We start from the raw sequence: 246,639 nt of genomic DNA on the forward strand, positions 1-246,639 counted from the left end.
CCTTTTGTCCTGAGGGTTCAAAAGGAAAAGGGCGGAGTAAGGTGCCCTCCTTCATGAATACTTTATTATTCATTATTATTTCCCCTTCTTTGATAGTCTGCTCTTTAATATTCTTTTCTTTTAGTTCATGACGGTTGAAATCGCTGCGAGGGAAGATCAAAGCTGCTGCGTCATCCCTTTTAACACGCTTGAAATGTTCTGCGACATGACAGACAGTTTAAGAGACGGACCTCCGCAGCCCACGCCTGAAACATCTTGTGTTTGCGGTGTACCGGGCAGCCTTTAAGGGGCTTAGCATTACGTCGAGGAACTGTCAGGATTGTGCATTAATCATCTCCTCCACCCACACAGGTTGGGAAACAGATATGTTCCCCTCCTCCCGTGTGCTAATGATGCTGATTGTGTCAAATAAAGCAGGAGATCTCGAACAGTATGGGTGAAAATGAAAACGTAGATAGCTGACGGATCAAGTGAAGGGATTCATTGTGACAGGAGGCAATCAGCAGCTGCTTGAGCGCAGAAATGATGCCGATGGGTTCTGAAAAGCTGGTTTAGAACGAATGAAGGACGAGTGAAGGGGGGGAGAAAATGTGTTATGAAGTCTAAAATTAAGATTTCATTTTGGGATGACCTGCACTGTTTGGACTAGGACCTGTCAGGTCTAATTGGGCAGGTGTTGTTACTGTTCAAGGCCACTGATACAGAAAATCTCACAGGCCGTCTGTCAGTAAATCAGTCGGGTAATCATGAGCGTGCCGTGAACGGAGGAGCGGCCTCCTGCTGGGTTAAACACACCTTGTTACACCTGGACGCACCACTGATTGACTCTTCAATCATCTGCGACATCAGGCGGCAGGAAGCATACCCTCTGAGTCATGTGTCTTAAAATGATCCTATTCAGTCTTGCTTTTGTACATTTTTATTTATTCTTCTTTATTAAGTATCAACTTTTTTTTAATACTTATGAAAGGTGCTAAATGAATCAACATGCCTTTAAAAGAGGAGATAGCTGAACCTTTATGAAGGGTTCATATTGTGGTTTTAGCAGGTGAATCCATCCATCTCATGAACAGGTTCATATGATATCTTACGAAACGGCGACCTGAAGTGAACCTCGCCGGTTACATTTGGTGAGAGTTAGGGCGCACTCACACTGTCCTTCCGCACCGGGCCAAAACAGGTTTTTCGGGTCAAGCCTAGTGCGTTTGACCAGTGTGAGTGCAACCGCTCCACGCATAACTGCAGCCAGCTGGCCGTCCACGGCCCGTCTGAGAGAGGTGGGCTTTTGTAGAGCGCGTTTGCACATGTACGAGCACGAGCGTGCGCACATGTACGAGCACGAGCGTGCGCACGTGTACGAGCATGATGCCTACGGCGGTTCTGACGTCAGTCAGACATACAAACAGTCTATACATATAAAATTTATTGGTCTCACGCAGGGAAATTAATGACAACTAGAGACCATATTGTGAAGGGCTCACACCGGCACCATCACCAAACCAGGTCAGGGGCATAAAGTGGTGAGGTACTGTCCCCTATCCTACTTTACGCCTACGTCCAGCGCACTGTCTCAGACCACACACATCTTTGAACTCTGCCTTCAGTTCGATCTGAAACACACACCTGTGAAGTAAAAGCACCTTTGGGTAGACTCCACTACAGTAGGTGTCTACCCCCCCCGTACTGTCACACACATTAGGTAAGAGTAGGTGTTTTTTGTTGTGTGTGTGTGTGTGTGTCCTTCCTCTCTCTCCTCCTAATTTTCTTCAGGCTGCTGCTGGTGAAGCTCATTAAGCACACCTGAGCCTAATCAGCTCCAGGATAAAGGACAGGCAGGAGAGCCTGGGTGCCCTCTCTGTCATCATCGCACTCTGGGTTGTGTGCGAGCACGGCTGACTGTGCTGTGCGGAGACCATATACTTTGTGTGGCAAGCACGCTTTTCGTTTGATGACCTGCCTGGTTCCTTTCGTTTCTTTCATTTCTTCATTAATAAAATTGTACTGACAATTTATTTATACACGCGCCTCCCTCCCTCCCTCCCATCCGTCCTTCTGTGCATTTAACATCAATGGTTCCTCCCGGTTCTGTATCGGGACGTAGCAACACAAATGCATTAGTAGGAGCTTGACAAGATGGGTTTTCGAATGACATCTGAACCCGCGATTCTCATGTGATCTCCTGTTATCGCAAGAATGGCCGCTGTGCAAAATATAGGGGTTACTATTTATCAGGCACTGTTCAAAACAAGTGTCAATCAAAGCGTGTTTTCAGTGTCACAGCTGTCTGTGCATCCTGGAGCTCGCTGCTGCTGCTGCTGTCACCGTCACAGCCACAGGAGGAGGTGGAAGTGCCGCGAGGCGCTCCTGCCAGCATGTACTCGATACTGCGGATCAGAGATGGGAGATTTGGGCACAAAGATACAAAGAACAGCTGTCAAGTACGACTCAGTTCCCTTTATTCATAACAAAGAGCCGTTAAAAAGAACCGTTTAGTGAAAATTGCAATAGAGCCAAGCAACAGGTGGAGGATGTGTCAGATTTGCAAGGTTGAATCTTTACAAACCTAATCCATGTACCTGACATGTCCAGCTGGAGATATGCTCTGGGCGCAGTTACTTCAGTTACTTCAGTATTTAAGTGACCAAGATAATACAGTATGGGGTTGAGGAAGAGGACAGTTACATCGATGACTCACTCTTGTGAAATTAGACGATTCACCGGTGGAGTTAAACTGCAGTCAGGCTGCAGACTTGACTTCAGATCACACCAGTACAGTAATGATGCTCATTAATCATCGTCTTCTCAGATGACTTGTAAAACTCGAGGAAACAGCAATTATTGGTGAGTCACCGCAGGAATCAACACACGACCCAACGATGGTAACAACGATGGTTCTTCGCTGCTGGAACCGGCTGCAAACGCCACCTCACGACCAATCGAAAGCCGCGACTGAGAATGTGATGTTGATGTGTCCGACGTAGTCTTCTGATGCCACCTCACCTTCTTTCCCTCCCTCCTTGGTGTTTGCTAAGACGCTCTTTGCTAACAAGACGTGTGTGTGTGTGTGTGTGTGTGTGTGTGTGTGTGTGTGTGTGTGTGTGTGTGTGTGTGTGTGTGTGTGTGTGTGTGTGTGTGTGTGTGTGTGTGTGTGTGTGTGTGTGTGTGTGTGTGTGTGTGTGTGTGTGTGTGTGTGTGTGTGTGTGTGTGTGTGATTAAGGCTGAGCGTTGCAGATGACTCATGGAGGTTCCCTCCCTTTGTCAGTCTGCCCTCTCTCTTCTTTACTTCACTCTCTCCTCTTCCCTTGACATACAGTAATTATGCTTCAGGGATGAACTGCTGCAAACGAGAGAGGAAGAAATATTATACGAACAGACCAGTCCCAGCCTGGTCCTGGTCCTGGTCCTGGTCCTGGTCCAGTCCCAGCCTGGTCCTGGTCCTGATCCTGGTCCTGGTCCAGTCCCAGCCTGGTCCTGGTCCTGGTCCTGGTCCTGGTCCTGGTCCAGTCCCAGCCTGGTCAGATGCGTACATGAACTGATGAAGCCTCTTGGATGAGAGGTGAAACGTCTTCCTAGACAAATAACCAAGTCCAGTTGCTTTTGACTGAAATTGCTTTGAGGAGAACGACGACCTGGACACATGAGAACATTCACAGACGTATATAAACAGAACTTATTAAAGACAGAGCCATATATCAATCAGCTGATAATATGGGACGATATGACGGACATGTTGGTATCTGTGTTTATGTTCCCTGATAAGCGTCAATATGAAAACCTTTATTACAGAACATAAAATGCATAAAAAGGTCCTTGAGACGATTTAGAAATGTCTATTTATTTATTTAAATGGTCTGCAATTGACTGACACTGACCATATTATAATGTACCATCTGATATTCCTTTATTATTAATATTCTCCAATAAAGAATACCTGAATAGCTGTTTTGCAGAGTCATATTGGTGCAATAACTCTCTCTAATCATTGATTGATTGATGTGATGAATGTTTCTCGTGACTATGTGAATAAAGGGTTCAGAAAATACCTCCGTCCTTTTGTTTTCCATCTGATAGCGGAGGAAAAAACAGGTGGTGTGCCATCAAGAACCAGAGCGGGAGAAAAACATATTAAAAGATAGAAGAAGAGGAGATGGGCGCTCTGCACGTCTGTGTTCCAACACATACACACATACACACGAGCGCACACACACACACACACGCGCGCGCACACACACGCACGTGCAGCACACAGCTTGATTAGATGCCTCTTGGACTAATAGCCATTGGAGATATTGGAAAAAACAGGAAACTCAATAGAATTCATTTAGAGGGTATAATAAATGGTCAGGGCAGGGACACACGGGGCGCCCTTTAATCTAACTAACCTGAGTGCAGATGCTTCCGTAATGATGTGAACTAACAAGGAACATACACACTGACACTATGAATCATGTCAGAAATCGTTTTAAGTATCCATATGACGTATACAAATATATGAGAAATGTCAAAGGTGGGGATGGTGTTAATAAGTTGCCACCGTACTCTACGGGGGAATTGTTGGGTCTGTAAATCATGAATAAGTCATAGAGTGTGGTCTTTACCTACTCTGTAAAGTGTGGAGCGACACGGTGGTGTGGTGGTTAGCACTGTCGCCTCACAGCGGGGGGGTTCCTGGCTGGGGCCCCTAAGTGTGGAGTTTGCGTGTTCTCCCCGCGTCTCCAGCGCCGGTTGTCAAACCTCCAGCAAAGTAGAGAAAAAGAGCGTATCCGACATTCATTTTGTGATAACAGGCATTAAATTTAGTTTTTGTTTTCGCAATGTTGTTAAGTCCGTCTGAGAAAGAGTAAAAAAGAGTTTGGGTGCATACACTCATCTGTGCTGTGGTGGTTAGCACTGTGGCCTCACAGCGGGTTGGTTCCTGGTTGTAATCCCGGCTGGGGCCCTTCTGTGTGGAGTTTGCATGTTCTCCCCGTGTCTGCGTGGGTTTTCTCCGGGTTCTCCGGTTTCCTCCCACAGTCCAAAGACGTGCAGGTGTTCGGTTCATTGATGACTCTAAATCACCCGTAGGTGTGAATGGTTGTCTGTCTCTGTTCGTCTCTATGTGTCCTGTGATAGACTGGCGTCCTGTCCAGGGTGGACCCCGCCTCACGCCCGATGTCAGCTGGGATCGGCTCCAGGGACAAGGGGTTGAAGATGAATGAATGAATGAATGAATCTCAAGTGATATCCATTGTTTGATGTCTAAACAAACTCTTTCTGACAGGGCATGAGAGAAACGTCTCCTAATGTTTCTAATCCGTCACGTTACTGAAGGAACAAGGGTCCACTTCAAATGTGAACATCTTTACGAGAGTAAGCATCGACCTGATGATTGATGTTAAAATGGGTTTATTTGGCCTCAGGAAAAACCGTCCATTTAATACATCTGGAGCTTTTCCACAGAAGACATTTCTATGTACATATATATCTGTTATAGTAGTGAAAAACCTGAGCACATACGCATGTTATTGCATTTTTAGATTGAAGTCACTTGGGCAATACTGACATGTGAATACATTACTGCTGGTGATCATGGACAATGTCTCTCATCCCCTCCATGAAACCCTGGAGAAGCTTCAAAGCAGCTTCAGCAGCAGACTCATCCAACCTCGCTGCTTAAAGAACGGCACAGGGAATCATTCCTACCTGCTGCATCAGACTCTACAGCGCTGCACAGCAACGCTCAGGGAATAAACGCACACTACTCAAAGTGACCTATCACTGAAATGCACCTTTAAATCCACATAGTATATTGTAATATAGTGTTTATCTGCGATGCTGTACTTTGTTGTTCATATTTTGTATTTTATATTGTATCTTATTTTTAGTACTTCTGATTGCTTTGTACCGCTGCTACGATGACCTCATTTCCCCTCTGGGATAAATAAAGCTATCTATCTATCGATCTATCTATCTATCTATCTATCTATCTATCTATCGATCTATCTATCTATCTATCTATTAAAATGTTTTTAATCAACTGACTGAGTGAGGATTTGAACCACATGCTGTGGGAGACTTTGGAGCATGTTAGACGTGCATTAGTCCTGTACTTCAGTGTAGCTGAAGCAGTTCTGGAGGCTCACCAAGAAACATTATGTTAATTTTACATTTAATTAGTCTCCCATCTGTATCTGAGAAGAGATAGTTGCTTTATTTATTTTGATGGATTTTGGTTCCGATGCACTAAAGAGCACACAACTCCCCCGAGGCTGCAAAGTCCTCAAAAACGTTCCTTTAATCACAAGAGATGTTTAGAAATCACCATCTGGACGAGTTCTGTAAATGCACATACTGACAGAGGGAGGATTTTTGTTAAGGGTTGTGTTTGATCAGGACCCAAATGCACCACTCGACTCTGGTTCAAAGTGCAACAAACAGTCTTTAATGTTTAAAAGGGTGCGAGCATAGGTGCGAGGTGGAGGGGTAGTGCGAGGTCCCAGGATCCCGATGTGGTGGGTGGAGTCACAGAGGAGTGCGTGGATGCAGGTTGCGTGATGTGAAGTCCGCTGTAGGGGAATGGTGATGCAGTGAGAGAGCTCCGGGGAGCTGGCAGCAGGCAGGCTGGTCAACAGGCAGGTCCACAGGCAGGCAGGTCCACAGGCAGGTCCACAGGCAGGCAGGTCCACAGGCAGGCAGGGAGAAAGCAACGCTCAGGACTGCGCAGCAAAGCACAGTTTGCACGTAGCAAAAACACACGGAGATTAGCTTCACAAGCTAAGCACAGAACACAGAAGCCAGGATCCAAACCACCACTGATGAAACGATCTGGCAATGAGCAGGGGAGCGAAACCAGTGGCTTTATGGGAGGCGTGATTGTAGAGTGAGTTCACCTGCTTCACCTGTGGAGCAGAAGCCACGCCCACATGTACGCACAGCACAGACAGGGGGAGAGACACAGGAGGAAGAATACAGACAGGGACACAAGGAAAACGCAAGGCTGCTGTGGTGGGATCATGACAATTTTGTTGGTTTTCATAAGATAATATGCAATAAAAATGTATTTGTGCCTGGAAGTCTAATGTCTAGACCACATGTACATGTACACAAGTCTTTTTTTTTTTAAAAAAGGAACTTTCTCTGTGTTTTGGTCTTTTGTCCACATACACACATACTTTTGGAAGGATGGCCGAGAAATTGTATCCGAGGGGAAAACAGAAACCCGACTCGTCAGGTGGTTTGTTTCACAGAACCATCTGAGAAGGCATTATTAGAAACTGTTTGGAGCAGAAGCTTTTTAAACAGACATGTTAAGTGGTTGCACGAACCGTCCGTCTATCAAACTCTCGCCGAAGTCAGCCAGGAGAAGAGAAAACATCCTTCCCATTGAGAAAAGCTTTCAGTGTCATTCTCTTCTATTCAATGAAGAAAAACTCTCCAGTTCTGGTTAAACTGATCTGAGCTAACCTCTTTAGGAGCCGCCATTGTTGTTTTGAACGAGCAGTCGCCTCCTGCGTCGTTGTCATCCCCTTCAACTGCCAACAGCTCGTCACGGGACGCTGATTGGCCGGATCCCTTCATTACTTGGAGTGTGATAAAATGGATTTCCATGTAACATTTGAACACAATGCTCGCGTGACTTTGTGTTATTGCGAGAATTCGGCTGCTGTGTGAGAAAAAACAGAGGTTCAAAGAGTTTCCGATTGCATACTTTTCCTTTCGTCCATTTAATATGTACTGCAGCTTCCATTACAGAGCACATACAGTTGCATGCAGTGTGCATACTACTGGGAAATCCTACTTCTTCATTACACTGTGGCTTGAACTCTGATCCTCGGGCTCATACATGCTCCATAAAGGATTGTGGGTCAGAATAGCCAGAAAAGCATGCTGGCTTGCGAACTGCAAAAGACGAATATGCAAACTTTGTTGCCTTTGGTTCCACCACAAGAATACATTATTAGACAGGACATCGAAACCACAATATACACACACAAACGGACCAGTTTGGACACATTTCTTATAGAAAAACATGATTCAATTACAAAAAATAAATTAATAAATGTCTCCCTTAGAGAGAGGGGGAGAAGTTCAGCATCCGTGAGGAACTCGGAGTAGAGCCGCTGCTCCTTTGTGTTGAAAGGAGCCAGTTGAGGTGGTTCAGGATCATCTGGTAAGGATGAACCCTGGGCGCCTCCCTAGGGAGGTGTTCCAGGCACGTCCAGCTGGGAGGAAGCCTCGGGGAAGACCCAGAACCAGGTGGAGAGATTAGATCTCCACACTGGCCTGGGAACGCCTCAGGATCCCCCAGTTAGAGCTGGTTAATGTGGCCCGGGAAAGGGAAGTTTGGGGTCCCCTGCTAAAGCTGCTGCCCCCGCGACCCGACTCCGGATAAGAGGCTGAAGATTGGAAGATGAAATAAATAAATAAGAAGGTGTGCTTGTTGTCCCAAAAAACCTGCAACATAAAGACCTTGCATCCTTCTGTAGTGTGTCTTGTGCATTTAGTCTCCTTTAATAGTGTCACAGCATTAGGGACAAAGGATTTCTTAAAGATGTTTCTATTTGCTGTTGGCGCTCTATAACGCCTTCCTCAAGGTAGAAGATCAAAATCCCCATGCAATGGATGGGTCACTAATGATTTCATCAGCTTTATAATTATTTTTTGGCATGCTGCATTTGCCTTATTGCCTGTGTATTAGGATCTACTAAATCTTTTCCTGGCATACTAATAACATGGTCTTATGGGTATTGGAGTGCAGGGACAGTTTTTGGCTTGTAACACCTGAGTGTGCGCTGTTAACTCCTTTGTGAGGTTAAGGTGACATTAAGGTGACATTTATAACAGCAAACCTCTGCAGCAGCATGAGAAGAGTCCCTACACACAGTCGTAGGGATTGACTTTGGTAATCCACTTGAATGGACTTTACTATGAGAGGAGCTGGTACAGGGGCCAGTAGGTAAGTCTTTAAAACACTCTTTAATAAACTCTGGCTTCACTAACTACGTTGTTGCTGCTTTGTTGTGTGTGTAGGGACTCTTCTCATGCTGCTGCAGTTGTTTGCTGTTATTTTCAGCAGTATTAGTGGTTAAAAAAGACCTTTGAATGCCTTCACCGTACTGCCCCGAGCTAATCACTGTTAGCCACATCTGGCTGTTAGCGACTCTCCGGGATTTCTCCGTTAATAGTTGTTACATGAAAAAACTGTCTCGATGGCTTATTTGATGTATGTAAGTGGTAGAAGTTCAAAATCCCCATGATATGGATGGGTCACTAATGATTTCATCAGCTTTATAATTATGTTTTGGCATGCTGCATTTGCCTTATCGCGTGTGTATCAGGATCTACTAATAACATGGTCTTATGGGTATTGAAGTACAGGGAGAGTTTGGCTTGTAACGTCAGAGTGTGCGCAGTTAACTCCTTTTATGAGGCGACGCGGTTAAGGTGACATTTCACTGAATGGCGGTCGTGACTCCCTCTATCCTCACACCCTCTGTTTGGATGAGACACAAATCGAAGAGGGAAAAGAGGGAGAAATAGAGCAACAGATGAGGGATCCTGCTGCTCGGACAGACAGTCAGACATCAATAAATGTTTTAGGCTACAGACAAAAATAAAAGCACCAATATCACACTATGGAGGAAAAGGTGCGCCTAGTATATGAAGAGACTTCCAGGGTATGAATGAGGTGAATTTCCTCAGCTGTTGTTGTGAAGCCACCACTCGGCTCACATCCCATATTCCCAACACATCGGTTATTGCTGTTTTTTCTCCCTGCTGTTTGCTGTCAACAGTAAATTCTCACCATCTCTGGAGCAACAGGTGGGCCGCGACTGCTGTCAGGAGATAACTGAATCTGGACCCTCACAGAGACGCGGTGAATACCCAAGTGAGCAATATCTGTCCGTCTACATCAGAGGTTATGAAATTGATGTTTGTTTTAGCTACTTTACTGGGAGTTTTATCTCGGGGAGACACTCACGACAGAAAATTCACTTTGAGATTTTGTTCCCTGAACGCACGGGTGTCAAAGTGATCCAGTAAAGGGCCGTGTGGCTGCAGGTTTTCATTCCAACCAATCAAAAACACACCTGACTGGACTCAATCACCTGAACTGTCTTCACACAGTTGATTTGTTGGACCAGGTGTGTTTTTGATTGGTTGGAATGAAAACCTGCAGCAACAGTGACTTCACCTTTACTGGATCACTTTGACACCCATGCCTTAACGTGTTTTCTTTCAGACCTGTGGAAAAAAACATGAATTGGTCTGTTTGTGTTTGTAGATTTCTCTTTAATTCACCAAAGGTTAGCATTAGATAATGCCTCATTTGCATATTTAAACATAACATTTCAGAATAATACAATTGTCTTGGTGTCATTGATCAACTGAGGAAGTTTCATGGTGATATCTATTAGTTAGATATTAGTTAGTTAAATATTTTACCTATTCATCTGTAGTGTCTTTTTACAATAATATACTTTATTTAAAGTGTAATTCCAATTAAAATCACTTACATACAACACATTATCCGTCGAGTCGTGTATAAACTATTAACGGAGAAATCCCCGAGAGTCGCTAACAGCTGACGTGGCTAACAGTGATTAGCTCGGGGCAGTACGGTGAAGGCATTCAAAGGTCTTTTTTAACCACTAATGCTGCTGAAAATAACAGCAAACCTCTGCAGCAGCATGAGAAGAGTCCCTACACACAAAACAAAGCACCAACAACGTAGTTAGAGAACCCAGAGTTTATTAAAAGAGTGTTTTAAAGACTTACCTACTGGCCCCTGTACCAGCTCCTCTCATAGTAAAGTCCATTCAAGTGGATTACCAAAGTCAATCCCAAAGGAAGGAGCCCATTGGTGCTTTGTTTTGTGTGTAGGGACTCTTCTCATGCTGCTGCAGAGGTTTGCTGTTATTTTCAGCAGCATTAGTGGTTAAAAAAGACCTTTGAATGCCTTCACCTTGCTGCCCCGAGCTAATCATTGTTAGCCACGCCGGGCTGTTAGCGACTCTCCGGGATTTATCCGTTAATAGTTGTTACACAGCTTATCTGATGATAGTGTCAAAAAAGATGATTTTGCTCCAGAATTACACTTTAAAGCCTGTCTTCTCTCTATTTCTACTAAAATGAGTGAGTTCCTACGTTTCCCAGAATGCCGGGATTCCTCCGTTAATAGTTTATACAAGAAAAAACTGCCTCGACGGCTTATTTGATGAATGTAAGAGCCGAAAAAGACCAAGGGGTGATTTTACGCTGGAATTACCCTTTAATGATGCATCGTCAGGCTGATTTCAACGGGTCAACGTGAACTTGGAAAGTATCACATGCAGCTCCGTGGAAGCTTTTACATCCTCATACCTCTGGGTGGTTTCTCTCGTAGAGGGCAGAATGAATCAACCATCAGATGTGTGTTCAGTGGTTAGCACTTAAGCTTCCTGTAAGAGTCCACTGGCCTTTCTGTGTGATGGTTTTCATGCCTGAAGAAGCAGAAGAAGAATTCCTTTATTCATCCCATCTCATCTCATCTTCAGCCTCTTATCCGGGGTCGGGTCGCGGGGGCAGCAGCTTTAGCAGGGGACCCCAAACTTCCCTTTCCCGGGCCACATTAACCAGCTCTAACTGGGGGATCCTGAGGCGTTCCCAGGCCAGTGTGGAGATCTAATCCCTCCACCTGGTCCTGGGTCTTCCCAGAGGCCTCCTCCCAGCTGGACGTGCCTGGAACACCTCCCTAGGGAGGCGCCCAGGGTTCATCCTTACTAGATGATCCTGAACCACCTCAACTGGCTCCTTTCAACACAAAGGAGCAGCGGCTCTACTCCGAGTTCCTCACGGATGCTGAACTTCTCCCCCTAAGTTTATTCATCCCACAATGGGGAAATTCAATTTTCACTCTATTTTTTTCATTTTACACACACAGGCCCGAAATACACACACATGCACAGACAGGACCTATACATGCAACTAATGGAGAGATGTCAGAGCGAGGGGGCTGCCAAATAGATCGGCGCCCCGAGCAGTTGGGGGTTCGGTGCCTTGTTCAACAGCACCTCAGCAGTGCCCAGGAGATGAACTGGCACCTCTCCAGCCACCAGTCCACACTCCATCGATGGTTCACACAGGGACTCAAACCAGCGACCCTCCAGTTCCCAGCCAAGTCACCTATGGACGGAGCTACAGCCGCCCCGTAAAGTCTCTTTTGAGACCAACAAAAATTGCCACAGCTGACTGTATTTCAAGTCATCCAGGCGGGGCATTGGGTTTAGTTTTCGACCAGCAACAATCACGTCTCAGTAGAACTTCATAGACTATGAAATTGCCTCTGCACAAGGACGCCTGGGTGGGTTTCTTCTGGGTTCATGCAGGTGATGCTACACTGAAACTTTGAAAAATTATGAAGAGTTTTGCCAATTTCTCTCCTGCTGGGTCCAGCACGATGTTCCTCTGACGGATACTTCTCTCCTCCAGTTAAAGAGGAACTCTAATATCGCCTGTAGGTATATAAATATGAATATCATTATTAATTTTTCATCATTTTTTTGTTAGAAAATTGTAAACTCTGCAAGAGCAACAGAGGGCTCTGGCTCCTTTATGCGTCCGTCTGAATGTTAATAAAGATTTGAATGGATCCTTTTTCTTCAGGATATCCAGACCGCCGTAAAGACGCGAGTGTCTGCGGGTGTGTCTGATAACGTACCGCACAAAACTACAAACACTCCACCCTCTACGACACGTGTTGGACTCCACTGCCTCAGGAGCAGCCACTCCATCTTCTTTTACTATAAATACTTTACAGAAGAAACGAACATAATGGTGACAAAGAAAGAGAGACGACAAAATCCAGGCAGATCCAAATCTAATCAGTGTATTTTCTCAGATTCTGTTTTTTTAAAGCCTTTGTTTTATTTAAAGTGAACCTGATCAATATTTTTTTTTATTAACAATGCGAACTTAGGCCCCGTTCACACCGCAGGTCTTAATGCACAATTCTGATCTATTGCTCAGATCTGATTTTTTTGTTTGTCTGTGCACATTACGTCTTTAAATGTGGCCTGTCTGTGTGAACAGCTCACGCTCCTGAAGTGACCTGCATGCACATTTGATCATTGATGACATCACACCACAACTGTGTTTACAGAAGCGACCATGGCAACGGAAACCGGTACTGTAGGACTTTATGGCTTAATATAAAACTAAACTAAAACACAAGCTCCACTGCTGTCCTCCATGTTCGTTTTGATTCTGTTCCTGCTTCCTGCGGCGCACTTTTTTTTTTTCAATCAACTGTGGTGTGGTGGTCAGCACTGTCGCCTCACAGCGAGAGGGTTCCTGGTTCGAATTCTGGCTGGGGCCCTTCTGTGTGGAGTTTGTATGTTCTCCCCGTGTCTGTGTGGGTTTTCTCCGGGTTCTCCGGTTTCCTTAAAGACATGGTTAGACGCCAGTTCACATGTCGACAACGAGCTCGACAACTCAACGCAACCGACAGAGTCAGAACAAAGAAGGAGAGGGCTTTGAGAAAAGGGAGCAAAGAGAGCAAAGTTTCATGCTTCTTGCAGTCGGCGCGGTACAGACGGTGCAGACGGTGCACACAGCACCAAGAACAGACCTGTCAGCCACAGATGTACCCTCTCAGCCAATAGATTCACCAGATCCTGTCATGAGCCAATCATTGAAACACCATTTGTGCGTCACTGTCCGCATTGTTACAAAATCTTGGCGGTGCGCGGCACTAACACTCTCCATGCACAGTTTCCCAGGCTATAATTGCGTAAAATCACAGGTTGTTCTCATGCACTTTTCGTACATATCACAACGGAAAACAATGAACTGTAATTCATATGTATTCCACGTCTATTTTCAGTCGTTTTGCTCTTCCATGTGGTCATTTTGTGGTTGTTTTTTAATAGTAATTTTGCATCTCTGTGCTTGTTTTGCATCTATTTTAGTCATTTTACATGCTTCAAGTTGTTTTCGTCAATACGTGTATGTTTTTGATTGATTTGTGTCAATCATTTAGCATCCCTTCATGCTCATTTTGCATCTCTGTAGTCGTTTTGGGTCGTTTGTAGTTGCTTTGTCTGCGTTTGTGGTCATTTTGCATCTATTTGTGATTGTTTTGTGGGGGTTTTCAGCCACACTTTGTGACAATGGGCCCCTGTTAGCTTGGTTTGCTGCCAAACAAACAGCCACTGCAGGTTTAAAACCCTTTTGTCACTTGCAACTAACCAGTTTGTTTTTCTGAGGTTTCTGTGATTTATAAAAGACGACCAAACAAGAGATGTTGAGACAGTCACCTCTAAATATAATTTGTTCTGCTAAACGGTTGTTATTCATGCTCGAGAGCGCACCATCCGAGGGCAGATTGAGCCAAATCACATAATGCCCTTAACGAAACTTGACACTACCACAGCAGAGAAAACAAGTCAGAGCGGGGAAGAGTCACCCGCAGATCTCTCAGAGATACGGTACGGAAATAATGAAGCCGTGGTTGTAAATGGAATAGCCTGGTTGTTGTGAATGAAATGTTAAATTGGTCTCAGTCATTAAAAGTGGGGAGAGAGAGAAACATGAGTCATGCAGCCTCGAGCACAATCAGGCTTCCTGCTCCTCCGTCTCTCCGGCTCTGCTGATGGACCCGAAACAAGGCGGCTCTGAAGCGAGCGATCAATGCGGTGAACCGGGATAACTCAAGCACAGGATTAGGAATACAATATCTGCCGAGGCAGCGGCAGCAGCCATTTGTCCGTCCACATTGTGTGTGTGTGAACATCCCTCCTTGGCATTGTTACAGTGGTTGCATAAGACGTCAAATGATATCATATTGTGGCTGCTGCTACGTGATTGGTGGGATAAGTGGAAGTGTTTATTTATTTTTTCCACAGTGTAAGTCGCTTTGCAGTGCTGTTTGTGCTCACTTACAAAGCTTCTTGCCTCATTTGCTGCATCACTGACACCAAGTATCTTTGATATGAAGTTAAAAAGTCATTATTCTTTTAATTTGAAGCTTAATGATAATGCCGAAAGTGTTTTATTGCGCACACACAAACAATTAACGATAAGAGCTTGATTAAAACTGGTTCAAGTTAATCAATGAAACCCTCAGTCCCTGCACATCAGATAAAAAGTCAAATCTAAACACCTTTCAAAGTGATACACTGGGCGATAAAGTGATGAATCAAAGGGAGGGAGGTTCATCTCTGCTGTGATTTTCCCTAACGAAAGAGTCAGCAGTGGAATTAAAGCCCAGCTGTTTGCTTTTCTTGCTCATTTAAAGCAGAAAGGGACTGAGTGAGTCATCAAGTTTAGATGCAGGAGAGGCTGCGAACATCACTGTGGAAAATAAGTTACTGCTCAGCTTCATGGAATACTAAACAAAGCGATGTTGTCTGAGGCACATCGTGCTCTTATTTAAAGTTGAGCTGATTCGTTGTGGCTGTGATCCAAAGTAGAGACCCAATCAAATGTTTCTTCTCACTGGCGTACACAGGCGGCAACCCCTCCACCCCTCATGGCCCCATTGTTGAAAAACGTGTGTTAAAGTGCCCTCTAGGAGCCAAAACGTGTGCTAAAGTGTCTTCTAGGAGCCAAAACATGTGCTAAAGTGCCCTCAAGAAGCCGAAACTTGTGCTAAAATGCCCTCTAGGAACCAAGATGCGTGCTAAAGGCCCCCTCGAAGCCGAAACGTGTGCTGAAGTGCCCTCATGGGGTCCCAAAACACGTGCTAAAGTGTCCTCTAGGAGCCAAAACATGTGCTAATGTGCCCTCTAGAAGCCAAAACATGTGTTAAAGTACCCTCTAGGAGCCAAAACGCATGCTAAAGTGCCCTTTAGGAGCCTAAACATGTGCTATTGTGCCCTCTAGAAGCCGAAACATGTGCTAAAGTGCCCTCTAGGAGCCAAAACATGTGCTAAAGTACCCTCTAGGAGCCAAAACATGTACTAAAGTGCCCTCTAGGAGCAAAAACTTGTGCTAAAGTGCACTCTAGGAGCTAAAACATGTGCTAATGTGCCCTCTAGGAGCCAAAACATGTACTAAAATGCCCTCTAGGAGCCAAAAGGTGTGCTAAAGTGTCCTCTAGGAGCTAAAACGTGTGCTAATGTGCCCTCTAGGAGCCAAAACATGTGCTAAAGTGCCCTCTAGGAGCCAAATCATGTGCTAAAGTGCCGTCTAGGAGCTGAAACGTGTGCAAAAGTGCCCTCTAAGAGCCAAAATGTGTGCTAATGTGCCCTCTAGGAGCCAAAACATGTGCTAAAATGCCCTCAAGGAGCCAAAACGTGTGCTAAAGGGTCATCTAGGAGCCAAAGCATGTGCAAAAGTGCCCTCTAGGAGCCAAAACATGTGCAAAGGTGCCCTCTAGGAGCCGAAACATGTGCAAAAGTGCCCTCTAGGAGCCAAAACGTGTGCTAATGAGTACTCTAAGAGCCTAAACGTGTGCTAAAATGCCCTCTAGGAGCCAAAGCATGTGCTAAAGTGCACTCTAGGAGCCAAAGCATGTGTTAAAATGCCGTCTTCAGTGCCGAGGACGCGCTATACGTGTCCTTTTTCCCCTTCTCGCCCCTGCCCTTCAAAAAGTCTGTGCACACCACTGCTCCTTCTGATTATAATCTCATAATGACAACACATTATCTGCAGATCACAGCATAATGAGCAGGCTAATTGTCTCATTGCTTATTAAACAGACTTATCCTAATTGCCTATAACTTGATAGAAACCACCTGAAACCCTCCATTCACCATCTCAGTGAAGGGCAGTCCATCACTTCCCCAGCAGCGACCCCCCACAGCGCTGCTGTGGCGCTTGTTGTTGTTGACTTTTGGAGGCATATTTTGCCCAGCAACTTTTCCGGGATGACTCACCCGAGGCAGCTGTTACGCATGACAAAGAGAGGAAGAAAAAAAAATCAAAGGATAAGGTGGAGCGAGCAGATGGCGGGAGTCAGATAAAAAGGTGTTTGAGGCGGGGGGAGCGGCTATTTGAGACGGGGAAAAGGGTTCCGCAACATGCTGCCGCCGCGCACCGGGACCATGCAGACCAGCTCCGGGCTGCTCAGCGGGGCGCTCCTGTGCGCGCTGCTGCTGCTCTCCACCGCCGAAGTGTTCGACCCGGAGTCCGAGGAGGAGCTGAGCCCCAGAGCCCTGCGGGACTTCTACCCCAAAGGTCCGAACCTGACCAGCGAGAAGCAGCTGGTGAGTTTTTTTTTATTCCGCTTCAAGTTTTATTTCGTAAAACAGGCAAAAATAACAGAAGTTTGACTGTTTTGAATCAAACTGTTTATTTATTTTGCATCGGTTATATTGTGTTGAACATAGAGACAGTGGACTCAATTCAGAAATGCATGCACGTCATATTCTGCAGGTAATTTTATATGTTTGTCGTTTATTCTCATTGATTTTCGTCTTTTTAAACATGTGTAACTGTAAATACATTGCATATTATTGCACAATTAATATTGCAAACATGTATGCATAAATAGGCATTTTATTTGTCTAATAATCTGGCATTTCCTGGTACAAAAAAAATGCAAATTAGAATATAAAATTTAAAGAATCTCGTTAATCCTAGTCTACTAAAATGTTGCCATTGCACGTTTCTGCACACCGGCTGCTCTTTTCTGTTTGTATCCTCTGCTCCAATAACAAATGCACAGCCCCTGAGCTCCTTTTCTCCTTTTCCTCTCCTTGTTCTGATGTTTCCAGCTCGGAGCTCTCCAGGAAGTTCTTGAAAAGCTGCAGGCTAAACGGCTGCCTTTGTGGGGCAAAAAATTCGGCCAGGTCCCAACGGTACGGTGCGCGCACACACACGCACACACGCACACACACACACGCACACTGTAGTGGTTGATACTGTGTGGATGCATGTCGCAGCACGGCAGGTAGAAACGAACCGACCCCCTCTGCTTGTTGTCGCTTCCCCCCTCAGTGTGATGTCGGGGAGCAGTGTGCCGTGAGGAAAGGCGCTCGGATCGGGAAGATGTGCGACTGTCCCCGGGGAGCTTTCTGCAACTTCTACCTGCTGAAGTGCTTATGAGCCTTTACGGATCTGAATGTAGCACTGGGCTGGGGAGAAGAGGGGGGAGGGGGGAGGGGATGCAACCGTCACTCGTTTCCTTTTGTAATTACTGTCATATTTTTGATGATACAGCTGAGGAGCAGGTGAGGTGACTGCCAACCCTCAGGAAACACAACTATAGTGGTTCTATGATAAGTTTATTCTCATATCACAGAAACACTATAAGGACGTGATGGTGACGGGCAGGAGGCGAGACCATAAAGAACCATAAAGTTAAATATCCAGAGCCACACATTCATGTCTGTAGGAGACCCACAGGAACATTGTTGTGACGTCATAAATAACCCACAATGCACAATAAACAAAAAACAATGTAAATAGCAATATCATGGGGAAACTCTTCGTCTGGGTGAAGCCAAAAAAAATCTGTCTGTTTGAACTTGAACTGCTTTGTTTCAGCTGAATGTTTGTGTATGAAATCATGATAATAAGAATAATAATAATAAAGATCATTATTGTTTCGTAACGCAGCGGAGTGATGTTGTTGTTTTATGTAAACACTGACACAATCACTTACATAAGGGTTGGATTTTCTCTTTTGAGGAGGTGACGCAGGAGCTCAGGCAGTGTTTGAACGGTGACGTGGATGGGACGTCACGGGGGGGGGGGTGTCTGCTGCTGCTGCCACTGTCAATAACAAAAAACAATACTGGGGCTTAAAATGAAACTCGATTCTGCTGCAGAGGAAGTATTTATGAAGCACAGATGACTGTCACGTCTGGGTCACACTGAGCCTCAGGATGCAGCTCACGGCTGTGGATCGTGGATGGACCTGCAGCGCATTCGTTCACATTGAGACTGACCAAACAAAATAAAGATAGCAATCTATGTTTGATTCCTAGCACATAGCACAAAGGTGGAATGTAACCATTTACTCAGACTCAGACAATTTGATTAATCCCACCAAGGGGCGGTCGATTTCAGCAGCTTGCACAATAAATACACCCAAATCTATGTAGTGCTATCACCAAATGACTATCACCCCATAGCTAATGTGCCCTCTAGGAGCTAAAACATGTGCTAATGTGCCCTCTAGGAGCCAAAACGTCTGCTAAAGTGTCCTCTAGGGGCTAAAACATGTGCTAAAGTGTCCTCTAGGAGCCAAAATGTGCTAAAATGCCCTTTAGGAGCCAAAACGTGTGCTAAAGGCCCCCTCGTAGCAGAAACATGTGCTAAAGTGCCCCCTGGAAGCAAAAACTTGTAGTAAAGTGTCCTCATGGGGTCCCAAAACACGTGCTAAAGTGTCCTCTAGGAGCTAAAACATGTGCTAAAGTGCCCTCTAGGAGCCAAAATGTGTGCTAATGTGCCCTCTAGGAGCCGAAACGTGTGCAAAAGTGCCCTCTAAGAGCCAAAACGTGTGCTAAAGTGCCCCCTGGAAGCAAAAACTTGTAGTAAAGTGCCCTCATGGGGTCCCAAAACATGTGCTTAAGTGTCCTCTAGGAGCCAAAATACGTGCTAAAGTGCCCTCTAGGAGCCAACACATGTGCTAAAGTGTCCTCTAGGAGCCGAAACGTGTGCAAAAGTGCCCTCTAAGAGCCAAAACGTGTGCTAAAGTGCCCCCTGGAAGCAAAAACTTGTACTAAAGTGCCCTCATGGGGTCCCAAAACACGTGCTCAAGAGCCCTCTAGGAGCTAAAACATGGCTAATGTGCCTCATAGATCTTCTGTGCCAGGGCATGGAGCAAGTCAAAACTGGATGTGCCAAAATTTCCTTCAACTAAATGAGGAATAAAACCGAGATAATTGTTTTTGGTGCTAAGAAAGAAAGGTTTAAAGTCATCCAACACCTTCAATCACTGTCCCTGAACACCTCAAATAGAGCCAGAAATCTTGGGGTTATTGTGGATTCTGATTTACATCTCGACAGTCACATCAAATCTATCATAATCAAGACTTAGAGGGCTCACGTCAGCTCATGATTTAGAAAAACGTGTCCATGCCTTTATTAGCAGTAGGCTAGACTACTGCGATGGTCTCCCTGCAGGTCTTCCCAGGCAGCTGCAGCTTGTTCAGAGCTTGTACGTCAGAGAATTCAAAATCCTCCTGCTCACGTATAAAGCACTACATGGTCTAGGGCCTGTATGTGGGAATTTTGGATATTTGTAATTGATAATCATAGTTTTGTCAGGTCAGACACAGTTCAGTGTCTCCTCTGTCTCACCTTCTTAATGGATAATGCAAATAACTGCCTCATGATGAATGTTATTGTTATTGTTATGTTTAGGTTTGTCCTGTTAAATCTTTGGAAACTGTGAGAAAAGTATAAGCCGGAGTCAAATTCTCTGTATGTCCAACATACTTAGCAATAAACCTGATTCTGATTCTGATTCTGATGATGGTATAATGGCATATGTGTGCATGTGCACCCTGTGTTAGAGACCCTGTGATCAGAGAATGTTCAGAATTGCAATGTCTGAGGCAGGTTTTTAGTTTGGTCTAAAGACGTCACCCAACCGAGGCTTAGCGCGTCCTGTCCCGTCTGCGTGCAGGTAAAACTGCTCAGCATACACATTCATGCAGCAGGTATATTAACCGACAACCATCAGATACAACAGGAAAACACAGACTTTGACTTTGATAGTACATTTTGCCAATGATACTGACATAGTTTTACTTCAATACGGAGTTGAATGCAGGACTTTTACATTGTCCAACGCTGCATATGCAGATATTTAAGCTGTAACATAAACACATCCAGGTATCCAGTCCCCCTTCACTCACAAATGTGTCTTTGTTGTTAGTTTACTGTGGTGATTTGTGGTGCAGAATGTTTTTCTTCACATCCATCTCTTCTGGTCCCACAGGTGAAAGTCCGGAAATCATTTCTACAGTAATTAATTTATCGATTACATACAAACGACAGTGCATTAGTTCTGTAGACAAATGTACTAAGTATGTATGTGCGTAGGGGTGTCGTTCCACTACAACTCCGTTTACTACTTCAGCACCACGGACAGCACCTTGGATTTATCAGTACACCGTCAGGCTGCTGATATTTCAGAGCCGTAGTCGGGGCCGTAGATTCTAACTTGCACAAACCTCAGTCAGAAAAGGATCAATGAGTCGGGCGGACTTGATTCACATATTCAACTAATGTCAGTGCTGCATCACGGTCTGCTACGGTACCTGTTCTGCCCACAGCCACAAATCACTACAGAGAGCGGTGATTTGCCGACTGTCTACCGGCCATTCATGGCATATTTCACCAGCGGAGAGGCGCGCAGCATCATCACGGACCGCCACCAACCAGCACGCAGCCTGTTCTCCTCGTCAGCACCTGGCAGAAGATAAGGAGCACATACGGCTGCAGACTGAGCAGCGGTTTCTTTACCACCAGGTCATCGGGATGCTGAACTCATAAACGTACCTCACATCACGTCTCTGCACTATTTACTCTGTGCATAAAAAGGCACATTTATCCCATCTCTCATTCCCCTTTTCCCCCCTACATTTGCTTATTAATCTTATTAATGCCATTTTACATGTAGTTAATTTAACCGAGGTTCAGGAACAAGACCATACCCCTCTCCCTTCACTAATTCCACCCCTCACGCCTCACATCTAAACAACCGTGTCTCATTAACATAACAACCCGTGTCTCATTAAAGTAACACCCGTGTCTCATGAACTCAATTACCTGTGCAACCATATATATATATACTCGTGTCTTACCCACTCTCTCTCTCTCGTTCGTCTCAGTTTTCACAACCCTCCCCCTCGGAAACCCTGTTCTTCTCCTCTCTTCCCCCCTTTTTTCGAGACAGCAGCTCGGAAGTCCACACTACAATGAGAGGCTTCTGGACCTGAACCTTCGCCGATGTGGATGAATCAGCACACATCAAGGCATAACCCCACTCGTAAGCAGCAACAGCGTAGTTAGTGAAGCCAGAGTTTATTAAGAGTGTTTTAAAGACTTACCTACTGGCCCCTGTACCAGCTTCACTCACAGTAAATTCCATTACAGTGGATTACCAAAGTCAATCCCAAAGGAAGGAGCCCATTGGTGCTTTGTTTTGTGTGTAGGGACTCTTCTCATGCTCAGGTTTGCTGTTATTTTAAGCAGCATTAGTGGTTAAAAAAGACCTTTGAATGCCTTCACCGTACTGCCCCGAGCTAATAAGTGTTAGCCACGTCTCGCTGTTAGCGACTGTACGGGATTTCTCCGTTAATAGTTGTACACAAAAAACTGTCTCGATGGCTTATTTAAGTGTATTTAATGAGTGTATTTGCCGAAAAAGACCATGGGATGATTTTACGCCGGCATTTCACTTTAAATGAAACCCAGTATGCAGAAAAATGTATATGCTCAAAAATAAAGTGGGCATGCGTGTAAAGGGGAGACTCGTGGGTACCTACTGTAACTCTTTTCATTTTCATTCAGATATCTGGAGGGCAGAGGTCATGGGACTGCTTTGAAAATGACAGTTTTACCCTCGCCAAAACCCTCTGGAGGGCCATCCTTGCGCTTAGTCTTCCCTCTTATGATGCGTTTCTGGACTCAGTGATGTTTAAGTTTACTTTTTTTGGCAACCTTTCTTCTCTGCCGCCTGTCAACAGTCACCAAATGTTGACTAAGCACATTAAAAACCACTGGTACTTTGGTTGTTTATCTTAGTTCCTGAACAGCAATACTTAGGCCAGACAATGAGGATTTGTTATCGCTCCCTCGAGGGAATTAGCTGCAATTCCAACAGAGATTGCGTGTGTGGATGAGGGCGTTTTTTCACACAGAGAGACGGTTCAAAACCTGCAGCGATCGCCCATCGGGTGAAATGTTTGTTTGTGTGTGATAATGCGATAGTAAAGTAAAGAATGACAGATAGAGGCGGCCGCAGAAACACTGAGAAAGTGAAAGGGGAGGGGAAAGGCTGAGGGTGATTAAGACCGTGATGGATGGAGATACAGAGCAGGTGACGAATGATGGAGTCTGAGATAGAGATTGCTCTCTGAGAATGACATTGTTGGGTGTAAACCGCTCAATACATCAACAGCAGACAGCGCTCGAGGCAGTCAAGTTGATTTATAACGTGTGAAATCTAATATGTGAACACTACCTGACTTTACTTCTCGTGTGTTCTGTGTCAATACGTCCAGTGGAGACCTCGTGGGACGGCATGGTTGTGTCTCGTCAAATCATTTCTCAAGAAAGAGGCAAAGAAGAAGAGAGGGGGTGCGTCTTTGTGGTTACAGGTTGAATATTTAGAATCTTTATTAAAAGCTTTATTATAAAAAAACAACATCACCCATGGAGCAATGGAGGGGTACAGAATGAAGTATTGCTTTATATTTAGTCTGAATTAATATGTTAAAACTTTTGACGGGTTTGACAATGACTTACTGTCCCGTTCTGTTTCAATGGTAGCAGCCGATAGCGTTGGGCGTTGCTGGTTGCCAGGGTTGTCTGTTGTTGGGTGCAGCTACTGTAGGCTGGCACTGGGTGAAATGGAGTTTGCCAATATAGTGGTATATCAACACGTTCAGGGGTTTCCAGCGCCTAATTCAAGCACTTTTCAGGCATTTCAAAGCTTTTCCAATAGCGTTGGGCGTTGCTGGTTGCCAGGGTTGTCTGTTGTTGGGTGCAGCTACTGTAGGCTGGCACTGGGTGAAATGGAGTTTGCCAGTATAGTAGTATATGAACACATTCAGGGGTTTCCAGCGCCTAATTCAAGTACTTTTCAGGCATTTCATGGTGCATTTCAAAGCTTTTCCAATAGCATTGGGCATTGCTGGTTGCCAGGGTTGTCTGTTGTTGGGTGCAGCTACTGTAGGCTGGCACCGGGTGAAATGGAGTTGCCAGTATAGTAGTATATCAACACATTCAGGGGTTTCCGGCGCCTAATCCAAGCACTTTTTAGGCATTTCATGGTGCATTTCAAAGCTTTTCCAATAGCGTTGGGCGTTGCTGGTTGCCACTGTTGTCTGTTGTTGGGTGCAGCTACTGTAGGCTGGCACTGGGTGAAATGGAGTTTGACAGTATAGTAGTATATCAACACATTCAGGGGTTTCCAGCGAATAATCCAAGCACTTCTCAGGCATTTCATGGTGCATTTCAAAGCTTTTCCAGCACCTTACAGTTGCATAATTACTATCTATAGAGCACGGTACATAATTTCTTCTTTTTGTATTAAATTACAGGTTAGTGTACTGTACAATGTGCTACAATAATTTCCCTCGGGATAAATAAAGCTTCTTGAACCTCGAATCTATAAATGACCAGCATTATGTTTTGTGACAGAATTCTACATTACAGTGACAAGACAGATTCATGTTTCCAAACGTGTCACCTGTTTGTAAGTAGACTTGATCTCCTATAAAACCAAACTTTCAAGCACAAAATCCAATACTTTTCAAACCTATGTGGTGTTTTCCAGGATTTCCAGCACCCGTGAGAACCCTGAACCCTCTGAAAATGGGGTTGAAAATGCGGGCTGTCGTGTTCGTACACATCCCAAACTTCCGTTCATGCAGGACGTTACAGTCATCACGACGCGTCTACCGGCCAACACGGCTGAGGGAGCAGCTTATTCGAGGTATGGAACGCGTTACAGATCGTATCAGCGCTCGTGTTTAGATCGTCTCATGAAGAGGGAAGGGTCAGGGTTAAGTCCATTGAGTACGGTCCAGTGAACTGCGCTGATGAGGCTGGAGGCATCCGGCTGATTTAAACAATAGCTCACTTTCAACTGAGGGGGGGTCAAGCATGAATGCCACTCAAATCACTGAGGGTTTATAATTGATCAGCACTGCTGACGTCTCTAATGAGGACCTGAGTCATCGCGGCACTTGTGTGTGAACTCGCCAATTACCGCTAATGAGACGCAGCACGTGACTTATGGATTGAGATAATCCTTTACTTGTCAGAAGGCTGTGAATGTTCTCATTGGTCCAGGTCATCGTTATCCCCAAAGCAACTGGACTTGGTTATTGGTCTAGGAACACTGACTGTGGCTTAGTAGAAGAGTGGGTCGTCCTCCATTTGAGAGATTAGCAGTTCGATCCCCAACTTCCCACATGTCGAAGTGTCCTTGGGCAAGACACTGAACCCCGAATTGCTCCCTGTGCTGTGCATGGGTGTGTAAATGTGGTCTGAATGGGTTACATTAGATTAGATGGTCTGTAGATGTCCACTGCCATCAGTGTGAATGTCTGTGTGAACGGGTGAATGTGACAAACACTTTGAAAGCGCATGAGTAGACAGAAGACTAGAAAGGCGCTATAGAAGTACAAGTCCATTTACCAATGACAAATAACCAAGTCCAGTTGCTGTTGACTGAAATTGCTTCGGGGACTACTTGTCAGAAATCCCCCCATGTGAAATGAGACCATAGAAAGTATTATTGTCCGTTTACACACACACACAAAGCAAACTACCATGATAATGCCGTTTCCCGCAGAAAGAAGCCAAATACACTTCACTCACTCAGTTAAATTATGTTTATTTAAACAATATGTAGAAACAGGAGCACTGGTGTTAACGTACAGTAACATGGAACAGTGGAACAGTGTGGACACTCACGCAATGCAACCCTGTTCACCTTCAACCCAAACTGGAAACACACAGAGAAGAGAATCACACATCACAGCAGCACTTTACCCTCCAACACACCAGAACGCCGCACACACTGGATCAAACTGGATCCTTCTGAACTGTGACACCAAATAGTTTCAACATTGTGTGTTTTTTTTAATCAGTGATGTTAAATCAAAGCAAGTAGCCTTCAGCACTCGTGTGCACAGTATGTCGGGTACTGTAGTGGAGAATTCAAGAACGCTGTAACGCACCCCAGCTTCTCCTTGAGCTGAGACTGTGTGTTGTGATTAAAGACTCAAAACCTCTTCGGTGAATCCTCTGCACCGTTACTTAAAAGTAAGGAAAAAAATTAGAATCGAACACCAACATCATTTCAGCGAGGCCCTGTCCTTCGTTTTAACAACTCAAGAAACAATCCTGAAATCACAGGGTTGATTAATACAATTAGGAAAAAAAGGCTAACATCGAAGGGCGCACACACACTGTCCTACCGCACCACGCCCCGGGCTTTAGGGTTCTTGTCTCCCCCTCCAGGCCCGTTTGTACTCACACTACCTGGGCCTCGGTGAATGCTTCTTGCTGCCTATACGTCATCACGCCGTAACACGTCACACCCATTGATTGACGTCATCGCGATGACGACTGTTTTTGAATCTTTTCATCGACCAAATCTGCAGTAAACACTCCACCTCCGCATCACACCAACGTGAACCTTTCACCGCCATTGTTGTTGTTGTTGTTAAATGTCCGCGCATGGTCCGTCTTTTTTTTTCCTATGTCCCAACAGGCGCACATAAAATGACGCGAGAACTGCCGTAGGCGTCGTGCTCGTACACGTGCGCACGCTCGTGCTCGTACACGTGCAAACGCGCTCTACAAAAGCCCACCTCTCTCAGACGGGCCGTGGACGGCCAACTGGCCGCAGCTAGGCGCGGAGTGGTTGCACTCACACTGGTCAAATGCACTAGGCTTTACCCTCAAAACCTGTTTTGGCACGGTGCGGAAGGACAGTGTGAGTGCGCCCTAAGAGTCACGTGTGGTTTAAAAAAAGTGAAAAATCTAAATATAATCTGAAGCTATGTTTGTATTCTTAACCGGTATGAACATTAGAGACGTCGTGTTTAGTTCTAGTTACAGTGGCCGCCGAGTTCTGGACCCGTGTGACTTTTGTGTCTCTTGAACAGTGGATCCAAACCAATCAAAAAGCAACAAAGTAAGATCCAACTAGGGTTTGGACTGCACCTGAACAGAACCTGTCACGACAACAGTGAACAAAGGAGGAACACACACACACACGCTACTCCTAATGTGATGGCCAAAACCGTTTTGTTGGTACAAATCATCACATCAATATGATGCAATCCATTCTCCTACAATACTAAGGTGGCATTTTATCATTTCTTTGTTATAAACTCATTAACTGCTGAGCTTTGTTTGCCTGTTTGTGGCCGTTTGATGCTCCGACTCCACGCACTCTGTGACACTGTCGGTGAAACTGAGAGAGGCTGAACATTTGGTCAACGCTGTGTGATTCATTCTTGTTGTTTTGCTGAAGTATCCCAGATATTCGAATAACGTGACACCAAAGTATTGGGAAGAACGCATTGCGATAGTTGATGGTGTATGTCACTTGATGATTCCTAAGTGTAGTTGTGACGTTCAGATGCAGAACAGTCTGGTCCCCGAGTCCCGACACGCTCATGAATCCTTTCAGTAGCTCCGTTCACTAAAAGTTACTTGTCTTTGCGCTCAACAGGCATCGCAGCAGGGCAAACGTCGCAAACTGTCTGCTGTACGAAGAACCGTCTTACAGCTGCTCGTCCTCAAAAGGGTAGCTGAGAGCGGGAGGAAAGCCCTGACTCCGAGGCTGCTCGTCAAACAGCATCAGATCCTCCACGTCTCTGCCTTTGTACCTCCGTCTGCAGATCTTTACCGTCACTTTGCGCCCCTGAAAGGCTTTTAGGGCCTCTTTGGAAGCCATGGCTTTGGCGGCGGACTCGTCGCGGCCGTATCCTGTCCCCATGTAAACAGTCTGACAGCGGATCTCGCACACGTGGCCTTCCTTCTGCGTGCGACCTGCGGGGAGGCCGGTGATGTCCTTCAGTGGCACAAACACGCACGTCACGGTCTCCTTACATGACTCCACACAGCTCCGGAGTATTTCAAAGTGGTCCAAGTTTGGACCGAAGCCCCCCGCCGACACCAGCTTCCAGGCCACCGCCTTGTAGAGGCGGTTGAAGAAGGGCTGGTGTTCTGCCGGCGCCTGCGGACGAGGCCCTGATTTCTGACTCCACGTGGGTCGACTGTCGAGCTCATTAGCTCCACATTTGGCTCTTTTCCCGCCGCTGTCAGCCTCACCCTCTGAAAAGCAGGACACAAAAGGCAGGACAGTCATGACTGCACAAAGAAGCGGATTTTAATGAGTGAAACTGCGTCCAGGGGCAGGTGTGGGTGTGTAAAGGGAAAAAAACAGTGTGTAGGTGATTATTGCTGTAATAGAAAATAGCACTGAAACATCAGGAGGTGTGTGGGGAGGCACAGAGTCCTTCCTACTATCTGACTTACTCATAGCAGACCAAAAAAAAAAAAAACCACGATAACAAAAGGAAACTTTTCATTTGTAATCATCATTACATTTGTCATGGCTGAATATGTACTGAGGACATGTGAAACATTATAAGTTATACAATTATCCTGAGAAAAAAAAGGCTCTTTACCGAGATCATCTGTGAATACGTCTGTTCATTTGGATCTGTTGCATTAGTGATATTTAAATATCGCTGTTTTCAGTAAAAACACGGGGCAGACAACTGCACACGACAATGCTGCACGTGTGTGGTTGTGTTCACTCGCCCGCGCACAGGTATTTGTGTTAGACACGATTGAGAAGCAAATGAAGTATTTTGACAACCCGTCAACCTCAGACACTAATGTGGAAACTCATTCTACTGACATAGAACCAGATGAACCTGAAAGAAAACGTCACATTTTCCTTATGGGGATGACGTTTAATGGCACAATGTACATCCACGCGTAGACAGCTGCGGAGAAAGAGCATAATTTCACATCTTACTTTGTGAATTAAGGATCTATTTAATGATTGTTGGAACAGTGGAACGACTAACTAAGACAGGTTTGGTTCGTTTGATGTTGTTCTATCCAGTTTGAATTAAGTGTGTTTTGATGAGTTAACGAGGTAATTATGGTAACATCTTGGTTTGGTGAAGGAAATGAAAAACTTCAAATTCAGAAAGTATAAAGTTTTATTTTTCTGGTTTATAAGAAAATAAGTTTCTTTCCTTGACAGTTTGTGAGGTTATGAATATCTTAACATATCGCCCAACACTAGAGCACACCCCCATATGCATACATTGTTACCCTGGAGTGTAAGATACATTAAAACAAACATATCTAGCAGGTGCAAATAAGGAGCAAATAAAAAATAAACTGTCTTCGACATAGACTGTGTAAAAAATGGACGTAGCGTCTCCGTCGGGGTCCGTTCACTCAACGTGATCCAATCATCCTCGCATACGGGAGCCTCCATCTTGTCAGACTTTGACTCAGCCTCATTTCCTCTTACCAAAAAAGGGCATGTATGTGACGTTGGGGGGAGGGACATACCTCCATCTGGCTGACGTTTACCTCCAAGGAGAAGTGAGGGCCAGAAGCTAGCTGTCACTCAAGAGGCCACGCCCCTTATTAGACATAAACTTTAACCTCAAATAAAATAAAAACTAGCCTTGCACAAAACAATTCACCCCCTCAGTGTTGTCATGGAGATATGACCTAAACACACAGACTAGAATGTTCTTTTGTCCTTAAACAGGTTTAATGATGCTGTGTAAACGGCCTGTTTAACATGGGGCTCAATGAGAAACTGCTCTGTTATGAAACCTGCCCCTAGTGGACACTCAGAGAACTGCAGTTTTTGGCACTTCCTGTTTGGATCAACCAGGAAGTCGCTGTGGTGGGTGGGTTTGTTTTTGACAATCAAAACAGTATCAGACAACATAATATTGCTTTGCTCACGTGCATTGACATTTTCTTACAACCCTTCTTACTAGAGTGTCATTTGTTCCCCGTCTGTCACTGTGTGTTCCCAACAAATTACAAAATAAAGGAAGTGCAAACTTGTGTCAGCCGGAGTTGATCCTGGCCATGTGATCACCGTAGCTGTAAACATGTGAATACAGTAGTCTGCTGTATGAAAGGTGTGCATTGAATTACCAGCTGCTGCACTGCGCTTCCCTCTGGCCAGGAGTCCATCTTTTGTGGTTTTGTGAGCTGGGGCATCTGGGACGACTATCCCCTCGCCCATCTCCTTGATCTTGTCCATTACAGTGTGTGGGTAGCTGAGGAGGGGAGGATAATCATCATGTTATCATATTTACCACCATAAGTGTTATTATTATTCATATTTCTATTACCTTAACTGCCATTATTACTACTATTCACATCAGTCTACTATATCAACTGCCACTGTGTGCATAAGATTGGTGGATATATACTGCACATAGATATTATTACTATTATTATTTTTGTTATTATTATAGTTATTGTGACTTGATGCTGCTCATGGAGGAATTGTTCGCTCTCTGTAAATCAAAAATGAGTTAGGGCCTACTCACACTGTCCTTCCGCACCGCGCCCCGGGCTTTAGGGTCCTTGTCCCCCCCTCCAGGCCCGTTTGTACTCACACTACCTGGGCCTCGGAGAATGCTTCTTGCTGCCTATATGTCATCACGCCGTAACACGTCACACGCATTGATGACATCATGGCGATGCGTGGCTTTGTTTCCAGATCTTTCCGTAGACCTCAGAGTTTTTGTGCGTCTTGTCGACTGTTTTTGAATCTTTTCATCGACCAAATCTGCAGTAAACACTCCACCTCCGCATCACACCAACGTGAACCTTTCACCGCCATTGTTTTAAATGTCCGCGCATGGTCCCTCCTTCTTTTTTCTATGTCCGAACAGGCGCACCTAAAATTACGTCAGAACCGCCGTAGGCCTCGTGCTCGTACACGTGCAAACGCGCTCTACAAAAGCCCACCTCTCTCAGGCGGACCGTGGACGGCCAGCTGGCCGCAGTTATGTGCGAAGCGGTTGCACGCACACTGGTCAAACGCACTAGGCTTTAGCCGGTGCAGAAGGACAGTGTGAGTGCGCCTTTAGAGTGTGGTCTAGACGAGTGGTTCTCAAACTTTTTTCAGTAATTAACCCCCTTTGGAATATTTTTTTCAGCCAAGTACCCCGACAATGCAAAAACAGTTTTGATAGGGGGAAAAAGCTTTTATAAAGCCTTTAAAATACAACAACACCTGCTACTGCTACGTTTCAACCATAAATCGTGATTACATTTGTTTACAGCAGTTAAAACAGGGATGCTAAATATGAAATGGGGAATTAGGATCCATGCATGAGTCATATTTTTTTAGTCTCATGTACCCCCTGCAGTACTCCAAAGTACCCCCAGGGGTACATGTACCCCCATTTGAGAAAGACTGGTCGAGACCTTCTATATATGTAAAGTGTCTTTAGTTAACTTTTGTTATGATTTTGCACTATAATTAGCTTTATATTGAATTAAAATACCCGGGACAAGTGGACTCTTCATTGGTCTGCCTTTGACTTTGCTCTCTGGAGCTTTATCATTCATGCCCCGTCTTAAAAATGATACTATATTAATAATTAACAGCTGAAAATCCCTTTCCAAACGTTGCTTCTCTTGCTTTTGATGATCTTGTCTTAATTATTTCTTACTTGAATGTCCTTTTACGCGTCTCTTGCCAATGCTTTTAATGTTTTATACTAAATGTTCAAAGCAAATCATGAGTAATTGCCTCACGGTGTCCAGGAGTCGTTCCAACTTTGAGAAAGCAAAAACAGGTTAAGAGGAACCTGTGTATTAAAACTAAACTAAACTAAACTAAACGGTGTTACAACAAAGGCCGTGAGTCTGTGATGGGGAGATGAAAGAATGTGCCGACAGATCAAAACTGAACCAACTCTTCAAAGACAAAACATTGAATTTTTATGAGCTGGAGCACTGAATTTTTTTGGTTTTTGGTTTGTTTGTTGTTTTGTTTTCTTCTTCTCTTTCTCTTGTTCTTGTCTTTTTTTATTGTTTTGCTGTGATTTGTTTTAACCCAGGAGCCAAACACCCGACACCGACTGATTCAAAATGAATTTTTAATTTGTTTATGATTAATAATTATAAATAATTATAAGAAATAGGAGGGGGTACATTATTAACTCCTTCCGATCCCTTTGAACATGAACTTTATTATTTGAGTCATGTATTTATCTCTTAGGATCAAATTTGCTTGTTTTCTTTTCTTTTTAATGCTCATTCGCATTATTTAGTTTCTATTTTTTTCTTTTTAACATGTTCAATAAAGATAAATAACATAATTGAACGATTGATCACTGAATAATCGGCATCAAAGTGTGTGACTAAAAGTACATCTGCGAATAGCTAAGATTGTTTTGAGGCTCTTTAGGCACCAAATGTGTGTGATGAGACCCCAACAGTCTAAACTTATAAGACTTAATATGTTAGAAGAAGAAGAAGAAGAAGAAGAATTAGAAGAAGAACCAATATGCATTAACATGCGATTAATGGAGAGATGTCAGAACGAGGGGGCTGCCAGTGTACCGGCGCCCCGAGCAGTTGGGGGTTCGGTGCCTTGCTCAACAGCACCTCGGCAGTGCCCAGGAGATTAACTGGCACCTCTACAGCCACCAGTAAACGCTCCATTCATGGTCCACACAGGGACTCGAACCGCCGACCCCCCGTTCCCAGCCGAGTCACCTATGGACTGAGCCCCCAATATATACACATATATATATATATATATATATATATATATATATATATATATATATGACTATAGAGCAATTTCTTTGTGTCATTGATGCTGCTAAAATTCCATTGAGCAGCATCAATTTTTATTTTCTTGTATTTATTTTACTTAATGTAATTTTATGTGTATCTCTTTCCGATGCTTTTGATGTTTTATAATTAAATGACTGACCATTGAATAAGTGACATTTAAGTATGTGACTAAAAGTATATCTGTGAATTGCTAGGATTGTTTAGCGGTTCCCAAACGTGTGAGACGAGAACTCCACAGCCTGCCACAAAGTGTTGCATTCACTGACTAAATTCGAAACTCATACGCCTCAATTTCATCTCGACTCTTCTGATCTTTAGCCTCTTATCCTGGGTCGGGTCGCGGGGGCAGCAGCTTTAGCAGGGGACCCCAAACTTCCCTTTCCTGGGACACATTAACCTCCCTAGGGAGGTGTTCCAGGCACATCCAGCTGGGAGGAGGCCTCGGGGTAGACCCAGGACCAGGTGGAGAGATTAGATCTCCACACTGGCCTGGGAACGCCTCAGGATCCCCCAGTTAGAGCTGGTTAATGTGGCCCGGGAAAGGGAAGTTCGGGGTCCCCTGCTAAAGCTGCTGCCCCCGAGACCCGACCCCGGATAAGAGGCTGAAGAGAACATGAGATGAGATGTAAACCACTTTGAATCACCTTGTTGCTGGAATGTACCATGCGGATAAACTCGCCTTACACATTAAATCCACTGTAATGTTTGACTTCTGGAATAGTTTAGCAATAATTTTGTTAACTGCTAATTTTGTGTTGTCTTACTTGCAGCCGAGGAACACGTGATTGGCCCAGACCATGGACAGAGAGAGCAGCCTGTCCAGGTCGCTGCTGGGGACTCCGGGCTCCACTGTGGGGAAAGACTCCATGTTCCTCAGGATGAACTCTCTCCGGGCGACCCACTGCTTGTTGCTCTCACAGTAGCTCCTGAAAGTGTCGACCCATTGGGCCAGCTGTGGGTTCTGGCCCAGGTACTCTGAAACTGTGTCCTGTTCGCTCCTCTCCCCCGCCATCCCTGTAAAAACAACAACAACAACAACAAACGGTGTAAACAAGAAGCACCAACGAACAGCACTTCCTCATTTATCTACAGCTACTAACGGTAAGTTCAGACACACGGCTAGCCGAATAACAATAGATGTAATTTAACGCGCACGTAGCCATGGTAACTACACGCTTTCGAGCTTAATACTAACGTAAATAAGATGCTACGTTGTTATAAAGCGTATAAAGCCTGCGTGAAGTATTCGTTTTAACTAGTAACTACGACATACCAAGCGCTCTCTCCGTCGCAAGGTGTTGCTAGCTAGCTACATGACCCAATGATGACGCAGGAGTGACGACACTGCCCCTTTTACCGGGCGGAACTACATTTCCCAGAAGCCTCTGTTTCCTTTATTTTTGTTATTTTTAAAATTACTTTATTATTATTATTATCATTATTATTATTATTATTATTATTATATTGTTATTATCTCTTGTGTCTGTTGTTTATATGTTCAGCACAGATGTACTATTGGGTTTATAATATAAGGAACTACCTTTCCCAGAAGCCTCTGTTTCCTTTATTTTTGTTGTTATTAATATTGATTTATTTTAATAATAATAATTATAATTATTGTTATTATCTCTTGTGTCTGTTGTTTATATGTTCAGCACAGATGTACTATTGGGTATAAAATATAAGGACCTACATTTCCCAGAAGCTTCTTTTTCCTTTATTTTTGTTATTATTAATATTACTTTATTATTATTATTATTATTATTATTATTATTATTATTATTATTATTATTATTATTATCAACATCATTATTATTATTAATGTTGTTGTTGTTGTTGTTGTTGTTGTTGTTGTTATTATTATCATCATCATCCCTGGTGTCTATTGTTTGTATGTTCAGCACAGATGTACTATTGGGTATATAATATAAGGAACTACATTTTCCAGAAGCCTCTGTTTCCTTTATTTTTGTTGTTATTATTATTATTATTATTATTATTATTATTATTTTTATTATTATTATTATTATTGTCCCTTGTATCTATTGTTTATATGTTCAGCACAGATGTACTATTGGGTATATCATATAAGGAACTACATTTTCCAGAAGGTTCTTTTTAATTTCTTTTTGTTCTTATTAATATTAATTTATTATTATTATTTTTTTCATCCCTTGTATCTATTGTTTATATGTTCAGCACATATTATTGGGTGTATAATATAAGGAACTACATTTACCAGAAGTTTCTTTTTCATTTATTTTTGTTAGTATTAATATTACATTATTTTTATTATTATTATTATCCCTTGTATCTATTGTTTATATGTTCAGCACATATTATTGAGTGTATAATATGAGGAACTACATTTACCAGGAGCTTCTTTTTCCTTTCTTTTTGTTGTTAGTAATATTACCTTTTTATTATTATAGTTTACCTGGGATAAAATTACATGACAGAAAAAACGTTAATCTACCACACTTGTCAAAAAATAAATAAAAAAATCCACACTGTCCGGAAACTGAAATTAAACTGTAAAAGAAAAAGCCTAAAGTATTTTTACTTTATTATGTATGTACTGTGTACTTTATTTGTATTTTTTTATTTAGTTATTTTTATGTACCTTATTGTATTGACAATAGAGCCGTTTTGAATACGTTTGTTAAATTGAATTAAAATTTAATTAAATTTTCCGATGAGAAGTTTTAATGTTCTGATTTTTTTTAAATAAAGTTTTGAAGAAAAAAAGGTTGTCATGCTAACTTCCGCTCACTTATCAGAGCTAATTTAACACACGACACGTCGCTATATTCTCCAAATAATATCCTCTTTTACTTTTACGACATTTTAAAATCAAAGAAAACTGATAAAGCGGAAACCACAGAACGTAGCTCGCTGTTGGCTAGCAACCATAGCAACCAGCCAGTGTTTCCCGTGATGCTTTGCGGCGTGACGTAGTCAACCCGCGACCACTCTAGCGGCGGTTTGTTTTGGTGTCTGCGGGAAGACGAAGATGAAGACGCCGCTTTTGTGATGTAAATCGATAAAAAAAAAGGTGAATTAAGATGATTCACGAGCTGCTGCTGGCGCTGAGCGGGTACCCGGGGACCATCTTCACCTGGAACAAACGGACGGGCTTACAGGTACGACTGCAAACACGGCGCGGCTCTCCAAACAACGCGTCTGTTTCACATCGCTATGCTAGTTAGCTTAGTTAAATCACATTATATTACTCTTAACGTTGAGTTACATGTCGACATTATAAAGTTGACTCTGTTGGCAAACAGATAAACGAGGCTGTGCAGAAGTCTGGGGCAATTACTATTAAAAAATCACTACATTTATTAATTAATATGCAAAAAACTTTTGATACAGTATTATTATTATTATTATTATTATTATCAGAATCAGAAAACCTTTAATGTCCCGCAGACGGGGAAATTCTTTTGTCACAGCAGCAACAGAATATTACAAAATAAGATCAAAAATAGCAAAAATATAACAATAAAGTTCAATTTAAAAGGGGAAGAAATGGAAATAGAGTATTAGTAGTACTAGCAGTAGTATTATAGGCCATCGTACTAATAGTAATAATAATAATGAATGAATTAATTGTTAGATATGGACGAAGGGTTATTGAGAAGAGGTGAGGGTAAATGAGTTATTAATATTCTTACTCTTTTCTGAGCTGTAAAGACAAAATGTTGGACATTCATTTTGCTTTATGATTTTTATGATTTTAGGCTGCAAATATTGCTTGAAATGTCTCATTGTTTCACTATTTCGATTTTTGTTGTTTTTTGTATTTCTGTTATGTCTTTACTTGTTGGGAACAAATAAACAAACACAAAAGTTGGCATGTGTTGGCTTCAGGGGAGACACTACAGGTGAATCTAGGGAAAATGTTTAATAGCTAACAATACTGTTTTGTTTTTTATACGTTTTCTGAAATGTTCAGTTTAAATATGCAAATGAGGAATTCTGTTATGAAGTATGAGGTAATTTTCATTCGTTTCTAGAACAGAAATATGAACATGGGATAAAAACCAGGTTCAAAGTTATTTTTTTAATTTTTGTTGACATTTTAGAGTCACCTAGTCCTGGGTCTTCCCAGGACCAGGTGGAGAGATTAGATCTCCACACTGGCCTGGGAACGCCTCAGGATCCCCCAGTTAGAGCTGGTTAATGTGGCCCGGGAAAGGGAAGTTTGGGGTCCCCTGCTAAAGCTGCTGCCCCCGAGACCGGACCCCGGATAAGAGGCTGAAGATGAGATGAGATTTTAGAGTCAAAGTTATTTTTTTTTTTTTTTTTACAGATTTCTTTTTTTTATCACTCCATAAATCAGAAAATACTGTCAACGGCTTTTTAAAAACAATAATAATGATAATAATAAAATGTTGTCTGTGAAATTCTCTCTGTTAAAACTTTACACTTAACACCAAAAGTTTGGTGTATTTAAGTGTGCAAGTGTAGTTTTCACATTTTGACAGTAAATATGAAAGACATAAATTCTAAAATTCATACATTTTGCCTCTACAGGTGAATATGAGTAAAACATGTTAACTAAGAAATATCACCATGACCCTTCCCCAGTTGGATACTGACATTAAGACAACAGTTTTTTGTATTATAAGTTTGCTGAAATATTAATTTGATATGCAAATTAGGCATTATATTATGAAATATGAGCTAATTTTCATTCATTTCCAGAACAGAAATATGAACTCGGGATAAAAACCAGGTTCAAAATTCTTGTTTCATTTTGTTGACTTTCATTTTTTGCACAAAGGTTTTTACAGATATCTGTTTTTATCACTTCATAAATCAGAAAATACTGACAACAGCCTTTTTAAAATAAATAAATAAATACAATGTTGTATAAATCAGGCTGTGAAATTCCCTCTGTAAAGACCTTACACGTAAGTAAGTGTAAGTGTGTAAGTGTATATTTCTCATTTTAACAGTAAATAAATAATAAAGACATATATTCTAAAACTCATACATTTTGCCTCTACAGGTGAATAAGTATCAAACATGTTGACTAAAAGATATCACCATGACACTTCCCCAGTTAATTATTTACAGATTAAGACGATTTTTTTTTGTATGACATTGTTTGTTTAAATGTACAAGTGAAACATGATCTAATGATAACCTTTGATCAAATTAGGAGAAATCTACGGATGGAACGAGACAAAGTGTTGTGAAATAAACGCCCAGATTTGTAGTTTTAAGGAGGGAAAATCTTAAAATTGACCAAATTTTCACTCACTCCCTCATCTTCAGCCTCTTATCCGGGGTCGGGTCGCGGGGGCAGCAGCTCCAGCAGGGGACCCCAAACTTCCCTTTCCCGGGCCACATTAACCAGCTCTAACTGGGGGATCCTGAGGTGTTCCCAGGCCAGTGTGGAGATCTAATCTCTCCACCTGGTCCTGGGTCTTCCCCGAGGCCTCCTCCCAGCTGGACGTGCCTGGAACACCTCCCTAGGGAGGCGCCCAGGGGGCATCCTGACTTGATTACTAAAATTGACCAAATTTTGCCTGGGCTAAAACCAAAACTGCAATTTTGAAATGATATTCCATACTTCCAGTATTTCAGATAACATTTTCTGAGAAGTTTGAATAAATGTGCTTGTTATTGCCAATTTTGATGATGTAATTGTGTATCACGATATCTCGATATATGATTTCATCGCGATATGATTCCGATTAAAGACGAGAAAAGATCATTTTGCATTATCGCCCAGTGCTACAACAAGGTAGACCAGCTGATTCACAAGCAAACCTCACTTAACAGTGCTGACACTTCTACTGGGTTAAACTTGCCGAGGCTGTACGCAGAGGAAAGAAAGTTTTTGCCATGTGCACCTCAGTAACTTAACGCGCAGTGTTTCTTCTCAATCATGAACCTCTTTGCTCCGCCCGCAGGTGTCCCAGGACCTGCCGTTCCTTCACCCCAGTGAGACCAGCGTCCTCAACCGACTCTCCAAACTGGGCTCAGATTACATACGCTTCACAGAGTTCATCGAACAACACACCGGCCATGTGCATCAACAAGTGAGTAAAGCCTCCCAATGCCATGTCATGGCCAAATGTGTTTCCTCAGGAGGGGGGCTGGAGTCTCCCTTAGAGAGAGGAACTCGGAGTAGAGCCGCTGCTCCTTTGCGGAGCCAGTTGAGGTGGTTCAGGATCATCTGGTAAGGATGAACCCTGGGCGACTCCCTAGGGAGGTGTTCCAGGCACGTCCAGCTGGGAGGAGGCCTCAGGGAAGACCCAGGACCAGGTGGAGAGATTAGATCTCCACACTGGCCTGGGAACGCCTCAGGATCCCCCAGTTAGAGCTGGTTAATGTGGCCCGGGAAAGGGAAGTTTGAGGTCCCCTGCTAAAGCTGCTGCCCCCGCGGCCAGACCCCGGATAAGAGGCTGATGATGAGATGATACAGATGATCAGTTTGTTTCCTACCTAAACGTTAATAAATGTAAAAATAATGCACCTTGGTTTTTCCTCAACACGTTTTCTTCAGGAACATCACACAAACCAGCCCAACCAGACTGGACTTCATGGAATATACTTACGGGCTTTCTGCACGGGGCTGGACTCTATCCTGCAGCCCTACAGACAGGCCCTGCTGGACCTCGAGCAAGAGGTAAAATGACGACATAACCACTAAGAATACATGGTGAAGCATGGGACAGGATGCTCATTTAAACTTGTATTTGTGTTTCAGTTCCTTGGAGATCCACATCTGACAATATCTCACGTGAATTACAAGCTCGATCAGGTAATAATAGTAATGATGTATATATAATATAAATAATAAAGAGGCAGTAGTGAAACTTCTTGAATGACTTCGTTTGAACATACGTTTGACTAACACCGTACTTTTTCTTTAAGTTCCAGTTGCTGTTTCCTTCTGTGATGGTGGTGGTGGAGTCAATAAAATCACAGAAGGTAAGGATCTAAAAGGACTTCACCAGTCAAATGTCAGATAAAGGCGGCGTACCGCACACGTTTAGAAGGGCACGGTTACGACAGGCTTCCAATTCAGAAGAGAGCTCAGCACCAGGGAAAAAAAGCATAAACTAAGCAAAGGTGTTGGGGTTTTATATGTGGCTGCAAGGACCCTGACTGGAGTGCAAACCAGAGCCCCTATCCTTACCCCCCACCCACCTGCATCACCATAACAGCTGATTAAAACACACAATACATATGTATCAAATGACCGATACATCGGCTGGCCGAATTTATCAAGTGATAGTTGCGCTTTTCATGACTAGTGCTTCAAGTGTAATATATTTTTCACATGTTTGAAATAAAGCATTCAGTCATTCATTCATAGTAGTGTTTTTCAGGTGTATCGGTATCGGCCGATGCGTGCTGCTGCGTTTGCTGATAGTTTTTTCCCGTGGTCATTTACAGATAGGGCGTCCACAGGCAGCTCCGTGTTGCTGGAGACGCCGTTTTTAAGTTCAATAAATGTTCCTTTTTAAAAAAAAATTGAGACTCGTAACATTTGATGTCATTATTGTGTAATTTTTTGATGTAAATTGAGGGAGCAAAGGTAGTGTCGGTGAAAATCGAGAAATTGAGAGAAAACACAAGTTTCTTATTGCTTTGATGCATCCGTTACTGATGCTAAATTATTCATTTCCTCCAGTCATGTCTCCTTAACCTGGGGTAGGCAGTTTGTTTTTGGCACTGTTGGGGGGGCGTCCATATAATCCTTCATTCCATTGTCATTCAATCAGACATCTGCACCCCCACCCCCTGCTGCGAGAAGAGCTCTCACTCCGCTCTACTGCAGCTTTAATTATATTAGAAGGTAGTCGATGGAAAGACGCACATTCATCGCATTTTAGTTTGACAAAACATCAGAAATTTGCTCAAAATAACTACTGTTTCAGGGTGCAGTTCATCTCTCAGTAGATTTGATTCAAACTACCATGAACAAAGTGACCGAACAGAACATGATATAAAGGTTGGGGTGGCACTGTGGGAGAAACGACTAGAAAACTAGACCTACTGATCTAAAGTGACATGTGGGGAACAGAGCTGACTTGTCTTGTGTGTGCTGCTTTAGATCCACGGCTGTCAGATCCTGGAGACGGTCTACAAACACAGCTGTGGGGGGCTTCCTCCTGTACGTATGGCCTTGGAAAAGTAAGTCTGCCCCCTTTCTCACGGACCTTAAAGCAAGTTTCAAAGTTGTGTTTTACATCGTTGGGCCGAGCTGTGACGCTTCATATTGCAGTGTAGAAATATGTTCTCTTGTGAGGCAAACGTGATGTAGAGACACCAAGTAAGCATGTTTCAATAGATGTTTGGATGAATCCAAATAATACAGTGCTTTGAAGTCGTTTTGCATTTATTTTGGGTTGCCTCTCTTTTACAGCAGATGCTAACTTTGTAGCAATCATGCAGTCCGGCAGTTACATTCATTCATTCATCTTCAACCGGTTGTCCCTGTCGGGGTCGCGGGGGGCTGGAGCCGATCTCAGCTACAACAACTTTAAAGTAGATTAAGCTGTAGATAAAAAATGGCTGTCCACTCCCTTGATGTGATTTTTGTTTGTGTTGATCACTTTACATAGTGCATTTATTTTAACGCAATCCTTCAATATTCTTATTTGTGAAGGTTATTGAGTGGAACTGGGCGCAGATTAAACATAGCGTATGATTAAGTTCAGCTTTAAACGTCATCGCACGTCACAAAATCCTCTGTATTGTCCTTTTATTATGATTTATTATGTCTCACGTTTATGTCTCGCGCTTTAAACACTCTGCAGGATTCTTGCTGTGTGCCATGGCGTGATGTACAAGCAGCTGGCGGCGTGGATGCTGCACGGATTGCTGCTGGACCAAAGCGAGGAGTTTTTCGTGAAGCAGGGGCCCAGTGCAGGGGGAGCCGCCGCCAACCAGGAGGAGGAGGAGGAGGACCTGGGGCTGGGAGGCCTGAGTGGGAAACAGCTCAGAGAACTCCAGGACCTGGTGAGAACCGCAGTCGGACACACAGGCACAGAGACGAGTGCGCGTTCGTAAACACAGTTTTGATCATGTGCTTGTGTGTTGTGGTGCAGAGGCTGATCGAGGAGGAGAACATGCTGGCTCCGTCCCTGCAGCAGTTCTCTTTGCGAACGGAGATGCTGCCTTCTTACATTCCCATCAGAGTCGCTGAGAAGATCCTCTTCGTAGGAGAGTCTGTGCAGATGTTTGAAAACCACAACCACAGCCCGTCGAGAGCCGGTACTCTGTCCTGCTGGGATCTGAGTGAAATCTTGTACTAGATTCCTTATTTTTTTGGTCTGTATATCACCAAGAGAGTACAAGTGATCATTGTTTTCATTTTAGGCTCCATACTGAAGCACCAGGAGGACTTGTTTGCGGCAGAGCTGCACAGACTCAAACAGCAGCCTCTTTTCAGCCTGGTGGATTTTGAGAATTTGATCGATCGCATCAGGAGCACGGTGGCAGAGGTGAGTTCATGTAGTACTGCACTAGTTTAACCCCTTGACTAGCATGCCCCCTTATTCCTCTAGCAGTAGGGCTGGAGGATTGGGGATGTTCAGGGGGGAGACAGCAGGTCAACAGAATAGAAGTGGAGTTGATCCTCTGAGGACTTGAACCATTCTCATGCTCACTTATGTCTCATAAGTTGTTGCAACAATTTTTGGGTTGATACCATTCTTTGACACAGATTTGGTGCTAAATTTATCCATTTTTTTACCACTTTCTATTCTATTCTAAATGTCTCCCAAACCCCCCATATTTAGGGCGCACTTCCACTGTCCGCCTGTACCGTGCCCCGTGCTTTAGGGTCCTTGTCCCCCCCTCCAGGCCCGTTTGTACTCACACTACCTGGGCCTCGGCGAATGCTTCTTGTTGCCTACACGTCATCACGCCGTAACACGTCACATGCATTGATGACGTCATGGCGATGCGTGGCTTTGTTTACAAATCTTTCCATAGACCTCTGAGTTTTTGTGCGTCTTGTCGACTGTTTTTGAATCTTTTCATCGACCAAATCTGCAGTAAACACTCCACCTCCGCATCACACCAACGCGAACCTTTCACCGCCATTGTTTTAAATGTCCGCGCATGGTCCCTCCTTCTTTTTTCTATGTCCCAACAGACGCACAGGAAATGACCTCAGAACCGCCCTAGGCGTCCTTGTGCTCGTACACGTGCGCACGCTTGTGCTCGTACATGTGCAAACGTGCTTTACAAAAGCCCACCTCTCCCAAACGGGACGTGGACGGCGAGCGTGCCGCAGCTAGGGGCGGTACAGTTCCTTTAGGAACACCATAAAAAATGTCATGCTGTGATTTGGGATCAGAAGCTTTTTGACATTTGGGGATTTCTGCAAGAATTGTATTTCTAAGCTTTGAAAATGGCCATACCCGATTCCCTCACCAAAATTTAGCCTAACTTTGGAGCGTTCCTTAGATCGTCGAGTTTCATATTGTATCAACATCTTCACTCTATCTCTGAAACTGACCGAGGGGCCGGTGCAAGTCGAGGGGTTAATCTTTAAACTGAATAGCATTAAAGGTGACAAAATGAAATACTCACAGTGTCACTGACTTGCAGCATCTGTGGACGTTGATGGTGGAGGAGTCAGATCTGCTGGAGCAGCTGAAGGTTGGTGTTAATCTTACTCCATCTTGATCATAAATCAGCGCAGAATAAGCTGCGTTGACGCTTGTATTCTCTTCCAGATTATTAAGGACTTCTACCTGCTGGGTCGTGGCGAGCTCTACCAGGTCTTTATTGACGTGGCGCAGCACATGCTGAAGACGCCTCCGACCGCCGTCACTGAGCACGGTAACTTTGATTCGTATCATGCAACATAAGAATAACATAAATGTTGCTTGTTTGGTCGGGTGAAAAAGAGGACGGAAGTAGCAGCGTGGTTTAATCTCTGATTCACTGTTTAACCCAGCTAGGTTTTGCAGTTCATTGTTTATTAAAAGCCTAAACTTTTTTATTGCTGAGAGAAATAACAGAGTATCATAATAACATAGTATTGTCAAGCTAACTCGTGGCCTTGTACGCTGAACCCTTATCAAGGCAAAGCAAAACATTTAAACCCATTTAAAGTCATCACTTTCCAAAGGAAATGCCCAAAGCTTTAACACCGCACTGTTCACTTGATTACATCTTAGTCATGAACCCAGAAGTTCAGCATCCGTGAGGAACTCGGAGTAGAGCCGCTGCTCCTTTGCGTTGAAAGGAGCCAGTTGAGTCCAGCTGGGAGGAGGCCTCGGGGAAGACCCAGGACCAGGTGGAGAGATTAGACATCCACACTGGCCTGGGAACGCCTCAGGATCCCCCAGTTAGAGCTGGTTAATGTGGCCCGGGAAAGGGAAGTTTGGGGTCCCCTGCTAAAACTGCTGCCCCCGAGACCCGACCCCGGATAAGCGGATGAAGATGAGATGACAAATGTTGCTGTTGTTCCCTCTCAACACAAAGTCTGCAGAGTCAGTGTGTGGTGCCACTGTACAGTTCAGAGAGTTCAGATGTTATGAATGTGAATGAATTGGGACTAGAAGACAATTCCAACCCATGAAGCCAGAGACAAATGATGGTTTGTTTTTATTTGACCTCAGTGCAGCGTAAGAAAGGTGCAGCTACAGGTCCATGTGCGTGACCCATGTTCTGCAGTGATGCAGAATTTATATTCACCCGGCAACAGCACATCCAGTTCGAGGCAGTGGAGAATGAGAAGTGGGCACCAGGAGTTTTATTTATTGTCCACTTTCACAGTCTGGTTCGTGACGTCTCGTAATGTTGTGAAGCCTACAAACGGAGGCAGAGCGGAGGGAGGAAGTGTGTTTGAGCTTTATCGAACGACAGCAGATTTTTATTTATTTTTATTTATTTATTGAAAATGCCTGTTCATTACATTGTACACACAATGATAAATTCAATTCACAATTACATTTACATACATTTAAACATTTACATGAATGGAAAGGAGCAGAAAAATCTGAAAGTGACGGAAGAACCGTATGAACTCTCACGTGTGTGTTTAACGTGTGTGTGTGTTTTCTGTCCCACAGATGTAAACGTGGCGTTCCAGCAGGCGGCTCATAAGGTGCTCCTGGACGACGACAACCTCCTGCCTCTGCTGCACCTCACTGTGGACTACCAGGGCAAAGACAGCAAAGGTGCGCTGCTGCCGACCGAAGCTCTCTGTACACAGTCATGATGTAAAACCACAGAAATGAACACAAGTGGAAACCTTTTTTATTTTGAATGACGCTCACGTTTATTTGGTGTTTAGCGCCATCCAGTGGTTCTTCATCAAGCTGTTGTAAATAAATTAAGAGAGTGGCTCTATTTATAACATGGCCCACTCTGCTGCAGCTTCTGTGCTCAATGAGATCAGTGTGTGTTAAAACAAATGCGTGAGTGGAAGATGGTTATCAGACGCAGTGTTCAGTGAGGCTCAGCGTTCATCCTGAGTGCTCATTGTCCTTATCTCTGTAATTGAATGTGGTTAATGGTCATTGTGGCTGTTGTTTTCAGAGTCGACAGGCCCCAGAGATGGAGCCACTCCTCCACAGGACACCTCTCCTCGTGAGGTCCCTCCCTCAGGCTGGGCGGCTCTCGGCCTCACCTATAAGGTTCAGTGGCCGCTGCACATCCTCTTCACTCCGGCCATCTTGGAGAAGTGTGTACTTTCCCTGTCGTAGCGTATATTCCACTGTCTCAATGTTTATTTCGAGAACGGCTCCTGAGCTCCTGTTTGTTCCCCGTCCTCTGTTGGTCAGGTACAACGTTGTGTTCAGGTACCTGCTGAGTGTGCGGCGGGTGCAGTCGCAGCTGCAGCACTGCTGGGCTCTACAGATGCAGAGGAAACACCTCAAGTCCAGCCAGACGGACGCGGTGAAGTGGCGGCTACGCAACCACATGGCCTTCCTGATCGACAACCTGCAGTACTATTTACAGGTAAGAGGCCGCAGCAGCAGCTGCCAGACGTAGAAACAGTGTGTGAAAATGCACATTTCCCACATGCAAACAGTGTTTTTAGAAACAGAATGTGTACATATCGCCAAACTTTAAACCATACGTCCCCGCAGTATTCGTTGATCTTTGAAACATGTAGGATGTTGTTTAACAAACTTCACCACAGTTTAAAATGATTTCCAGACTCCTCAAAGATTTTCTTCTAATGGATGAGACAAAAATAATCTGCTACAAATAAAATATAAAATAAAATAATAATTCAGATTTTGCAGCTGAAAGTTGCGGTAACTGCGTCTCGTTTTGTATGACACAAAAAGAAATACACCTATTATTCACATAAATGATAAGTTTGCATTCTACTAATCAAGCGATCTCAGTGTAATATATAAAAAGACCCGTTTCCAGCGTTAATTCTACTTTAAACCTGCTCGGGCTGCGATAACTTTGATTGTATTTAAATCATTTTCTTGATTAATGGACAGATTAAGTTTATAAAATGTCACAAAGTGTTGGAAAATGTGGATCAGTGTTTCCTAAATCCCAAGATGACGTCCTCAAGTGTCTCGTTTTGTCCAAAGATTTTCAGTTCACTGTCAAACTACTTAACTAGTCTCACAGCAGTTGATGAACTTATAGTTGACATCTAAAGGTCTCATCACTGCAGCTCTAAAACCGTCTTTATAACAGGATAATATCATATAGTGTAGTATATAGAATATATAATATAGAACAACCCTGGCGTAACTGAAACACACCTCAGGGTCACATTGTTTGTGCGAAGACGCGCTGCTGCTTTTTCAATGCTCTGGACATTACAATAAAAACAAGAGAGGGAGAGAGAAATAAATTATTTCATGAGAATGTAAAAAAAATCATATATCTTATGAAAAATATAAAAAAATATATAATATGAAAAATGTAAAAAATATATATAATATGTAAAAAATTATATAATATGTTATGAAAAATGTAAAGAAAATATATAATATAAAAAATTTAAAAAATTATATAATTTGTTATGAAAAATGTAAAAAAATATATAATATAAAAAATGTAAAAAATTATATAATTTGTTATGAAAAATGTAAAAAAATCATATAATATAAAAAATGTAAAAAAATATATATAATGTAAAAAATGTAAAAAAAAATATATAATATGTTATGAAAAATGTTTTAAAAAATCATATAATATAAAAAATTTAAAAAATTATATAATATGTCTATGAATATGTGTATTTATATCTTATATTATAAAAAACATTATGTTATGAAAAATGTAAAAAAAAACAAATGATATAAAAAAATGTAAAAAAATTATATAATGTGTTATGAAAAATGTTAAAAAATATATATAGTATGTTACAAAAAGTTTGTCGTGAAAAATTTAAAAGAAAGTTGAATTATTGCATTTCATAAAAAAATTTAAAAAGTTATATATATATAAAACAAACATAGTATAGTTTGTAAATAATGAAACATTATTCTGTGCTATGCTTTTCAAAGACGCATTTATAAACTTTATTTTTAAATGTAATAATTCTAAAATGTAATAATTGCATTTTAATGCTTAATTTTGTCATTTTAACTTAGTCTGCTTCTGGAGTTTACATCATGATGGTGATGATGATGATGAGGAGGAGGATGAGGATGATGAGGATGATGATTGTGATGACGTGATGGTTGTTTGTAAGAACGACAGCTTGACAGACATAGAACCTGTTATTGGAGAAGAACACAAAGAACCATTGACATTCTTCTTTGCTGTTCTTTTCATGGACTCCAGATTTTAGGACTTGGGGTCTTGAGCCCCCTGTGGCTCCTGTGGGAGAAGAAACCGGGCCTGTGCGCAGTCTCACTATTCTTGTCTCGTCTGTAGGTGGACGTGCTGGAGTCTCAGTTCTCTCAGCTGCTTCAGCAGATCAACTCCACCAGAGACTTTGAGAGTATCCGACTGGCCCACGACCACTTCCTCAGCAACCTGCTCGCCCAGTCCTTCATCCTGCTGAAGCCGGTATGATTCAATAATGTTTGAATTTAGCCGCCTGCTTAAAGGCATCCATGTTTCAGACCAGAGTCTTAGGGTGCACTCACACTGTCCATCCGTACCGTGCCAAAACAGGTCCCACGGGTAAAGTCTAGTTCGTTTGACCAGTGTGAGTGCAACCGTACCGCGTCTAGCTGCAGCACGCTTGCCGTCCACGTCCCGTTTTGGAGAGGTGGGCTTTTGTAAAGCACGTTTGCACGTGTACGAGCACGAGCGTGCGCACGTCTACGAGCACGAGGCCTACGGCGGTTCTGAGGTCATTTCCTGTGCGCCTGTTGGGACATAGAAAAAAGAAGGAGGGACCATGCGCGGACATTTCAAACAATGGCAGTGAAAGGTTCACGTTGGTGTGATGCGGAGGTGGAGTGTTTACTGCAGATTTGGTCGATGAAAAGATTCAAAAACAGTCGACAAGACGCACAAAAACTCCGAGGTCTACGGAAAGATCTGGAAACAAAGCCACGCATCGCCATGCCGTCATCAATGCGTGTGACGTGTTACGGCGTGATGACGTATAGGCAGCAAGAAGCATTCTCCGAGGCCCAGGTAGTGTGAGTACAAACGGGCCTGGAGGGGGGGACAGGTACCCTAAAGCCCGGGGCGCGGTACAGAGGCACAGTGTGAGCGCGCCCTTAATAAATGCGTCCGCCCTCAGGTTTTCCACTGTCTGAATGAGATCCTGGAGCTGTGTCAAACCTTCTGCTCGCTGGTCAGTCAGAGTGTGGCGCAGCTGGACGAGAGGGGAAGCGCTCAGCTGGATATCCTGGTCAAGGTAAAGAGTAAAATCATGTGTCTGATGTCGGGACGTGTAAAGATGCGTTTTCTAACACAGGCACGTTCTTATTTCAGGGCTTTAGACGACAGTCGTCCTTGCTGTTTAAAATCCTTTCGAGCGTGAGGAACCATCAGATAAACTCCGACCTGGCTCAGCTGTTACTGCGACTGGACTACAACAAGTACTACACCCAGGCTGGAGGCACGCTGGGCAGGTAGGAGAGCAAGGGACACGACCACGCACCTAAATCCTCTAGGCTTAACGTTTTTTTGATTGTCATGTCCAGTGTCGGGCTCATTACTCCAACATTACTCATTATTCCCTACCAACATTAACGTTTAACGGTTTCTGAGATTATTTTTCCGTTGTAATTCTCAAAATTCAGACTTTGAATGTGTGACTCTGAAAGTCACAGTATAGTATGTTGAAAAAGTTAAACAAGTGAAGTATGTGGAAAGAAGTGGAAGAGTCCTGCTACAGTTGTTCTTGGTAAAGTTTCAGGGCGCACTCCCACTGTCCATCCGTCCCGGGCTTTAGGGTCCTTGTCCCCCCCTCCAGCCCCGTTTGTACTCACACTACCTGGGCCTCACGCAAATGCTTCTTGCTGCCTATACGTCATCACGCCGTAACACGTCACACACATTGATGACGTCATCGCGATGCGTCGCTTTGTTTACAAATCTTTCCGTAGACCTCAGAGTTTTTGTGCGTCTTGTCGACTGTTTTTGAATCTTTTCATCGACCAAATCTGCAGTAAACACTCCACCTCCGCATCACACCAACGTGAACCTTTCACCGCCATTGTTTTAAATGTCCGTGCATGGTCCCTCCTTCTTTTTTCTATGTCCCAACAAGAGCACATAAAATGACGCCAGAGGCCTCGTGCTCGTACACGTGCGCACACTCGTGCTCGTACATGTGCAGACGTGCTTTACTAAAGCCCACCTCTCCAAAACGGCCTAGGACCGGCAAGCGTGCCGCTCCTAGGCCGCGGTACGGTTGCACTCACACTGGTCAAACGAACTAGACTTTAGCCGTGAAAGGTGCTTGGGCACGGTACGGATGGACAGTGTGAGTGCACCCTACTTTGTGGTACGTTGCCTCTGAACGTCCGGGTAATCCTGTCCTAAACTCTAATATAATTACTGAGATATTAATAGTAATTCATTACACTCGGTACTCCTGGTCACGTCTCAGAGCAGAAAATGTACCCAACTCTCTAGAAAATTAGAATAAATCCAGAAACTGTTTTCGTTTCTTTCTTTTCAGTGTTTAAGAAGAATGCAAAGGATTCTGGATTTTTGGAGCTTATGTCCGTCTAAACTAAACTGTCCCACCGAACAGAAGAAACTCTCATCACTCTTGTTCTGCGCTCTAAACTAAACACTGTCTGTATGCCTCTTAAGTTATCTTTCAAGGGTTAGGATCACCCAACCACCCAAACACATCTGTCCTCACTCACGTGCCTCTGAAACCTCAACACAACTGAGGTGGACGGGCTTTTGTTCGTGGAGCTCACAGCACTGAAAAATGACGTTTATATAAACAAGGATCAGCGAATATTTTCCTGACACTGATTTAACTGTGAACAGATTTAACTGGGACAATTTCTTTGTGTGAAGTAGATCTCGTCCGTTGAATACGGAGCTAGAGGTCAGAACTACAACGACACTTGGTGGCAGAACAAGTTCATTGTGAGACCAACGTGTTTCAGCTTGTGGTCTTAATCGGGGCCGCAGCCAGGAGCTGGTTGGCTTAGCTAATTCCTGTCTTCATGCTAAGCTAACATGCTCCTAATTGTAGCTTTATATTTAGCGTACAAACATGAGCTACTGATCTTCTCGTCTTAACTCAGCAAGGAAGCGAATAAGCACTTTTTTAAAATTGTTGAACAATTCCTTCACTAAAGTAGTTTCCAGCGTTACGTTTATTTTAAACCTGCAATTTTCTTGATTTAATCAAAAGTTTCAGTCTAAAAAATGTTAAAAAAAACTGTTAATCAGTGTCCTCAAGTGCCTTGTTTTGTCCACAACTCAAAGAGATTCAGTTTAATGTCACAGAGGAGGAAAGAAACCAGGAATGGTTCACATTTAAGAAGCTGAAATTTGAATTTGGACGTGTTTTTACGATGTTACTCAAACCAATCAACCAATTATCAAAATAGTTGGTGATTAACTTTATAGTTGAACCAATTCACTAATCATTGCCACTGAAACATACCTCAAGACATCGTGCAAAGACGAGCTGCTGTTGACTTTTGCAATGTCATTTTCCAATGCTGTGAACATTAACAATACAAATAATTACAGTTGAGGTGGTTCAGGGTCATCTAGGGAGGTGTTCCAGGCACGTCCAGCTGGGAGGAGGCCTCGGGGAAGACCCAGGACCAGGTGGAGAGATTAGATCTCCACACTGGCCTGGGAACGCCTCAGGATCCCCCAGTTAGAGCTGGTTAATGTTGCCCGGGAAAGGGAAGTCTGGGGTCCCCTGCTAAAGCTGCTGCCCCCCCGACCTGACCCTGAACCTGAGATAATTATAGTGGTGTGAAGCAGAAACCTCAGAGGCAGATGTAAACACCTCAGTACGTACATCGTCAAGACTGAAGATGGACATGTGTTTCCGTGGTTTGGGTGATCTGACCTTCGGCTGTAGCTCATTGTCTTTGTATAAACTGTAAATACTGAAAACCTTGTTGCTTGTACCGTCTCCCGCAGAGGAAAATAAACTGAACTCAGTTAAAATGAAACAAGGGTCACAATTTATTATCCCATTAAAAACAGAGGATAAAGTTATATACAGCAGAGGCATGCAACAGAACTAATGCTGAACATTTAACGTGGTCGAAGGCATTTTTTTTGCACGTGGAGTCGGATTAGGAGGAAGAGTAGTCGTGGCGATACTGAGGCTTGCTGTGGAAATCCAGGCGCTCCCCGCGGATGACGCTCTGGATGAGCCACTCGGGAGACACCAGCGGGACTTCCTGTGATGTCACATTTTTCTCTACCAACGGGGGACAGGCACGGTCTGTCACCACAACGTCATACTTGCCAGCAGGGATGTCTGCAGATGGAGGGAAGAACAAACGGTCAATAACAAACTTTCAGCATGTTTTTTTTTTTAGTGATGTTGTGGAGGGGGTCTGTACCTGAGCTGTCCTTGTCCGCCTGGAACTGTCGGACAGAAGAACCTCCACCCATGGTGATCAGCTGTGCCCAAAGCTCCACTGGCTTCTCAAACACCAGAAGGACCCGCAGGGCTTTGAACGGGCTGCTGCGCGGATGCCTGATTAGAGAGAAGGATTATATATGAATTAGATCAGTCCGTTGTTTACGGAGGGGGCTATGGAGGGCGCTTTGTCCTGCGCTGTTTTTAAGTAAAGTAAGTAAAAAAAAGTCTTAGTATGTTGTAAAATATTTTTTTTTAAATTCAGTATAGTTCGTTAAGATAAGTCATAGTATAGTATGTAAAAAAAGTTTAAAAAGTCATAGTAAAGTATGTTAAAAAGTATAAAAAGTCATAGTAAAGTATGTAAAAAAGTATAAAAAGTCATAGTATAGTATGTTAAAAAAGTAAAAAGTCATAGTAAAGTATGTAAAAAAGTATAAAAAGTCAAATCAAAGTATGTAAAAAAGTTTAAAAAAGTCATAGTATAGTATGTAAAAAAAAAATTTAAGTCAGTAAAGTATGTAAAAAAGTATAAAAAGTCATAGTTAAGTATGTTAAAAAAGTTTTGAAAAGTATAAAAAGTCATAGTAAAGTATGTAAAAAAGTATAAAAAGTCATAGTAAAGTATGTTAAAAAAGTATAAAAAGTCATAGTAAAGTATGTAAAAAAAGTATAAAAAGTCATAGTAAAGTATGTAAAAAAAGTATAAAAAGTCATAGTAAAGTATGTTAAAAAAGTATAAAAAGTCACAGTAAAGTATGTAAAAAAGTATAAAAAGTCATAGTAAAGTATGTAAAAAAAGTATAAAAAGTCATAGTAAAGTATGTAAAAAAAGTATAAAAAGTCATAGTAAAGTATATTAAAAAAGTATAAAAAGTCATAGTAAAGTATGTAAAAAAGTATAAAAAGTCATAGTAAAGTATGTTAAAAAAGTATAAAAAGTCATAGTAAAGTATGTTAAAAAAGTATAAAAAGTCATAGTAAAGTATGTTAAAAAAGTATAAAAAGTCACAGTAAAGTATGTTAGGGGGCGGCAGTAGCTCAGTCCATAGGTGACTTGGCTGGGAACCGTAGGGTCGCTGGTTCAAGTGTGTGGACCATGTATGGAGCGTGGACTGGTGGCTGGAGAGGTGCCAGTTCATCTCCTGGGCACTGCCGAGGTGCTGTTGAGCAAGGCACCGAACCCCCAACTGCTCGGGGCGCTGGTCACTGGCAGCCACTCTGACATCTCTCCTCAATTGCATGTATATAGGTCCTGTTCGTGCATGTGTGTATTTCGGGCCTGTGTGTGTGTAACATGTATAATAAGAGTGAAAAAATTGAATTTCCCCGTGGGATAAAAATAAAGTAACTCTTCATTCTTCTTCATTAAAAAAAGTATAAAAAGTCATAGTAAAGTATGTTAAAAAAGTAGAAAAAGTCATATTAAAGTAAGTTAAAAAAGTTTTTAAAAATGTCAACTTTTTATACTTTTTTACATACTTTACTATGACTTTTTATACTTTTTTACATACTATACTATGACTTTTTATACTTTTTACATACTATATTATGACTTTTTATACTTTTTTAACATACTGTACTATGACTTTTAAAGTTTTTTTACATACTATACTATGACTTTTTATACTTTTTACGTACTATACTATGACTTTTTTACTTTTTTAAAATACTTTACTATGACTTTTAATACTTTTTTACATACTTTACTATGACTTTTTAAAACTTTTTAACATACTATGACTTTTTCTACTTTTTAACATGAAGTATAGTATGTAAAAAATGTAAAAAAAAGTCATAGTATAGTATGTAAAAAAAGTATAAAAAGTCATAGTAAAGTATGTAAAAAAAGTATAAAAAGTCATAGTATAGTATATAAAAAAGTATAAAAAGTCATAGTAAAGTATGTTAAAAAAGTTTTGAAAAGTATAAAAAGTCATAGTAAAGTATGTAAAAAAGTAAAAAAAAAAGTCATAGTATAGTATGTTAAAAAAGTAGAAAAAGCCATAGTAAAGTATGTAAAAAAGTATAAAAAGTCAAATCAAAGTATGTAAAAAAGTTTAAAAAAGTCATAGTTAAGTATGTTAAAAAAGTTTTGAAAAGTAGAAAAAGTCAAATTAAAGTATGTAAAAAATAAAGTCAAAGTAAAGTATGTTTAAAAAGTCATAGTATAGTATGTTAAAAAAGTATAAAAAGTCATAGTAAAGTATGTAAAAAAGTATAAAAAGTCATAGTAAAGTATGTAAAAAAGTATAAAAAGTCATAGTAAAGTATGTAAAAAAGTATAAAAAGTCATAGTTAAGTATGTAAAAAAAGTATAAAAAGTCATAGTAAAGTATATAAAAAAGTATAAAAAGTCATAGTAAAGTATGTAAAAAAGTATAAAAAGTCATAGTAAAGTATGTAAAAAAGTATAAAAAGTCATAGTAAAGTATGTAAAAAAGTATAAAAAGTCATAGTTAAGTATGTAAAAAAAGTATAAAAAGTCGTAGTAAAGTATGTTAAAAAAGTATAAAAAGTCATAGTAAAGTATGTTAAAAAAGTATAAAAAGTCATAGTAAAGTATGTCAAAAAAGTATAAAAAGTCATAGTAAAGTATATAAAAAAAGTATAAAAAGTCATAGTAAAGTATATAAAAAAGTATAAAAAGTCATAGTAAAGTATATTAAAAAAGTATAAAAAGTCGTAGTAAAGTATGTTAAAAAAGTATAAAAAGTCATAGTAAAGTATATTAAAAAAGTATAAAAAGTCATAGTAAAGTATATTAAAAAAGTATAAAAAGTCATAGTAAAGTATGTTAAAAAAGTATAAAAAGTCGTAGTAAAGTATGTTAAAAAAGTATAAAAAGTCATAGTAAAGTATATTAAAAAAGTATAAAAAGTCGTAGTAAAGTATGTTAAAAAAGTATAAAAAGTCGTAGTAAAGTATGTAAAAAAGTATAAAAAGTCATAGTAAAGTATATTAAAAAAGTATAAAAAGTCATAGTAAAGTATATTAAAAAAGTATAAAAAGTCGTAGTAAAGTATGTTAAAAAAGTATAAAAAGTCATAGTAAAGTATTAAAAAAAGTATAAAAAGTCATAGTAAAGTATGTCAAAAAAGTATAAAAAGTCATAGTAAAGTGTGTTAAAAAAGTATAAAAAGTCATAGTAAAGTATGAGTCGCTGGTTCAAGTCCCTGTGTGGACCATGTATGGAGCGTGGACTGGAGGCTGGAGAGGTGCCAGTTCATCTCCTGGGCACTGCCGAGGTGCTGTTGAGCAAGGCACCGAACCCCCAACTGCTCGCAGCGCTGGTCACTGGCAGCCACTCTGACATCTCTCCTCAATTGCATGTTTATAGGTCCTGTCTGTGCATGTGTGTGTTTCGGGCCTGTGTGTGTGCAACATGTATGATAATAAGTAATTCTTCATTCTTCTTCATAGTATAGTATGTAAAAAAAGTAAAAAAAAGTCACGATATAGTATGTAAACATGTTAAAAAAAAGTCATATATATATATATACTATGACTTTTTATACTTTTTAACATACTATACTATGACTTTTTAGAACTTTTTAACATACTATACTATGACTTTTTATACTTTTTAACATAAAGTATAGTATGTAAAAATGTAAAAAAAAGTCGTAGTATAGTATGTTAAAAAAAGTCACAGTATAGCATGTAAAAAGTCATAGTATAGTATGTAAAAAAAGTATAAAAAGTCACAGTAAATATGTTACAAAAGTAAAAACTCATGTATGTTAAAAAGAGTAATTTCCTTCCACAGTTGTAAAGGCTCCGTCGTGGTAAACTGGTAACAACAACAACAACAACAACAGGAACATAAAAGCCGCAAACGAGGAGACCCCTCTTACCATTCTACGATGGCCTCGTCTGGGCCCACGCCGGCCGGCAGCAGGTAGTTCCTGTAGTTGAGCAGCTTGTTCTCTTTGCAGCAGTCTCGCACCCAGATGTGCGACACGCACGGCACGCCACTGGCCAGACACAGCAGGTACTTCCTTGTGCGACAGTGCTGGTCTGCGATCAGCAGGCTCTGGTAAGCTGCCTTACACTGAGGACACACAGAGACGGTTGCATTATCCATATGCACTGAGGCTTAAACATCGTTTTAATCACCACGGTTACGTACATCCAAATATGACTGTGGCACTTTCCCCTGGTGTCTCTCACACACACACACACACACACACACACACACACACACACACACACACACACACACACACACACACACACACACACACACACACACACACACACACACACACACACACACACACACACACACACACACACACACACACACACACACACACACACACACACACACACACACACACACACACACACACACACACACACACACACACACACACACACACACACACTGCCCGGACCAAACCAGCTGTGGGGTAGAGATTGGTGCAGGCATCTCTGGATTGAGGCCTTTAGTAATGTGCTGATGACTGCCTTTAAGGGAGAGTTGATGTAGTGTAAATATATACCGTATTTTCTGCACTATAAGGAGCACCACATTATAAGGTGCATAGAACAGACGCTACATTGGAGGCTGGGGTTACGTTCTGCATCCATTAGATGGAGCTGCGCTAAAGGGAACGTCAACAACACAGTCAGGGGAGGTCGTCTTGTTGCTTCCTCCACTTCGGCACCATTGATTGATTCATGTTAAACTCTCTGGCAGCTGCTCTATTCCCGTGTTCTACTGCGTGACTAATGGACAATCAAACAGTTCCGGCCCGGGCGACTAGAGGGCTCTGCACCTTCTCCTGGTTTTATTTGATGTTTCTCTTTCTCTGTACATCTCTGTAACTTGGCACTTTGTGATACTTTCTGTATGAAAAGCGCCGTATAAATAACGGTTGATTTGATTTGATTTGATTATTCACAGGAAGTTAGGGCTGCACAGGTATGGTCATAATGATAAAGATATTATTATTATTATTATTATTATTATCATAGGCTGGTGCTGCAGGGGGACTTAATTTAAGAAGAGTAAAATATGTTGAAAACAATAAAAAAGTAATGATAAAGTTTGTTGAAAAAGGTCATGAGAAATATAATACTGTTATTATTATTATTATTATTATTATTATCATAGGCAGGTGCTGCAGGGGGACTTTATGTACAGCAGAGTAAAGTTTGTTGAAAACAATAAAAAAGTAATAAAGTATGTTGAACAAAGTCATGATAAATAAACTATTATTATTATTATTATTATTATTATTACAGGCTGGTGCTGCAGGGGGGCGTGATGTACAGCAGAGTATAGTCTGTTGAAAACAATAAAAAAAGTTATAATAAAGTATGTTGAAAAAAGTCATGATAAATATATTATATTATTATTAATTTTATAATAGGCAGGGGGACTTGATGTAAAGCAGAGTATAGTATGTAGAATAAATGTCATGATAAATATACTATTATATTATTATTATTATTATTATTATTATGATAGGCTGGTGCTGCAGGGGGGACTTAATGCACATCAGAGCATTTTAAACATCACTTCCAGTTGATTATGTTCATTTTATTGTTAATATTTGAACACTTATAGTCCAGCCCTAGGTTAAGTTTTTTAGGCCAAACATGCATATTTTAAATGTGTCCCAGTGTATTTCCTGTTGCAATGAATGACATCACTTTACAGGAAGTTAACCAGGACCGGAAGGACAGGTTTTCAGAGCACTTACTTGTTCTTCATTGAAGTCTGGTAGGACGAAGCCTCCACCTGCCTGCAGCTGGGACTCTGTGTATGCTTTGTTGTACGGGCCTGACTGCACATATTCTGTCCAAAAGAAACAAAAACAACAATAATTATCCATCCTACAATCGTGACAGGAAGCAGGAAGCGTCTGCTGACTAAGCACCGTGCATAACGTGCATGAAAACCCTTAGCTTGTCCTCGTCTGCCTCACCGTCCTCGTCGTCGCTGGCGTTCCTGTTGGTCAGCCGGTCGATCTCAGACGAGGCGGTGAGCATGAAGGCGAAGCCCATGAAGAGAGTCTTGTTCTGAGGCAGCGGGCCGTGAGTTTCCGCCGCGTCACAAGGCTGACCGGCGAGATCCGTGCCGCTGCCCGAGGTGTTGCACGCACCGAGCCGCTGAGCTGGAGACAGAAACACAACGGTGGCGTTAAAGCAGAAAAGACGAACATCTGCTCGTCCAAATTACAAAAGCGGGTTTTCTCTCTTACCTCTAGTGATATCTGGCCCTGCGGATTGCTTTTGTTTTATCAGCTGATGCTTTGATTTCTGACATAGTTCCTATAAAAGCTGCAGACCTTTAGTGTGTTCTTTGGACAGTTCAGTGCGGACAAAGATGAAGCTGAATCTCAAACACTATCTGTGTGATCTGTAATTTGGCTGAACCGACTTAGTGAGCATCAAAAAGAAATGTATTTAAATGATCTCAATTCAAAAACACCCGTGACTTTACAGAAATACACATTTTCTCTGCCCTCCACCTGTGGACCAACACCCTGGTGATTAATAAATACTGTGCACGTCTTTAGTTACCAGGTCAGCCTCCGCAGCAGCCGGGATGCAGCAGCAGAGGGTGGACGCGGACCGTGTGAAGGTCCAAGTGTCTTAGCTATGCTTAGTGCAGAAATCACACGTCACTGAGTCCATATGACACAAGAAGAACATCTGAGACCTGACAGAGGCGGCTGTTACATTCTTTTATGTGACTTAAGACACAAAACAAGACTCAAAAATGTCACATTGACATTCAAAATGATTTTAGCTAAAATTATGTTTATAAAAAACGTTTAAAAAGTGATGTTGCAAAGTGCAGAAAACGACTGCGGTCTCATTAAAACCTTAGATGAGAATAATACATTCTGTTTAAAATCGTAATCTAAAAGTGTGGAGTCAGTTAAAAACGTATTTCATCAGTTAAAAGAAAACAAAAAACTGCAACCCCCAATTAAAAGCGCCCCCCCCCACCCCCCTCTCTGTTCAGCTGCAGTCATGGTTTCGGCGACCGGGTCTCCGTACCGGCTCTGGCGCCCGAGCCCCTGCGTCCTCTCTTGGCCGGCGATCTGCTGTCCTCCAAGGTCATCAGCTTCCTCTTGCCTGAGGGGCCGGGGGTTCGGGGGCTGCTGGAGGAGCTGCGGTTGGGGGTGTTCTGACCCTCGGGGCCTCCTCTGCGCCTCCTCTTCCCCTCCACCAGGTTATCTACGGAGAATATTAATGCTATTTAGTAAGGATGCGCTCAAAGAAGAGGCTCGTGAGAGGGTACGTGATTGCTAAAAACACAAAAAGACATTTAAAAAAAAGTCTCACCGAGGCTGATGTCGGAGGCCTTGGCCAGGGGGGTGGAGGGCTCGTAGGGCCCGAGGCTGTGCTGCTCCCTCAGCTTGTTCCCCTGATCCAGAGACAGGATGACCGCGGTCCTGTTGTACCACTGACTCTGACCGTCCTTCTCCACATGGTAGAACAGATCCTGCCCCTCTGTTTTATGCCCCCTCACGACACCTGCACAGACCGCGACAGACACAAGGTTAACAGAACGTTTAGCTTCAGACTCCAGTTCTATTTTTATAAAAATGTGTGTGGAACATACTCGGCGTACGGATGAAGAGCAGAGAAACTGAATCTAATCCCAGAGTGCTTTGATGTTTCTACAGACATTGTCAAACTCATTTGCATGATATAAAAAAAGGAATTAGCTAAATTGTGCCGTCAGCTGCTGCAAGTATCAACAATCAGGTAGCACACGATTTCATTATTTTAGACAAACTGATCCTTTAAAAAGACGGAATGAGTTGGATCTGTGTGATGCGGTTCATAAACACAACACACAAAGTTGTTCCCTCCACCCTGGCACCACAACACCAGAAGTGTCTCTCTTCATCCCCATCCTCCTCTTCAGTGCTCGCCAGCTGGTGAAGGGCAACCCCAGATTCACTATAGGTGTGTTTCCATCAGGGTAAAATGTGGCCGCGCCCTCTCAACTGGTTGTTCACTCGCTGTGTTTCCATTACAAAAAAAAGCCGGAGAGGGATTTACGAGACTCCGGGGGTGACGCATCACTCTGAATGGGTTTGAATCGGCTGATAAGTGATAGAGAGTAGATCTCCACACTGGTCTGGGAACGCCTCGGGATCCCCCAGTTAGAGCTGGTTAATGTGGCCCGGGAAAGGGAAGTTTGGGGTCCCCTGCTAAAGCTGCTGCCCCCGCGACCCGACCCCGGATAAGAGACTGAAGATGAGATGAGATGAGTAGTTTGATTTAAGGTGGCCCGTATGATTCACAACGTCAATTTATGCACAAGTAACATGAAAGAAAAGACTCCACCTTAAAAATTATGGGCACTGTAAAAGTGTGTGTTGACACCCCACTTGCAGTACGGTGTGTGTGTGTGTGTATGTATGTATGTATGTATATGTGTGTGTGTGTGTGTGTGTGTGTGTGTGTGTGTGTGTGTGTGTGTGTGTGTGTGTGTGTGTGTGTGTGTGTGTGTGTGTGTGTGTGTGTGTGTGTGTGTGTGTGTGTGTGTGTGTGTGTGTGTGTGTGTGTGTGTGTGTGTGTGTGTGTGTGTGTGTGTGTTAATAGGAGGGAGAGAGGGAGCGAGAGGGAGAGCGAGAGAATGCAGCAAAGGACCACACGTCAGAATCCAACCCGGCCGCTGCAGCACTCATTTAAACAAACCTGCGCTGCGTCCTACTCCACTACTGGATTAAAGTGTCTACTCTACTTCGTCGTGTTGTTGTGGCGTCTGAACTGCCACAAGTCACACCCCGTTGAGAGCTCCATCCAATCAGATGATTGATAAGCAAATGTTCTGGGTCGATGACGAACCGATTAAAAAGAGGATAACCTGATGGTAACGTCTGTTTTTGGCTCATCCATTGATTTCAAACCCCTGAGTTCATCACAGACCTCCTCGCTCACCTATGCTGAAGTACTCGTCCTCCAGCAGGGCAGTCACCTCCGTCTCCAGGGGGATGGGATCACACAGCAGGATGTCCTTCCCCGCAACCTCGCACTCGTAGCCGTCGTCGAACCGCAGGCGGAACCTCGCCTCGCCGATGTCTTTGATGATGCGGCCCGAGTAGAAGTAGCCGTTGGACGACCACTTGGCCACCACCCGCAGGCCCACGAAGCTGGTTCCGGCCGAGCTCGCCTCCTCCGGCGACGACCTGAGGGAGCTGGAGTGGCTGGGCTGCTCGGCGTCTGTGGGGCTGGCGGGGAGGCGTGGGGGGAGCATGCGGGTGTAGAGCTCGTCCTCTGAGGAGTACTGTGGCTGGCCGTGAGCACCGAGCCTCTGCAGCGAGCCAACACCACCTCCCCTTTGAGAGAGAAGCAGAACGTTCAGACGGCAGGCATCGATTGAATGGTTCCTGTTATAAGAATTCACTCAGTGTCTATATCTGTATACAGTATCTAAAGATAAACTGTTTTGCGTGTTACTTAGTAGTTTTGATTTTAAATATACACCAGTGAAGCTACAAACATGAGCACTGGTTTTAAAATGTCTAACTTTATTATTCTGTGGCTTTGAGGGCGCGCTCACACTGTCCGTCCATCCCGTGCCCCGTGCTTTAGTGTCCTTGTCCCCCCCTCCAGGCCCGTTTGTACTCACACTACCTGGGCCTCGGAGAATGCTTCCTGCTGCCTATACGTCATCACGCCGTAACACGTCACACGCATTGATGACGTCATGGCGATGCGTGGCTTTGTTTCCAGATCTTTCCGTAGACCTCGGAGTTTTTGTGCGTCTTGTCGACTGTTTTTGAATCTTTTCATCGACCAAATCTGCAGTAAACACTCCACCTCCGCATCACACCAACGTGAACCTTTCACCGCCATTGTTTTAAATGTCCGCGCATGGTCCCTCCTTCTTTTTTCTATGTCCCAACAGGCGCACACAAATTACGTCAGAACCGCCGTAGGCCGCGTGCTCGTACACGTGCGCACGCTCGTGCTCGTACATGTGCAAACTTGCTTTACAAAAGCCCACCTCTCTCAGACGGGCCGTGAACGAACTAGACTCTAGCTGTGGAACGTGTTTGGGCACGGTACGGATGGACAGTGTGAGCGCGCCCTTAATGTCCATCTTATGTTGTGCACTCTTTCATCTTATTTGGACTATTATCAGGTCTTATTTTACAATAATTACGGTATTCTAGCCCTGTTTCTAAGCTCATTCTTTATCCTGTAATGTCCTGAGTGTAAAGCAATTAGTGTTTGTTTGTATGAAAGGAAACAAATAAATTATGATCGCCATCATTATAAAAACTGGTTACATCTCAGGCTTGCATGTTGCTTAAAACCAATCAGTTCAGATCAGGATGTTCCCGAATGCCACTTTTTTTAAGCTTCAGTGGTAATAAACAGCAAATATTTAGAGATTTGTTGGCAGCCTTCCTCGGCTCAGAACACCGCGGTGAACTTCGGCCTACATGCACGTTTTTTCTAAGCCAAACATTGTTGGAACAGAGCAGCTAATCACTTCAACAGTGAGGTCGCAGCGACTAGTAGGTTTAATTAAGGGCATTCTTTTCATTTGTCCTTTTTAAAGATAAAAAAACAAATATCCAAATCCACGAGCGAAAACCAAATACGTAAAAAAGAATATCAGAGTAGTAGGATATTGGTGTCCAGAGCTACTGGAACACCACAGTAGAGCCGTTACAAGGTTAAAGCACATGATTTCACAGCCTCTGATGGAAGGCACCGAGCAGGAGTTATATTCCTCTTCATGTAAAAATAATATTCTGCCCCATAGTGTTTGATAAGCTTCTTCCCTGATTTGTAAAGCAACAGCATAACTAGCTCAAATATGTGAATACAGCAGCTGCAGGAGGAAAAATCTGCTTTGTGCAACAGTGTGAAGTTGGTGTAAAGTATTCACGTGATCTTTGAGTGCTTGTTAAACGTCTGTGTGGTTTATTTTGCAATAAAACAAAAGCAGTACGCTCTCAACTGTTGTTTTGTTGCTATTGATGCTGCAAAAGAATCATTTTAGCAGCATCAAGTCCTTGTCTTTATTTAGCTTTATTACTTTTATTTAAATGTCATTTTATGTGTTTATTTCCAACGCTTTTAATGTTTTATGTAAAGGACTTTGTGCATTAAATCCACTGTAATGTTTGACTTCAATGCAGACAGTTGGAGGAGTTTAGCAACAATTTTGATAACTGCTAATTTGTTCAAGTCAGGAAGATTTGACATGTTTTATAAATTGAATATTTTTGGGTTTAGTCTTTTTGGACAAAACCACTGTGAAGTATTCACTAGTTTATGACATTTAGGTCAGGTTTTCGTTGCCACGGTACTCTACAGAGGAATTGTTGGGTCTATGTAAATCATAAATAAGTCATTGAGTGTGGTCTTTACCTACTCTGTAAAGTGTCCTGAGATAACTTTTGTTATGATTTGACACTATAAATAAAATTGAATTGAATTGAATTGAATTTACAAGAAAGACGTACAAGAGAAGCACTACTGAAGCGGAGCGTTAGTTGCAGCTGTGAGTGAGAAGATTAGTGAAAAGAGGAAAAGTAAAGTGTTATCGAGGTAGTGTGGGTTCAAGTCTGTCCGTGGTTTTCTTTAGGTGCGGGGCGAGCCTCGGTGAGGACTCACCTGGACATGAGGGAGCGGGACGGGGGTCGGCCCCTTCGAGCCCTTCCTCTGGGGGACCCCTGGATGCCGTAGCCTCTGTTCATTGTGACCACTGACCCTGCCCTGTGACCCCTGTGACCCCTCTGTTGATGCCCGCCTCCCCTCCTGGGACTGCAGACACACAGAGGGGACGAATGGGAGTCGGTCAAGTTGCACAGGCATCGATCTGGGGCTGCCCTCAAAACCGAAAGCACTTGGTGGAACGAGGGCTGTCGAGCGGCCCCAGATTCATGCCTGTGAGCAACTGGTGTCTGAAGCAGGCAGGGATCAGTGAATCACTGAGAAGTTAGGGCGTTAGAAAGTGAAGGAGTGAAACAGGGATCAGCATGCAACTAGTATAGACAGGCAAAGACTCTATTTAGAGGACTGAAGAGAACTAGTGAGCGCTGGATTGGCGAGGTGGAGGCGGAGGCGGGGCAGTACCTGTAGGCCCCTCGGCTGGGCGGCATGATGAAGTCCGGCCTGGTGAAGCCGCTGCTGCTGGTTCCTCCTGAGCTGTGCTGCATGCTGGAGGCCTTGGAAGACAGAGAACTGATGTCAGCCAGGTCACCGGAGGTCACAGAGCTGCTGCCGGTGCGGCACGGGGAGATGTCGCCGTCCAACACCTGGCAGTCCACCACCGGCTCCTCGCTCTCCTGGAAACATGTCATCAGTGATACACGTTAAATATGTAGATTTGTAATTTGCTACAAAAAGTCGCCCATAATATCATCTGACAATAAATGCCATAAAACGTGGCGAATGTGGTCACCTCTATGACTTTGCGGTCCACCTCTTTGCCGTCCTCGTAATACACGTCGGTGATGATCCGCGTGACGGTGGTCCTCACTTCCTGGATGGTGCGCACGTGTCTGCGGTGGGCGGGGGCTGTGTTTTTTCTGAAGAGCGGAGACTCTGGTTCACCCTTTAAAAAGGAAAAAAAAAATGCGACAGGTTTCAACGGGACAACGCGTTAACAGCAGAATTTTCCTTCTCCTTAAAACACCTGAGCGTCCCTACCCTGCCAGCTGGGGAGCGCAGCCCCGGTGCATCGAAGCTGGTCTGCTGGGAGACTGTCCGCTGACGGCGCTGAGACACACAGGACAGAGCGATCAACACCACCTTGACATGCCTCCAGACTGCACCTCCACCCCCCTGTGCTAGCACTTACTTAGGTCCCATTTATCAAAACTAGAAAGCCTTGTTTCTGTGAGGCGTTTTAATGGAATAATGGAAATAAAATGACATATAAAGATATTTAAAACTCAAAATCAATATTTAGAACTTTAAGGATTTTCATTTAAATTACATAATAAAACAGTGTAGGCAGTTTAAACCAGGGCTGCCCAATCCTGCTCCTGGGAGAGCCACTGTCCTGCATGTTTTAGGTTTCTCTCTGCTCCAACACACGTGAGTCTAATGATGTGCTCGTTATCAAGCAGCTGAAGCTCGTCACAGGTTGGAAAATCGTTAGACTCAGGCGTGTTAGAGCAGGAGAAACCTAAAACATGCAGGACAGTGGCTCTACAGGAGCAGGATTGGGCAGCCCTGGTTTAAAGACATGCAGAATACTGTAACATAACTTCTACTTAAGGAGATCTGTCAGTTTGATTTACTGAAGTAAAAATCATTCTGTGCTGAGCAACTTTTTCATCTACATCTAAGATTTCCTGCCCTTTAAACTGAACTTTAACCCCTAAACACACCGGCAGGTTTGCAGAGCATGCATCCTTCTTCACCAAAATGACACCATGCATCATTGCAAGACACAGTAAAAACAGACACGATCGTCGTATTTCCAACTTTGCACCGCATCATCGTCTATGAAAAGTTAAAGCGAAGATTAAAATAGTCATATTTTATCAGATCGCACCGTTGTGACAAAAAGAGAGCTGAGCCAGAAGGCAAAGCTCTCGATCTACCGGTCAATCTTGGTTCCTACCCTCATCTATGGTCATGAAAGCTGGGTCAGGACCAAAAGAACGGGGTCGCGGGTAAGGAGCCAGTTGAGGTGGTTCAGGATCATCTAGTAAAGATGAACCCTGGGCGCCTCCCTAGGGAGGTGTTCCAGGCACGCCCAGCTGGGAGGAGGCCTCGGGGAAGACCCAGGACCAGGTGGAGAGATTAGATCTCCACACTGGCCTGGGAACGCCTCAGGATCCCCCAGTTAGAGCTGGTTAATGTGGCCCGGGTAAGGGAAGTTTGGGGTCCCCTGCTAAGAGCTGCTGCCCCCGCGACCCGACCCCGGATAAATGGTTGAAGACGAGATGAGATGAGATGTTTTATCAGAATCCCTTTATTCTTCATCTCTCATTTTAAATTTCCCAAAAAATAAACAGCTCCTGGTTACATGTTTTTTTGTTTGCTTGCTTGTTTATGGAAAATACATCGTAAGAAACTCACTGCCACAGAAAATCAACTTATTGCGCCTGCGTAAACTACAAACCCATGGTGCATGAGTCACGTTTGATTTAGATTTGACAAATAGCCACTCCACTCTGCGCTGCGCTGAGCCCCAGACGTGTGCAATAAATGACTGACCTTGTTGGACGGAGTGGAGGTGACGGTCTGCTGGGGAGCCCTCGGTTTGGCATTTGTCCTGTTCGGGGTTGGCGGCTCCGGAGCTTGAGCGGGTCCTCGTCTATCCTCAGACTGCTCGGCAGGGCCGGGAGGATCCTTACGGGTCTCTTGCGGTGCCGCCGCTGCCGCCGCTTCTTGTTGCGAAGGCTCCGACTGGCTGTTGGGAAGGCTGTTGCATCCCAGCGAGGACACCTGGGAGCTCCTCTGTGGGGAGGCGAACAGCTCCTCTCTGTAAAAAAGAAAATATGTGATGACAGCAGATAAAAAAAGACGCAGACATGAGAATCACCAGGAGTCACGTGACAGAAATGGAAACCTTTAAATTAGAGGACGTCTGGCACCATCATCAGGCCGACCCTTTTTTCCCCACACTTTGATGACATAACAAAACTACCTGAATGAACGGCGTTAGTCTCTCATTTAAAACAAGAAAGAAAGAAACAAAAGAAACAAGTGGATTAGAGACAGAATTCAACTGCAGAAGACATTTTGTCAAAGCAGGAGGACAAAACTGCACCTTCCTGCTCCCTGTGTCCCGAGAGAACATGCAAAAAATAACCATTGCTGCCACCTCCAGACTCAGAAAGTAGGCCTCTCTCTCTTACACACTGAGAGCAGGAGCCAAAGAAGACCTATTTCTGTCTACTCAAATACATTACAACAAGGGGGAAGCTGTTCAAACTTCCAGAGGACGACCGGACGTGTGAAGCTCCTGATGGTCAGACCGTGACAACTCGACACAGCACACAAAGAAAACGAACCCTCCTTGTAGCGTCTTGTATTGTGAGCGAATGGAAAGCTTTTTCCCCCCGGTACCTCCATGTGTGTTGTGCTGCAACTAACCATTATTTTCATTGTCGATTCATTTGTCGATTAGTTTCTTAATAAATCGATTAGTTGTTTGTTTTATAAATGTCAGAAAATGATAAAGATGAAAGAAGCCCGGGATGACGTCCTCTTTTTTTCCTCCACAGCTCAAATATATTCAGTTTTCTGTCACCACAACATATTCACATAAGAAGCTGGAATCAGAGAATTTGGAATTTTTTGTTCTTAAAAAATGACTTAAAATAATAAATTGCTTATCAGAATAGTTGGCGATTAATTAAATAGTTGGATTATTCGACTAATTGTTGCAGCTCTACATTGCATTAAGTTTGAAAGGACCAGGAGGGCGCGCGCACACACACACACACACACACACACACACGCACGCACGAATTTCTATCACAATGTTGAAAAACTAGCAGCCAAACTGCATTAAAAATGAGAAACTACAAAAGAACTTGAATGAAAGCTTTCAACCAGTTTTCTACCGGTTTATTGTTCATCTCATCTTCAACCTCTTGCCCGGGGTCAGGTCACGGGGGCAGCAGCTGTAGCAGGGGACCCCAAACTTCCCCTTCCCGGGCCACATTAAGTGGCTGTGTCTCATCGTTTGCCCTGCACGGGGGAGCAAGGAGTGACCAACTGCTCACGACCGGACCTCAGACACTCGGATGAATTTCTAACGTTACCGTTTTTGGTCGTCTGTCATCGGGCTCTGAAACAGTTGACGCAGAGCTACGAGTCGATTCGCGGTCAGTACCTTTTTTTTAGCGGCGGTGTGAGGGGAAAACATAAATAGGGTTGACCTGCATGTTCCAGCAGCATGCAGCTGGATCAGGTGCCTCTCCGCTCATAGACAGAAAGCGCCCGGAGACTGGAGCACACTGATTGATTTCCAGCCTTTTTATTGTGTAAACAGACTTTTCAACCCTGCTGTGTCTTCATCAGAGTCCAAATGCACAAAGACAAAACAACCAAGAACAGCTGCTCAGCCCTCATTGGGTAATTGATTCAGCAGGATTTCTTAATTGAGCCTTTTGTTGCATTTCATCTTTTTTAGTCCACTTGATGGTTGCAGCACTTTTACTTTCTGTGCCTCTGTCTTTGTAACATTTAGAGATTAGGTTTAGAGATATCTATGCTCTTTTAATGTGATTATCATTCACTCATCTTCAACCGCTTATCGAGCTTGGGTCCTGGGGGCAGCAGCTTTAGCAGGCGACCCCAAACTTCCCTTTCCCGGGCCACATTAACCAGCTCTAACTGGGGGATCCTGAGGCGTTCCCAGGCCAGTGTGGAGATCTAATCTCTCCACCTGGTCCTGGGTCTTCCCCGAGGCCTCCTCCCAGCTGGACGTGCCTGGAACACTTCCCTAGGGAGGCGCCCGGGTTCATCGTTGTCATCACAAAAAGAATCACACATGACTCATGATCTAAAACATTAGATGCATTCCTGTGCTCTTGACAGTGAGTGTGTTTACCTGGCAGGTGTGGCGTTGCCTCCAGCCTGGCTGTCCTCCTGCTGTCTGTGCACCTGTCTGACACGACTGAACACCGACGGGCTACTGGGACATGAAACATCAGTGTTACAATCCTACTTTTACAGCCAGCACCAAAAAACTCATTGACCCAGCTGTGTACTTTAGAGATTAGCTTTCTGAACAAAACAGTTGAATAGCTCTGCTGCCTCTGAAGAATGTTCTTCAGCTGCGTTTTGTTCCCGAGGGGCTGAATGAAAGGCAGTAACACACTTATGAAAGAAATCAGTTAATGTGCATGGAGAGAGAGTGCCAGGTTACCTGGTTACAGCCTTGGCAACGGTGGTAACCTTGACGACAGATCCATCTTCTTCTGACAGCGCTGGCTCTGAGGGGATAGAAATTAGAAATGTATTACGGTGAAGGGGTTAAGCATCAACGTGTGCGGGAGGAAAGGCTCTTACTCTGCAGGCTGAAGCGCTCCGAGCTGCCCTCTTCCACGGGAGTCACCAGCTTCATCCGCAGACTAAGCTTCCCGTCTCCCTTTTCCGTCGTGTCATCTCCGCTTTCCCCCGACACGATGTCACTGGCTGCCATCGCCCCGTCTGCAGAGACATCGCCCACCAGGCCTGACTTTTCAGAAAAGGACGTGGTCTCTGGTGACAAAGAAAAACATTGAAGAAGCAGCTCGGCCGCGGATCATTGTCGTTAAGCTACGTGTCATTCAGGCCCTGTTTAGACGAAGCGGATCTAGAAAGGAAACGCAAAAGTAGCGTTGCGTTTAGACGAGCGTCTTTGGGGGGAAATCTGCGCGCATACGGTGACGCAAAAGTGTGTGAACTGGATGTAGTGTGCACGTCAGGTGGCTAGGTGCATCACCCTGAGCTGGAGCATGCGTAGAAACGTCCTTCTCCTTCTCTCCCTAACAGCGGAGAAGCAGAACGCCGTACAGTGTGACAGGGATCTGCAGCACGGTCTGCAGCCTCCCACCGCCTCGGCTCCACCCAGGACACTTGAACCTCCCACTGATGGAAACAGTCCCACGTATTTGTTGTTGTTTACCTGAACTCTGCACATAGATGTAACGGAAACACGTACGCCACGTGAGCCAGCGTGAGCAGATCAGAGCTGACTTAAGTGTTTTTACCCCTTTACACAGGAAACAACGGTGGAGCGCTTTTAACATTTCCACTCTGGAGGGGGGGGGGGGGTTTCACTTTGCCGTCTAAACGAAAGGCACATCTGATAAAATATTTTGTCGTTTTCACCGTCGAAACTTGTCGTGTAAACAGGGCCTCAATAGGCAAGTCAGGTAAACTCACCGATGGGAGTGCTGTGTCTCAGCGTCTGCTTCAGATGGCTGATTAGAGGGGGCGTGGCTCCGACGTCAGGACCAATCAGCTCGCCTTCTTTAGGAAGTGTGAAGTGGAAGGAAATCTCTGTATCAGGAAAGCATTATTGAGATCACATTAGGTTATTTCAGTGCACGGTTATCATTAAAGCTTCGTCAGCCACAAACGGAGATGATGTGTCTCTAACTCAAGACAAGACGCACAAAAACTCTGAGGTCTATGGAAAGTTTTGTAAACAAAGCTACACATTGCGATGACGTCATCAATGCGTGTGACGTGTTACGACGTGATGACGTATAGGCAGCAAGAAGCATTCTCCGAGGCCCAGGTAGTGTGAGTACAAACGGGCCTGGAGGGGGGGACAAGGACCCTAAAGCCCGGGGCGCGGTGGGGAAGGACAGTGTGTGCGCCCTTAGTCAATAAAAGAAGAAAATACCACCACCAGTAACAATTTTAACAACTGCAATATTCCTGTGCATTAAATCTGCATTTATCAACATATTTTCTATACTGCATGTTTTAACAACCTACTTCCTGTTGACTATGTTGTTTGTAATTTCCAGCTTGTTTACATTTGTTTGGGGCGATGATGACAGAATGAATATATGAAAATATGATGACAGACATTGAGGGCTTCATTAAAATAAAAACTCACCAGAAGCTTCGAATTAAAGGAATTACATTCAGTCCAGCCCCGGTACTAAACGGGAAATTGTGTTTGGTTTGTCCGGTTTCACTCGTAATTAGATGAGCACTGTGGAAGTGACGCTTGTCTTGTCGTGTTTGGACTTTTAGGCGCTGACACAAGCAGTTCCCAACCTCTTTTGCATGTTGTGACCGCTTAATATGAAGCAATACCTCTGTGCGCCCCCTCACTATGTCTTCACGACGTTTTGAGCAAATTCTGCAACAAGCAATTTTCTGCTCTCATATTGCTGCATTAAAATCATTTGAGGTCTAAAATGGTGCAAGAAATATTAGAAAAAAAGACAGAAAAAGACACATTATTTTGTGTATCACTGTCTTTTTGTGTTATTTCCTTGCAGGGGTCTCAACCCCACTGCTTGTAACTAAGTGGATGCTGACTGTGACATGCAGCTTACCTCCCGAGCTATCACTCAGGCTCTTGTCTTTGAGGCCCTCTGGTTCAGACGCCGCTTTCTCAGTCTGGGAGAGCCTATCGGGAGCCGCCGCGTGCACCTTCTTTGCCTGGGACTCGTGGCCGTTGGTGGAGATGGACACTTTGTCTCTGACTGGCTGGGAACTGTTGGTCTTTGATTGCGGCGTCACGTCTTTCTGAAGAAGCTGGGAGTCTCTCTCGCTATCTGTGACCACGATGACACCGTCCTCTCCTCGGTCTATAATCTCCTCCTCCATGGACTCAGGAGACAACAGCTCGCTCTGCGAGAGAGCCAGAGCCATTCCAGAGGCCCCGCCTTCCCCGAATGTGCTCTCCCCCTCCTCCTCCATCACCATCTCTTCCTCTTCTACTTCACTCTGCTTACACTCATCCGTCACGTCTTTGACCGTTTGACTGTTACCAACCACTCCACACTTCTGTGACAATGATTTCATGGAGGGACTCTCTGCAGTTCCTTCTTCCTTCCTCGAGTCTACAGAACTCTTCACTGCGTCCACAGCAGATGTCTGAGAGATCATAGACTGTGAGGGCAAGGGTGTAGCGTCTGGAGGAGTAGCGTCTGGAGGAGTGTCCTCCACACAGCTGTTAAAAGCCAGACCCGAGGGATCCAACTTCGGTTGGGAGCAGGAAACCACGTCAGCAGAGCTCGCCTCTTTGCTTTCACTCTGACTGTCTTCTACATTCACATTTTGTACATTCAAAGAAGTCATTTTGTTCACTTCGGACTTTTGCGACAGACAGGACGGCTCCGTCTCGGCACTTTCGCTGTGATGCTTTGGTGATTCAGCGGAGGTGGGAGCTTTAGAACTGGTGGCAGCTTGTGACTCTGAAGGGACGCCGTTGCTCTCGCCCCTCTGGTGTGACACCACGGAGTCGCTGGTGTCGACACCGGGCGGCTCTTCCAGTTCCTCGATCTGCGTTGCCTGACTGTCCTCCTCAACATGTTCTGTGGTCTTCTGAGCTGGGCTGCTGCTCTGCGTGTTCACAGAGAGCTGCAAAGGCAAAGTGAAAAGATCCGACTCCAGGCGCTGAGACTGTGTCTCACAAGGCAATGGCGTTGTCATCTTATCCGACTGTTGTGGCGCCTCCTGGCTCTGCGTTGGCACAAACACGTCCTGTGCAAAAAGAAAACCACACACATGGAATATTATGATGACGTACAGTCAGTGTTCTGAGACCTGAAGCAAATGATTGATTAAAAAAAAGGTACATACATGAGAGAACTCTGGCTGGGACGGTAAAGAGAGAGTTCGCTCTAACACAAAACTAGGGGAGTTCTGGGATACAGGGGTAGAGGCGGATGGGTGTGGCTTAGAGGCGGCCTCTGTTTCCATTGGCTCTTCCCTTTCTCCTGCTCGGTCTTCTGGGGGCAGCGACGTATCCATCGGTTCATCAGCACCTGAAAAAGAAAACACATTTCAGCTCGACTGATTCAGATTCAGCCGTTAAGGTGAGTGAAATAATTTACCGTTTTCGTTCTCTGGTCCGGTCGGTGAGCTGGGAACCATTAGAGGTGTGTGGGTGAAGTTGTCGGGGGTGGGGGCGACATAGTCAACAGAGCTCCTAGAAAAAAAAGGGGCAAAGTGAGCAGAATATCAGGTCAATGTATATGTCGTGCTCGGGTGAGGACACATTATAATTATAATAATAATAATAATATCTGTGACTTACTGGGACAGACTTTCCTGCACCAGTGTTCCCTGCCCAGACAGCTGCAGCAGTCGCAGGGTTTGTGCCGGTGTTGGGGTGGGGTCACCCTGCTGCTCCGGCTCAGACACTGTGCTGTCCACTGCAGCACCTGTATTTGACAGGGACGACACATGAGGCATTGTTGCACTTTAGATAAAGTGAGCCGATGCGACGTATACAGGACTTCTAGCTGTGGTTTATTTGCAGACCTTGTCCTTGAATAGGCTTTTAAGAAATAAACACATTAAACAACAGTCTAACACAGGCATGGAACCTAACAAAGAGTCCCTACAGACAGTAAAGAATAACAGAAAATAATGAAAACATGCACGTGTCTCAGCGTTTTTTTGTTTAAGCATGGTTTTGCCTCGGTATAATAAGCTTTAAAATCTGTTACTGTCTTTATTTATGATGACAGGTAAATCTGTGGGCCTCTAACTGTGACAGAGGACTGACCAAATGTTGTTTTGGTTATTTTGGAACGCAGGAGTCGGCTTCTAAAATCCTGCTGGGCCATGCTGGTACTCTGGGTACTTCGAGGCTGACTGCACTCTTGGATTGGGTACTTAAGCAGACGGACACTGTGAACTGTGCCTTGACACACTCCTATTACCTGCAGCCCTGTTTTAGCTCATTTTCTACAAACTTCACATCCTATTAGAGATGAGCCGATCCATTTATTTCCGATCCAATCCGATACCTGGTCTGAGTGTATTGGCCGATACCTGATACTACTGCTGAATGAATGAAGCGTATACCTTGCCACCTGAGTGAAGGCATCAGGCTTGACATGAACATTTAGCCGTGTTTAAAAAACAACAAATAATTAACACGGATATAAATGTACTTAGATAAAGTTTACAGCGAAAATAAAATAAACTTCAATGTAAAGTGCAGATATGTTCAAATGTAATATAAAACCATAACCGGTGTTGCAAACATAGAATGAAGTGACTGGATCAAAGTAATTGTCTTGCTGTGTATGATATTAAAAAAAAAATTCAGCCATCCGTGAGGAACTCGGAGTAGAGCCGCTGCTCCTTTGCGTTGAAAGGAGCCAGTTGAGGTGGTTCAGGATCATCTGGTAAGGATGAACCCTGGGCGCCTCCCTAGGGAGGTGTTCCAGGCACGTCCAGCTGGGAGGAGGCCTCGGGGAAGACCCAGGACCAGGTGGAGAGATTAGATCTCCACACTGGCCTGGGAACGCCTCAGGATCCCCCAGTTAGAGCTGGTTAATGTGGCCCGGGAAAGGGAAGTTTGGGGTCCCCTGCTAAAGCTGCTGCCCCCGCGACCCGACCCCGGATAAGCGGATGAAGATGAGATGAGATGAGATGGATCGGTCTCATTTATCCGATATCGGAGCCGATACCCGGATCGGTGCATCTCTACAGCGTATGCATGAATTTACCTGTCTTGTCCGTGTCGAACATGTCCTCCTGAGAGGACAGGATCTCACAGTCCTGCTGGTCCTGCTCCCCAGAGGCCTGGAGCCCATGTGAGTGCAGCAGAGCCTGGACACTCAGCTGCCTCCCCGACTGACCCGGGGGCTCCAATGAGCTGCTGGAGCTCACCTCAGATCTGGAAAAAGAAGGAAAGAACATAAAACCACTGCTCATCCCAAACCAGTATGAGAACTGTTCATGAATGTAGAATTGACACACCGTGTGGTACTGTACCTCACGGCTTTGTTGTCCTGACTCTCTGAAGTCCTGCAGCTGATGTTCTGCTCTGCTGGGGATGAAAACAAGGTCTCTGACTCTTTGAATCATGTAACGCAAGTATGAATTTTCTGATCAGGTACTAAATGAATAACTATTACAACCAGCCGTCATGTTGCAGCCTTTGGGATGAGGAATTGATTCCTGCTCTGATCCACACACACACACACACACACACACACACACACACACACACACACACACACACACACACACACACACACACACACACACACACACACACACACACACACACACACACACACACACACACACACACACACACACACACACACACACACACACACACACACACACACACACACACACACACACACACACACACACACACACACACACACACACTACATGTCTGCACTTCTCCAGTAGCATCACAGTACAGAGTAAAGCACGAGTGGTTCCCCTGGAGCAGGTAGAAATATGTTTCTTTTACTTCAACCTTTCTTTATACTCGTCTCTCATAAGTGTTCAGGTGGGTTTTGATAACTTGTGACTTTAAAAAGGTATGTTTTTTTTATACTAATCAAACCATTCAGCAGCCTGTAGGGTGCTATATGGAAGCATCTGCCTTTGTTTATGTTTCTCTGTTCATTTAATAAAAGTCTTAATACCTAATTTGGTGCTTCTCTCACTGTCTGGCTGAGGTAGGAAGTCTTCTCCTTCCTCCTGACTGTTCACCACTTCACACCGCAGGTCCTGACTCTGAGAGAGCTCGAGAAACCCAAACTGAGAGGCTCCCTCTGAAACACAAACACACAGATGTCACTACACTTAACAACACGTGCAGTCATATTTCATTCTACGCTGGACGTCGTGGATGTTATTCTTCCTTCACATGTCAGAAGAGCTCCTACCCTCAGACTGAATGCAGTGTGTGGTAGAGTCAGCTCCGGAGTCCATATCGGCGTCCTCTGGTGCACACCTGAAGGCACAGGAACCAGAGGGAACACACTGTATCACTGTCTAACCCTGAGAATAATCAGTCAGTCACAGTGTCTGGACCTCACATACTTTTTCTTGTTCAGAGGAGGGTAAATGTTCAGAACTTGACTTTCCTCCTGGAATCCAGAACTGGGGTCGGCCGCCATGAGAATGCCTGAATTAAGAAAACAGGGTTGTTGTTGTTTTGTTTTACACACACACACACACATCTTGTATCCACATCGTCAGAAAAGCACGGACCAGGTTCAGCTTGGTTGGTACTCTGGGAGCTCTGTGATTGGCTGTCAGTCTGAGAGTATCGGCTTCCCAGCGGGGAGGAGATGAGTTCCTGGAGGAGGAAAAATCTTTACTAGTTTAACAACGTATAAAAAACTGTGAGAACCAGAAATACTTTATCAAACCCCTTGGGGGCAGTTTGCCATTTCTAAAAAAATAAATCAAAACAAAGGAATGATAAGAAAAATAGAAATAGGAAATAAGTATGTAAAAACATGTACATTATACTGCAATTTACAACAACATCATTCATTCATCTTCAACCGCTTGTCCCTGTCGGGGTCGCGGGGGGCTGGAGCCGATCCCAGCTGACATCGGGCGTGAGGCGGGGTCCACCCTGGACAGGACGCCAGTCTATCACAGGACACATAGAGACGAACAGAGACAGACAACCATTCACACCTACGGGTGATTTAGAGTCATCAATGAACCCAACACCTGCACGTCTTTGGACTGTGGGAGGAAACCGGAGAACCCGGAGAAAACCCACGCAGACACGGGGACAACATGCAAACTCCACACAGAAGGGCCCCAGGGGCCTTCTTACTGTGAGGCGACAGTGCTGACCACTACACCAGCGTGTAGCCCTTATAACAACATATAGAAAGAAATATGTAAATATATAGATATATATATATATAACAATAGAGCTGCAATCATTAGTTGTCTATTATTAAATAAATCGCCAAATTATCTGATTTATTAATGTGAGTATTTTCTGTAGTTTGACAGTGAATTGAATAATATTTGAGGACGTGGGTTTTCTCCGGGTTCTCCGGTTTCCTCCCACAGTCCAAAGACGTGCAGGTGTTCGGTTCATTGATGACTCTAAATCACCCGTAGGTGTGAATGGTTGTCTGTCCCTGTTCGTCTCTATGTGTCCTGTGATAGACTGGCGTCCTGTCCAGGGTGGACCCCGCCTCACGCCCAATGTCAGCTGGGATCGGCTCCAGCCCCCCGCGACCCCGACCCCGGGATTAGCAGTTGAAGATGAATGAATGAATGAATGAATGAATGATCTTGGGCTTTGGGATCCCCATTATCTGGCTTTTATAGATCAAAAACCAAATCCATTAATGGAGACAATGATCGACGGTTTAATCAACGATGAAAATCATCATTAGTTGCAGCCCTTTTAACATCAGTGTATAAAACAATCAAATGATAACATCTATCAAGAAATTCATACTTTTAAATCAACACATAAGGAAGGATTGCAACTGCAAAGCTGACTAACGTTGTCATAAGATACGGTTCCCTTTATTGTACCGGTCAGCCAAAAGAGGAAAAGCTCAGATTTAGAAGTGGTGACGAGCAGCAAAGTTTTTTTTTTTCTCACGACCACACACACACACACTTACACACACTCTCACATGCAGCCGGACCAGCTATCAAAACAAACGAGAAAGACACTCGGATAACAACACGCACTGTTCAGGACGCCACTACTGCACTTAATCTTTGCGTAGAATACATTTGTCTGCTGCTATGTGAAGGTTCTGAATACTGAGTACATTTCCTTTCAACTATCAAATTCGGTTTGGAAAGGGTTTTATATTTCAACCTGTCTGCTCCTGAACAGCAGGAGGACAAAGGTCTAAAGTTCAGTGATGAAGCGAGGACAGTCTCAGAGAGTCAGACATCCGACCATCTGGGCTGAGCACTGTCACCTCGGGACACTGTGTGGAGATTTGCACGTTGCATCTTCCTCGTGTTTGCATGTATTTACACAGGCAGCTGACTATCAAAGTTCCAGTCCACTAACACTAACAGGGGCTGTTTACGTCTTCTATTTAAGTCCGATTTGGCAGCAGGATTTGCACTTGTATTGGTGTATTTAAAAGGCAGTGATATCAATACTTCTACCTCAATAAAGGTAGTGTACCCAGAGCTCTAACTAAACACGGAGAGGCAGTGTTCAGTGTTTATGCTCCACATGTCTGGAACAAACTTCCAGAAATCTGCAGGTCTGCTGCAACTCTCAGCTCTTTCAAATCAAGACTGGAGACTTTTCTGTTTACCTGCCTTTCAGTAAACAGAATAATGTATTAACTGCTTATACTGCACTGTAACTTCTAGTCCTTTCATATTCTTGGTGTTATTGGATTTGCTTGTCTTTATTTTTATTTCATTCAAGTTCCAAGTTTCATTCACGGATAACCCCTTGAGATGGACAGTCATCTTGTTTCCGAAGGGGTCCGATAGAACACACAATACAAGACATAAGAGTTACAACAACACACACAACATAAATTAACGTCACTTCGACCAACCCAGACCTAGTTCTAGTGCTGGACTGGTGCTGGAGACGGTTCACTATTGGTTCGACTCGGGAACCTTCTCAGAACCCGGTTTTCCACAGGCTCGAGAGCCCAGAGAGAGCCACGTCATTACGTCACTGTATACGTCTGAGGGTTTCCTCAGACATGCTAACGCCTACTTTAATCACAACAACAACAACAACAACAGGACTAGCAACAACAACGCTGGACTACAACACATTTGTGCTGCTCTTCCTGAATACAATGGATGATTTAGTTTGAGAAGAAATTTAATTATCTGACATGTTTTGATTCTTATCAACACTGAATGTAAGATGTTAATGTTAGCCTTTGTTGAAGCTAAAGTGGCTAACGTTAGCTAGTCTTACCTAGCACAAACTACCTACATGTGATCACACTGCAGTTAAAATGAATGATCCACTGATTCATGTCTTTACAGGCAACGTCAGAATCAGATGACTGCAGCTGGAGCTGTGTTCCATGAAAACTGCCGTTACAACAGACATGATATATGTTTGTTGCTTTGTTGTTGTTGTTTTGTTTGGATTTTCTGAAAGGAACTGTGTATTATTATTGTCCATAGCTGTGAATAAACATATTTTTTAATCTTAACTGAGTTTCTCTGTTGATTAAGCAAACTAAAGAAGACCTTTCTCTTTAGAGAAGTTGTTAATTTTGACAAAAAAACAACAACAATAAAATACACAAATTCTGAAATCACAAACATTTTTTAAAGCGTGCAAGAAGTGGTGCCGTTCTAGACCGGCAAGGGGTTGGTGCTGCTCTGGAACCAGTTGTCCTGGCCAGGAGTCGGTTCTGAGGCTGTCGAAACAGGAAGAACCGGTTCAAGATTGGGCACCGACTCTGAACCGGACCTCAAATGTCTTGGCTGGAAAGGGGAAATAATAGAGGCTCTCATCAACCCACCTGTCCACACACCCATCCCAAAACCCCTCCATCCACACGTGCTGCGGTTTATAACAATCGCCAATTGACCTGTCATATCCAACAATAACAAAAGCCATGTGCTACATCCTAATGTTGATGCAGAATGCAACATGACACACACACACACACACACACACACACACACACACACACACACACACACACACACACACACACACACACACACACACACACACACACACACACACACACACATGCACACACACACACACACACACACACACACACACACTATGCCACCTACCAAATAAAGACACACATGTTCAACACCACTACATGACATAGCAAGACCCTGTTGCACTATGCGACACAATAACACACACGTGCAATGGCCGTGCATACACAATAGTAACACACAGAGCAAGATGATAAAGGAGCAGGAGGAGACACTAGTAACAGGTTACATGGTTTTATAAGGAAGGGCAAAGGTGTATTTTTGAATAGAGGAAATGAGCTAATAAATCTTATGGCACTGTGCAGAGTGATCCGGTCAGGAGGAGCCTTTCTCCCCATTTCTTTGTTGGTTCTTGGAATGAAAGAAAGGGATCGGGTGGTGATGAGGGTGTGTATGGTAATAGGTATTGTTTTAAATAAATGAGAAGGGTAGTTGAGATACATTTACATTTTTGTATCTAAATGGATTTCTATATCTTCATGTCTTTCCAATTATTTTTATGTTTATGCAAAGCCCTTTGAATAACCTTGTTGTGGAAATGTGCTGTATACATTAACATGCCTTGATTACTCCCCCCCTGCTCAACAACAACGCCATATAATCAGTTATTTCATGCAATACATAGCGCTGCAGCAGAGACTATTAAGTAGCATTTGGTTGTTAGTAACCAGGTAAAAAAAGCAGCTTGCAGCTCACCAGAACCGGGCTGCGGGAGGTGGGCTGCAGGCTGGACAGGCGCCGGGCCAGCAGAGCTCGGTAGCTGCTCTCGGATCGTCCTCCAGGGCGACGCTGTCCGGCTGGAGTCCTCCACGATCAGACACGGGTTCTCGGGCTGAGGCAGGCTGGAGTCCAGTTCACTTCCGCCGGGCTCCATGAGGTCAGGCCGAGGACAGGAGAAGGGGCTGGTGTAGTCAGCCAGGCAGCAGCAAGACAAGGGAACCGGGCAGCGGCAGCAGCAGCAGCAGCGAACAACAAAGGCAAAGATGTGAGTCTCATCTGAAGCTACACCGGTGCTAGCATGTTAGCATGTTAGCTCGCCCAACAACAGAGCTCGTGCTGCCCGCTGAAGCGTCACTCTGCTCCGCAGACACAACACTCGACACCACGGGACCTTTGTAGCGTAACTGATTAAATTAACAACGTTAGCAAAAGTGTTATTTAACATATTTATTTAATCAGCTACGAGTTATTTTATCGGAAGCCATGAAACAACGTTCATACGTGAATACACACCCACTTCAGCTCGGCTCCTCTGCTCGCGGCAAAACTTGCCAGGAGCGATTTCATTGGTCAATGTGCGCGACGACGTCACATGAGACTGATGACGCGTTTTAAGGTTGTACGATTCGTGTTACTATGGTAACTACCGATGTAATTTTTTTTATTTAATGTGTTTTAGATAAATAAAGTTAATTAGAAAATAAATACTAATGTAAATGATTACTTTTTATTTATTTTAATCCTTTCTTCTTTTTGTCTTCAGTAAAGAATTTTAATTGTGACGTTTTTTTCGTGAAAGTTTGGATTTTAATGTTTTATTCGATGACTCAAGTTTGTTTTTTAAAAAATTGTATTAGTAATTTTTAAATTATTACTTTTAAATTTATTTTACTCTTCTCTTTCTTGTTGTCTTCAGTAAAGATATTAAATTGTGACGTTTTTTTCGTGAAAGTTTGATTTCATTGGTCGTTGTGCGCGACGACGTCACATGAGAATGATGACGTGTTTTAAGGTTGTAGGATTCGTGTTACTATGGTAACTACCGATGTAATTTTTTTTTATTTAATGTTGTATTAGATAAATAAAGTTAATTAGAAAATAAATACTAATGTTAATGATTACTTTTTATTTATTTTACTCTTCTCTTCTTGTTGTCTTCAGTAAAGAAGAATTATTTTTTCCTGAAAGTTTGTATTTTAATGTTTTATTCGATGACTAAAGTTTGTTTTTAAAAAAATATTATTATTCATTTTTAAATTATTACTTTTTTATTTATTTTACTCTTTTCTTTCTTGTTGTCTTCGGTAAAGATATGTAATTGTGACGTTTTCTCCTGAAAGTTTGTATTTTAATGTTTTATTCATTAAATAAAGATTGTTTTTTAAAAAATGTATTTGTATTAATTTTTAAATTATTACTTTTTTATTTATTTTACTATTTTCTTTACTATTGTTGTCTTCAGACCAGATGCATTATTCTCAAGATTTTTCTCTATAAGTTGTCATTTTAATATTGTATTAAATAAATAGTTTGTTTAAAAAAAAAGCAATATATATATATGTACATTTATTATTAGTAGTATTATTCCTTTTTTATTTATTTTACTCCTCTCTTGTTCTCTCTAAAACAAATGTATTATTATATTATATATATAATATGTTATTATTATTATTATTATTATAATACCCAGATTGTTAAAAGAAAATAAATGTATTTTTATTATTATTTCAATAGTACTTTTTTATTTTACTCTTCTCTTGCTTGTTGGCTTCGGTCAGTTTTGTATTATTGTGGATTTTCTTCCTGTATTATTTTAATATTGTATTAAATAAATAAAGTGTGTTTGTAGCCTAATGTACAGTCTGTAATCCTGTTCTCACATTGCCTCTTGTCCTTTTGCATCAAACACCCTTTTAACTATTGATATTTTCTTCTAATCGTAATTATAAGGTTGCTTCAAGGTTCTGCGTGATGTATAACTGGAGTTTCACTCCCATAAATCACGTGGGAAAGAGTAAATCTGGGGCACTGCGTCCCACAGTGGGAGCTCAGAGACCTTCAGAGGTCCTTGAGGAGCTTTCATGGACTCCAGCAAAACGAGATATAGGTTAACTTTCACATCCATTTCCCTCAGCGAAGTCTCACTGAGTCTGACTACGTGTTGGATTTCACAGATTTCTTTCTCCCTGCTGTGTTTCCCACTCCTCCTGCACAGACCCAGCTATCATTTCATATTTAAATCAGCACTAAGGCTCATTTTACAAAAACATCTCCACAGAAGGGAAACCTGGAACACGCTCTGACTGCATGGGGGTTTGAGGTGTTTAGGGGAGACCGGGGTGGGTTGTCACACTTGACTTTTTATGTCTCACATCTTACAATAGTCCTTCGGGAAGCAAGGGTTGAAATGGGAGTTATCTTTCATCCTTATAACTTAGGGTGCACTCACACTGTCCATCCCTACCATGCATGTACCAAGACTAGTTCGTTTGACCAGTGTGAGTGCAACCGTACCGCGTCTAGGAGCGGCACGCTTGCCGACCACGGTCCGTTTGGGAGAGGTGGGCTTTTGTAAAGCACGTTTGCACATGTACGAGCACGAGCGTGCGCACGTGTACGAGCACGAGGCCTACGGCGGTTCTGAGGTCATTTCCTGTGCGCCTGTTGGGACGCAGAAAAAAGAAGGAGGGACCATGCGCGGACATTTAAAACAATGGCGGTGAAAGGTTCACGTTGGTGTGATGCGGAGGTGGAGTGTTTACTGCAGATTTGGTCGATGAAAAGATTCAAAAACAGTCGACAAGACGCACAAAAACTCTGAGGTCTATGGAAAGATTTGGAAACAAAGCCACGCATCGCCATGACGTCATCAATGCGTGTGACGTGTTACGGCGTGATGACGTATAGGCAGCAAGAAGCAGGATTGTAAAAAACCTAGCTTTTTTTAGAGCCATTAGTTTAATAACAATTAATTATGAATAAAACATCGGACACGTGTGATAACCAGCCCCACTTGACGTGTTGACAAAGCTTTACGCTAGTGGCTGCGTGTCTTTAGCTATAGAGGCTGAAAAGTAGACTGAAAAATGAAAGCTATTCATTCATTCATTCATTCATCTTCAACCTCTTGTCCCTGTCGGGGTCGGGGGGGGCTGGAGCCGATCCCAGCTGACATCGGGCGTGAGGCGGGGTCCACCCTGGACAGGACACCAGTCTATCACAGGGCAATGAAAGCTATTACGTTCCTCTTTTTAATAAGTGTTTGAGTAAAAACATGCTGAATTACTTTGACCCATAAAAATGACAACATTTCTCTTTGACGTTTTTTGTGTCGTCCACAAAATGGCCAGATAAAAATGAGCATGACATCACGCTAAATGCTTGGTATCGACATGACGAAACAGCGCCCTCTAGTTTGTCTGTAAAAGGCCGTGACAACCAACCCCGGTCTCCCCTTATGGTCGTGCATCGGGGCCACAAACACTGAACGACCAGTTTAGAGCATGTTAATTCTCTAATCTCCCTTCACACTTTACAAATAACACAAAGTGTGAGTGTGTCGAGGTCACAACAGATAGAAATCTCCATCAGCAGCTGTGAGTGTGACGGCGTCGATGCTCAAAGAGATTAAACAGGCACAGGCTCGACGAGAGGGATTTTGCATGCGAGTGCGACGCTCACAGTTCTGCAGATTAACGGGCAGCCTTTCAAATATTAACATCACTTTGTCATAATCATTTGACAGCCTCAGTTTCCATGGAAACACCACATTTCCTGTAACACCGCAGCCCGTGCAAATGCAGATCACAGAGGTATTGGCGGAGAAAGTATAAAGCAGCAGCAATCGTTTGTCTGTTTGAGGCAGCGGGGGGGGGGGGGGGGGGGTGAGTTGCTACACAGAAGGAAAAAAGGAATGAAAGCCTGGTTGAAGTAAAGTCACGCTGACACTCTGCCGGGGTCGTCTCCTCACCTCACAACCGTCTTCTGCAAGAGTGGAGACCTCGAATGAGAGCGCAAATGCTCTTAAATCACCAGGAAACCTACATTTTCGAAGGGCACGTTATGTATCAGATGATATCCTGTGAGAATCAGAGCCGCACAAATGACACAAGATCAAACAGACGGACTTAAACTTCCAGTAGAAACATCACAGGGACCCCTTAGAGCATGGGTGTCAGACTGATCCAGTAAAGGGTCGTGTGGCTGCAGGTTTTCATTCCAACCAAGCAAGAACACACCTGACTCGACTTACTCCATCACCTGAACTGTCTTCACACAGTTGACTTGTTGGACCAGGTGTGTTTTTGATTGGTTGGAATGAAAACCTGCATCCACACGACCCTTTACTGGATCACTTTGACACCCATGCTTTAGAGAGTTTGCATTTTCTGCACATTACAGATCTGCACAAAGGCTGCCGGTCGGATCATTGGTGTCCCGCTCCCCTCACTCCTAGACATATAAGGAACCCGCCTCACCCGCAAAGCACCCAGCATTGTGTGTGACCCCAGCCGCCCCTCACGCAACCTCTTCAGCCTCCTGCCATCTGGGAGAAGGTACACACGCCTCCAAGCCTCAACCACCAGACTGGCAACAGCTTCACCCACCACCACCAGGCTGTAAGAGGGCTCAACACCCTCCCCTCCCCTCTGCCCCCAAGACCTCTGGACTCACTTTTCACTCCATCAGTTCCTTTGATTGCTGTTTCAGTTGTATGTAGATGATATATTGTGCAGTATGTCCATTGCATTGCACATTTTCATCTCCTGTTTTCTTTGCACCATTCATTTTTGGGTGTTTTCCTATTCCTCTTGCACTATTTACATTTAGAAATGATTCATTTATCGTATATATATATATATATATTGTACTATTGCACCGTGGGTCTGAGTCAAACGTATGCTCGATTCCTCTGTGTGTCTGGCACATACTGCAGAATTGGCAACAAAGCTGACTTTGATTTCCCACAGAGGCTCATCTCTTTGTTTCAAGCCCATGAGGTTTTTTTCCCTCTGCTCCAAGTCACCTGAAGGTGTTTCCTGCCTGCAGACAGCAGCGGCGGCAGCAGCAGCCAGTGGGCCTGACTGACCACAGATCTGCTTTACAGGAAAGTGGCAACAGCATGCAAGGATATAAGTGACCAGCATCCCAATATGAGAGGTGGAGACATCCTGACTGGCAACAACGCCATGCCTGATCCTGCTAAAACGGCATCACACGCAGCTCGCACCTCTCTCTTTTCGTGACATTGACACACACACACAAAAGGATGAGGACATATCATTTCCAGTGCCCCAGTTGGATGCTGCTGTTGGTGGGCATCAGCCTCCTGCAGCCGACCTTATACCGGCGGCCTGGCACCGCGGAGTTGTGCGTAACGTCGTCATTTCTGCAGGTCGGGCTGCCACACACATTAAGAAATGCGCAGCCACTGCCCCAAAAATGTCTAATCTTAGCCACCTCTGCTGGAGCTGATAATACACTGATACACACACACACACACACGCACACACACACTGGGAGCATTTCATCATCATCATCATGTTATTTTCACCACACAAAGAGACAAATGCAACACTTTACCTTAGAAACCAAACGCGTCTTGTCCGGGTCTTCTCCTGGTTCTGTTCACTGGCGCGTCGGTTGCGATAATAACGCGTCCGACATCGCTCACTCCTCGCTCGCCTCTGTTGTTGCTCAGACTCGGGGTGTGGAGTACACACGCATGGCACGTAAAGATGCTAAGGCATTTCTGAATGTAGATGCCATGCTCATTTCCTCCCGGAGTCGCACACGCAGCTCATGCACATGGATGGGGGTCTGGATTTGTCGGGTTTAGATGCGCACGGATGGGGATGAAGTGTTGTTTTTTTTTTGTCTATTTCAGAATAACTTTTTTAATAAAGACCAGAATTTGTTTTTCTTTCTGTGTCTAAATGTGGTAGAATAGAGTAGAGTATGTTCAGTGGCTACATTTGACATGGATCACTCATTTTTTGGCAAATCCATGAATATATTTTATGACTAATGTCAATTTAAATCTATTGTTGCAGAGACAGAGAGGACTTTGCAGATGTATAATTATGACACCACTCTATTTATTGTATTGAAACATTGAGATGAAAGTAATGTTTTTAATGCAGATGAGGGACAGGACTTTAAAAAGTGTTTTGTTTTCATGGGTGCTCACTTTAAAAGTTCACTTGTAGTTTTGTAAAATGTGATGAAATGAAAGTTAGTTTTCTTATCCAAACAAAAAGTGTTGGTCTGCTCATTTTATTTTATGTAATTTTCTACAAGCAATGGTTCTGATCATTGCATGAAGTCAGTGAGACATGCACTAAGTTTCTTCAGTAAATTAGTGCAACACAAAGGGATTTAAAATGCATTTGTCTGCGTCATTTACTCTCTTTATGTCTTATGTAAAATAACTCTGTAATCTTGTATTTAAATATTTATTCAGCGTCTCATCTTGATTTCATAGTTTGAGATTATTAATCAGTAAGTGGGTCTTTGGGTTGCAAACACTGGAGGTTTCTGAGGAAAACAGAAAAATCTGCCCTTGCATCTCCCCTTCCTCGCAGCAGAGGCCAGTAGACACTCTGTGGTGTCTGAGACTGGAGTGCTGACTCACTCCCGCTAACACACCGTCCTGAGGAGGGTTTGATAGGGAGAAGAGCCAAAGTAGACCCCACAGTGATCCATCACCGCCGCGGGAGGTGTCACATGCCCACCAGCAGCACCAGCAGCACCAGCAGCACCAGCAGAACCAGCAGAACCACTACAACCTTTGTACAGGAACCAGGAACAGAGCCAGAATCTTAACATGCTGCCATTTTCACTCCTAATGCAATCTGAATATACAACAGTCCTGCAATCAGCCAGTGAATGTTCTCATGTGTCCAGGTCGTCGTTATCCTTTAAAGCAATTTCAGTCCAAAGCAACTGGACTTGGTTATTTGTCCAGGAAGACGTTTCACCTCTCATCCAAGAGGCTTCATCAGTTCATGTACGCATCTGACCAGGCTGGGACTGGACCAGGACCAGGACCAGGCTGGGACTGGAGCAGGACCAGGACCAGGCTGGGACTGGTCCTGCAATCAGTCCTCCGTCATGAAGGTTATAAAGCCAGTTAGTGTTTTAGAGAGACTTTTGTTCAACTGTAGGATCATTTAGAACAGGGGGGGTTCCCAAACGTTCCCCAACGTTGCCTCAGCCAGACAGCACGAACACAAGTGCAGGTCGAGGTTCACGTGAAGAGAGAGAGAAAGGGTCGAGGACACCGTGTGGCACACAGCATCAGAGCTGAACACACCAGGGTAGCAAAAGAAGAAATTCAAATGAACTCACATATCATAGCATCGTTAGGCATTTTACTCCGTTGATTGGTGACCCTAACTTTGGGAAAGACTAATTTAGGAGAATTCCAAACCAATATAATCACATCTGGCCTCTGCCGTTTGCAGATGACGTGGTCCTGACGGCGTCGTCGGTCAGTGACTCACTGGATCGGTTGCAACGGCTGGGATGAGGATCAGCACCTCTAAATCTGAGGCCTTGGCTCTCAGCAGGAAACCGGTGGTTTGGCCTAGTCCCGGGAATGAGTCCTTCCCCGAGTGAAGGAGTTCAAGTACCTCAGGATCATGTTCACGAGTGAGGGGATGATGGAGCGTGAGTTTGGCCAGTTTGGCCGTCACTTTTAGAAACGAAAAGAGAGCTGAGCCGGAAGGGTAAGCTCTCAATCTACTGGCCAATCTTCGTTCCATACCCTCACCTGTGGTCATGAAAGCTGGGTCAGGACCCAAAGAACCAGGTCGCGGGTACAAGCGTCTGAAATGTGTTTCCTCAGGAGGGGGGCTGGAGTCTCCCTTAGAGAGAGGGGGAGAAGTTCAGCATCCGTGAGGAACTCAGAGTAGAGCCGCTGCTCCTTTGCGTTGAAAGGAGCCAGTTGAGGTGGTTCAGGATCATCTAGTAAGGATGAACCCTGGGCGCCTCCCTAGGGAGGTGTTCCAGGCACGTCCAGCTGGGAGGAGGCCTCGGGGAAGACCCAGGACCAGGTGAAGAGATTAGATCTCCACCCTGACCTGGGAACGCCTCAGGATCCCCCAGTTAGAGCTGGTTAATGTGGCCCGGGAAAGGGAAGTTTGGGGTCCCCTGCTGAAGCTGCTGCCCCCAGGACCCGACCCCGATAAGCGGGTGAAGATGAGTGAGTGATAATCACATTAAAAGAACACAGATATCTCTAAACCTAATCTCTAAATGTTACAAAGATAGAGGGACAGAAAGTAAAAGTACTGCAATCATCAAGTGGACTAAAAAAGATGAAATGCAACAAAAGGCTCAATTAAGAAATCCTGCTGAATCAATTACCCAATGAGGACTGAGCAGCTGTTCTGGGTTGTTTTGTCTTTGTGCATTTGGACTCTGATGAAGACACAGCAGTGTTGAAACGTCTGTTTGCACAATAAAAAGGCTGAAAATCAATCAGTGTGCTCCAGTCTCCGGGCGCTTTCTGTCTTTGAGCGGAGAGGCACCTGATCCAGCTGCATGCTGCTGGAGGATGCACACGACAACCCCATTTATGTTGTTCATAATTCAACTCGGAGTAGAGCCGCTGCTCCTTTGCGTTGAAAGGAGCCAGTTGAGGTGGTTCAGGATCATCTGGTAAGGATGAACCCTGGGCGCCTCCCTAGGGAGGTGTTCCAGGCACGTCCAGCTGGGAGGAGGCCTCGGGGAAGACCCAGGACCAGGTGGAGAGATTAGATCTCCACACTGGCCTGGGAACGCCTCAAAATCCCCCAGTTAGAGCTGGTTAATGTCGCCCGGGAAAGGGTAGTTTGGGGTCCCCTGCTAGAGCTACTAGCCCGGTGACCCAACCCCGGATAAGAGGTTGAAGATGAGATGAGATGAGATATGGTTCCTTCTGTAGCTGTAAATATATAAAAAGAATCCAAAAACATTATTTCAATAAAGAAAATGAAAAAAGCTAAATACACTCCTAAAACAGCTGCTCACTGTAGATTTGAATCACACAAACAGGAGGAAACGGTGCATTTGTTGGGGACTATTTTCAGCCGTGCATTAATCCACATTTCAGTAATGTGTTTTAATAGTTTTGGGACAACAATGGAGCTCTACAGGGGCTGGAAGCACATCTACTCTTCACCCTCATAGAGAAATTCTGTTCATACGCCCCACACACCGTGGCTGACAAAAAAGGCACTGACCGTGAATCGACTCGTAGCTCTGCATCAGCTGCTTCAGAGCCAGATGACAGACGACCAAAAACGCTAACGTGTCTGAGTGTCTGACGTCCGGTCGTGAGCAGTCGGTCACTCCTCGCTCCCCCGTGCACGGCAGAAGACGAGGCACTGCGTGACAAATGGGGTCAGATACAAGCTCAAATCATTCAGTGTATGCCAGGCTTTAGGTTTGTGATGTAACCCTGACCATCTGAATCCAGGATTTAGAGGTTGTCATTGGTTCACTGCAGCTTCAAGGCAGAAACGCTCAGCACTGGTGTTGACTGCTCATTTCACTCATGATGTCTTGTAGCAGATACAAAACAAACAAACACCATTTCACTAACAAGACCCCACCGTTGTACGATATTGGAGAAGTTTAATTGGAATAGCCGGGGATTGCAAGAAGGTGGGGAGAGGGTGCGTTAGGTGGGATGAAGAGAGGGGTCGAGGGAATGATGAGAGGGTCGATCGCCGGGGATGAAGGCCGTGGGTCGATCGTCGGGGATGAATGGTGTGAAGTGGGTTGAGGAGTGTATGATGTCACACCTGCCCGGGGAGCGTGGCTCAGAGTGGAGTTACGCCTTGATGTGTGCTGCTTCATCAACCCCCGGGAAAACTGAGACGAACCAGAGAGAGTGCGTAAGACACAGAGATATATATATGGTCGCACAGGTCGTTGAGTTCATGAGACACGGGTGTTGCGTTAATGGGACACAGGTTGTTTAGATGAGAAGCGTGAGTGGTGGAATTAGTGAGGGGAGAGGGGTACGGTCTTGTTCCTGAACCTCAGTGAAATTAACTACATGTAAACATTTCACTGGAGGGGGTTCTTTAACGATAAGATGTAGAATATCACCAAACGTATACTTTAATTATCATTCAATGTATAATACTAATAGTTTTCAACGTGTTGCCAGTACGATGTCGACTTGCAGCCCTTTTTGTTGCAGAATGAGCTCATTCAAATGTCTCATGAAGCCTAAAATAACGTTGTTTTCTACGCTGACTGTGAGCCTTTGTTGTCAGCGTCGCTCCGTGCACAGCTGAAGCCTTGTTTTGCTCACGACAGGAACAAAGACGTGTCAGTTTAGTAACCAAAGCACATTGCCTGGTACTCGCAGTGACACTGATATAAATAGATCCTTTATGTGCCACGGACTTCTTGTTTCCAGCCCCTACTTTTGTCTGGCAGAGTTCAGGAGCATAAGAGATACTGCAGGTGGCATCGGTTGCACAAACAGAATATTATTTGCTGTTAGAGCTCACTACAGTTTTATACACATAGGTTTATGAATGTTTTCACACGTTTGAGAAGTTAATTCTGTGTATTTTCAATCATTGCGTCTGAAAAATGAGTTCCTAATTCACAGGACCTGATGCTGTCTTCCTCCTCTTCAGTCACAGTGACAAACAGGCTTCAGCAGTGTGGTACAAAAAACATGATTAACATAAATTCTCATGTCCCTCTTTTCCTCTTGTCCAATAATATGCTGTGACATCAAATAGCCACATAACCAGCGATCCAATCAAACGCGCGACGTCCCAAAGAGCCACACCCACCAGTCCTCCCAGCTCATCCTGCACTGTCATGGTGCTTGTGCCGGATGCAGTTGTCATGGAGATGGAAAAGTGCTCAGCGTCCACGGGTGGCACTGTTACCATGGAAATCCCCACGGCAGCCTCAGCGGAGCGAGCAGAGCCGGAGTGTGTTCAGCAGCACCATGGACAGCACCGAGCAGGACCCGCGCCTCAGCACAGAATCTACCGCATGCTGATTGTGATCGGAGAGATTTCCAGCAGCCATCACCTCGACGACGCCAGGAAACAGATCACACAAGGTAAGAGGGGCAGAGGAGCGCTCAGCAGACGTGGTGCAGTGAGCAGAGACACTCACCGCAGCTGAAAACATCTGGTTGTCCTGAGAACCTGCTCATAAACTCAAACGTTATCACATCTATTTCAAACAAACATGGTGAGTTATAGGGTTTTTTTACGTTGCGGTCACGTTCAATTTCTCCAAACCGTCTTCAGATAGCTGATTTTCTTTATTTAGGTGCAGACACAACCTGCAGTCCATCATTCAGTTTATGTAAAATGTGGAAAATGGGAAATATTGTGAACAAAGGACCTGCGTTTTTCAAGCTTTACTTAAATACAGAGTACAAATACCCCAGTCTGAAACCCCTCCAGAGCAGGTGAAAGTCCTGATTTCAAAACGTTCCTTAAGCAAAAGGAAAGTATTTGCAACATTAAGTGAAAGTCCTCTTCAGTTTGATAATAATTAGTTAGTTCATTGTTTATTATTACTGATTAAAAACATGTAAGCAGCATTTCAATGTTGTTGTGTGACAACGTGGAGACACTTCTTGGTACTTTAAACACTACTGGGTAGTTCAATAGTAAAATACTGCAGCATATATTTCATAAGATCAACATGTGTTTGGCATATTAGATAAGATAAGATAAGACTTTATTGTCTGTTACACAAGGGTTACAGAACATTTTCTTAGACAAGGCTCCAATCACAAGAAACGTTCACACAGACATATAAGGACAAGACACGGGGTGCTGAGGTATCAGCTGTGGTCGTCATTGTGTGTCGTTCAGTATGGTTGTTGCAGAAGGGATGAAGGGTTTCCTGTAAATGTTCTTCCGGGCCAGTGGTACATTGAAACGCCTGCCTGATGGTAGTAGCCGGATGGAGTGATGGAGGGGGCGAGAGTGGTCCTCTGTGATCAGGTTGGGCTTTCCTGATCACTTAAATCTTAATTTAAAAAGTAACTACACCTGTCAAATTAAAGCAATGCTGTGGTTAGCACTGTAGCCTCACAGTGAGAGGGTTCCTGGTTTGAATCCCGTCTGGGGCCCTTCTGTGTGGAGTTTGCATGTTGTCCCCGTGTCTGCGTGGGTTTTCTCCGGGTTCTCCGGTTTCCTCCCACAGTCCAAAGACGTGCAGGTGTTCGGTTCATTGATGACTCTAAATCACCCGTAGGTGTGAATGGTTGTCTGTCTCTGTTCGTCTCTATGTGTCCTGCGATAGACCGGCGTAAAAGTACCTTAAAGATGTACTTAAAGTCGCAGTCGGCAACATTTGTTTGATCATATTCACTGAAGCCGACACTCCGACGCTCCAATAGAACAACATAAATCATCTGGTACACGCACCTAGAGCCTGTTGTTTGTTTTGGAAAAATCCACCGCGCCGTATCATCCAGTCCACTCAGCGCAGTTCACAGTTCGCGCACACGCCACAGATTCCCCCTCCCCCATCGACAATATCACAGGCACACGCCTCAAGCTAACATACGCTAAACGACGTTGGCAGCTGCTATCTATGAGTAAAATAGCCAGCCTACCTCTGTGTAGCGCAGGGGTGGGCAATTCCTGTCCTGGAGGGCCACTGTCCTGCATGTTTGAGGTTTCTCTCTGCTCCAACACACCTGAATCTAATGATTTGCTCGTTATCAAGCAGCTGATGCTCGTCACAGTTTGATCATTGTTAGACTCAGATGTGTTAGTGTAGGGAGGAACCTAAAACATGCAGGACAGTGGCTCTCCAGGACCGGAATTGCCCACCCCTGGTGTAGCGTGTACTCCATGCTGTTTATCAATGAGAGAAGACACAGGCGCGTTCACAGGAATCTGGTGCACGTGCACTTACGAGCATTCGATGGGAGGGAGCGGTGGAGCTCGGCGGTAGAGGGGGAGGGGCGTGAGAGTTGGAAACATTCAAAATGTGACTGAATCAACTCGATCGGCTAGATTTGTTATCTTTTAAGATCAAAAAGCTATTGCTGTATGAACACAGACTGTCATCAACATGTCCTTACCCTATCCGCTCTTTAAGTCGCGATGTAACGCACTTTCAAAGTACCATTTCCTGGTCCAAGCATTGTATTTCTAAAACGTCGTAGCGCTGCGTTCCCTGTTGTTTGAACAGATCTGAGTAAAATAAAAACACAATTGTCCTTTTACCGCCTTCTTATGGATGAAAAGGTGTCTCCGAAGAAGGAAGTGGTCGTAAAACGTTGTTGTTGTTTGTTTTGTTCGATGGAGCGGTTTAACAAAAAATGCAGATTAACAAAAAAATCGGCATCCTAAGCAGCCTTGTCGGTGTCTGCTGCAGAATGAAGTGAGCGTTCCTCCCGTTTGGTCGTTCTACGACAGGCGTCAGTGTCAGAGTAGAAAACCTTTAACCAGCTAAACTCACAAACTTACAGGTCTCCGAGAACTATTCCATGGGCGTCCCCAGACCCCACTTTTTCTCCTGATGAATGAAACACTTATCAGATTTGTCTTGTGGGACAGTAAGCAAAGTAACTGTGAAGTCTTTTAGGGGCGTCACCACGACACCGGGATGTTGACGCACAACTTAACACAGACTAAACAGAGAAAATGCAGTGTTTGTTGTGTGTGTAGGGACTCTTCTCATGCTGCTGCAGAGGTTTGCTGTTATTTTCAGCAGAATTAGTGGTTAAAAAAGACCTTTGAATGCCTTCACTGTACTGCCCCGAGCTAATCACTGTTAGCCACGTCCGGCTGTTAGCGACTCTACCGCATTTCTCCATTAATTGTCTCAATGGCTTATTTGATGTAATGATTTGCGGAACAAACCATGGGATGATTTTGCCCTGGAATTTCACTTAAACTTAGGTCGCACTCCCACTGTCCATCCGTACCGTGCCCAAACAGGTTTCACGGCTAAAGTCTAGTTCGTTTGACCAGTGTGAGTGCAACCGTACCCTAGCTGCGGCACGGTTGCCGGCCACGGCCCGTTTGGGAGAGGTGGGCTTTAGTAAAGCGTGTTTGCACGTGTACGAGCACGAGGCCTACAGCGGTTCTGAGGTCATTTCCTGTGCGCCTGTTGGGACATAGAAAAAAGAAGGAGGGACCATGCGCGGACATTTCAAACAATGGCGGTGAAAGGTTCACGTTGGTGTGATGCGGAGGTGGAGTGTTTACTGCAGATTTGGTCGATAAAAAGATTCAAAAACAGTCGACAAGACGCACAAAAACTCAGAGGTCTACGGAAAGATCTGGAAACAAAGCCACACATCGCCATGACGTCATCAATGCGTGTGACGTGTTACGGCGTGATGACGTATAGGCAGCAAGAAGCATTCTCCGAGGCCCAGGTAGTGTGAGTACAAACGGGCCTGGTGGGGGGGACAAGGACCCTAAAGCACGGGGCACGGGACGGACGGACAGTGGGAGTGCGCTCTTACTTGAATTAATGTACAGTCTTTAATCAGTTAGAAAGGTTCTCCACTTGGAGTTTAAACAGACGAGTGTCACTTTCAGGCCACAGTTGTGCGTCAGTAGAATCTGTGAAGACAAAGGAGCTGTCAGAGCGTCAGGTTGTGCGTCATGTGCAGTATCTTCCTCCATGGATGAACACTAATCATGCTGTTCTGTTTCTAACAGGTTTGCGGTCTTGGAACGTCGATCTGACCGTCTGCGACCTGAACAAGGAGCTGCAGCTGTTCGAGACCAGACACACCGCTCAGTTCTCTTCACAGGTCAAAGGTCAGTCTGCGTAGAAACTTACTGTCCTGTATTTTGCAGAATGTAGTCGTTTGTGTGACCATAAGTGTCTCTTTTTGCTGCTTGACTCTGAATTCTGATGATGGAGTCAAGTCGGAGGTATTTAATGTGCGTTGCTACCGATCTGCCCATCATCTCATCGCCCGTGGCTGTTCCCATGCAGCTGGTCTGCCGCTGTGAGTGCAGAGAGACACTCAGATTGCTTTCAGTCTGAGATTGACATCGACACTTCCTCTATTCTCTGCGTCTCCTTTGTCCTATTTCTCCACACACGCGCAAGGCGGTTCCCTGGGAGCGAGGGATCCGATGCAGCCTGTATTGATCAGGCTCTCGTATGCAGACTGCATGTCAGAGTGGGAATCAATACGGGCTGAATGTGAACACTATCTGCAAGGGGGAATATCAGATCAGGCCCCGCGTAGTGAATGCAACCAGTGTTAATGTGGATCTTTCCGGGATGTTACCGCCGTGACCGTGACTGCCTTACTGTAGTATTCACAAAGAAAGCGCTTGTGTCACCCACATTCATGATAAGTGTCGAGCATCTACTGCATCTTAGTGGGGTCAAACAAACAGCTCAGAAGACGAGATGCATTGTCTGAATACATGGTGTTCGCTGAGGAAGGATTTTAAAAAAGCAGTTCGATCTTGGTGCACTTCTATCCTCCCACACAGGTGGTGTAGTGTTATATAAAGAGCAGAAGTGGACGAGTTTGTTTGCATCAGTGCTGTGAAGATGTGTGTAATATACAAGTGTCAAACGTGGACGTATGAGATACAGATTCAAATGTTAAAGAATGGTAAAGATTGAGTCTGAATATCTTGATTTACAGTCCATAGTACGGTTGAAGCTCCAAATACACTGGATCCTACATTTCCCATAATGCAACAAATAGCAGGATTTTGTTTCTCCCTCCCTTTCCAGGCTGTTCTCAGTCTTTGTTCATAATTAAATGAAGAGTAATGCTCCATTTCGTTTGTAAATAACTCTTATAATCCTGAACGGGCTGTTCTCATTAACTGTTCATGCATTATGAAAAGTAACGCGCTGTAATTGGACCTTTCATATAAGGTCAGATGTCCGTCTTTTGGGGTTTGCAAGGTATCTGATTCTTTTTAGACGGACCCGGCTCTGCATCATTTCACATTACGTCATTGTCTACTGATCCACTCAGGATGCAGCGCCTCCTCTGGATCGCACATCTCTGTCTGCACCACACACACACCGGCATGTTTTCCCCCGTGATCAGTGCTTTTCAGTTGGAATATTTCACAGTTTTATCACCTTCCTACCACCTGTCAACTGTAGCAGCCATGACAGTCTTTTCAGTCATTTTGAGTCTGGCTGTGTTCAAGCTTTCCTGGCAGCAGCCGCGTGAATAAATCAACATTTCCCATTAATCGTGTTTTTCTGTTAAATGACAATTATCGCAGGCATTGTTATCCTTTTCTTCTGTCTCACCTTTGTCACATATTCATCCTGTTCCTCGCCTCCCTCTCTGTCAGCGCGCTCTTTATTCCTTTATCCCTGCTTATCTCTCGCCCTGCTGTCTTTCCTCTCCCTCCTGATGTGATGATTTTGCGGAAGCACAGAGAAAAGTGGCTCAGCGCTGCTGGAGACTCAGTGATACGGAGATGAGATGGTTTGCAGGAAGCATGGTCTGGGCTCCAGGCTGAGCACACATACTGAAAGGCACAGGGACGTGCACGGACATTTTGAGTGGCTGCTGCTCTAAACTGAAAAAAGGGGCAAACTCTATTACAGACATAGCAACAAGGTGACGGAGCATGCATCCAAGAGGAAGCTGCAGGAACCTATGAAGGGTTAAGGTTGGGGTTAGGTTAAAAGACAGGGTTTAAGGTTGGATCTTGTTATTTATAAGGTGACGAGACCCTAGCGGAAGAAAACCACATATTAGTGCATTTAAAGAGGCTGTTATCCAGCTAATAAAGTAACAACAATAACAATGTCTGAGCCGTAAATAACATTAAACATGTAACCTGGTTAATGTTGGCTTTCTGCAGCAGCGTGGTTTCTCAAACATCATATAAACTAGAGGTGTGGCATCTGTCATTAGAGCGGGAGATTACAGTTTATAATGGTTTTACATGCGTTCATTTGCATTACAAAGACATTCCAGATGTAAAGTGTTGCTGTGACGGCAGTGTGGCAGACCGGGAAGAATAATCTTTACTCGTGGGACGTTTTGCATCTAACTAATTCAATCTCTTTTTTGCAGTTTTTAAAGCCTTTATTAGAAAGGACAGACAGGAAATGGGGTGATAGAGGGAGGGGGAGACATGCAGCAAAGGACCGCTGGTCAGAGTTGAACCCGCGGGCGCTGACTCGAGGACCTTCAGCCTCTTTACATGAGGCGACTGCTCTAACCACTCATCCACCGGCTGCCTAATCTAGTCTTAAATCAGAGTAAGGCAGGAATATACAATGAGTTAAACAGGCCAGTTTATATAAAGTACAATTTATATTAAAATTTAAAAAGACACAGGTGAAAGCAAAAACTAAAAAACCCTACGGCTCTTCAGGGAGCATCGTTATATGTCCGAAACACACTTAGAATTCAAAACTAAAGACGTGATTAGGCTTTAAATCTGATTTCTGACCTGCTGTAGAAGGTTAATGTTATAATAATCACATGATTGTCGCGCAAAGAGACGGCACAAACGGTGTCACGTGTGTGATGCTTTGATGATCACAGTCGAGCACCACGCAAATGCTACTGATGCTATTGATTACTCTCTCCCTTTGTCTTTGATTGCTGTTCACTCCGCCTCACTGATCACACTCACACACACACACACACACACACACACACACACACACACACACACACACACACACACACACACACACACACACACACACACACACACACACACACACACACACACACACACACACACACGCACACACACGCGCACACACACACATCTCACTTCTTGAATAACGTCACTGCAGTAAACTATGCGGATAAACACAGAGATGGAAGCATCGCAGGAACATACAGAGATGTGTGCAGCAGCCTGAGCAAACACAGTGTGTCCCTCAGCACCACCGACAGACAGACACACACACACACACACACACACACACACACACACACACACACACACACACACACACACACACACACAGCTACAGGATTGTATTTCAGTAATTTGCAGGATGTGTCTAGACTCTAGACAGTCTGTGGATGCTGCAGACAAGCACAACCTGTCCACATTTCCCCACCTAAGTCATTAAATATGATGTAAGAGATTGTCCATGCATTGCAGTTTTCCAGAAAGTTGCATTACAGCACGTTATAGAGTCCGCTCTGCACGGGTGGTTGTCCCTTCAGTTATTATATCAGAGGAAGTATTATCATGTCATAATAACTATTATCTCCAACTAATTCCCATCTATGCTGTGTTTTCATACCAGCACTGGGAAAACTAGTGCATACTTAATCTTTGATGACTGATAAACTGCATGACAGAGGTATCCGTGCACCTCGACGTCTCTGTGGAGACATGAAATTCTTACAGCCACGTTAACGGCGCTGTGAAGAGTGGGATGTTCATTGGCACAATGGTGCCGTACAGTAAGTGCTAACATTAGCATGCTAACATGCCCACACTGGCAATGCTGACATCCTGATGTTAAGAATATTAATTGTATCTATTTTTCACTTAGTTTCAAACTTAATTAGATGACTAACTCCCTTCAGATGCATAATCTCGTTTCAGTGTATTCTCATCAACAGGTTCTTATTATAACTTATGAAACGTAACGTTCTATGTAACTCTGTGAAACGCCATGCAACCACATCCAGACCTACTGCGTTAGTAAACAAACTAGAAAAATAAACAACAATAATAAAAAAATAACATTATGTGAAAGTACTGAGTCTACCGGTAAACTGAAAATGATGATAAATGCAGTCAATCAAATATAATGTATAAGGTATTTAACCTCGCACAAGGCCGATGATGTCACTGGAACCCTTTGTGCTCCAAGTGCCAACGACCGTCGTTAGAGTGACAGTCGTTGGTGGAAGTTGGTTTGGACTTTGTTGTCGCCAAAGCAATTTCAGTCCAAAACAACTGGACTGGTTATTTGTTTGTGAAGACGTTTCACCTCTCATCCAAGAGGTTTCATCAGTTCATGTACGCATCTGACCAGGCTGGGACTGGACCAGGACCAGGACCAGGACCAGGCTGGGACTGGACCAGGACCAGGACCAGGACCAGGCTGGGACTGGACCAGGACCAGGACCAGGACCAGGACCAGGCTGGGACTGGACCAGGACCAGGACCAGGACCAGGACCAGGCTAGGATTGGTCCAACTAACTTGTGTGGAGATCCAGGTATTTAACCTCTCACAAGGCCGATGATGTCGAAACCTACTTCTCACCAACGCCCGTCGTTAGAGTGACAGTCATTGGTGGAAAGTAGTTCTGGACTTCGTCAGTGCTCTATTGAGTCTTAACGAGAGTCGTTGGAGTCACAGGAGGACGTTTGTGAACAGTTGTTCTTTTAAGTTAGATTGTTGAATCTCCTGGGAAGCGATGAAAGGGCAGCTTTTTAAATTGTAAATCCCTTCCCAGGAGATTCAAGGTTAAATACCTGGATCTCCACACATGCTAGTTGGTCCAGTCCCAGCCTGGTTCTGGTCCTGGTCCTGGTCCTGGTCCCAGTCCCAGCCTGGTCAGATGTGTACATGAACTGATGAAGCCTCTTGGATGAGAGGTGAAACGTCTTCCAAGACAAATAACCAAGTCCAGTTGCTTTGGACTGAAATCGCCTTGGGGATAAAATGTTTACCATGTTTTCCATCAGCTGAGAATTTTTTGATTAGCACTAAAGAAACGTGATCATCTGAGGTGGATGAGAATGTGTTAATCTGCATCAACTCACTGTATGACGACTATTTACGGTAATATTTCAGGCTCTCCGGTGTCGCCAGCGGATATCCGGACTTCCTCTTCTGAACAGTGATCATTGTTTAGGGTCCGATTAGTAACTTGAGACGTGACAAAGGGAGTTGGAGTTGACAGGCTGTGACTCTATGAGACAGGTATCTGCAAATAAATGCAGATAAATAATAATAAAGCTAATGAAAAGCTGATTTATCACCAGACATAGCCGATGCGTTCGGCCTCTTTTTCTACCTGATTGCATAACTGGTAAATACTATTCCTATTGCAAACAGAGACAGAACCACATCTGCTACCCAAATCTTGTATATATAAATACAAATACATAAGTTTATTTTTTTATTTAAAGGCTCAGTAATTTCCCAAATGAGCTGGAAATAGCACATTTGTCGGGGACTATTTTCAGAGGCGGATTGATGCAAATTCGGTACTCTTGTGTTTGTTCAACAATGGAGCTCCAGGGCAAGGAGAAAGACCCGCTCAGCTGCGTTGACTTGTGTGTACGGCACAGTTTTCCCAGCTCCCCTACGTTTCTCAAATGAGGCTTTCTGGGGCGATCGTGTCTCTCTCATTGGTTTCTGTATTATGCCTGACTGGATCTCATTAAGCCCACACAGGTCAGCTGGTGGAGGAAGAGGTGGGATGAGACAACAAACAAAGGTCACGTTGGACAATTGATCCAGGCAGTAAAAACCTCTCTTCAGAAAAGGGTGCACCCACCAATCGAAGGTCAGTCCTTTTGAACCGTCCTCGGCTCCTTTCATGCTCCGAAAGGTTTAGAGATTCGCGCCTGCTTCATATTTACTTTTCGGGAAAACCTCTCACAGGTCCCACGAGGCGTTTGCATGATTGACTTGCCATCCTTTAATATACGGCTCCGCCTCGTCTGTGTCTAGAATACTAATGCGGGCAGAGGAGTGCACAGTCATCATGGCTGACAGGCTCAGGCACAGAGAAAACCCACACCACCACGAAAGCAGGATGCGATCAAATAATCACACGAAAGGTCAGTGGTTTATAAAAGGTTTAGGAATAATCTCTTCTCCGTAGATCTTCAAATGTAAAGAGCTGAAGCTGTCAAGCTCATCCGCGGAGAAACAGATTCATACGCAGGACAGAAATCTTTATCATCAGTTACACTAAAAGAATTATGGAATAACTTTAATGCCACAGGGACATTTTTTCATTAACACATCACTGGAGAGAGAAATGTGTGCTGTAGGAAAATAACACCACCCAGTGCTAACGTCTCCCTCCAGACTCGAGCCCTGCGATGCCGACGTGGAGGAGCCAAGATGGCAGTGACCTCCCTGATGGGTGGCATATGTGCTGAAGGACAGCCAGCGCCCTCAAGTCTCCCAGCCTTCCTGATAGCCCCGCTCTGCCTCAGTCGAGCCAGTGTGCACAAACATACAGACACACACACACTTCACTGCCTTGACGCACAGACACAGGAGCAATAGCTGAGCAGGGACGAGACAGCTAAAAGGATGCTGCAGATCTGATGACAGAAACTGTTTCAACAGTTCAAAAGTATCAACAATAAAGTCCATATTTAATGTGAATGCTTAAGAATCAAAGACCAGAGGCTCTTTATTCTTCCTGCTCTATCACTGTTAGTATCCACTGAACCTATTAGGGCTGAACGGCATTCTGGGAAACGTAGGAACTCACTCATTTTGTTAGAAATAGAGAGAAGACTTTAAAGTGTAATTCCAGCACAAAATCATCTTTTTCGACACATGCATCAGATAAGCTATGGAGACAGTTTTTCTCGTGTAACAATCCCAGAGAGTCGCTAATAGCCGGACGTGGCTAACAGTGATTAGCTCGGGGCAGTACAGTGAAAACGTCTTTTTTAACCACTAATGCTGCTGAAAATAACAGCAAACCTCTGCAGCAGCATGAGAAGAGTCCCTACACACAAAACAAAGCAGCAACAGCGTAGTTAGTGAACCCAGAGTGTTTTAAAGACTTACCTACTGGCCCCTGTACCAGCTCCTCTCATAGTAAAGTCCATTACAGTGGAAGGAGCCCATTGCTGCTTTGTTTTGTGTGTAGGGACTCTTCTCATGCTGCTGCAGAGGTTTGCTGTTATTTTCAGCAGTATTAGTGGTTAAAAAAGACCTTTGAATGCCTTCACCGTGCTGCCCCGAGCTAATCACTGTTAGCCACGTCTGGCTGTTAGCGACTCTCCAGGATCTCTCTGTTAATAGTTTACACACAAAGAAAAACTGTCTCGATGCTTATTTGATGTATTTAAGTGCCGAAAAAGACCATGGGATGATTTTGCGCCGGAATTACACTTTAAGGACAAGTAACAACTCATACATTAATAGAACATGAACTGGTTAAAATCTTTAAAACTTCTCGGTTAATATTGCGATTTTCGGACGGACCGCAAAGCAGATTTCCTAAAAATTGGAGCATCAGCTTTATCTCCCGCTCCAATTCTGCTCCAGTACCAAAGTGTCAAAGCATGCCCGAGCGTCGTCTCTTTTATTGCAGCGCCGGCGTACATGCAGACTGTCGGAGCGCACTCCGTCCCTCACAGCGGGCGCCGTTCATCTGACAAATACAATGCAGCTTTTTGGGGGGGTTTGAGAAAGTGGTGAGCGATTTGAGTGGAGCAGAGTTAAATCTAATTAAGCGTGAAGCAACATTCTGTTATCTACATACAGCTATCCAGTGTGAATTCATTGCATCAGGTTATCTAACGAAAATGGAAAGGATCTGTGTCTCTCTGTCCTTTGACTTTCTCGACAACCGCTCATCCGATCCACTTCACACATGACGAGTGTGTTGCCGAGGACCTGAAGAAGTGCAGCGTCAAGTGCGAGCTCCTGAGATCTACGAGACTATGTCAGAACAGATGAAGAAAGAGAGACTGGAGATTTTACAGTGTAGTGAACTCAAACATTTCAAGCATCAGTGATGAAACGTGACAGAATGAACACCTTTGTTCCTGAAACTAGCCTGATCCAGAATAGCTACAGCTTTTAGCAAATTGCTCTGGACCCAGAGACGTGCAGCAACATTGGAGGCCGAGCAATCGGCCCGTTCAGAACAGAGTGACTCTGCACTCGTTTTAATAAAGACTAAATGAGACGATCAACAAATTCAATATAGTGATCTCCTTTATCGGATGTTGTCTTCCGCATCATGCCCAGTATTGTACATGTATCCTTTCCTGTGAATCTATTGTGTGTGCTGGATAGGTGGACTCGCCATAACAAAGAAAACTCCTATATCAGGAAGTAGTTACAGATTTTAAAATGCATTAAATGTCTATTGCTGAGAAATGCATGGCCATGAATGAGATGAAAAAAGGGGTTGATGTAATGAAATGGTTTGTAAACTGTGACCTTATATTGGATTGTCAATCAAAATTAACTTCATGGTCAAAAAAATAAATAAGGGCGCACTCACACTGTCCTTCCGCACCGGGCCAAAACCGTTTTTTCAGCTAAAGCCTAGTTTGTTTGACCAGTGTGAGTGCAACCGCTCTGCGCATAACTGCGGCCAGCTGGCCGTCCACGGCCCGTCTGAGAGAGGTGGGCTTTTGTAGAGCGCGTTTGCACATGTAAGAGCACGAGCGTGCGCACGTGCACGAGCACAACGTCATTTATGTGCGCCTGTTGGGACATAGAAAAAAGAAGGAGGGACCATGCGCGGACATTTACAACAACAACAATGGCGGCGAAAGGTTCACGTTGGTGTGATGCGGAGGTGGAGTGTTTACTGCAGATTTGGTCGATGAAAAGATTCATAAACAGTCGACAAGACGCACAAAAACTCCGAGGTCTATGGAAAGATTTGTAAACAAAGAGACGCATCGCCATGACGACATCAATGCGTGTGACGTGTTACGGCCTGATGACGTATAGGCAGCAAGAAGCATTCTCCGAGGCCCAGGTAGTGTGAGTACAAACGGGCCTGGAGGGGGGGACAAGTACCCTAAAGCCCGGGGCGCGGTGCGGAAGGACAGTGTTATTGCGCCCTAAATGATAAATGTCAAAAAGCTTCACTTCTTCGTCGGAGAGTCACTTAAAACGCAGACCTATTTTCCCGTCAATTAAAACCCTCCACTGCCTCTCTTAAGCTCCCTGATTCACTCCCTGGAGTCGCTCACTGATTCCCCCGTGGAGCAGTATGGACGCACTGTGTTGCGTCATGATGAAATGGATCCAGAACGACACAAAAGGAAATCAGCGCATCCATCACTGTGCGCCCATTAGTGTCTCCAGCATTTCCTCTGCTCACAGCACACCGGCTCGTGATTGACTGATGACGTCCAGAGACAGTGCGGCTACATGAAAGATTAGTTTCATCCAAGGGGAGGAGGAAGGGGAGACGGAGGAGGAGGGTGGCAGTAATGGTCTCCATGAGCGCAGCCCACGCGGTGCAATTAATAAAGACTGAGCGGACCTACACTGCAGACTGATAGCTGATAAACAACCTGGTGGCATCAGCACACCCTCGGGGGAAATGCAGTGGGCAATGATTCAATATGATTGTCTGTTCACTGAAATACCGAGATGATTATTACCTTGAAGTACGTCAGAGCAGCAAACCAGTTGCTGCCGCGACAGGAACGCCTCCAACCTTAGGTCCATCTCTGTGGCCGCTGCTGCAGGACGGAGAACAGAAGCATCTTTGGACTCTGACGGTTCAATCGTTGACGTTAGCGGACTCCATTCGGCATCGGTGCGGGCTGTTGGCGAGCTTGAAGAGAGGCGAGGGACGTCACATCCTTTGGAGTTTCCTGGAACATTCACCCCGAGTCCTTTAAACTGAAGTCAGTCCACAGGCCGTTACAGACAAGCGAGAGAGTCGGCGAAGGTCTCGGTTTTTAAGTTACGTAACAACCCGTTCGCCGTTAAACGATAAATACATGTAAAGCTTTACACACAGGACCATCAATCGTCACTGCCATCGTCGTCGTTTGTTGGTAATTTGTAAGACAGCATACTAATATTCCTGTGCAGAACTTTTCGTGATATATTCTAGTGTCCAGGTTCTTTATACTCACATGATGTTCTGTTTGAAATGTCCAGTCTAAGGAGAAGAGGGCCTCATGGCTGGTAGGTTTTTCTCCGTTTGGGCCTCGGGGTGGGGAGCCCCCAGGTCTCCCCCCTTTCATGAGATCACCCTTTTTCTTAGAAACATCTGAATGAGAACCAGACCCCCATTTCCACGGGGTCTTTCATATTGGTCGAAGGCTCTCCAAGTTTTCCAGACACTTGAATGACGCTAGATTTTTTGTAATAAGCATTTTTATATGCAATTAAGACTGTGTCAGCGGGAATCCGTACAATACATCACCATATCATCACTATACTTCAATATCCTACAAACCCGTTGATAAGAATACGCTGGATAAAGCCAATAAAATGTATCCTATGGAAACCATGCATGCATACTTGTATGTCAGTCCATGCAAAAGTTGTTGAGACGTTTTACTGGATAAGCCGAAACATTGACGCACTGCTAGTGAGTGAACCATGAATCCATGCATCGCTAAACAACGTAGAAGATTCATTTATTCATCACAGTGGCTTATGAATAAAGGGAGCGCGTGACATGCTACTTGATTTCTCCACAAAAGCTGAGTGTGTGTGTTCTGAGTGTGACGGACGTAACGTGAGCTGGAGCTGAGGGGCAGAGAGAGACATGAGACATGAGTGATGTCTGCAACACAGGAGAGGCTGTCAGGGAGCTGAGCAGCAATATTAAACACCCTTCACACTCACACGCGCCCGCATCAGACACACTGCTTACATCCGCTTCTGTATTCTCCTCACGTACACACGACATGCTGGCAGGGAGGCAGAAGGGAAAAGGGCAGGGCAAAGAATACTCAGAGTAATGAAGGTGGAAGCATCATGAGTGGGCAGTAATATAATGTTGCAGCATCAGCGAGCGGAGTTCCTGTCGGACACTGCATGACTACATCATTAACTACACTTACAACCCATCAAATGTCATTTTCTCTCTGTTTTTTAAGAGTCTTTCGCTCTGTTGGGACTTCGGTAACTGCTGAACCAACAGAAGAGCTGATTATGAGTTTCTCTCCCACACAGCGTGCTTACACCAGAGACTCTCTGTGCAGAAGGTACCGCATTTCAGGCAGCGCCAATGGAACAAAACGGAACACACGTCCTGTCTCCTAAGTGGGCGCGGCCTCGTTTGAAAGTGTAGGGTAAACACGTGGATGGATGAAAAGTGACAAGTGCATGATCTAGTAATATTTTCTACATATTCAAGAAGAAAACAACAATATTTAGCATTACAAAACGTGTTTATCTGAGGCATCCGCAAACGTTAGTCGACCTTCGTTGTGTTCACAGATGATCCCGCGAGACTTTGTTGCTGAGGCAGAAACACGTCTTAAACTAAGTTAATTTTCTCTTAAAGATGTAAGATCGCCATCTCTTAAATTGTCTTTTAAGTTAATATCTATCAACCAGTGAGTTAAAACAATGGTGACTGATCATGTGACAAACTTATCAAAGCACTTTTTGCCGAGTACTGCAATATCCGTGTCTGTGGCGACATTCGTGGGCTAGATGTAAATAAGTCGCCATGTTAGTGTGGTCAGCTAGCCTAACTCGTCACCATGTATGCTGCGTTCACTTGTTATTGGAAATCGGGAACTTCCAACTTTAGTCAGGCTTGTAGTCAGGGCAGAAGTGTAATAGGAGCATGTGTGTGTGTGTGTGTGTGTGTGTGTTAAGGTGGTTCAGGATCATCTGGTAAGGATGAACCCTGGGCGCCTCCCTAGGGAGGTGTTCCAGGCACGTCCAGCTGGGAGGAGGCCTCGAGGAAGACCCAGGACCAGGTGGAGAGATTAGATCTCCACACTGGCCTGGGAACGCCTCAGGATCCCCCAGTTAGAGCTGGTTAATGTGGCCCAGGAAAGGGAAGTTTGGGGTCCCCTGCTAAAGCTGCTGCCCCCGAGACCCGACCCCGGATAAGAGGCTGAAGATGAGATGAGATGATGTTTTTTTATAAAATATAAAACGAAAATGATGAATAGAAAAGTGTCGTAATCGACCTTGTTTCCAGTTGGAGTCGTCCTGTCAACAGTTTTACCGTGGTGGTCTATGGAGAAAATGCTTTTTTGGATTTCTTCGTCTGTATCCAACGTATTTATTTTGTGTGTATTCAATACAATCAACTCAACTTTATTGTCCCCTTGGGGAAACTTTTCTTGGACTCCCGGGCTGGAAACTTTAGCTGCACATGCAATAAATAATGATCGATACATAGAAGCAATAAAAACAAATCAATAAATAATAATAGAGACAATAAAAACATTCAAATGAGCTGACATAGTATAAAATCTCCGTGTATGGGGCAGTTCAGGGTGGAGGATGAGTTCCAATACACAGGACTTTCACCCAGGGGACCGGTCGTACTGAGACAAACCACAACCTTTTTCCTTTTTGATGCGTAACCATCGTAATCGTAATCATCATCTTTCCTGTAAACTGAACTGTCGTGGTCTACTTCCTGTCATTGTTGCCAGCATTAATAGATCATATTTCACAAGATATCATGGGAATCTTTGCACATTACATTTCGTTCAACATCTGTATCCTATGCGTAGGATGCTTTTAGTGGTCGGAAGACTAGAAAGGCGCCATACAGTTGCAGATGAAGTCCATTTACCGTCTAAAGTGTTGGAAATGCTCCAACAGCTCGAACACTGTCTGTGGGAAAACCGGAAAGGATCTGGACTTCAGAACCCTGTCTGCACGATACCTTTCTACACTTATAAATATATTGAAAGGCTGTAAAGATTGACCGGAAAGACAGCAGCAGCTTCTCTGATTCAAATCAAATATGCCCTGGACACCCTTTTAGGCTTTCCAGTTGAAATACTGTGCTGTAGATGCAAAACCACCACAAAAAGATGCAAAATGACTAAAAATAGATGCAAAACCACCACAAAAAGATGCAAAATGAATAAAAATAAATGCAAAACCGCCACAAAAAGATGCAAAAATGACTAAAAATAGATGCAAAACCACCACAAAAAGATGCAAAATGACTAAAAATAGATGCAAAACCACCACAAAAAGATGCAAAATGAATAAAAATAAATGCAAAACCGCCACAAAAAGATGCAAAAATGACTAAAAATAGATGCAAAACCACCACAAAAAGATGCAAAATGACTAAAAATAGATGCAAAACCATCACAAAAAGATGCAAAATGACTTGAAATAGATGCAAAACCACCACAAAAAGATGCAAAATGACTAAAAATAGATGCAAAACCACCACAAAAAGATGCAAAATGACTAAAAATAGACACAAAAAGAATCGTCTAGTCAATCAGGGAACATTTCCATTAAACAGTCCTATTCTTTGTTTGCAGTAACCTGTTTTGTCTGTTCATTTGTGCCTGAAAGGTGCTCAAACGTACGGCCCAGCACAGAAAAGTCACACCAACGAACAGGAAACTGTCACCGTTCAGATAATAACCTGCAGGGGACGACACGCAGTCTGCGTCGAGGAGTTCAAATTTGATCGACACGCCCTTAAAAAGGTCCAGCATCTGTTCTGGGTGCGGTTTAATCGAACGTGTGCCGATTAATAATTCAGCAGCTGTTATTGATCCGCTGGCCTCAGCTCCTCTACCGTCAGGGCTGTGCATCTGGAAGGAGGGTCCACCTGCTCCAGAGCCTTTCATCCAGACCTGATAACACGCACACCCACATGCCAACACACATGTACACACACACACACACACACGCACACATGCAGTAAAAGATGAGAAATGACTGTAACGTGAGCTGCACTGTGAAAGAAGAGAGTCCGTAGGGATGTTTGTAATGTCCTTGTGGTGGAGGACACAAACACTGAGTTACCAGTTCATTCTAGGAACATCTATATGATCCAGAGCGGCGCTGCAGCGGAGACCATCACTCACAGGTTCATAATGTTCAGGTGACGCTGACGGGAACGTGGCGAGGGAGGTGTTTCAGAGGCTGTAGTTAACGCTGATTTATTAGATTACATGATGTTAAAAGGCGTTTCTAAGACTCCTTCACATACAGTATCGAATGGGGACGGAATAAATAATCAGGACAAGCACATACAGTAGATGTGTCATCTTATTGGAGCTGCAACAGATTTTTAACCCAAGAATTTGTCAATATATTGTCAGTCTTTCGGTCCATAAGCCAGTTCTCAGCCAGATATTCTCAAGTGGCACCCTTCTGACCGTTAAAAGTCGATTCTTAAATGTAAAGGTGAGCGTTCCTTCGCTGTAGGAGCCATGGAAGGATTACTGAGCGGGCTACCGTGGCACAGGTCCAGGGGCCCGTAAGGTCAGGGGCCCTCAGACATAAAGTGTTGGTTAAAAGAAAACACAGAATGATCACAAAGAGATGCTAAATGACCACAAGTATGCACAAAACGACCAAAAATGACCACAATAAGACGGAAATTGACCATAGGGATGTAAAATGATCATGAAGGTATGCCAAAATTAAAAAAGGATTAAAAGGAGATGCAAAACCACCACAAAAAGATGCAAAATGACTAAAAATAGATGGAAAACAGTCACAGAGATTACAAAGACATACCAAGCGGTGGGAAGGGCAGGTCACTCGGCTGGGAACCAGAGGGTAGCCCGTTCGAGTCCCTGTGGTGCCAGTCCATCTCCTGCCCACTGCCGAGGTGCTGTTGAGCAAGGCACCAAACCCCAACTGCTCAGGGTGCTGAGCAGTTGGCAGCCCCCTCGCTCTGACATCTCTCCATTGACTGCATGTATATAGGTCCTGGTTGTGCATGTGTGTATTTCAGGTCTCTGTGTGTGTGTGTGTGTGTGTGTGTGTGTGTGTGTGTGTGTGTGTGTGTGTGTGTGTGTGTGTGTGTGTGTGTGTGTGTGTGTGTGTGTGTGTGTGTGTGTGTGTGTGTGTGTGTGTGTGTGTGTGTGTGTGTGTGTGTGTGTGTGTGTGTGTGTGTGTGTGTGTGTGTGTAACATGAATAATAATAATAACAGAGTGAAAAATTGAATTTCCCTTGCGGGATAAATAAAAGGAATTCTTCTAAAAACAGATGCAAAATGATCACAAAAGGGAATAGAAGTGGACTCTTTGTCTTGTTCCTGTGTGTTATTTATTATAACAAGAAATATAGAAACAGAAACTGAGGAAAATAATAATAATAAGTCTGCTTAAATTTAAGTCCATGTCTCAGTTTCTGTGTGTTGAAAGTGGAAACACTTCACAACCTTTACAGAAACAACTGTGACCTTGACCAGCAGCTCTCTATGTGTGTGTGTGTGTGTGTATCCCTCTGTGTGTGTGTGTGTGTGTCTATGTGTGAGAGCACAGAGTGATGTAAGGGCAGGAGGGAGGAAAGGGAATATCTGAGACATTCAGGGGAGAGAAAAAGCGGCGCGTCTGGAGAGAAGGGCGCGGCGGGCTGGGCATCGAGGCTGCAGCCGACAGCTGTGTGACATTTAGAGGAGACATGTGAGATGATGCTGCCGGATGTGATGCACTGACGACGTTTCACTAACCGGCTTTCGACAGAAGCCGTTAAAATGCCAAAGCAACCGCTGGCAGCGCTCATTTCAAACGCCTCTTTACTGGGTGAAACTTTTGTTTTCTCCCCCGTTTGTCGATAAATGACAGACTCGATATATTCGTGTGTCTTCTGCCTCCTTTGTGAGCTATTCTTGGATCACAGGAAATCATTCTGTGTGAGCCGAAAGAAAGTTATTTAAGAGACAAAGTCTAGACTCTTCTGACAGATAACTAAAATACTGACACCCCCCTCTGTGTGTGTCTGTGTGTGTGTGTGTGTGTGTGTGTGTGTTAGTCAGATGTAATGATTCAGGGTTTATAGCGGGTCATGTTGGCAGAGCCGACGGTGTATTTTAGTGTGTGTGTGTGTGTGTGTGTGTGTCCCACCCAGCAGCTGCTGTTGAGTCACAGCTGTTTGAAAAGTCCCGTTCCCTAAAACAGAAAATCCGCTCCACAAAAATAAAATCTGACTTCAACTTCAAACATGAGTTTCCACAGGAAACTTGCAGCTGTTTGGTTAAAAAGCTAAAAGATGAATTAACATGTATTCATTCATTCATTCATCTTCAACCGCTTATCCCGGGGTTGGGGTCGCGGGGGGTGTTGGAGCCGATCCCAGCTGACATCGGGCGTGAGGCGGGGTCCACCCTGGACAGGACGCCAGTCTATCACAGGACACATAGAGACGAACAGAGACAGACAACCATTCACACCTACGGGTGATTTAGAGTCATCAATGAACCGAACACCTGCACGTCTTTGGACTGTGGGAGGAAACCGGAGAACCCGGAGAAAACCCACACAGACACGGGGACAACATGCAAACTCCACACAGAAGGGCCCCAGCTGGGATTCGAACCGGGAACCCTCTCGCTGTGAGGCGACAGTGCTAACCACCACACCCACTACATTAACATGTATCTACCTATAAAACCTCATAATTCTGTGTAACCCATGGGAGTTTGCAGAGGGCGATGGTTTTATTTATTGGGGGATAAATCACCCGTAGGTGTGAATGGTTGTCTGTCTCTGTTCGTCTCTATGTGTCCTGTGATAGACTGGCGTCCTGTCCAGGGTGGACCCCGCCTCACGCCCGATGTCAGCTGGGATCGGCTCCAGCACCCCCCGCAACCCCGACCCCGGGATAAGCTGTTGAAGATGAATGAATGAATGAATTTACACTATTCATTAGAGGAATGACATATTTGGAGGGCAAATGGAAAACCAGTTTAGATTTTATTTTACTTTACAAGTTTCTGTTTGCTAGTTTTAGTTCTTAGATATTTAGATTTACAGCACTTTGTCTCGTTAGTGTGCAGCTACATGCATCATACATGGTTGGAGAACTGTGTGGCCTTAATGTTTAGGTGTCTTGGTTTTGGGAATGGAGGATCTTTCAGTGCCAAAGCAGAAAACCCCCGAGCTCAGCTGGTTTTACGTTAGAATGGGCTGAATGCCTCGGTTAGACAACACTCTCTCTACTACGGTATAGGGCCGCACTGATGTTGGATCTGTGAGACCGAGGCTGATATTTTTATTAAAAGGGGGAAAATACACAGATTTCAAATATGGAGACTGAGTCCTGACCCCAGGTGAAGGAGTTCAAGTTCCTCGGGGTCATGTTCACGAGTGAGGGGACGATGGAGCGTGAGTTTGGCCGGAGAATCGGAGCAGCGGGGGCGGAGCTGCAGTCGCTCTACCGCACCGTTGTGACTAAAAGAGAGCTGAGGAAGACAAAGCTCTGGATCTACCGCTCAGTCCTGGTTCCTACCCTCACCTGTGGTCATGAAAGCTGGGTCAGGACCCAAAGAACCAGGTCGCGGGTACAAGTGTCTGAAATGTGTTTCCTCAGGAGGGGGGCTGGAGTCTCCCTTAGAGAGAGGGGGAGAAGTTCAGCATCCGTGAGGAACTCGGAGTAGAGCCGCTGCTCCTTTGCGTTGAAAGGAGCCAGTTGAGGTGGTTCAGGATCATCTGGTAAGTAAGGATGAACCCTGGGCGCAGTCTTCCAAATCTGCACTCTCAGCGTTTCTGCACCGTCATTGCAGCCGGGGAATGACTGTAACGGCACTGTGGCAGCACTTTCTACCTATATACAGTATAGTTGTGACATCACAAACTCAAAGAAGTCCTGATGGCTCGTTTAAAGTCACAGTTTCTGAATAAGGACTTGGTTCATTTCTCTGTGGATTGAGCGTTTTGGTACAGTTCTTTAACAGTTCCAGGCACGTCCAGCTGGGAGGAGGCCTCGGGGAAGACCCAGGACCAGGTGGAGAGATTAGATCTCCACACTGGCCTGGGAACGCCTCAGGATCCCCCAGTTAGAGCTGGTTAATGTGGCCCGGGAAAGGGAAGTTTGGGGTCCCCTGCTAAAGCTGCTGACCCCGAGACCCGACCCCGGATAAGAGGCTGAAGATGAGATGAGATGAGATGAGATAAACATCATGTTCTGTATCAGCGAAATGCTGAACTTTAAACTAAAGAATGAATATAAAAAAAATAAAATAATTACAGTTTACGACACAGTTCTCTACGTCACATCAGGGATTCTTCTCTGGATTGTGTGTTCTGTAAAAAAGGTCAGAGCGCGCGTTGTGTCCTCGCCACAGCGGTTCAGGTTTGACTCCAACCTCATTTCCCGCCAATCATCAGCTGTACTAAGAAATAATCTTTTTTTAAAAATGCACATAAGAGCCCACGACCCTCTACCACAACCGTTAAACCACGTTCTTGTTGTTTTAACAGGACGTGAAAAAGCAGCAGTGTTAATTATGAAGCACCGTCTCTCCTCACGTCGGTTTCATTTCTGTGGTTCGATGTCACAAGAGTCTCTGAATTATTATAGCTTATATTATTTACGATCATTTTTGTTTCATTCTATTCTTTTAACCCGTGTTTTCCTTTTTATAATGTCGTAAAAAGAAGTCGTTTTTTATTTAGTGTCTACGACGACGACATTTCTAACGGCTTAGATTAAATTTAATTCACAACAATAACCCTGCTGCAGTGAGCCTCACCATCAAGGACACACACTTTTACGACTGTGATTTATGCCTCATTTAATACAAGTTGAACACGGGAGGTTGTTCACTCTATGAGCTGCTTCGTTACGGTGTTTTTAGACTTTACGTTTGCAGCAGAACCGTACACGAATAAAGGGTTCAGCACTGGACAACATTCGCGTTTACGTCTGGGAAACTGTGCAGTAAAATCTAGACTATTGACTGAAAAATATATATGAATCACTTTGAAGGAGGGCTGCTGGAAGATATGAGGAAGACATGCGATAACATTGAAAAGTATCATGATAACAACGTCACTTGCGATGTTGATGCAGAAATCCTCATTGAGTCCTCAAAGCAACTTCAGTCAAAAGCAGCTGGACTTGGTTATTTGTCTGGGAAGACGTTTCACCTCTCATCCAAGAGGCTTCATCAGTTCATATACGTGTCTGACCAGACTGGGACTGGACCAGGACCAGGACCAGGCTGGGACTGGACCAGGACCAGGACCAGGAACAGGAACAGGACCAGGACCACGACCACGACCACGACCAGGACCAAGACCAGGCTGGGACTGGTCCAACTAACTGGTGTGGAGATCCAGGTATTTAACCTCTCACAGGCCGATGATGTCACTGGAACCCTTTGTGCTCCAAGTGCCAATGACCGTCGTTAGAGTGACAGTCGTTGGTGGGAAGTTGGTTTGGACTTCGTTAGTGCTCTATTGAGTCTAACGGTCGTTGGCACTTGGAACACAAAGGGTTTCAGTGACATCATCGGCCTTGTGAGAGGTTAAATACCTGGATCTCCACACCAGATAGTTAGACCAGTCCTGTTCCAGTCCCAGCCTGGTCCTGGTCCTGGTCCTGGTCCAGTCCCAGCCTGGTCCTGGTCCTGGTCCTGGTCCAGTCCCAGCCTGGTCCTGGTCCTGGTCCAGTCCCAGCCTGGTCCTGGTCCTGGTCCTGGTCAGATGCGTACATGAACTGATGAAGCCTCTTGGATGAGAGGTGAAACGTCTTCCTAGACAAATAACCAAGTCCAGTTGCTTTTGACTGAAATTGCTTTGAGGAGAACGATGACCTGGACACATGAGAACATTCACAGGATCATCATTGAGGTCTTTTTTCCTTCCTTGACACGTTTTCTTTCAAACTAGTGGAACGAAAACCTCCAAAATACACATAATGATGTTTATTTTACTGCAGTTTGTCTGTTTGTGTCTGTAGATTTCTCTGAAATTCACCAAAAGTGAGAAGAAAAGGCCTCGTTTGCAAATTAACACAAAACACAACATTTCAGAAAACTCGTAATACAGAAAGTATTTGTGTTAACGTGAGTCACTGGGGGTGTCTCATGGTGATATCTGGTAGTGCCACTTTCCTGGTTGATCCAAACAGGAAGTGCCAAAAACTGCAGTTCTCCAAGTGTCCACTAGGGGCAGGTTTCATAACAGAGCAGTTTCTCATTGAGCCCCATGTTAAACAGGCCGTTTTCACAGCATCATTGAACCTGTTTAAGGACAAAAGAACATTCTAGTCTGTGTGTTTAGGTCATATCTCCATGACAACACTGAGGGGGAGGGGCTAGTTTTTATTTTATTGGAGGTTAAAGTTTATGAATAATTAGGGGCGTGGCCTCTTGAGTGACAGCTAGCCTCTGGCCCTCACTTCTCCTCGGAGGCAAACGTCAGACAGATGGATGTATCTCCCTCCCCCCAGCGTCACATACATGCCCTTTTTTGGTCAGAGGAAATGAGGCGGAGTCAAAGTCTGACAAGATGGCGACGATTGGATCAAGTTGAGAGACCGGACCCCGACGGAGACGCTATGTCCGTTTTTTAAACAGCCAATGATCTAAACGCAACGACTGTTTCTGAGTCTTCCAAATCTGCACTCTCAGTGTTTCTGCGCCGTCATTGCAGCCGGGGATTGACTGTAACGGCACTGTGGCAGCACTTTCTACCTATATAGAGTATAGTTGTGACATCACAAACTCACAGAAGCCCTGATGGCTCGTTTAAAGTCCTGGTTCCTGAACAGGGACTTGGTTCATTTCTCTGTGGATTGAGCGTTTTGGTACTTTAACAGTCTTCACATAGCCCCTCCGACTGCTTTGGTCATAAAAACAAAGACTTTTGACAATACGGGACCTTTAAAGAGAGAAACTGGGGGATGCTGCTGCTGCAAAACCTCCGGAAAGGGACTGTACGAGCGGTCCGTGAACGCAGCACGAGGCTCCAGATAGAGTGTAGGTGTTGAGCTGAGGCAGGCCGATCTGCCTTCATCCTCTTCCGCAGCAGGAGCAGCAGCAGCAGGAGCAGCAGCAGCAGCAGCAGCAGCACCGCCCATCCCTCCGCTCCATCCGCACCACCGAAGCACGGTAAGACACGGTTTATCCCCGCTTTACACACCCTCACACCCCGCACGCAAGCCGGGGATAGGCGCTTGTTTTTTCGGCCGGAGGATGGAGATGTTGCGGACGCGTAAAGGAAAGAGGCTGGCCCGGTGGTTTGGGTGGTTGTGGTCCAGTGGCACCGCATCATTGATCCGGAGCGTGTCTCTCTGCGCACGGACGCACTGGAGGAATCCGAGCGCATGAAAAACAGCAAATTGTATTTTGGCATTAAGGTGCACGAGAGGATGCGTGTCTGCAGAGGATATGATGGAGCAACATGGTGCTGTAGCTCGTGATCATCTATTCCACTGCATGTATAGTTGTGTGCACATACTCGTAAAGAGCTCCGTTTATCTAATCCACCCCTATAATCTTTATATATATATATATTTATATTTCTGGTGCATTTAGGTCACATTATGTACTTTATGGCACTGGATCTGTGGGTCATCAGTGCTGACTCCTCCCTGCTCAGCCTGCGGGGGTAAACCAACAGAAACGACTGCTAAATTATTATTATTTTTTACCATTTGAATGTTAAAATACATGTTCTTTAAATGTCACCTTCCTACACAATCATCATCATTATGTTTTAAAGCATTTTTACTGTAACAATGGCAGAGATTCAATTCTATTAAATCCTATTTTTTTGTTTGTTTGTTGATAAATCATTTAGTAAATCGATTTAAATAATGAATGAAAAGAGTTCATTGAGTATTTGTTAACTGCCTCCAGGTGTTTAAATGTGGGTCTTAAACGTGCATTTCTCCGTTTTATATCGTTTCAAACTAAATCAAAGGAACCGTTTTGTGATTAAATCGTGTGTTGAGATATCATGATACACATTTACCTCTTCTTAATTAATAATAACGAGCACATTCAGTCAAAATGACTAAAAATAGATGCAAAACCACCACAAAAGACGCAAAATGACTAAAAATAGATGCAAAACCACCACAAAAAGATGCAAAATGACTAAAAATAGATGCTAAACCACCACAAAAAGATGCAAAATGACTAAAAAATAGATGCAGAACCACCACAAAAAGATGCAAAATGACTAAAAATAGATGCAAAACCACCACAAAAGATGCAAAATGTCTAAAAATAGATGCAAAACCACCACAAAAACATACAAAACAACTAAAAATGGACGTAAAATGACCACAAAGAGAAACAAAATGACTATAAAATCACTAAAAGTCGATGTTGAGTTTGGCTGAGCGGGGGCCTCTTAGATGCTGAGAGAGGGTAAAGATCAACACGCATGTTGTTTGTCGATTCATCATTTAGTAAATCGATTTAAATAATGAATGAAATGAGTTCATTAGTAATTGTTAACTGCCTCCAGGTATTTAAATGTGGGTCTTAAACGTGCATTTCTCTGTTTTATATAATTTTAAACTAAATCAAAGGAACCGTTCTGTGATTAAATCGTGTGTTGAGATATCGTGATACACATTTACCTCTTCTTAATTAATAATAACGAGCACATTCAGTCAAAATGACTACAAATACTGAGGATTTTCTCATTTTATTAAGAAATTTAGTGCAAAATAAGTCAAATTATTTCACATTTCGGATTTTCTGAACAATTTGAGCTAGCAGATATTTGTTAATGTCTATTTAGTTGACGTGATTGTGTATTTTTATATCTCGACATTCGACTTCATCACAATACGATTCCAGTAAAAGAGGATATAAGGACTAATAAAGGAATACTTTTCTTAAATGATTATACTGAAGTATCGCCCGGAGTGCCGCCCTCGTTAAAACCCCCAGATCCTCCAGCTGGGAGGAGGCCTCGGGGGAGACCATGTTCACGAGTGAGGGGACGATGGAGCGTGAGTTTGGCCGGAGAATCGGAGCAGTGGGGGCGGAGCTGCAGTCGCTCTACCGCACCGTTGTGACTAAAAGAGAGCTGAGGAAGGCAAAGCTCTGGATCTACCGGGCAATCTTGGTTCCTACCCTCACCTGTGCTCATGAAAGCTGGGTCAGGACCCAAAGAACCAGGTCCAGGTCCAAGCGTGTGAAATGTGTTTCCTCAGGAGGGGGTCTGGAGTCTCCCTTAGAGAGAGGGGGAGAAGTTCAGCATCCGTGAGGAACTCGGAGTAGAGCCGCTACTCCTTTGTGTTGAAAGGAGCCAGTTGAGGTGGTTCAGGATCATCTGGTAAGGATGAACCCTGGGCGCCTCCATAGGGAGGTGTTCCAGGCACGTCCAGCTGGGAGGAGGCCTCGGGGAAGACCCAGGACCAGGTGGAGAGATTAGATCTCCACACTGGCCTGGGAACGCCTCAGGATCCCCCAGTTAGAGCTGGTTAATGTGGCCCGGGAAAGGGAAGTTTGGGGTCCCCTGCTAAAGCTGCTGCCCCCGCGACCCGACCCCCGATAAGAGGCTGAAGATGAGATGAGATAATTTAGAGATCATCTTCAGTAAGGGGGGTGTTGGGAGCCTCGTGACCTCAGTATTTCTAAAATCCTGGCTGCGGCCCTGGATGAAATATCACGATTGAATTATAACTCAGATATCAACTCTTCTGCGACCTAAAGGTCCTGTGTAAGGCTCGTTTTCAGGTTCATACTTGTATTTTGCGTCTTTACTTAACATGTTTACATGCTTCCAGTCTGAATATTCACGTCCGCCTGAAACGCTTCGTTTTGGCGCCTGTCTCTTTAAGAATCCCTCCTGAAAAAGTCCAGTCTGCTCTGATTGGTCAGTCAGTGCGTTTACAAGAACAATTATGTTCGGGTTAAGAGCGTTCTCCGGTTTCTTAAACGTCATGTGAACACAGTACCCCGGGTAAAATCGGAGCTATCACACCCCGGTTAACAGACCCAGAGAACTCCTTCAGTCATCAAAGTGTTCGTGCATGTGAACATCTTACCTGGAGTGTTATCGGGCTACGCGTCTGCGCATGCTCCCTGGGTTATAACTCCCCCTCCCCACTCCGCTGCGGTGGCTTTTGACCCGGAAATAGAGTGAAATAATACTAAATAACACAGATGATGTCGTTATCCCTCAGGATGATGATGCAGGGTACAGTTCTGAGGCGAGTCTCTCGGACTCGTGCTCACACTTTAACCCTCAGCTTCATTTCTCGGTTCAGTTGAGTAAATTTGGTGGGAAAAAATCATCTTCTGACCTGAAAAGCAGCTGAGACTGTGAAGCTGATGGGTCTGTGGTCTGGTCAGGCTGCCGCAGCTCATTGGTTCATGTGAATCCTGTGGATTAGACTTCACTCTCTGAATAACCTCCAACTTACGCAATCGACGAGAGAAAATGTCCCAAAATAGAGCGATACACACAGACCACTGACAGCTGTACTACTCCACGAGCATGCAAGGAGGAAGATGTTACCAGCTGCAACAGCGACGCTGGGACCATAGTGTGTGTGTGTGTGTGTGTGTGTGTGTGTGTGTGTGTGTGTGTGTGTGTGTGTGTGTGTGTGTTTGTGTGTGTGTGTGTGTGTGTCACCGACATGGAAGGATTACTGAACGGGCTGCCGTGGCACAGGTCCAGGGGCCCAGACTCATAAAATGTTGATGAAAAAAACACAAAGTGATCACAAAGAGATGCTAAATCACTACAAGTATACACAAAACGACCAAAAATAACTACAAAGAGACAAAACGTCACTATAGGGATGCTAAATGACTTAATAGATACAAAACGATCACATATAGACAAAAAATGACGACATAGAAACGTAAATTTTTGAACAATCGATGCAAAACCACCACAAAAAGATGCAAAATGACTAAAAATAGATACAAAACCACGACAAAAAGATGCAAAATGACTAAAAATAGATGCAAAACCACCACAAAAAGATGCAAAATGATTAAAAATAGATGCAAAACCACCACAAAAAGATGCAAAATGACTAAAAATAGATGCAAAACCACCACAAAAAGATGCAAAATGTCTAAAAATCGATGCAAAACCACCACAAAAAGATTCAAAATGACTAAAAATAGATACAAAACCACGACAAAAAGATGCAAAATGACTAAAAATAGATGCAAAACCACCACAAAAAGATGCAAAATGATTAAAAATAGATGCAAAACCACCACAAAAAGATGCAAAATGACTAAAAATAGATGCAAAACCAGCACAAAAAGATGCAAAATGTCTAAAAATAGATGCAAAACCACCACAAAAGATGCAAAATGATTAAAAATAGATGCAAAACCACCACAAAAAGATGCAAAATGTCTAAAAATAGATGCAAAACCACCACAAAAAGATGCAAAATGATTAAAAATAGATGCAAAACCACCACAAAAAGATGCAAAATGACTAAAAATAGATGCAAAACCACCACAAAAAGATGCAAAATGACTAAAAATAGATGCAAAACCACCACAAAAAGATGCAAAATGACTAAAAATAGATGCAAAACCACCACAAAAAGATGCAAAATGACTAAAAATAGATGCTAAACCACCACAAAAAGATGCAAAATGACTAAAAATAGATGCAAAACCACCACAAAGAGATGCAAAATGACTAAAAATAGAAGCAAAACCACCACAAAAAGATGCAAAATGACTAAAAATAGATGCAAAACCTCCACAAAAGATACAAAATGACGGTATTGAGTTATCCTGATGCACAATTCCTTCTCCTAAATTAATAATAACAAGCACATTCAGTCAAATTAGTCAGAAAATCTGATGTGAGTATCATGTGAAGATGTGGGATGACGTACGTACACAGCTCATCTAAATATATCACACAGGTGAAGGTGTCTTTAGACATTTGAACGCAGAGAAGTATCATATCAGCTGCCTGTTGATCGGCTGATCGTCTTCTTAAAAACGCCGTCAGACGTTCAGACTTCATCGTGCCGCTCATTCTTCACAATCTGAAAATGTGACGTGTTTTCAACTTGAGAATGAATTCACTGAAGAAATGCAGATGGTCGTTAGCTGCAGCTTTGCCTCTTTGAAGGCCGTCTTTGAAACGTCCTTGAGCCGCCCTCATCTCTCACACACACACAGGAGGACAGAGCGACGCAGCTCAGGTCATCTGGAATCATCCGGAATCCTCTGTAATCACGGACGACCTTGTTTCATAACGCTGGGACTCGACTGAGTGAGATCGGACTCTTTGTGTTATTAGATTCTCCCGTAGACAAACACACAAACACACGCATGAAGCCTCCCCAGCAGTGCGCTCAGTGAACTCCCATGATGCCTCAGGGCGGGTGAGGCAGAGTGCTGAGCTCAGCGAGATCAGGCAGGGTGGAGGAGAGTGGTTTGTGCTGGTCGGGTGGAGGTGTGGTCCCCCGACCGACTGGTGTTATATTCACTCCAGTGGTCGATGTGATGCTCAAAATCAGCAGAGCTCTGCGGGTTCTTACAGGAAAAGACTCCGCGCCATTTAAGACGGATAAACATGAGGGTGCGTCCTCAATTTCTGCTCCAGCGCCTGTTTTTAGAGATTTTCAACAAAACAACCACAAAAGATGCAAAATGACTAAAAATAGATGCAAAACCACCACAAAAAGATGCAAAATGACTTAAAATAGATGCAAAACCACCACAAAAAGATGCAAAATGACTAAAAATAGATGCAAAACCACCACAAAAAGATGCTAAATGACTAAAAATAGATGCAAAACCACCACAAAAAGATGCAAAATGACTAAAAATAGATGCAAAACCACCACAAAAAGATGCAAAATGACTAAAAATAGATGCAAAACCACCAGAAAAAGATGCTAAATGACTAAAAATAGATGCAAAACCACCAGAAAAAGATGCAAAATGACTAAAAATAGATGCAAAACCACCACAAAGAGATGCTAAATGACTAAAAATAGATGCAACACCACCACAAAAAGATGCAAAATGTCTAAAAATAGATGCAAAACCACCACAAAAAGATGCAAAATGACTAAAAATAGATGCAAAACCATCACAAAAAGATGCAAAATGAATAAAAATAGATGCAAAACTACCACAAAAAGATGCAAAATGACTAAAAATAGATGCAAAACCACCACAAAAAGATGCAAAATGGTTAAAAATGACGTGACGGTTAGGTTTAATCAAAAGGTGACGGTTAAGTGTAAGCAACCACATCCTGAGACAGTGAACAAACGCACCAGTTCCTCCTGTTTGTTTGTTAAAACTTCAGTGAGCAGCTGTTTCAGGACGTTACTGTTAGTAACTTAAGTTTATGTCCTCATTAGAAACCAGCGGGCGTCTTACAGGAGGAAGTCAGGGTCTAAGAAGAGAAATACGGAATAACACCACCTGTGCTTGGAGGTGCTCCGTATAACACTACATCATGAATAACACGTGGTGTCTTAACTGCAGATTCAGCGTCGGTGGTGCTAATTGGTTTCTGCTGCTGCTCGGTTTCCTGGTTTCCTCAGGCGACGCTTAGTTTGGCAGTTAGGTAGTGAAGTGTATCGTCTCACAGCAGCACGGTGATGGGCTGGGCTCTGCTGCGTGTTTGCTGTCGTAGACCTGAATCTGGGGAGAGAGTAGCTGTTTCTGTTCACACTGGAGCTTTTCCATGTTGCCGTCACACACACACACACACACACACCGTCCTGGGTGCAGCCTCAGCAGAAATACTCCATTAATGGGGTGTGTCTGAAGAGTTGTTGAGGTCCTGCAGTAGTGTGTATACACAAAGACAGCAGTGATCTTTTAATTGTAATACTTTGCAAATAAATTGATTAAAAGTTGAATTAAATGAGTTAAGTTGAGTAAAGCAGTTTTACTTACTTATAGTTAAGTATAATATACAAAACCACAGTTAAATTATTAATTCTCATCATCAGATGTCACATTCATTTGTGTGCAAACTTTTATTTAATTTATTAATTCAATTCAGAAAAGCCAAAATACATGAGGAACAGGGCGTGGTAGTTTTCTACCTCTTCCTGTTTAAGGCCTGGGACAAAAGAACACTCTAGTCTTTGTGTTTACGTCATATCTCCATGACAACACTGAGGGGGAGGGGCTAGTTTTAATTTTATTGGAGGTTCAAGTTTATGAATAATTAGGGGCGTGGCCTCTTGAGTGACAGCTAGCGTCTGGCCCTCACTTCTCCTCGGAGGTAAACGTCAGCAAGATGGACGTACGCCCCTCCCTCCAGCGTCACATACATGCCCTTTTTTGGTAAGAGGAAATGAGGCGAAGTCAAAGTCTGACAAGATGGCGACTCCCGTAGGCGAGGACGATTGGATCAAGTTGAGAGAACGGACCTCGACGGAGACGCTACGTCCGTTTTCCTATGCAGTCTGTGGTTTCTCCTGGCTCTTGTGCTCGTTATCAAGCAGCTGAAGGTTTGGAAATCATCGGAGTCAGGTGTGTTAGAGCAGGGAGAAATCTAAAACATGCAGGACCATGGCCCTCCAGGAGCAGGGTTGGGTAGCCCCGACCTGAATCGTCTAAAGAAAGTCAATCAGGGAAGCTTCGAAGTTCGAGGCGCCACGGAAATGGACCTTAGCTGTAGTTGAGTCAGTTGGTTGCAGCAGCCGCACGGTCAGCTTTTACTACCATGAAGTGCTGCAGCTGCACCGCGGGCTCTAATTTCAGCCCTCTGATTATTTCCCTCAAGGCTCACCTGAAAGCTGCAGCGGTGTTAATACGTCCGAGGGTGAAAGCAGCAGGTACAAATCACCTGCGTGTCACGGTTACGTCCCCCTGAGGAAATGTACACTGTCCCTGTTGCTCAGAGTCATGATTCACTTTAATGTTTCATTTCCTGCAGTTACAGTCGTGCTCCAGTGTGCCGCACTAGTTTATGCGTTCTGTCTGACGGACGAGGACTTAATGGATGAATCAGGACAGGAAACAGTGATTTACCAGTGCATCAATCAATCATGCCCCCCCCTTAAAAAAGGCACATCACTCTGCTTCAGTTACCCAGTCCACTCTGTCAGTGCTGACGGTTTCAAACCAACGAACTATCTTGTTATTTAAACCCCAATACCACTCTTAGACCAAACACAACTATCTCAACAGCAACAGGACGGACTGCAATGAACTTTGGTACAAACATTCATGTTCCCCAGAGGATGAACCCCACTGACTTTGCTGTTTTAGGCTAATAGTTCTGGTTTGACAGCAGCCTTTTGGTTCACGCTCACATCTCTCTTTAATCTGCGGCAGTACTGGCAGGCGGCTCTTTTAGTTTAGTTTAGTTTGAGTTAGCGGTGAACATCGTGGAGGGCCATTTCACCGAATCCTTTTCATTTCATTTTCACCATGAAAAAGTATCTTTATGAGGCCAACTCGCCGACGTCACAGTCCACACTTGCAGCATGACTAACGTGAAAATTAAAGCGTATTTAGACAAAGTAGTTCTCCTGAATGAAGTAAACATCCTAAGGGCGCACTCACACTGTCTTTCCGCACCGGGCCAAAACAGGTTTTTAGGGTAAAGCCTAGTGCGTTTGACCAGTGTGAGTGCAACCACTCCGCGCATAACTGAGGCCAGCTTTTGTAGAGCACGTTTGCACGTTTACGAGCACGAGGCCTACGCCGGTTCTGAGGTCATTTCCTGTGCGCCTGTTGGGACGTAGAAAAAAGAAGGAGGGACCATGCACGGACATTTCAAACAATGGCGGTGAAAGGTTCACGTTGGTGTGATGCGGAGGTGGAGTGTTTACTGCAGATTTGGTCGATGAAAAGATTCAAAAACAGTCGACAAGACGCACAAAAACTCAGAGGTCTACGGAAAGATTTGGAAACAAAGCCACGCATCGCCATGACGTCATCAATGCGTGTGACGTGTTACGGCGTGATGGCGTATAGGCAGCAAGAAGCATCGGCCGAGGCCCAGGTAGTGTGAGTACAAACGGGCCTGGAGGGCGGGACAAGGACCCTAAAGCACGGGGCGCGGTGCGGAAGGACAGTGTGAGTGCGCCCTTAATTGGTCATATTAGTCAGAGGGCTCCTAACAGTGTTTACTCTTTATGTGGTAATAAGTACGGCCACAGTGCCAGTACTCAGCCCTGCTCATAACACTCACACTCAGCTTCCCCTGCTGTGACTAATAAACCCTTTTGATGCCTCTGACCAGTCGTTTAGAGGACAACGTACTGCTTTTGTGATAGAAGGAAGGGTATCATTTATCACGCTACCACTCAAAATGAACCAGCTCACTGGAGGTTACAAACAAAAGCTGCTGCCAGCTGGAAAAATGAACCAGCAGCTTCCTGCCAGACGGCACAAACAGCACCTAATGAGTCTGTTCTCGGGAGCGTCTTTGGCCAAACATGTCTTCGCTTACAACAGGTGAGCTTTTGAAATCAGCCCTAACTCTTGGCGGGGTGAAAACAGCGAGTCGTGTTACACTGCTTGATCTACTTAAAATAATTAAGGCAACTTTTTGCATCAGATCATTATGTAGATTAAGCCAGACTCGTCTTTCTTTGAACCACATACAAGTTAAGTCAACGTAACTTGTAAAATGACGTCGACTCTACCTTCAAAATGTATTTCTTACAGTCACAGATGTATGTAGTTCATACAAAGGGCGCACTCACACTGTCCTTCCGCATCGCGCCCCGTGCTTTAGGGTCCTTGTCCCCCCCTCCAGGCCCGTTTGTACTCACACTACCTGGGCCTCGGCGAATGCTTCTTGCTGCCTATACGTCATCACACCGTAACACGTCACACGCATTGATGACGTCATGGCGATGCGTGGCTTTGTTTCCAGATCTTTCCGTAGACCTCAGAGTTTTTGTGCTTCTTGTCGACTGTTTTTGAATCTTTTCATCGACCAAATCTGCAGTAAACACTCCACCTCCGCATCACACCAACGTGAACCTTTCACCGCCATTGTTTTAAATGTCCGCGCATGGTCCCTCCTTCTTTTTTCTATGTCCCAACAGGCGCACATAAAATGGCGTCAGAACTGCCGTAGGCCTTGTGCTCGTACACGTGTGCACGCTCGTGCTCGTACATGTGCAAACGTGCTTTACAAAAGCCCACCTCTATCAAACGGGCCGTGGCCGGCAAGCATGCGGCAGCTAGACGCATTGCGGTTTCACTCACACTGGTCAAAGGAACCAGACTTTAGCCGTATAACCTGTTTGGGCACGGTACGGATGGACAGTGTGAGTGCGCCCTTAAACCGGGCTGGAGGACCAAACCACAACGTCTTCCTGTTTGCCGTTTACATCTGGGGGGGATATGGAGAAAAAAAGTTGTAATATTTCGAGAGAAAAATAATATTTTGACAAAAAAATCATAATATTTAAAAAAAAAGTTCACAACGTCTTCCTGTTAACCGTGTACATCTGCTGAGGACATGTCTAGTCATAATATTTATCTCATGTGGTGACAGTGAGTCAGAGATCTTCCTGTCTGACGTCCTCTTGATGTGACCTGAGCAGCAGGAACGCTGGATTTTTACGCACCGTGGTTCAGTGGTAGGAGGCACGTGGAGTCACACAGGGTGACATATGTGGGACATGGTCTACTTCCACCACACAAATGAACACAAACGCAGCTGACACCTCCCTCGGTCTCATGGGGCAGAGAACGTGTCGTAAACGGCTTCCCATCATGCACCAGAGGCACGAGTGCGTGGGCTCGCTCTGCTTTCCATTTATTTCTTAATGCCGTGAAAAACGCCCACTCACGATCAGACATCTCACTCCCATCGCCTTCTGCACCATCTTACTTTGTAAAGCTCCATGAAACAAGCCAAAGCACATTTACCAGAGGGTTGTGCATCATGATAATATAAATATACACTAATATAAGACACAGGAGGTTAATTCTTCATCTTGGCAACAGCTCACAGAACAACCGTCCGGCCCATCTGAGGCTTTTGATCTGATGGAGTTCGCCCAGTTGGAGCTGAGTACTAGATGTTTAAATCTGCGTTATTTCCAGAACTGTTCAAGTTCTTCTCTCCCATGTGGGTTTAACGAGTCTTACCAAGTCCAGACTGAAGGTTCAGTCTTTTAAACCGCATCAAAGGATCATATTTCTGAGGAAAAATGGAAATTTTAACATCAATAATTGTGTGAAAACTCCGTCTGCTGCTCATAACTGAGAACTAAGTTCACAGAATATGACGTGACACCTGTTATATTTAAATTATGAGCTAAGTTCAAGGCTGTAAATCCTAACTATGAGCTACAGAAGTCCTCTTAAGTCTGCCTTTCTGTCTTTAAAGAATATACTGCACTCCCACAGACAACAGAAGAGTTTGTTGTTTACATGTGTGTGTGGTGTGCGACGGCATATTAGTCAAGTCAAGTCAAATGTATTTATAAAGCACATTTCATACGGCAAGCGTGAACTCAATGTGCTTCAAGAAATGAAAACAAAGGTACATTGCATAACATAAAACAGCATATAGGATAAAAAGAATTAAACATAAACATTAAAACAAATCATTTAGGACATTATACAAACATGCAAGAATGTGTTATCATCATCATTTACAAAGGAGATCGTAATAATGATAATAAACATTCTTAAAGGGCTTTTTTTAGGGTAAAACATATTTTCAGGTGCTGAGGGGAGGGGGCAAGAAAAAAACTCTGAACTTCCACTATTAAAGATGGAAATTTACAAGAAAAAGCTTTAATTTTCTCTGACATTACAAAGTCACATATTTGTGAGAAGAACTGCAACTAATGATCCTCCACAAAGAGATTTCAGTCCAAAGCAACTGGACATGGTTCTTTGTCTAGGAAGACGTTTCACCTCTCATCCAAGAGGCTTCATCAGTTCATGTACACATCTGACCAGGCTGGGACTGGACCAGGCTGGGACTGGGACTGGACCAGGACCAGGACCAGACTGGGGCTGGTCAGATGCATAAAGATGCAGTGTTCATAGAATTAGCGTTAAAAACGTTTCACGGAGACCGTTGAACTAATTAAACTCATAAGATCCTAAAAGATGATGAGCTGAAGGCTCTGTAGAGACAGTAGCCCGGTGTGACTGGATTGTTTTGTCTCCGTCTCTATCGTACAGTACGCTGGAGTGCATCTTTACAGCCACGATCCAAGAGCTGTCGAGTAAAATCATCATTGTAATGTAACGGTGCTGGAGTCACCTCATCCCTCAGACCCAACAGACCCAACAGACCCAACAGAGCCACTAAACACTGGACGCCGTATAGACGTCCAGATCATGTCTTTACTGGGTTCGTCGGTCCATGACCAACTCTGGACATCTAATCATCCAAACTAGCTCCACTCATTGGACGTCCAACCATGACCCAACTCGGACGTCATATTGACGTTCATCACTTGACCTTTGAACTGGGGACATTTTTCAGACGTCTATGACGGGTGCAGGAAATGTATTTTACATTTTACTGCTTTTCTTTAACTGGTTTATTTTGAATAATCAAGTTATTTATTTATGCATGAATGTGTTTTTGCATTTACCTGGGGTTCTGTTTAATTTGGAAATGCAATTTGTGGAAAATAATTTCATTATAACAGAACTCTGCAACTACCGAGACAGAAAATGCAGGTCAGGAGCAACGAGCTAATGTTAGCGCCTGTGCTAGCAGGAAACAACCTGTTGCTATAGCTGCTGTTGCTGAGCTGTGGCTCAGGTGGTAGAGCGGGTCTACCAATGTTAGGAGAGTCGGCGGTGCGATCCCTGCCCTCGTGTCATGATCGTTGTGTCCTTGGGCACTTCACCTTCACCCACCTGGCCTCATCTGAATGCTGGCGGTGGTGGTCTGAGGGGCTGTAGGTGCTGACTGGCGGGCTAGAAAAGTGCCATGTTATTAATATATCATACAGTAGATGGTCTCTTACACGGAGGTCCCAAGGACGTCAACATTGGATGTTTGGTAAAAAGACGTCGTCTGCCGTTACAAAACCCGCCTTCAGTGGATGGAAATGGGAGCAATAAGCATCCACCCTCCCTCAGATAATCTTCCAGTCTTAGTCCGTTGTATTGAGGCCGACTCGAGGCCCCAGACTACATTTGCTTCCAGGATGATGACAGAGTGATGCGTGGGCGCACAATGATTGTCCTTGGATGGCTTGAAATGGGGATGAGAAGAGCGAGGCGGTTAATAAGCTTCTCAGACATGCGGAGCGTTGGCTGGAGTGTTTTGTCACAACGCACGGGAGCAGCAAGGAATCATGGGCCACGAGCACAGGAGGAGGCGCCTCAGCTGCAGTGATTCTGTTACCAATTGGTTTTTGGCAAAATTTCAGTTTAAACTACAAATGTGTTGTTTTATTGTGAATGCAACGCTTTATGCATGTTGTAGTCCTCTCAGTCTTCTTCTCTCTGATATTTCACAACTATTATTCCTCAAAGTTTGCTTTGGAATATCTCTCACTGATATTGTTAATACATAAAAAACATGCAGGGTCGAAAGCTTGACAGGCCAAACAACAGTCACGAATCATTTTTAAAAGAATTTGCTGTTGAGACTTCCAGCGGGAGAGGGGGAGAAGTTCAGCATCCGTGAGGAACTCGGAGTAGAGCCGCTGCTCCTTTGCGTTGAAAGGAGCCAGTTGAGGTGGTTCAGGATCATCTAGTAAGGATGAACCCTGGGCGCCTCCCTAGGGAGGTGTTCCAGGCACGTCCAGCTGGGAGGAGGCCTCGGGGAAGACCCAGGACTAGGTGGAGAGATTAGATCTCCACACTGGCCTGGGAACGCCTCAGGATCCCCCAGTTAGAGCTGGTTAATGTGGCCCGGGAAAGGGAAGTTTGGGGCCCCCTGCTGGAGCTGCTGCCCCCGAGACCTGACCCCGGATAAGAGGCTGAAGATGAGATGAGATGAGACTTCCAGCGGGTCGATATTTTATACCCTGGGTTTAATCTGGCTTGTCCAGGTTGTCTCAGATTAACAGCAGTTAGTCAGTAGATTTTAAGCACAACATGTTTCAAAAGCAGTGGACTGGGATAAAAAAGAGTTTCTTCTGCTTTTTCTTAACAAACGGGTACAAAATGAACTCTTTGCGCCGACTTTCTCAGTAGTGTTCAAGTAGAAAAAGGTTCTCAGAAGTACAAAAAATGTACGAAGAGAGTTTTTTAGGACATTCACACGCTCTCGACTGTAACAACATCCAGCACTGATTACATTCCTGTCTTTTACTTTACCCTGAAATGAGTGTAGCTTTATGTCTTTTATGCCTGTGGTGTTAAAAGAGCTTCGTACCTGTTCCCCTCTCCTGTAGTACGACGTGAAGGTCGTAGGAACTCTTCTTCTCTGTCTCTCTTTTGTCCAGATTCATGTCATTTCATAGCAGTTGAGGGCACTGAAAGAGATGGGATAATGATAAATGCAGGTATTGTAAGGCTCACCTTTGAGGTTACTCAGCCAACCCGAAATAAAGCCGTCAGAGGTAAACGTACAAAAGAGAGACTGGAGCCTTGAATTCAGCACCAGAACATTATTTTTTATATCCAAATGTTATCAGAAGATCATTCATTTCCTCTCATGATTGAAGCATTTATATATTTGTATTATTGTCACATCGATAAACTCCATAACGTGCATGAGCCTGTGAGTTTTAAACAGTATATTAAAGACATATTTTCCCTTCTGACCTCAGATTAAATTTGAATTTTAGACGCATGAAATGGAAAAACTCACAGAAGAAAAATGAATAAAGACACATTTGTTAGTCAAACAACGTCATAAATCCTTGAAAACTTTGTGTCCAAATGAACCACGAGGGTCCAACGTTAATGTTAATACTTAAATTACTGCATTTGCTTTCACTTAGGCAGACCGCCCTCAAAAGTGAGGTGTTAAGGGCGCACTCCCACAGTCCGTCCATCCCGTGCTTTAGGGTCCTTGTCCCCCCCTCCAGGCCCGTTTGTACTCACACTACCTGGGCCTCGGAGAATGCTTCTTGCTGCCTATACGTCATCACGCCGTAACACGTCACACGCATTGATGACGTCATGGCGATGCGTCGCTTTGTTTCCAGATCTTTCCGTAGACCTCAGAGTTTCTGTGCGTCTTGTCGACTGTTTTTGAATCTTTTCATCGACCAAATCTGCAGTAAACACTCCACCTCCGCATCACACCAACGTCAACCTTTCACCGCCATTGTTTTAAATGTCCGCGCATGGTCCCTCCTTCTTTTTTCTACGTCCCAACAGGTGCACAGGAAATGACCTCAGAGCCGCCGTAGACCTCGTGCTCGTACATGTGCAAACGGGCTTTACAAAAGCCCACCCCTCCCAAACGGGCTGTGGACGGCCAGCGTGCCGCAGTTAGGCGTGGTACGGTTGCACTCACACTGGTCAAAGGAACTAGGCTTTACCTGAAAAACCTGTTTTGGCACGGTACAGAAGGACAGTGTGAGTGCGCCCTGAAAGACTCAGCAACTATTTAATCATCTCAGTTATCAGCTCCAGTCGTTGTTTCCAGGTATAATCGTGAAATACAGCCACAGTTCGGACACTTCCTGCCACATTGTGAGCTAACAGTCTCTTCTCGTTTCGTCACTTAAATCCCCCTCAAAACCAACCTAAATTTTCTCTGCCGCACGTTACCAAACTGATCTGAGAGTTTAACACAACGGAGCTCAGAGATCAGGACGGTCTCACGAGGCTACAAAATATGCGGCTAAATCAACATTCAACAAGACAAAAGCACCGACTGCTTCTCTTTTCATTCATATCAATAAAGCATGTTTCCAGTCTGCATTAACACACTGATGTCCTGTCCAGGGTGTACCCTGCCTCACGCCCGATGTCAGCTGGGATGGGCTCCAGCCCCCCGCGACCCCGACCGCGATATAAGCGGTTGAAGATGAATGAATGAATTAACACAGCGAGAAGGAACATTGAGGTTAATTCATGCGGAGGATAACTCCCATGCTGCTGCTGCATGGTGTTATTTTAGAAGAAGAAAAAACAGAGCAACCATCCGTTCCACTCTACTTGTTTGATCCGCAGCTGAACAAATTCAGATTGTGGCTCCGTCAGAGGAGAATGTGCCGGTAAAGCGGTGTGTTTACTCACTGAACATGCTGCAGATCGAACGCACGCTTGTTAGTTTTTGCACTAATTAGCTCATGATTCTGACGTTGCCCCCGAAACTGATAAAACAAGGTGACTCGAGTACCTGTGACTTGTTTACGGATGTTAAGATTCTGACCTATGACCTGGATATTAAGTCATTTTCTCTCCGAGTGCTGAGTTTACTGTTTCACCCCTCATTGCCCTTGCCTCTTCTTCCAGCAGGGGGAGGGGACGTACACACTCTGTGACAGCTCCTTCACATTCTGCTGCGGAGGAACAGCAACATCTTTTCATGCTAAATATAGATCCCCTGATGAAACGCCTGCATGCCTTTAATGCTGCTGCTGCTGCTCGGGCACTCGTATTCACCTCCTGTACTATGGGATGCTCATGCTCATGCCTCCCCTCCCTCTCGCAGAAATGCTGCAATGCGTCTCCCTCAGCCAAGACTGGGTCAGTGTAACTCAGCTACCAGCAGGAGAGGCGTACCCATAGCAACAGCCAATGAGGCTTACGGCTGAGGGATTATTTGCGTTATTGTTGTGATTGTACATGAAAAGAGCGTATTTCCAGGATTAAAGTTGTCGACGGGAGGGTTACAGTCAGGAGAAATGAGATGGAGGATGAGGAGGTGGGGCGGGGTTGAGGATGGACACCATATGTGCAGAGTAAAGGGTTGACAGATGCTGGAAGACGGGGCCGTTGTGTTGTCAGTAAATGACGCCGGTCGTGAATTGTTTTTCTTCTAATGGAACCAATGAGCAGCTCAGATCAAAGCTATTTTAGACTTCTGTCAGACAGAGTGTTTATTATTCTGTTACATGTCCTATCCGTTGTGGTTAGCACTGTCACCTCACAGCGAGAGGGTTCCTGGTTCGATTCCGGGCTGGGTCCCTTCTGTGTGGAGTTTGCATGTTCTCCCCAGCTGTTTCTCAATACCAAGTACTCCAAGTTCGGACATGTGGGCTTAGTAAATTCAGACTAGACACGTTCGATCCGGGAGTGATAGGAAAATATTTCTTTTTCCCCAGACTGGTTGTATAGTCAGGGCGCACTCACACTGTCAGTCCGCACCGCGCCCAGGGCTTTAGGGTACTTGTCCACCCCTCCCTCTCCCCCCGCGCCCCAGGCCCGTTTGTACTCACACTACCTGGGCCTCGGAGAATGCTTCTTGCTGCCTATACGTCATCACGCCGTTACGCGCCACACGCATTGATCACGTGTGTGTCGCTTTGTTTACAAATCTTTCCGTAGACCTCGGAGTTTTTGTGCGTCTTGTCGACTGTTTTTGAATCTTTTCATCGACCAAATCTGCAGTAAACACTCCACCTCCGCATCACACCAACGTGAACCTTTCACCGCCATTGTTGTTGTTGTTAAATGTCCGCGCATGGTCCCTCCTTCTTTTTTCTATGTCTGAACAGGCGCACATAAATTACGTCAGACCCGTCGTAGGCCTTGTGCTCGTGCTCATACACGTGCGCACGCTCGTACTCGTACATTTGCAAACGCGCTCTACAAAAGCCCACCTCTCTCAGACGGGCCATGGACGGCCAGCTGGCTGCAGTTATGCGCGGAGCGGTTGCACTCACACTGGTCAAACGCACTAGGCTTGACCCGAAAAAGCTGTTTTGCCCCGGTGCGGAAGGACAGTGTGAGAGCGCCCTTAATGAATCGATCTCTCTCTTCAGTATAGTGACAGCTATAGCAGCAGGACTTTTGTTAGATTACTTCTGGGGTCAGTTGGTTTAGTCAGCCCTGAAAACTCTCGGAGGAGCCGGCCAAGGCCATATTTTCCTCTTGGCGTCTCTTATCTTATTCTCTGCAGGCCCCAGACACAGCTGCAGGTTTAGGAGATAGCGTTCACCGTCACTCTGTAACATTTCCCAGCTGGTGTGAATCCTTAACGTCATGTTTTTGATTGCAGCCAATAAGATGATAGCACATCTCCTCTTGCTTTCTGGATCCACCTTCCTAGTGTAAGAATCTGATCTTTGCTGTTGAGCCTTAGAATTTGAGGTGGCTTCACGCATTACTTTGTGTTGATGACTCTCTTCTTGTTTCTCCTTGATCCAAAAATATGAAACTTCTTCAGTGTCAGACATACAGGCCTCTGGCATTTCGTCTTCTTTCTGGCGCCAAACAAATTCTCTCTAACAAGGAGAACGCAGTACGGCCATTAATGTGAAATGCATTCTGGGATACCTGGCAGTCTGAAGTCACCTCTGATGCATTTGCGTCTCTGCATGGTCGCGCGTTTACACACTTTCTGATGCACGCACACCAGCGGACAGAGAGCGCGGATCAGGAAATATGCCCCCCCCCCCCCCCCCAAAGCTGTAAACCTAGGGGAAACACTGTACTGTCGATCCTTCCATCTAACTTTTAGCATGAAAATGAAGCGTATTTTCCATCAAGTTGTGTTTTTCTTGTTTCTCTGTTTAAGTGTTTGGCTGGGGCCCTTCTGTGTGTAGTTTGCATGTTCTCCCCGTGTCTGCGTGGGTTTTCTCCGGGTTCTCCGGTTTCCTCCCACAGTCCAAAGACGTGCAGGTGTTCGGTTCATTGATGACTCTAAATCACCCGTAGGTGTGAATGGTTGTCCGTCTCTTTACGTCTCTATGTGTCCTGTGATAGACTGGCGTCCTGTCCAGGGTGGACCCCGCCTCACGCCCGATGTCAGCTGGGATCGGCTCCAGCCCCCCCGCGACCCTGACCCCGGGATAAGCGGTTGAAGATGAATGAATGAATGAATGTTTAAGTGTTGTGATTTTTGTCAGGCAATAAGAATAACAAGCAGCTATTCGCCTCTGTATGTCAGTCGTTCCTTGGCCCCGGTGTCGTCATACGTTGTTATCTGTGTGTCCTGCAGGTCAGAGGATTCTCCAGTATCAGAGTGATGTCCTGGAGACAGTGGTGTTGGTGAACCCATCAGAGGAGACCGCCGCCTCAGAGGTGACTTTCAAATATCCTGTATTTTTTATTTAAATCACACTGAAGAGTTTCAGCGCTCAAAGTGTTCAGTCTGGATTGAACTCGTCTTCAACGCAGCAGCACCTAACGTTCACCATTCAGTCCCAGTGGGAGGGCCGAGTCTCTGCTGCAAGTGATCATCACTGGATGATTAACAGGAAAACACTCACAGTGTGAGACACAGACGCTTCGTTGTGTTATAAATAAACCCACTGTGATGTCTCAGAATTCACTGTCAGTGGGAACATTTGTGGTTGTTAGCTGAGACTTTGACTGCTGGTGACATGGGTTAACTTAACCTCGTTTTTATTGTTATTTTCGTTTTTATCTTTATTCTTACGGCTGCAGCAACTTCAGATAGTGATTCATCACTAACAAAAATAATATGTCCTGGCTGAAAATAAAACTAACTTTTACTTTTACAAACAATCTGTCTTGGGTATGAAGCGATAGCGAATGCACCAGAACTAAAACTGTCATTTTAGACAGATTTATATTTGGTGTACGAGTAGTTCTTCAAAATAAATATTTGGCCTTTTGTCTTATTTTCATTGTGTTGCAATATATACTCTGATTTGAATTCTTGTCTTTAGCTTTCCATTCATATTTTTTTATCACTCAGAATCTCAGTGTTTCCTGGATGGCATCAAATCAAGTTGCTCTCAAACTCAATAGCACTCTACTCAACTCAATAGCATAAACCCAATGAAATATGCAGCTCAGTGTATTTATGATACTTGTGTGATGATGTGAGATTTGTTCTTTGCGGAAACATACTATGAACGCACTACACTGCTTGCATTTAGCCTCTCAAAAATCATATTTTAAGTACAGTATCGTCAATTTTTTTTGTTCTGCTGTTGATGACTTTTGGAAGAGACAGTTGTAACAGCTGGTTATTCTGTACTCAACCCAGATTCGCTCTCTCATCACTGACTTTGCTGAGAATAAGTTGCTCATACTGAGCGGCCAGAGCTCTGAGCAGGGAGGTGACATCCTACTGCAAGGTGGAGCCTTCACCTGGCAACATTTCTCCGAAATCATCTCCAACCCTCAAGTAAGCCGCTTTTCTCTCTCATGTAGCGCATGGATTAACTTTTGTAAAGCTTACACAGACACAGTTGTTTCAGGTTATTTTTCATGGTTCCTGTGTTCCCAGGTGATTGAACTCCTGTCCAGAGCCTCTTCAGAGAAGCCGTCCAGACTTACTGTTTCCTGTCAGGGAGACGGGGGCTGGAGCTCCCTGGGCCAAAGCCAGGAGCAGCAGTCGCTTCAAAATCTTCTGGAATACCGCCTGAACCCCGAACCTCACCTTCCCGACATGGACGGAGTCACAGAGTTCACAGAGTATGTCTCAGAGACAGTGGATGTGCCGTCCTCCTTTGACCTTCTGGAGGCCCCGACCTCTGGAGGTTTTCTGAAGCTGTCCAAACCATGCTGCTACATCTTCCCCGGAGGCAGGGGTGACTCCGCTCTGTTCGCAGTCAACGGATTCAACATCCTGGTGGACGGAGGGTCCGATCGGAAATCTTGCTTCTGGAAGCTGGTTCGCCACCTGGACAGGATTGACTCTGTTCTGCTCACTCATATCGGTGCAGACAACCTCCCTGGCATCAATGGGTTGTTCCAGAGAAAGATTGCAGAGCAAGAAGAGGAGCGTAACCAAGGCTCTGGCTCCAGCAGCAATGGTGACTGGATGAAGAACCTGATCTCTCCTGAGCTCGGGATTGTGTTTTTCAACGTCCCAGAGAAGCTTCGGATGCCTGAGTCCACGCTGAAGGTGAAGCGAAGCATTGAGGAAGCATCTCTTACATTGCAGTACCTCAACAAGCTCGGTATCACGCCAGAGCCTCTTCACAGGGTAGTCAGCAACACCATTGAACCCATCACATTGTTCCACAAACTTGGCGTGGGGAAGTTAGACATGTATGTCTTAAACCCTGTAAAAGAGAGCAAAGAGATGCAGTTTCTGATGCAGAAATGGGCTGGAAATAGCAAAGCCAAGACGGGGATTACGATGGCCAATGGAAAAGAAGGAGAAATATCTGTCCCCTATTTGACATCAGTCACTGCTCTCATTGTTTGGATCCCTCACCGTCCAACAGAAAAGATAGTCAGGGTGCTCTTCCCTGGAAATGCACCACAGAATAAAATCTTCGAGGGTCTTGAGAAACTGAAACACCTGGACTTCCTGCGATACCCCGTGGCTACCCAAAAAGACATATCATCCGGTGCACCTCCTCCCATCATCAAACAGACTAAAATGAGATCAAGAACTGACAGCAAAGAGAGTCTCAAGTCTTCGCCCAAACCTCACTCTAAAACAACCAAGAAAGAAGCCAGCGGGCAGGAGGAAGAGTCCAAGAGTGAAATCACTAAAGAGAATAAAGTGGAGAAGAAGGAAGAGAAGAAACTCAAAAGCGAAAGTCTAAAAGCCACCAAGCAACAGAAAAACAGTGAGGTGGCCCCCGTGGCAGGCAAGACAGAGAAAAAGAAAGTGTCCAAAGAAAAAACTACCAAGCATGAGAAAACATCCAAGATGGATGAAAAGAAAGACAAAGAGAAAAAAGAAATTAAGAAAGAGAAACGTGAAGTAAAGAAAGATGAAAATATAAGAAAAGAGGAGAAAAAGGAGATTAAAACCAAGGATGACAAAAAGAAGGACCCAAGTAAACCGGAACTGAGAAAAATTACTAAACCTGACCTGAAGCCACTCACCCCTGAAGTGAGAAAAACTCTGCATAAGGCCAAGACTCAGGCTAAGCCCAAGACAGACAAAAATAAAGTGGTGAAAGAGGAAGCAAATCAGAAAAAGCCAGTCCCAACGAACATCCCTGAGGAGATTGCAGCAGCAGCTCTGGCTGACAGGTCCATTGTGTCCTCCCCAGAAGACCTCACTGAGGACTTCGAGGCTCTGAAACAAGAAGAGTTGTCTAAAGTTAAATCTGAGCCTATCCAGAATGACGTCATGTTCGAGCATTCACTGTACAAAGATACTAAAGCTCCTACCTTAGTTTTCCCTGATGAGAAATTCATATCCCCAGCCCCTGAGGTCAAGTCCGCTTCACCCAAATCCCCTGTACCTTCAGTTAACGTTGCATCCACTGAAATGAAGGAGGCAAGCGATGTCTTTGACAAGAAGTATGAAGAGGAGACGATGGAGAAATATGACAAATACCCTGTAAAGGAGGACATAAGAGACAGATCAAAGAAGAGTGACAGCTCAGAGGAGGAGGGGGATGTGATTGAAAAAGCTGAGTTTGAAGGAACAGAAGATGAAGAAGTCCTGAAATATAAAACTGGAGAGGAGACAAAGAAAGAAAAAAATGAAAAGGAGTGGGACATCAAACCAACTGAGCAAAAACCTTCATCAACCACAGCCCTATCAGGGCAAATAGCAGCCTCGGCCTCCGAGCAATTTTCCTTCATCCAGGACGAGACCATCCCCGCTTACTCCGAGACTGAGCAGACCATCTCGGATGAAGAGATCCATGAGGAACTAGAAGATAGGATCCCACAGCTGCGCTATGACGTGGGCTCCTACGACATCTCTGTCCCTGACGTCCCTGGCACCTTTGACTCCATGCACGGTATAAAAGAGATGAAGGTCTCTGCTGTGTCTGACATCAAACCCAAAGCCTTCATGGGAGGTCACGAGCATGAGCTTGCACCTTACCCCGCCATTATTGCTGCTCCTCTCGCAGAGGAGGAGCACATCTCCTCAGCAACGTCCATCACAGAATATGACAAACTGTCGTCCTTTGCCACGTCTGTAGCTGAGGACCAGTCGATAACCTCTGTGACAGCCCCTCAGACTGAAGAGGCTGGGAGGAACTCTCTCCTGCTTGACACAATCAACAATGTCCCCTCACGCGCTGAGGCTGCTCATGGGAAGGACTATCTCCACTCGGCAGGAACCATCTCCCCCACCTCCTCACTGGAGGATGACAAGTGCTTTAAGTCTCCTTCCTCCGATGAGCCCAACATTCCTGAGATCGAAGGTGATGCAAAGATCAAATTAGTTCATGAAGAAGAAGACGATGAGGAAGACGAGGATGAGGACCAGACTCCAAACGTTGACATCCCTCTGGGGAAACTCCAAGAGGGTTACGAACATGCAGCCTTCATGATGCTCCAGGAGAAGCAGAAATCTCCCTCTGCCACTTTTTCTCCTCCTCCTCCTCCTCTCTTCTCTACCATGCAGCACTCTCCCACACAGGCTGTCAAAGAAGAGCCTCTCCTCAGCACAGATGGATTTAAGACTGGTGCTGATATTAAGCCTGTTTCACCCCCTCTATCTTTCTCCCTAGGGTTAGAGTCCCACTCCAGGCAGGAGAGTGAGGAAAGATGTATAAGTCCAGATGACAGCACCATGAAACTGGCCTCACCCACACAGTCTGTGCCTACGAGCAGTGGCTACTCTCCGACAGAAGAGAAACCATTTAAGACAGAAGACAAAGATGCAGCAGTGATGGATGTTAAGGCGGACACACAGAAACCAGTCATTATCTCAGACAGTACTGTCTTCACTGATGTGGCAGGTGACAAGACAGAGTCTGAAGATTCTGAAGAATCCAATGAAGATAATGATGAGGAAGATGATTATTACACCAAAAAGGATCTGCAGCCTACTGTTAAGGCCAAGCTTATGGAGGCAAAAGAGGGATGCTTCTTGGACGACGACTTTGCCTCTGAGGCAAAATCGGCAAAGATAGAGACAGAAGTCAAAGTCTCGGACAAGACACCGGTGTCTTTCAGCACAGAGGACAAACCAATACCTCAAGTGATGTACTCAGATGAAGACGATGATGATGATGATTTCCCAAGTGCGGTAGGGTCTGATAAGCCATCATCAACAGCTGAAAGCAAAGTAGAGTTACTAAATGAAGACACGGAGGAAGCACCTGAGAAGAGTGTTCATTTCATTCTCTATAACTTTCCGGAGAAGGCGAGCAAAGAAAAGGCCTTGTATATTAGGCAGGACACGCCCTATGTGCATGGCAAAACATTCTCTTACAGTGACATTTACGGCTCGGTGGACTCTGATTCATGTCGTCAGGAGTCCTTAGATAAAGTGGACTCTGTGAAGGGTGAGGAGGATTCACAGAAACCTGAGCCCCAATCCCCTGTAGCAGCCATGGACAAGTCAGAGAAGGAGGGATTTCCCGTCTCTTGCGGAAAAGAGTCCTCCACCTCATCATGGCTTGACTCCAAGAGCACTTCTGCTATAGAGGTCAAAGGAAAGGAGACATTTGAATACAGCACAGGAAGCAGATTCCCTTCAGTGGCTGATAGACCCGAGGCCTCGTCCACTTCTTTATCATCAGAAAAAGACGCCATTTTCAAAAGCCAGACTGACGGCACAAAGCCCCAGACGTACTCTTCAATATCAGCGTTTGATGTGGACAAAGCTTCTGCTGCTACAGGCTATGTGGAGAAAGGAGCTTGTTTGGAGGTTGATATGCGAAAACTAACAGCAAGGGATGAGGAGGACTATGATGACGATGTTGTCGATGAAGACGATGAGGACGAGGAAGACGAAGTGGAGGAGGATGACGACGACGATGCCATTGATTCTGATACGGAGAAAGGCGCCAAAGAGAAGTCTGAAAAGGAAGTGAAAAGTCCAATCAGTGAAATGTTTGGCTCAAATAGGCCTGAATTTATGGTTTCTATGGCTGGATACGGCTATAACAGCCAGGGGAAGCCGAGCAGCTCAAGCTCACTCACAAAGGCTGAACACGAAGCCAAGGTTGACTCCTCATCCTTCAGTGCAAAGTCAATGGATTTAGGAGCTACGGGTTTCTCTGGATATTCCTCAGGGTTTGAGTACTCATATGGAAGTGGGGAGAAAGACTCGCTTTTATCAAGTCAGACCACAGACAAGACTAAAGAGGATTTCACTTTGAAATCAACAGAGGACAGTTATTACGAGAATGAAAGGGCTGATCCTGATTTTGAGAAACAGAAGACACCAGACCTTCTGAGTAAAAGATCACTGGACACAAGCTTCCAGTACACGACCACTGCTGCCCCTGGGTACTCCTCCTCTTCGGCCTATAGCTACTCCTCCTCCACCTCGGGCTCCCTCTCCACCAGCCGTCAGTTCGGAGAGGAGCTAGAGACGCCCGCCGAGCCCCTCTTTGAGTACTCCTCCTTTAAAGATGAACACTCGTTGGCCATGGATTCTCCCTTCTCCGGCTCCGCTGGCGCCAAAGACGACTATCTAGAAGTGTCTGAAAAACAGATCACAGCTACAACCACGGCTGAGTCCACCTCCAGTTTAGCTCGCTTCTCACCCCTCAGCCCATTTGAGGAGGTCAAATCCTTCCCCTCGCTCTCGTCCACGGCTTCTGTTGACGACAAAAAGGAGCACACGACTTTATTAGGTGGAGTTATGGATAAAGGCCCTCAGTCGGACTGCTTCTATAAGCCCGAATGGTCTGTAGGGTCCAAGCTCGACACAGCTGTTGGGTTTGGGGCCTTGGCAGGACCATTTGCTCAACCTTCAGAGCTCTCCAAGGACAAAGAGGCAGCCAGCGCCGCTCTGTTTGGTGTCACTTCCTCGCCACGCCCAGACATTGAAGGCAAGCATTACTTTGAGGAGACTGACAGCAGTGAAGAAGAGGATGAGGATGCTTACATGCGTGAGATGACTCGGAGGTCGCCATCCAGCGGCCTGGCTGGTAGCCTCTCATTTTCTGACAAGCCTGTCGCTCCAGCTGTCGGTGAAAAGACAGCCGGTGGACTCCCCGATGTTCTTGGCTCCTACTTGCCCCCACCCAGCAAGCCAGACACAGCCAACGGCCCCACAGAGGTCAGCTCAAGCACCAGCCTCCCATCTGGAGCAGCAGCCAGTGGTGCATCTTCCGGCCCAGCCAAGGTGGAGCCCAGAGAGGGAGCAGCAGCTTACAGAAGCTCTTTTGAGTGGGAGATGTCAAAGACCCAGATGGGGATGGTTCCCGGAGACTCCCCTCCCCATTACCGCCACGATGATGATTTTGAAGAGGAGTGTGAGATGGAGCCAGAGCACCCTGCCCGCCCACTGTCGCTCTCTTCAACCGATCAGCCATTTCGCTCACCGTTCTACGCAGAAGAGTGCAGCCGAGGAGGGCAGGATGACGATGATGACGACGATGACAGTGATCAGGATCTTGCTGGTGATGTGCCCATGGGAGCCACCTCCTCTTATGCCAGCCGCAGCTCTCCTGGATATTCCTCCACTGAGTACAGGCAGCCCAAAAAGGACCTCTCACCCTCCTTCATAAACCCATGCATGCGACAGTTATCCAGCGACGATGATGAGGAGGAGCATGGACGCAGAAGTGACCAGTCGCAGGAGGGCGATGAGCATGATCTGTCAGTCAAGCGACGGGCTCACAAACAGCCCCAGTCTCACAGCAGCTCTTTGCACAAAGCTGGTGGCATGGCGGCAGGGCTGGGTCTGGCCACAGAGGACACCCCGCCCACCTCTGTCAGTGAGTCTTTAGCCTCTCAGTCAGACTCCGAAGTGATGCCAGGCACTGAGGAATACCCCTCAGTCACTGGTGAAGGAAACATGGACTCAGATGAGGATGCAGACTACATGCCTGTGGATAAAATATCTGCCTCTGGAGCGGGCAGCCATCATTCCTCTAGAAGGAGCAATGACCCTCCTCCTGCTCCCCTAATGGACCCCTACCCTCACCCCCCACGCCCAGACGTTTGCATGGTGGATCCTGACTCTTTGGACAATGGCTTAGTTAAGAAAGAGCCAAAAGCCAAGGGCTTAAGGAAGACTTCGGGGAAAACCAAATCAGGATCCCCGGCCAGGCGCAAGAGATCTCCCATGCCTGTCAAACAGACGCCGTCTCCTCGCAGTGCCTCACTCAAGAAGAAGGAGGCAGACAAGAGCTCACGTATGTCTCGCCTGTCAGACGGACAGGGCTCCAAAGACGAAGAGCTCTCCAGGTCGAGCTACAACCCTGGCAAGGGGCTGACTAATGGTGTCAAGAGCAGTTCAGGTGAGCACAAGTCATTAGATAGATAATCCTGGAAGCTTTTCAGATATAAATGTAATTCTACAAAACAGATTTTGTTGTTGTTTTTGCACGCAGTGACAGTTTGGTTTCTTTGTCCTACTTAGGTTCTCAGAAGTCCGGCTCTGCAGCTGCTCCTGGTCTTCCTATTTATGTGGACCTGGCCTACATTCCCAACCACTGCAGTGCCAAGAACGTGGACCAAGAGTTTTTCAAACGCATCCGTTCTGCATACTATGTGGTGAGCGGGAACGACACAGCGAGTGGTGAACCCAGCCGAGGAGTCCTCGATGCACTGCTGGATGGCAAAGCTCAGTGGGGATCGAACCTACAGGTAACACTTCTACCTCTACTGAGTTTAATGCTGAGGATTACTTTTGATGTCTAAGGTATTGTCCCTGCAGGCCCCCATACTTTTTCACTAACCGTAACAAATCCAAGTAAACCAATTGCTCTTTACCACGACAGGGGACTTTAAACATGTGCGTACAAGGTAAACATTCACAGTTTGTATTGCAACTGCTGCAAACCAATTTCCCTCTGGATAATTAAAGTGTAATTCGGACACAAAATACTCCCATGGTCTTTTCTGCACTTACATACATCAAACAAGTTTTTTTTGTGTGTAACAACTATTAAAGGAGAAACCCTGGAGAGTCGCTAACAGTCAGACGTGGCTAACACTGATTAGCCCAAGGCCGTAGGGTGAACAGCATTTTTAATCACTAATGATGCTGAAAATAACAGCAAACCTCTGCAGCAGCATGAGAAGAGTCCCTACACACAAAACAAAGCAGCAACAACATAGTTAGTGAAGCCAGAGTTTATTAAAAGAGTGTTTTAAAGACTTACCTACTGGCCCCTGTACCAGCTCCTCTCATAGTAAAGTCCATTCAAGTGGATTACCAAAGTCACTCCCAAAGGAAGGAGCCCATTGGTGCTTTGTTGTGTGTGTAGGGACTCTTCTCCTGCTGCTGCAGAGGTTTGCTGTTATTTTCAGCAGTATTAGTGGTTAAAAAAGACGTTTTAATGCCTTCACCGTACTGCCCCGAGCTAATCACTGTTAGCCACGTCCGACTGTTACAATAAAAGTCCCCTCTAAATCAGGAAATGTTGTGTTTCCATCAGCAGTAACTTTAAAAAAGTGTCTTTATCGGCTCAGCTCGCTTGGAACCTTTGACGGAGGTAGTACTAAAAAAAGTAGAGGTACTATCCCGGACTTTTGCTAAAGGAAAACCATAAAAGATCGAGTTGAGTCGAGTGATACTGTGCAGTGGAAAAGCACCAAGACTCAAGGTTTAAAAGGACTCTGATTTACTTGCACTGCACAACATGTAGTGTCTGAACTAATGCAGATAATCAGCAGGACGTATCATACTCTCGTGAACCAGAATGTGCATTTTAGTTTCACAAATGTCCAGCGAGGAAAACCAGACGCTGTTTTCCCATTTTGTTACCCATGTCACACGCCTCCTCTGTGAGCCGTGACACTCCCTGATCTCTCGTCATGTCCCTCAGGTGACGCTGATCCCCACTCACGACACGGAGGTGACCCGTGACTGGTACCAGCAGACGCACGAGAGGCAGCAAGAGCTCAACATCATGGTCCTGGCCTCCAGCAGCACCGTCGTCATGCAGGACGAGTCTTTCCCCGCCTGCAAGATCGAGTTTTAAGACCGCCCGTTTCCTCCCTCCCCTCCTCCTGGCCTCCCCGGTGTAGATCTGGTTTTAATTGCTCTTCTCTATAGCCTGATATGCAACTCTGCCTCTGCTTTGGGCGCTTCACCTAAAGCAGGGACAGACCTGGATAACTGTCTATTTTTTTCTAGATTTGTATTCATTTATAAGCTTGTCGTGGCTTTCACCATTTGTATTACAAAGATAGTTTTTGGACAACCACGTCCTCCACTGCATTATTATTATTATTTCTTAGTTCTGCAAAAGAGAGAGTGCAGGTTTTCTTCTGTTCATTAACTCTAGATTAACATTTGTGTTCATTTTTATCCAAACCCTGTGAGACGACGGAGTCAAAATGCCCATTGTATTGTAAAAAAAAAGAAAAGTGTCATATAGGAAACTTATTTGTCTTCAAATTGGCCTAAATCAAAGCACACGTTTGCACACAGCCAGCAACAAAACCATCTTCTTCCACTGAAACCCAAACGTCGAGCCTTTTCACAATAAAAGATGATCAAATCAACACATTTGCTGATAGGAGAATTATCATAACGGGCTAATTGTGATCAGCGTTTACCTTCTTGACCGTCCTCTATTCTCCCTCTGTGTCTTTTATTCTAAAACAACGACAGTCCCAGTGTTGAACTCCGTGCCTCCTGCTGACATAGTGACATAGGAAACGTCTTTTCAGTATATTTGCCGTAGCGTAGAGACGACAGTGTTCAAAACAAATCTGTATTGTAGTGAGTTATGATATTTCTACGGTTATCTCAAAGTGAAAACCAATCGTCGCCGTAAGAATTTCTCGGTGGCTGTCTACGACGTTCCTCTCTTTAATCGTTTCTGCCGTGTTTGACGTCTCTTTTTCAGCGTATTTCCAGTTAACATGTCGTTGCAGAGGATCATGAGGAGGACTGAAGCCTGATCCCTGGATTCTACCCGTTTATATCTCTACATACAGAACGGCGCTCAAAGCTCGTGAGAGGAAAAGTCGACGACAGACCTCGTGGCGGTCGCTGCGTCTCAAAGATCTTTATACAAAAGCTGCGTTAAAGGACGAAGAATGTATTTCCACTACAACAATAGGAACATGTGGTTTTTTGCGAAGGAGAGATTGTGTTTGCCTGATGAACAAAAGGTGGGCGGTTCGATTGACGGTTAGAGGTTAGACTGTCACCCACATGTGCCTTTCTGTCCTGCTGTGCTGGAAGGGAACTCAAATGTGTTTTTGTCGTAGATGTGTAAAAAGACGGTACGCCAGCGTGCGGTACATCCACGGTTCTGCGGCGGAGGCTCCGGCGAGCTGGGCTCCTCCTGTCTTGTTGTCGGTGAGAACGTCAGCGCACAAAAAGGTCTTGGAGTTGTACATAACGAGCGTTAAACGGCACTTTTAAAGCACCAACTCAACCAGATTTCCTCGCAGCTGCTGCTCGAAGAAGCACAAACAGGAACCAGTGTGCAAAACTGAAATTAACAACAACATCACAACATAAAGGAAATTACAATTACAGCATGAGCGTTACAAACCTTTGCTTTGCTTTGTTTTGAGTTTGCAAAATTGTTTTTAAGCCACAATCACCTGAACTGAACGCATCGTTTTTTAAAGTAGTATCGATTACGACTTTCTTTCCTTTCGCTGGTGAAGCAGTGGATGCTCTTAAGTTACACTTTATGAATTAATATCATGCGTAGACGCGCTTTTAATTTGATAGTGATGATTTTTATATTTTGGTAAGTTTTGAGTACTTTTAATAGAGTTTACCAGGAACTAAACTAACTATCCAACAGATCACAGGACCAACACGCCTCACCAGGGTCGCTATTTTATGATCCACGGTAAAAAAAAACAACTAAAAAAACCCAAGGTGTATGATATTTTATCCCCTTGACTCCTCTAGTGATGCACGTACAACAGACGCATGTACACGAAGACGACAGCTCTTTAAAAAACTGCTGCAGGGAGCGAAACCTCAGCGGCTCCGGTCGATTTGAATGTGAAGATGCAGAATTTACCTTTACGTTCTCCGTGGAGGACTTCCATCTCCTGGTTGCCTTGGTTACCGCGCATCATATGGTACATCTGAGTCATCGGTCGCACCGACGGGAACGACGACTCTGTGCAGGGAAGAAAAACTTTAAACCACCCACGGTGCGCCACACGTTGCGATTTCTTTGTGCAGATTAAAACGTTTAAAAAAGAAACATGTTAGTGAGGAGACGACGACGTGGAGCCGAGGTTCCTGCTGGTTTCAAAAGATCGACTTCTTCGTCGATGAAACAGTGTTTTCCTGTTAACACACTCTGTCGACGACAGTGTAACCTGCATTCCTATTTATTACTGCATCACTGTAAAGACTTATAACACAACTACTCACATATGAGCAGACTGCCAGACACTCATGTCAACACATTTCTATCTATAGAGGATTTCCTATTATTCGCACCTTTTCCAGACGAAGCTTAAACACTCTCACATGTAACCGCTGCATTTTCGTATTGTGCAAAAAAAAAAAAACACCAAAAAAACCCTATAAAAATATCTGTGACATCCAAGAACAAACCCTCAAAGACGGTTGGTTTCCAGCGAGCCCTGCTTGTATGTGCATGTGTACCTCTTGAGTTCTCCTGTGTTGTAATAGCTGCAGACAAACTCGACTTAACATAGAAATGCTATTTTAAAAAGATGTATATTTAAGAAGCTACGCTGTGCGGGACTGAGGAGGCACCTGTAACCTGGCCGTGCTGTGCTGCTGTAAAGAAAGCCTCGTGATCGTTCTTTCCCCTCCTTTCTGCTTCATGGTTCTTCTTTCATCTCTTGTTTTAAGTGCAATATTCTCTTTATCTCTCTTTAAATGCTTAAGAAAGGTCAAATAGAAACAGATTTATTGTGAAAAAGGGAAAAAAGTGTGGTGAAGAACAATAAAAACATCATTTACTGAAGAAGAACGTCTCCCTGTTCTTTTTTTCACGGCGCGGTGAGGTCTGTCCCGTCTCTGGGGTTTCAGTCTTGTGAAGGTCATGTTTTATTTTGAAAAGTAACTCTCCTCTCGTTTCAGGTCACTTCCCCTTCCTCGTGTCACCGGTCTGACGTCCTCCCCTGATCCATGATTGTTTCCACCTGTGCCCCCCCCCCCTCGTTTGTATATAGTCCGTGTCTTCCTCCCTTCATGTGTATATAGTCCGTGTCTTCCCCTGTCTCATGTGTATATAGTCCGTGTCTTCCCCTGTCTCGTTGCCAGAGTACTTCGTCCGTCATGTCGAATACGTCCAGCCCTGAGCCACAGCGTATTTTAATTGCATTTTTGTCAGCCTTGGTTTTTTAAGAAGCTAATTTTAGAGTCCTTTTGTTTCCCTCCTGTTCAGAGTGACTTTGTTTTGTAGTTTACGAGCTCAGTGCAGCTCAAGTTTGGTTTTCAGCCTTTTTGCGAGCTGAGGTTTCAGAATAAAAGCCAGCATAACCTGCTCACCTTAGCATCTGAGTCCTCCTTCCTGCCCAGGCCTGACAGTTACATCCCGTAGCTTCATGTTTTCCTTATGGACCAGAGAAACTCCTTCATTCTCCGCCTCCACGCTGTCAGCACGTCATACGCTTCGTTGATCTGATTGGATAAACCATCTGTCTTATCACCAACATCCGGGTCAAATCAACCGGAACCTGCATTTTCACCCATCCCCAAAGATCTCCAAACCAGAGTTCCCACATGGATCTGCTGAGCAAATGAGCATCAATCCATCTGGCGGAGTCAGGTGATGATTTTTAAAATCCTAAATGGGTTCATCTGGTTCATTTTAGTCCGTATAAAGCAGGGCTGCACAATCCTGCTCCTGCAGAGCCACTGTCCTGCATGTTTCAGGTTTCTCTCTGCTCCAACACACCTGAGTCTAATGATGTGCTCGTTATCAAGCAGCTGAAGCTCGTCACAGGTTTGATTATCGTTCAGGAGTTTTAGAGCAGGGAGAAACCTAAACCATGCAGGATGCAGGGTTGGGCAGCCCTGGTATAGAGGCAGGAAGTCAGCTCCTTTATTCTGAGTGACGTGACAAAATAAGCCGAAGCGAGAAGGCAGGAAATAGCGGAGGCTCCAGGATCCGTGGGGACGTAACCTGCTCCCTCACATTTTAAACCCAAAGTGTGTTAAACATCAAACATACGGTGAAGTCTGGAAACACTTTGGGTTTCACACAGTCACATGAAAAGCAGAGCGAGACACCGAAGCTGTAAACTCTGTCATGGACACGGCGCGCTACTAAAATCTACAGACACATTCTGCATGAATGTAGAGTCTGCAGCAGAGGGGCAGGATTGGTGAGCGTGCTCTGGTTGCACGCAGGTAAACCGTGTGTGTGTGTGTGTGTGGAGAGCAAAAGAGGCGAAACACATCGGCCGAAATCACAGAACCCATCGGCTTTCAACCGCCAAGGATTTGGCTTTTGGTCATTGTTTATCTGCGTTCATTTGCAGATGTCGGTTCATAGAGACGCCGACTGTGGTTGCTGATCAGACCGTGAACGGTGAACGCCGCTCAGAAGAGGAAGTCTTGACCCCGATATCTGCCGGCCGCACCGGAGAGCCCAAAATATCAACTGTTGTTCAAAGAGGTTGAATTGTGTGCGCGTTTACCGTTGCGTTTGTGAGGACGTGTTGATCTGCGCTCATTTAGAAAACACTCCTGTGGGTCGGGTTAGAGGACCAAACGATCTACGCGCTGGTCGTTTGGGTTGGAGACGTGACGGACAAACGACCCCTCAGATTGATCTTCTGACCCACTGTGGGGTCTCGAGCCATGGATTGGACACCGTGGATCTCTGCAGACACCAGTGTTCCTTCCTCTCTGCCTCAGAGTGTAAGGACGATGTAATCCAGTGGGACACAGGAACAGTGTGGGCTTTGTTGCGACGGTCCAAAGAGCCGCCGGGTTTAAAGCGTCGGGGCCCCGCGGCGCTGATGGGAGCAGAGACGGCCCTGATTGGTGGAGCTTTACCCTCTCACTGTCTGGTCTCTGTGGCCCTGACGCTGTGCTGGAGGAAGCTGGAGGGCAACCCCTGCTGTGAGGTGCCGCAGTGACATCAGCTCCTGGGTCACATGATCAGGGTGGAGAACAACAGAGGAGGGAAATAACCACGGCAGCGAGTCCAGGAGAGGGCGGGTACCCTTTATAACACAATGACACATGTTTTTAGTCATTTTGCATCTTTTTGTGGTGATTTTGCATCTTTTTTTGTCATTTTGCATCTTTTTGTGGTGGTTTTGCATCTATTTTTAGTCATTTTGCATCTTTTTGTGGTGGTTTTGCATCTTTTTTAGTCATTTTGCATCTTTTTGTGGTGGTTTTGCATCTATTTTTAGTCATTTTGCATCTTTTTGTGGTGGTTTTGCATCTATTTTTAGATATTTTGCATCTTTTTGTGGTGGTTTTGCATCTATTTTTAGTCATTTTGCATCTTTTTGTGGTGGTTTTGCATCTATTTTTAGTCATTTTGCATCTATTTTTCATCATTTTACATCTATTTTTAGTCATTTTGCATCTTTTTGTGGTGGTTTTGCAACTATTTTTAATAATTTTACATCTTTTTGTGGTGGTTTTGCATCTATTTTAGTCAGTCTTTTAGTCCATACCAAACTTTATAAGCCTCTGGACCAATGTTACCAAAAGCTCAAGATGACGTCCTCAACTTCTTGTTTTGTCCACAACTCAAACATGTTCAGTTTACAGTCACAGAGGAGGAAAGAAACCAGAACAAATTCACATTTAAGAAGCTGGAATCAAAGAATTGTGACTTAATTCATTATCTAAATAGTTAGTGATTAATTTTATAGCTGACGACTAATCGATTCATCACAGCTCGATTATTATTGCACCATCCCTCGGCGGCTTCACTGACGATCAGGTCACAGATGAATCTAACATCAAACCTGAACATTTGACCGTTAACGCTCCCAAAAAAGAAGCACTGGAGTTCAACACTTTGGGAGACCATCTCCTGTTCCTCCAGGGCTCCAGGAGAGGAATATTTCACCTCTCTATATTCACCCAACAGCTACAGTTACCGGTTCTCATTGCTCACAGAACGAGCTCCGTCCCTGTTTCTGTCCTCCGCGGCTCGGAGGGTGATCGTCACTCTCACCGCTGACCTTCACGCTGACAGTGCACACACACTGGGATAACGCTGACTGCAGGCGTCTCAACACATTTACCTCGAGCAGATTTACTCCACAGAGCAACACCGACTGACTTCAGAGGTAATTCACCTGCTGAGGTCTGAGTGTGTGCCGTTGCTCTGGGATTGGTTACTGCTGCAGCACACACACTGATAGTGTGTCAGGAGTTTGGTCCTTTGCCGTTTCAACATCACACTTCCTCCGTGCACAAAGCAGCTCCATAAAGACAGTTCTCCCTGCACAGAGAGCCCCTACGCTCTTGTGTCTGAGTGCGATCACACAAAGACTGATACCAGAAGAGTGAGAGGAGGTTCTTGAGGTGCACATTACCGTTTGTTGGTTTTATAGAAATATTCATATTTCTGTTCTGGAAATTGATGGAAATTAGCTCCTAATTCACAAGAAAATGCCTCGTTTGCATATTTAAACAATATTTGTGTTGTCAGAAATCAACTGGGGAAGTTACATAGTGATATTAGTTTAAAGTGTTACCCTATTTACCTGTACTGTAGCAGTTTTTATGAAATAATGTTGTACTTCACCTTTGTTTACTTCATCTAGCGCAGGGGTCTGCAACCTGTACTATCCAAAGAGGCATTTTGCCGCCTCTCCACTAAGTCAAATTTGTCTTGAGGTGCAAAACATATTTGAGCTCACAGCTTATAAAGTCGTATATACAGTAATATGATATACACATTTGTTGCATTTATGAAATTATTGAACAAAAATAAAGAAAACGGTTGACATCTTATTCCTATTATGATTATTACCACATATCAAGCACACAGGTAAGTCATCAATGTTGGCAGTGAAAGCAAATAGATCTCTCCACGCAACACAATTCTCCTCAGATAAGTGTTTTGGGGGGTTAATCCACGGTTAGCATCCTGACAGCAGAGGTCAGAAACTCAAGGTTAGCAGGAAAGGTGCTGAGCGAGAGCCGTAGCATGTGACGCAGATTTTAGTTTCAAAGAACGAGGTCGCCGGTACAAGCGGCCAGGTTTCTCAGGGGGGGGGGGCTGGAGTCTCCCTTAGAGAGAGGGGGAGAAGTTCAGCATCCGTGAGGAACTCGGAGTAGAGCCGCTGCTCCTTTGCGTTGAAAGGAGCCAGTTGAGGTGGTTCAGGATCATCTGGTAAGGATGAACCCTGGGCGCCTCCCTAGGGAGGTGTTCCAGGCACGTCCAGCTGGGAGGAGGCCTCGGGGAAGACCCAGGACCAGGTGGAGAGATTAGATCTCCACACTGGCCTGGGAACGCCTCAGGATCCCCCAGTTAGAGCTGGTTAATGTGGCCCGGGAAAGGGAAGTTTGGGGTCCCCTGCTAAAGCTGCTGCCCCCGAGACCCGACCCCGGATAAGAGGCTGAAGATGAGATGAGATGATATTTTTTTTAAATCACCTCGAACTCAAAGAGAACAGACGCTCCCTTTGAAAGATCGTCCACTGTGCAAAAAACACATCATTTACCTCCATGTTATTTTTTAACAAAGCTGCAGGAGTCACTGAAAAGGGAGGGAAGAGCTGCGGGTTGCAGACCCCTGATCTAGTGGGAAACATCAATATAGTTTTATCTCAACAATATTTAAATGCAAAACAAAACACAGGGATAGTATTTAACATCATAGGGCCTAAATAAATGAAGATACTTTGATGTTTTAGTTATTAAAATTTGTAGCCATAGAAACACCATCAGTGGTGTGTCTCGCTGTATCGTAGCTGCTATTGCCCCGACTCATCATTGATCATGTTTGCCACCATAATTATTATCATTGTCATATTCTGGCACCTTAGCTGTGCTTGTTTCTACTATTCTGCTGTATTAACTGCCATAACATATGAGTCATATTCACATTACTGTAGATATTATTATAGTTACTGTTGGGCTTTGCTTGCTTGCATCTCTGGAAGTGTGTCTGTCTGTCTCTCTCTGTCCATCTGTCCGTCTTTTCTCTCTCTCTCTCCTTCTCTTCCTCTCTCCGGTGCAGACAGATGTGCGTCCTCCACAGAGCTGGGTCTGTCTGACGTTCCTGTCTGTTATAGTGAAGGTTTTCGTTGCCACCGTACTCTACGGGGGAATTGTTGGGTCTCTGTAAATCATGAATAAGTCATAGAGTGTGGTCTTTACCTACTCTGTAAAGTGTCCTGAGATAACTTTTGTTATGATTCGACACTATAAATAAAATTGAATTGAATTGAATTTAAATCTCTTCTTTCTTTACATTTTGTTCTGTAGAGGACAAAAAAAAGCAGACCCACAAATGAACTTTACATTTCAATAGCTGTATTTTTGCAACGTTGTTGGAAGTATGACAGAATATTGCGAATGTTCCTCACGACGATTCTTCTAAAAACAAAAACAACGTTCAGAAAACAACGGACGGGAAACGTTTGTCAGCACGAGTCCGAGGAAAAACACACGTCGTGCATCTGAACCAAAGCTTATTATCGTCCAACAGGTTCACAACGCATTCATCCGGGAGATCTTTATTGGTGCACTCAACAGTCAAGCAGACGATTCATCCTCACACGCGGATTTCACAGCAGCTTTTTAAAGGGTCAGTTCGCCCCAAATTACAAATGGTGTTTTCTCACCTCTGGCTGTGGAGCTTTGGTTTGATCTGTGCAGCTTTAGCGACGTCTGCCTGTGACATTTCTGCCGTGATTCTGACGCAGCAGGGAAGAGAAGTCGGTTTGTGGTGCTCACCGCTCTGAAATAAAGGCCCAAAGACTTCGTCACTCATTACATTTGTTTCTCAGAATCACAAACACTGAAACAAAGACTCTGTACGAGCAAAATGTGATGTGACGTTATGTTTCACACACTCGTCATTTGCTTAATGGTTAAATCATCTGTTTGTGTCTCACTTTGAGCGTCGACACAAACAAAATGTGACTGTTAAATCTCAGTTTTTGGGTTTTTTTTAATATGCAAATTGAAAATGCACCAAAAAAACAAGTGGAAATGCACTCACTGATATTTAACCTGATGTAAAGTCGCTGTTTAAGAATAACGTTCAGCAGTTACAAAGAAAACAGAGCGTTTAAAAATGAAATATATGTTTTGAGCACCACAATAAAAGAACAAATAATACGACTCCATACAAACTTTTTCTCTCTTACCTCAAGTTAGAAAATGTTTTAGGTTTTTATTTATTGATTGTAGTTTGAGTGAACTGACCCTTTAAACAGCACCTGCAGCACACACACACACACACACACGCACGCACGCACGCACGCACGCACGCACACACACACGATGACAGTGTGTGTTTCACCTCTACAGTACTTCGAAATGTAACATGAATCCCACCGATTAAACACAGAATAGCGCATCAGTGACTCATCTACCTGAATTACTTCTCAAGCATGTGCACCCCCCCTCGACACACACACACACACACACACACACACACACCTGCTACATGAATGCCACAACAGAAGCACATTGACTGTAAGATGCTCCTCCTGTTTGTTCAGTGATAAGTGATTGAGCGTTCAGATTGTCCCACATCCTGAGGTGATTCTACAAAAACACATACAACAGCTACAGTATGATACACTTAAACATCTGCTGTGGGTATCAAAAATACCAGACTTTATTTCTTTTTTTTAGCTCTTTAGATGCAATTTCAAAATAAATATTTTTCTCTCTCATCAATTTCCTGTTGATTATATTAAATCTCCCATGAAGCGTAAGGACTCCGGCAGTACGCGGCGCACACACGCAGTTCGACCTGCAGATCAAACACTTGGTATATTTTTACTGGCACTAACGAAGATTCAGCTTCTTATTTTATTTATTTATTTATTTTTAAATCACAGATGCAGGTACTGAGCCTCGGGAGGTCAGCGCAGGACGAACGCCGGCGTGTGACGGAGAGCAGAAGAGCCGCGGATTGTGTTTGTGTCGTTGTTTCCTGTGTTCAGTCCAGAAGTCACCGTTTCCTGCCGTCACACACAAAGGAAACCTGCTCTGTCCCGATTCAACGGCGCGAGCTCTGACACCTGTCACCGGATTGTGGCGGATGATGTGAAGATGTGAACAAACATCGCTACCGCAGCTGTCCGAGGGTAAAGGCCGAACGCAAGAAAGACGCAAAAGGACAGATTTTACAGTTTAAGGATCCAATAATCGATTTCTTTAAGGTCACAGTTGATCAACTGAACGACTAACATGTGGCGACACTTTCTCTTTGAGCTCATTGATTTAGTTTTACAGCACGCCGCTGTACGATTAAGACTCAGCGCCTTCATCCACCCATGATAAACCCACCGAACACCAGCTGACCGGCCCACGATGTTTGCTCGATGATGGCTAACGCTCGACTAAGGTCGTCACGTCCCCAGCATTTTAAACTTCGATACGATACTGCTGTTATACAAACACGCTGATACCTCTTCCCCTACCACGGCAAGATGAAAAAAAATATTGATTGACAAGCTGCACACGGTGCTGGTACAGAAAAAAAGGGTACTTTACGACAGTAACAGTTTCTCCGAGGTGCACCTGAAGGCACCGTGAAGTCGCGCCAGAGCTTTAGCGTTCATGGTTTGTTTGTTACTCACGGGGAAGGCAACAAGTTCCCAACACCGGTGGCTTCAGTGGGAGGATTTAACAGCTCTGTTGTTTCTCCGTCTTCTCAGTGTCTCAAAAAGTTTGGTTGAAGGCCACTGCCAAGCTAATGTTAGCTGCATGCTAACACCGGTTAGCTACCCTGTGTTGTCGCTTTTTATAGCCAATTACTTTTCATACTATCTTATGCATTATTATCGGAGATTGTATCTTTTGACAGCCTAACAATAATTTTCAATGTCAATCTGTAGATTGTTGCTTGATTTATAAATTTGCCGTTGTCTATAAAATGTGGATCAGCATTTCGTCCACAACTCAAAGATATTGAGTTTATGTCACAGAGGAGGAAAGAAACCAGAAAATATTCACATTTAAGAAGCTGGAATCACAGAAACTTGACTTTGTTTCCTTAAAAAAATGACCTAAAGTGATTAATCGCTTATGAAAATAATTGGTTAATCTAATAGTTTACAACTATTGTTGCAGCTCAACGGTGACACCTTCACTAAAACAGTTTTATGAGGTGATAGCGATGGGAGCTGTGGGCGATTCTGCCGCCCTCTAGTGGCCAAACATCGATGAACGCAGCTTTAAGGAGAGGGCTCGTGCAGCAGCGTATAAGCAATGGTAACAGAGAGCTTGACGGAAAAGCGTCACCTTACAACAAGTATCCTTCTACATGTTCACAGAGGAGGCTCAGCGGCGCCACTGGTGTGTCCACAGTGTGCTTTTTGTTTTTTAAAGGCAATGAACAGCGCGTCGTATGATTCTCCGACAAAGAGCCCAGTGGGAGGATCAGCTGCCCGTTCATAATTATTCAACACACAGTCATGAAGCTAGAGCAGAAGGGAGGCTGTAACACGCTGCAGTGCCTCATGATTGACAACAAGGATGGAGTTACACGTGTAACAGCGGTCGTTTCTGACAGATGAGTTGTGCCGAAGTGTCCGCGCTCTACGGCTCTGATGTGTGAGTGGATCCGACCTCTACAGGCGATTCATGATGGGGGAGGCTTTCAGGACTGTCCATCCACAACTCCATCGACTCCTGAGTGTCGAAGAACTCGTCAGGTCCCTCGGGAGACTGTGGCGTCTGGGAGCTGGAGCCGGCCTCGCTGCTGCTCTCTCGGAGCTCCAGCAGCACGGGCAGAGAGCCGGGGACGCAGTAGCCCTCCATCCGAGCCAGAGAGAGCTCCGCCAACGCCGAGCAGGGCGGTCTCATGCCAGGATCTGAAATTGCAACGCTGGAGGCTTCCACGGCTGCATAAGCATCCTCCGGCCCCTCCTGTGGGCGTTCAAGATCATCAGGCTGGTGAGCGGTAACAGAGCAGAGCTCGTCGTCATCCTCTGGTGAGTTATTTGGAGTCAGAGGGACTTCAGCGAGGTTTACAACGGAAGAGCAGGTCGGGTCGAGGTCTTGCGACCCGGCGGCGGGTGCTGGCTGAGTGGAAATGTTTTGAGAGGAGTGGGTCTCCTCGCTGCTCTGAGGGGTGAGGGAGATCTTATCGCTGAAGCTGAAGCGAGGGGAAGTGTCGGCCGTGGTGGGAGAAGACGGTCCAGCGCTGGAGACCGTGCTAGATGGACCGCTGCTGTCTGCAGGAACACAAAATCAACCCACAGCACCAGAGTTAGAGGGGATAAGACTTAAGACAGGAGTGAATGGTTAAGATTAACTTAGCTAAACGAAGGAAGAAGAAAATCAGCACAAAGAAAGGGAAAGAAAATGTGCAGTAGGACTTAAAGACAGATTTACATTTATAAATGTACTTGCACTTACCATATTCTACTTACCACCACCTCATTTCTGTGTTTTATTATATATTGTTATTTATAGACTGATGGCTGTTTGGTATCATTTTACTATAGCGGACAAAAGCTGCACATTATAAATATTTACCTCACTCCGAAATAAAGTCACTGAAGTAGTATTTTATTATAGTAATAAGCAACGCAAGGGGCAATGCTGGGGAATACGGGACTAACAGGAAAAATATCACAAACAGGAACATTAGGGGGTTGCAACTTAGGGCGCACTCACACTGTCCTTCTGCACCGGGCAAAAACAGGTTTCTCGGGTCAAGCCTAGTGCGTTTGACCAGTGTGAGTGCAACCGCTCCGCGCCTAGCTGCGGCCAGCGGGCCGTCCACAGCCCATTTGGGAGAGGTGGGCTTTTGTAAAGCACGTTTGCACGTGTACGAGCACGACGACTACGGCGGCTCTCGTCATTTTATGTGCGCCTGTTCGGACATAGAAAAAAGAAGGAGGGACCATGCGCGGACATTTAACAACAACAACAATGGCGGTGAAAGGTTCACGTTGGTGTGATGCGGAGGTGGAGTGTTTACTGCAGATTTGGTCGATGAAAAGATTCAAAAACAGTCGACAAGACGCACAAAAACTCTGAGGTCTATGGAAAGATTTGTAAACAAAGCGACGCATCGCCATGACGTGTTGGACAGTGTGACGTGATGGACAGGCAAGAAGCATTTGCGCGAGGCCCAGGTAGTGTGAGTACAAACGGGCCTAGAGGGGGGGACAAGAACCCTAAAGCCCGGGGCACGGGACGGAAGGACAGTGTGAGACAGTGTGAGTGTGTCCAAACGATAAAAGACAACCATTTTTTTCTCGGCCGTTCTGCCTCGACTCCTAAATCTCTGTGTCCTCAGGAAAGCAGGTGCAGCGACTCCAAACTTTGTAAATTGTAAATTTGCTTTGGCAACATGTCAAATGTCTTCAAATGACTTAAAGTAAATGAATTAGGTTTCATCTGATGACGGACAGAACTAACAGAGACAAAACAGCGATGCTGTAATGGACGACTTGTACTCCATAAATAATCCACAGATGTCTGAAACTGAGACAGGGCAACCTAGAAATGTCAAATCTGGGCGGGAACAAGGAGATGCGGTGATACTCACACCAAGGAGGTCTGTCAGAACGAGATCTGAGAGAGATGGAGGAAGTGAGGACTCTCTGAGGGATGTACGAGTCCACCGACGGCTGGTTGTGTGTGTCAAACATGGCCGACAGAGCTGCGGGAACAAAGCAAAGATGAAAGGTCAGTGAGGCGATAATGACGTCTTTACAGTGAGTGACAACATGAATCCGTGCTGGTTTCTGACCTCTGGTGGTCCTCGTGTGTGGATCCCCTGCGCTCTGGCACACGCCGGTGAGGAACTCGCTGACCTGCTTTAGCGACAGCGAGTTGTGCAGCGTTTCCAGAGGATAAATGGAGGGCACCATGGAGCAGCCTTCGAAGCCTGCGGCAGAGGAGAGAAACGGCGCCCGCAGGCACATCAGCCGTCAGTTAGACGAAGTCAGAAGAGGAGCAGGCAGAATCACTTCAGCTGACACTACGACAACACCTCGCCAACTCAACGCCACCCATACACTACACCTCAACGCGGCGGCGCTCTGGAATCCTGCTCCTGTTTCTGAGACGGACCCTAACCCGCTGCAGACTCCTGCCAGCCTCTACGGTTCATGTCCACGCAGGCAAGTTGCAAAAATCCATGCTGGACACCAAGACAACATGACACCATATCAAACGGTAACAAGTCTACACGTCTCAAAAAGTCTCGCTGCATTTGCAAAAAGCAAGCAGGTCTTCAAAAAAACAAAACAAACGTCTGCCGTTTGTGGTCAGTCCCAGCACATAGAAGCTGCACGCTGTGGTCAAACGGTGTCCGGACCGCAGCTCAGGTCCGACACACACACACACACACACACACGTTACCACCAAGGCGGTTCATCCACTGTTAGTTCACAACCAAGCCGCATTTCACCGGAGCCGTTCACAATCACAAAGCGCCAAACCGCAGCTCGCCTCCGATGTCTAAAAAAAAAAAAACCTCAGGAGGAGGATGTTTTTACTGCGCTCATCTGCACCGGGTGTGAGTACGCCAAATGTACAGCAAACAAGCAGGAATCACATGCTGGTTAAGGTTCAGGTAGGAGGGCAACTGACATTCACGTCTAACCTAAATCCACAGCAGCGGCGTCCAAAGAGTTGAATGAAACATGGATTTAGATCAGTTTCTGTACCTTTACGAAACATGGAGGCTCAGGCTAGAGATGGAAGATATTCTGCTCAGAGCCGCGAGTATAATAAATAAATCTTTAATCTTGAACGGAGACAGCTTGAGGCCAAGATGACGATGCTGTGGCAGCTGCTTCACCACAGCAGCAATCTGTTTCTGTGTCACCTGAACGCGTAAATATTCAGAACCTACGTTGTCAGGAACCTACAGTCAACATGACGCTGTGTGTTGAGGATGCACAGTTGTGGAGGGATGTGCCAAAAAAACACTTCAAATGTACACGGTGTGTGGGGTGGGTATGCTGGATTTTTTTTGCTAACGACGCCACTTGTTTGAGACATGTAAAAAAAAAGGTTTAATCCTTTTGTCCTTGTGATTTTAAAGCATCTCTTTATTTGCAGTGAGAAGAAAACAGCAATGTACTCTGTTCTTTCTGTCATTTTAAAGTGTAAGACCGGTGAAAATGGACCCCATGGTCTCCTCCTTCATGAAAATACATCAAATAAGCCATGGAGTAGGTTTGTGTCGTTCATCAATCACGTACGTACAGTGAATTCCCGGAGAGGCGATAACAAGAACCAGAACAACTGCACTATATCATGTGAATATGTATATATGTCTATTTCTATTTCTTCCCTTTTTAGATTTAACTTTATTGCTTATTTTTGCCATTTTTAATCTTATTTTGTAATACTCCGTTGCTGCTGTGACAAAAGAATTTCCCCGTCTGCGGGACATTAAAGGTTTTCTGATTCTGATACTGAACACTGATTAGTTCGGGGCAGTGAACGCATCCAAAACGTCTTTTTTAACCACTAATAGTTCTCAAAATAACGCCAAACCTCTGCAGCAGCATGATTAGCGCCCTAAACATTAAACCCTGAGTTTATTAAAACAAGGTCTTCCTTGAACTGAACTCCAGTGCGTTCTGTAATCGACTTGTACGGACGATCTGTCAACATGGACCTGCTGGTAAGACACAGACTTGCAAAACCATCTTTTAATAAACTCTGGGTTCACTAACTACGTTGTTGGTGCGTTTTGTGTGTAGGGACTCTTCTCATGCTGCTGCAGAGGTTTGCTGTTACTTTCAGCAGTATTAGTGGTTAAAAAAGACCTTTGAATGCCTTCACCGTACTGCCCCGAGCTAATCACTGTTAGCCTTGTGGGGCTGTTATCGCCTCTCGGGGCGTTCTCCATACATGGTTGATCAACGAGAAAAAAACGTCTCCATGGCTTATTTGATGGATTTTCATGCAGAGGAAGACCATTGGGTACATTTTCGCCGGACTAAGTTTCGTGAGCCAGCCACGTCGTGTTGGATGCATAAAGTTGAGGACTAGTCAACTCTGAACACAGACCAGTGAACACACCTCAACCGCCCGCTCCAAACGCGCTGCAACACTCCCATGATGCACTGCAAGGTTGCTTCTCCTCTTTAAGAAAACTATAGAAATTGATGAGATGCTCTTTGTTTTCCGGATGTAGTTGAAATGCCCCGTGGGCCCGCCCACTTTTTTCATTTCCAACTGTAACCGCAAACCGCTCAATTCTTCCGTTTCACTGTGAAATACGTCGCAGCACAGACGCTAAAGACGGTCTAACTTGTGTTTCACTGGGACTTTAATGTTGTCTCAACACAAGAAGCAGGATTTTGCCTTCATAAAATGAGATCAGCATCAGATCTCGGCCTCGTCGTCGCTTCGGTGCATCGAGGGAGAACACTCTGTCCAGCTTTTATTATTACACGCTTGTTGTTTGACATGTTATTAAACTAATTATTGTGCCGCTCGTCTGTTGCTTCTGTAATTACATTTCCTGCCGAGATAAACTGACATTCCCCCCGTCCAGGTGGTGACGGTGAGAATACAAATGACGTGTTTCTGTTTTACTGCGTGCATGAATACAAAGGTAACGCCAGTTCCTCTCATCTTGGTTTATTAGATTGAAATGTTTCTGAGAAATTAATAATACACAAGCCGTTGTTATGGAGTCTGGTAATACTGAGTTTGGAGAGTGTGAACATGTGTTTTTAAAGCGAGTGAGAGGTAAAGAGAAAGTGGGAGAGATCAGAACACAAAGTCTGAATCTCGAACCTGGAAAGTATTTAATGTTAAACTGACATTATTTGCATGAATACAGTTTATGATCTTGTGTTTTAAGACGTATGCCTCACAATGTCCTGTTGTTTCCATAAAGTCTTCTTACTTCTTCTTCTTTAACTGCATTAAAAATACAACACAGAAATAAAGTAAGATGACCAGATTCTCTAAAAGAAAATCTTTGTTTTTGTGATTAAAATGAAACAACTCGATTAATGTTTGTCATTTTTACGCAACAAACAGAAATGTTCTTGTTCCATCTGTTGTCTTTGTCTTATAAGTAACACGTTTTTTGTTTTTTAACTGTTCCTCTATTTTCTGCCATTTTATAAACTAAATGATCAAGAAAATAATTGGCCTTACACGGTCAGCGTACGACAAATCACCCGTATCCTGTTTCCATCATCACTCCCTACTCTGTCTCTCTCTCCTCTTCTGGTCGTTACTCATCCTCAGTTCAAGCATCACCTGCTTGTACCGCGCTTGTCTTAATGTCTGCATGTTCTTACACCGTCCATCTGTATGTCTGCTTGTTATGTATCCCACCAACTGTTTTATGTGTTTTTTTGAGGGAAGAGAATCATTGGCAGATTATTTGATAATGGGAAAAAGTGTTAGTCGCAGTCCTACTTTTTATATTTTGGTAAATTATGAAAAATGTAGCTTAGATTTTTATTCCAGAAGGTTCAGGGTAAAAAAACAAGAATTACAAACTGAGGATTTACGGATTGGAGAGAGAAGGAGGAGAAAAGGCTACTGCGGGGGAGGGGTGGGGGGATAGAAGTCGCAAAAATGGCCCGAAAACCCCCAAACAGCTCACACCACTCCAGCTTGCAATCTGCATCACCAAAGAAACAGGCAAGCATGCAGAAACATCAAGAGGCAAAAGCATGAGAGTCAACCACAGAACAAGCACAGTCCCAACTAAACCGTGAGCAGTGGTTGATCAGAGCGTGAGGCTGGGAAGGGGGGGGTGGAGGGTGAGAGGGGCCATGGGGGCTGACCGTGAAGGTACTCTAGGGGGTCCTGGCCGGAGATGAGCCAGTTTCGGAAGAGGCGGAGGTGGTAGGAGCACTGGTGGAGGTGGTGGGCCAACGCCCCGTCCAGAGAGAGGTGGCGGCCCAGGCTGAGGTCAGCGGAGAAATGCCTCAACAACTGGGCCACACGGTGCTCCTCCAGGGGCTCTGAGGAAGAAGAGGGAGAGCGAGGAAGGACAGAGCAGTGGAGGAGGAGGAGGAGGAGGAGGAGGAGCAGTACATAAGACATGAAACGATAGGATACAAGCACGGAGAAGAGAAAAGGACTGATGTACGATACAGATGAGAGGGGAAATAAGAGTTTGGAGAGGCAAACAGAGGGAGGAGATAGGAAAGAGAGTGTGTGTTTGTGTGTGTGTGTGTGTGTGTGTGTGTGTGTGTGTGTGTGTGTGTGTGTGTGTGTGTGTGTATGTGTGTGTGTAAAAAGGCAGCCAACAGCTCATCATGGCCTCCACACAGCCGAAGAAGCAGCACATCATCTCAAGCAGCTTTCTGCGCTAAAAATCACCCAGCACTTCAGCGAAGCGTCGAACAAGACACTGATCATGTTGCTCCTCTGCAGCATCTCCATTTTGTTTTGTTTTGTCTTTTACTTTAAAAAAATATCATCCATCCAGTTAAGGAGAATCCACGGAGGAGCAAGCGTGACACGAGACATTTACAGAAAGCGGTGTAGCCCAGAATCAACGGACAGTCTCCAAACAGCCTCCTCTCCAAAACAAACACTGCAGAAGCTTTTTACATGTGCGGACAAATCTTGTGTCCACATCGAATACAGATGTCATCTTAAAACACGGTTTATACAAAAGCTACAGCTGCACATTTGGCGCCAACACAAAATTGCATCACCATGGGGGCGCGTCATACCTTTTGCAGTGCACCAGACAGGTGAAGCCACTGCTATGGCGGATGTGTCATCTTGTGTTCCTGTGGTGAATAATATATGTAAGAGAAACACAGACTAATATATATATATATATATATATGTGTGTGTGTGTGTGTGTGGAATTGTTCCTCATGTACTGCCATGTTTGTTGGTTAATTTGAAATCAGACTGTCGTGTTCACACTTTACTGCTCCGGTCGAGTCGACTCGCACAGAAACTCTGCACCGAAACGTTGTGGATGAACATTTACGCCCGTCAGACCAGCTAAACGACAGAAAACTCCCTCATATGCACAAAGCGATCCAACTTGGCTATTCAATACCAAAGCACAAAAATCCAGACCGACCAAGACGTGCCTATTTAAACCAGTCCCTTATTTTCCAGAAAAAGTAGCCAGTTGTTCCAAAACACCGTTAGTCTTAATGTCTACGCTTCCCTTCTCTCTCACCGAGAAATGTACTCAACAAAATTGTAAAACCAAATAAAAACAGCAACATGGAGACATCAAGTTGTAACCACAAATTCCGTATTCACACCAAACACAAAGCGAATTTTGTGTTTATTCGCTTTACTCACAGGAGACACGCTGGTGTGAATACCAACGATTTCTTGTTTCGTCATCAACCGTGGCCGAAATAATCGCGATCGGCGCTTTGTACATGTTGTGGAAGTCGCAGATAGGTCGTAAAAACCAGAACACCATTGTGTCCAGGAACTGTGCCTGGATGCCTGCCATTATAACAGCGCTATGCAACCAAATTAAGCACATTTTGCTGTAGTTTAGTGGCATAAACAGATCGAATGGTTGCCGGAAAAACGACACCATGCTACCGATTTGTAAAAAGTCTGAATTTATGCTTTTTTTTATGTGTTCTTAATGGAGTTTGGATAAAACATGGCTACCCTATGCAGGAGGATCTTAACGTCACATTCTAGCTTGAGTTGAAGTATTTGCATTGACTTTGTGAAACGGTGCCAAGCAAAAGGTTCGCTCCTCGTTTGGTGTGAACACATTTTAATCCAGCTCTGCGTCATGGCAATGCGGGCAGTGTGTATGGATGAATCGGGTTTGGCTGTCCTTCATTGCGTAAATCCCATCGGAGCATCCGCTGCAATCTGCCGGCTTCTGCGTTTCACGTCATCTGGCTAACTGGACTAACCTGCGTCGCTCTGTTCCACAGGGATTTCCACCACTGGGGGAAATCAAAGACCGCTCATCTACACACACGTGGCCATGACACAGAACTGTATTTAAAATCAGAAAAGTATCTCTTAAATTATTAAATATTTGCTCTTTTCAAGTCTCGAACACACTGGACGACCACATCTGTGCACTGAAAACTACTTTAAAAAAAGCATATCTGTGCTTATGGATCCAAACAAAACTGACGGATGTTTCAGAACTGACAGAAGAGATGGGATGAAGAATGCTTAAACCCTTCCTCTGTCAAAAAGAGCTGATCCCGGTTCAGTCGCCTGAGACTGAACCGTACTCTCTCTTTAATCCACATAATACAGGTGGACTCGAGAAAAGGAAATCCCAGGTTAGGATTACAGAGAGTCATGAAGCCGAGGTCGGAGGAAGGGTTAAACATCGATGTGCTGCTTAAGTGGGGGAGGCTTTTAACAATGAGCGCACATCCTCTACAATGATGGCAACAGGTGTATATTTGATGTAATTACTCTGTACACATGCACACACATCCATCCACTCTATGCAGGATGTTAAACAGGGTTCCCACCCTTTGCTTCGGTACAAATCTCCATATTAGCGCTCTTTTGATTTGTGACGCTGCTTTTAAAACATGAAAACAGTGAAAAGTGATGAAGCTTTAAAAGTTTATAAAAAAAGGAACAATGAATCCGTTTGCTATTACAGGTCCGAGTTGATTCACTCGTCAGTGGGAGAGGGAGCCTCCAGGAGGACTGGGGTTGTCTCTGCTTGGATACAGAAAACCTGCGTTCCTGTGGTTTTAAAGCTCCACCCACACTACGGACTAAAAGTCAGAACACCTCCGCTTCTGCTGCTTCGACTTTCAACCTTCTTTGTCTCTTGCAAGTCCCCAAACTTTACTGAAATCTGACACTAAATTGAAGTAGCCCTTTTAATAAATAAGGGCTGATATTAAAAAACAGAAATGATTTTTTCCCTTTGGCAAAATCAAAAGAAACAAAACCAAATCAAAACACGCTCCTCTCACTATAAAGTTGATTGTTTGTTAAGTCCAGTTCAAACCAAAGATTCACGATGAGTCAAAACCGTTTTAGATCGTCTCAACTCGAACCGGCTTATGTTGTTTCCTGCGACTCAGCATTTCAAGTCTCCGGCAGCTGGTTTTAGACACGTCGCCTGTTTCAACAGCCAATCAGCTCGTAGTAAAGTTTGCTGGTCAAGTCACAACTGGTAGAAATATTAGTTTTGGACGGTGTTCAATGAGCGTGAGAGAGAGAGAGAGAGAGAGAGAGAGAGAGAGAGAGAGAGAGAGAGAGACAGAGAGAGAGAGAGGTTGTCGACCGGCTAGAGAGTGAATGAGGAGAGTGAGCGCCGTAATCAAGAACAAAGCAGTGAATCAGGGAAATAAAACAGTATTTTCTCTGTTCATCTCTCTCATCTTCAGCCTCTTATCCGGGGTCGGGTCGCGGTGGGGCAGCAGCTTTAGCAGGAGACCCCAAACTTCCCTTTCCCGGGCCACATTAACCAGCTCTAACTGGGGGATCCTGAGGCGTTCCCAGGCCAGTGTGGAGATCTAATCTCTCCACCTGGTCCTGGGTCTTCCCCGAGGCCTCCTCCCAGCTGGACGTGCCTGGAACACCTCCCTAGGGAGGCGCCCAGGGTTCATCCTTACCAGATGATCCTGAACCACCTCAACTGGTTCACTAAATGCTAGAAAAGCGTCTCACTATTTCTGTCCTCATTTATATTTTTGATGCTACAAATTACATCCAGCTAAGAAAAAAAGCCTGAAACGTCAGAAGTTAGAGTGCAAGTACAAAGAGTCGTTGCTATGGAGATGATGTACGGCCTCATCTCATCGGTGTGAACTGGCAGGTGTCAGAACGCTGCAGACCTGCACATTACAAGTGTTCGCAAGTTTCAACTCGTCTCGTTGCGAAAAATTTGGTCTAAACTGGACTTCAGACTACTATGTTCAAGTGTTGCTGGAGTTTAGATTATTTCTTCTCCATGCACTTTGGAAGTAAGTGCCAGAAATACTTTCTCTGTGTCTCCTTGTCATGTTCACACCAGATATCCAGCAAAGCCCAGATAAATGTCTCCAGCGCTGACCCAACTCTCCTCCAGCAGCAGGTTCAGAACAGGGATGTGTTGAAGCTGCTTCCTTCATGGATGACTTGATTTATGGTCCACTCTGTGTGAGCGTCTGAATGGTCCAGTTATGTACATTCATCCACCATATAGCGCCCTCATAACTTCCACAATGGAACAAAAAAAGCAGTCTCACGGTATTTCTTTTCTGCTAACAGTTCCAAAATACAATGCTCCACATTTTAAAGATAAAAAAAAGATTGCAGCTGGCAGTGATGACACAAAATGATGTGGTTTAGTTTGTGTTTGTTTGAATAAACTATTTAGTGTCTATTATTTAATATTAAGGGATGAGGGAACGAGGAAGTGGCTTCAGGGCAAAGTGATAGTAACCGTGGCAACCACTTCACACCACGTAAACAGCAGTAATTACGAAATGGGAGAAAAAAAAAATCTAAAACGAAGCAAGTTTTCTCCTGCGACTTTGACCGTAAGAATAGTTGTTTGTTCGTGTTTAGAGCTGCAACAAGTCGTCGATCAGCAGAAAAATAATCACTATTTTGAGTAATTTTTCATGCAAGAAAATCAGAAAACGCTGACATAACGCTCTCAAATGAAAATTTCAGCCTCTCAAATATGGAGATTTCCTGTTTTCTCTGTTTTTTCATTCATTCATCTTCAACCGTTTATCCCGGGGTTGCGGGGGGCTGGAGCAAATCCCAGCTGACATCGGGCGTGAGGCAGGGTCCACCCTGGACAGGAGGCCAGTCTATCGCAGGACACGTAGAGACGAACAGAGACAGACAACCATTCACACCTACGGGTGATTTAGAGTCATCAATGAACCGAACACCTGCACGTCTTTGGACTGTGGGAGGAAACCGGAGAACCCGGAGAAAACCCACGCAGACACGGGGAGAACATGCAAACTCCACACAGAAGGGCCCAGACCGGGATGCGAACCTGGAACCTTCTCGCTGTGAGGCGAACCACTACGCCTTCTCTGTTTTTATGCAATTTTAAACTGACATTTTGGACAAAACAGGATGGTTAAAGACATCACTTTGCGCTTTGAGAAACTGACATTTTTCACATTTTTTCTGACGAAACGAGAGATTAATCTAAAATATGACTGGAAAATTAATCATTAATGAAAATAATCACCCTTTTCCTTCCTCAAGTGTGGCAGAAAATAACCACCGTTGCTGCTTTGTCCCAGATATAAGAGTAAAACAAATGCTGTTGTGTCTGGGTTCAACTTCATCCACACAGCTTGGTGATTTTCACGGCCCACAGGCAGATACAGAATAATTTTTTCCTCCCTTTCTGATTTAACATCTCGTCACAGTATCACGCAAATTCCTCGTGCAAGTTGGAAACATTTCAATGCAGAGACATTGAAGCTACTGTCACGCACGCACGGATGCATGCGAGTGTCCATTACCTGCAGTTGATACCGGCCAGTTACACATGGCGACAATCAACGTCTCCATGTTAAGTTTGTGCGTGTGGGATTGTATCGTAAGAAGAGAGTAACTATCAGATAAAAGGTAATGATAATGATTCCCTGCGGATGTTTTTTGACACCTATAAGTAACGTGAAGATGTCCTGCTACACTGTGAGGCCTAGGTTTACATTCACTGACATTCCCTGCCTCCTGATCTCTTGACATTTTGACAAATTCAATGTCCAGTGGGAACCCTGGTTGGAAAGAGGATGTCAGGTAGTGTTAGAAAAGTCCAAAGCAAATGGGTAAAAAATTAAATAATCAGAACAAAAAATAACGGAAACCTGGAATGCTGGAGGGCCATGTGGAAAAAAAACAACCCAAGGTCAAGAACCAAAGTTTGAAGACATGCAAGACAAAGGGAGGTGAAGTGGAAAAATACTTGAAAGAAGCAGACGTACCATTAGTCGGAAACTTTGCAAACGACACAGAAAATCGTTTTACTGCCGGCATAGACAACAACTCTGAGGAAATAAAAAAAATAAAATAAATCACTAGTGTTACTCGGAGCCACAGTAACTTGTATCATCATGTTTTTATCATTTCCCTGTGCTTCTCTAATGTGGACGCAGGTGGACCAACACGTAACACTAATGAAACTATCTGTTCCAGTTTGTGGAGAAGTCCTGACTGAAATTACTGTCTGATGTTTGAAGATGTCTGAAGATGGCTACGCATGGATGAAACATCTTCTGGTGACAAAGTGAGAGGTGAAATGTTTGAACTCAGGAGGTGAAGAGTACAAATCAAGAACTCCAAAACTTCAGAGAAACAAGCTTCAGCCCTAAACCTGCTCGAGGTCTGACCACGACAAGGTAAACAACAACAACCCCAGTAAAGAGTTAGATACCGTTCAGCCTCTGTCACGTACTGAGACAACAATGAAAAACATCAACCGGTGACCAGGATTAAGATGCTTCAGCATGGAAACAAATGTTTAAAAAACACGACACCAACACTACACTCACGGAGGAGCATGCTCTGAATCAGCACAATTCTGTGCGTACTCGACCGCATCGAGACTCGAATGCTTCCTTTGATTCTTCAAAAGGAGGGTTGGAACAAGATGGATGACAAAAGACCGACAGTGGGGGCTACTGTGTGAGACAACCAGGGGGACGGCAGCTCAGCAGACGCTGTAGGTCTGTGTGATACCACAGTGACACCCGCAGGACGACACGACAACAGACACCAGCTACACACTCAGGGCCGAGCACCATGGCCCTGTTTTGGTGCATCGTTAAAGCCCTTGGGTTTATTATAGAGCGTTCCTTTCCACATATAATATTATTCAAAGCGTTGTTTGAATAATATTTGCACACAGCTACAGCTCTAGCTTTCTAACTCCATGAGATAATGGGGGATGAGAATGTAAAAATCGCTGTAAGACTTATGTTGCTCTTGGAGGTATCACAAACGTTTCTTATGTCAGCAGCTTCTTCAGTCGTTTGGCTATGAGTAACTTTAACTGGCCCTAATATGAACGTGGTTGCATTGCATCTGTAACCACTGGACAGACTGTACTAGGAAGTCAGTGCAGCCATGGACCATGCAAAAAAAAACATGAGAAGGTCATGATTTGGATAAATGAGGGTTTTAACGGTCATGTACTGATGAACAGTTGCTTCATGCATGCAGTAGAAATCATATCGTATGCTTGTCAGAGTGAAATATAATCAAACTTTTACTTAAATCTCAGACTAACAAACTCACTTCTGTCCTAAAATGACACGTGTGATCTCCACCGCACGGTTAATGTTGTAGGTGACGTATGTTACTCGACATTAACCCTCCGCAAACACGCGTTTACGCTGCTCTCCCATACCCGGAAGCATCTTAATACAGAAATCTGATGACGCCTTCGGTAAAGCTTCCTGTTTTGGTCTTCACCTATTATGAGTCTGATCTGGGCCCTTAACTGCAGAATGAATACAAACTGCTATAAAGAGATACACCAATTTTACTCAAAGTGGTGTGGAGAAATAAAAAAACAGAGGATGAAAAAAAAAATCCAGTGGTTTTGGTGGCTAGAATGAATATGGAGTCTAAAAATACAGAACTATCAAATACATGTATGAGCATACATGACGTCTGAATTCTCACAGTCCAAAGAGGCTCTACTGTGTAATCACTCATACTAAACCTATCTATAGTTTATATATTTCTACTCTATGTGTTTACATGCCAAGTTTCCCCACAGGGCGTCACTCAGGATGTTCAAACTTGCAATATTTGACATTAGAGGACTAAGAGGAAATGTGTGTATGACACTGATCTGCTGTTGCCCTGTGCAGGTTTGTGAAGGAGCGCAGTCTCAAAACACGTACCGTCTTTGTAGGACAGACTGCCGGTGGAGAATTTTTTGCGGTGTGCGCGTGCGTAGTCCTGGAGGTTAGGGGCGCTAGAGGACCCACCTAGGACAGTGGTGCTGAAGAGCCCGGCGCACTGAGAGCCTGCGAGGGGGTGGGGTGGGGGGTTGGGGGGTTAGTCACCACTACATATCATGCTGTTACTCAAAACAACTATCCAGAGAGAGAGAGAGACAGAAAGAAAGACAGGAAAAAAAGAGAAAGAGAGGCAGACACAAGGACCTGAAAGGACACCGTGCATCTCGTACCAACACATCTGTCTCCTCACGAGAGGCTGGAGAAGGTTTTTACCCCCACAGTGTGTCGGGCAGTGCGCTAAAAGGAAAAATCCACCCTGTAATTAACTTTGAAATCACCAATTTGTAACAAATTCGAGTGCAATTTTGTGAATAATTGTGTTCACTTCACTTTCATCTTCAGTAAAAAAAAAAAAATGGACGTAGCGTCTCCGCCGAGGTCCGTTCTCTCACTTTGATCCAATCGTCCTCGCCTACGGGAGTCTCCATCTTGTCAGACTTTGACTCCGCCTCATTTCCTTTTACCAAAAAAGGGCATGTATGTGACAATCGGGGAAGGGGGGTACGTCCATCTGGCTGACGTTTACCTCCGAGGAGAAGTGAGGGCCAGAGGCTAGCTGTCACTCAAGAGGCCACGCCCCTAAATATTCATGAACTTTAACCTCCAATAAAATAAAAACTTGCCTGGTACAATAAAAATCACCCCCCTCAGTGTTGTCATGGAGATATGACATAAACATACAGACTAGAATGTTCTTTTGTCCTTAAACAGGTTTAATGATGCTGTGTAAACGGCCTGTTTAACATGGGGGTCAATGAGAAACTGCTCTGTTATGAAACCTGCCCCTAGTGGACACTCTGAGAACTGCAGTTTTAGGCACTTCCTGATTGGATCAAACAGGAAGTCGCTGTAGTGGGGGCTTCTATTCCGATTCACAATTCAGTTCAATATTGATTTGATTCATTTTCATTCACGTGTCTTGAAGTGAGACGTAAAGGCCAGTGTTTCGTTCGCCGCATAACTTTGGAGCGTTGTTAAGCCCTACTCTCCAGAGAGCCAGTGTATTTCTTAAGTCTTCTAGTTTTGAAATGACACCAGTTCAACAAAATATAAATTCTGGATTTTTATGAATCATTATCGAATCATTCAAAATGTTTTTTTCAAACCCAGCCCTAAAAGAGAGAGTGCAAAAAAAGTAGCACAGAAAGAGGAAATAGAAGCAAAAGCAACAGAACTGGATCAGTTTTGGTGACTTCTGTGTGAAAAATGTCTTCCTGTACGACTGTTGAACAACACAAAATGGCCGCTCCAGAGAGTGGTTGTTCTTTAGACAGCTGAGACTGCACCGCTGTACGTGTGCTCGATATGATTCAACACACGTCCCACGGATAAAACTAACCACCGAACAGAATTGACACAGAAATGCAACTCGGGGTGGATTTTTCTTTTAAGAGAACTGCCGACTCAGTCTTTCGGGATTACGTTGAAATGATCGGAGGTTTACTGCGATGGAAAGAGGAGGCAGTAAAATGTTAAATCTGTATGCATCTGCAAAAATACTGATACTTAACACTTTGTAAAGAGTTTAACACCTTGGTAGAGGAGCTGAACATGCCACAATTTGATGACTCATCACATTTACGTCACATGAACCTCTTCAGAACAACTGTACGTTGAGACCATTTTAAAAACACTGGGCTCCAGACGAAGATGAACTCACGTAAAATGTATGCGATTAACGGACAACGATGATCCCAGTCCTGGAGATCACACAGTACTGCCTTTGAATTCTGATTTACAGTTACAAAACTGAAATAGTCAACATGTAAAATTATTGTTTATGCCTGACTTAGATCTCAAAACAACAACAAAATGTAGCCACCATTGTGTCATCAGTCAGGACCTTGTATTTGGAGTAGGGATGCACCAGTTGTGAAATTCTGGGTCAACACTAATGTTTAAAATAACAATTTGTCCGACAGCTAACGGCGATTTTTTGTGGTTTATTCCCCATTTTGTGACAGCGAACTGAAGAAACCTGACTGAACTGTTTTTAAGTCATCATCCCGTCATTACACTGTCTTTGATCGAGCACAGATTCAATCATAAATACTTATGAAACAACCTTTAATACATTCTTGCTTCAAAAGTCCTTTTGCTGCTGTGCAACTAACATTACAGCACTCAATGACAAACACTCTTCAGAACTCAAAATGTAAATGTAAAAGCCGTTAAAAACTCAAATGAAATATGAATTCATTATAGAGTTCAAATCTTTGTCGATCGTGGCGTGAAGCTAAGCATCTAAACTCCATATAAATCCAGTAAAGTTAGCTCATGCGCGCGTGTGTGTGTGGCAGAGTGTAGGCTTCGAAACTGCTCGTCCTCTAATGCGATGACCTCATCACCTTGTTATTAATCCTTTTAGGTTTACCCTTTCTCAAATGCTGTGGTTATTAAGGACTGAGTTTTGTTGGTGGCGATCTATATATTATATTATATTATATTACCTGTCTTTCTGTTCACTGCCATTTTCTGTCACTGTAAACAAACGACACACAAACATCGGTCGCTGCCATCGGTGAATGCCGGTTTATTTGGCGATGGCAGTCAATGAGGAGAATATCGATTCCGATGTTCTGCTGATAAATCGGTGCATCCCTGACTTCTCCAAAAGCAAACAGACACTTTTAAATCTCCATCTGGGGAAATAATGCTGCTTACATCGCCTCCCCACACACAGAGGGCATTATTCCCATCAATGATAACATCCTCCCAGATCAAAAGTCATCTAATGAAACCTGCCCTGCCCCATCGCTCTGAGCCACTTCACAATGCCATCTATACACACGGTTACCATGGAAACAATGCATCAGGACACCTACCTAATCCACTTTGTTTCATCTCGGGGGACTGACGTGAGCATAACGAGAAGAGGCGATAACTGCCGACTTTGGAGGATGATGTCTCAGACAGAACCTGGTGGGAAACACACACACACACACACACACACACACACACACACACACACACACACACACACACACACACACACACACACACACACACACACACACACACACACACACACACACACACACACACACACACACACACACACACACACACACACACACACACACACACACACACACACACACACACACACACACACACACACACACACACACACACACACACACACACACACACACAAACCTCAGACGGTGGTAACAGGGCAGCCTGAGTGTATTTGATGTCACACACCAGTCTTTCTGCTGGCTGCTAGTTTGCAGAGTGAAATAAGATCTCTAACTGAAAGAGCCAAAACTACAGAAGAGAAGCTCTGGATGTTTAAAACAAAGTGATTTTCTAAGTTACTAAACAATTACACCATCTAAACAGCTAAACACACACAAGTGATTGGATGTTTTAGTGTTTTACTGTTACTCCAGTCCACAAGGAAATAAACAAGGAGTCTGTTTATTTCCTACGACTAGGTGCATTAGTGAGACTCACCTCCATGGATCCTGTCTTATGATTGCGTATGAGTGGGGACTTCCTTTGAATGGTGATTGGCTCCGACAGCGGCACGGCGCGGTCCGTCTCATCCCGTGTGAGGTCCTCGAGGCTGCCTGGGTCGGTCTGTTTCTGCCCGTTCTGAATGAGAGCAGAGAGGAAAGCGGGCGAATACGTTATGCTGCTTTCTGCCGGACAGAAACACTCTGAACAAAAAATGAAAATCTGGGATGAGATACTACCTGGCGCGCTACCTCTGCAGAAGCGGGCCTGAAGCCAAAGCCGGTGGGCGCGTTCTCCTCCTCCTCCACGCCTTTGACTCCAGGGCTGAAGTGAAGCTCTACGTGGAAGCGTTCCTCTGAGGAGAGGTCCTTTAAGGGGAAACAGCAGAGATGTTTGAGGCTGGACAGGCAGATGGGTTACCCGGGTGATACAATGTCATGGAGGAAATGAGCCACGGTCGCTGTACACAACACAAATAAACAAAAACACTACCTTATTGTTGTCCTCATACAGCATGATGACAATCTGAGTCATGTAGTTGAGTTCAGAGACAGCACTGAGGTAATCCATGGCCCGCTTCCACTGCTGGTCCTTCTCCTCCTGTCACACACACAGGCAGACAGACACACACACACACACACACAGTTTCAACATGTACACCCATCTAAGAAACATACACAGTTCTGTAGGACTGATGTGTTATTGTTTTCTTACATCGAGCAGACCCCCGTAGCGGAAAATGCTGAGCAGGGAGTGGACGTGACTCTCGCTGGTGAAATACAAACGTGTCCTGACATGCCGCCCAGGAGACATCACTCCGCGAGAGTACCTGCGAACAAGACACCGCTGTACTGCATGCTTCCGAAATACCTTCTCTCACCTTGCATCACGTCTTACCATCTACACAGCTGCGTATTGAATGAAATGCACTCACAGAGGATGCAGTTTGTTGACAGACTCGTCCTCGTGGGTCCTCTGCAGGTCCAGCTGGATCTTTCTGACCAGCGGGAGGCAGTGGGCGTACGCTATGTCCAGCTTCTCCACTCTGTTTATGCCATATTCCTGCAAAAACACAGACAAATGTTAGATCACAAGGGGATGTCAAGGAGAAGAAAATGTTGATGCATAAAATAAGGTTAAATTAGCAACAATGCTTTATTTTCAGTTATTAGAAAATAGTGAAATGCATCAACACAAATAAATACATGTGACTTTGACTTTGTCTCATTCCTGCTTCAGCACGGTTACTACATTTTCATCTGTCTAGCTTTGCAGCGGTCAAGATGTAACACGCCTCTTCTCTCGAACCCTGAACTCCCTCCTTCCTCCTCCTCCTCTCTCACCTGTGGGATGACGATGTCAGCCACGGCTCGAGACAGTCTGAACAGCTCCAGGGTGTCCTCCAGGCCCAGCGTTGCGTTGTGGATGACATCGTACTTCACGCAGTCGTAAATGTCGGGTATTTTACTGATGTCGTAGCGGCCGTTCTTCATGCGGAAGTCTCTCTCGAGTTTGGACCAGCGCTGCAGCATCAGCTCCAGTGTCTCACTGTGGTACAGCTGCAGGTCTAGTGAGAGAGAAAAGACCATTTAACATGACATGTAGTACTTATAAATCAATCTTGATTTGACCGAAATAAGCTCCAGTACAAAGTGTTGAAGAGTATAAGCTCGCAACGGTAGGCGGATATACACGATTACATTACTTGCCCCCCGTTGTATTGCTTTAAAAAGAAAATATCGACAACTCAAATTTGAAAAACTCCGAGGATGTCATCAATACTAGTCGGACGAAAAATTGAAAGTGTCAGCAGGATTTGGCAAAACTTGTCCAGGCATTTATTAGGGGTGGAACGGTTCACAAAATCCACTGTTTGGTTCATATCACGGTGTTCGGTTCGGTTGTTTTTTCTATTTCTTTTAGAATAAGAAGAAGAAGAATTACTTTATTAATCCCACAAGGGGAAATTGGATTTTTTCACTCTTATTATTATACATGTTACACACACAGATCCGAAATACACACATGCACAAACAGGGCCTATACATGCAATTAAGGAGAGATGTTAGAGCGAGGGGGCTGCCAGTGACCAGCGCCCCGAGCAGTTGGGGGTTCGGTGCCTTGCTCAACAGCACCTCGGAAGTGCCCAGGAGCCAGCCACCAGTCCACGCTCCATATGGGGACTTGAACCAGCGACCCTACGGTTCCCAGCCAAGTCACCTATGGACTGAGCTACTTCCGCCCCCAAAATACCATGAAAATACCATGTATCAGATCTAAAGCCTTATAATTAGATAATTTTTAATCAGACATTCTTAAGGACATGTCATGCAATCATGCAAAAACTGAAACAATGAGGCAGCTTGTTTAGGGACTACTTTAACAATCTAAAATCAAAGTGAAGTGAGATTTTTTACAGTAGAAAGAGACATTGCGGAGCTTAGCGGGCTGCTGCCAAGAGGATTCAGAAACCCACGAAGAAGAGCATAGCGGGAGTGTGCGCTGTGGCCGCGCGCCCATGGGGAGCGCATGGAGCAAGTATCCCAGCGCCAGGATTTGGCACGCTGAGATGGAAAACGAGAGAGGACAGCGGTCACGAAGGCTTATGCTGTGTTGCACCTCATAAACTGAACGGTAAACGTGTTTCCCGAACCATGACAAGCGCACTGAACGGGACGGATTTTTTTTGATAAACCGTTCCACCCCCAGCATTTATCTTTAGCAGGCTCAACTATTGTAACAGTGTCCCCACAGGTCTCCCTAAAAAGTCCAATAGACAGCTGCAGTTAATCCAGAACGCTGCTGCTCGACACTAAGACCAAAAAGGTCGATCACATCACTCCAGTCCTCAGGTCTTTGCACCGGCTTCCTGTCTGTCACAGAATTGATTTGAAAAAACTTCTGTTGGTTCACAAAGCACTGAATGGTTGAGGACCAAAATACATTTCAGATCTTCTGTTCAGCTACGAACCAAATTAAAATATCTGTGAGAAAATTCATTCATTCATCTTCAACCGCTTGTCCCTGTCGGGCCGATCCCAGCTGACATCGGGCGTGAGGCGGGGTCCACCCTGGACAGGACGCCAGTCTATCACAGGACACATAGAGACAAACAGAGACAGACAACCATTCACACCTACGGGTGATTTAGAGTCATCAATGAACCGAACACCTGCACGTCTTTGGACTGTGGGAGGAAACCGGAGAACCCGGAGAAAACCCACGCAGACACGGGGACAACATGCAAACTCCACACAGAAGGGCCCCAGCCCGGATTCGACCCAGGAACCCTCTCGCTGTGAGGTGACAGTGCTAACCACCACTGTATTTCATGTCCTCAGCCACTCACATTGCACTGAAAATGTGGTGCGCTGAATATAAAGCTATTAAAACCCTGCGATCATTCAAAGGCTGGCAGAGGATTTTCTCTCACCGGCAGACTTGGGGTCCTCCATCCTTTTGCGGATCTGGGACGTGAGGCTCTGGATGAGGGCGTAGACCTCGTCACATGTGGCCACTGGGTTCTCGACTATCTTCATTGAATTCACCAAAGAGGCACTACAGGTCGGGGCCAGCTGTTACACACAATATAACAAAAAAAAAGCACAAAAAGGACGTTCATTAAAAAGCAGATCACACAGATCAATGAATACTGACTGTTCTCACATTACAAAGACCTCAAAGCCGAAGGTGCTACATCCATTAATTCGGTCATTTCATTTAACAGAACAAAAATGAAGAAATACCATAAATCTGCAAACAGTTAGCCCAAGAAATACAATCCTTTCTGCTTCCATTAGACCATGTTAGTACTCCTCTGAGTGATCAAAGGAGATGTTGTCACACACAATTAGGTTTCCATGTTGAACTGAAACCCCCCGTCTCCACACATCATTCTCTCAGGCTAACAATTAGCGTGGGAAACATTCGCTGAAAAACACACTTTAATTTGTAGGTTAAGTAGAGAAGTGAGAACATACTGCTATATAAAGATACAGCCTGGGAGGAGCAGCTGTAGTGGAGAGGTTTTGAACATGTACTCTTTCAAGTAGAACCACTAAACTTGAGCCTGTTAGCTGCTCTACTATTGCAAATAAGGGATGAGTGTGTCAGTGACACATTCAGCAGCTGTCGATTTAAACCAATTATACAATCAAAAAGCTTTCAATCATCTTTCAACACACACTGGCTATCCCAAAACAGCTGTCTTGTTTCTTCTTGCTGTGTCCCAGGTTCAATTTTAACTCTCAATACATGTCTATCAACTACAAACTGATTTTTAGACCCTATCCTCAAAGCAGTTTCAGTCAAAAGCAGCTAGACTTGGTTATTTGTCTAGGAAGACGTTTCACCTCTCATCCAAGAGGCTTCATCAGTTCATGTACGCATCTGACCAGGACCTGGACCAGGACCAGGACCAGGACCAGGACCAGGACCAGGCTGCAACTGGTCCAACTAACTGGTGTGGAGATCCAGGTATTTAACCTCTCACAAGGCCGATGATGTCACTGAAACCCTTTGTGCTCCAAGTGCCAACGACCGTCGTTAGAGTGACAGTCGTTGGTGGGAAGTTGGTTTCGACTTGGTTAGTGCTCTGTTGAGTCTTAACAACAGTCGTTGGAGTCACAGGAGGACATTTGTGAACAATGGGATGACAGGGCAGCATTGTAAACTGGAGAGAAGTGGTGTCTCAGACCTCCTCCTCTGATTAGCGATGGTTTCTCTACTTAGATGCTTCTTTCACTCTTCTTTCAAACCACGACGATGGTTGTTGGCCTTTGGAGCACAAAGGGTTCCAGTGACATCATCGGCCTTGTAAGAGGTTAAATACCTGGATCTCCACACCAGTTAGTTGGTCCAGTCCCAGCCTGGTCCTGATCCAGGTCCAGTCCCAGCCTGGTCCAGTCCCAGCCTGGTCCTGGTCCAGTCCCAGCCTGGTCCTGGTCCTGGTCCAGTCCCAGCCTGGTCAGATGTGTACATGAACTGATGAAGCCTCTTGGATGAGAGGTGAAACGTCTTCCTGGACAAATAAACAAGTCCAGTTGCTTTTGACTGAAATTGCTTTGAGGAGAACGACGACCTGGACACATGAGAACATTCATAGGCTGATTTTTAGACCCTGTTTAGGGTTAGTTTAAAATGTGTGTTGGGCGATCACATCACAAGTGGGCTTGGCTAAATAGAAGTCATCATGATACTGGAATTTTAAACTTGAATATAACACAAGATTTAAAAAAAAACAATACATCTTTTGGGGCAAAAAGGAAAAAAATAAATCATGTTGCTTTTACAGAAAGCCACTTCTGGATGGCAGAAGGGTACTTTACAAGAACAGCTTAATTTTCTCTGAGCTGCACCTGAATGCACCATGAAGTCCCACCGGAGCCCACAGTCTTTACTGTTTGTTGGCAAAATGTTTCCACACCAGTAACTTCAGGAGGATTTAACAGTTCTGTTGATTCCCTGAAGTGGTGTCCTCAAGAAGTATAGTTTCAAGCTACTGGTAAGCTAATGTTAGCTGCATGCTTCTGCCGATAAGCAATGCTGTATCGTCTGTGTTTTTGTAGCTTTGGTAGTTTCGATACTATCGAACGTAGATTGTATTGTTTTAAACACATGGTATATTTTGGAAACATTGACCACGCCTTGTAATGTCAACGCTAATGCGTCCCTAACAAGTATGAAACAGATTAACACTTCAATGCAAGTAACATAGGCATTAACAAAAAATCTGAACACAAGTTGTCACCTGCAAACCCATGATAGACACCTGTGAACAGTGATGTGCCTCAGCTCTCCACTTGTGTTCACAAAAACACACTTGATGTCAATGATTGTACTTGTACCTGATCTAAAATGATATCACTGCACATGAAACAAGACCTCACATGTGCTCCCTCTTTAAAACCAGCTGGCTGTAGAGAGTGTTTCGCTCCTCGGGCCCTCACGGAGCAGACAAGTCTTAAACAAAGTTAAATATTCACCCTGTCGAAGTCCTCGTCTGTGAAGTCCCGGTCTCTCTGCAGAATCTCGTGGAGTCGGGCCTTCACGCGGTGCTGGCAGCTGCTCAGCGAGTCGCTGTCGTTGTCCAGCAGCCCGTTCATGTTGGCGCTCTTCACCATCTGCACCAGGATGGGTGTCAGCTCCCCCTCCAGAGCCAGCAAACCCTGCTCTCACACACACAATGAAGTGGTCACTTGTTCTGGCAACATCTTTGATGCAAAGTGATAATGAGATTATTCGTCAACAGTTTGGCTGATACTTCGACAACTCGCATGAGCTGCTGTACTGGAACATATGACATCAAACAGAGACTTTGTGACAGGACCGATGACCTGACATTGACAGTTATTTCTACACGATACAAAAACATTTCAGTTTCACAGTTATTACAATTCAACAGATGATGGTGCTGGAGATCAAATGGTGCATTCACGCGGACATTCACACTGATGGCAGTGAACATCTACAGACCATCTAATCTAACCATTCACACCGCAATTACACACCCATGCACAGCACAGGGAGCAATTCGGGGCTCAGTATCTTGCCCAAGGACACTTCGACATGTGGACCGGGGGAGGTGAGGATTGAACTGCTGATCTCTCGAATGGAGGACAACCCACTCACCCACTGAACCACAGTCGCCCCACATCACTCAGAAGTCCTTTCTCATCACTGACAGTCAAACATTAGCGGCTCAGAGGAGGCTGCTTTCCTCCTTTTCTGTTAATGTCACTTGATATTCTGCAGGTGGCGCTGTTTCCTTTCTTTTCACCCAAGATGCTGTTTTAACTCCCCTATCTTTCCTATTAATTCAAGACTCTCACAGCTGTGTAAACATAAAGCTTTAGCTCCTGTAACTGCATAGAAAAGAGGTAACTGCTTATTTGCTGGTTAAGTCCAAAGGTTTCAACTGTCCATAGGTTGAATCCTTTCTGTTTGTTTTTAACAGTGATACATGAGCAACAGTCCGTCTTGTATGAAGCACTCAAATACTAGAATATTGCACACCTTTGCGAAAGCCGCGGCTGTCATCTGCACCCGGCCTTCATCGGACGCATATATCTTCAGGTCGTGTCTGTAGGTGCTGTGTAACCGCAGTAACCCGCAGCCTGGGAATCCAGCGTAGTCCCCTACAAAGACACAACATGAGTGAGTGAGTGAGTTACTGAGAGTGAGTTACTGTGAGTTAGAAGAAGTTTAGCAGATTTTTGAATGAATCCAGCAGTTTGTGATAAGATGTCACCCCCTTTGTATTGTTAACCGACTTTGGAGCTCTCCTTTTATAACCCTCCACTGTCGTGGCATTGACTTAGAAAGTGCAGTGTGGCAGATTAGCTGACCACAGCGACCCACGCGAAACAAATAAGGAATACGAATACAGACTCTAGGAGCAACCTGGCCTTCGTGACAGGCCGATACAAGCATCGTGGGATCGCCAGCTGTAAAAGGAAGACCAAGCTGAGACAGAGCTGCACTTTCTGACTGAATGCACGAAAGCCAGTTTGAACGAAATATTTCTACAAATCCAAACACAAGCGTCCTGAATTCGACCAAAAAACAAAATACCAATCCTGCTGAGAAAGCACAGAGAGTCTTTAGCTGCCACTCTTTTAGACACACACATACGGAAAACCATTACAAAGCACTTTGTACTAATGCTAACAATACTAATGTTTTTTCCATGTTGCACGATGTGCTGTGGCAATACGATGTCTTAAAATGTAATTCCAGTGCAAATCATCCCTTTTTCAGCGCTTATATACATCAAATAAGCCATCAAGTTTTTTTTCCTTGATCAATTATTAACGGAGAAATTCAGTAGTCGCTAACAGCCGGACGTGGCTAACAGTGATGAGCTCGGGGCAGTAAGGTGAAGGCATTCAAAGGTCTTTTTTAACCACTAATGCTGCTGAAAATAACAGCAAACCTCTGCAGCAGCATGAGAAGAGTCCCTACACACAAAACAAAGCTCCAATGGGCTCCTTCCTTTGGGATTGACTTTGGTAATCCACTGTAATGGACTTTACTATGAGAGGAGCTGGTACAGGGGCCAGTAGGTAAGTCTTTAAAACACTCTTTAATAAACTCTGGCTTCACTAACTACGTTGTTGGTGCTTTGTTTTGTGTGTAGGGACTCTTCTCATGCTGCTGCAGAGGTTTGCTGTTATTTTCAGCAGCATTAGTGGTTAAAAAAGACCTTTGAATGCCTTCACCGTGCTGCCCCGAGCTAATCACTGTTAGCCACATCTGGCTTTCAGCAACTCTCCTGGATTTCTCCGTTAATAGTTGTTACACGAAAAAACTGTCTCGATAAAAATCCATGTGATGAGTTTGCGCCGTAACTACACTTTAATATGGTCATGCGAATAAATCCCATTTGAATTGAATGGAAGCGACTTCACACTTTGAGCAAGAGCCAGCTGACGCATCTGCAACTGGGCTACAACATCCTGTGAGTGTTTGTCTTTCTTTAACGAAGAGTGTCACTTTCCTCGTCCGGGTTTCCTTTTATTTGCACCTCTGTTCTGACGTCTCATGTTCTCCGCTTAAAGAGCCTAAACAACCTTTATGTGTCAGATAAATGCACTCTTAAATCCTCATATTCCCTTTTTTCTCTTTTCTTTGAAGCCAGGGTTCGATTGTGTCACTGTAGTATCTGATTTCCTTTGGTTAAAGTCACTTCTTTGATCTATAACATGCGCAGGCCTCACTGTGTTAAACCGGACATATGTAAGTTAGTAACGAGAACAGCAGGAAGAGAAGAAGAAAGGGAGAAACAGGTAGAGAGATAAGCTTTATTTGAGCAGCAGGGCATTTTAAATACTAACTTATAAATGATTTTATTACATAGATAAAAACAGTAGATTTAACGCATTATATTGATGCTTTAACTTGGGTGTTTAAATAGACTGTATGTGATAGTTACCCATTAACTAACTGTGGTGAAACACAAGTAAAAAGGTGCTTCTGACCCACTTTTCATGTCCCTCCTTCCTGCCTCTTGCTCTGACTTCATATGGATCAGTGGTTGCTCAGTGTGGTGGCAAAATAAGCAATTAAAAGTCTCAAATGTGAAGCCACTGCCTCTCATTGTAGTAACAACAGCAGTGGTGATGGGGGTTTGCAACACTTGTAACAGATATCTTTCCTGACAAAGTGAATGAAATAACAAATATGAAAACACTTCTGTGTGTCTCTGCCACAAGCCGGGCTGCACGGCCACGACAAAGCAAGGAGATGCACACGTGAGACAATTAACTGATTATTTATTGAAGAAAAAGTAAATTAAAAAAGTAACCTGATCTAATCATGGCGTGTGTAGTCAGTGGAATCAGTGGTGTAGGTGAATGCATGAGTGGAGAAGTGTGTGTGTAATGTTGTAAGAAGGGAAGCTAAATAAAAGCTGAACAAGGCGTCTCTGGGAGGAGAGCCAGCTTTAACTGAGCTCCAGGAGAGAGTTAAAAGCACCCAGACTCTCACAGCCCAGGTGGTGCCAATGCTGCTGACAACCCTGCTGATGTCAGAGGGAGAGGGAGAGAGAGAGGGAGAGAGAGAGAGGGAGAGAGGGAGAGAGAGAGAGAGAGAGAGAGAGAGAGAGAGAGACAGTCACAGTCTCACCTTGACCTCCGGGGTACATGCAGCGGAAGGCCCTTCCCAGCTCCTCAGCCTGAACTCTGCCAGCAGGCGTCAGCTCTCCTCCCCACTTCAGCACCAGCAGCAGAGACGGACCTTCCTTACGCGTGTCTAAAGAGGAGCGTAGTCAACAATCACTTCGGTGTTTTGACCAGCTGGAGCTTGGCCACATAGCGTTTTAAGCAGGAGGTCAATATCTTCCTACCTTCCTCCTCACTTGAGGTTTTGGGCTGCCCATGGGGCAGGTAGGTTAGTTGCACTTTCCTGTTGATCCCAGAGAAGTGTCCATACCTTTAACAGCAACAAGATAAACTGGGAGTTATTCAAAGCTAAAGCAGTTTATGGATACGCAGGAACGCATACATTCTTCTACCTAGCTCGTCAAGAAAAAAAAACATATAAATTCATATTATTGCATGGTTTATTCTTTCATATTGTATGGCAATATATTTGAGCACATGTAAAACTAGTGTCTATTCCATTTTCTTATTACAGAAAACCCACTCCAGCTGGAATATCATACAGGTCCATTAATTCAAGATCTTCAGTTGTTAAACCTATTTAATGTTAATACGCTTCAGACTGTGGCTTAGTGGTAGAGTGGGTCGTCCTCCGTTCGAGAGATCGGTGGAGGACCACATTTCAAAAGTGTCCTAGGGCAAGACACTGAACCCCGAATTGCTCCCCGTGCTGCTCATGGGTGTGTGAATGTGGTGTGAATGGTCAGATTAGATGGTCTGTAGATGTCCACTGCCATCAGTGTGAATGTCTGTGTGAACGGGTGAATGTGACAAACACTGTGAAAGCGCCTTGAGTAGTCAGAAGACTAGAAAGGCGCTATATAAGTACAAGTCCATAACCATCCATTACCAGATTGGGATTTTTGTATTTCAGTGTCTTAACTATCAGTGGTTTGTTTTTTTTCAACTCAGCCTCAGATCCACTGTTATCAGACCAGATCTGTAGACCCACTTCTTACTCACTTTTACATTGATCCAGTCATTTGAAATCACCTCTAATCCCTTTTAAAAACATCATCTCTCAAAAGCATACACCAGCGTGTAAACGTGCCGACTACTTGTAAATCGTCTTTTGTTCGTAAATAACTTTCTTTTTCTTTCTTTTAGACTTCTAAAAAAATGTTTAATCTATGTGTATCTTGCTTTTATAGTTGTGTTGTTGTTGATGTTTTAATCTTAACGTTAGGTGGGTATCTCTTACGAGCCCTCGGGGGTCTCTTGATCTTTCTTAAAATTGTTGATTTGGCAAACAATAAAATAAAAATACATTCTTCTACCTCTGATAACAAAATGGGGGTTTGTCATTAATGACGTGGAAGAAGTTCTCAGATTAAAGGAAGAGTAGTAAAAATACTCTGTTACAGGTAAAGTCCTGCGTTTGAATTTAAAGTAAAAGAACAAAAGTATTAGTATCACAATATACTTAAAGAATCAAAAGTAAATGCACTCGTACATAACGGCCCATTGCAGAATAATGTACATTTTAATTCTGGGTTATAAAGTTCAATTCATCTTATTTATAGTGCCAAATCATAACAACAGTGACACTCTGCTCATAGAGTAGGTCTAGAACACACTCTATAAGTTGTTTATGATTAATAATGTAATTAATAGTATGATAGTTAGTGATGCGTTAATGGGTTTATCACTTTAACGTTGCAGTTGGTAAAGTCACAGCTCATTTTACTGCTGGCTAGTTTGAGCCATCAGACTTATTTTAACCTGTAATTCTTCACTATTTATTTGTTGATCCTGTTTTGAAAAGTTGTCAAATATAAAGTGCAGAAAACTACAATAGTTCCCTCGAAAAATGGAAATATATAAGTACCTCCAACAAGCGCAGACCTTAAATGAACTTTCCACCACAATGTGGTGTTGACTAGTGCAGCAACAGGAGCAGGATGTGCAGTCCCCTGCTGCAGGAGCAGGATGTGCAGTCCTGTGCTGCTAATCCCTTATCAAAATAGGAAAAGCTGTCACAATCAGCTGTGAAGGTAAATGTTTTAGCTTGTTTATTAAGAACACACGACTAAAGATGTACACAAAATCCCTCTTGACACACGTTGTGCTGTTACAAGCCGGCATGTAAACGTGTTTTGAGAAGGACAATAGCTCTAATGTTTCTCCTGCGTAGAGAATGTTCCCAGGACACACGCTGCAGCCGTGACAGTCACCGCACATCAAAGGCTCTCCGAGTTGTGAATAACAGATGGTGACCTTTTAGAAACTCATTTGTCATAAAGCGTGGGAGGGAGCCAAAGACACAGCTAGGGAACTATTATTCTACAGGGAGGTGAGCGTCAGAAAGCGAGGCTGTGCATCTAATAACCACACCACCTTCTAATTTTACAGCATACTTAAAGAAGCCCTATTATGCTACTTTCCAGGGTCATATTTGTATTTTTTGGGTCGGCTACAATAGGTTTACAAGCCCAGTGTGCTCTGATTGGTCAGCTGGTCCGTTCTGCTGTGATTGGTCAACTGTTTATGCTGCGTGCCGGGAAATGTTGTACCCCTTACCATATACGGAATCACCTACCTCAGCAGCTGAAAACACCGTCTATATGCCCCGTCCTCGCAACATGCTAACGTTAGCTTTATCAGGTTTACCTCCAAGATAAACACCAAAGCAGCATAAAAGAGGCCAAACTTACAGCAACAGTTTGAGTCTGTGTGTAGCAGCACGACTAATTCAAAATTCAAAGAACTCTCTAACAGCTAGCGACGCCCTAACGTTCAGAGCGGAGCACAGCCAACCCAGACGGTCGGCGGGGCTCACGTCTAAATGAAAGTATTTCTTTCTTTGACACTTTGATCTTATTTAACATGACTATAAAACATTATAACGACATTAATGGGTCAGAAAAGACGGAAAAGCACAATAGGTCGTCTTTAACCACACGTTCGAGTGCTTGCAAAGTTCTCTAAATATAACATTCATTCATTCATTCATCTTCAACCGCTTATCCCTGTCGGGGTCGCGGGGGGGCTGGAGCCGATCCCAGCTGAGCATCGGACGTGAGGCGGGGTCCACCCTGGACAGGACGCCAGTCTATCACAGGACACATAGAGACGCACAGAGACAGACAACCATTCACACCTACGGGTGATTTAGAGTCACCAATGAACCGAACACCTGCACGTCTTTGGACTGTGGGAGGAAACCGGAGAACCTGGAGAAAACCCACGCAGACACGGGGACAACATGCAAACTCCACACAGAAGGGCCCCAGCCGGGATGCGGACCTGGAAACCTTCTCGCTGTGAGGCAACAGTGCTAAACACCACACCACCGTGTCGCCCCTCTAAATATAACATTCATTTTTTATCATGGTTTAAAACTATTAAGTTAAACGGCATGGAGACAAACTAAATGAATGTGAGATCGGGGACTGGTGGTGGATAAAGTGACCCAGTTCACTCACATTTCGAGAACAGTTTTCAGCTGCTCCAGTTTGGACTTCTTCTCTTCTATCTCGCAGTCATTGTGCTGTCCCAGTTCTGCCAACAGCTGCCGTGTGATGTCCAGCACCTCCTGTTCAGGTTCAGAGTAACAAGCTTTCACACACAGGCTGGGAGATATGTGCGATAGGTATTACAAGGTGAGACCTACTTAAACATGCTTTTGTCTGACTTTTTGTTACCTGCAGTTGCTTTGGCTTCTTCAGTTTTAGTTTCCCCGTCTTGTACCCTCCATATTTTTCAAATAGATCAAAGAACCTGGAAGACAAACTCTAAATTAATCAAAAGTTCTTCATCAGTCAAAGAAGAAGGAAGGTGATAACAGAGGAAACCTACATGGGGTTGCGAACTTCCATCTTCATCTTCTGTTTGGGCGTCCTGTCCCCGTGTCGGATGACGGCGATGACACAGCGAAGCTCCATCCTGCAGCATGCAAGAGTGAGTTAACGTCAACAGGGACTCTTCTTCAATCAGTCAACACATACATCTTGCAACTGTAAACGACTTAACAAAGCAGTTCCTTCCTAAACTGTGCAAACTGATGTAAAAAGGACAAGGATTGGCTGAAAAGCAATTAAAGAATTGAAGCTCTTAACGCCATGAAATGAATGACTAGTACCTGTACAGGTGACTGAATAAATGGAGAGGTTGAGGACTGTAGAGCTGCAGGAGGGCGGCTGCATTTTACCCAGATACATTTGAGGGCCCACTCACACTGTCCATTCGAACCGTGCCCCGTGCTTTAGGGTGATTGTCCTCCCCTCCCTCTACCTCCCATGGCGCAGGCCCGCTTGTACTCAATTACTTGAATTGATCAGAGCCTCGGCTCGAAGGCTTCTTGCTTATACGTCACTGTTTTTGAATATTTTTATTTGACCAAATCTACAGTAAACACTCCACTTCTGCATTAGACATCCACAAACCGTTCTGCGGTATCTTTAATGTCTGTTGTGCAGAACAGACGTATATAAATAGACACCAGGGCCGCTGACAACGCTCTTGCTCTTGCTCCTGCTCGTACATGTGCAAACGTGCTTTGCTGCCTCGAACGGGCCTGGGCACACTGGTCAAACGAACTAGACTTTAGCCGTGAAGCGAGCTTGGGCACGTTACGAATTGACAGCGTGAGTGCGCCCTAAAGCACACTGAACATACCTCTAGATCAAACATGGGGCTTAAATGGTTTGACTAACTGTTAAGACTCACATGGTCCCTGATGTAGTGGGGACAATGGGGATGTCCTCCGCCTCAGTGGGGATGGACCAGGGAATCTGAAATTGGGGGGCCAGCTCACGCATCACGATGTTTCTATAAGCGCCAAAAAAGTTACACAAATTCAATCAGCAGATCTGAACAAGAAACCGGTCCAGTGAGCGAGGAATGACAAGAAATAAAAGGTGGTACCCGAGGATCTTGGCACAGTCATCATAGTACTTCATTGAGTTCTTCACAAAACTGAAACCGTTGACGTCACACACGTAGGAGTGTCCGTTGGCTCGGAGAAGATCGAAGCCACACACAGTTTGCTGCAATGAGAGGAGAGGAGGATGCATTTCTTCCGCTGATGTCGAGATGCGACAGTATCAGCCGTGCACTGAGACGTTTGCTCACCTTGAAGGCCAGGCAGACCTTACGGGCCACCAGTTTCTCCATGGCTGACAGCATGACGGGGTAGCGGACCTCCTTTCCCTCGCTGTCTCGTTCCACCTTCCCGTCCAGAGCAGGGGACTTCCGAGCCTCAGCGTGAGCGTAGTCAGGCCCCACAGTGTACACCTGAAATCAACACCCACAACCACCACACTCAATCAATCAATCAATCAATCAATCAATCAATCAACTAAAATGAAGAAAATTAGTATTGTCTCATCACACAAAAGCTATGCTGGTTCTGGAAGTCTTTATACAGTATGCTGTATAAATATTTAATTTCTTTGCTTTAAACTTTATCCACAATGTTACTACTCCTGGTGAAATTGCGACACTCTAGCCGCCAGTTTTAATTATTTTAAATTAATATTTTAAGGAAATATTGCTTTTTCCAAGTTCAGCTCAGTCCCCATGGAGGGGACGGCAGTCAGAAGGTTTAAATCAGAGCAGTGGTGAAATGAAAACACTTTGTTTGGTGTAGTTGAGAACAAAACATGTTGCCATGGTTTTTGAATTCATTCAAAATTGACCTAGAATTCAAAATCTAAGAAGTTATTTGGCACGCTTGAACAGTAGTGAGTGTTTTTAAGTCCATCCAAAGCCTGAGAAGGAAACTAACAGTACATGAATTGCAAACACTGGAAACTTCGCATGCATAAATATCCCACGATGCAGCGCGGTATTAACGGCGACGAACAAGGGCGTGTCAAAGATGCTCAAATTTACATTTCTACACTTTTTGTCACCTGCGACTGTCGGACTACATTTCTTACTTGGTTAACCCTGGTTAAGTCTCTCAGGAAGAGACGTAGCAATTACAGCTCAGTGCGTCCAAAAAGACACAGTTTACGGTTTTATTTACACAGAAGTATGTTAAACAACAGTGCACATGTTGAGTATGAAGAGCATCCATTCTTAGCTAGGTCATTCAATGTTTCCAATTTGGGAGTCTGAGTTAACTCATCTCATCTCATCTTCAGCCTCTTATCCGGGGTCGGGTCTCAGGGGCAGCAGCTTTAGCAGGGGACCCCAGACTTCCCTTTCCCGGGCCACATTAACCAGCTCTAACTGGGGGATCCTGAGGCGTTCCCAGGCCAGTGTGGAGATCTAATCTCTCCACCTGGTCCTAGGTCTTCCCCGAGGCCTCCTCCCAGCTGGACGTGCCTGGAACACCTCCCTAGGGAGGCGCCCAGGGTTCATCCTTACCAGATGATCCTGAACCACCTCAACTGGCTCCTTTCAACACAAAGGAGCAGCGGCTCTACTCCGAGTTCCTCACGGATGCTGAACTTCTCCCCCTCTCTCTAAGGGAGACTCCAGACCCCCTCCTGAGGAAACCAATTTAGGCCGCTTGTACCCGTGACCTGGTTCTTTGGGTCATGAAGTCTGAGTTAACTTCTCCCCCTAAATATTTATAGAATCAGACTTGTGCCTTTGACTTTGTATCAAAGAACCAGATATCTTGTAAACACAGACGCTGCTGTTTTGTACTGGGGGACTTTTACATCCATAATCCGAGTTTCCTCTCATAATAATCAATACTCAGTCCGTACTCTACCTTAACGTCGGTGCCATCTGTCGGCATGAACTCTTCATAGATGTAGGAGCCCGTCTTCCTCACGCTGCTCTCCGGTGAGTACACACTGCTGCGGCTCCCGATCTACAGAAACCACACAGTGAGAGAAACATATTCTGAAATCACTGTCGGTGTGGCACAGCTGTGTTTCACCAGTGCAACTCTGAATAATCTCTGCTACATCCATCGCACTCAGAAGTAAAAGGCTGCGGCTCCATGTTTACAACAGCCTTCCTGATTTATGACGATCTGTCTTTGGAAGAGCAATAGACTCATGTGCCAAGACAAGCTGGGTGCGGGTTACTGGGCCTGGTTTGTTTAAAGTGTAATTGTGGCGCAAAATCATCCCATGGTCTTTTTAGGCACTCACATACATCAAATAAACCATCAGGACAGTTTCTTTTGTGTATGAACTGTTAATGGACAAATCTGGAAGAGTCGCTTACAGTGATTAGCTCGGGGCAGTACAGCAAAGGCATTCAAAGGTCCTTTTTAACCACTAATGCTGCTGAAAATAACAGCAAACCTCTGCAGCAGCATGAGAAGAGTCCCGTGGAAATCAGTTATGATGCAGACAGCGTCAGACTGAAGATGGAAACGTAGTGTAACTAGTTGACAACTGGGGTCATTATGCAGGGTTCCTACTCTTCCTCCAAAGCCAAATTCATGCACTTTTCAAGCATTTCAAAGTGCAAATTACATACATTATAGTCTCTACAGTTTACTGATTATTGCACTTGTTCAGCACATTAAATTAGATGTTATTGTGCATTAAACAATCAAAATGAAAAGGTTTTGTGACAGCTGTGGGTGACAGGGTGACAAATCTAAGAAAAAAAATATAATTTGTAAAAAGACTTGGCATCCTATATAACCTTAATTCAAGCAGTTTCAAGCACTTTCTTAAAAAACCTAGCCTTGAAAACACAACAACAATAAAATTCCAGTGTTTTCAAGGTTTTTCCAACACCTGTAGGAACCCTGGTTATGGCAGTAATCGGTTGGTGACAGTTTTAGGATGTTGGGGGACAAAAGTTTTATGTTTCATGAGTTTCATTCCATGTTGCTTCCATTCTTGGACTGAAGTAGTGCTGGATTTATAGTTAATATAACAAAAATATATAAAATAAGGCTGCAACTAACTACTAACCTACTGCTGCAACTAACTAACCTTATTTTCATTTTCTATTAAATTGTTTTCAATTAATTGTTTGGTCTATAAAATTTCACTCAGTGTTTCCCAAAGCCCAAGATGGCGTCCACTTTGTCCACAACAGGACAGAAAACATTCACATTTAAGGAGCTTGAATCAAATAATTTGTCCCTTTTCTCTCTTAAAGAACTCACAACAAAGAATCAACTATCAAAATAGTTGGGGATTTATTGAATAGTTAAAAAAATAATTGATAAATTGATTAATCAATAAAAAAACAGGCCTCAAAGCCCAAAGCAAGGGACCTTTCTGAAGAGCCTCTGGCTGCCACCGCCAGCAGAGGTGGGGTAATAGATGTAGACGTTGTGGTCCTCAGCGCAGACGGGTTTCTCAACGAAAGGCTTCTGGAAGATCTCCCCGTTCACCTCCACGTGGTCCTCTCCTTCCACCAGGTTACACTCTGAGACACACACAGAGAACATATGTTGCCCCCTTTTCATTACTCCTTAAAATATACACAGATGACACTTTTCCTCCGAGTGTTTACTCAGGAGCTCTGCACCACGTGACGCTCATTGGCTCTTACAGAAACAATCATTACTGTCAAGGGAAGACAGAGACATAAAGCATCTGATCCCTCATCAGTCTCTTACGTAACTGTGTAAAAACAGGACTTGAATGGCGGACCCGTCATGTCACAGCACGCTTGCGACTGCTTCACATTCGATACTATATTTATCCACGCGTTGAGATAAAACCACCGCAGTCTTAAGATTAATGGCTGCAGGGTGCTGCGCGGACAGGAGCTGCTTCTCTTAGAGCTTTTTTTGGGTGAGTATAGTCGGCTTCGGCAGACTGACCATCTGGTTTATCTGGGTCACGGTTCAGCACAGCATAGCGTGGTAGATCAATCCCTTCCTCCTGCAGGATGCGATACACCTCTCTCCTGTTAAAACATAAACGACACAAATAAAGTGCGGTTGTTGTATTCTTCTTCTTCTCTATATATTTTGGCTTTGCATGCATCATTTGAACCGTTGGAGTGTGTCGGCGTACCTGTCCTGTATGTAGTACTGCATGTTGAGGTCGTTAAGGAGCAGGGGGTTTCTCAGCTTGGCGTAGCTCACCGCCTTATCCAGCGGGAATCCTGGTTCACATGCAGAGAAAGTATTCAATGAATAAAGCTCATGGAGAATATGATGTCAAAGGTGGGTCACATTGAAACACATTATTTTTAGACTCACGATGACAACACATTGGCCCTCATTTATCAATCTTGCGTGGAAACGGGCGCAGATCTGAGCGCAGAATTGTTTGTAGGAAAGGACCCACGTGTGATTTATGAAACATTCGTATCGGACCAATCTCAGCGTACGAATGAGCGGGCCGTGATAAATGCTGCGGCTGAATTCGATCGTCATCAACATGTTACGCCCTTAAATATTCCTGGTTCGGAGGCCGCGCCCACTGAGGTCAAACATGAAGAAACGAAACTTTTACGACACAGAGATCGGCTCCTGACATCCGAGATGGAGCAAAATAAAGATGTGCTTTTTATCTTAAGAGTGGAATAAAAGGGGCCCATCAAAACGCTGTATAAGAATAACGGAGGCAGTCAAACCGAGGCAGCGCTCCACTGTAACCCGTGTGTGTGTGTGTGCACTGTTGAACCGGCGCTCCTGCTCTGTAGCGGGGTTTGCCAGCTGGGTTATTAGGTATTCCGTTAGAGGATAACCTTTGTCACCTAGAACCATACCAAGATGTTTATCATCTGATAGCTTGTTTGATTTAATGAAATTTATCGAGGGTAGCCACCAACCGAGGAGATGACTTTGGCTCTGCAGTGCGCCCTGCTGCAGCCGCACGCCAACACATTCATTCATATATTCATCTTCAACTGCTTGTCCCTGTCGGGGTCGCGGGGGGCTGGAGCCGAGCTGTTTTGAAATATAGCTTGGCATCACAATTCACCTGCACATTTATCGAGTGGTAGTTTTGGCAATTGATGAATGTGTAATGAATCATGGATGGTGCCTTCAGACGCACATGAGTGCAATCAATTGCTCCAACCACAATTTTTATTTTTTTTTATTCGTTTTAAGAATCCGTTTTGATCTGTTCTTAATATGTGACTGCTTCTGCTTAATGACAGCTGAGGTTTGTTCATTATTTCCAGCCAGGTTTTGCTGCACCACAAATCCACAGGCTCAAATGTGCGTACACGAGATCCGACCAGGCGTGAGATTTGATCGTAGCTTACGCTCACGTCCAAATTGATAAATGCCGAAGTTTTCTTGGAAATGGTCGTACACACGCTTTTCTGCCATACGTTCGTTTGATAAATGAGGGCCAATGTGAGCCTGAGTATGTGTGTGTGAGTGTGTGTTGTACCCTTGGAGTGGAAGGAGATGAGGCAGTCACACAGAGGCCATTTGTCCACGGGCTCGTTGAGGATGGCGTCCTCTGGGAAGATGACCACAGTGATGTACTCAAACTTGCACAGCCTCTCCAGGATCTGGGTCATTGGCTTAGACTTGGACTTCTTCATCATGCAGCAGATCCCCACCACGATCTGTTGCTCCGGGGGCTGAACAAGGGAGAGAGTTGTTTCAATGAACTGTGAGGAAACCAGAGCGACAATGGCAGCTTTGTCCCATAAAACCTCATTATGAAGAACTGACTGAAATAGACGTCCGTAGTTTCTTCTCTTCTCACACACAGGGATTCATTGAAAAGTGTTAAATGTGAAGGTTGTTTTGTTCCAACAAGTACGCTACTACGACACAAGTATCTCGTTTGTATCTCTTTATTTACTATCCAGCAGCAACCAAACCAAAGCAACCAGTGGCTGCATACACTTCTGACTGGCTTCAACCTCAGTGTGTTTACATGCACTTGAGGAGACACTGGTCGTTTTCTGTAATCTGGATTAGGCATTAGAGAAACCTGATTTCCCGTGATAGATATCTCCTGAAGCTAGTGTTGTATGCTGGTGATCTCATCTCATCTCAGCTCATCTTCAGCCTCTTATCGGGGGTCGGGTCACAGGGGCAGCAGCTTTAGCAGGGGACCCCAAACTTCCCTTTCCCGGGCCACATTAACCAGCTCTAACTGGGGGATCCTGAGGCGTTCCCAGGCCAGTGTGGAGATCTAATCTCTCCACCTGGTCCTGGGTCTTCCCCGAGGCCTCCTCCCAGCTGGACGTGCCTGGAACACCTCCCTATGGAGGCGTCCAGGGTTCATCCTTACCAGATGATCCTGAACCACCTCAACTGGCTCCTTTCAACGCAAAGGAGCAGCGGCTCTACTCCGAGTTCCTCACGGATGCTGAACTTCTCCCCCTCTCTCTAAGGGAGACTCCAGCCCCCCTCCTGAGGAAACCTGTTTCGGCCGCTTGTACCCGCGACCTCGTTCTTTGGGTCATGAGGTATGCAGGTGATCTGTTTTTTAATTGTCTTTTTATGTTATGTATGCATGTGACATACACTTCCCACAAGAGATGTTAATAATTAACCGTTTAACCATTAACCAACAATTAGAGTTTCAATAGATTTACACTATCAGAATCAGAAATACTTAAATAATCCCAGGGGGAAATTGTTTTCAACTTCAATGAAACAGTTAAAAAATATATCATTAAAAAAAAGGAAAGAAATACAACTCATGGGGGAGACGTGCATCCACACGTGCCTTTTATTGGAGTAGCTTATCGGAGAGCTTAATTCGTTTAGCTTTGTCAGCGGTGTGTCTATCTGCCATACTCTGCGTGAGAGCAACTTGCTAGTGCAGTAACAACACACAAAAAGTGGCTGCATGTGTCAACGACAATGCACGCAACATCGTGGCTGCACGGGTCTGCAGCTGTCCGCAAAATGAGGAAAGAATGAACAGGGACTCAGTTGCCTGCTTGTCTGTAAATGGTTAACGATCAGTCGGCCATCGGTCAGAAAAGAAAAAAGTCCAAATTAGCGTCCCTACTTTCGACTAAGAAATAACGGCATTGCACAGTGACGTGATTACAGGAAGCCATCCATCCTTGTATTAAAAGTGTAATTAGATTAAAGCAACACAAAGAAGCTTACAGTAGTCTGAAGTGAGTTTAGGACACTTCTGTGCTGAGAGGAAGAGCTATGCTTGCTCTGACTGTCATGTCACTATGCAGCAAAAATGCAGTTTTGCAAGCCGTCTCCTGTCACGAATATAGTTAAAATTAGAAAGACATGCTTCGAAAAATAAGGTGGATAACCGGTTTTCTCGGAGTAACCCAGTCACTCAAGTGCTTAGAAATGCGCTGAATGCTTTAAATACACAACTGAAATGATCGGCTGCACGATAACGGAAAGTTAATGAAAGTTTAATGACTTTACTTTATCTATATTTAGATAGATTTAAGTATAGAGGTTGAGTATTTTGACATCCCACCGAGTCTGTGTCTTCGTCGTCCTCATACAGCTCCATGTCTGTCCTCATGCTGTCTTCCAGGACCTCGCTCTCATCGTCCTCGCAGCCCACGAAGAATCTGGGAGCGCCACGCCGGCTCTCGCCCGGGCTGTTGGGCTCTGACATCACAGTCCCCAGCGGCAGCCCTCAGCGTCCCACCGCGCCATCGTACACCAACACACCGCCTAAAGAGTGGGCCGCCGATGGGAGGGCGCGAGGCCTGGGGAGAGGGACGGGTCCACTCCGCCTCTGGGCTGGACGGCAGAGCTGGTGGGTGCGGGTGCGTGTGAGCGGAATGAGACTGAACGAGGGCGCTCAAACCTAAAAAGGTGACGTGAGAAATGATGGTGCTGGTGAGCCCGCCGCAATGTTTCTCATTCTTCAGTCAGCAAATTCACATCTCTTATTCTCAAGAGTCTTCAGCAACTTGAAGGCCGGGCTCCGATTATCTGATGACGGTCCTGTCCTCCATTTTGACGCAACACTGACAGTCCTACGAGAGAAACAACACATTAAACATTATTCATGCACTTATGAGTAATCGTTTGCATTGACTTAAAAGGGCTAATGTTAAGTTGAAAGACCTTTGGTGGAGCAATAAAAATTAACCAAATAATGTGTGTTTCCTTCATAACGAGCTACACTAAGCTTTTAATTATTTCTGCTTCACCTCTATTTCATAATTATTGGTGTATAAGGTTAATTTAAACTCAAATTAATTCAGAATCTTAGAATCTGGGGAAACAACTCTCCATTATAGGGCGACTGTGGCTCAGTGAAAGAGTGGATCGTCCTCCACTCGAGAGATTGGCGGTTCCCCACCTCCCCCGATCCACATGTTGAAGTGTCCTTGGGCAAGACACTGAACCCTGAATTGCTCCCCGTGCTGCGCATGGGTGTGTAAATGTGGTGTGAATGATTAGATTAGATGGTCTGTAGATGTCCACTGCCATCTGTGTGAATCTGACAAACACTGTGAAAGCGCCTTGAGTAGTCAGAAGACTAGAAAGGCGCTTTACAAGTACAAGTCCATTTACCATTATAATGAATGCTACATTTGTTATACATTCAGGGATCCACATTTATTATCGTAACCTTAACTGCCATCCATTTGTTATTTAAGCTCGCACATCTGCCTTAATTTACAAATACAAACTGGAAGATACGCAAAGGCGTGTGTGTTAAACTTGCTGTGATCAGGTGAGAAAGTTAAAGGAGGTTAATTGTCTCTGCTGAGCTTCACTGTCACTTCTCTGAAGACACTGCTGCCGATGCTCATGTCCCTGACCTTCGCACCCGTCACCCGTCAGGATGCTTTTGCATTGCTGTTTTACGACTGAACTATGAAAGGCAAAAATATAAAATTCATGGGAGCCACTGCATGAACACACCCTCCTAAATACATTTTACAGTTCGCACACATCGATTTTTAGTCGCAAATGTGTGTTTAACAGTCTCACTGCGCAGAAGTTACAGTCTCACTGCGCTTCTAAGTTAGTCTTACTGCGCTCCACAAGTTACAGTCTCACTGCGCTCCACAAGTTACAGTCTCACTGCGCTTCTAAGTTAGTCTTACTGCGCTCCACAAGTTACAGTCTCACTGTGCTCCACAAGTTACAGTCTCACTGCGCTCCACAAGTTACAGTCTCACTGCGCTTCTAAGTTAGTCTTACTGCGCTCCACAAGTTACAGTCTCACTGCGCTTCTAAGTTAGTCTCACGGCGCTCCACAAGTTACAGTCTCACTGCGCTCCACAAGTTACAGTCTCACTGCGCTTCCAAGTTAGTCTTACTGCGCTCCACAAGCTACAGTCTCACTGCGCTCCACAAGCTACAGTCTCACTGTGCTCCACAAGTTACAGTCTCACTGCGCTCCTAAGTTAGTCTTACTGCGCTCCACAAGTTACAGTCTCACTGCGCTCCACAAAAGCCACAGCATACATGTTTGTTTACACATGGGACTTATGGAAAGGAAATAACTTGTCCACATGTTGGTGCATTTTACCAAACTGGTTAACAAGAACAAAAACAAATACAGTATATACTGTATATTAAGAGCTAACATTAGAAACCGTATAGGAAGCAAGTGAATAGAAATACATCCATGAAATACTTGGTTTTGCAAACACAAATATCACACTATGGTTTTCTTCTGATTTCATTTAAATTATGCACTTACTGTTTATGTGATATCATCTGATTACATTAGTTTATTTGTGTGTAAAAGGTTTAAGCAGCTTTAACAACTAAAATCCTTAATTAAATGTAAATAAAATAATCTGAGTATGTCTTATTATGCCAAGCTGTGTCAGTAATTTTGGTCTGGCACTTTAAATCCCCGCCAGTATCTCCACTTTAAGCAGAAATAGCTGTGTGCTCGAGCAATAATTACCTCCAGCACTTACTCTACTGTTACACATTTAACCCCGACGCTGCAGTCTGCTGCCGCAAAAACAGCAGAAGCAACAGCTCTGATCTGCATTTCCGTCACCACTAAACATTAGCCAGTCATGAGGGACAGGAGAGGCAGCGGACCACATGTCGTACTGCAGACAATCCAGTCCGCAAATACTCATTACTCTCTGGCACGCTACGAGTATGAGACACTCATCTGAACGAGAAACTGCTGCACCACCAGGCACAGTCACTCGAGGGTCAAAGCTGACTTTGTGCAGTGGAAAATAAAAATAAACTGTTATTAGCATAAGAAGCCTAGAAGGGGTTCCAATGAGATAATAAACAAACACATAACAGTCCAAAGCCCTGGGGATCTCAAGCGGAGGGAACACAAATACGACAAAAAACAGCAAGTTCCCTTCACAGAACTGGTCGAGTTGAAGGTCCCTGTGAACTGACAGACTCAGTGCTCAGCTAATATTCCTGGGATTCACATGTCTGTAACATTTTCACTATAGAGTGGAAATATTTAGTCTGTGAATCAATGAGTCAGGGCGCACTCACACTGTCCTTCCGCACCGGGCCAAAACAGGTTTTTCAGGTAAAGCCTAGTGCGTTTGACCAGTGTGAGTGCACCCGCTCCGCGCATAACTGCAGCCAGCTGGCCGTCCACAGCGCGTCTGAGAGAGGTGGGCTTTTGTAGAGCGCGTTGGCACATATACGAGCACGAGCGTGCGCACGTGTACGAGCACGAGGCCTACGGCGGCTCTGAAGTCATTTATGTGCGCCTGTTGGGACATAGAAAAAAAAAAGGACGGACCATGTAAACATTGTAATGCAACGGCATTCGCAGAGATACACAAAGTAGTAAGCAGAATACATAAATAGATAAATTATTATGCGTCTGCACGTGGAAGAATTGACAGAAAATTAAGATGAAGAGTGACAGACAATGACGGACGATCTGAGCGCGGGGAGCGACACAGAGACAGACTTCAATAATAGGAGCATGACTCAGACTCATAATGTTTACAACGCTGATATTCTGTGCCGTTTTTCAGAAAACCCTCAGGTTTTAGAGGTTGTTTTGAAAGAATACAGAGGTTTCAGAGGCTGTTTTCCAAGCGGACTTATGTCCTAATGGGTTAAAAGGGAGGGGAAAAAGATATTTAGAAGACAGTAATTGTTTCTGACATCCGTCTTTTTCATTTAAGCGGTTATTACTAAAAGAGTCATGCCTTGATGTTGGTCAGCTCGGTGCATTGAGGTCAACAGAACTAAGAAAACTGGGATCTGTGGCTGTTGAGCGTTTTACTACATTATAAATGTTTAACTGTTGCCTGGAGACCACAAACATGAATTCAGTCTCACTCATATTCAGGCAGTGGCTTGATTTAAAATAAACTCTTCCCACGTCGAAGTGGATTAGTGTTTCAGAGCTTGAGCGTAACAGTTAATCTCTTCTATTACACCTGCTTACTCAGGCTACCAGCGCCGCCGTAGCTGCCACTGAGGACACTGAGGTCATGCTCTTTTTCAGTTTTTATGGACTACTTTTTATGGGGTGCAGTTTGCTTTCTATGATTTCATGCTACAAAATGGCCGCTGTTAAGGATGAACAACTTCGGACATGGGCTTGGAAAAGTTTATTTTTGCATTTTTGACCCAATCAAGTTTGCTTAGAAATGTTTTTTCTAACCTCAAGACGAACGCATGAGAGCAGAATGTAATTGTTTAAATATCTATGACATTAAAGCGAATTAGGTTTTCACTATCAATTAATCTGCCTGATATTTCCTAGATAATCGATTAATTGTTTAGTCAATAAAATGTCCGAAAACAACACAAATAATCCACCAGAGCTTAAGGTGTTCTTTTGATACAGTTTTTGTTACATTACATTACATTAGATGAACATGACCTTCCACGTTAAACATGTAAGTAACGTTCAGAATTAGAATTAGAAATTATTTTCCGGTGTCATTAACAGGCGGCAGAGCGAGCGGCTGTGCGCACTTGTAAAATAATTGTTATTAATCATACTAAATTATGTTTTTCAGTTGCTGAGGCTATACTTGGGAGGGGATGGGGGGGGGGGGTGCATATGTGTGGATTAGTTGGGCGGGGGCAGCCCTATTAATAACAATAAATCGATTATCAAATAAATTGCCGTTTCCTTTTCTGACAACAGGCTAATCAATTATCACTGCAGCCAAAAAACGTTCTTAATAACAGCTGATATGACAACATAGTAAAACTCAAGTACACAAGTGGAAATTTACGCACAGCCCAGGTATCGGTATGGGATGGGAAAAACTGGATCAGTGCATCTCTAAATTCAACTCTAGTCCAGCTTCTCTTCCCTTTGACCTCTCACTTCATCTCATTTATAATAATAACAACAACAACCATTGCCTGAGTTTCTGGATCCCTATTGCACCACTTTATATTCACAAACTTGCCCTTTTTCCTCCATTTCTGCTTTTCTCGTCTCAGACACTCCCACCTCTGCCCCACCTCGAAGCAGATGACTCTGGACTCCAAGCAGAGCAGGCTCAGACACCTCCCGCAGAGAGCGCCGCCAGGATCGGCTACAGCATTTAACCTAATGACGAGCCACGGTGGAGCGCATGACCTCCTTTATTCTTTTTAAAGGCTGATACCGACGTCCTTTACACTGCGTCTTCTATAAAAGGAGCTCCTCTAAGTTTCCAGAAGGCTAAGTGTGAAACAGTGTTTCAACAGTATGTGCATGGTTGGACACTAATGCCTTGAAATTAACAACAAATCTCCTTCAACATATATTCAAATAAAGGGACGCATTTGCAGCTAATGTTGATATTTATAATAAATTAAGCTTCTGACTGTTTTCACAATTCATTAATACACGATTTCTTTAAGCCTAGGTGACAACTTTAAATGTCTTGTTTTGCTTGTTCAACGGTCCAAAACCCCACAAAATATTAATTTTGCAATCACATTAAACACAAAGCAGTGTGTATTATGACAGTGGAAATACCAGAATGATAAGACGAGCAGCACCAATAATAATAGAACTATGGCCAATAACAATTATGGTAGTGGATATACACGAATGATAATAGTGGCAATAATAATAGTAATAATAATAATAATAGAAATATGACTATGACTCATAGTAATTATAGTAGTTGATATACCAGAATGATATGAAAAGTAGCAATAATATCAGCAGCACTCAACACTTGGTTGCCATTTCTAGTCACCTTATATTTTAAGGAATAAATATATTATGCAGTTCTATGTCAGCTTAATAATGGGAATGTGACATAAAAGAATAAAAGATGTATTACAGTAAGTGTGAGTAAGTGTTTTATTTGATTCTTTACAGAATTGGAATCCCAAGTGTTCAGTCGACGGCTCCATACTCAAGTATTGGTATAAAAAATAAACAGCAGTGCAGCTGTTTTCATGATCTTCAGAGATTTGTTTAAAAAAATGAATCTGGCAAGTCACATGTTTTGCTCTCTCTATTTAAGTGGCCAGAACATGTCAGACAATTTCTCAAAATGGTTGTGAAAAGCAACTGAGCAATAATGTTTTTTAATTTATTAATAATTAAAAACATTTTCTGTCATCAACTAATTGACAAGGCTAATCGCGTAATCGTTTCTGCTCTAACTGAATGAAACAAAGTGTTAAACCTTACATTAAATCATATTTGGTGTCCATTCAACGGGTTCTGCTGATGGATGCACAATATTGAACAATATCGTGTTGGCCCACCGGCAACGCAGACATAAAATACAAAGCTTAAAATCATAAAATATTCGTTCCTTGTTCAAAAGTAAGAAAAATACTTCAAGTGTAATTCTGGCGTAAAATCCTCCCATGGTCTTTTTCAGCAAATACACTCATCAAATAAGCCATTGAGACAGATTTTTCCGTGTATAAACTATTAACAGAGAAATCCCGGAGAGTCCCGAACAGTCGCTAACAGCCAAATGCGGCTAAAATCGGCAAAAGAATCCTTTAAAAAATGGAAGTTATTATTATTGTGATTATTACTTTATAGATAGAAGGCAAAATATTTCAGTAATATTAATTAAAAAGGGGTTGAATTATATAAGTTTATACTTCTTCCCACTCCTTTTCGGATATGTAAACAGAATTTATACTTTTTCTTTTTTACTTTGTTATTGTACATTTATTTTTCTTTTCTTTATGACTGCCCATTAATGTAGGATAATTTAGTTTTTTCACATATTCGAAATAAACTATCTAAACTAAAAAAAAAAAGATAAGGAAGCATAATAGATTTAAGTTTAGCAAAAAGTCATAAAACAAATCATACAAAACCATTTAAAAAATCATAAAATATGTATTATTCAAAAACAAGCCTTGTGATACATGAGGAATATTAGTCTTTATGTTGCAAAAGTGGTTTGACATCTCCAGGTCAAAAGATAAGGGAGAATAATAGATTTAAGTTTGGCAAAAAATCATTAAAAGATCATAAAAAATATATTTATCAAAAACGAGCCTTGTGATACATGGGGAATATTAGTCTTTATGTTTTAAAGGTGGTTTAACATCTCCATATCAAGAGATAAGGAAGAATAATATACTTGAGTGGAGCTAAAAAAATCATAACAAATAATAACAAAATCCTAAAATATATATTATTCCAAAACAAGCCTTGTGATACAGGAGGAATATTAGTCTTTACGTTACAAAACAATGTTTTTAGGACATAATTCAAAGAAATAGTTTAAATGCATAATAGTTTTTATTCTGAATATCAAATGAATGTTAAATATCAAACCGACTTAACGCTGGTTATAAACTGTGCATCGCCACATATCAGCAACAAGTCGATTAACGCTTTTAGCAATTATATAACTTAGCAAACGGATGCGTGAAAGCGAAGATGGAGACATTTTTGAATGATTAACATAAACATTTAACACATTCAGGGTGATGTTAGCATATAAAACTAATCTCAACTGCCCAACACGTTCAACTGAAACCGAGATTAACGTAAAGAAATGGTCGTTAAGAGCAAAACACATTTAGCTGGCGTTAGCTAACGTTAGCATGCTAGCACCGAGGCTGCTTCGACAATGTAAACAAGTGGTCCAGTTGCCATTTTGTCCGCATTTTAATTAAATTAAAAATGTCTGATTATTCATAATAAAGCGTAAGAGTGGTAGCGTGTCGATTAAATAAGTGTGAACGCGTTAAATAGTTAACTCACAGTGTGGCTGCAGGGTTTGTGTCGCTGCCATCGGCTCCTTCCGTCACTCTGACAGTTTGCGTTGACTCGCGAGTGATCGACGTCTGAAGACAACCAATGGGAGAGGAGAACGTCATCAAATGGGCGTTAAACAAAAACCCAAGCAGCCAATGAGCGACCACTTACGTCAGTGAGTGCAAAAACAAAGTCCCGTAGAAAAGAAGCGCGTGAGCGGCCTCTCGCGCTGAAACCGATAATTAGTTTAATATTTAATAAATAACTTTTACACTTATATTAATTTGACATCTACAGTTCATATGAAAATTAAACTTTTAATAAACTACCCAACAGTGTATCACATGTTTAAACTGGCTTTTGTCTCAAGTTTGTAATTTTGTGTTTTTAAGTATTTTAAATTTTTATTTCTATAAAATGTGGCATATCAAATAAAGATTATTATAATTATTATTATCATATATATAATTGTATTATTCTTAATTTTTGTGTTTGTATGTATTTACATTTTTATTTCTATAAAATGTGGCATATAAAATAAACAATATTATTATTATTATAAATATAATAGTATTATTCTTAATTTTGTGTTGTTAAGTATTTACATTTTAATTTCCATAAAATGTGGCGTATCAAATAAATATCATCATTATTGTTATTTTGTTATTGTTATAAATATCATTGTATTGCTCTTAGTTTTGTGTTTTTCAGTCTTTTGAATTTGTATTAACATAAAAAGCAGCGTATAGATTCTTCTTCTTCTTATTATTATTATTACTATTATTGATATTATAAATATTATTGTATTATTCTTAATTTTGTGTTTTTAAGTCTTTTAATTTTTTATTTCGTTTTTTGTTTGTTTTTTGCTAATTTTGCTCTTTGGGTCGTATTTTAATAATTTTATCATGTGACTTTATTAGTAAAAGGTGCTGTGTCAAATAAACATCATCATCATAATTATTATTATATTGTATAAAAGCTGACTTTAAAAAAAATTGATATTGTACTTTTCCTGTGCTAATTATGGAGTTTTAGTCTGAAATAAAGTTTTCTATTATATTTATTTATTTAACATTAAAGGGAAATATGAAGAATCTTTATTAAAATATATATATTTAAAAAAAATAATAATACACCTACGGAGTGTTTTGAGGGGTACAGAATGAAAGTATTGCTTAAATAAAAAAATATATTTAGTCTAAATTAATATTTAAATTATTTTAAACAGGTTTGTCAATGACTTTCTGTCCCGTTCCATGGTAGCAGCCAATAGCATTGGGCGTTGCTGGTTGCCAGGGTTGTCGGTTGTTGCTAAGGAAACAAGGAATCATTGTGAGTTGAGAGCTAATGGATTACACACCACTCAAAGAAAGACTTCCAGTTAAAGACTGAAATTAGTGGTTACCCTGAATGACTCATCACTGACATGATGCAGGCTGATCGCTGACACACTCGCCAACAAACCTGGCAACAAACCTGGCAACCCTCACTCATGTTCATCCTCTGTTGCTGTCCACTTTTGAGTGACAGGTGCGTGCCGTCACAGCTGGCGAGCATAGACTTTAGGCTTCATTCAGCCCGCCTCAGCTCCATCCACGCTCCACCTCCATCAGATTTTAGATCAGTCAACTTGAGGAGAGTGTTTGCATGTTTTTATAAACATGATGTGGCTGAAAACACTGATTCATCTCATCTTCAGCCTCTTATCCGGGGTCGGGTCTCGGGGGCAGCAGCTTTAGCAGGGGACCCCAAACTTCCCTTTCCCGGGCCACATTAACCAGCTCTAACTGGGGGATCCTGAGGCGTTCCCAGGCCAGTGTGGAGATCTAATCTCTCCACCTGGTCCTGGGTCTTCCCCGAGGCCTCCTCCCAGCTGGACGTGCCTGGAACACCTCCCTAGGGAGGCGCCCAGGGTTCATCCTTACCAGATGATCCTGAACCACCTCAACTGGCTCCTTTCAACACAAAGGAGCAGCGGCTCTACCCCGAGTTCCTCACGGATGCTGAACTTCTCCCCCTCTCTCTAAGGGAGACTCCAGACCCCCTCCTGAGGAAACACATTTCACACGCTTGGACCCTGGACCTGGTTCTTTGGGTCCTGACCCAGCTTTCATGACCACAGGTGAGGGTAGGAACCAGGATTCCTGGCATCAACCCGACTGCTGGATATATTTTTTGTTGTTGCGAATTCAACATATTTAACTTTAAGATGCTTTCACACAAATACATCATCATAACAACACAGACGGGGACCAATTGAATGCATAGTTAGTACTTAATATTTTTGCGATAATAAATCTAATTTAAGATTTTGAACACAGCACTTTTTGCTGTAATGAGATATGTTTGGTTTTAATACTAAGGCACTTTACCACTATGGAAAAAACTTATATTAACTTGTTTGCATCCCGTGTCATGCTTCAAATGTATGCCTACATACGTGTTTAGTGTTTCCCACGCTATTATTATTATTATCATATACGTTTTAATTGTTTTATCATTTAAGAATATCAAATCCAATCAAATGTATTTATAAAGCACATTTAAAAGCAACAGTGTTTGAGTCAAGTGCTGTATAATCAAATACAGTAAAAGCACAATAAATAAAAAACACAAGAGCAGCAATTATTACTTTTTTCTCCATTTATCCGAATCAGCTTTAACGGCCGAGTACGACACACACACATGGACTTTGACTTCGGTAGGGGTTCGCTCTCTCAAACAGGTAGAAATAAACAGTATAGACACTATGAACACATGAGTAAATACATACACAGACAAGGCTGCGTACCATAAATACAATAAATACAATATACAATCAATCAATTCATTAGTGACAAAGCAAAAATGTACGAAACAAGAACACAAAATAGATGTATTTGCAAAACAAGAGTATTTGCAACAATATTAATAATAAAAACAATATAAAGGAGAAGAGGAAGAGGAGGAAAATAGAGGGTAAAAGAAGCCATAATTGATTATTTCATCCTCTTCATGTTTGCGTGTTTAGCAGAAACTCTCACCACTCCTGCTGTTCAGTTACGGTTCAGTGAATAAGAAAGATAAATCCTATAACAGGAAGTTCTGTGGTGAGTGCTCAGCATTTTTTAAAGGTGACCCTGTCCTCAGAGCAAACCCCCAGCTGCTGATGTCAGAGCCGACACTGACGTCAGCGTGTCTCTGCGTCTGTTTGAGCACCGCGCCGCCACCCTGACCGTTACATGCCTGTGTGCAGGCCAGATGCTGCTGCTGCTGCTGCTGCTGCTGCTGCTGTGAACTCTGCGGGGTCACAGTGAGCCGCTATGCTGCTTATGAAAAGAGCATTTCATAAACAGCAGTGTGCTAAAACAAGACTCTTCTATATTCAAACTGACATGCAAAGAAGACGAGGAGAGCGTGTGCAGCCACTTGAGCAAATATTGTTCAGAAGAAGAAGAAGAAGAATTTCTTTTAAAGTTCAATTTTTTCACTCTGTTATTATTATACATGTTACACACACACACACACACACACACGCACACACGCGCACACACACACACACACACACACACACACACACACACACACACACACACACACACACACACACACACACACACACACACACACACACACACACACACACACACACACACACACACACACACACACACACACAGGCCCGAAATACACACACATGCACAAACAGGACCTAAATACATGCCTAAATACATGCCTCGGGCAGTTGGGGGTTCGGTGCCTTGCTCAACAGTGGTGCCCAGGAGATGAACTGGCACCTCTCCAGCCACCAAACCACGCTCCATTCATGGTCGACACAGGGACTCGAACTGGCGACCCTCCAGCCAAGTCACCTACGGACTGAGGTAATTATTTTACAACATAAATCCCTCTTTCTTTAAAGGGGACCTGTTGTGCTTTCCCTCACTCTCTGTCGTACATATGTCGTTATAATGTCTGATGTTAATGCTGAACATTAACCTGACTCTCGTTCCTCTCCACTCAACACTCTGGGATCGCTCCATATGTCCAACATGTTCCCTGTTGGCATGAGCTTTTCTTTAAAACAAGCTACAGTTTACACTAAAACTCTAACGTGGTGTTTCATCACCCCAGCTTGCGCTCACTCCAAACAGAGCGCAGATTGTCAGATTTATCTTAACTGAGCCCGTCTTCTCCTCCCCTGCCCACAGCCACGGCACAAAGAGCCTCTGTGAGGAGGCCCCACGCTGCCCTCCGCCCTCATATGGCTTCCATTTGGCAAAGTCAGGGGTGTTACACCTTCTGCGACTTACAGCAGCAGGTCAGACTAGGACAAGGAGGCTCATTATGAATGCAGGTCCAGTCTCTGTAACTCTGGGCCCCTGCAGGACCTGCTGGGTTCCTGGCTGGCTGTTAAAACTGCCCAACGGACGAATGTGGATGAAGCAACCGTCAGCTCAGAGGTCACAGTGCAGCACGTCGTCCACACAAGGTCAAGAGAAGAGCTTCGTATCATTCTCTTTTCTAACATGTGCACTTGTTTACACGGGTCCAGGGGCAGGTTTGATATCAGAGTCAAGTCTAAGATCAGATACAACCTTAAGTCTGATGGTCCTGCATGACACTTCCTGCTACTTCTATCACTATTATTCATTTATTCTGTCACTAGTCCTATAAATTATAAACTTTTTAGCCATAGAAGAAGAATTACTTTATTTTTATCCCACACAGGGAAATTCAATTTTTTCACTGTTATTATCACACACACACACACACACACACACACACACACACACACACACACACACACACACACACACACACAGGACCTATATACATGCAATTAAGGAGAGATGTTAGAGCGAGGGGGCTGCCAGTGACCAGCGCCCCGAGCAGTTAGGGGTTCGGTGCCTTGCTCAACAGCACCTCTGCAGTGCCCAGGAGATGAACTGGCACCTCTCCAGCCACCAGTCCACGCTTCATACAGGGACTTGAACCAGCAACCCTACGGTTCCCAGCCAAGTCACCTATGGACTGAGCTACTGCCGCGCCATAAAAACATCCTCAGTGGTGTGTCTCGCTGTATCGTAGCTGCTATTGCCCCAACTCATCATTGATCATGTTTGCCACCATAATTATGATCATTTTCATATTCTGTCACCTTAGCTGTGCTTGTTTCCACTATTCTGCTGTTTTAACTGCCATAACATTTGAGTCATATTCACATGGTTGCTATGGCGCCGTACTAGGTGGCAGCCTGTAACAGCAGCTCCCGTGGGTTTTTAAGTTTCTACAAAGTCTTTGTTGTGTTTGTGTTTTGGTTTTTGCTCAACTTTTGGCGACTCTTCTCCGTAATTAATATATTTTGCATATTTTGTTGTATATATTATTATTGTTTATAGCACACTGTGCACCGTATATATACACTATGTATATATTTGATTCTATTTATGTTATGAACAAAGTGTTTATTTGCTGACCCACTGCTGCTGTTACAAAATAATTTCCCAGTCTGGGATCATTAAAGTCATTCTGTTCTATTCTATATTATTATAGTTACTGTTACGCTTTGGTTGCTTGCATCTCTGGAAGTGTGTCTGTGTCTTTTCTCTCTCTCTCTCTCTCTCCTTCTCTTCCTCTCTCCGGTGCAGACAGATGTGCGTCCTCCACAGAGCTGGGTCTGTCTGACGTTCCTGTCTGTTATAGTGAAGGTTTTCAACGCCACCGTACTCTACGGGGGAATTGTTGGGTCTCTGTAAATCATAAATAAGTCATAGAGTGTGGTCTTTACCTACTCTGTAAAGTGTCCTGAGATAACTTTAGTTATGATTTGACACTATAAATAAAATCGAATTGAATTGAATTGAATTGATGTTCTATGTTTTTGTGCTGCGTGGTTGATGTGTCTTTGTTGGCCGACCCTGAAGTTAGCACCGTCCTGGTCCCCGCGACAAAAAGCCAACGGGGTTTGTCAGGTGAAGACTAACTTTTGGCAGTTTTTCAAGCCTTTTATTAGATAGGACAGACAGGAAATGGGGTGAGAAAGAGAGAGAGAGAGGGAGAGACACGCAGAACAGGGCCGCAGGTCGGAGTCGAACCCACCGCTGTTGCCTCGAGGACCCTCAGCCTCTTTAGATGGGGCGACTGTTCTGACCACTGAGCCACCGGCCGCCACCAGGTGAATTTTTTTAACCTTGAATTTATGAACATTGAAAAATCAAGAGTTAAATTCAGACAAAACATCCGTATGCACATTTTCAATGCATAAATATCCAGTGCTAGAAATTTAACACTTCTTAATTTCAAAATCTGACGACACAGATTTACTTCCATAGATTTGTCCAAAGGGTTTTGGTTTTTTTTGCTGAAAATAAACTCTATGGCGAACAAAAGTTAATCATATTCACGCTTTTTGTTCAGCAAGATAATCTTCACTAATAAACAAAATGCTAACGTGAGGCTATAAACGTACTACACCGCCCACTAGCTTCCAACCGTTTGGAGGAAATAGACAAATATAAATTCCTCTTCTGCGGCGTGATCACTTCTGTAGTTTCATTAGATACACGTAAGCAAACCACCTCTTTAAAGACACATAGAAGCTTCAATATTCACAAGCGGGGCATTTACTGATGAATTCAACATTTTTAAAAATGTTAAAATCTCTTAAGCCTGTGTTTACCACATATATTAGGGGGGCGACTGTGGCTCACTGGCAGATTGGGTCTCGGTCCACATGTTGAAGTGTCCTTGGGCAAGACACTGAACCCTGAATTGCTCCCCGTGCTGCGCATGGTTGTATAAATGTGGTGTGAATGGTTAGATTAGATGGTATGTAGATGTCCACTGCCATCAGTGTGAATGTCTGTGTGAACGGGTGAATGTGACAAACACTGTGAAAGCGCCTTGAGTGGTCAGAAGACTAGAAAGGTGCTATAATAAGTATAAGTATAAGTCCATTTACCAAGTCCATATTTTTAAGTGACCAAAAACTCATTGACTTCTAGACACGGGGGCAGTTCTCATCCCCTGAAGGACCAAAACCAACAATAAAGTGATTCTACTATAAAGAAGTATTCGCTGTATATCCAAAGCATAAATTAATAACACATGAATGAGCCCTACTGTTGCACTGGCTGTTTGTTTATCACACTGAACGTGGGCACAGTGGTTTGTTTTGAGTCAGTCCCACGTACACCGCTCTGATGCTAACTACGGCATCAAACTAGCAGCTGAAAATAGCCCCTAACAACCGCTGTACTGTGCGTTGGACAGTCCATTTTAGCAGGGTGAAGACAATGGTGGAGGAAGTATTCAGATCATTTGCTTAAGTAAAAGTATTACCAGTAAAATAAACTTTAAGTCTGTGTAAAGCAGAAAATATATCTGGTGGTTTCCTGCTGTAGATGTTTAAGGTTGAGCTCATTTCATCTCCTTTATATCTCATTAGGTAGTTTATTCTTCATCAAAGCATCATATTCTATAAGTGTGTTTGTAGCATGGCATTTTCCAGCTGAGCCAAGAGGCTTTTTAAAGTCTTTATTTAGATTAAGATAATTCATCCTTCAGTTTATCACAGAGATTCAACGTCAACACAGTCACGTCTCAAAATATCTCTTAAAATATGCCTAGAAAGACTACGACTTTTAGTCTCTAAATACTACGGCTTTAAGTCTCAAAATACTACAACTTTAGTCTTGAAATACTACGACTTTTGGTCTCTAAATACTACGACTTTAAGTCTCAAAATACTACGACTTTTAGTCTCTAAATACTACGACTTTTAGTCTCAAATACTACGACTTTTAGTCTCAAATACTACGACTTTAAGTCTCAAAATACTACGATTTTTAATCTCAAAACAATACGACTTTAAGTCTCAAAATACTACGACTTTTAGTCTCAAATACTACGGCTTTTAGTCTTAAAATACTACGACTTTTAGTCTCAAAATATTACGACTTTTAGTCTCAAAATACTACGACTTTTAGTCTTGAAATACTACGACTTTAAGTCTCAAAATACTACGACTTTTAATCCTTGAATACTACGACTTTTAGTCTCAAAATACTACGACTTTAAGTCTCAAAATACTACGACTTTAAGTCTCAAAATACTACGACTTTAAGTCTCTAAATACTACGGCTTTAAGTCTCAAAATACTACGACTTTAAGTCTCAAAATACTACGGCTTTAAGTCTCAAAATACTACGACTTTAAGTCTCAAAATACTACGACTTTAAGTCTCTAAATACTACGGCTTTAAGTCTCTAAATACTACGACTGTTAGTCTCAAAATACTACGACTTTAAGTCTCTAAATACTACGACTGTTAGTCTCAAAATACTACGACTTTAAGTCTCTAAATACTACGACTTTAAGTCTCTAAATACTACGACTTTTAGTCTCTAAATACTACGACTGTTAGTCTCAAAATACTACGACTGTTAGTCTCTAAATACTACGACTTTTAGTGTCAAAATACTACGACTTTAAGTCTCTAAATACTACGACTGTTAGTCTCTAAATACTACGACTGTTAGTCTCAAAATACTACGACTGTTAGTCTCTAAATACTACGACTTTTAGTGTCAAAATACTACGACTTTAAGTCTCTAAATACTACGACTTTTAGTCTCTAAATACTACGACTTTAGTCTCTAAATACTACGACTTTAAGTCTCAAAATACTACGACTTTAGTCTTGAAATACTACGACTTTTAGTCTCTAAATACTACGACTTTAGTCTCTAAATACTACGACTTTAAGTCTCTAAATACTACGACTTTAGTCTTGAAATACTACGACTTTTAGTCTCTAAATACTACGACTTTAGTCTCTAAATACTACGACTTTAGTCTTGAAATACTACGACTTTTAGTCTCTAAATACTACGACTTTAGTCTCTAAATACTACGACTTTAAGTCTCAAAATACTACGACTTTAGTCTTGAAATACTACGACTTTAGTCTTGAAATACTACGACTTTAGTCTTGAAATACTACGACTTTAGTCTTGAAATACTACGACTTTAAGTCTCTAAATACTACGACTTTAAGTCTCTAAATACTACGACTTTAGTCTTGAAATACTACGACTTTTAGTCTCTAAATACTACGGCTTTAAGTCTCTAAATACTACGACTTTTAGTCTCTAAATACTACGACTTTTGGTCTCTAAATACTACGACTTTAAGTCTCAAAATACTACGACTTTAGTCTTGAAATACTACGACTTTAGTCTTGAAATACTACAACTTTAGTCTCAAAATACTACGACTTTAACTCTCAAAATACTACGACTTTAAGTCTCAAAATACTACGACTTTAAGTCTCAAAATACTACGACTTTAAGTCTCAAAATACTACGACTTTAACTCTCAAAATACTACGACTTTAACTCTCTAAATACTACGACTTTTATTCTCTAAATACTACGACTTTTGGTCTCTAAATACTACGACTTTAAGTCTCAAAATACTACGACTTTAAGTCTCAAAATACTACGACTTTAGTCTTGAAATACTACGACTTTAGTCTTGAAATACTACGACTTTTAGTCTCTAAATACTACGACTTTTGGTCTCTAAATACTACGACTTTAGTCTTGAAATACTACGACTTTAGTCTTGAAATACTACGACTTTTAGTCTCTAAATACTACGACTTTAAGTCTCAAAATACTACGACTTTTAGTCTCAAAATACTACGACTTTAAGTCTCAAAATACTACGACCTTTAGTCTTGAAATACTTCAAAATATTTCTCTAAATATTGAAACTTTTTGCCAGTCTTGTGGCATTTTCCAGCTGAGCCAAGAAGCTCAATTAAAGACTTTATTCAGGTTAAGAAGTAGGAGAATTTTCTTAACACATAAAGAAACACTTCATCCCTCAGTTCATCTAAAACACATCTGGAGGTACACGGTTTTCACTGGACAGGAAGGGAATGAGGAACTGTAACTACAGCTGTCAGACACGTGTGGAGTCTAAAGCACATTCACCTCTGAGATGAAGTGGAGTGCAGTGATTACAGTTACGTTCCACCTCTTCTGAGTGAGCCATCAGGAAGTGATCAGGGATCTTTGTCTGTGTTTTCATATACTGAAAAATCAAAATCAGCCATCACATGCAGAAGTGGAAGCAAGCTGGCTGGAAAAACACTACAGAGTGGATCGTCCTCCATTCGAGAGATTGGCAGTTCGATCCCCACCTCCCCCGTCCACATGTCGAAGTGTCCTTGGGCAAGACACTGAACCCCGAATTGCTCCCTGTGCTGCGCATGGGTGTGTGAATGTGGTGTGAATGGTTACATTAAATTAGATGGTCTGTAGATGTCCACTGCCATCAGTGTGAATGTCTGTGTGAACGGGTGAATGTGACAAACACTGAGAAAGCACCTTGAGTAGTTAGAAGACTAGAAAGGCGCTATATTAGTAGTACAAGTCCATTTACCATTCAGTTTCAGAGTCGCACTACAGTTCCTCTCATCTCCAACGACCGTAACAACATCCAACACCTTCCTCACTAAACGGCTTCTTTATACAAAGTCGCATTTTAGTTTTTTCTGTATCACAGGTATTAAACAACCAGCTGCAGGAGCCATAATACATCTCTGAGCTACTTCTTTGCCTCTACAAACAAAAGTGCCCAGAGAGGGTGTAAATTATAACAGTTACCACAGAAACTGCACTTATCAAAGAGCTACAGTGGCCTCGAGTTGTTTTAACACAACATGTGAACATGTCCTGTTTGACCCAGTGCAGAGTGTGTGGTGTCAGAAAGCCCTATAAAACACGCACAAGACCTCTTTCAGAAGGGCGAAGGCACGTGTAACAGCACAACCCGCGCAGTTATGCGAGTAACGCGGCGGTTAGTTAATGGCTCCGGGTGTCGGGTAAACGCAGGCTGGTGGACGTCGTCTTTTATCAGCTGTGTTTTTTCAGCTCTGCTCCGTGAGAAGAACGTCGGTTCTGTTCTCGGCCAAAAGGAACCAGTGTTCTGTCGGAAACACTCAAGTGAACGAGTCCACAGGTTAAGTATTCATTCTCATTCTGACAGACACGCGTGAACACACACACACACACACACACACACACACACACACACACACACACACAGACTCAAGTACGGTTACTGTACTTTCAATGGCTTTCATGTTTGTTTGGGACCGGTGGGATATAAAACACCTCTCAAGACCACAAGAAATGCTGAGTCATCAAGTAAAAGTAAGGCGATTTCCTCTGTTCTGCTAGGATTCAGAAAACAACAAGCGTTCATTTGACAAGTGCAAAGAGTTAAGGAGAAACATATATTTACTTGCAATTGATCCACTAATACTGGTCAAGAGATGTGACTCGTGGAGAGGAAGAGAATCACACGGAACGAGCCGTGGAGCATGGAGGCTAATAGGTTAAGCTTCATCATTAGAGGCACATACGATGTCCTGCCCTCCCCTACCGACCTACATCTCTAGGTGGGAGGCAAGACCATCCTAACTCAAGGAAGGTACACCTGGTGCCACAGCCGAGTGCTGAAGCGCTTTGATATTGATATTGTGACATCATTAAGGCAGACAGCTCGCACTCCCACTGTGCCTCCGTCCCGTGCCCCGGGCTTTAGGGTCCTTGTCCCCCCCTCCAGGCCCGTTTGTACTCACTCTACCTGGGCCTCGGAGAATGCTTCTTGCTGCCTATACGTCATCACGGCGTAACACGTCACACGCATTGATGACGTCATCGCGATGCGTGGCTTTGTTTCCAGATCTTTCCGTAGACCTCTGAGTTTTTGTGCGTCTTGTCGACTGTTTTTGAATCTTTTCATCGACCAAATCTGCAGTAAACACTCCACCTCCGCATCACACCAACGTGAACCTTTCACCGCCATTGTTTGAAATGTCCGCGCATGGTCCCTCCTTCTTTTTTCTATGTCCCAACAGGCGCACAGGAAATTACCTCAGAACCGCCGTAGGCCTCGTGCTCGTACACGTGCGCACACTCGTGCTCGTACATGTGCAAGCGCGCTTTACAAAAGCCCACCTCTCCCAAACGGGCCGTGGACGTCCAGCTGGCCGCAGCGAGGCGTGGAGTGGTTGCACTCACACTGGTCAAAGGAACTAGACTTTAGCCGTGAAACCTGTTTGGGGAACGGTACGGATGGACCGTGTGAGTGCGCCATAACGGGTTGTGTACTGGTTGTGTGCATTTGTCTGTGTATTGAGTATGTAGCTCCTTGACCTACTTTATAATTCCTTTAAAAAAAGACATGGAAATCTCCTTTTTCACAATAATGGACCTTTGAAGTTTGTGTTCCTGTGAGCTAAACTCTTCTGGGTAAAGTAAATCTATGCATTTGTTTTCACCCTGAGCTCTGATCCTGTCAAATCCAAGATGCCTCCATACAGCAAGTTCTACCTGTTCTACCCGTTTGATTAGTCGTCATGTTGTAGACGGATTGTAAAAGTCTCTGTTGGAGCTTGTTTTGGATCTCCTGTACAAGCTGACGCTGCAGACTCACTTCTGTTCTGCAGGTACAGAGAGAGAGAGAGCTGCACACACAGCAGCCATTCATTCATACGTACAAGGCAAGAAAAAATAAACACACTCTGCTTTCAACCAATGTTCTCCTGAGAGGTTTCGAACAAAATCCTTTCAGCGGGGGAGAGCAGACTTCCAGACTGCAGGGAGGGGAAAAAAAGTTTAGATGGAAGTTAGAAGAAGTCCATCAGCTCGGAAAAACCCCCGTCTATACTGTACACACCCGACAGAACGATGAACACTGACCTCTGGGTGAAATGATTTCAGGAGTGGGACAGGTGAGCGTCCTCACCCAAGACAACAAAGGCAAACAACAACAACCTCCATTATTCATGACTGTTGTCTGTGTCTCAGACTGCAGGAAGTGCTGTCTAAGGGGCTTATGAATAAAGACATGTCTGCATGGGCGTATTCAGAGCCAACGGGCCCCTGGGCACAGACACGTGAGAAGCCCCCACTCTGTCAACGTAGGAATAAGACACCCAGATTCAAAGAGTCTACTTTTAGTCGTTTCGGGTCTCTTTGTGCTCATTGTGCACTTATTTTTAGATTTTTAGAGAGTTTTCTATTTGGTCAATTTTGTGTAATTACGATTTTAGTTGTTTTGTTTGTCTTTGCAATTGTTTTGAATCTATTTTTAAGTATTTTTGTGGTGGATTTGCATCTATTTTTAGTCATTTTGCATCTTTTTGTGGTGGTTTTGCATCTTTTTGTGGTGGTTTTGCATCTATTTTTCAGTCATTTTGCGTCTTTTTTTGGTAGTTTTGCATCTATTTTTAGTCATTTTGCATCTTTTTGTGGTGGTTTTGCATCTATTTTTCAGTCATTTTGCGTCTTTTTTTGGTGGTTTTGCATCTTTTTGTGGTGGTGTTGCATCTATTTTTAGTCATTTTGTATCTTTTTGTGGTGGTTTTGCATCTATTTTTCAGTCATTTTGCATCTTTTCATAGTGGTTTATGTCGTCATTTTGTTTCTCTGTCATTTTACACCGATTTTTAATCATTTTGCATGTCTTTGTTGTTGTTTCTTGCCTCTTTGTGGTCGTTTTGTACCTTTTTTTCAGCCAATCAGCGTCCCTTCATGGTGGTTTTGCATCCCTATACTCATTTTTTTGTCTCTTTTTGGTCAATTTTGGTCGTTATGTGTATACTTGTGGTCATATAACTTCTCTTTGTGATCATTTGTGGGGATTTTTCAGCAAGTCTGACCTTGTGGGCCTCTGGACCTGTTCATTAATCCATCCATGCATATCTGCAGATCCCAAATGATTAAACTGAAACTCTGTCATGGATCCATCACTGTGGATCACCGCAGATCCACCCGTGTGGTTCAACACTGTTACTGAGGAAGACAGAAAACTACAGACCAGAAACAATCTGGTCTCAAACAGCTTCATGAATAACTCACAGTTCACCGTTTTTCTTATGTCATTGCAAAACTTTGTTGACGGGTCGCTGAGGTGAGCTGAATTTTCCCCCCCGACCCTGCGTCCAGTATAAATAGCCCAGTTTGGAGACACACCTCGACTCAAACTCCCTGGACAAATATTCCAAAAGTGGAAAAATCTAAACATTGCAGAGGAAATATGGAACAATTGCAGACACAGTGACCAGAGTCTCTCCCCTCCTCTTTGAAGCCTGGTCCAGGTGGCTCGGTTACTGCACACTAGTCACATTTAAATCCAGCGAGAACAACTCAAACCCTCTCAAACGTGGCATTCTCCCCATTCCTTCACCCCTTCAGCCTCTCACCAGAGGGTTCACAATGGCGATGGAGTGACCGTACACAGTCGAATGTGTCAAACTTTGGGAGAGCATCCCCACGGAAGCCCAGTTTTCATGTTAAATGATGTTTATCACTAGACCCTGCAGAGGGTTATGGCTGTGCCGTCATAAATCTACTGGGCAACAGGTGACACCTTTCCCTACCCCTGACCTGATTTACCTTAAAGCCTTTACCTTTTAACTCCTCCCCCTGAGGAAATCAAGAGGACAGAAGGGAAGGAGTGGGAGCCACTTACTGTGCCATTAGTAATGTACACATTGGATGGTAGTATTTGACTGTGAAAGAGTTCTGTCATAATAAGGTGGCTGGGCTACCATGAAATTATATGGAGTTGTTTTGTTTGTCTTTGCAATTGTTTTGCATCTATTTTTTGTTATTTTGCATCTTTTATAAGACATTTTATGCGTTTATGTCATAGTTTTGTATCCATTTGTGGTCATTTTACATGCATTTCTAATCATTTTGTGTGTCCTTGTCGTCTTTTTTTGTCTCTGTGTGGTCGTTTTGTGTCTATTTACAGTCATTAAGCATGTCTGTGTGGTCGTTTTGTGTCTATTTACAGTCATTAAGCATGTCTGTGTGGTCGTTTTGTGTCTATTTACAGTCATTAAGCATATCTGTGTGGTTGTTTTGTGTCTATTTTCAGTCATTTAGCATGTTTTTGTGGTCGTTGTGCATCCCTTTTGCTCTGGATTCCAGACTTTATCCGTGCTTATCTAGCTCTACTAGTCTTACAAAGTATTAGTTATCAGTTATATCAGAAAAATCCACAGCACCTACAGCCCCTCCGACCACCACCTCACACATACAGCATTCAGACAACATTGTTTTCTGCTAGCAGAGGAGCTAACATTAGCTCGTTGCTCCTGACCTGCATTTTCTGGCTCAGTAGTATTTGACTGTCGAAGAGTTCTGTCACAGCAAGGTGGGTAGGCTACCATGAAATTATTTTCCACAAACTGCATTTACAAATAAAAGAAAAAACAGATAAATGCAAAAATACATTTATTCATACATAAATAACTTGATTATTGAAAATAAACCAGTTAAAGAAAAGCAGTAAAATGTTAAATACATTTCCTGCACCTTTCATAGACGTCCAAAAATGTCCCCAGTTCAAAGGTCAAGTGATGAACGTCAATATGACGTCCGAGTTGGGTCATGGTTGGACGTCCAATGAGTGGAGCTAGTGTGGACGTCCAATATGACATGATCTGCACGTCTATACGGCGTCCGATGTTTAGTGGGATACAAATCGCGGTGGTACCTGGTCTGTTCTGAAACACTACACGACTGACAGGCGACAGGGCGTCACATGACAACGAGATCTTTCACCAGGAGGAATCCCGGTGCCCATACCTTAATGCACCTCTACAAAAAAACACAACACACTTTGAGCATCTTTCTCCAGCCTGTAGGGAACACCATTAGGTCCGGGGGTCGGATGCTGACCTCGCTCGCCTACCTACCGTTCTACTCTCTCATTAAAATAATCAGAGTGAAACCTTTTCACTACAAAAAGCACAAACTGTGGAGGAGGAAATGAATCGTGCAGCATAAAAACATGTGCTGCTGCTGTAAATGGAGCGTTACTGTCATTACGTCCCACTTACACTCGACCTAGGCTCCCATTATGAGTTAAGTGGGGTTCATTTGTATCCGTGGCAACAACGTTTTAAGGCGTGTGAATACTCCCTGATTGCACGTGTGGCTGTTTCCTGCCCAATGAGCTCTCAGTAGTACCTGACTGAAAGAGCGGCTTTGTCTTTGGTTTTCTTTTCAGGAGCGAGAGCAAGAAGTTAAAGGGGCGAGGCGAGATACTCTGAGGCTGACGGCAGGACAACAGAGCACAGAGTCATGGGAAATCTGAGGCAGTTGAGTCCAAACGGCACTGAGATCTTTTTCTCATCTGGTCTTAATCACTTTTCAAATATCACTGAGTCAAGACAGCAAATATAACGTGAGCTGCTTCAGGAAGACAGAAGTATAATCTCATGTTTCATCTGATTCAAAGTGATTGAAATTGTCTAATTATTCAAATAAAGACTTCACTGGAACAGGATCATTACCTCATTTCTACCAAGTGGGTGGAACAGCACACACCCTCCTACCTCCACCCCTCTTACCCTCCATCATGAGTCAAGTATGCCATATAGCCCCAGTTATGTTTCCTTCAAAATAAAAGCAGCAGAACAATGAGAATGTTTGTGACCCGGCCGCCACGCTGAAAACAAACCAACCAAACTTTCTAACCGTACACTAAAATGTGTTTCTTGAGCTCATGAGAAGTGATTGCAGAGTTTCAGACTTCACGTCAGCATGGATGGATTACTGAAAAGGTCTATTGGGCACAAGCCCAGGGGCCCATGAGTTCAGGGTCCCTGACCAAACTACCAAAAATGACCACAAAGATACAAAAAATGACTATAGGGATGCAAAACCACCACAAAGTAATGCTAAATGACTGAAAATTGACACAAAATGACCACATGGAGACAATAATTATGACAAAGACACGCAAATGATTAAAAATAGACATAAAACCATCACAAAAAGGTGCAAAATGACTATAAATAGATGCAAAACAATTGCAAAGACATACAAAACAACTTAAATGGACATAAAATGACCACAAAGAAAAACAAAACAACTAAAAGTGGCCTCTTTGAATGTGAGTGCACAGCCTCTCACACGTCCGTGTCTGTCGATATAAAGTGACAGCTATATGATAAAAATGTATCTTAATGACCAGCTTGAGCTTTAACTCAACCGCCTTTGAGAAATGTTTGAAGAAGCAGTGCTTTTATTTTGAAATGGGCCCTCAGAGCCCCTCATATTTCACTGTGAGCAGCTTGACGGTGTTCAGAGGTGTGACCACCAGACCTGGTCCAGTCTCTTTCCTCTGCACACAGCCGAGCATCCTGAGCTCTCTGTTCCTGCTGCTGCTGCTGCTGCTGCTGCTGCTGCTGCTCACTGGGACTTTTTAAACTTACAGCCTGGAGCTCAGCTGACCCAAAACTACACCACTGAAGAAGAGTTTGACTACGACAGGAGTGGAGTGTGTTTCTGCAGCAGGTGGGTGATAGACTCTGTTTTATTGCTTGGTTTGGTTTTGGAACATTTTATGAAGAAATGTGGAAATCATGAAGAGGAAGATATTATGATAGTGCACCGTACAATATTATGATAGTGCACCGTACATCGTAAAGATTTGTCTTATTCTAAAAAAGAAAGATAGATAACGTGACGTTCAGATGAGTTTAAAAGTCGACCAGGAGAAATATCCATCCCCTCGCTTTGTGTTCATTATGAATTTTCTTTTCTGAAAGACAAACGATATTTTAAAAAGAAATGAAGGAATTGTACTTTTGTTTTTCATTTTTCAACCAACTGAAAAGGTCTATGGGTCACAGGCCCAGGGGCCCATAAGATCAGGGGCCCTGACTCACAAAACTACCAAAAATAACCATAAAGATACAAAAAAATGACTGAAAATAGACACAAAATGACCACAAAGAGACAAAAATTATAACAAAGACACGTAAAATGATTAAAAATAGATACAAAATGATTAAAAATAGATGCAAAATGATTCAAAATAGACATAAAACCACCACAAAAAGATGCAAAATGACTAAGAATAGATGCAAAACCACCACAAAAAGATGCAAAATGACTAACAATAGATGCAAAACCACCACAAATAGATGCAAAATGACTAAAAATAGATGCAAAACCACCAAGAAAAGATGTAAAATGACTAAAACAGATGCAATACCACCACAAAAAGATGCAAAATGACTAAAAATAGATGCAATACCACCACAAAAAGATGCAAAACCACCAAGAAAATATGTAAAATGACTAAAAATAGATGCAAAATGATTAAAAAATATATATTTGTAATATAAACTGGACAATCAGTATCTCTGTATTATATCTGTGTAATTTAGAGAATAAAAAATGACAAAAGATGTTTGATAATTGTCCAAAAACTGAAATAAAACAAAGTCAAACCAAATCTGAGAACAAAATGACTGATGCTAGCCAAACTTACCTAGTCTGTGGTAGTGAGCTACCACAGACTCTTATATTTAAGTTGATTTTATTATGAAGTGGATTTAAAAACTACTGGTGTTGATGAAAGAACTGCAGGAAGTCTGACAATAAATGTATAAAGTCTGACTTCAGCAGCTCACTGTTAAAGTCTTCCATGAATATGAAAGTGACTTCTTTCCATTAGAGACGTTAAAGTGATGTTAAGGTGCAGAAACGCCACAAATGCTGCTGAAAATAACAGCAAACCTCTGCAGCAGCATGAGAAGAGTCCCTACACACACAACAAAGCAGCAATGGGCTCCTTCCTTTGGGATTGACTTTGGTAATCCACTGTAATGGACTTTACTATGAGAGGAGCTGGTACAGGGGCCAGTAGGTAACTCTTTAAAACACTCTTTTAATAAACTCTGGCTTCACTAACTACGCTGTTGGTGCTTTGTTGTGTGTGTAGGGACTCTTCTCATGCTGCTGCAGAGGTTTGCTGTTATTTTCAGCAGCATTAGTGGTTAAAAAAGACCTTTGAATGCCTTCACCGTGCTGCCCCGAGCTAATCACTGTTAGCCAAGTCCGGCTGTTAGCGACTGCCAGATTACTTTGTTAATAGTTGTTACACGGAAAAAACTGTCTCCGTGGCTTATTTGATGTAAGTAAGAGCGGATAAAGACCACGGGATGATTTCGCGCTGGAATTACAAGTTTTCATACGTGACAAAACGGAGCTCAAAGGTGAGGATCAAAGCCCCGTGAGGACCGCACCTTCGGCCCTCGACTCCGCCCTTCACGTCACGCTCTTTTCCCCGGCCTCCCGCCTGAATGTCGGCAGTGTTGAGACGTGATGGAAAAGGCTTCTGTTTACAGAGGCCCACGGTGTCGTCAGAGCTGCCGTCGTACATCAGGCCTCAGGTGGAACAGATCTGGTCTTATGGGCCCCCGGTCTCTCTGGGAGTGGACCTCACCAGCAGCTGAATGAGCTCAGTGTGGAGCCGGCCACCAGCGCAGCTCACACACACACACACACACAACACACATACACATACACACACACTACTCAGCCGCTAATGAACTTAAAGTCCAAACACCACAGCTCAGTCCTTTTAAAGGCAACGACAGAGAGTGAGCTGGAAAACATGACAGAGAATGAACACTATCGTTCAAAAGTTACATTGATCTTTGTCTTCTTTCATTGAAAAATGTCTTCAAAAAATAGTTTTGTCTCCTAAAAGAAGAATGAAATGATGAAGTCTTCTTCGATCGTTACTGAAGCAAAACGGTCAGTGTGGTCTACTACAGAGGTTAGATTGAAGAGGTTTAAAGGGACGTTTGTCAGTCCATAGTATGGCCATCTGATAGTCCAACCTGAGACGCCAACCTGTGTGTGTGTGTGTGTGTGTGTGTGTGTGTGTGTGTGTGTGTGTGTCAAACCGGATAAACCACGCTCTAACACTCAAAGGAAGCAGATAAACTTAAACTTTCCCTTAAATTAAACAGACAAGTAAATGATTCTAAAAGCCGTTGTAAACTTGTATAAGTCAAGTCATTTTAATTTGTCTGCGTGGGTTTTCTCCGGTTTCCTCCCACAGTCCAAAGACGAGCAGGTGTTCGGTTCACAGTTCATATCAATGGAGAATTAAAGTACAGGGGGACCTCAGCCTGGGCTAAAAGCGAGAAAAAAGGTAAAAAAGTATTTTATTTTGATTTAAACTCATCAATCAAAGGTGGAGCAAGACCTAATGTTGGACGGGAGACTATTCCAGAGTCTGGGAGCGGCGTCACCTACGGTTTTGAGACAAGAGTGAGGAGTTGAAAGGAGCTGTTGGGATGATGACCTGAGATTTGACAATGACGCCATCAGCGAGTGTCGATTTCTTAACGATTCAATGCAACGATTAGCAAAAGTAATGAAGTCCTGTTTTTGTCTCCTACGGTGAATCTGCTCCCGTTTAAATCTGCACAACGTAAACTCTTAACGTCTGCCTCGGAGGTTACATGAACTCTGTTTGCAAAGTAAAAGCCTGAACTCAAATGTTGGGAAGTGAGGCTCTCCCTTCTCTGCGTCTCTGGCAATAAGCGAGCGATTTGTTCAGGTGTTTGTAGAAAAGCGTGTTGGATTTCCGCAGCTCAGAGAAGTTTGCAGGAACTTGTTGAATCTGTGGTGAGAGCCAGAGCTGGATCGTCTCGACCTGGCAACATGCCCCGAGACAGTTTGTCCAAGAGTTACTGTGCCGTTTCTCTGTGCTGTTGTTTACTGAGGTGTGTAACAACACCTGTCCCTGTACGTCTTCACTGTGAGAGACTGGGCTTCGCAGACTCTTTATCTCAAACGCAGTGGGGGAGGAAGCACGCCATCCTGGAAACTGAGTGATGGGGTCTGACATGAAGAGACAGATTTCTGTACACTGGTGTGAACGTGAGGGTAACGCAGTCCATACTCCAGCTGACCGCCAGCAAAACAAAGTGCCTTTAATGCCCTTGAATGTGTCCCGCTGTGAAGTAATAGAGCCCAAGTTCATCGCTGCAACCATCGCCTCGCTGTTTAGTTCTTCTGCTCTGTTAACACGCACCACCGGGAGCAAGTTACCTGCGACGAGCCGAGGTATTAGGGTGAGACCAGCTCGCTCCCAACTACGGTTCAGAGCGTGGAAGCTTTAAAGGGAACATGCCGCCGCAGTTCGGACGCATCACACACTTCTACTTTATGAAGGGCGGGGGCGAGAAGGAAATAAAGGGCACATTAAGCGCATCCTCGCCCCTGAAGAGGGCACTTTAGCATGCGTTTGGCTCCGTTTGGCACATATTTCGGACGCAACAGGACAGAGTAACACGGCAGGCGTGTGTTGCACCTAAGCTGTAACGTGCTGCGGGAAACCCTGCCTTTTTTCTTCTTGGCTTTAAATGCCTTTAATGGAGAGTACAGAGAGTTGGGAGAGAGAGTCAGGGGGCGACACACAGCAAAGGGCTGCAGGTCTGATTTGAACCTGAGCCGCTGCGGAGAGGACCTTAAGCCTCTGCGTACCTGTCGCTCGCTTCACCAGGTTAACTTCTTGCCGCTCTGCATCAATCATTCTTTTGACTGTTAAACTCTTCAGTTCATTTAGTCGCAAACGTCTTTTCAAATTGTATGTATTTCTTTATTACGTTAAATATGTATTTCTTTTATAACACTGTCAAAGTTCAGAATTACAGTCAGACCTCATACATTAAACTCAACAGACTGGGACCAGGATCAATTGATAGTGTAATAAAGTGACTGTACACTTAATTCACTCATTCAAAGAAGTAGATTTAGTATTTTAAATCTTAGTTGATTTACGTCAGCAGGGGTGTGTGGGTGTCTTTTGATCAGGCTGGACTGACAGTGACCAAACAACCCAGCGACCGTCGCAGAGAGAAGCGGAAAAAGCTGAAAACAAGGAACAAATAAAGTAAAAGTTGTCATGAAGGAAACTTACTCCATTTCAACTTAAAGTCCTGCATTTATTATCTCACTTGATCAAACTATTAGCAGTCAGCGGTACATCAAAACCGAACGTGCACAGTAAGAACGCGGCAGATATAACGTGTAAAATAGTTTGTTTTCCTCTTGTTCACATGTTTAGAAATGTTGGTGTGAGAGTGAAATAAGACTCATTAAAATGTGTGTGTTGCATTCAGTATGTTTGGTGATGCATGTTTGTGTTCACGTCTGAAAAGGGTGTGTGTGTGTGTGTGTGTGTGTGTGTGTGTGTGTGTGTGTGTGTGTGTGTGTGTGTGTGTGTGGACAAGAAACAAATATACAAACTGGATTCGGGGAAAGTCTTTCAGTGTGGAAGGAGGGAGGAGCAGGAAGTGTTACTCAGATGCAATAACAACAAACATTTACTTTTGAAAGAACTGAAGCTCCTTTGAGTCGTGGCCGTTGAGAGAGTGTTGTAATCATTTGCCCGGCACGTGGACGTTAAATACACCAGCGCTTGTCTTGGAACACGGGAATCATGACTGTCGGAGACTCTGAAAAGTGGAGTTCAAACAAGATGGACAAACTTTGACTTTACACGCCTGTGAATATTCTCATGTGTCCAGGTCGTCGTTCTCCTCAAAGCAATTTCAGTCCAAAGCAACTGGACTTGGTTATTTGTCTAAGAAGACGTTTCACCTCTCAGCCAAGAGGCTTCATCAGTTCATGCACGCATCAGACCAGGCTGGGACTGGACCAGGACCAGGACCAGGACTAGGACCAGGCTGGGACTGGACCAGGACCAGGCTGGGACTTTACACGCATCAAATAAGCCATCGAGACAGTTTTTTCCGCGTATGAACTATTAACAGAGAAAATAAAAACCCAATTTCAAAAGTTACATTGTCTTCTTTCATTGAAAAATGTCTTTTTTTTTAAAAAGAGAGACATAAAAACAACAATCCAAAATAGTTTTGTCTCCAAAAAGAAGAATGAAATGATTCAAACTTTGATTTTGAATTAGTTTTCCAGTCGTCCTCGATCGTTACTGAAGCAAAACGGTCAGTGTGGTCTACTACAGAGGTTAGACTGAAGAGGTTTAAAGGGACATTTGTCAGTCCATAGTATGGCCATCTGATAGTCCAACCTGTGTGTGTGTGTGTGTGTGTGTGTGTGTGTGTGCGCATCAAAACAGATCAACCACGCTCTAACACTCAAAGTGTACACTACCCAGTTTCAGCCTCAGCTTTTTTACTAAGCAGAGAACATGAGGCTTAAAAGTCCCGAATCTGGGACTGGCTCCAGCACCCCCTGCGACCCCGACCCCGACCCCGGGAGAAGCGGTTGAAGATGAATGAATGAATGAATGATTCCTACCGCTTCTCCACTTAGTACCTAGTACTATAGGTGTTCTTACTTCCTGTGTATCCTGTTTTTTTGAATACACTCAACAAAACAAACAATAGCCAACAAACAACACAATAACCGCTTGTGTAAAAATAAATAAATGACAAGTATGGTAAAAAGTGAGAACCCTAGTGTTTGTCAGACCCCTCTTCTTCCCTGTACCTCGTAAACACCGTCCGTTTGTACCGTTGTTTGAATCTGCTCATGGTTGGACGTCGTCTGAGCTCCTCCGCTCGTCTGTTCCACACTTTCACTCCACATATTGAAATGCAAGAGGTTTTTAAAGTTGAGCGTGCACACAGATGTTTTAGATTCAGTTCTCCCAGGAAAAAACATGCTTGAAGATTTACTGGTAACGAGTAGGTTGACTATGAGCTTGATTCATTTCTTGTGTAATGTGATATTTACTTGTACTTTGCTATTTCCCTGTTATTTCCTTTCCAATTCCAGGTGAAATATGATCAGGTGGATCGTGTCGCTATCCGTGTGTCTACATGTCATCTCAGCAGCATTTGATTACATTTATGAAGAGCACTCCTTTATGGGTAAGGAAGCGTTCATGGATTAAGTAGGTAGTTGAAATGTCAGTGACAAAACTATTGGAGCTCAGTGTGTGGTCATCTCTTCCTCACTGCACCTCACCGCCAAATACCAGCAGTCTAGTCTTTGAATTGCATTCATCCGTCAACGGTTTCTGATCCCTGCCACAGACCCGGAGGATGTGCTGAGCGTGAGCATTCCTCTGGAGGAGCCACAGCGTCCTCTACTGGGAGCAACGCTGGTACTACCGTGTTACTTCAAGGTGTGTAATTATAAGATTTTTTACTAAATGTCAGTTTTGAAAACCAGTATGTTTTCCACCGTATATCCCATACATACAGATGTGGACAAAGCCACCATTTGCATAATTTAGAAATGTATAATATCTAGTTTTTGTATTAACACTGAATCGAATTACTACATGAAATGTGAAAGGACTTATTTGTACTGACAAAACTACAGGGAATGATCACCAGAATATGCAGCTCTATAAAACCTTTTTCTGCCTCTTTTAGAGGCTCGTTAGCTCATCGCTTTGTCTTTCATTCTCAGTGCTCACACCAAAGGGGAGACAGGCACAGTTAAGGACTTGCCGAGAGTTAAATATCCAGCAGATAATGAGCCAGATATTTTCTGAGGAGGTGGTGGAGACCAAACACAGAGCTAAAACTCAAAGGAAGCTTGAGCTTAGATTAATCAAGTGGACAAAAACATGATGACATGGTTCGTGAACACTATGGGATTAGTGGCTTTGGCTGTTCTTGGTGTTCTGGTACTTTCAAAAACATCTACTGTTATTCTCTACAAAAGTCGAGTCCATAACCTCTTCTCATAGATAGAAATATATGTATTTAAATATCAATGCATTGGCCATACATCTAAAACAGCAGACTGAAATTTGTGGTGTTGTTGCTACCTACTTAGGACCACACTGTCCCAGACCCAGGAGCTCCCACCATCGCTCCCCTCGCTCATCGCATCAAATGGAGCCTCGTCACCAAGGAAAAGGTCACCACTATCCTGGTGGCCTTGGAAGGACAGGTGCGTATCAGCGAGAGCTACCTGGACAGAGTTCATCTGTTGGGCTACCCCGTGACTTCTACAGACGCTAGCATCAAGATATCTGAGCTGAGGTCCAGTGACACAGGAGTCTACCGCTGTGAGGTTCAGCACGGCATCGAGGACAACCACGACATTGTCCATGTGCAGGTTCAAGGTCAGTGAAGCGACTGAAGGGCATTCAACTGATGTGAATATCCCCGAAATACATTATCCATGTTGTTTTCCTCTAATAAGTTGCCAAATCCTTGTAGGCAACATCTATCCCAAATGATCCTGCATAACTTTTAATTCCACTTTGTTCATTCTCAGTTAAACTAAAGTACATGTTAATCTCTCCAGGTATGGTGTTCCACTACCGCGCGATCATGGGGCGCTACACTTTGACTTTTGAAAAGGCTCAGGCAGCATGCACCCAGAACAGTGCGGTCGTGGCTTCACCTGAACAGCTTCAAGCCGCCTACGATGATGGATTCCACCAGTGTGACGCTGGCTGGCTTTCTGACCACACAGTCAGGTGGGTTTGTTGTTTAACACCGTGGGGAGAGCATCATGACACATTTAGGTTTGTACCTTGACTAACGAAGAAGGAAATTCACACATTCCACTGTAAAAGTGTCCAAAAAACACCTTAAAAACTGGTCAATGGCAATTGTATACTTTATTTATTTACTACATTTACCGTATTTTCCGCACTATAAGTTGCACCTAAAAACCTTCAAATGTCTCAAAAGTCGACAGTGCGCCTTATAATCCGCTGCTCCTTTAATGGACCCATATTGAGCCACAACAGGTCTCGCAACTACGGTGAGCAGCCGCGACTCTATTTTCCCCCGTAGAAGAAGTAACGCGCGGGGCATGCTGAGATATACGACTGCGCGAAGCGTGCCGTTTCATTTCCATTTGTGTGTTTGTGTTAAGACTTTAAGACAATGACAATTTAAGACAATACTTTGACAATGTTAAGGGACCATAATGACCGGCAACATTAATTCACTTTGCGTCTTGTTACTAGTGCAGCTACACGTCTATTGGTGTCCTTGCATTTACTTAGTACGCAATCAGGCCATGTAATTAGTACAAAATGTGGTCAGTGTAAACCATGTGGGTACTTTTATGTTTTAAAGCTCAACTGCATATCATGAAACATCATATTCTTGCCAGACACTTTCCAAAGCATACCATAAATGTTCTTGTTTTCCATTAGTTTAAGCACTGTTATAGAGTCAGCTTTCAAAGCCTCAGGACTTACTTAGATAAATGTCTTCGGTATCAATTCTGTCATTTTGCATTTTGGCATCATTGTTAAAATGGATTATATTGAAAAAACTCCTTTGTGGTGTTGTCAAGGATGTTCCAACATCTGAGAATTCCTAGTCAGCAGCGTGGCATTGACAAACTCAAAGCAAGAGGACAAGAGGGGAAGTTGTGAAAAGAAGATGGTGTATTTGGTAGTTCTAAGGTTGCTATACATGGTGCAGCACATGTTAGATGTCAGAGTCTGCTTGAGAACACAAAGAGGGAGAGTTTTCAAATTCATCCGTTTGTAAGTTCATATTCTAGTTTTCATATCGAAGACACTAAAGCTTATTCCCATTTAACTAAAGGTACCCGATCCATGACCCTCGTGTGAACTGCTATGGTGACAAAGAGGAGCTGCCTGGGGTCAGGACATACGGAGTGAGAGAGCTCAATGAGACTTATGACGTCTACTGCTTCACTGAGAAGATGACAGGTACACTGTGACGAACATTTCTCTGTGATTGTTTTCAGGTTTCGGGTATTTTAAGCTCATTTTCATTATTAAATTAAATGAACCTCTCTTATCTGATACAGGCAGAGTTTTCTACACTGCTTCTGCCGAAAAGTTCACCTTCTCCGAGGCTGTGGTCGCATGCTCTAACCAAGGAGCTCAGTTGGCCACTACTGGGCAGCTCTACCTGGCCTGGCAGGGGGGGATGGATGTCTGTAACGCCGGCTGGCTGGGCGACAGGAGCGTCCGCTACCCCATCAACGTCCGTCGGCCACAGTGTGGAGGGGGTCTGTTGGGGGTGCGAACTGTTTACCTCCACACAAACCAGACAGGATACCCGCTTCCTGAGTCCCGTTATGACGCTTTCTGCTACACAGGTAGGCCATCATTTAGACAATGACAGGTCACTGAAAGCACTGTCCTTTTTTTGGCATTAGTTATCAATACTGTAAGTGTATTAGATGACTTGTGAACCAACACAGTCACAGCTATAACAAAGGTTTCTCAACCATCTCTTTTCTCGATCATCCCCAGAGTCCCCTGATGAGGAAGGTTCAGGCATCATAGAAGAGGGAAGCGGCGTGCTGAGTGTTACAACAGTGACACGAAGCCCAGAAGTGTTCTTCGTGAGGACAACCACAGAGAGCGAGGTGGCCGGAGAGGTGGAGACCCAGCGGCCAACCATTGGGGACTTCACCTACACATGGAGTCCTACAGAGATGCCGTTGCCTCAGCCTCCAAGCGTCACTGAGGTCATCACTGACGTGATAGAGTCGGCCACCGCGAGGCCAGACGTAGGCAGAGAGCCCAGCAAAGGCTTTGTGATTCCTACGACTGGTCAGTGATACTGAACTGCTGATGCACGTTATGATTGTAACGTCACATAGAAAGTCCAGTAAGTGTCCCTAATAATAATAATGTCTCCTGTTTTCTCTGTGCAGGTGTGGTCTTCCATTATCGCTCAGGATCCAGCCGCTATGACTTCACGTTTGTTGAGGCGCAGCTAGCCTGCCAGAGTGTCGGAGCCTTCATCGCCACACCAGAGCAGTTGCAGGCAGCGTATGAGGCTGGATATCACCAGTGTGATGCAGGATGGTTACTGGACCAGACTGTAAGGTAAATCTCAAATGTATTTTCAGAGCAGGCAAAAGGATTCCTGTCCCAAATATAATACGACATCACGTTTGCTGTTTTCTAGGTACCCCGTTGTTTTCCCTCGGGAGAAGTGTGCTGGAGATCTGGGGGATCAACCTGGAGTTCGGTCATATGGTTTGAGGCCAGGAGACGAGAGATATGATGTGTACTGCTACATTGATGGGCTTAAAGGTAAGAAGAAAACACTGCTTAGCTTGTAAAATGATCCACTCCGAACAAGCTTACCAGCATGACTTGTTGTTTCCTCCTTACCTGCTCCACAGGTGAGGTTTTCCATGTGGGCTCTGCTGAGGGTTTCACCTACAAGGAGGCAGCTTCTAGCTGTCGAGAGCAGAATGCTGTACTGGCCTCCACTGGAGAGCTCTACGCAGCCTGGAAAATGGGTTTGGACAAGTGCCGTGCTGGCTGGCTAGTGGATCGTAGTGTCCGCTATCCCATCAACAACCCCCGTATTGGGTGTGGAGCTGGGAAATCAGGAGTGCACACTGTGTACGCTCACCCCAACCAGACAAGCTTCCCTGAACTTGACACCAGATTTGATGCATACTGTTTCAGAGGTAACCACCATTATCTGAACAGGTTCATTCAGGCTTTTCTTTTTCATCATTCATTGGTCATTTTGTCTCATTGTTTAATTCTTACAGCGGATATTCTACTTATCGCAAATGAAACGGGACTGAACATCACAGACATTGAGGAGGCCCTCCTTAACCTTACATCGATTACTGATTTGTTGAGACCTGGTAAGCTATATTGAAATCATGCACAAATAATTTCATAACTTGTGCAAATGTCCCTTTTACATCCTATACTCATTTTTCCCTATATGTTCCTTTAGTTGTTCCTTCCATCGTCTCTCCCATCCCTGTGGATACTTCAGGCTCCGGCTCCGGCTCCGGCTCAGCAGACTTTGGCTCAGGGTCTGCAGTTGATGGTGCCTCTGGGAGTCACTCTGGAGACTTGTCTGGATCTGGAGATCCGTCTGTTTCAGGAGACAGGGTGATACCTGGAGACTTGTCTGGATCTGGGGATCTGTCTGGTTCAGGAGACAGGGTGATATCTGGAGACTTGTCTGGATCTGGAGATCTGTCTGGTTCAGGAGACAGGGTGATATCTGGAGACTTGTCTGGATCTGGAGATCTGTCTGGTTCAGGAGACAGGGTGATATCTGGAGACTTGTCTGGATCTGGAGATCTGTCTGGTTCTGGAGGCCAGGTAATCAGTGGAGATCTATCTGGCTCTGGAGAACTGTCTGGTTCTGGAGACAGGGTTATCTCTGGAGATCTGTCTGGCTCTGGAGTTCTGTCCAGCTCTGGAGACCTGGCTGGTTCTGGAGACAGGGTCACCTCTGGAGATATCTCTGGTTCTGGAGACCTGTCTGGATCTGGATTCTTGTCGGGTTCTGGAGACCTGTCTGCATCTGGATACTTGTCTGGTTCTGGGGACCTGGTCGGCAGCGCCAGTGCTGAGCTGCCCAGTGGAGCATCAGGTCTCAGCAGTGCAGATGCTTCTGGATCAGCTCTGAGTGGAGAAGGGTCCGGCATCACTGTTCTTTTTTCGGGTATCGACAGTGTTGTCTCTGGAGAGGGCTCTGCTTCAGGAGGACTCCAAGAAATTGGAGAGGGAAGCACAGAGATCCTTATCTTCCCTTCTGAAGGGTCTGGAGTGATCAGTGGTAGTGGGGACCTGTCCGGATCTGGTTCTGGTTTGAGCTCTGCAGAGAGTGGCTTTTCCATAGACAGCTCAGGACAGTTCTCTGGCATGTCGTCTGGTTTCATCACCGGCAAGGACTTTTCTGGGTTCAGTGGTTTCCCATCGGGATTCTCCTCTGGAAGTGCTAGTGGACAGTCTGGGGAGTTTTCGGGAAGCGGAGATGCTAAGATCTTACTGATAGATGGTGAACTGATAGAAGCCTCCTCCCCTGTTACCCACAAAGAGTATGAGCTTGGGGGAGGCTTTCTGGTGTTCAGTGGCTCTGGAGACATTTCAGGATCTGGGACTCACAGTGGGGATCTCAGTGGCTCAGCCTCTGGCAGTGGCTCTGGGTTCTTCTCAGGCGTGACCTTTGTAGGTTCAGGGTTCACTGACCTTACAGTGTCGTCCTCTGGAGAACAGGAGGCCTCTGGGTTTTTACTCTACGGTTCTGGACAGGGAAGTGGTGGACATTTCTCTGGATTTGGAAGTTCCAGTTTCCCCTCTGGATCTGGATTGGGAATGTCTGGATCGGGAGTGTCAGGATCTGAGTCCTCAACAAGTGGAGAAGAAGGCAGTGTTACATTTTTGAGTGGGGATTTTTTGACAGAGGTATCTGGAGACACAACACTGTCTATGGAGATTGGACAGGGGTCAGTGGAGTACAGTGGAGAAGGAAGCAGCAGCAGTGGTTTCCACTCTGGCAGCGGAGACACGCGCTTGTCCACAGCCAGCGGCGCTTCTTCAGGAGCATCCTCTGGAGATCTACCACAGGTGGTGCTGTCCTCTCCATCCAGTGAGTGGGCGCCAACAGAGAGCACTACAGGACCAGAGGAGGCCCTTAGTGGGTCTGAACCATCACAGACCCCTGGTGACGTATATAGGACCCCCCACCCGGTGCTTGCCCCAGCAGGACTGGCTGCTCCTCCAACCGCAACTACACCAACCTCCGTGCACACACCAGGCATTATCGAAGAGACTAATTCAGTGGAGGGTAGGTCAACATATTCTTATTTTTTTCCCGTCACTAGTTGTAAAATACTAATATCTTTTTTGACAGAGTGTGCTGGGAGGAATGGAAAGCAGTGTTTGTTCAAACTTAGAAGTATGATGTATCCACACAGCATACAGCTGGAGTGGAAATAATTAGTTGATTAATCAATCACTCGATCAAAAGAAGTGAATTTATTACAACTGCACATACAGCTGATATAGTTTCTGCTGCAGAATGTAGAAAGAGTTTTGAAAGGTCCACAAAAGCCACAGAATCTCAGGCATGTCTTATTATATCTTATCATGAAATCGGCAGTCCATTGACCTGCAAATGAAGAGCTCTTTTCCAAAACGAGATAAAAGCCAAATAAAAAAAAATGAGTTTGTCACTTTGCTGTGTACAGAACCTTTTCACTGCTTCATCAGTGTTTCATGCCAAATCTCTATATTTCCTTGTTTAAAATGGTCTCAAGATGCAGTTCCTTTCCAAACCGCGACCAGCGCCAAACCTATTTTTAGCCTAAATGCGATCCGTCCTCTCGACCAATCAGAATTCAGTGAGCGTTCTATGCGATCCAACATGGCGGCGCTCTGAAGCTGGAGAGTTAGGGCGCACTCACACTGTCCCGGGCTTTAGGGTACTTGTCCCCCCTCCCTCTCCCCCCGCGCCCCAGCCCCGTTTGTACTCACACTACCTGGGCCTCGGCCAATGCTTCTTGCTGTCCATACGTCATCACGCCGTAACACGTCACACGCATTGATCGCGTGTGCGTGGCTTTGTTTACAAATCTTTCCGTAGACCTCAGAGTTTTTGTGCGTCTTGTCGACTGTTTTTGAATCTTTTCATCGACCAAATCTGCAGTAAACACTCCACCTCCGCATCACACCAACGTGAACCTTTCGCCGCCATTGTTGTTGTTGTTAAATGTCCGTGCATGGTCCCTCCTTCTATTTACATGTCCGAACAGGCGCACATACTGCTACCGCCGTAGGGCTCGTGCTCGTGCTCGTACACGTGCGCACGCTCGTGCTCGTACATGTGCAAACGGCTCTGCTAAAGTGGACGGCCCGCTGTCCGCAGTTATGCGCGGAGTGCGCCCTTAATAAACCATTTTGACAAGATACATTGAATATTAACCAAATGTGTGGGTCTGGGTAAAAAATGTAATTTTCCTGAAAACTATTAAAATGGATTTATAGCGTTTTGGAAAGGAGCTCCTCATATATAGTCCCCTTGATACGGAGAAAGTGAAAAACTATTCCTGTACCACTCACAGCTACACCATCTCCTCTAAAGGACGTGTTTTGAAAAACTGATCAAATGTGAATTCATTACTGTGGTCTGAGTGTCAAGTTATTATTTTTTTTATAGAGTAGCTCAATGAATACCTCTATGAGTACACTTATCAGGTAAATGCATTTGAGAGATGTGTTCAAGTGTAAGGAAACTACAGTACAATCAGGAGAGTGGGAGGATGCATTCAGCTGTGACATCTGCAAACGCCGATGAGGTCAACATTCAGAAAGAACTCATTTGCGACACTAGCACTCCAGATTAGATGAATCGTGGATGCATCTCTCTTTCCAAAGTATTACGTCGTGTGTGTCATTGAGTAACTAGACCTGTTTTTCTAGGTGGTTTTAACCCATGTGAACCCAACCCCTGTGGTGCTGTGTCATGCACGGTAGAGGACGGGGTCGCTCTCTGCCATGGTAAGTTCCCAAACTGCTACAAGTCCTTCTTTCTCTAAACTACTGATTACAACGTTGTGTGATGATGTTTTGGTTTAACAGACTTCACCGGTTTACGTCTCTCTGTACGTCTTTGTTGTTGAGCACTTTGCATGTTTTATATTGTTGGTATGCAATCTGTTTATTAATCAGATACACGATTAACTGGTTGTAGTTATATTCACAGTTTATAAATACACATTACTAGACTTACCAAATATCTTTTTTTCTCTCCCTGCTGTTCTGTCTTGATGTGTTTTGCGTCATATTTTTGCTGTTTCGTGTTCCTTTGATCTCCTCGTGTTCACGTTGTCCGTGTCTGGCTATGTGTCTCTGTGTGTTTGTGCGGCAGACTGAAGGTTTGGGCGCTTGTCAAATATGTGTCAGCTCTGCTCTGAGGTTGTTCAGCCTCCGTGTCACACTTGTTATCACAATTTTCCTTCAGCCTATATGTTGTTTTTGGTCTGCTGTGCCATATACACCGCCTCCACTCTGCTGTACGCATGCTAAACCTGGGACAACATATGTGCTTTCTGGCACCGTATGGCTGCTCTCATTCTGCTGGAATTACAATACTGATCTTCTGCTGCAACCAACCACAGATTCAAACTTAAACTTACTGCACATATTACAATTATTAGTTGCTCTCTTTGCAGACATAAACACAGATTTGGTATATATTTCAGTGGATACTGTAAAACCTAAAACAAGACTTATCAAAAACAAAGTAACACAGAAGATGATTTGTTGTGCAGTGAGTCTAATTTGCATCACAGGTTGCAGCTGCTTCAGTATTGTTCACTAACCTGTCAGCCCTGAGGTGTGATAGTCCTTCTATCACAGCTTCACCCTCCCTCACCTTGCTGGCCAGTTTCCCATCCCCACCCCACGCTGAAACAGTAGTGTCACCCACCCCCTGTTTTGCAGAGGTAGATGTGTGCCATCCCAACCCTTGCGCCAATGGAGCCACCTGTGTGGAGAGTGCAGACTCTTACAAATGCTTATGCCTGCCCAGCTACGGAGGGGAACGTTGTGAGATTGGTATGAGATCAGCTTCAGCTAATAAATACTAACAACAGCCTCTCAAAAACAACTGAAGAAACAGCTGAAGAGAGATGCTGAACATCACCAGCTGATAGCATCGGTACTCGCAGTGGCTCTGTGAGGAGTCCTGCGGGCCCAGCAGTTGAACATACACAACATGGAGCTGTACCTGGTTTGACAGACCCTGTTTCTTATGAATGAAAAAGGCTATAGAAGTAACTAAAGGGTCAGTTCACCCCAATCACAAAAAACATATTTCACTTAGCAGATGCAGCATCTAGTAGTGCAGTAACTGTTTTACTGCTAAAAACAAGTTAGGAGTCGTTCAAAGCGATGAGCATGAGGTACTACAGTACTAAGAGCAATACTCTAAAGAGTTTTGAGGGTCGTGTCATTTTGTTTTATTTCTTAAAAATGGTTTTAACCACGTTTTCTTCTCAAGAAAGCTGCTAACTTTAGCATGCCTGGCTAACCAGCCCTCTGCAGTAGTCGCCAAGCGTTACTTCCAAGACGAAGCAGCAGCATATAATTAACAACATGATTTAAGGCAGGGGTGTCAAACTCCGGCCCGTGGGCCAAATCTGGCCCTCAAGATCATATCAAGGTTCTGTGAGAGCTGGCCCGCGAGTATAAAGCACATCCACCGCTACTTTTCTGTAACAAACATGAGCATCCATGCTACCAGTCTCTGCAGACACACTTAATCCACCCCTCCCCAAAAACGACCCAAAGAAAGATGGAGAACAGGAGCTTTCAGCAGCGGTGGGAGGCAGATGATCTGTTTCTGAAGGTAAAGATGACAAAACGTCCAAAAACAGATGAAAACACCACAAAAAGATGACAAAACGACCAAAAACTGATTAAAACACCACAAAAAGATGACAAAACGACTAAATACAGACGCAAAACACCACAGAAACGTGGCAAAACGACCAAAAACAGATGAAAACACCACAAAATGATGACAAAACGACTAAAAACAGATGAAAAACACCACATAAACGTGAAAAAAACAACTAAAAACAGATGAAAACACCACAAAAAGTGAAAGAAACGATTAAAAACAGATGAAAACACCACAAAAACGACCCAAAGAAAGATGGAGGACAGGATCTTTCAGCAGATGATCTGTGTGTGAAGGTAAAGAGCTGTTTGTCAGCGTGGCTGTAACCAAAGAATCAAACAGAAGAAACACCACGACAAGAACAAGGAGCTGCACTGGAAAGCTTCAACGTTACACATCTGGAGAGAAGGAACACATGCACATTTGCAGTCTGTAGATATTGAGTTTGGCCCGCAACTTTGTCCCAGTTTTTAAATTTGGCCCACTGGGAATTTGAGTTTGACACCGCTGATTTAAGGTATTTCAGGTTGCATTTGAAATAGTCCAGTATCATCATGTCCAGGTCATTGAAAACCTGCCTCCATTATCAATATAAAATGCCAACAGAGAGCACTACAGGACGAGAGGAGGCCCTTAGTGGGTCTGAACCGTCACAGACCCCTGGTGACGTATATAGGACCCCCCACCCGGTGCTTGCCCCAGCAGGACTGGCTGCTCCTCCAACCGCAACTACACCAACCTCCGTGCAGACACCAATATAAAATGCCGTGTTAGAATACTTAGAGTGAACATTACATTTAAAGAAACAAAAACATACTGCAGGGTGTATTTTAACGAACAATATCACAATAATCAGGTTGTAAAAGTACTTCTAATGACAACTGCCTTTAAGGGTGTGTTCAGACAGAGAGTGAGGAAATATAGTTTAATGTTATTCGGGTGAACGGACCGTTTAAATGAAGTCATTAAGGAGGACCAGGAGAATGAATGAAGCCTTTGAATGTTACAGTAAAAAGGGGGAAAAATGGAAATTCACAATTACATTACTGTTGGGCGGGGCCGACCCAGCTGAAGTGAAGCATTAGGCGTAGTTTTCCATTCTGTATCGGGACGTTTGTTTCATTCGTCAGGATGGAAACTGCCCATCGTCAGACTGACGGCTCACAAGACAAGTACTGCACATGAAAAACTGAAACGCTACATGGGTTGTGAATAACATCAAGCACTTCATCAGCTGCTCAAACACTAATACGGCACAGATGAATGATAAGAATACAGAAGAGCTTCTCATCATCAGATGCTGTGCTTTAGTTTTCCAACCCATCTGTAGTTGTCTGAGTTATTTGAGCACTAAAAATGTAAAAATACACTAAACTATAGTGAATATATAAATGTATGTTGAGGTGCAAGTGCATCCAGAACGTCACACAGTGGATGAATGTTGACTCTTTGGTGTTGTGGCTGCAGATGAGCAGCAGTGTGAAGACGGTTGGACTAAGTTTCAGGGGAACTGCTACGTGCACTTCTCTGACAGAGAGATGTGGCTGGACGCAGAGCAGCGCTGCCGGGACCTGAGCGCCCACCTGGTCAGCATCATCACCCCGGAGGAGCAAGACTTTGTCAACTGTGAGTGCATAATGTGGTGTGTGTGTGTGTGTGTGTGTGTGTGTGTGTGTGTCTAGAAATGAAGATGGTGATAAAGAGTCTCAACACTTTGTTTTCTTCTTTCAGCAAACGCACAGGACTACCAGTGGATCGGGCTGAATGACAAGACCGTAGAAAACGACTTCCGCTGGACAGATGGTACTCCGCGGGTGAGTGAGGACATTACACTGGTGTGTTGCTCCCGTTACAGGCAGGGCAATGTTTATATATATAAATATATAGTATGTATCCTAAAGTGTACTGAACAGGCATAGTGGGCAGAGGCCCAAAGGACAGGGAGCCTCTGGGCCAGAGCCTTTGAAGAAAGTGTTACTATTTCTTATTGGAAAGTTATCAAACAACTACAACATGACCGAAAACGATGATAAAGAGATGCAAAACTACAAAAAGAACCAAAACAACCACAAAGAGATGCAAAACAACACCAAAAAGACATATATCAATCAAAAACAGATGCAAAACAACAACAAAAAGACATAAAACAACACCAAAGACATGCAAAACAACAACAAGGAGATGCTAAATGTCAACAAAGAGACACAAAATGACTATAAAGAGATGAAAACAACTACAAAAAGACATAAAACAATCAAAAAGAGATGCAAAACAACAACAGAAAGACACAAAACAACCACAAAGACATGTGCAACAACAACAAGATGCTAAATGTCCACAAAATGACTAAAGAGATGAAAACAACTACAAAAAGACACAAAACAACCACAAAGACATGCAAAACAACAACAAAAAGACATAAAACAATCAAAAAGAGATGCAAAACAACAACAGAAAGACACAAAACAACCACAAAGACATGTACAACGACAACAAAAAGACATAAAACAATCAAAAAGAAATGCAAAACAAAGACAAAAAGACATAGAACAATAAAAAAGAGATGAAAAACAACAACAGAAAGACACAAAACAACCACAAAGACATTCACAACGACAACAAGGAGATGCAAAATGACTACAAAACAATCAAAAAGAGATGTGAAACAACTACAAAGAGACACAAAACAACCACAAAGTCACACAGAATACTTGCAACAGCTATGTTTGCTAAAGTTTGTTTGTCCCTGAGCATCTGGAGAATTCTGGATCATCGGGCAAATGTTACTGAACGAGACACAAAACGACGACAGACAATGTGTCAGTTTGTGGGTCTTCCTCGTGTGTGCTGCAGGAGAGCTGGAGACGCTTTTACATGTCTGTCACCAGGGACCCACAGTCTCATGATCCGTCCAAGCTTCAGGGACTTAAAGATGTAGAATCATGCAGTAATTATCTCCAAGAGAATAAACTCTGTCCACTCGTGTACACGGACAGTTATCTCAGTGACCAACCACATAAACGTCAGCACAACAATCCTCTCCACCTCATAGAGGAAACATTTGCAAATGTAAACAAGGTCAAAAATGACTCTGTGTTTAAATTTGACAGCTCATAACAACACGTTGATCGTCCTATATCGACTTCTATTTCACTTTGCACTGGAAACAACAGCGCAAGTTCATTTTTGAGCCGTTCATTCACCTAAATTAACTAAAAAGTAAGTAAAATTGCTGTTTGCACTTGTGATTAGAGGCTGTGTCTGAGCAGGTGAGATGCAAAAATGCCAAAACAAGCACCAGAATAGCAGCGCACCATGTGACCTGCATAACCACAACCTCAGGTGCAACGCTGCACCCACACTGACACAGAGTAACAGGCGCAAGCATAAAAAGAAACTGACGAAATTAAACAAATTAAAAACGTGACTGCGGTGGTGGAAGCTTCTTGCTGCAGCTCCATGCAGCGCTCGCGTCTGTGCTTTACGGTTGGGGTTCGCCTGACTCTCACCTGTTCTCTGTGTCCGGGTTTACCTTGTAGTAAAAGGTGCATTGCTTCTTCCTCCTCTTCTTCTTCTTCAGCAATACGAGAACTGGAGGCCGAACCAGCCGGATAATTACTTCAACTCTGGAGAAGACTGCGTGGTGATGATCTGGCACGAGAACGGCCAGTGGAACGACGTGCCCTGCAACTACCACCTGCCGTTCACCTGCAAGAAAGGCCCGGGTATGTTGAGTCACGCCTAACAACCGTGACTAAGGCTTTAAAGCCAGAGTCAAGCCATTTTTTCAGATACTGGTCGTCGCAAAAACATCCAGATAAGGAGACAGACAAGTTTCTTCTTCCCCAGCTGAAGTCGTTTATGTCCGTTAGCTCAATCATCATCACACATTATCTTAGTTTAAATCATACAATTCACATGAAAGGGAAAGCTGGAGAAGCAATAGCTTATCTAGTCGCGCCCCTGCACCCCACAGAATGCATTATCTTAATCCTGCTATGACATTTGACATAAGATGGTTCAGTAGCAGGTAGTAATCAGAGGCAGGCTACGAGTGTGTCCATATCAGTCCTCATATTGGGCTTTTCAGTGTCTGCTTCTGTTTGGGTACAAGTGGTTTTTGTTTTTTCTCCCGTACCCAGTGGTGGATTAAGGTTGTCAGGGGCCCCTGTTTGTTTGAGCCCCCTATATTATTAATCAAACTTTATCAGAAAAAAGAACCTTAAAAAATGTTCTTTAGTAGATCTTGGTCTCGCGCGTTCATCTCATCTCATCTCATCTTATCCTCATCCTCTTATCCGCGGTCGGGTCTCGGGGGCAGCAGCTTTAGCAGGGGACCCCAAACTTCCCTTTCCTGGGCCACATTAACCAGCTCTAACTGGGGGATCCTGAGGCGTTCCCAGGCCAGTGTGGAGATCTAATCTCTCCACCTGGTCCTGGGTCTTCCCCGAGGCCTCCTCCCAGCTGGACGTGCCTGGAACACCTCCCTAGGGAGGCGCCCAGGGTTCATCATTACCAGATGATCCTGAACCACCTCAACTGGCTCCTTTCAACACAAAGGAGCAGCGGCTCTACTCCGAGTTCCTCACGGATGCTGAACTTCTCACCCTCTCTCTAAGGGAGACTCCAGCCCCCCTCCGGAGAAAACACATTTCGGCCACTTGTACCCTGTATTGAGAGAACGGACCTCGACGTAGAGGTTACATCAGTTTTTTATAAAGTCTATGGGGAAAACTAAGCAAAAAAAGCTAAAAGAGGCTAAAAAAATCTCCTCAGTTCCATTAAAAACCTCCATAATTTCAGCTGAACTGTGAGGGATCCCTTTCATACAGAGCCGTAAGATTTGATGTTCATAAAAAATATATATATTGGTTAATGTAGGTTTTATAAACACTAAGTTCAACACGCTTTGATACTGCATGACGCCCTGCGGCCTCTGGTTCTGTCCTCAGTGTCCTGTGGCGCCCCGCCGGAGGTGGAGAACGCCCACATGTTTGGCAACAAGAGGGAGGAATACCCCGTCAACTCCATCATCCGGTATCAGTGCAACCCCGGGTTTGCACAGCGCCACCCACCGGTGGTTCGCTGTAAAGCGGACGGACAGTGGGAGAAACCTCAGGTGGAATGTACTGACGGTGAGTGCGGTCTGCACGGAAACACCCTGAATGCTCACTGACAGTAAAAGAGCCAGGGTGTGTTTTCTTTAACTCACTCTTCTTGTGTTTGTCCCTCGCCGCAGTGAAAGCCAGAAGAAGGATACAGAGGAGCAACAGCAGGAGCCCGGGGGCAGCCGGCAGAAAGCTTCACTAAGAAGGGAACAAAAAAAAAAAGAGGAATTAATAATTTAAGAACACTTGCAGCACACGGAAATCCATTTTCCATTTGAGTGAAGATGATCTGAAGGGTTAAGTAGGTGGACGGCTACGTCACGGTTCGATCTCCCCTGACCCTCGTAATATATTTGAATTATATATAATAATTTTATTGCTCTGAGTTATTTGCATTATGTCTTGTAATATAATTGTGTTTGTTTGAAACCATTCCTGGGATGCTTTTGTTCCACAGTCTGATAGAAGTGTCTGGTTCACTGCAGACTGCCGTAGATCTGGATCACACGGATGGAAGCCGGTGATGTGAGGCTTCAGAAAGTTATATGTTTGTGTGCACGCATGGCACGGCGTCATGTTTTATCTCTCAGAAGAAACAACACAGCGGGGGTGGAGGGGGGGAGGCAAAGTCAAAGTGAAATACTGGTGTTTTTTAAAGTTCGCATCAATCGTTCCCAGTTCCCCGATGACTCCTACGCTCACTCACTCGTGTGGGCGAAGGTGTCATTTCTCCTGTGTTTGTCACCGTTCCTTCCTGAAATACAGCCTGAAAAACAACTTTCACAGTGTGACTGACACAGTAAAAACATTTCTTTTGAATTCTCAGACATTTTAAAGGATTATTGGATGTTAGTGGGATTGTTTTACACCTCTAAAGTGGTTTTATCGGCCGATATCCGGTCAAAATCCCCCCCTAGATGAGTGGAGACAAGGAAAAACATTAAGTAGATGATCTTCCGACTAAACTCAGCCGTAGAGAGAAAGCAAAGAAATCCAGTCATCTCGTCAGGCAGCGGTTTAAAGCAGAGACTTCTGGTCAATGTGAAGACACAACCTTTTATTCAATGGGTCTCTGCTGCACTGAGTCATTGTCATACAAGAGATTCAGTGCTGCAGCATCAGCAACACACAGCCGGGCTGAATCCTCTCGTACTAGCTCCATTTTTCATATTTAATCCGTAAACGATCAAGTGAAACTGCTTGTGACCTCTCAGTTTGTCATGTCTTTTTGTTTTCTGTGTGTTTTTGGTCGTCGTCGTCTTCCACGAGGCTGTGCAGTGCACGGTGTTTCTGTGGAGCAAGCGTCAGTGTACCGAACCTGTTATCTATTTCATGTTTGTAACCTCAGAGGATGTGACCTCGCTGCAAACATCACAGTGTGAGATGTTGTGTTTTTCTCTCCAACCTTGACTGCTTCATTTGTGTACTTGTTTTGTCTCATTGTTGCTGTATTTGGGGGCTGTGCCTCCTTCATACATTCGATAAACCAAAGACTGAACACTCAGTGTACAGGCTGTACATGTGTCTCCGCTGTAGCCTCATTTTATTCACTAATTTAAAGGATAAGTCTGTCAATATTCTCTATTGTTCTTATTGTCAATAAATCACATTAAAGAGTGTAACTTTCAGTAAACTCTTGTTTTAAGTGACACCGGTCGCCGTCAGTGAACAGCACTCAGCGTCCTGTTGCACGCGCCTGCATGCTCACACACTCAAGAGCAAATACCGGCAGAAAGAGTGAGACTGAACACTGCGTCTGTATGAGCACCACGTGTTTTTCCTTGGATGGTGAAGTCAGGACCCCACCCTACGCGTCCTCCCTGTGCACCAGGCTACGACGGTGTATAAAGAGCGACAAAGTCCACTTAAGAAGGAGGTTGGGGACGTATGACAGGAAACAATAAATAGGACTTTTACCCAGGAGGCCGCGTGGAACCAAAAGTCAGCATTGACTTATTTTGACTTAGGTAGGGCAAGTTAACTGACGCACTTAACTAACGTCACGCACGTAAAATAAGCAACAAACTTACTGATTTCAAAGTAAACCAAACCTAAACAAGTTTGGTTGCGCTATCGCTAAAAAACGCCACGGAGAGAAATGGCAAAAAGCTGTTGTGTAGCAGGTTAAAGTCGCAGTCTGCAACATTTGTTTGATCATATTCACTGAAGCCGACACTCTGCTCCAATAGAACAACAGAAATCATCCGGTTTTAGAAAAACAAACGCGCCTCTACGTGCACCTAGAGCTTGTCGTTTGTTTTGCAAAAGTCCACCGCGCCTGTATCATCCTGTCCACTCAGCGCACGTCACAGTTCGTGCACACGCCACGCATCCCCCCTCCATCATGTGACAATATTACAGCCATACTCTAAATGACGTTAGCAGTTGCTATCTATGAGTTAGTTAGCCAGCCTACCTCTGTGTAGCGTGTACTCCATGCTGTTTATTGAGGAGAGAAGAACCAGGCGTGTGCACAGGAATCTGGTGCACGTGCACTGACGAGCACTGGTTAGGAGGGAGCGGAGGAGCTCGGTGGTAGAGGGGGAGGGGCGTGAGAGTTGTAAACATTCGAAATGTGACTGAATCAACTGGATGTGCCAGACTTGCCGGATGCAGCTTTAACCGAGACTTACTCACTGAGATATGGGGCTCTGTGTGTTTTCTCTGACTCCTTCCTCCCACAGTCCAAAGACATGCAGGTTTTAAGTGAATCGCTGACTCAAAATTGCCCGTAGGTGTGAACGTCAGCGTGAATGGTGTTCTGTCCAAAGATAGTATATCTGCCGTCCTGTCCCGGGCGTACCCCGCCTCGCGCCCGATGTCAGCTGGGCCTCATAATGGATGGATGGAGTATGATGGACGGCTAATTGATGCTGGTGACAGTTATTACTGATGGATAGCGTGTTTGAGAGGGAGGCTGCAGCTGTGCCGTCACTCACTTGACCGGGGGGAAGACAGGAGGCACATAGCGGCGATCAACCTTCATTTACTAGGTACCGCAGACGCTCAGGTTCAGTTAAAACATTTAACTACACGCGCCTGAAAAACAAATGTTTATATAAGAAATAAATGCATTAAAACCACACGTCAAATTGCATCTGTAGGACCCTAGGGGGGCGTGGCCTTGGCAGTGACGCGCTCCTTGATAGATGATGGAAAACAACCCCAAAGGGTCACACAGCGGTACACATCCCATACATTAATCATAACATTACACAGCCTATAAAAAATGCATCTTAAAAAGGAACTGGATAAATAAAAGCAGGGAAATCTGCACAAACACGACCTGGTTCCAAATGTGAGAAAAAGAATCAAAGCTCTGTTTTGGTGGATGATAAGAAACAGTTTTATCATTTAAATTATGTCAAATGTCTCAATTTTGGGACAAAGCAGCTGTTTTCAAATTCAGCTTTAAAACACGGGTTCTTTGCATGTGACAGAGGAATGCAAAGAACTGATATAACATAGATAAATATATGTTTGAAGAGCCTCATCCTCACGTGTTGTCTTTGTCTTGTTTAATGTTTTATGAAACCAAAGTGATGCAGAAGAACTCACATGTCTGAAACTCTGAATGTTTGCACTCGCATCAATCAACGCCAAATAAAAACTCTTCCTTTCCTTATTATGGTTTTGATTTATACAGAGCCTTTCTCAGTGCTCAAGGTGCTTTACAGAGTCCAGGTACCGTTCATTCACACAGACGTACATGGTGGTGGTAAACTACGTAGTAGTCACAGCTGCCCTGGGGAAGACTGACGGACACGTGGCAGCTAATCAGCGCCTACGGCCTCTCCGACCACCTCCTCAAACATACAGCAGTCACACACATTCACACGAGGCGAGGTGGGTGAAGTGTCTTCCCCAAGGACATAGCGACCATGACACAAGTAGGGCAGGGCGGGGATCGAACTGCTGACCTTACGGACATTGGCCAACTCTTCTGTCACGGTGCCTCTCATGACTCTGATCACACAGCACAAGGGAACGATCATTATCAGACTGCAGAGATCAGTCAGTCCTGCATTGTTCCTGGAGGGGTCACCATCCAAGTTTTCCAGGTACAGACAACACGTCTTTCACCTCCCGTCTGCGTCTCAGTGAGTGAGCTCAGTGTTTCTGTGGCAGCAGCCCGAGTAAACACTGACTCATAGGAATTATTAAATTACCGTAAACGTGTGTTTGCCCAACAGGGTAGGGTGCACACCGCGTCAGCGTTCCCTTGTGTTTGAATGAGGTTCTTTTAAGCATCCTCTGCACCCCGCCCTCCGCACACACACACACACACACACACACACACACACACACACTATGGTTCACCTCTCTGCTCCGGGCCCCCGCATGAATCGTCTCTCTCTGCTCTCGCCATGTTTTGCACTTCTTCCTAATTAGTGGAGAACAGAAAACGTTTGTAAGCTAAAACATTTTGCTAAGTGCTTCTTGCCGCGACCACTTCACATTACAGCAAATTAGAAACCCGTGGACCCGAAAACTAAAACAAACACATGAGAAAAAGGATAAAAGAAGCACTGTATTGTGTAATAACACATACAGAGGAAGGCTGCTGGACGTTTACAGATACAGAAATGAAATAAACTGCCTATATGTGAAACTATTTTAAAGACTTTGGGGGAATATATTTTTACATCTGCACACTAAATATGAAGCCACAGCAAGAAGCAGGTTAACTCAACTTTAGGGCTGCAACTAACAATTAATTTGTATTTTGTATTGTTTTGATTAATCAATCAGCTGTTGGGTATAAAATATCGGAAACTAAGTGTTGCCCAAAGTCCGGCGACGCCCTCAAATGTTTTGTTTTGTCGACAACTGAAAGACACAGAGGAGGAAAGAAACCAGAAACCTCTCAGTCCATGGAGTGAATGCTCGGCCTATAGTGACTCTGGTTGTTGCCCGTCTCCGCTCACTCAGCTGCTGGGACAAAGAAGCAGCTGCAGGA

The 246,639-nt window shown here is 44.1% G+C and overlaps 7 protein-coding genes across 15 annotated transcripts; 4 read left to right on the forward strand and 3 right to left on the reverse strand.

The window, feature by feature from the left end:
* Positions 1-16,976: 16,976 nt before the first annotated feature.
* cart3 (cocaine- and amphetamine-regulated transcript 3) lies at positions 16,977-18,034 on the forward strand. The gene is made up of 3 exons (XM_083934546.1): positions 16,977-17,168; positions 17,679-17,762; positions 17,902-18,034. The coding sequence occupies exons 1-3, from the start codon at positions 16,983-16,985 to the stop codon at positions 18,007-18,009; spliced, it is 378 nt and encodes a 125-aa protein (XP_083790672.1). The 5' UTR covers positions 16,977-16,982; the 3' UTR covers positions 18,010-18,034.
* A 7,435-nt stretch (positions 18,035-25,469) lies between these two features.
* Positions 25,470-33,803, reverse strand: cdkn2aip (CDKN2A interacting protein). Its single transcript, XM_083935692.1, has 4 exons — positions 33,755-33,803; positions 33,246-33,495; positions 29,812-29,936; positions 25,470-27,942 (listed from the first exon to the last, which is right to left on the reverse strand). The coding sequence occupies exons 2-4, from the start codon at positions 33,491-33,493 to the stop codon at positions 27,389-27,391; spliced, it is 927 nt and encodes a 308-aa protein (XP_083791818.1). The 5' UTR covers positions 33,494-33,495; positions 33,755-33,803; the 3' UTR covers positions 25,470-27,388.
* Positions 33,804-35,489: 1,686 nt separating this feature from the next.
* On the forward strand, positions 35,490-50,977 carry tubgcp4 (tubulin gamma complex component 4). The gene is made up of 18 exons (XM_083912253.1): positions 35,490-35,624; positions 38,409-38,537; positions 39,005-39,127; positions 39,209-39,262; positions 39,376-39,432; positions 40,562-40,641; positions 41,268-41,469; positions 41,559-41,724; positions 41,830-41,954; positions 43,069-43,119; positions 43,197-43,302; positions 44,541-44,648; positions 45,010-45,154; positions 45,255-45,432; positions 47,329-47,463; positions 48,152-48,268; positions 48,346-48,485; positions 49,541-50,977. Exons 1-18 carry the CDS (start codon positions 35,547-35,549, stop codon positions 49,545-49,547), a joined length of 2,001 nt encoding a protein of 666 aa, XP_083768379.1. The 5' UTR covers positions 35,490-35,546; the 3' UTR covers positions 49,548-50,977.
* Positions 50,978-51,033: 56 nt separating this feature from the next.
* Positions 51,034-84,868, reverse strand: tp53bp1 (tumor protein p53 binding protein, 1). Its single transcript, XM_083915538.1, is given in 31 exon segments — positions 51,034-51,331; positions 51,417-51,553; positions 55,294-55,490; positions 57,151-57,245; positions 57,376-57,564; positions 58,457-58,636; positions 58,745-58,936; positions 60,356-60,753; positions 63,050-63,199; positions 63,512-63,723; positions 63,840-63,992; positions 64,088-64,156; positions 65,609-65,876; positions 67,956-68,039; positions 68,274-68,340; positions 68,417-68,608; positions 69,275-69,391; positions 70,408-71,560; positions 71,660-71,844; positions 71,914-72,008; positions 72,117-72,243; positions 73,543-73,712; positions 73,811-73,865; positions 74,485-74,613; positions 74,728-74,795; positions 74,885-74,969; positions 75,056-75,143; positions 79,214-79,284; positions 79,287-79,319; positions 79,322-79,419; positions 84,821-84,868. Coding segments are annotated over 30 exon segments (5,217 nt in total). The 5' UTR covers positions 79,392-79,419; positions 84,821-84,868; the 3' UTR covers positions 51,034-51,143.
* Positions 84,869-90,070: 5,202 nt separating this feature from the next.
* On the forward strand, positions 90,071-143,591 carry map1aa (microtubule-associated protein 1Aa; the record flags this gene model as incomplete). Its single annotated transcript, XM_083940103.1, has 7 exons — positions 90,071-90,320; positions 93,907-94,008; positions 133,725-133,807; positions 134,742-134,882; positions 134,985-141,828; positions 141,951-142,177; positions 143,362-143,591. The coding sequence occupies 7 exons, from the start codon at positions 90,071-90,073 to the stop codon at positions 143,515-143,517; spliced, it is 7,803 nt and encodes a 2,600-aa protein (XP_083796229.1). The 3' UTR covers positions 143,518-143,591.
* Positions 143,592-144,956: 1,365 nt separating this feature from the next.
* Positions 144,957-202,636, reverse strand: ppip5k1a (diphosphoinositol pentakisphosphate kinase 1a). Of its 9 annotated transcripts, none has more exons than XR_014593263.1 (32): positions 202,566-202,636; positions 194,916-195,426; positions 192,885-193,080; positions 191,550-191,640; positions 191,354-191,439; positions 190,799-190,953; positions 189,323-189,424; positions 187,729-187,890; positions 187,522-187,643; positions 187,324-187,425; positions 186,454-186,540; positions 186,300-186,375; positions 186,081-186,190; positions 182,841-182,926; positions 182,621-182,746; positions 180,011-180,132; positions 178,981-179,163; positions 176,430-176,571; positions 174,340-174,563; positions 173,931-174,058; positions 173,711-173,825; positions 173,489-173,596; positions 173,236-173,364; positions 172,994-173,134; positions 172,360-172,453; positions 169,415-169,540; positions 162,296-162,355; positions 161,396-161,575; positions 157,372-157,509; positions 157,168-157,281; positions 152,270-155,842; positions 144,957-145,635 (listed from the first exon to the last, which is right to left on the reverse strand). XR_014593263.1 is itself a non-coding variant. In XM_083916205.1 (31 exons), exons 2-31 carry the CDS (start codon positions 195,057-195,059, stop codon positions 155,205-155,207), a joined length of 4,275 nt encoding a protein of 1,424 aa, XP_083772331.1. In that variant the 5' UTR covers positions 195,060-195,426; positions 202,566-202,636; the 3' UTR covers positions 151,955-155,204. The 9 variants fall into 9 exon arrangements, 6 of the variants coding, with proteins under 6 accessions (XP_083772331.1, XP_083772330.1, XP_083772333.1 ...); XR_014593264.1 differs by lacking the exon at positions 144,957-145,635 and adding an exon at positions 151,718-151,764; XR_014593265.1 differs by lacking the exon at positions 144,957-145,635 and having other exon boundaries at positions 151,955-152,385; positions 154,908-155,842.
* Positions 202,637-219,862: 17,226 nt separating this feature from the next.
* LOC310946339 (aggrecan core protein-like) lies at positions 219,863-242,273 on the forward strand. Its single transcript, XM_083912781.1, has 19 exons — positions 219,863-219,937; positions 226,211-226,305; positions 226,471-226,562; positions 227,225-227,516; positions 227,702-227,876; positions 228,967-229,094; positions 229,196-229,489; positions 229,647-229,949; positions 230,054-230,228; positions 230,311-230,438; positions 230,531-230,824; positions 230,912-231,010; positions 231,106-232,953; positions 234,588-234,665; positions 238,039-238,197; positions 238,303-238,385; positions 240,152-240,296; positions 241,524-241,706; positions 241,811-242,273. The coding sequence occupies exons 2-19, from the start codon at positions 226,218-226,220 to the stop codon at positions 241,879-241,881; spliced, it is 4,635 nt and encodes a 1,544-aa protein (XP_083768907.1). The 5' UTR covers positions 219,863-219,937; positions 226,211-226,217; the 3' UTR covers positions 241,882-242,273.
* Positions 242,274-246,639: the final 4,366 nt, after the last annotated feature.

Source organism: Echiichthys vipera (genome assembly GCF_963691815.1).
Source record: "Echiichthys vipera genome assembly, chromosome: 1".
In the NCBI taxonomy this organism is placed as follows: domain Eukaryota; kingdom Metazoa; phylum Chordata; class Actinopteri; order Perciformes; family Trachinidae; genus Echiichthys; species Echiichthys vipera.

Excerpts from the sequence above, each read along its gene's own strand:
- tubgcp4 (XM_083912253.1), top strand. The coding sequence starts at position 35,547 with ATGATTCACGAGCTGCTGCTGGCGCTGAGCGGGTACCCGGGGACCATC. Across the intron at positions 38,538-39,004 it reads CCGGCCATGTGCATCAACAA|GAACATCACACAAACCAGCC; the intron begins GTGAGTAAAGCC and ends CGTTTTCTTCAG. Across the intron at positions 39,128-39,208 it reads TGCTGGACCTCGAGCAAGAG|TTCCTTGGAGATCCACATCT; the intron begins GTAAAATGACGA and ends TTTGTGTTTCAG.
- LOC310946339 (XM_083912781.1), top strand. The coding sequence starts at position 226,218 with ATGATCAGGTGGATCGTGTCGCTATCCGTGTGTCTACATGTCATCTCA. Across the intron at positions 231,011-231,105 it reads TACTGATTTGTTGAGACCTG|TTGTTCCTTCCATCGTCTCT; the intron begins GTAAGCTATATT and ends ATGTTCCTTTAG. Across the intron at positions 238,386-240,151 it reads GGACAGATGGTACTCCGCGG|CAATACGAGAACTGGAGGCC; the intron begins GTGAGTGAGGAC and ends CTTCTTCTTCAG.
- cdkn2aip (XM_083935692.1), bottom strand. The coding sequence starts at position 33,493 with ATGGCGGGGGAGAGGAGCGAACAGGACACAGTTTCAGAGTACCTGGGC. Across the intron at positions 29,937-33,245 it reads CACGTGTTCCTCGGCTGCAA|CTACCCACACACTGTAATGG; the intron begins GTAAGACAACAC and ends TCCCCTCCTCAG. Across the intron at positions 27,943-29,811 it reads GAAGCGCAGTGCAGCAGCTG|AGGGTGAGGCTGACAGCGGC; the intron begins GTAATTCAATGC and ends CCTGCTTTTCAG.
- cart3 (XM_083934546.1), top strand. The coding sequence starts at position 16,983 with ATGCTGCCGCCGCGCACCGGGACCATGCAGACCAGCTCCGGGCTGCTC. Across the intron at positions 17,169-17,678 it reads TGACCAGCGAGAAGCAGCTG|CTCGGAGCTCTCCAGGAAGT; the intron begins GTGAGTTTTTTT and ends TGATGTTTCCAG. Across the intron at positions 17,763-17,901 it reads AATTCGGCCAGGTCCCAACG|TGTGATGTCGGGGAGCAGTG; the intron begins GTACGGTGCGCG and ends TTCCCCCCTCAG.
- ppip5k1a (XM_083916204.1), bottom strand. The coding sequence starts at position 195,059 with ATGTCAGAGCCCAACAGCCCGGGCGAGAGCCGGCGTGGCGCTCCCAGA. Across the intron at positions 190,954-191,353 it reads TGACCCAGATAAACCAGATG|AGTGTAACCTGGTGGAAGGA; the intron begins GTCAGTCTGCCG and ends TGTGTGTCTCAG. Across the intron at positions 157,510-161,395 it reads CCCCCTAGAGTACCTTCACG|GCTTCGAAGGCTGCTCCATG; the intron begins GTCAGCCCCCAT and ends CCTCTGCCGCAG.